The sequence below is a fragment of the Salmo salar genome, chromosome ssa20 (assembly GCF_905237065.1).
Source record: "Salmo salar chromosome ssa20, Ssal_v3.1, whole genome shotgun sequence".
NCBI classification, from domain to species: domain Eukaryota; kingdom Metazoa; phylum Chordata; class Actinopteri; order Salmoniformes; family Salmonidae; genus Salmo; species Salmo salar.
The window spans coordinates 51,270,037-51,558,394 of NC_059461.1; the positions used below are offsets into that span (position 1 = coordinate 51,270,037).

Here is a 288,358-nt window from a genome sequence, read left to right on the forward strand (position 1 = left end):
GGTAGCAAGACCTCAAAGTAGCACACCTTCCACAGAATTCGACAGTACAGTAGTGCAAATTCCCAAGAGGCACTTTTGTTCAATTTTGATCACTTCTATTCCAAGCTGTGGGCGTAGCTCAAGTTCCAGCATAAATTACATCAATAAGATAATGTTATATGAAAAGCCAGAGTAGAAAAAAACTTCCTTGGGTTAGTTTGGCTCGAGGCTACCACCCACAACCCAACACACACACGCACCATGACCTGTATGTACACAACCATATGATGTATGCGATCAGACACTACACGCCGCATACACAATCTCAAACTCACTCATTCACAATTACCATCTGCATCATTACCCCTACCAAGCCTGTTGCACATTGAAACTCTCCTCGAGCAAAATGCTGCTCAGTTCTCCCAGCTTGCGACTACAAACATTCCTGTTTCAACGGGAAGAGAAAGGAAAGAAAGGCTAAACAATGTAAGGCACTCACGTGGAACAGAACACAGAGAATAAAGATGCCTCTGTGCATACGAATAGTGGAGTGGGTGTGTGTACACTGTAGAGACTCACAGAACTCCATGCTACGTACATTTGCTTGCGGTTCAACTCACTCCCTCCCTCTTTACCATAGTTCATACAGCTAGCTGGATCTAGAGTCATAGCGATCGCATTGGTCCAAGATGGCCAATAAAATATATCGTTGTTGCAGGGGCATTCTTCAGTCATGGGAAAAGTGAAACGTAATGTGAATGTAATTGACTTAATGGTATGATTACACAAAGAAATGTCAACGTGCCACTGAAATGCTAGTACTGATGCCTATCCTATCATACAGCCCATTGGCCATCTTATCAATCAGATCAAAGGCCTGCTTTGCTCCACTGATTGTTAGCCATTGAAAGATGGAGCCTGCAGCAATATATACGTTTCATTCAGTAGGATATCCCAGGGTAATTTACTATTTCCACCACTGTCTTCAGTAGTACATTTCCACGGCCCAAGAGAATGTGGAGCCATACAGGCAGAGCACTTGGCAGGCCGGGGAATCTCCCAGGCATAAAACAGCCCTGACAAAGATAATGAAGCTAGATTTGATTGCTCAGGTTAATATCGAGAGATGGGGGAAGGGGTGTTTGGGTGATGATGATTATAGTTGGAGTCTAAGATAATCAGAGTTACATTAGAGGTTTGATAATGACCTCCTCGAGTTTCTTTTTTATGAAGAAGGAGGGAGGTCTGCGCCCGTGCATTGATTATAGAGGTCTCAATCAAATCACGGTGAGGTACAGTTAACCACTACCTCTTATCGCCACAGTGATTGAGTCAATGCACGGGGCGCGCTTCTTCACTAAACTGGATCTCAGGAGTGCGTATAATCTGTTGCGTATCCAAGAGGGAGACGAGTGGAAGACGGCGTTTAGTACCAACTCAGGGCATTCTGAGTACCTCGTCATGCCGTACAGGTTGATGAATGCTCCATCAGTCTTCCAATCCTTTGTAGATGACATTTTCAGGGACCTGCACGGGCAGGGTGTAGTGGTGTATATCGATGACATTCTGATATATTCCGCTACACGCGCCGAGCATGTGTCCTTGGTGTGCAAGGTACTTGGACGACTGTTGGAGCATGACCTGTACGTCAAGGCTGAGAAATGAAAGTTCTTTCAACAGTCCGTCTCCTTCCTAGGGTACCGCATTTCCACATCAGGGGTGGAGATGGAGAGTGACCGCATAGCAGCCATGCGTAACTGGCCGACTCCCACCACGGTAAAGGAGGTGCAGCGATTTTTAGGGTTTGCCAATTACTACTGGAGATTTATCTGGGGTTTTGGCCAGATGGCTGCTCCCATTACCTCACTGCTGAAGGGGGGGTCCTGTACGTCTGCAGTGGTCAGTTGAGGTGGACAGGGCTTTTGGGCAGCTGAGAGCTCTGTTTACCTCGGCTCCCGTGCTGTCCCATCTGGATCCCTCTTTGGCATTCATAGTGGAGGTGGACGCGTCAGAGGCTGGGATCGGAGCCATGCTCTCTCAGCGCTCGGGCACGCCACCGAAGCTTCCGCCCCTGTGCTTTCTTCTCGAAGAAGCTCAGCCCGGCGGAGTGGAACTATGAGGGGGACCGGGAGTTGTTGGCTGTGGTTAAGGCTTTGAAGGCGTGGAGACATTGGCTTGAGGGGGCTAAACACCCTTTCTTCATCTGGATTGACCACCGCAACCTGGAGTACATCTGGGCAGCTAGGAGACTGAATCCTCGTCAGGCAAGGTGGGCCATGTTCTTTACCCGTTTTGTGTTTACCCTGTCCTACAGACCGTGGTTCCCAGAATGTTAAGGCAGACGCACTGTGTCGGCTGTATGACACAGAGGAGCGGCCCATGGATCAGACTCCCATTCTCCCGGCCTCCTGCCTGGTAGCGCCGGTCGTGTGGGAGCTGGACGCGGACATTGAGCGGGCGTTGTGTAGTGAACCCGCTCCATTCCAGTGTCCTGTCGGACTTCAGTACATTCCGTCTGCTGTGCGTGACCAGTTGATCTATTGGGCCCACACATCACCCCGCTCTGGTCATCCGGGGATCGGTCGGATGGTGTGCTGTCTGTCTGGGAAGTACTGGTGGCCCACCTTGGCTCGGGACGTGTGGGTTTATGTTTCCTCCTGCTCGGTGTGCACCCAGTGTAAGGCTCCTAGACACCTGCCCAGAGGTAAGCTACATCCCTTACCCGTTCCACAATGGCCTTGGTCACACCTGTCGGTTGATTTTCTACTGGATCTTCCTCCCTCACAGGGGAACACCACGAACTTGGTAGTTGTGAATCGTTTCTCTAAGACCTGTCATCTCCTCCCTACGGCCCTACAAACTGTGGAGGCCTTGTTTACACACGTCTTCTGGCACTACGGGGTGCCTGAGGATATAGTGTCTGATCGGGGTCCCCAGTTCACTTCGAGAGTCTGGAGGGCATTCATGGAACGTTTGGGGGTCTCGATCAGCCTTACCTCGAGTTTCCACCCAGAGAGTAATGGGCAGGTGGAGAAAGTGAACCAGGATCTGGGCAGGTTTCTGCGGTCCGATTGCCAGGACCGGCCGGGAGAGTGGGCGGCGTTCGTGCCCTGGGCAGAGATGGCGCAGAACTCGCTCCGCCACTCCTCCACTAACCTCTCCCCCTTTCAGTGTGTATTGGGGTACCAGCCGGTTCTGGCACCGTAGCATCGGAGTCAGACCGAGGCTCCTGCAGTGGACGAGTGGTTCAGATGTGCGGAGGAGACCTGGGAAGTCGCCCATGGTCACTTCCAGCAGGCCGCGCTGCGCCAAAAGACCAGCACGGACCGTCACCGCAGTGAGGCCCCGGTGTTTGCACCAGGGGACAGGGTCTGGCTCTCGACCCGAAACCTGCCCCTCGGCCTGCCCTGCCAGAAGCTGGGCCCGCGGTTTGTGGGGCCATTCAAAGTCCTGAGGAGAGTGAACGAGGTATGTTACAGGTTACAGCTTCCCCCCGATTACCATATTAACCCCTTGTTCCATGTGTCTCTCCTCAGGCCGGTGGTGGCTGGTCCGCTCCAGGAGTCTGAGGGAGGTTCTTCCGCCCCTCTGGACATCGAGGGGGCCCCGGCGTACTCCGTCCGTTCCATCCTGGAACTCTCACGACTTCCGCCGAAGTCGGCTCCTCTCCTTGTTCGGGCGGCGTTCAGTGGTTGACGTCACCGGCTTTCTAGCCATCGCCGCTCCATTTTTCATGTATCCATTTGTTTTATCTTGTTCCCTGCACACCTGGTTTTCATTCCCCAATCAATTCATATGTATTTATTCCTCTGTTCCCCATCATGTCTTTGTGTAGGATTGTTTGTGTTACGTGTATTTTGATATTGTTATGCGCATTACTTTTTGTCTATGTTCCATGTTTTGGGCATATTTATTGTTATTTTGTGCTGTCATTTTGACCGGAATAAAAAGTGCGCCTGTTCACTACACTCTGCTCTCCTGCACCTGACTTTACCTCCGATACACACTCCTAACAACAATTACCTTATACACACAAGTGTAAAGGAATGAATAAGAATATGTGCATCTCTTATATCCAATAGTTCCTCCCGACTGTATGTAATAAAACCTAAGATTATCTGGGGTAACAATGTAAGAAATAACACATAAAAAAACAAAATACTGCATAGTTTCCTAGGAACGCGAAGCGAGGCGGCCATCTCTGTTGGCGCCTAACCTGGGGAAAAAATTGGCCCAATGTCGTCTGGGTTAGGATTTGGCCGGGGTAGGCCGTCATTGTAAATAAGAATTTGTTCTTAACTGACTTTCCTAGTTATTAAATAAAGGTTTAAAAAAATACAAAAATAAAAAAATAAGTTGGCTGGATGTCCTTTGGGTGGTGGACCGTTCTTAATACACATGGGAAACTGTTGAATGTGAAAAACCCAGCCGCATTGCAGTTCTTGACACACTCAAACCGGTGCGCCTGGCATCTATTACCATACCCCGTTCAATGGCACTTAAATCTTTTGTCTTGCCCATTCAACCTCCGAATGGCACACATACACAAGCCATGTCTCAATTGTCTCAAGGCTTAAAAATCATTCTTTAATCTGTCTCCTCCCCTTCCTCTACACTGATTGAATAGGATTTAACAAGTGACATCAAGAAGGGATCATAGCTTTCAGCTGGATTCACCTGGTCATTCTGTCATGGAAAGAGCAGGTGTTCCTAATGTTTTATACACTCAGTGTATTTGGACTTTTCTACAATACCTAAAATGTTTGCTCACACTTTAAGCCAGTGTCGAAGCATCTGAACAAGACCTAGAGGGAAACTATGAGAGGCCCTGTGATTGAGGGCTGGGTTGAGACGGTCTCTGACTGCTCCGCAACGCGAATGTCCCCATGCTGAATAGTTTCATGGGCATTTATCCTATATTCAATTATCCCCCTGCAAGATGTATTTATCATTGTCATTTCTCTGGTACCTAGGCGTTAATTTACATCCCAGTTTCACGTTAAAGAAAGAATTTACTCAAAAATGAATTAGTCCACTGTTCATACGGTCCCAAAATGTTTGCATGTCAGCAATAAAGTTTTCAAGATGTAGATTTTTCAAGAAGCAAAGTGTCACTTGCCACTTCATCATGACGCAAGTTTTGCATCATATGATGCATTTTGCATCATCATGCAAAATGCAATATATCGACTCCGCCAAAAACATACATTAGGCTAAAACAAAGACAGTTGATTCATTCACTTTACATGTCACTCATCTTATTACTCAAGTATCTCAGATTACTGTCTCACTTGTCATTACTGGTGAAACAGAACCTTTATCAAGCATGAAAAATTATACAATCAGAAACTGTCCTTTGCCACAATTACTTTGCATATCTGTACCATTGCTGCCATCTAGTGGCTTTTTGAAAACCCTTCACCTCTGGACATTTGCAAATTGTTGTCCAATTTAAAGTTCTATAGCACCAAGTCAATGGGGGAAGACATGCTTCTGCATCGGAGGGTTTTTCAATACATTTTTGATACAACCTATCTGTCTCAGTCTGAGCAAAGATTGAGCTGTTATAATCATGAACATTCATAGTTTATATGTAGATCTGTCAAACTATATGTAGATCTGTCAAATCTTACCTAAAACAACACTTGGTTTCCTTAACTTCTCATTAACTCTTCCTTTTCCAGGAGCTATATGGCATCATTGGAATCAGTGGGACAGCGCTTTTGGTGGTGGTATTTGTGTATGTTTACATTCCAGTGCACCATGCATCATGACAGAAAACCGCTACTGCTACCCTTAATTGCATAGATTGATTATTTATCCGCACGCAAAGTACACGCACAGGGAGAGGATAGCTCACTTCAATAGCTTATCACTGACATGTATCACCCCTCATACTGGGCAGAGGTTATGCATTCTAATGTGTAATCACTGCAAGGCATGATAGCCTACATGTTGCAAATCATAAAGGTCCACTGAGAAAGAAAACATATGATGGGGTGGTCACCCCTCTATTTCCATGTCTATGCGCTGGTCCTACACATATCTGATTGGCTGTGCTGTTCTTATATTTTAGAACTCCTATCCCATTGGCTCAACATTTTTAAGGCGAACTTTAAACCGACTTTACCATTTTCTAATGGGGTAGACTACGAGTAATGCAAGAACTAATAGTGGAGTCTGAAGAGTCGAGTTTATTTTCTATTTGAAAAGGAAATGATCTAGCCTATTAATTGCATTTGCAAAAATAGGCAAAACTAAGACATGTGCTCAAATTGTATATGATTGTTTTGTTTTGGCTCACCTATTGCATAAAATGTTTTATATTTCTTAGTTTCTAAATTGTATTTTTCTTTTAACAATTTCCTGGTAATTCCGTTGCTCTTGGATTATTCATAGGGTCGATTTGTAACGCAGAAGAGACCTCTAAAGATGTCAAGCAGGAGATATGCTAACTTTTTCGTTCTTGGGGTGACATTTCTTGTATTTCTTACATTTTCGAAATCTTCTGGGACACTAGTGAGGCGTTCAGCCCACAAAGGGCACGAGATGCAGAGGCGAACGGCGGGCAGGTACCACCACGCGACCGTGAATGATCAAGTTTATCACACTCAGTGGAGAATGACGACGACTTCAAAACCCAAATTAAAACAGAAACAGTACCATTTTAATGGAAAGAAGTACTGGAAATACGCAACTAATGTGACACTTCAGTTAAATGGGTGAGTAGCCAGTGATAAATGTAGTTTACAACTGCGGAGTCCGACAGTCAAAAAGCAGGTGTTTTACAATAGCCGACATTACGTAGCCTATAGTATAGAGAATCAGCCCATGGTTCAGTGTCCTTTGTCATTTGATAGTTTCATTAACATTTTGATTAAGTACACATTTGGGTGTTTTATTATTTTGTCAATTATTGTCCTCTGGAAAGTCAGGCTACTAGAAAATAATGACTTGTGCTTTGACGTACATTTCTTTCTGATGGGTAACCTACTTCAAGTTATCTGTTTCAATTATCCATCAAAATGGTAGACCACAATCCAATGTCATTCCATCCTAAAAATGTACACAGGTCTGTATGTTTGCACAAGTCCCTCTTGGAATGTGAGAAATTCTTCTATTTGACATAAGAGTTATCATGTAAGTTATATGTGACTTTACTGCACCTTTGATTAAAGTGCATGACAACAAGTGATACATGGACCCAAAGTCAAATCACACAGGACTGGGAAATGGCACTTCATGCACAGCAAAGTTCATGGAGTTTGCCACTTTCTGAACTATGGCCAGATTAGAGACCCAACACATCATCCGGTGAAGTATTCCCCTGACCTGCAGAGGAAATGTTGATCCTTAAAGCTAGGGTAGGAATTTTGATTATCCCATTGCATTGGTACATAACAGTACTTCTAGTCATACCATGAGCGTAAAACCGTATACAAGCTCTCTAAGCAATTAATAGGATTAATCATTACTTCCCCTTTTCCAGACTGCCTTATTTGGAATATTTGAATGCCTCAACTCATATGTTTTCATTCAGTGAAAAAATATTTCACTAATTGCGATAAACTAGTACACACAACTAATTTATCACCAACAGGCCATTTCTCTTTGGGGGCCATGACAGTCCCAATCTGCTCTATTTAGCCCCAATGCACAGAAGGATCCTGGCTAAATCTCCAAAATAAACACTGTCGTGGTTCTACTCGGGTGGTGGGGGGCCTCTGGGGTGGCGGTTCAGCAGTTCAACCCGGGCTTAGGTGAGCGACTGACCTTTCCCGGAAACTGGCATCGCTTCAAAGCCTCTTTGATGAGGATCTTTAGCACCCCATGTCATTTAAGAGGGTAAATATATTATTGATCTTCTCATGGGGGCGAAGTGGAGGGAAATGAATCCCTGAACTCTGCTAGAACAAGAGCATGAATTGACTTGGCGGAGCTGCAGTGAGCCTATAGAGTGTGACTGTGTAACTAAGGCTCTCTTTGTGTGAGCCTTTTTATACACAGCCACAGAGCTCCTCTGAAACATTGCAGTATTATTTGCTTGTACTGTACGGCAGGCTATAGGCGCTAACGCAACACATGCCGCAATGCAGAAGCTCTTGGAGTCTCTCATGTTCCAGAACATTAGTCCTGTTCCAGAGCAGAGAGACCCTAGAACTAAATAATCAGCATTCAGTCTGAGCCTTTTAGAATAAGACCTAGAAGATGAGAGGATAGAAAGCCCAAGTCTAAGAGTCAGGCACTTCAGAATCGGTGCTCAGTCACCAGAAGAAAAGGTTGAAGACAGAAAGATGGATAGCCTATGGCAGTGGATGGGAGCAGTGTGAGTATGCAGGCTCTTAATGGGGGTGGCTCCTCCACCCAGACAACAGGTCTCACTTAGTTTTGTAAAAACAGGGGCTGGGGATTATTCTACTGTATTAGAGCAGTGTCAGAACCGCGTTAAGACTCGACTAGAGACAAAGAAACGTCCAGTAATTTTCCATTCCACAACCACCGCTGCTGACAACTCCCTATTTGGGGTGAAAGCAACCCCTCCACCTTGTCTCACTGGTTTCTGCATTCAGCTGTCAGATCGGGAGGGAGGGAGGGAGGGAGGGAGGAGGAGGCGCTGACCGCACCGAATGAACGGCACTCATCCCATCGCCAGCTGACTCCTTCCCCTGTGCCTAGTCATATAGGACCTCCGTCATGTGACCCATGCCCTCTCTGTTGAATGAGACCATGTGCAAATGTTGACACATCAACTAGCTTGTATCTAAAACCCGTCTTCATAGTTGGAAGAACTCGGGTGGTTTTCATTTCTCAAGACCTGCACTGAAGGGAACTGTCAGTCAGAGAGAACAATGCTATGCCTGTCACAGTCCTGTTTAGGTTTGGGTTTGGTTAGGAAGTTTGCACATCTTTTGTTGAGATCGATTGGATGTTGCTGGTCAATTTAAAAATCCTTTACAAAATATCTTCATGATTGTGTCCAAACTGAAAGATCCGCAATTTAGCGTTGATATAGTTGTAATTCCAGCGCATCAATGGTCTGACAGTCTGTTTTGGCAGTGACATCTTCTGAATTAGCCTCCAACTTGGCCTGGGGTCAAAGGTCATTCCCAGTCTCCAGACAGGCTCACCTTCCTCTGGGTGAGTTCACTGCTGGGTTTGAATAGGGGCCCTGCCTCTGCTACTTTGCAGACCCCCAGTCAGACCCTTTTGGAAGAGGCTCCTGGCCCACTATTTGCAAACACACAATAAAGCCAGAAAACTGTAACTAATTAGCAAATCCCACAAAGGAGGTATAAGGGGAGCTTGGTGGCGCGGGTCACGCTGAGCTGTCACTTTGAAGAGGGCGTCGTCACCGTGGCTTGTGTTGGCGTGCTAATTGCCTCCTCCCAGAAGCCCCCTGGATAAACAGGCGGGTGCCCCAGAAAAGAGACTCTGCAGAGGACCCTTAATCCGGTTTTGTTTACCCAATCTGTGGAGCAGAGGGGGCAAGCGGCTGGCCCAGAGACAGACAGATACGGCCAGACCAGTGTGGGAACACTATCTGTCATGCATTGTGCACAGGACGGACAGAGGCCCTTCTCACCCAGGGCAACCACACCATGGCCCCTCATTCATATTCATAGCTCCCTTTTAAACAAACTGAATCTATTACGTCCAAAGGCAAGTGTAAAGACAAGGAGGTATTAACTGTTTCACACTGAAGCAACAGTACATTTCTGGGTGCCCCAAGTAGTTTTTTATGGATATCCAGGAAGTTGTGAAAATAGCACTGTGTTTAGATCCTTTTGTGATCAAATTAAGTGATTTATTTTGTATTCATGACCTTGAACTGTGTTATAAAGCAGTAGTGTCTGGGATTTTTGTGTGTGGGGTTCCTGTCTTTAAGCTTAACCTTAATTTATGACAGCCTAAACTATCTACTGTGATAACTGCTGCCAGGGGCGGACTTGTCATTGGCATTTCGAGCAAATGCCGCATGGGCTGGTCTATTTTTAGCTTTGTGGGCCTGTCTAACTTGGATTATTTTTTTGCGCAAAATGATCGTTATCTGGCTAATAATGTTGGCCTCAAGGAACAAATGGGCTGTTGTGCCGGCCTCGAGGGAAAAAATGGTCCGGTGTGGGGGCCTTAAGGGAAAAAATGGTCCGGTGTGTTAGAAATTCCAGTGCCGTTGACTGCTGCAGTGATCTGATCCTACAAACTCTGATATCTTTAATATGTTGTCTGTCTGTCTGTCTCCCTTGCTCTCTGCAGGACTAACGTATGTGGAAACAGGTGCTGCCACGGATGGACCGTTTCACCCAAGACTCAGAAATGCACCAAACGTAAGTTTCTCATGTCCACTGACATTTCTCCAAGCATAGCAGGACTGTCAGCCCTTCCATAATGTGTAATGTTGTTCCACATTGTTGGGGAAATATTATATAAAGATCTCATCATACCGTATCGTGGAATATCATGGATAAATCTTTTTGTTGTTGTTGCAAGGAGCCGCCTTATGGATGGCTGTCTTTATATCACCACGACAACCAAAGTTGTCTTGCCCATAGGGGACACAGGGGCACGTGCCCCTTCAGATTTGTCCTGTTAACAAAATATATATAATAACTCTGTAATACTACTAACCACCAACAATTTTATGAAGTTGGGTTAAGCTAGCCCAGATAGGTTCCCAACCTCATAACTAGCTACCAAGAAGCCATTTCAGGCTATCAATCAAGTTAGTTATAGACAAGCTAGCTATTCTATCTTAGCTGGCATGCCTGCTGGCAAGGTTGGTAGACTTTAGAAAAGCGAGCAATAACTAAATGTTCTGAATAGGACTGCCATTCCTTTTGTTATTTTACCCAGACTTTAGCAGAGAAGTATACTAGTTTCTTTAAAAAATAACCACCAGTCAGGAGGATACAGACAGCTCAAGAGGTATGCTTAGATATGCAGAAAAATACATATTTGTTTTTACATAGAATTAAACGTAATGATTATGGCTCTCGATTGCAGGAAAAAGCTGTTTCAGGCCTAGCCCCCCTCCGGACCACCCCCCAGCCATCTTCACGTACTTTATGCCCCTTCAGATTTTTGGAGTACATGACACCCCTGATGACAAAAGTCTCTATCATGGTACTTGTGATTGATCTGTTCCTAGTACTATACTGTATATAGATGGCAAGCTGTCAATAGTTGGTTTAATAAGGAGCGAGCGAGCATCAATCAGGCTCTATAGGACAATGGAATGTTCTCTCCACCCAGCTGGAAGTTGTAATGTCACATCCAACATCAGCAGAACCCAGTCCAACCTGTGTTTCCTCCCATTTCACTCAGTCAGACATCTGGAGCATGTATGATTTCATTGTATCATCATTTTCTGATTATGATGGCGGTGTGGATGGCAAATGTGAATTCCGGTCAAGACCTACACAGTGTACAGATATACTATCTTAATTTGACCTTTTTAAACCTCGACTACACTACAATGTGCCTTTCCTGCTGCACAGGAAAATTCTCTGCAACAACATATTGATTAATTACGATAGGACACCTTCAGACTTGCAGTGTGTAGCAAAAAGCGTCCGGTATCGATTTGTTTCGATATGTTATGAAAGTGAATGTCATGTGTTGATAGTGTTGAGTACCTCTGGTCTTGAAGAGTCTGTCGTAGGCTGCGTTTACACAGGCAGCCCAATTCTGACTTTTTTTCACTAATTGGTCTTTTGACCAATCAGATAAGCTCTGAAAAAGACATGATGTGAAAAGACCAATTAGTGGGAAAAAGTGATTCTAGATCAGCAGTGTAACTCTGAGGCACTTTATGAATACGGGCCCTACTTTGTCTACACACTGTGCTGTACACGGAGAAGAGGTCAGGAGCTTTGAAGAAAGGAAGAGCTCCTATTCATGTCTGTCTCCAACACATCTCTGTGGTGTAATCATTATAATCCACACCTCCATAAACCTTGTTTTCAGGGATTGAACACCTTTACATGATTCAACCCCTTGACCTAGAGGATTTAAAGGGCCAGTGTCATGTCAAAACAACCTGGCTCAGCATTCCTAGCACGGACCTGCACATTGTCAGGAAGCACAAACTCACTGCGAATCTCACACTGTCACACACATTCATGCATGCACGCACAGAGGCGCACACGCACACGCAGGCATGCACACACACAAATATACACCCATACTTCCTTCCCCCCTCTAAGGTTTATTGATCAAATATAAAAGCCACACTGAGAAGGAAACTCTGAAGTGGAAGCAGATTTAGACCTAGATTCAATCAGATCAAGCGTTAACCGGCGATAGCCAACACCCACATAGCTGATGTTTTGGTGTTGTCGGCGGTGGAACTGCATTGGAGCTGTCGAATCGGTGAGCAGCTGCTCTTCTGATCTTTGTCATTAAACCACACCTGTCCCACTCGTGTTAGAAGTTCAGAATGAGAAAGTGTAGGCTATATCGAAATATGAAAATCATTAAATAAAATAATTAGGATTTCTTTAATCCTTATCGAGATGTAGATTACATCTCACATCCCAGTGTTCACATTTGTAAGCAGTGCTGCATGGGATTTCTCTTAGTTTTTTTCAATTGCTAACATGTATTGGTCAAAACTGAAGTCACATTGTCAAAACTCTTCACATAGTCAGCGAAACAAAAGTGTATGTGAACCAAACTGTGAATCATTGCTTTCACACAAAATGCATTCAATGACCACATTCTCCGAAATCCATGAACTCTGTTCTCATTCATACTCCACCACCTGCAAAACTATATATTTGCAGCACATGCTTTCAAATGCTGATTGTTTCCAAAACTGTTAGAAACACATTCAAAACAGAATGATGGCAAATGTCGTGCATTTCTGCAGTAACCAGATTGAAACATATAGAACGTTTCATCAGAATATGTAATCATTCCAAACACAGCTGATTGCAATTTGAAATTAAAATTTTTAGTCCAGTTACCAAACAGACAAAAGAGGACGGCTTCGGAATGATTTAGTTTGGAAACATGGATCAAGGAAGACCGGTTGGTGGGGAAAGAAGAGTGGCAGGGTTGGATTAGACATTCCAGAAGATACTTTCCAAGATGCATCGCCAGAGAAGACATAAGATGTGATGTTGATGAGAACTTGTGGCTAAATGGAGGAGAAAGGGAGAACTAGAACCCTCACAGTACTGTACAGTATGAGTGATTATACTATACATGTTGATGAGAACTAGAACCCTCACAGTACTCTACAGTATGAGTGATTATACTATACATGTTGATGAGAACTAGAACCCTCACAGTACTGTACAGTATGAGTGATTATACTATACATGTTGATGAGAACTAGAACCCTCACAGTACTGTACAGTATGAGTGATTATACTATACATGTTGATGAGAACTAGAACCCTCACAGTACTCTACAGTATGAGTGATTATACTATACATGTTGATGAGAACTAGAACCCTCACAGTACTCTACAGTATGAGTGATTATACTATACATGTTGATGAGAACTAGAACCCTCACAGTACTCTACAGTATGAGTGATTATACTATACATGTTGATGAGAACTAGAACCCTCACAGTACTCTACAGTATGAGTGATTATACTATACATGTTGATGAGAACTAGAACCCTCACAGTACTCTACAGTATGAGTGATTATACTATACATGTTGATGAGAACTAGAACCCTCACAGTACTGTACAGTATGAGTGATTATACTATACATGTTGATGAGAACTAGAACCCTCACAGTACTCTACAGTATGAGTGATTATACTATACATGTTGATGAGAACTAGAACCCTCACAGTACTGTACAGTATGAGTGATTATACTATACATGTTGATGAGAACTAGAACCCTCACAGTACTCTACAGTATGAGTGATTATACTATACATGTTGATGAGAACTAGAACCCTCACAGTACTCTACAGTATGAGTGATTATACTATACATGTTGATGAGAACTAGAACCCTCACAGTACTGTACAGTATGAGTGATTATACTATACATGTTGATGAGAACTAGAACCCTCACAGTACTCTACAGTATGAGTGATTATACTATACATGTTGATGAGAACTAGAACCCTCACAGTACTCTACAGTATGAGTGATTATACTATACATGTTGATGAGAACTAGAACCCTCACAGTACTGTACAGTATGAGTGATTATACTATACATGTTGATGAGAACTAGAACCCTCACAGTACTCTACAGTATGAGTGATTATACTATACATGTTGATGAGAACTAGAACCCTCACAGTACTCTACAGTATGAGTGATTATACTATACATGTTGATGAGAACTAGAACCCTCACAGTACTCTACAGTATGAGTGATTATACTATACATGTTGATGAGAACTAGAACCCTCACAGTACTCTACAGTATGAGTGATTATACTATACATGTTGATGAGAACTAGAACCCTCACAGTACTGTACAGTATGAGTGATTATACTATACATGTTGATGAGAACTAGAACCCTCACAGTACTGTACAGTATGAGTGATTATACTATACATGTTGATGAGAACTAGAACCCTCACAGTACTCTACAGTATGAGTGATTATACTATACATGTTGATGAGAACTAGAATCCTCACAGTACTCTACAGTATGAGTGATTATACTATACATGTTGTTGATGGTTTTTGTTGTTGTAGTTATTATTGCAGCCCTGGAATTTCAGGAATTTGTTTTTTGTTTCAACTTTTTATTTTCCATTAGTAAATTACTACATGCAACGATATAGAAAAAAATAAAGGCTATTGAAGCAAATTGCTGCATTTTTTAATTCATTCTTGTTACATATTTTAGTACAGTCAATAAAGTGAAAAGGTGTTATTCTTATTCTATAATGAAATACTGATTTATGTGAAAAATCATTCAGAGAAAAGTTTATCATTTATGTAATGCTCCCCCTGTTGTTAGTGTTTTTTAGGTCAGTGTGTGATGAGTGACAATGTACGCTTTCTGAGTGAGAATTGTTGCCAGTGTTATGGTCGAACGAGCTTATTCTGAGACATGTATGAAGTGTTTTGGTGGTCTGAGTGAGTTTTGGAGGTGAGATTAACTGTTTGGCCAAGATGCATGTTGTTAATGCAGACTGTGTGAAGGGTTTTGAAAAAGTGTCTTCAGTATTGACCGATGCTTGTCAGCAATTGAAAAAAAACTGTAATGCGACTCAGTGCAGCCAATGACAATGTCCGCATTATGTATAAGGCCGCTCGTGCATTTGGCAGCCCTTACGCAGTTCCACGTCCAGCACCACCAAAACAGCCGCTATGCGGATGTCGGCTAAAGCCAATCTGATTGAATAGAGCCCTTCGTTAGATTCAGTCCACTGTGCAGTTTGAGTCTAACTTCTGTTTGGTCACATTGTGCTAGCCTTCGTGCGAAAAAGCCATGGATAAAAAGGGTTTCCGTGCACAACCCGTGAAACATTGTCAGTAAGCGGTGCCCATCGCTGTTGATATTCATGGAGGCAGCCAGGAGATTTGTGGTAAGCTGCTGGGTTTGGGTTATGCTGTTGTTGTCTGTGGCCAATGGGCCATTACTGGAGCCCTCCAGGGGGTTCGGCCTGGGCACAATGACGCCCAGCCAGGGATGATGGGAGAAACCAAGAGCCTGGGACCGGGGGTGGAGGCCTGTGTCATGTATGCATGAATACCCGCTCCCTGTATCCAGGAACATGGCTCTCTCCCTCCTCTCCTCTTTTCATTCCTTAGTTCATTTCAGTGGAGTGAAACCTTGACCGTTCCACCATTGGCTGTTTTTCTTGTTAAGTTACAATGCACATTAAGCTGTTTGTCCTACTGAGGTTTTATTGAAATTGTAAAATGTGCCGCACAAGTGGTCGAAGCAGTTATCCTCTTACGGTTGAGTTTCTGCTCTAGCATCTTAGCCCTCTCAACCACAGTCCACTGTTCTGGTTTTATGAACCTTCTCCTCCTCTCTCTCCCCCTACTTGAAGCGAGATGCCTTCCACGTTGCCACAACGGAGCCGTGTGCAGGCAGCCCAACATCTGTGAATGCCGAACGGGCTTCTACGGGGCCCGCTGTGAGTTTGCAAGCGTGACCTACGGCCTCGTTGGCCTAACCTGGGCCTTCCTGCGCCCCACCAGCCCCATGGTCAGCACCACCACCACCCTCTCAACAACCACCGTCATTCCCACCACCACCCCAGTGCCCATTGAGACCACAGCTGCATGGAGGACAGAGGGGACACCAGTCAGCACTGTGCGCTGGAAACCTCTTACGTGAGTTTTTGACTTCTGTTTACTGTGCACTGCCTTGATTTACTGCATCACCAGCTTGTGCCATTTAGTCCCTTCTCTACTCCTCCATTTCCTCCTCCTCTCAGTTTGCTGGCTTTGATGTGCCAGTCTCCAGTCAGAGGCCTGGGTTAGCCCAGCATGTGGGCCACAGGTGCAGAGTCAGAGTGTCTGTAGCGCTTAGTTTGGTCCAGCTGATGCAGTGCAGGTGTTGGGATCAGGGCACCTTGCCAAATGGTAGATAGGGTTGGCTCAGTGCCAGCCTAGGGGTAAAGACTTATATAAAATATAAGTTGACAAAAAGATGAAGACATTGTTTTGTGCTCTAGACCAGATCATATTTTATTTAACATCAATATTTAATTTGACAGCTAACTGAACCTTTAGTAAACAATTTTTTTTAAATCATCCAGTGATGACAATATTTTGCGGCCTCAACTGATAGAGGTAACCCTTAAGTTTGTGGAATGTGAAAGAAAGCTTCTATTAAAATTGACTGTGGAGTGAAGTTACCCAGGATAGTCAGCAGGTGGAACTGTTCTCCAAATAAAATCTACTGTAATTAATAGTGGAACTAATACTGCAAACGGAGCCAGTGTGTGTGTATTTGCGTGGGTTTTTGTTCATAGTAAAGAGATGTGGTTTTTACAAGGGGTCCTAGGATTTTATTTTCAAAACTGTTAATTATGCAGACAATGGTCAGAGTGTGTCATGTAAAGAGACCAAACAGCCCTTGAAGTCATGCAAGAGGATTGCCTGTGAAAATAATACATATTTATGCTCTGAAATAAAAAAGAAAGCTTTTAGTCTCCGTAAGTCTTTTGCCAAAATGTGAACTTTGTTGGTGGGTGACAGCTGTTGGAAACTTTAATGTTCATCATTCATATAATAGTTCAGGGGTTCTTCACCTTTTTCAGCCTGGGACCCAAATAAGACATTCTGTTTTCCTGGGACCATGCTCATAAAAACATGCCCCCTTTGGGTCGCAACCCGTAGTTTTAAGAAAGGCTGCAATAGTTAATGTTATTCTCTTCAAGTCGTCTTGTAGCGTTGTTGAAATTGGTTAAAAATACAAAAATGTTCATGTTATTTAATGTATACCATACTGCAATGTTAGTTATTTAATGTATACACCATGCCTCGTGTAGTGATTCAGCATATCCTGCAAGACATGTAGTGCTAGGGAGAACTTTATAGCATTAGCACTTACTGTACTGAAGCCGGTCACTTACAGTCTAGCTGTTTCATATAGTTGAGGAACATTTCCCCTAACTGCGTACAGGCTACGTCTCCAATGCGGACTAATGAAGAAAACAGAGTTTCCCTTTACAACCCCCAGCAGCCACTGCTACTCATTCACAAAAGCAGCAAAAACATTGTCTGCAAAAGAGATATCCACTGGAGGCCTGAGGCGTCCAGCTCTGTGGGAATTTGGACCGAATCACCATAATCGTTTCTGATGATGTTGATAGTGAAATTGTATGTTGTTACAATGGCGACCAGCGACCTCAACACAGGTTTATTTTTTAATGTCTTTATTTTTAATAAATGTCTTTGTGACTAGTACTTGATTTTGTATCTTGTATTGTTGTGGCAAACCAAAGCTAGAGCATCACCGTCCTGTGTCACATGCATCACTACAAACAAAGCAATCTTTTAAAAGATTTAAGGGAGCGTTGTTTGATTTGAACCTTGTGTCTGTGTACAATAAAACCATGTCTTCTGGAGAGGAAAAAAAACACAGTGGAGAAGTTAAACCCAGCAGTGATTTAATGCGTCTTGGAAAGGACGGAGCGTTTTCTCTCGTCTTTTGGCTCTGCTCCTCTTCTCATTCCTGAGTTCACATTTCACTAACCCTGCTTCCTCATCCATGTAAACAGATTGATCTCTGCAGGCTTCAACACCGCAGTATGTTGGATTTAAACTAATCACGTCTCTATGGATGTGTCCCAAATGGCACCTTATTCCCTGTGTAGTGTGCTACCTTTGACAACAGCCCTATGGTCCCTGGTCAAAAGTAGTGCACTACATAGGGAGCCATTTGGGACGCAGGCCATGTGGGGGCATTAGTACACTGCTTTGACTGTGTTTACTGTGAACCAAAGCCATAGCAGTCTGATGTACAGTATGTATGCATTACTATGGCCATTCTATAGGATTACGTGCAATCTGCTAGACTGTGCTGCTGTAGGTCAGATTGATGGAATAGGTACAACCACTGTCCATGAGCATCTATCTCTGCTCTGTTTGCTGTCCAGTCTAAGTGAAGTTAAATGCCTCAGACCACCAGGCCGGCTCCCTGTCATCACACACGGACACGCACACACTCGTCTAGGTTTAGTCTGGTCCCGAGACAGTTAGACATAAGCCCTATTTCTTCTTAGAGTATGACCCCAGTGCCTCTGCATAGTTTGACTTCTCCTTATCTCTGTTCCCTTGTTGCTGGGCAGAATCATTAAGAGACAACACCCTTGGATCAGGTTATTAAATAGAATTTTAGAGACGTGTCTAAATAGTTTAATAATGTTTTTAGGTAAACAAATTCCCTGTCCAAAGCTTTTAAACCTCTTATGGTGGCACGTTGCTCCAACTTAGTTTCAAGTTACTCTGAGTTGATTTAGGCAAGCTTTTTGAAACACTCTTAAAGGGGTCCTACTCCAACTATTCTCATTGTTTTTCACTCAACGATGCTAATGCTAAACTGTAACTAAGTAAATATCTTGGGTCACTGATTCACCAGGTCCATGGTACTCAACAGGTATCCATAAGAAGGTAAATGCATAATGTAGTGTAGGTGAATACTCCTAACAGGGCCATGCAGTTCTGTACTAGTGGCTCGGACACAGATGGACTCTGTGTAAGATCACCCTGTCTGCAGGCACAGTGCACTCTCTCAGAATTCCACAGAATGATATAGGCATCTGAAATGATGCCAAACCGCGAGCCGTCAAAAAAAAAAAAAAGGTGCTGTAACCTGGGGACGGTATTGCGCAAGACATGGAGTGGTGTGTTAAGTAAACAGTGATCGCATCAAAACATAGGGATTTGGTGGATATCCTTATTAAGTAAACATGGGAGGAGAATGTATTAACTTGGTATGGTGGAGCCTGTAACATACTGAGATCTGTCACCCCAATTATGATTTCCCAGGCTTGAATGAACTGGTTTTATCCCTACTCCCACTATGCACCTCCACTGCAGCTGTTTGATGTTGGATGTTTGTTTCAAGTTCTGTTTTCCCCCCCACACAAGTTATGGTCGGTCAAGTGCAGGTCAGGGCTACATGTTCAGCTGGGGATTATCGAAATGATGCTATCACCAAAACATTTCCAACTTCAACGTTCAAGTGTCTCTACTACAAGAGATTCTTACATGGCTGACCAAACTGGCTCCTTTTGTAAGCTGTTGATTTTGTCTATCTTCACCAGTGAGGTTCATGACACTCAGGTTAAAATACCAAAACCAACTGTGAACCAACTATATTAATTTGGTGACAGGTCAAAACACACATGAAACATTCAAGTTCTATTTTAGCGCATGGCAACGCAGACGCCCGCAAGCAGTTTGGAGGAAATTATTGAATAACATGTATGTGTAAATTGATTTTGCAACACTCGCACATGCAACGCAAGTGGTTTGTTCAGCATGTTAGTGATTCACTTAGTTTTTTTTATTTGTATTTCCACAAGGGACATGTATAATCTATTGGTTCACTAGAGTTTGTCAAACTAATTTGGGTACTAGGATTAAATCAAGGCTTCAGTGCTGTTATTCATTTTACAAAACCAAATGTTTTTCAAGGGTCAGCACTTAGGATAGTAGAGAGTAGTCTTGGACCGTATACCATATATATTGTTTACCGGGGTATTTGGAAATAGCCACGGAATGGTTTTTCCATCCTGTGACTTTTTCTTTTAAGTTTTAAAATAAATGGTCATATTTGTATCTACTTTTGAAGTAAATACCTGCAGTCAACTTGTGCAATACGTTAGGCGGTAAAGCAGATCACGTTCTTCATTTCACCTGTCACATTATTTTACATTGAGGCTGACTGTAGTTCCCCAGAACAGTTGAGCCAGCTGTGTATTTGGTTTAACTTGCTAGTTAGCTAAGTAAGTGGCTGAATTAATAAGGAGACGGGGCATCATATAGTGTTAGCTTTCTGCCGTGTTTGAGCAGTCAAAGCTCTTTGGATGAGTTATTTGTACAGCTGCCATGGCTATCTTGATTTCCTATAGTTTTTTTTTTCCTCTCCTTCTCGTCCCCTCAATCTGCTCCTCCCCCATCTTCTCTGAGCAGAGCAGGCAGGTCGTTGCCCTACTGTCACGTTGTGTAATGATAGAAGACAGGCGCAGGAATACAAAAATAGGGGCTTTTATTTCTCTACCCAAAATAGCAAAGATCATAAAAATGACGGGGACGAATCCCGAATCCCAGAAGTTTACCTTCACCTTAGCCAAATACATTTAAACAATTTTTTTTTACAATTCCTGACATTTAATCCCAGTAAAAATTCTCTGTTTTAGGTCAGTTAGGATCACCACTTTCTTTTAAGAATGTGAAATGTCAGAATAATAGTAGAGAATGATTTATTTCAGCTTTTATTTCTTTCATTACATTCCCAGTGAGTCAGAAGTTTACATACACTCAATTAGTATTTGGTAGCATTGCCTTTAAATTGTTTAACTTGGGCCAAACTTTTCCAGTAGTCTTTCACAAGCTTCCCACAATAAGTTGGGTGAATTTTGGCCCATTCCTCCTGACAGAGCTGGTGTAACTGAGTCAGGTTTGTAGGCCACCTTGCTCGCACACGCTTCTTAAGTTCTGCCCACAAATGTTCTATAGGATTGAGGTCAGGGCTTTGTGATGGCCACTCAAATACCTTGACTTTGTTGTCCTTAAGCCAATTTGCCACAACTTTGGAAGTATGCTTGGGGTCATTGTCCATTTGGAAGACCCATTTGTGACCACTTTTTTTAACTTTCTGACTGATGTCTTGAGATGTTGCTTCAATATATCCACATCATTTTCCTACCTCATGATGCCATCCATTTTGTGAAGTGCACCTGTCCCTCCTGCAGCAAAGCACCCCCGTTCTTCACAGTTGGGATGGTGTTCTTCGGCTTACAAGCATCCCCCTTTTTCCTCCAAACATAACGATGGTCATTATGGCCAAACAGTTCTATTTTTGTTTCATCAGACCAGAGGACATTTTTCCAAAAGGTACGGTCTTTGTCCCCATGTGCAGTTGCAAACCGTAGTCTGGCTTTTTTATTGGCGGTTTTGGAGCAGTGGCTTCTTCCTTACTGAGTGGCCTTTCAGGTTATGTCGATATAGGACTCGTTGTACTGTGGATATAGATACTTTTGTACCTGTTTCCTCCAGCATCTTCACAAGGTCCTTTGCTGTTCTACTGGGATTGATTTGCACTTTTCTCACCAAAGTACGTACATCTCTAGGTCTCCTTCCTGAGCGGTATGACGGCTGCGTGATCCCGTGGTGTTTATACTTGCATACTATTGTTCGTACAGATGAACATGGTACCTTCAGGCATTTGGAAATTGCTCCCAAGGATGAACCAGACTTGTGGAGGTCTACAATTTTATTTCTGAGGTCTTGGCTGATTTCTTTTGATTTTCCCATGATGTCAAGCCAAGAGGCACTGAGTTTGAAGGTAGACCATGAAATACATCCACAGGTACACCTCCAACTGACTAAAATGATTTCAATTAGCCTATCAGAAGCTTCTAAAGCCATGACATAATTTTCTGGAATTTTTCAAGCTGTTTAAAGGCACAGTCAACCTAGTGTATGTAAACTTCTGACCCACTGGAATTGTGATACAGTGAATTATAAGTGAAATAATCTGTCTGTAAACAATTGTTGGAAAAATTACTTGTGTCATGTACAAAGTAGATGTCCTAACCGACTTGCCAAAACTATAGTTTGTTAACAAGAAATTTGTGGAGTGGTTGAAAAACTAGTTTTAATGACTCCAACTTAAGTGTATGTAAACTTCTGACTTCAACTCTATATACACATACTAATCAGGGGAAATGGGAACCAGGTGTGTGTAATTAGACAAGACAGTCCGGGGTTGGTGGTAATGAATCCGGTTCAGTGACGCCTAGAAGCCTGGTGACGTAGACCTCCGAATCTGGTGAACGGAATGAGCAGCAGTCCTGGGGGAATCCATGACACCTACCGATTCCATACTGCACACAGACAGTTTGTACACATGCTGCTCCAGTGTTGTTCCTTCAGACAAGCATGCATCAAAACTTTGTTCATTAGCACAATGTCTCTCGTTCACATTTGCTTATAAATTACCAAACTCACCAAAAATGACATCTGGTAGCTACGATCTATATTCAGTACCAGTCGAAGGTTTGGACACACCTACTCATTCCAGGGTTTTTCTTTATTTTTACTTTTTTCTACAATGTGTATTAATAGTGACGACATCAAAACTATGAAATAAGACATGGAATCATGTAGTAACCAAAAAAGTGTTAAACAAATCAAAATATATTTTATATTTGAGATTCTTCAAAGTAGCCACCCTTTTGCCTTGACAGCTTTGTACACTCTTGGCATTCTCTCAACCAGCTTCATGAGGTAGTCACATGGAATGCATTTCAATTAACAGGTGTGCCTTATTAAAAGTTAATTTGTGTAATTTCTTTCCTTCTTAATGCGTTTGAGCCAATCAGTTGTGTTGTGACAAGGTAGGAGTGGTATACAGAAGATAGCCCTATTTGGTAAAAGACCAAGTCCATATTATTGTAAGAACAGCTCAAATAAGCAAAGAGAAATGACACTCCATTACATGAAGGTCAGTCAATCTGGAACATTTCAAGAACTTTGAAACTTCAAGTGCAGTCGCAAAAACCATCAAGCGCTATGATGAAACTGGCTCTCATGAGGACCGCCACAGGAAAGGAAGACCCAGAGTTACCTCTGCTGCAGAGGATAAGTTCATTAGAGTTACTACCAGCCTCTGAAATTGCAGCCCAAATAAATGCTTCAGAGTTCAAGTAACACATCTCAACATCAACTGTTCAGAGGAGACTGTGTGACTCAGACTTGCTTGGGCTAAAAAACACGAGCAATGGACATTAGGTCGGTGGAAATATGTCCTTTGGTCTGCTGAGTCCTCTGTGAGACACAGAGTAGGTGAACGGATGATCTCCGCATGTGTGGTTCCCACCGTGAAGCATGGAAGCAGAGGTGTGATGGTGGGGGGGTGATTTGCTGGTGACACTGTCTGTGATTTATTTAGAATTCAAGACACACTTAACCAGCATGGCTACCACAGCGTTCTGCAGCGATATGCCGATCATTTGTTTTTTTTAACAGGACAATAACCCAGCACACCTCCAGGCTGTGTAAGGGCTATTTGACGGAGAGTGATGGAGTGCTGCTTCAGATGACCTGTCCTCCACAATCACCTGACCTCAACCCAATTGAGATGGTTTGGGATGAGTTGGACAGCAGAGTAAGGGAAAAGCAGCCAACAAATGCTCAGCATATTTTGGAACTCTTTCAAGACTGTTGGAAAAGCATTCCAGGTGAAGCTGGTTGAGAGAATGCCAAGAGTGTGCAAAGCTGTCATCAAGGCAAAGGGTGGCTGCTTTGAAGAATCTCATGTATAAAATATATTTTGATTGGTTTACCACTTTTTGGGTTACTAAACTCAGCAAAAAAAGAAACATCCCTTTTTCAGGACTTTGTCTTTCAAAGATAATTCGTAAAAATCCAAATAGCTTCACAGATCTTCCATTTCTGTTAGTCACATGTCTGTGGAACTTGTTCAGTTTATGTCTCAGTTGTTGAATCTTGTTGTGTTCATAGAAATATTTACACATGTTAAGTTCGCTGAAAATAAACGCAGTTGACAGTGAGAGGACGTTTCCTTTTTTGCTGAGTTTACATGATTCCTTATGTGTTATTTCATAGTTGTGATGTCTTCACTAACCAGTAATACCGTAAATCCCGGGATGTAAGTCCTCAGCCTAGTCAGTATGTCTGCCCCATCAAGCTGATAAACTGATAATTGTGTATAAAAAATAAAAAATAACATGGATGAACATGTCATGGGGTTTCTTTCATTTCTAGGCAGATGCTGTTGGAGAGTTGATGCTGATTTAATTAAGTATCTAATTGAATGAACAGGCTATTGTTGCTTGCTTAATACACTACAATAGTGTATCTGATGTACCCCCATGTAATAATACAGTGAGTAAATCTTTAGGCCAGGGATTTTAGCTGGCTGCCAATCTACTGTAATAAATTACTGTCAGTAGTAACAGACGCACAGCACACACTCTTAGTTACCGTACTTGTTGACGTTTTCTGTAGTCTCCCCTGTCCAGTCTGAAGTAGGCCCAGTCTGCTGACTGTCTGTTCTGTCTCCTGTCCAGTCTGCCAGAGGCCCAGTCTGTTGACTGTCTGTTCTGTCTCCTGTCCAGTCTGCAGGAGGCTCAGTCAGTGCTGCTAAAACAGGCATTGGCCCGTGGGGGCCGAGGCGACAAGATGACCTCCATCCTAATGAAACACATCGAGACAGAGCGGAAGAAGCTCCAATCAGCCTCACCGTCAGACCTACAGGACACCCGGACCACCAGTGTCAAGAGCTTCCACACCCAGAAGGGCCAGTACACCGTCCACATGAGCCCACCTGCAGGTGAGTACAGACAGGCCCTTCACTTAGACCCCCAGCCTCTCTTACTTTGACCACACTATGTGCTGATAACATATGTTGTTGTGATAAGTAATATGATAATGGTCAAGGCAGCAAATGATCAGATATCATATTGTGTTAGGTTCCTGCTTGTTGTGATTAACAGGGTGTTGATATGGAATGCTTTGCTCCCAGTGTTGTATGATGTGGTAAGTATTCATGGAAAATTCCATGCTATGTTCATAGGTGTACCAACACGATATCCATTATAAAACGCATTACTTTGTCACCACCAGTCCGGTGGTGACAAAGTAATGCGTTTTATAATGGATATCGTGTTGGTACACCTATGAACATAGCATGGAATTTTCCATGAATACTTACCACATCATAAACAAAACACCCTGATGTTATTTGAATGATTTAGCCCATTTCCTAGTTGTTTACACTTAGGGAATGGGATAAGGTTATCGGTGAGTAGATGCGATTTTCAGACCAGTACGGACCCTGGTAACCCATTGTGACCAATTCCTGCCATTGTTTCCCTTGGCCCACTGGCATAGGTACAGTAATGGCCCAGATGATAGACGATGTTTAACTAATGGGATCCCCCAAATCTCCTGCCCCTATGACCTCATGGCATGTTGAAATGGCTTTCTGTGGTGGTGGATGGGAACCAACCTAATCTAAGGGGTGAAACTGGCATATTATTCACGAGGGCGGACACAATCTCCCACAACGTCTGTGGCACCAGTGACCTATGAGATGTTCCAGTCCCTTTAGCTCAGATTTTAACTCCATAGTACTGGAATCTAACAGGAGAAAATGACCTGTTTGCAACTGGCGTTAGTTCGCCTGCCATATTATGGAGAACCATGCTTTAGTTTATGTACTGAATGTACTTCAAGTTGTCTGGTTTGGTATTCATTTTTTGATGCGACACTAAGCTTTGACAACTTTACACTACTGATTTGTAGATTAGTGTAATGGTCACTCAGTGCTATTCAAGACATGATCTCATAGCAAAATAGCACATTAGTTGCACTTACCCAACACCACAAGCAAGAGCACTATATTTCTCTCAGCAACCTGGTTTGCTTTAAACAATGTAAGGCCCATTCTAAGTATTGTACAGTTGTGTCTATATACCACTACTGTGCCCTACTCTCTTTTAATATCCAATAGGTGAACGTCACTCGAACAGAGCATGTTGTCTCACATGGAAAGAGAGAGTATGACTCTATAATGCTTGATTTTCCCCTCAAAACCCAATTTAAATGTCTGCTATAAAGCTTTAATCCAAGTTTCCAAGTCAGAGAAGTAAGGGTCAGGTTTTGCATTTTTTCATATTCTTTTCCAGAAGTGAGACAGTGCCTTGAACATTTTGAGTAATCTGTCATTCCACAAGAGCTGAGGGTCCTGGTTTTTTTGTATCCCCTGACCTCTTTAAGTACCCAGGCACTTGGAGTTTTTTTTTCATGCAAATGTTTGTGTAAGAAGTCCTTCTCTAAATTCCTCCATCGGTTTAATAGCTTTAGTACTTTCCCCCCCTCATCCTGGGAGTCAGAGAGAGCTTCTCTTCTCTTGAGTGGCAAGCAGGAGCATTGTGGATGAACAGTTGCTGTGTATGAATAAAGCCATTGTAAGCACAAGAGAAAGATTTCATTCCCCCTCCCTTTGCAATCCCCTATAGGCTAAGATTTGACCGGGCCATTGACCAATGAAGTGATCTTTTTTTTAAATGTATTTTTACCTTTATTTAACTAGGCAAGTCAGTTAAGAACAAATTCTTATTTACAATGACCTGTTTTGTCCTCCCTGTCATTTCAGTTTTCGCACCTGTCAATCACACTTGGTAATCTCACTACAGAAACGTAATTTTAAAACGAACAAAGAATTAGCACACCCCATTTAAGGGTCATAGGCCAAAGTCTGCTATGTAATGTGGGCAGTTATTTCCAATCGTTCAATCTCTTCATAATGTTGATCTGCTGTTTCGCCTTGAACCTGATTAAAACACGTCTGGAGAAAAACCCTGCAAACATAAAGGCCCTCCAGGACCAATTTTAAAGGCCATTGCCAAAGGCCACCATCGCTCACGCAGACGTATACACACTCGACCTAAAAATAAAGAAATGTTATAATATATCTGAGCAAACAATACTTTAAAAGCATTTAAATATAATACATAGGAAAGTTGTGCTGAACTATGGTAGATGAAGAATACATTTTTATTTTTAGACTGTTAGAGTATTTATCTGGACAATATGTCAGTGTATTATTTGTTTGTAACAGTGTATTATATGTGAAAATGTGATCGTATTTTAATGTTTAAGGACTCTTGGAAGATTAGTCCAAAAGAGGACAAAAATAAATCCTAATAAAATCAAACCTCCATGAAGATACACACACACACACACACACACACACACACAGAGTATAACACTTCAGTTCCATTCTTGATCCTTTACAGAGCCACTAGACTGATTGCTAGTATTTTGGTAGCTGTTGCTGCCATGCGTGGAGGGGCAATCTGTTGTACATGGAGCAGAGCTTCCTGTTTTGTAATTGGAATAATACTCCTATCTGTAGAAAACGTGTGTGTGTGTGTGTGTGTGAGAGAGTAGGACTAGACTGGTCTGGACAACTGGCAGAGGGATTGAGTGCACTGAGACAGAGACTCAGGCTGCACTAAACGTCCTGCACGGTGAAACGTTGCGTTCGGATTCGTACAATTTACTGGCTATTTAACAGCTTTTTACTACAGTACCAGACAAAAGTTTGGACACACCTATTCATTCAAGGGGTTTTCTTTATTTTTACTATTTTATACATTGTAAAATAATATTGTAGACATCAAAACTATGAAATAACACATATGGAATCATGTAGTAACCAAAAAAGTGTTAAACGAATCAAAATATATTTTAGATTTGAGATTCTTCAAAGTAGCCACCCTTTGCCCTGATGACAGCTTTGCACACAGTTTGCATTCTCTCAACCAGCTTCATGAGATGGTCACCTGGAATTCATTTCAATTAACAGGTGTGTCTTGTTAAAAGATAATTTGTGTAATTTCTTAACCTTCTTAACTTCTTGGGGCTATGTGGGACGCTAGCGTGCCACCCGTGGTGCACCCTATCAACAGCAGGTGCATTTCAAGAGCGGCAAATTTGAAACCAAATAAATGTCCAAATTCAAATTTTTCAAACATACAACTATCTTACACCCTTTGAAAGATAAACATCTCCTTAATCTAACCACGTTATCCGATTTCAAAAAGGTTTTACGGCGAAAGCATAAAGTTAGATTATGTTAGGAGAGTACATTGACAATAGCTGTGTGTAATGTTTTGTCAATTCAAAGCCAGGCGTCACCAAAACCATAAAACCAGCTAAAATGATGCACTAACCTTTTACAATCTCCATCAGATGACACTCCTAGGACATTATGTTAGACAATGCATGCATTTTTAGTTCTATCAAGTTCATATTTATATCCAAAAACAGCGTTTTACTATGGCATTGATGTTGAGGAAATCGTTTCCCTCCAATAACCGGCAGTCAAGTCAGCACCACAAATTAAATAATTAAAATTAGAAAACATTGGTAAAATATTATATTGTCATTTAAAGAATTATAGATTTACATCTCTTGAACGCAATCAACTTGCCAGATTTAAAAATAACCTTACTGGGAAATCACACTTTGCAATAATCTGAGCACTGCGCCCAGAAAAATATGCTTTGCTATACAGACAAACGGCCATGTTGGAGAGATCTAAAATCGAAAATACTATGTAAATAATCCATTACCTTTGATTCTCTTCATCAGATGTCACTTCCAGGAATCCCAGGTCCATAACGAATGTAGTTTTGTTCAAAAAAGCTCATCATTTATATCCAAAAAGCTCCGTGTTGTTAGCACATGATCTAAGCCAGCCGGACTTCTCGTCATGAACGAGGGGAAAAAATATATTTACGTTCGTTCAAACATGTCAAACGTTGTATAGCATAAATCATTAGTGCCTTTTTAACCAGAACATGAATAATATTCAAGGTGGACGAATGCATTCTCTTTTATAACGTATTGGAACGAGGGTACCCAACATGAACTCGCGCCAGAGTCTAATCGGCCATCACCGTTCCATGGCTCTTGTTCGGTCATATCTCACAGTAAAAGACTCAAAACACTTTGTAAAGGCTGGTGACATCTAGTGGAAGCAATAGGAAGTGCCAAAACATTAATCAACCCCTGTGTGTTTCAATGGCATAGGCTTAAAGGTAATTCAACACATCAGGTATCCACTTCCTGTCAGAAAATGTCTCAGGGTTTTGCCTGCCAAATGAGTTCTGTTATACTCACAGACACCATTCAAACAGTTTTAGAAACTTTAGGGTGTTTTCTATCCATATATAATAAGTATATGCATATTCTAGTTACTGGGTAGGATTAGTAACCAGATTAAATCGGGTACGTTTTTTTATCCAGCCGTGAAAATACTGCCCCCTAGCCCCAACAGGTTAATGCATTTGAGCCAATCAGTTGTGTTGTGGCAAGGAAGGGTTGGTATACAAAAGATAGCCCTATTTGGTAAAAGACCAAGTCCATATTATGGCAAGAACAGCACAGATAAGCAAAGAGAAACAACAGTCCATTATTACTTTTAAGACATGAAGGTCAGTCAATCCGGAAAATTTCAAGAACTAAGAAAGTGGCAAAAAACATCAATCGCTATGATGAAACTGGCTCTCATGAGGACCGCCACAGGAAAGGAAGATCCAGAGTTACCTCTGCTGCAGAGGATGAGTTCATTAGAGTTACCAGCCTCAGAAATTGCAGCCCAAATAAATGCTTCACAGAGTTCAAGTAACAGACACATCTCAACATCAACTGTTCAGAGGAGACTGCGTGAATCACGCCTTCGTGGTCGAATTGCTGCAAAAAAAACACTACTAAAGGAAACCAATAAGAAGAAGAGACTTGCTTGTGCCAAGAAACATGAGCAATTAACATTAGACCGGTGGAAATTTGTCCTTTGGTCTGATGAGTCCAAATGTGAGATTTTTGGTTCCAACCGCCGTGTCTTTGTGAGACGCAGAGTAGGTGAACGGATGATCTCTGCATGTGTGGTTTCCATCGTGAATCATGGAGGAGGAGGTGTGATGGTGTGGGGGTGCTTTGCTGGTAACACTGTCAGTGTTCTATTTAGAATTCAAGGCACACTTAACCAGCATGGCTACCATAGCATTCTGCTGTGATACGCCATCTTATCTGGTTTAGACAATGACCCAAAACACACCTCCAGGCTGTGTAATGGCTATTTGATCAAGAAGGAGAGTGGTTGAGTGCTGCATCAGATGACCTGGCCTCCACAATCACCCGACCTCAACCCAATTGAGATTTGTTTGGGATGAGTTGGACCGCGGAGTGAAGGAAAAGCAGCCAATAAGTGCTCAGCATATGTTGAAACTCATTTAAGACTGTTGGAAAAGCATTCCAGGTGAAGCTGGTTGAGAGAATTCCAAGAGTGCGCAAAGCTGTCATCAAGGCAAAAGGTGGCTACTTTGAAGAATCTAAAATCTAAAATATATTTGGAATTGTTGAACACTTTTTTTGTTTACTACTTGATTCCATATGTGTTATTTCATAGTTTTGATGTCTTCACTATTATTCTACAATGTAGAAAATAGTAAAATAAAGAAAAACCCTTGAATGAGTAGGTGTGTCCAAACTTTTGACTGGTACTGTATAGCTAATAAGTCCCAACCTTGGAGCATTTTTATGGCAGTATTTGAAAGGTTATAAGTGAATGCTAATTGGACTACAGTTTTTCCACTGGCTAACATCCATAATAAAACACTCAAAGGAGGCAAAACAATTTACCTCATTGACCCGTACTAGAAAACATTGTGAACACCTGTCCTGAGCAGACACCAATACCTCCTCCTCCTCCCCCAGCAAGACAGGAACCCACAGTCCAGACCCAGACGGCTCGTCCCAGCGGTAGCATGGTAATTTACTGTTTGTCCTAGCCTACGCCAAGGACCTCCCCTCTCTCTCTCTTTCTGGCAGTGTATTCCACCTTCCAGCCTCCAAGTCCTGGCCCAGAATGACGCACCACGTTGAGCTACAGGTGCGGATCAGACCAGTGGTGCAGTGCCTCCGCAGGTGGTTCAGACACTTCATATAAGGGATGACCACTGACCACAGTACCAGTGTACCTGTAGTTTCTTTCATATTTTTTTGTTTTTAGCAGACACTCTTATCCTGAGCGACTTACAGGAGCAATTAGGGTTAAGTGCCTTGCTCAAAGGCACGTCGACAGAACCTGGACGATTCAAATCAGCAACCTTTCAGTTACTGGCCCAACGCTCTAACCACTAGGCTACCAGTTCTCTCTGGGTTCTAGTTTGGTCCATTCCCATGAGCTATATTACGTCATTCTCCCAGATTTGTTGATGACCCATATAAGCTTCAAGTAAAACATAATTATTTCAGTACTTAACCTCACCAAGCCTTTGATGTGGTCTAGGGCCTTGGTGAAGTTGACTGGCGCGTGCCTCGCTCGCTGTCCTCCCAGGTCTTCCAGGTTTTATACTGGTGTAGTAATACTGGTGAAACTGGAAATATGGTCTGTAATGGGGCACCTGTGTTTGAGCCCAGTCCAACGCAGCTGTTTGTCTTCCAAACTCGACAAGGAATTTCTGCTTAGCTTTGTTTCGGGGTTAATTATAAGTGAATATAAAGAACACGTCATGTTTGTAAATCTAACGACCATACAGTTTTCGCTAATAACTTTTTGACATTACATTGAATTTCTTTGTCAATTGGTTTTATATTTTCCATTCTTTACCATTCCTTTCCTAGCTAAATAATGAGGTGTTTCCATCAACCTCCTTTTTTCGAATGGGGTTGGGATGTTTCCGGGGTTTATATTCATGAATGACCATAAAAGGATTATTTAACATTTGTCTCCTATAGTTTTCTCAGGTAGTGAAAGTGATGTGATTTTTACCCTAGATGGCCTACAGGTCCAAGTGCTTACAGCGGTAAGAGTGATGTGAGCCAGTGCAACGTGGATGGCACGTGCACGTTTCTTTCCCCTGTTGCTCAGGCATGAGCTGGCTCGGTAAGGCAACAGGTTTAATGCACATTGTGTATGTCACAGAAGAGCCTGTGGGGCTTGTGAAATGACATCTCTGAAAATGCGTAGCGAAAGGAAAATAATTTCCCTCCTCTTCCCCCCTGCCTTATGAGCAGAAAGAGAGAGAGAGATGACTCACCACCACAGTTTACAATGCCAGCGAGGACCTGAAACTCAAACCTTGCCTCACCCCCCCCACTCCGCCCTCCTTGTGGTCTCTTCCTCAGATGACAGGACGGTCCATGTTATGAAACTAGAGGGGGGAGTGGGGAGTATAAGGAAAAGGGGGGAAACAAAACAGATTACGGTTACAGCATAACGGCAGGGCACAGAGACATGGTCAGGGACTGCAGTGAAGAGTTAACAGTACAGGGTGATGGATTGGATCCCTTATAAACATTGTGTTTGGAGGCTCGACGAGAGCATTCTCACTATACTGCTTCCAATTAAGTCGACAGGCACTAAGAAAGCGTAAAAAAATAAAATTTAAAAAGCACTCACACACTTGTGTGGGTGCTTCCCTCCTCAAAGTTCCTAATTTCTTTGGTTGGTGTGTTTAGGAAAAAAGGAAAGGAAGCGTTGGGTCTGTTCTTTTTTTTTTCTCTCTTTCTTCCTTTCCCTCCTCGTCCTGCGCCAGTTGCGAGAGAGAGTGTGATTGAACAAAGCGTAAGAGTACGCGGCAGCTCTTCTCCTGGATCTCTGTGGTGTCTCTTCTCCGTGGGATGCATCGGCAGTAATCGGACGGCACCATGCTCCAGCTCAGACCCAGGTTCAGGCTCCTACCACTGCTCTACCTCTGCTTCGTCTTCTTCCCCCTTCCAGCCAGAAACCAGACCTCCGGCCACCGAGGAGGAACGGCAGCAGGAAGGAGAGGAGCTGAGCGCATCAAGGTGCTCTTCACCCCGACCGTCTGCAAGGTGCGCTGCACCCAGGGACGCTGCACCAACTTTTGTGAGCAGGGCAATGTAACTGCCCTCTACATCAGTGAACAGGGGGACCGGGCTGCCGTGGGACCGGGCTTCAGAGTCTGTAAGTTTCTTACCTTATCTCATTTCTTACCTCTGTTTACCATCTCTCTCTGTAAGCATGCAGTATACTTTAGTCTCTCCTAGCCATAAGTAGCCAGAGGAGTCACTGAGACCTCCCACTCTAGGGTCCAGACAGAGTGACATTAGGGGTAAGCCACTGGGACTGATGAGCTGGAGGTGTGGTTGTAGCATCACTGTGATTTTTAGGCCAGTGGTGGAGACAGGTTTGGGAGAATGGTATCGGTTAGACCTTAAATGTGGACAGGTTGGAGGGATGAGAGAGTAGCCCCTTGGCTCTGCTGGCCTCGTTTACAGGTATTCACACCGTCTTGAGAGGCGACCATCCAGACATGTGTATACAGTGTATATTTACCAAGGCTCAGAGCCCATCCTTACATGAGATCCACCTCAAATAGTGATGTGTGTGTGTGGGTGGGTGGGGGGGATAGGCAAAAACAGAAAGATTGTCTCCCTTCCAGCACCTTGAAGAATGTATGACCAAACATCAGGGTTAATGTACTCTTTGGTGGATCCATTCTACATGCCAGGGAGTCTCTGTCTCCTCTCAGACTCTGTGTGTTTGTGTGTGTGAATATGTGGTCTTTTGACAGTGAATCATTTGTTTTTTGGATGTTCTTTGCATGTATTCTGTCTGTTGCCATATTAATAGTATTTCCATCTGTATGGGCGAGACAGACAGAGAGCTATCCGCTATCTGGTCTCAGACCATCCATGAAACATTATGACTTGTTATCTTTAAAGATAATGATCCATATTTCCATAGAAATTACACTGAACAAATATATAAACGCAACATGCAGCAATTGAAAGATTTTACTGCGTTACAGTTCATATATGGAAATCAGTCAATTTTAAATAAATTCATTAGGCCCTAATCTATAGATTTTACATGACTGGGAATACAGATATGCAACTGTTGGACACAGATAACTTAAAAAAAGGTAGGGGCGTGGACCAGAAAACCAGTCAGTATTTGGTGTGACCACCATTTGCCTAATGCAGCGCGACACATCTCTTTTGCATAGAGTTGATCAGGCAGTTGATTGTGGCCTGTGGAATGTTGTCCCACTCCTCTTCAATAGCTGTGCGAAGTTGCTGGATATTGGTGGAAACTGGAACACGTTGTCTGTCGTACATGTCAATCCAGAGCATCCCAAACGTGCTCAATGGGTGACGTCTGGTGAGTATGCAGGCCATGGAAGAACTGGGACATTCTCAGCTTCCAGGAATTGTGTACAGGTCCTTGCAACATGGGACTGTGCATTGTCATGATGAATGGTACAATAATGGGCCTCAGGATCTTGTCACGGTATCTCTGTGCATTCAAATTGCCATCGATAAAATGCAATTATGTTCGTTGTCTGTAGCTTATGCCTGCCCATACCATGCCTGCCCATAGCTATCCAAGTGGCTGGTCTCAGACGATCCTGCAGGTGAAGAAGCCGGATGTGGAGGTCCTGGGCTGGCGTGGCTACACTTGGTCTGAGGTTGTGAGGCCGGTTGGACGTACTGCCAAATTCTCTAAAATGATGTTCGAAGCTGCTCATGGTAGAGAAATTAACATTAAATTCTCTGACAACAGTTCTGGTGGACATTCCTGCAGTCAGCATGCCAATTGCATGCTCCATCAAAATTTTATGTGGTATTGTTGTGTGACACAACTGCTCATTTTAGAGTGGCCTTTTATTCTCCCCAGCACAAGGTGCACCTGTATAATGTTCATGCTGTTTTAATCAGCTTCTTGATATGCCACATGTGTCAGGTGGATGGATTATCTTGGCAAAGGAGAAATGCTCACTAACAAGGATGTAAACGAATGTGTTCACCAAATTTGAGAGAAATCACCTTTTTGTGCGTATGGAACATTTCTGAGATATTTTATTTAATGGGACCACCACTTTACATGTTGTGTTTATATTTTAGTTCAGTATACATTCCATATCTGACTTTCCCTTCAAGTCATTTTGACGGAAGTTATTCAAGTGTGCCTCTAGCGACCCACATTGAGACTCTGGGCATGCCAGAGAAGACATTAGAAGAAGAGTTTTGTAGGCCAGCTGGATTCAGCCAAATTTCTGTTGTTTGCTGTTGCTGAGTGTCAAGAAGACGCACAAGCCCAGTCTCCTACTGTATATCACTGCTCTCACACTTAACCCCAAGCCCAGTCTCCTACTGTATATCACTGTTCTCACACTTAACCCCAAGCCCAGTCTCCTACTGTATATCACTGCTCTCACACTTAACCCCAAGCCCAGTCTCCTACTGTATATCACTGCTCTCACACTTAACCCCAAGCCCAGTCTCCTACTGTATATCACTGCTCTCACACTTAACCCCAAGCCCAGTCTCCTACTGTATATCACTGCTCTCACATTTAACCCCAAGCCCAGTCTCCTACTGTATATCACTGCTCTCACACTTAACCCCAAGCCCAGTCTTCTACTGTATATCACTGCCTTCAACATGCAGGTGCACAGAGGAGATATATCATGAGGTCTTAAACCACATGCAGGGTTATATTCACGCTCCGTGGCAGAAAGAAAATACAGGGGAGGAAATAAAGTGGTATTTTTACCGCCCCTCCCCTTCTCTCTCACTATCTCTCTTTATCTCTCTCTCTCACCATCTCTCTCTCTCTCATCATCTCTCTCTCTCACCATCTCTCTCTTGTTCTTTCACCACCATCTCTCTCTCTCTCTCCCTTAGGCTCTTTATGCATTCACCCTTCCTCTTGATCTTGTTGCCCAGTTTGTTGTAATCCTGCGTTAATCACTTCTGTAATGCAATAATTCGGAGTGCAACTTCTTTACACACTCACTGCCTCCTAGACTGAGACGTTAAGACAGACCGACACAAGACTCCAAATCCATCCTGGGATTAAGTTGAGATTAGCTGCATTTGTTCAGTAATAAAACTACATTTCAGTGACCAGACCACAGCTGCCTTGTGTCTGGCTAATCCGAGAGATTGTGTGTATTTGTCTGTTTTGATACGCTGGGCCAGAATGATTGTACTTCCTCATAGTTTCTGAACAAGCCTTAGTTTTATGTTCTGAGCCAGAGTGCCTTAACCCTACACGGGGGCCTTCTAGATGTTTGATAGTTGAGATGAGAGGAGTTAGTTGCATAATGTTTGAAAATTATGGACGGACACGACTAGGGCCGTTGCATATTTAATTTTTATTGATTTATTTAACTTTTTATTTAACTAGGTAAGTCAGTTAATTAAGAACAAATTCTTATTTACAATGACGGCCTACAAAAAGGCAAAAGGCCTCCTGCGGGGACAGGGGCTGGGATTTTTTATTTTATTATTTGTATTTTATTTAACTTTTTATTTAACTAGGCAAATCGGTTAAGAACAAATTCTTATTTACAATGACGGCCAATCCCGGCCAAACCCGGACGACGCTGAGCCAATTGTGCGCCGCCCTATGGGACTCCCAATCATGGCCAGATGTGATGAAGCCTGGATTCGAACCAGGTACTGCAGTGACGCCTCTTGCACTGAGATGCAGTGTCTTAGACCACTGTGCCACTCGGGATAAAAAAATAAATAATTTAAAATACATTTAAAAAAGGACATAGGACAAAACACACATCACGACGAGAGACACCGCAACACAAAGAGAGACCTAAAACGACAACATAGCATGGCATATGAAGCTAATCACAGCCACGTGTTTCCTGTACTAGCATCATGTCCATCAGTGCTGGCTTGTTACCATCATCACACCATTTATATAACAACCTCTCTGGTTTAGCGGGGGTGGGAATGAATGCACAAGATGACCATGTGATGCAATGCTTAAGATGACTGCCTTGAAGATGGCTCTTGAATTACCTAGATTATATAATATCGAAGTAAACTTGGAGTCACAGGATGACATATATTGTGTGGTCCTCCCACTTCGTCGGGAAAGCATGCAATTTATTAGGCAACAGATGAAATAAATGATGATGAACTTCACAGGGTGGTGAAAGTGCAAGGTGATGAGCTTGATGCTCCTTTCCAATAAATATCGAGGGTCTTATTCTGGTGACATGATAATGACGCTTGGCTGTCGTTTGACAAATACAAATGATCTCGTTCTTTTGTCTGTAATAATCTCATCATGTAGGCTATACGTGCGCTCTAGCCAACAGCGTGCAGATAGCGCGCAGCATTCTTTGTGAGAAAACCATCAGTAGAGTTGAAAATGCACAGAAACTCATGTAACTTGTATATTTTTTTTCGGTACGTGGGAATTTAACCGCAAAATTTATTTTTGCGTGCACTACGTCATCACATACAGCCTTTAATCTGCAAAAAGTACATTTGATGGAACCCATCTCTGGTGGGAAAATGTGCATATTGTTTTCATGCGGATTTTAGAATATTATCATTAAAATATGTCGCCTATTGGATGGAAACCTAGCTAATGTAAATAGTCCGGGTAGGCATTTGATTAACTGTTCAGCAGTCTTATGACATGGGGGTAGAAACTGTTCAGGAGCCTTTTGTTCCCAGACTTGGCGCGCCAGTACCGCTTGCCGTGTGGTAGCAGAGAGAACTGTCTATGACTTGTTTGGCTGGAGTCTTTGACAATTTCTAGGGCCTTCCTCTGACACCACCTGGTATAGAGGTCCTGGATGGCAGGAAGTTTGGCCCCAGTGGTGTACTGGGCCGTACGCACTACCCCCTGTAGCGCCTTGCGGTCGAATGCCGAGCAGTTACCATACCAAGCGGTGATGCAGCCAGTCAAGATGCTCTCAATGGTGCAGCTGTAGAACTTTTTCAGGATCTGAGGGCCGATGCCAAATCTTTTCAGCCTCCTGAGGTGGAAGAGTCGTTGTCGTGCCCTCTTCACTACTGTGTTGGTGTGTTTGGACCATGATAGGTCCTTTGTGATGTGGACACCGAAGAACTTGAAGCTCTCGACCCACTCTACTACAGCCCCGTCGATGTGAATGGGGGCGTGTTCGGCCCCTCCATTTCCTGTAGTCCACGATAAGCTCCTTTTAACTTGCTGATGTTGAGGGAGAGGTTGTTGTCCTAGCACCACAATAGCCAGGCCTCAGCCTATAGCGAGGTCAATCTCATCGTCGTCAGTGATCAATCAGGCCTACTATTGTTGTGTCGTCGGCAAACTTAACGATGGTCTCGGAGTCGTGCGTCCTGTAGCCATGTTTCTCAATGTAGACCTATGTCTACAGTCAACTTTGAACATTGCATTCATTCATAATAACCCAGACTTGGTAAGCTTTAAATAGCTGCCAACCCAGTTGTTTGTTTTCCCATGACCTGACTAATGAGTAATACCCCATATCTTGTATAAACGGGCTCAGGGAAAGTCACCTCCCCTTTTGTCCGCTTACCACACGTCTGGTTTATAGGCTTGTTCCTAGACTGAATGATGTCAGCGCGAAGTCACACTTATGTACGAACAAGACCCCCCCCCCCCCCCCCCCCACCCAATGCACACATACCATGTTAGTGGCCAGTAACATGTCAGGTGGGGTAGCATGAAACAGACAAACCAGGAACAATGACTCATTCTCCCCTAGCACCATGCAAATTAGACAGACAGTAGACAGTGCTCAACTGTGCACTAGTGTCAATTACACTATTGTTTTGTCTTGCCATACTTACAGTATAGTCTCTCTGGTCCTATTGGCTATGACGCAGTCGATGCCTTCTATCACAGACATGTGAAAAATGTCTGGTCAGGCAGAAGTGGCCAACAGAGCCCAAAATATCTCTGTGAATATCTCTGTGAATATCTCAGTGCATATTTAACCGTTCAATGAGAGACCAAACTGTCCAGCTATTCAAAGTGAGGTGCTTTGGCAAAGTTGATCTGGGGTGGTTTGGATAACTGCCATTATGATTAGATTTATTGTTGTAGTTGGACCTCATGATCTCATGCTGATTGCTAGCTGCACTGAGGCAAACTAGATGAAACACGACAGTGAGTCTATTTGCAAGTAAGCATTTCATTGTACCGTGTACACTTCGCTGCGTATGATGAATAAACTTTGATTTGATTCCAAATGCCAGCTGCTTTGTTTGAGTCAAGTTGCATTGCTGGTATTAATTCTGCGTTTCACCTGATAATTACTCTTCAGCTTTCTGCTGTAATGTATCTTCCTCACCCACATTGAGGAGTATTCAGGGTTGTCTTGCTAAAGGTACAGGCAGGGTGTGCATGAGGACATCATGGGTTAAGCATCTCTGTTCAAGCTATGGCCAGCTGAACCTTCCTTCTCCTGCATGCAAATAGGGAGCCCAAATGGCATGTTTCTTTGAGTTGCCTCAAAACATCTCCCTGTACGTACACACACACACACACACTTTATTATTCTTTCCAGGGAGGGCTAATGCGGTCAGCCTTGAAGTACATACAACATCCTCCAAGGCCTAGCTGTAAAGCCTGGGGAGACAGGAAGTGATTTCACGGGGTTCCTCTGGTGTCCCACCATCATTTAGACAGGTAATGTGCTTCTAAACACCAATGAAACAGCCTCTGGTGAAAACTAAAGCTCTACATGGTGTGATAACCTGTTGTTCCACACTGGCCTGAGAGATGTACTGCATTACATGGATATGAGTGCAGTGAAAGACATGGGGATCTTCTTTGAGAAGAGAGGGCTGACGTCGTGGGTCTCATGGAGGGCCTGAGGAGAGCTGGGTAGCTGCTCACATCACTGTTTTTCATGGGAGGCACCTGCACCTTTGTATCCACATCGTATCCACATCCACATTGCTCTGGCCAAACGCCACGCCCACTAACATTTCTTCTCCACAATGAATCAGGTTTGCTTCCTCCCCAACGACTTCTCGAATGCGAACACATTCAAACCGTTCTGATTGGTCCCAGAAACTGATGGGTTGGACCAGAGCTGGTCTACATGAATCAGGAATCACGTCATTTTGACATCAGCACAAACGACTTCTAGGATGGTAGGTTCAGACTCATGTGTGGAGCGATTGATAGAGCAGCGGAATTAAATTAAATGCACCCTCCCCTCTCTCTTTCTGTCTTTCTTTCACTCTTGTCTTTCTGCCTCTCTCGTTACCCATTCTGTCCCTCGCTCTGCCTGTCTTGTTTTGTTTGTTCTTCCTCTCTTGTTGTGTCTCTCTCTCTCTGTCTTTCTTGATCTCTCTATATCTAATTTCTCCTCTCCCTGTGTAAACTCTGGTGGATCCGTTACATCTGGAGGGACGCACACGTCCAACTCGGAGCAAACAATTAGGTCACCTTTTCAGTTTGCATACTGCACATGACCTCATCACCACGGCTACGCCACAGCGGGGAATACACACACTGATACACTGCATATGCTCAAAACATGATTTCTCCACCGGAAACCTACTCCACACAGCATAACGCTGCTGCTCTAGCCCCGGAAGCCGGACACAGGCTCTCTGCGAAAGGAACCTAGAGAACTCCTAAGCCACTGTACTGTAAATTTCTCTTGTAAAAAGCCTTTTCCTGACAAAAACACCAACCTTTTTCCTGTTCCTCGCCATGGCCTCTGGAACAATGGGCAAGAGCATGACAGAAACTGAGAAAAGCGACATGTACGGTAGTTACCCCGACGCTGACACACTCACTGGAGCCCAAAGGACTTCGTATTCAGACGGAAAATCAATTCTGTGCCCCCCCTAGGGAAAGGAAGAGCACTCAAAATGATGGATCAGTGTGTACTTTGGACAGCCTTCAGCTGCTGTCGTCTTTCCAGGTTCCGAAAGGCTCGGGGAAAGGTGAAGGCCTATAATCAGTGTGACTGTCGGGACCTCATACAGTCCAATAGTTGTTTTACAGTATCCTCTCCAAACCACTCTGATGAGATGTTTACCTCAGAGGAAACAGCTTTAGCTGAACCCTCTGTCTTGATTGCTGGCACATTTGAGTGGTAAATCACCACCGAACACAAACGCAAAGAGTGTCCTCTTAAGGATCCAACCCTTTTCTTCCAATTTTGGCCTAAAATGACACCCAAATCTAACTGCTTGTAGCACAGGGCGGCAGGTAGCCTAGTGGTTAGAGCGTTGGACTAGTAACCAAAAGGTTGCAAGATTGAATCCCCGAGCTGACAAGGTAAAAATCTGTCATTCTGCCCCTGAACAAGGCAGTTAACCCACTGTTCCTAGGCTGTCATTGAAAATAAGAATTTGTTCTTAACTCACTTGCCTAGTTAAATAAAGGTAAAATATATTTAAAAAAATAAAATAGCTCAGGACCTGAGTCAAGGATATGCATGTTCTTGATACCATTTGAAAGAAAACACTTTGAAGTTTGTGGAAATGTTAAATTAATGTAGGAGAATATAACACATTAGATCAGGTAAAAGATAATACAAAGGGAAAAAAACATGCATTTTCAATATATTTTCTCCATCTTTGAAATGCAAGACTTAGGAGTCTAGGCTCAATTTAGATTTTGGCCACTAGATGGCAGCAGTGTATGTGCAAAGTTTTAGACTGATCCAATGAACCTTTGCATTACTGTTCAAAATGTATCAAGTCTGCCCAAATGTGCCTAATTGTTTTTTTGATACATTTTCAGGTACAAAACTGTGCACTCTCCTCAAACAATAGCATGGCATTATTTCAATGTAATAGTTACTGTAAATTGGACAGTGCCGTTAGATTAACAAGAATTTAAGCTTTCTGCCTATATTAAACATATCTATGTCCTGGGAAATGTTCTTGTTACTTACAGCGTCATGCTAATCACATTAGCGCACGTTAGCTCAACCGTCCCGTGGGGGGGACACCGATCCTGTAGAGGTTTAAGAGAGCGCAGGTTTATATTCTAACCAATGACAATATGGATAGAAAGTCACACAAGTAGGTTCATCAGCACATTCATATTTGTGTCTCTTTCTCTCTCGCTCGCTCTCTTTCTCTCTCTCCCCCTCACTCTCTCACCCCTCCCTCCCTCCCTCATACTGCATCAGATATTGTTTACTCACTAGGCTGAGTTGATCCTTCTGGCCCAGTGTATGATGGACAGACAGTTGGCCAAGGAGATGCATAATGGACTGATTATAGATGCTGGAAAGTTAATTCTGTTCAGCTAACTGCCAGGCATCTCTCTCTGTCTCTGTCTAGCTGCAGTGCCATTGTAAATTAATTTCCATGGACTTGGGCATGGGCCAGGGCCAAGTTTTCCAATGTTGTTATTATTATTATTATTATTATTATTATGAGCATTAATACAGCACAGTCATGTGATATGGAAAGCATGTGCTAGTGGACAGAATAAGCAGAGGCATGGTTTTCATCAGAGTGCTGTTTGTCTTCATCAGAGTGCTGCTTGTCTTCACTTGTTTTCCATTAATTGTGATAAAAACAGGCAAAACATTGTGTGCTCTGTTGTTTTTGAATGGCATTGTTTACAGTGTGTCCAAACTGTCTATCGATTGTATCTGTCACAAGGACATGTGTTGGATATTTTCCCTTGTTTTCTTGGTTGGCCAGGTGGGCGTAAAAGTGTTCGACCCTGCCCTTTGTTTTGTAATGGGATCTTAGCTGAATCGTGAGTTTGTGTTGTTACATTTGAACGGCAACAGGGAGGAACTCTTGGCCCTAATGGTTACTGAACCATGGAAATCACTACAGGACATCAAACAATATGGTTATTGTTTCTCTCAGTGCCAGAGTTCTATTTCAGTTGTTGATGTCTTGGACTCCATGTTTCTCCCTCACTGCGGTCATAGTTTACAGAGCCGTTCTGTTTCCCTCCCTCCCTCTGTTTCTCCTCCAGTCCTGTGCCCCATGTTGTGTCAGAACGGAGGGGTCTGCATCCAGAAGGACCGCTGCCTCTGCCCACCAACCTTCACTGGCAAGTTCTGCCACATCCCTGTGGCCACTCCCTCCACCAATGACATTGAGAAGCTTCCGCGCAGCCCCTCGGTGCTGGCCAGTCAGCAGCTGCTGACCCAGTCGGAGTACATTCTCCCCCTGCAGAGCCAGCAGCAGAGCCACAGTCAGCCCAGCGGTGGTAAGTGTGACAAGGCCAGCCTCATTGGTGGCAGCGGTGGGATCTGAATGGTGATGAATTGAAAAATGTATACATTAGACACAAATCTTTAAAGCAGAGTCCAATGTCTCTAGTGAAAGAGCCTCTTCTTGACAGTAAGACTAGGATAAAAACGTAAAATAGAACTCTAGAATGAGCACAATGACAGCTAATTCTCTGCATATTGATGGACTGATACTGAAATGAAAGAAAACAGCTTTTTTTTTAAATGATCAAATTAACCATAATTAATTGCCTAATAATGCATGACAAATTATGCTTACGTCTGACATTTAGTCATCTGTGGTTTGGCTTTGAGTGTGCAAAAATGGTCAACTAAGGTTCACGCGTCACACAGTTACATAAAGTGTCTTTCCTGTAGATTAATTACGTTCAAACTGCACCGTGTGTGCTGCGCTAAAGATGACAGTTATACATGACTGTTTTCCCTTGGCCAGTGCTCAACACTTGAATTGTACCTCTCGGTGCCAATAGGTAATAAGCCTTGAAACACGGACAGCAATTCCTCTAGGTCTCTGAGACGTTCACAATCACTCATTTCCCATTGTTTTAACATCATTTCAATGCATATGAAAACACTCTGATTCGGCTACTTACGAATACTTGCTCTCACTGACTTTCCAAATGTGAATTTTGGATGTTATGACAGCCAGATGTTTCTGACCAAATTGAATCAGTTGACATACAGTACGCTCTTAGATGGTGAAGTATATTTGTACAACATGAAGAAAAGCCAAACACTGACGTTTCCATGCATGGCGGTATTGAAACCCTGGAAAATGCACGTCATCATATTTGCCAATCTCAACTAACTACGCAGTTGGTGAAATCTGAAGCTTTAACAGTTACACAGCAGTTACAGATGGCACTTGTTTCAGGATACAGTATGGTTGGTAATCTTCTGCTGCCTTTGAAGATTTTATCATAAGAATGTGACCCTGAGCGCATGTGTATTTATCCATGCTCTATAAAGCTCAATGACATCAGTGTGGCTTGTTTTCGCTCCAAGGGGGGGTGGGAGGGCTGGTGAAACGCAACCAAAAGTTAATGACATTGAAATCTAAGCAGTATGCTGAGCTCATACTAACAAATGAAATGTCAGGGTCAGTTATGTTGACGAGCTGCTTCTACAAGTCCATGCTCTATTCCAGGACTGGGAGAGCGTTTTGGGAGTGGAGATCTGAGGGCTTACACAAACTCACTGAGGAGGCCTACGTTGAAGTGGGGTCTTAGACTTAGCTGACCTGCCAATATAGTACCACAGTATGAGTCATAATACCCATAAAGCCTAGCGGTCAAACAAGGAAATGGTTCCAATCATTTTTTTCACCATTAATTTTTCCCATAAGGGATTTTAGAAACACTTAAAATAAGGGCTGTGTTTAGTGTAGGCTTACTGTGGCGTGAGGTTTTGATAACTGTGTAAATCTCTCCAGGACAAGGTGACTTTTATCAATATATTCACCTGTATTTTACCCCCCAAAAATGAAATGCTAATTAGCTGCTAATGTGGCTATCATAAAGAACAACAAATGCCATAATGATCTGGACGAGACTGATGAATCGAGGCAAAGGTAAGGATCTCTGGATTAACTATCTAATGTTAGCTAAATTTAGTGATTAATAAATTGGCTACATTTCTTTAAATTGACAATTATGTGAACTCTCTTGTGCAAGTTTTAAATTGACACAATACCTGTTAGCAAAGGTGTCAGCCAGAGAAGATGTGCAGGAGCTTGCAGGGTTTTTGTAGTCTTGCATGATGTCTACTTTAATGCTAATTAGCATTTTCAAATCTGAATATATTGATGTCACCTTGTCCGAGAGAGCTTTACAGGGTTATCAAACATCATGCCAGGGTAAACCTTCACAAAACAAATGAATAGTGGAAAAATGATTGGAATCATTTCCCTGTTTGATTGCTAGGTATTATGGGTATTTTGATACCTACACTGTGGGGCTCTATTCTGTAGTGTTCATCATAAAACATCTTTGTCCATGCACATCTCGCAAATCCACTTATATCAGCAATATACTGTACCTCTTTCTGATGGCAATTTTGCTACACTGATATTTGTTCTAGTGCAGCCAGGACGCTTACATTCTACTTCCTTGGCAACTTGTGATGCAATTTAGCATCACAACCACAGTTTGACAACCATCAATTGTACCACCATTTAGGGCTATGCAGCCTGTGGTGAATGTCATTCAGTCATTTCCTCTCTTCGCTTTAGGAGGAGTGTTTGAATGTTCTGTTCATCTCCTTGCAGCTAACCGGCTAACTTTTCATGCGTGAACCTTGTGAGGTCACCTTTATTTTTTTGCGTGAAAAACATACAAAGGACACCTCTGTTGTGCTGTCAGGACCAGCTGTGAGGACGAGGTCGGCCATTGCTGCAACACTGGCCCGTATGACACGGCCAGACAGTGTGAAGTAGTGAACAGGCAATTAAAAACGGGAATGAGAACCACAGTGTGAAGTAGTGAACAGGCAATTAAAAACGGGAATGAGAACCTACGTAGTACATTTTGTCACAACTCTAGTGGGGTGTAGACAAGCAGCGAGTAAATTCCAAATGACCTCAGAGTTAGTCTATGAACGGCTATGGGGATACCCTGCAGGGGTGAGACAATGGGATTGCTTGTTAACCACGGAGAACGGACGCCTGAGACATGTTTGGGTCCAATTGAGCTTCTAAAATCCTCAGCACGATCATAGAACAAAAGACCCATTTGCACTCTCATTGTTTTGGGGCAAATGAAAACACAGTCCAAACTGCATCTGTAAACGAAACATTGTGTTGGCTGCATATCTCCAGGGCCCAGTGTAAACGGTTGCGTATATCCCTGAATAGTAAACCAGGTGCTATGGCTCTGATATTACGGATGGGTAGGAAGTGAAGACTCCCAAGGTCCTGGGTCTTGATTTTAATTAGCCTTGTTCTCCGCGTTCTCGTTTTTTTCAGCCTAGAACAAATCGTGCACAACAGTTCCTTTAGCATAAACAGATCTGGGACATTCAGTCACCCAGAGTTAACTGATTATCTCCTTGCCTTTTTAGTCTGTAAATAAAGCCCAAGGAAAGGTTGCGGTATGAGTAAGGGTTGGGCCTTCCGCTCAGCCTGGACCTCTTGGCAGTGTAGTAGCGACACCGTGGGGGAAACGTTGTGACAACCTTTCACTCCAGTCTCTAAATGATATGAGGCTGCCATCATGACTCACAGTAATAGCATGTTTTAGAAGAACAACCACTCCATTTTCAGACATACAGGGGCGTGGATACCCCACACACACCTTCCTTTACTATAGCAGATCTTATGATCTGCTATAGTAACAGGGCTTCACACTAGCTTCCTAACAAATTAAAAATATATACTTTTGATTTCATCTTTATTTAAACAGGTAGGCCAGTTGAGAACAAGTTCTCATTTACAACTGCGACCTGGCCAAGATAAAACACTAAAGACCGCAATTCAATATTTACCTTTGAATTTCAACCACATCAAAGACCGTGTCATGCACCAAAGGCACCTCACATACATGGCAGCTCCCATTCATATCCACTTTCTTAGTTAGCCGTCAGCACAAAAATGCAAAGTCAATCATTCAGCGGGTGGTAAATGTGAACGACCAGGACAGCGTTCAAGTGAGAGGTCCATCATAGAATGACCTCTGACCCCTGGAGGCACAGTGGGTCAGGTCATACTCTGTGCAGAGACTTTGTGGAGTCAGCAATGTTTGCTAATGCTAACCCCCACTAGCTAACCCCTAACCCCCTCCCAAGTGGCGCAGCAGTCTAAGGCACTGCATCTCAGTGCTAGAGGCATCACTACAGACCCTGGTTCGATTCCAGGCTGTATCACAACCACCGTGATTGGGAGTCCCATAGGGCGGCGCACAATTGGCACAGCGTCATCTGGGTTTGACCGGGGTAGACCGTCATTGTAAATAAGAATTTGTTCTTAACTGACTTGCCTAGTTAAATAAAGCTTAAATAAAAAATAAATTAAACCCCCACTCTTCTCTCTCCCTCCCCCCAGCATCTGGCTCATCCATGGTGAAGGTGCGGGTGCAGCACCCACCAGAGGCCAGCGTGAAGATCCACCAGGTGCTGAAGGTGGGGTATGGGCCAGGCACGGTTAGGGAGCAGTCGGAGACGGTCACCTGGTCAGCAGGCCTCTCGGGGGCCAGCACCAGTGTTCTGCCAGGGGAGAGGGCCGCAGCCACAGCACCTAAACCCAGAGTCCAGACCCTCCACGATAACTCCACCTACACAGAATCTTCTGTGTTCAAGTACTGCTTCAGGGAGGTCCGCAACGGCCAGGTGAGACGGCCAGATGAATTTCTTCTACTATTGATACCTACAGATAACTGCCAAAATAAAGGAAACACTTGAGTAAATGAGGGAAACAAAGTATATTGCAAGCAGGTGCTTTCACACAGGTGTGGAATTAACATCCCATCATGCTTAGGGTCATGTATAAAATGGCTAGAAGGTGCATTAAAGCTGTTGTGGTGCCTCATGGTGGCCCAACATCCTATTAAGACAGTTTATGTTGGTGTTTCCTTTATTTTGGCAGTTACCGGTATACATGTCATATGCATCAAATGATGTAGCGAAGTCTTAAGCAATCCAATAGAAATGGGTGGCATCTCTCATTGTGGTTGTGCCAGTTTAAATCCAATGCTCTTTTGTTTCTCCTCTACCCCCTCAGTGCAGCTCACCTCTCCCAGGACTCAGGAGTCAGGACACCTGCTGCCGAGGGATTGGACTGGCCTGGGGCATCAACGAGTGTGTCCTATGTCCCCCTAACACAGGTAAAAGACCCCCCCCCCCCCACCCCGCTCTAGTAGTCACCTGTCCTTTCCCAGTTCTCCTTTAAACTGAACTTTTCTCTTTTGTCCGTGTCCCTCTTCTCTTCCGCTACACTTGTACTCTCCTTTCAGTCTTTCTATCACAAAGGGGGTTCATCCTTTTTCTCCCATTTCTTGCGTAGATCCCCACCACCACCACCACCATCTGTCCCCTTTGTGTACCTACCCCTCATCTCAAAGCCTATCATTGTATACCAGAAACAAATGGGGAGGTCACTGCTGATTAGTAATCCCAGGTGCAACAATAACAAATTAGTTATCTGTATTACACTGATCATATGTACTTTGTTTTTTGTTTATGTATACATATGTATAGCTGATGGAATGTATTGTAGATGACACCTGTACCATGTTTGTATTTTGTATGTTTGCGGAGTGACACTTAAATACATTTTTCAAAAATGTATGTCCCGATGCTACAGTATAGTGGCTACCTTACCAGCTTGTTCTTGTTAATCTCACCTTCACTACCTTATTCACATTGACTCTGGTTTTTCAAAAGACGGGAATGCTGTAGATTGGAGTGGAATTCCTTTTAGAAACCTTAAACCAGATGTCACGACGGTTCTTGTTGTCTGAAATGAAATAAGAACTTCCGTAATATCACATTATTAACCAGTTATACACAGCACATAAAGTTGTTATGTTTTACTCCAGACCTGACTAACCTGACTGGAATGTACTTTTTTCTTAGCCATATTTGTCCAAAAGTTGGCTTTACCCTCTCGCCTTCTAGACCATATCAACATCATGTCAAAAAGTAGTGAGCTAATGTTCTGTTTTTAACTTCTTTCATCACCGCTAATCATTTTAACAGGAACCCAGACAGCCATTATTCTTTTTTAGGTAACTCTCCTCAGCCATGCCAGTGAAAGAATGTACTTACTTGTTTTAGATAGCAAAGCCCAGAAATCAACATGGTCTTGTTTGTATCTGTTCCTGTTAGACTAACAGGGAATTCATACTATTCCACAGTATTATTGTTGCTATCAGTAATGGACATATTATGTAATAGATTAACTCCACGCTTAGCCGGAGCCAGTAAGAAATATATAGCATTATGTTGGGTCATTGATAAATACAGAAATACATCACTGGGCTGTTTTTCTCTCTGTTCAACAGTCTTGTAAATATCATGGTTTTCCTCATATTGATTTAGACTACGATGAAAACCTCATCAATTCGCAATGTCTCCCTCCTTGCAAACAACTTCCCCAAACATTCCCATAAATAAATGGTTCATACCAAACAATAGAGGCCTTGTCCAAAACTCTGGCCTGGGATCACGGTCGTTTGAAGCACTAAGTACTTTCAACTTTCCATTTCCTTTGAGGAATGTCCTTTGAATCCTTACTCAGCAACCTCAAGTCACTTCACAACTTCCAATTTGTCTCCCAAGCCTGTAAAGGTCCTCCGAATAGAGCTTTGTTGGAGGTGAGAGGAGAGACAGCTGGGAGGGAGATTGTTAGCAGACAGGTGACCAACAGTGTGTGATTTAGGCTGCCAACAGTCCAGCAAACAATTGGGAGTAACATAGCTAGCTAACTCGCCGGAGATGGGATTGTTAGCCAATGTTAGATGAGGGGGTTTTCCACTCTAAACTGACGGTGAGTCGTCATGCTCGTATGGTAAAAACCCTTTATTTGCTTCGCTTGGTTTAATTGGCCCAGAACGCTCCGGTGTATCCCATGGCTCCTGTATGCTTGGCTCTCTCTCTGTGGTGCTACATGCTGCTCGTCTTCCATGGTGGGATCAGGGACTGTATATACAGTACACACAGATTGAGCACTAAAATAATCTGAAATCTCGTCCAGGCTCTGCAGGAGAAACATAGGCAAGAAAAGATTGGCCCATCACTCTGGTTGTAGATACAGCTATTGGCACTACATGACTAGGTATCCCCTTTCCCTTTACATCAGTAGGGCTCACATACGGTCTCTCGAGTATTGCTATTTAATCATCATTATGTGAATTGCCTTTTCAGGAAATGGAGTCGATGGGAGCTGTCCGGCTGGATTTGAGAGGATCAACGGCACCCAGTGTGTTGGTGAGTTCCATCTGTAGAATGATGGTGGTCGTCTACAATCTTAGAAAAACGGGTTCCAAAAGGGTTCTTTGGGTGTTCCCATACCTTTTTGGTTCCATGTAGAAATCTTTTGGGTTCCATGTTGAACCCTCTGTGGAAAGGGTTCTACCTGGAACTCAAAAGGGTTCTACCTGGAACCAAATAGGGTTCTTCAAAGGGTTCTACTATGGGGACAGCCTTCACCCTTTTAGGTTCTAAATAGCACTTTTTATTGTAAGTGTACTATCTCAGTACGTTTGATCTCTTTGTGTCTGGAACAGAACTAACCGGAAGAGATGTTTGTTGAAATGTTACAACATTTTGTTTGACAGTATTTATTTTAAAACAAATACCAGGTCAAATAGGTGTCAAAAAGAGGAGCATTGCAATGGTCCATCTTCACAATATGGCCTCTCTCATTTGATGTTTTGAGTGGATTAATGTACAATATCACTTCATCAAGTCAGCAGCTGTCTTCTTAGCTTGTCATATTCCATATAGACTCAGCTCACCTACACACACATAGAAAAGCACTTTGAAGCAGCTCATTATTCAACCCAGTCTTGTCACTTGGCCCAGAGATCTAGCGCTGAATAGTCTGAGACGATAAACTCTGAAACCACGAGCCATGCCTTGATTATCTGCCGCTATGGAAGGGCCGCTTCATCCGTCTCTGTAGAGCCTGATAAGATATGAGAGGGATAGGAGAAAACAGAGCACCCATCTCCCCTGATGGTAACAAGCAAATGCTATCATGCTGGCTATGACTCATTCAGGCCCGTTCAAAAACATGGGATGGCACTCAGATGGGAAATACCAATGTGGTTGCGCTCATTCGTGGTGAATCTGCTATTTATCTGAGAGGGGCACATACCCAAAGGCAGGTCACAGTGACACCATGCCACTTATCCGTATGATCAAATGCACGTACTGTAGTTTTAGTTGACCCACCTGTTCATGAATTGCATATTGTAAAAACATCACCTGTGATTCTTTAGAATAGGATTGGGGATACTGGGATTATACATGCACATTAGTTAGCAGCTGAAATAAATGGGGAGAAAAAAACTACATTGATCTGTAAGTTAAATTCTATAACATAAAGGAGCATATTCACCTCACTAACATGCCTCAATGGATATACGTATTACTGTTATTTGGCAGGAGGAACTTTTTCATTCCTGCATCTATATGGAAACATTTAACGTAATTCAAATGGATTAGGTGCTGACAGGTGATGATGCAAACCATATATGCAATGTTGCCTTTGAATGTCTATTTGTAGCAAGAAGGTCTACAGTGAATTGGGAATGAGTTCAGTTCACTCCTATTACCAAACAGTTCAGTTCACTGCTATTACCCAACAGATGCAGTGTAAGTTAGGCCAGACGGTTGTATAACCTGACTGCTGGAAAACCATTTCTCCAGGAAAAGCATGGAGCCAGATTGTATGAGATGTAATGACAACACCAGGGCCCTGATGCATCGCTCACTCAATCTCCCTAACTCCCTGAGAGTCACACCTTGTGTTATAAGCTGCTACGATATTGATGAGGACAGGTTGGATAAACAGCGATATGTTTATGTTATGGTTTTCTTTTACACTCACGTTGGATGTAGCCAGACTTTTTAGTGTTTCCAAGATTATGATTTCAGGTTGGGGATAGTTCTTCCAAGTTCTCAGTTAAACCCTACAGTTTACAAAGTGTATTTGTTTCACAGGGAATGAACTCTAAGCACAAATGTTTGTCATGTCTAGCCATCCTCATTGGCTTTCAAGTCAGTCACTGTTAATATCCCCAGAATATGAATGTCCTCTGTGACCAGGGCCTCCCCTGCAAGTACAGTATACAGTCTGTCACTCAGTCAGTCAAGGTTCAGCTCTCACTATCAGTGGGGAGCCCTATTATCTCCCCGGAAGATGTACCCTCTTCAGGAAGAGGGTACATGACAGTTTCCTGTCTGTGGATCCTGTGGATGGATGGATGGATGGATGGGGTTAGTGAATAGGGATGTGACCCTGGTGTTTCCCTTCCTAGATGTTAATGAGTGTTTGCAGCCAGGCTTCTGTGAGAACGGGAACTGTTTGAACACTCGGGGGAGCTACAGTTGTGTCTGCAGGCAAGGATACATACTGGACGCCTCTCACGGGATCTGTATCTGTAAGTAGCCTACAGGGCGCTCCGCTCGAAGGAGAGGAAGGGAATACTGTGCTCGCTGTGCCGCGGGGTCTGGAATGAGCAGGAATAACGCATGGCTAAGGTTCTATGGAGCTGAACTGTACAAATCACTATACACACAACCTCACATACAAAAACATGTTGAGTAAAGAGACCAGGTTTAAAAAAAAAAAATAATAATAATTTAATATCATTTCCTGCAATTCTACACATTTTGCCATGGCTTATGCCGTGTTTTATGCTATCCTAGTGTCTCAAGCATTATAACAAAATCAATGGGGCCCCCATGTCATGACATTTTTGGGGAATTTTAGATTCTCCCCGACTGTCTAGTTTTTATTTTGGTGATTGTTAGCTCTCAAAGATGATATTATAAAAAAGATATACAGTACCAGTCAGAAGTTTGCACATACCTACTCATTCAGGGGTTATTCTTTATTTGTACTATTTTCTACATTGTAGAATGATAGTGAAGACATCAAAACTATGAAATAACACATATGGAATCATATAGTAACCAGAAAAGTGTTAAACAAATATATTTTCAATTATTCAAAGTAGCCTTCCTTTGCCTTGACAGCTTTGCACACTCTTGGCATTCTCTCAACCAGCTTCATGAGGAATGCTTTTCCAACAGTCTTGAAGGAGTTCCCACATATGCTGAGCACTTGTTGGCTGCTTTTCCTTTACTCTGCGGTCCATTTCATCCCAAACCAACTCAATTGGGTTGAGGTTGGGTGATTGTGGAGGCCAGGTCATCTGATGCAGCACTCATCACTCTCCTTGGTCAAATAGCCTAGAGGCGTGTTGGGTCATTGTCCTGTTGAAAACAAATGATAGTCCCACTAAGTGCAAACCAGATGGGATGGCGTATCGCTGTAGAATGCTATGGTAGCCATGCTGGTTAAGTGTGCCCTGAATTCTAAATAAATCACAGACGGTGTCACCAGCAAAGCACCATCACACCACCTCCTTCATGCTTCACGGTGGGAACCACACATGCAAAGAGTATCCTTTCACTTACTCTGCGTCTCACAAAGACAAGACAGTTGGAACCAAAAATCTCAAATTTGGACTCATCAGATCAAAAGACAGATTTCCACCGGTCTAATGTCCATTGCTCGTGTTTCTTGGCCCAAGCAGGTCTCTTCTTCTTCTAATTGGTGTCCTTTAGTAGTGGTTTCTTTGCAGCAATTTGACCATGACGGCCTGATTCACGCAGTCTCCTCTGAATAGTTGATGTTGAGATGTGTCTGTTACTTTAACTCTGTGAAGCATTTATTTGGGCTGCAATTTCTGAGGCTGGTAACTAATGAACTTATCTTCTGCAGCAGAGGTAACTGTGGGTCTTCCTTTCCTCTGGCGGTCCTCATGAGAGCCAGTTTCACCATAGCGCTTCATGGATTTTGCAACTGTTCTTGAAGAAACTTTAAAAGTTCTTGCAGTTTTCTGGATTGACTGACCTTCCTGTCTTAAAGTACTGATGGACTGTCATTTCTCTTTGCTTATTTGAGCTGTTCTTGCCATATTATGGACTTGGTCTTTTACCAGATAGGACTATCTTCTGTATACCAACCCTACCATGTCACAACACAACTGATTGGCTCAAACGTATTAAGAAGGATCTTTTAACAAGGCACACCTGTTTATTGAAATGCATTCCAGGTGACTACCTCATGAAGCTGGTTGAGAGAATGCCAAGAGTGTTCAAAGCTGTCATCAAGGCAAAGGGTTGCTACTTGCAGGAATCTCAAAAATAGAAAATATATTTCGATTTTTTTAACACTTTTTTTGGTTACTACATGATTCCATATTTGTTATTTCATAGTTTTGATGTCTTCACTATTATTCTACGATGTAGAAAATAGTAAAAATAACAAAAAAAAATTGACTGGTACTATATATAGCTTCATTATCATTTCTACATACTTTATATATGGTTTTAGTCATTTGAGTTTACACTGAAAATGTTGTAGTTACCGAAAATCATTTTCTATCTTTTGGAGTGGCGGCAACGATTTAGCAGCTAAATGAATATAGGGGAAACACTCTGTAGGACAGTAGACTACCTCATGCAATAAATACTTCCATTATCTTTATTCATGCTCTGATCCCAAAAATGAGTTCAAATTTCACACGCTTTTAGATTGAACAATATTCAGTAATTCTTTACATTAACTGTGCTGTATTATATCATACATTACACATCTAAACGCACATCATAAACATGACATTACAGTGCCTGAAGTTCTGTGACACTTGGCCTGCTTATTCTAACCGGCATTTTACGATGGTCAGTGCTTCTGAAATGCTGGTTGGCCTGTGACCCCTGTGTGTTGCCTTTGGATCTGACGCAGTTTGTGTCTGCTTGTCTGTGGGCTCCCTCTCTATCCAGTCCGCCCCAGCACTTTGCTCTAACTGCTGGAAGCTGTCTGTTTTGTGTGCGTCGTTGACTCTGAGCGGACATCTTTAAATAATGTGTTGCCAAAATGTTCATGGGAATGCTTTGAGCTTTTCTGTTTTCTTGCTCTCTGAATCGATGTTTTAACAGTGATTTATTTCTGACGTTTCTTCTTTTTTTCTGACGTCAGGTAGTTCTGCAACTCATTGTCTGTCTTCAGTTGAATATTTCTGTGTTTCTTAACCCGACTAAAGCAACAGAATGCCTACTGTTTTCTAAGCTAAGATCAAGTACCAGAAGTACCAGAGAATTGTGACACAAAAAGCAAAGACGAAGAGTACACCATCATTATATTTCAAGATAGCTTGCCAATCAACAATCAGCATGTGTTGGGCCTGCATGTTGGGTTTGGTGTATTATTTTGCTTGAGGCCTTTTTGGAAATGAAGCTGTTTCTGTATGGCTATAATAAACGCTATCTTCTCTCTACCATTCACCCATTGGCATGTCCTCACCCTGTCCTCCTCCTTGCAGCCCATAAGGTGATCTCGGAGGATAAAAACCAGTGCTATCGTATCCTGAACTCTGGCTCTGGCCCTGGTAGCTGCTCCGTGCCTATCCTTAGGAACATCACCAAGCAGATCTGCTGCTGCAGCCGCGTGGGCAAGGCCTGGGGCAAGAACTGTGAGAGGTGTCCCTACTTTGGATCAGGTGAGCATCCCTATTCTGATTCAAACCTCCACATCATACTGGACCGGCATTGGATAATCATAATGCAGCTAATGACCAGTGTTAACATTTGCCTATGTCACAGTATGTACATTGATCAAAAATACAAACACAACATGTAAAGTGTTGGTGCCATGTTTCATGAGCTGAAATAAAAGATCCCAGAAATTGTCCATACTCACAAAAAGCTTATTTCTCTCAAATGTTGTGCACAAATGTGTTTACATACCTGTTAGTGAGCATTTCTCCTTTGCCAAGATAATCCATCTACCTGACAGGTGTGATATATCAAGAAGCTGATTAAATAGCATGATCATTACACAGGTGCCTTGTGTTTGGGGGCTATAAAAGGCCACTCTAAAATGTGCCGTTTTGTCACACAACACAATGCCACAGATGTCTCATGTTTTGAGGGAGTGTGTAATTGGCATGCTGACTGCAGGAATGTGCACCAGAGCTGTTGCCAGATAATTGAATGTTAATTTCTTTACCATAAGCCGCCTCCAACGTTGATCTAGAAAATTTGGCAGTACGTCCAACAGGCCTCACAACTGCAGACCACGTGTATGGTGTCATGTGGGCGAGCGGTTTGCTGATGTCAACGTGCCCCATGGTGGCGGTGGGGTTATGGTATGGGCAGGCATAAGCTATGGACGACGAACACAATTGCATTTTATCGATGGCAATTTAAATACACAGAGATACCGTGACGAGATCCTGATGCCCATTGTCGTGCCATTCATCTGCTCTCATCACCTCATGTTTCAGCATGATAATACACGGCCTCATGTTGCTGGAAGCTGAAAATGTCCGTTCTTCCATGGCCTGCATACTCACCAGACATGTCACCCATTGAGCATGTTTGGGATGCTCTGGATCATTGTGTACGACAGAGTGTTCCAATTCCTGCCAATATACAGCAATTTCACACAGCCATTGAAGAGGAGTGGGACAACATTCCACAGGCCACAGTTCTATGCGAAGGAGATGTGTCGCGCTGTATGAGGCAAATGGTGGTCACACCAGATACTGACTGGTTTTCTCTGTCCAGTGTATGTGTTATTTTGCCCATCTTAATCATTTCTTTTTATTGGCCAGTCTGAGATGTGGCTTTTTCTTTGCAACTCTGCCTTGAAGGCCAGCATCCCGGAGTCGCCTCTTCACTGTAGACATTGAGACTGGTGTTTTGCGGGTACTATTTCATTAAGCTGCCAGTTGAGGACTTGTGAGGTGTCTGTTTCTCAAACTAGACACTAATGTACTTCTCCTCTTGCTCAGTTGTGCACTGGGGCCTCCCACTCCTCTTTCTATTCTGGTTAGAGCCAGTTAGCGCTGTTCTGTGAAGGGAGTAGCACACAGCGTTGTACGTGATCTTCAGTTTCTTGGCAATTCCTCTCATGGAATAGCCTTCATTTCTCAGAACAAGACAAGACTGACGAGTTTCAGAAGAAAGTTCTTTGTTTCTGGCCATTTTCAGCCTGTAATCGATCCCACAAATGCTGATGCTCCAGATACTCCACTAGTCTAAAGAAGCGCGACTCATCAGTGAAGAGCACTTTTTGCCAGTCCTGTCTGGTCCAGAGACGGTAGGTTTGTGCCCATAGGCAATGTTGTTGCCGGTGATGTCTGGTGAGGACCTGCCTTACAACAGGCCTACAAGCCCTCAGTCCAGCCTCTCCCAGCCTATTGCGGACAGTCTGAGCACTGATGGAGGGATTGTGCGTTTCTTGTGTAACTCGGGCCGTTGTTGTTGCCATCCTGTACCTGTCTCGCAGGTGTGATGTTTGGATGTACTGATCCTGTGCAGGTGTTGTTACACATGGTCTGCCACTACGAGGATGATCAGCTGTCCGTCCTGTCTCCCTGTAGCGCTGTCTTAGGTGTCTCACAGTACGGACGTTGCAATTTATTGCCCTGGACACATCTGCAGTCCTCATGCCTCCTTGCAGCATGCCTAAGGCACGTTCACGCAGATGAGCAGGGACCCTTGGTGTTTTTCATAGTCAGTAGAAAGGCCTCTTTTAGTGTCCTAAGTTTTCATAATTGTGAACTTAATTGCCTACCGTCTGTAAGCTGTTAGTGTCTTAATGACCATTCCACAGGTGCATGTTCATTAATTGTTTGTGTGTGTGTGTGTGTGTGTGTGTGTGTGTGTGTGTGTGTGTGTGTGTGTGTGTGTGTGTGTGTGTGTGTGTGTGTGTGTGTATGAAACATACTAACTAATTCAATCCTGCTTGTGGCGTTCTCTGTTTGCTCCTGAAAGTTGCTTTCAAGGAGATCTGCCCAGCAGGGCCTGGCTACCACTACTCTGCCTCTGTCATCCAGTTCAACCAGAGGTTGCTGGAGCAGCACGGGACTGGAGGTCCCCCTGTCATATCCCAGAGCACGGGACAGAACAGGCCACAACAACCAGCCAGTAGTGGTGCACAGACTCCCCAAACTAGTCACCAACAATCTTCAGGCTCTCTCACTCCCCAAACCAGGCCTCAACAACCAGGTATCACTACTCTGCTCACCACTCAGACCAGACCCCATCAGCCAGCAGCCAGTGGAGGCTCCCTGTCCTCCCAGGGCAGACCACACATCCCAGCCAGCTCTGTTACAGCAGGACCCACCCGGGTGGTGACAGGTGAGTAGACAGTAGCCCCTAGCAACCTCAAGGAGATTCCTCAATGTACAGTGTATATAAAGAGCTTCATTCCAAAACGCAATATATACATTTTCAGAAATGTTTGTAAATTGACATTAATTAAAACCACATCTTATGAAAGAGATCTAGGATTTTTTTATTTTATCATGACATGGGCTAGTGAAAAGGAAGACATGATATATATATTGTAAGGTTTATATATTGTAAGGTAATTTTATTTTAGAGAGACAAATTATCATGCTTTGTGGCAAAACGCTATATATCCGCCCCAACCAACAGAACGCCAATAGAAAAAGTGTCCAGATTGGGTTTTAAACAGTTACATGTAATAAAGTATGGATACGTAAATAAATAAATATACAAATTATCTATTTGTTTAAACTAAATTGTGCAAATATCATAGTCAATTTGTATTCAGAGGGTGAACAGTGTAGTGTATACTATGTGAGTTTTCTTTTTGGACATTTAAGCAACTTTTGGAGCAATTGTATTGTGGTTTTACAGGTTTTTTCATTAGGATAAATCAAGGAAAGATTTTAGAGTGTGATTATATACACTTTAGGGAAAGATTTAAGGAATAATAATGACAATGAAACTCTGTCGCAATTCTTTGCAAGGCTGGATTGATTCTTATTGTTGGAGTGACACAGCACGCTGTTAGCGGCCTCCGTATGTTTGCAGCCTGTAGTCTATTATTGTTTCCCGTTGCTGGATCTAACTCTCTAAACACATGTCTCTGGATATAGCACATTTTGGTATGAAACGATACAGATATCGCATTTTGCAACCAAAAAAACACATTCTAAAGCACATATAAAGTAAATGTTTTTAAAGTATGAGAACTGCCATAATTCATACACATAGAAAAAATGCAAATATGAAACATTTGCATTTATCGCGTTTTGGAATCAAACCCTTCATATACTCTTGTCATTTCCACAGAGCAACATCAACTATTGAGACAGAATTAGAAAGTTTAAAGTTTGATGTTTGTGTCCAGAAGGCTGTGAGAAAGACAATTCATATCAAGCTGCCTCTTCTCAACAAGCGGAAGCTCTAATGTGTCTAGACATTCTCAGTAAATGTTTAGGTGCGGTTTTGGTTTCTCCAGCTCGGCCCCCCACTCAGACCCAATGGCCTCCAGTTGACCGACGGCCAGTATCTCCAGTGAGACCCGCCCAGCCCCTCCCATCTCTGGTCACCCCCCGCCCACCCATCCCCAGGCCAGGTACCGTAAATCGTACACCACAACACCACAGCCACAAAGTGTTTCATCTTGATACAGTAATGGCTCCAAGATTAGGTAAACTGCAGATAAACGCTGGTTCAACTTTCTGGCCTCTCACACTGCCAACTCCATGTCATTCCCTGTTAGAACTCTTAACTATGGTACTCCACACCTGACTCAAGAACAAAGAAGCATATAGTTTGGAGTCTGTACTGTGGAGTGAGAAAAGCTCAAAGTTCTCCATTGAAGTATGACAACTGGTCTTCCTGTGTCCGTTCTGCTCACATTTTATGTGACAGCACTTGAAAGCATGAGTTCACATTTAGAATGGAACAGATTAATGAGTGCTTAAGAATCACGGGTAGATGGAGTTGAATTCTCTGATAGCGTCGATTTTTACTGGCGGTTTTATCCACCTTCAAAGACATCAGATGTGTTTCTGGCTCTGGCCTTTTCTGGCTCCACTAGAGTACTTAGCTGACTCTGTCCCACACACGCATGCACACACACACCTCCACTTCAACGTCAACAAAGCAAAGGAGATGATCGTGGATTTCAGGAAACAGCAGAGGGAGCACCCCCCTATCCACATCGACGGGACAGCAGTGGAGAAGGTGGAAAGTTTTAAGTTCCTCGGCGTACACATCACGGACAATCTGAAATGGTCTACCCACACAGACAGTGTGGTGAAGAAGGCGCAACAGCACCTCTTCAACCTCAGGAGGCTGAAGAAATTTGGCTTGTCACCTAAAACCCTCACACACTTTTACAGATGCACAATTGAGAGCATCCTGTTGAGTTGCATCACGGAAACTGCACCGCCCACAACCGCAAGGCTCTCCAGAGGGTGGTACGGTCTACACAACGTATCACCGGGGGCAAACTACCTGCCCTCCAGGACACCTACAGCACCCAATGTCACAGGAAGGCCAAAAAGATCATCAAGGACAACAACCACCCGAGCCACAGCCTGTTCACCCCACTACCATACAGAAGGCGAGGTCAGTACAGGTGCATCAAAGCTGGGACCGAGAGACTGAAAAACAGCTTCTATCTCAAGGCCATCAGACTGTTAAACAGCCATCACTAACACAGAGAAGCTGCTGCCACTTTAATACATGGATCACTAGTCACTTTAATAATGCCACTTTAATAATGTTTATATATCTAACATTACTCATCTCATATGTATATACTGTATTTTATATAATCTATTGCATCTTGCCTATGCCGCTCTGTCATTGCTCATCCATATATTTATATGTAAATATTCTTATTCCTTTACTTAGATTTGTGTGTATTAGGTAGTTGTTGTGTAATTATTAGATTATATGTTAGATATTGCTGCACTGTCGGAACTAGAAGCACAAGCATTTCGCTACACTCGCAATATCATCTGCTAACCAATTGTATGTGACCAATAAAAATTGGATTTTGATTTCACACACACACACACACACACACACACACACACACACACAGCTCAACTTCAAAACCTCAGTCGATTAAAAAGCGTTTTACATTCTTTAATGCACTTCTTTGCAATACAAAGAGGGATTCAAAGAGGGAGTACCCTCACGCAGGAACTCTGGCTCAGATATAAGCCGTAAACAGATGGGTACAATGCTCTGTTTTGTCGCAAAACGTTTGCCTAATGTTAGCCAACTGCTCACCACCGGACTGTTAGTTTATCACATGTTGGCAGGTTTGAATCTCAAGGAGGGGCCGTCAAAGAGCTGCTAACTATTTTTCTCGTGAGGGAGGTGACAGTTTTGTGCTGTAACCTGGAATTTAACATTGTTATGCCCACAGCCTTGAATCTGCCCCATAACAAATGAGTTCTGAGACTATAAATCCTCATTAATGGTCCCTAAGAAATATATGAGCTGCACTCTTAGAAAAAAAAAGTGCCATTTCGAACCTTAAAGGGTTGTCCCCATAAGAGAACCCTTTAAAGGACCTTTTTTGGTTCTGGGTAAAACCCTTTCCATAGAGGGTTCTACATGGAACCCAAAATAGTTCTACCTTGAACTAAAAAGGGTTCTATGGGGACAGCCGAAGAACCCTTTTGGAACCCTTTTTTTCAAAGAGTGTGGAATGGGATGAGTGTATGTCAGAGCTTCGTTGTTCAGCTCTCCAATGTAAACAGAGATCAGGCAGCCAGATGAGGTCAGAACCTCCTCACACCATTCGCTGTGGCATCCCCTCTTCCCTCTCACAACCTCAGGCGGCTGATATGGATGAGATGACTACTAAGATCACACTTTGGAATCGTTTTTGAAACGGTGACAGACAAGCTAACTAAATGTGTGTGTTTGTGTGTGCGTGCGTATCTGATTGGGCATCCAGTGCGGGTTGTGTGTGAGACCATGCCCCAGGTGTGTGGACAGGGCCGTTGTGTGGACCAGCCCGGAGGGAGACATACCTGCATCTGTAACGAGGGATACCAACTCAACGCTCAGCAGACTCGGTGTCAAGGTGAATGTCGTTTTGTTAGGGCACTGTTGCTAGTTGCACTATTTAGCTACTATTGGGAAGCATCAAACACACATACACACCTCAATGTTGGCTATTCCTGATGCTGTACTGGGCCTCAGCTGTATTTATAGTGTGCGGTCATTGAACATGTGCTAGTCATTATGGATGAGTCAGTTTCAGGCTGGTTACAGTACCACAAGCATCTCACTGCAATCCCCTCCCCTGAGGGGCCGCTTGATTACAACCTGTAGGGTTGGTCAGGCTCCTCTTGACCTCTTTAACCCCACTCATTCCCCCTTTCCTTTCAGACATAGACGAGTGTAGGGCGTCTCCCCCGCCCTGCGGCAGCGGCCGCTGCCAGAACATAGAAGGGGGCTACAGGTGCAGCTGCCCCTCTGGATACCTGCCAGGACCCCAGGGCACCAGCTGTATAGGTACAGCCCCACTGTACACACCACTCACACACACACACGGTCGCTGGCCACGGCAGCTGTGCACTGGATGTTTATTCAGACAACAGCTACTCTGTATTGTTGGGTATAGAGAGAGACCTTCTGGCATCCCCCTGGAATGCCTTGTGATCTACTTGGAGGTCAAGGGTTAGGAAATGGGGTCTGGTACTCTGGTCAGTGTTCTCTGAGAGTCCCTCGTGTTATTGTTTTCTTCTCATCTGGATCTCTAGATGTCAATGAGTGCCTCCAGACCCCCAGTCCCTGTTCTGTTGGGGAGTGTGACAATACACCAGGCGGCTACAGGTGTGTGTGTCCTGCTGGCTTCAGAGCCAACTTCCAACAGACGCAGTGTCAAGGTAAGAGGGGACGCGTACTCAACATAGTATTCCAACATCAGCAGTCAATAAGTATTATTTTCATGATCGTGATTGTTATAAGGAATGTTATGTCGATTGTGATAGCTGTACAGTAGTCCTTGTGATCATTCTAGAAGAAAATAGACACAACTGTTAACTGTCAAGTCTTTGAGTAAAGGACAAACTTTTTTGGTGGCACAGATATTGACGAGTGTCGTCAGGTTTCGAACCCCTGTAACAACGGCCGCTGTGAGAATAGCCCTGGTAGCTTCAAATGTGTCTGCCGCACTGGGTACAAGCTAGAGGGCAACACATGTAAAGGTAAGGAAGCTATCTCTGCATCTATTCAACATTATTTCACTACTGAAGGTACTGTCCTGTATATGTTGCCATCTTCACTCACCATCGATTGTGTGATGTTTGTGAAATGATACTATTTGTCAGTTGGACATATTAAACTTCCTGTCTATCATTCTCTCTTTCCCCAGATGTGGATGAGTGTGAGGACCCCTTGAGGTGTCCTGTTCAGGCCTGTGTCAACTCTCCAGGATCATACAAGTGTGTGTCTTGCCAGCCAGGCTTTGGCCTGCTCAACGAACAATGCTCAGGTAACACTCCTTGTCCTGAAGCAGTCATACACAAAACCAAATAATAAGCTTTCACTAACGGTCTGTGTCGCCCCCTGTTGTAGATGTTGACGAGTGCCGTCAGACCCCCAGCCTTTGCACCAATGGTCGTTGTGAGAACACTCCTGGGAGCTACAGGTGTGTTTGCCACACAGGATACAAACTACAAGGCGAGACCTGCACAGGTACCAGCGATGACTCCACCCAATGTATTTACCTACATTCCGTCTTTTTGAACCTGTCAGCGAAAGGAACTTTCGATCTATGGATCATAAAATTCTGCCCATCTATTAATGTTCTGGCTCTTATCTGTTTCAGATGTGGATGAGTGTGAGGACCCTTTGAGGTGTCCTGGTCAGGCCTGTGTCAACGCTCAGGGTTCTTACAACTGTGTGTCCTGCAAGCCAGGCTTCAGCATGATCAATGGACAATGCTCAGGTAAAATCCCATTGCCTCTGTGTGTTCTGGGGTATACCTGTGTGCCTGTGATTCTTTTCTTTCATCCGTCCATCCATCCATCCATTAGTACATCCATTTATAGTGCATTTGAAATTGGCAACTACCTTTTCAGCAATCTCCTCTCCTTTCCTACAGATATAGATGAGTGTCGTCAGACCCCCAGCCCGTGCACCACCGGTCACTGTGAGAACACCCAGGGAAGCTACAGCTGTGCGTGTCTCACTGGCTACAGACTACACGGTGATACCTGTACAGATGTGGATGAATGTGCAGACCTATCCCAGTGCCCTGGCCAGGAGTGTGTGAACTCCCTGGGCTCATACAAGTGTGTGTCCTGCAAGCCAGGCTTTGGGCTGGTCGACAGACACTGCACAGGTAGGACACAACATGGCCTTTGTCAACACTGATACATGTAGATCCGATCACTTACACAATAAGCCGTTTGTAAGCGTAAGTCTTATTTTTATTTTTTTTATCTTTCGTTCTTTTTTTTTCCTTTTTTTTGCAGATGTTGACGAGTGCCTCTACAGCCCCACTCCCTGTGCTAACGGCCGTTGCGAGAATACGGCTGGAAGCTACAAGTGTGCGTGCCGATCTGGCTTCAGGCTACAGGGCAACACCTGCGGAGGTGAGACCGCACGTTGAACAGACACATCACTTCAGCCGATAAAGAGCAGTCAAATGTGTGACTTTCTTTAGCACATCATCGAGTGAAACGCTACTAGATATTGCCTTTGTTCTGTCGACTTCATTAAGGGATTGTAAAGCATAACATCTGTTGGCTTCTCCAGATGTCGATGAGTGTGAGAACGCTCTGCAGTGTCCTGGTCAGGAGTGTATCAACTCTGAGGGCTCCTTCATATGTGTGGCCTGTAGCCCAGGCTTTGAGGCTGGAAACGGACAGTGTACAGGTGAACAACATTCTCAACCACACACACCCATTTCTATTCCATATTGATAATTGTATCAATACTGATGTTAATACTTTCACACAGATGTCGATGAGTGTCGCCAGACCTCCAACCTATGTGCCAATGGTCGCTGTGAAAACACCCCGGGTAGCTACCAGTGTGTTTGTCGCACCGGGTTCAAACTACAGGACAGCATCTGTATTGGTAAGGCTGCATGTGTCTGACTTTTACATGATGACTCATGCTCCATATCACTCTGTTAGATGTGTGACCTCCACTTGCTTCATTTTAGACATTGATGAATGTGAAGACCACTCTCAGTGTCCCGGGCAACGGTGTGTGAATTCTGAAGGCTCCTACAAGTGTATCGCCTGCAAAGCTGGCCACGTTATGCAAGATGGGTTATGCACAGGTAAGACTAGCTGTCTGTTAGGCAGTATATCAAGTAAAATCAAGGAATTCTGTCCATGTAGTCAACATGTTTTTTCAAGGTGTTTTGCTGCTCTCACACTTGCCTGCTGCATTTGTTTCTGGGAAGGAAGGCCATGGCTCTTTTACAGCCAAGGGGAGAAGGTGATTTGTAAACGGCGGCAGATTTCTGTCTAATAAGGAAACACGTTTTTAAAGAGATTAAATGAGTCAATGTTGAACTCTGCAGAATGTGACAGGAGATGCTTCTCACCAGACCAAAATTAGCGCCAAACTCTTTTTCACACACGCCTTCCACTTGAGATTGCGTTCCATTCATACTGCTTTATGGAATCGGACAATAACGTCACTAACACTATTGGTGTTATTGGTGATGCAGCTTGACTAAGACAGTCACCATAGTAAAGTTTGCTGCAGAATCGAGCTGTTTCAACAGCTGTTTATATAAACTGCACAGAGCAATGTGACCGGGAAATTTTTCATCATCCTACAGTAGGTGATGAGTGAGCAAAGGGGGTTGGTCACCCATTGGCCCTCTAGTCCCAGTTCCACACTGCAGACAGCACTCTCTGCATTCCTCTCCTCTTCTCTCCTCACTTCACCCTTGCTGGCTTCTGTTACTTCTCTTACTCACTTCCACGCAGTTTTTTGTCCCGTGGGACACACAAATCATCAGCCATAGTATCGTTTCAGGACACCGTATTCCATCCCATCAGGGTGCATTGCTTCTACCAACAACAACAACAAAACGAGACCACATTAAAAATGCATATGAATGTACTGTTTCAGCTGTGATATGAGAAGTCTGGCTCTTGGACTGGGCCGATGTGAACCAATAGAGTCTGCAACAGATGTCTAGACTTCAAAGGGGATAGCGTGTAAATCAGAAACACCTTAGGAATGGATGTAACACTTGGAAATGGATGGATGTCTCCTTGGCGAGGTTTCACTGTCAAAAGGTTATATCCATAAGGGACAGAATCAATTGGTGCTGTGTTGATTTAAGAGAAACCACTTGAATGCTGTTTAACCCCTTTTAGGGGGGACAGAAAGACCTATACATGAAGCAGAGGTGTGTGTGTGTGTGCGTGCCAGTACCAATGAGCATCCCCCCCCTCTCCCTTCCTCAGATGTGGATGACTGCCAGAGCCCTGACACCTGTGGTGCAACGAGGCTGTGCGTGAACACGGACGGCTCCTACCGCTGTGACTGTCAGCCAGGCTACAGAACCGCTGGCCCTGGACGCCAGTGTAGAGGTCAGTACCGACGACGGTGATGAGCGCCACAATGACGGTGACGTGCTTTGATAATGCTGCGCATCGCTGTTTCTTTTCTGTGTCATATTGTAGCGCGGGTTTGTCTTGCCTCTTCACAGACATCAATGAGTGTCTAGAGGGGGAGTACTGCTTCCCCAAGGGAGAGTGTGTGAACACAGAGGGCTCCTACCGCTGTGTGTGCTCCCAGGGATACACCACCAGCAGCAACGGAAGCTCCTGCCAGGGTGAGGCCTCTACGCCATCTCGTACACACACACACCTCGTACACACACACCTAAGTCCCACTGGCATTGCTGTAGGCTACTCTTAAACCTGCAGAATGGAGAAGTCTCTACTCATGACATAGACACAACACGTATGGGTTGTTTACTCTGCAATTTAAACTGCCCATTAACGTTGACAACTCTTAGCAGGGCTATACTAGTAATCACTTATAATTATAATCACTTCTACAAATAATCACTTATCGGTTACTTTACACAGATTATATTGCTCATAGCCTCTCACACAGTGAATGACATCAAATGAAACGACATGGGCACAACGTCATGATAAAGGATTGCTTAGCTTGGCGGTAGGCACAGCGGGGTTGTCTGTGGTGATGTAATGGCGTGTTGTCATTGCGGGTCCAGATGTGGATGAGTGTGCCAGGTCAGGCCCGGGGGCGTGCCAGGATGGCCGCTGTGTCAACACAGAGGGCTCCTACCAGTGCCAGTGCCAAGTGGGATTCACCACCAACCCAGAGAAGACAGCCTGTCTGGGTAACTCAACACCTCAACTACTCTGCACTGTTCATCATCCACCGTAGACAGACCATTGAAAACGTGTGTTCCTTACGAAACCACGTGTCCCTTTATGTAACACGCACAGCTTTTGAGCCTATGGGGATGCTGAAGTGTGTGTGTGTGTGTGTGTGTGTGTGTGTGTGTGTGTGTGTGTGTGTGTGTGTGTGTGTGTGTGTGTGTGTGTGTGTGTGTGTGTGTGTGTGTGTGTGTGATCTCCCCCAGATGTAGATGAGTGCTCAGAGGAAGCAGTGTGTCGGTCACAACGTTGTGAGAACACCATTGGCTCCTACCGCTGTATCACCTCCTGTGAGCCGGGCTACCGGGTCACCCGCACCGGAGAGTGCGTCGGTCAGTTCCATCTCTTCATCATCCTCATCGACTTCATCCTTTACTAAGTCTAGTCCACATATAAGAATGTATTTTTTTTATTATTCTCTTATTTATTAATCCACTTAATTTATTATGCTAGTGAGAGGTCCACAGGAACTCAATCAATAGAGATTGAATGCCGTCCTCACTATACTGTCATACAGTTTAGCCATGATAGTTTGTGATCCCACAGATGTGGGATCCAGGCTGAGGGCGGGCCGTAAGGGATTGGTCGTCATGGCAGCTGTGTTTGATTGATGTGTTCGGGTTGGAGGCTTTCACCGCGCAGATGCTCAGTCACAAGACTGCCGTTCGCCTTTCCTTGCCAAGATATGCATCTGTAACACAGACAGACAGACACACACACACACATTGTGAAAAAGATCTAGGGATGTATCTCATTGCATTGTTTTCACCGAACTGTTGCTTTATACCTTTAAATAATTGAATCAAGTTTATCCTTCAAACTATAATGAAGACAGTGACCATGCTAGAGACCATATTTCAGATTCATATATTAGTGATGTCATCTCTCTCTCCACTTCTGTTTCTTCTTCTCTCTCACAGATATCAATGAGTGTGCCAATGAGACCGTATGCGGGGAGCATGCGTTCTGCCAGAACCTAATTGGAACATACCAGTGCATGTGTGACCAGGGCTACACAGCCACCAGCGATGGGAAGGGATGTGTGGGTACGTCTCAACACAGACGTTACCATTCTGCTGTCCTATCATCTGTCATTATCTTTGCTTGATTTAGCCTACATGGTTATACCTTTTCGGCCAATATTGTTCTTTCTCTCTCTCTCTCTCTCTCTCGCTCTCCTTTCTCTCTAACTCTCTCTCACACACTCTTTCTCTCTCTATCTCTCTCTCTCTCTCTCTCTATCTAGATGAAGACGAGTGTGAGACTATGCAGGGCGTGTGTGGCGCGGCGCGCTGTGAGAATGTGGATGGCTCCTTCATGTGTGAGTGTCCAGGAGAGGGGGAGGAGTTTGATACGCGCTCTGGACAGTGCCTCAGCACGCCCCGACCAGGTACTATACATGGTCCAACGCTATTGTGCTTTTTTCGAGAATTATCTAGATAAGCTTGTTTTTTACCGTACGAAAATATACATTTCTACTCCCTGATGGGAATAACACTTTCCCTGCTTCAAATGCCATCACAGTTTTATTGGCATTTAACATCAGTTTGTGCAACAAGTGCCCATTCAAACACCTTGGCGTTGCTGCCCCCTGCTGTTCATGAGGGAACGCTATATTGTCTTGGTGGTCAGCAACGCAGCCATAACCACACACACCTCAACCCTCAGACATCAATCATCCACGTGTCTCCCAGGTCGTCCAGCGTTCCCTGGTGGCTCCTCCTCTTCTTCGTCTTCCTCCACCACCGGTCTCGGCCCCCAGCGTTGGCCCGATGCGTCCCAGCTGCCCCCTGCCCGGCCTGGCGAGTTGAGGGAGTGTTACTACAACACCGAGGAGCAGAGCTCGTGCAGCGTGCTGGCCCGCAACACCACCCAGCAGGAGTGCTGCTGCACCGTGGGCCAGGGCTGGGGCATGGGCTGCCAGTATGACCCCTGCCCTCAGCTAGGCACAGGTAGGGACCAGTGATCAACGCTGATGTCAATATTATGTCTATTTTATGACTGTGTCTCACACAGGAGGTTGGTGGCACCTTAATTGGGGAGAACAGTCTCGTGGTAATGTCTGGAGCGGAATAAGTGGAATGGTATCAAATACATCAAACACATGGTTTCCATGTGTTTTATGCCATTCCGTTTGCTCCATGTCGGCCATTATGTATGTCTATGTATGTCTATGGTAGACTCCTGTAGTCACATCCACCTGTCAACCCACTCAGAAAAAGCTATCCCTGATGTCGTGAAGTGTTCCTCTTTGATATGTCTTGTTGTTGTTTCCTGTGGGTGCTGTTCAGCCGAGCACCAGGCGTTGTGCCCCAGCGGACGAGGATATGTGACTGGGCCAGGAGCGTTTAGCTACAAAGGTAACGACGGTCTCACATACACACACGGCAGGTAGCCTAGCGGTTAGAGCATTGGGCCGGTAACCCGAAAGGTTACTAGTTCAAGTCCCTGAGCCGACTAATTGAAAAATCTGTCGATCTGGCCTTGATGCGAAGCACTTAAACTCTAATTTCTCCAGAGTTGCTGTCAATAATGGCTGATTTTGACACACATGATTTGTAATCATGCTTGACCTGTACCTATAATCCAGGCCTTTCTCTCCTCTCACAGATGTGGATGAGTGTAAGCTGTTCCACCCTGAGGTGTGTAAGAGCGGTGTATGTGTCAACAACATCCCTGGCTACTCCTGCTACTGCACCAGTGGCTACTACTACGATAACGTGTTTCTGGAGTGCATCGGTTAGCGGCCTTTCTTTATCAGTGATATTGGGCTGTTTTGACCCAGACTTTAGAATTTGTGATTGAACTTAATGGATGTACATAATGGGTAGGTTCCTAAAATCTCATCTCTCTCTCTCTCTCCTGGTAGATGTTGATGAGTGTGAGGCAGAGGAGGACAGCTGTCCAGGGGGAATCTGCGTCAACACTTTAGGCTCACACTTCTGTACCTGCGAGCTTCCTCTTGTGTTGGACGACACTCAGCGCAGCTGTGTCAATTCCACTGGCCTCGCCGTGGGTAAGACTACACACATTGGGAGATGGGATTCCCCAATCACTCTCACCTTATGAGTCCACACTACTCAAATGTCACTTATTAGCTCAAGCTGTGAGATCTCTCTTACCGTCTCTGTTTTTCATCTCTCTCTCCTCCTTTTCCCCATCTATCGTTCCCTTGTTTTTTCCATCTTCCTTTGCCTCTCTTTATCCATCTTCCTTTTTATTCATCTATCTGTCTCTCTTTTTCATCTCACCCTTCCCCTCCTAATTCCTGTCTTCTCCCTACTGTCTCCAGATGAGAACCTATCGTTCTGCTGGCAGTATGTCACAGCAGACCTGGTGTGTCAGAGCCCCCTGTTGGGCGGACAGGTCACCTTCACTGAGTGCTGCTGTCTGTATGGAGAGGGCTGGGGACTGCAGTGTGCTCTGTGTCCTGCCAGAGACTCAGGTACTACTGGACTGACCGCACACTCACTGATGCGCTACTACGGCCACGCTGAATGTGGATGAGTATTTACATTGAACAATCCACTGTGTTACCATTTTTGTCATAAGATGGAAGCAAAATGGCGCCCTGTGTTGCGAAACAGTGTTGTGTTTATGGGCATGTTTAAAGTTTGGGGAAGTGTCATTTTTGGTCTACGCCTCTTTTCCTTCTCTCCCTCTGTCAGAGGACTATGAGGCTCGCTGTAACGTCTTCCTGAGGCCCCCAGGGTTTCCTCCCCCCTTCCCTGACCGCTACGGGCCGGACCCAGGGCCAGGACCCGGCAGAGGAGGAGAGGGTGGAGGAGTGGGGTATCGCGTGCCCTATGGACCGGACTCCTTCCCAGACCCCATCCCCCGCAGGCCTGAGTACCCCCAGCCTGACTATGACGACTACACACCACCAGGGGGCAGCAGGTCTGGCTTCAGAAGCAGAACGCCCAGCACCTTCAGCGTCCCAGATAGCCCATACAGACGGCCCTCAGGATACATGTAAAACACTGCCCTTTTCACCACAGTCACTCATTCACATATATCATGTAAGACGCAACATATTTTCTCGTCAAACATGTTGGATTTCTCCGTCCCAGTCCTGAGCAGTACTATGACGAGGACGACTACGGCCCGCCTGACGCTCCTCCGAGACCCCATTTCCGGACCCTCCCAGACCCTCGTTCTGAGCTTGCCTTTGGGGCCCGACCCCCTCCCCCCATCCGAGAGGGCCTCCCTCTGAGTCTGGCCCCCCTCCCGGACAGTGACCCCTACAGTGAGGAGGAGAGGCCAGAACCCTGGCGTGTGGGACCCCCTTTCCCTCCGTTCCCTGACAGACGGGGGTCAGGTGGTGGTGGTCCACGGAGAGTCTATGAGAGTAAGCCCTCTCTTAGTGTGCATTACTGGATTTACTGTTGTAACTGTAGCCCCTAGGGCTTTCAATAGGTCAAATTAGTAGTCTTGCTGGAAGGCACTACTATCATTTTGCAAATGCTGCTGCATTACCCAAAATATTTCACATTCATTTTAAGATGTGAACTTAAACTAGGCCCTGTGAAGAATGCGTGTTTGATTAGCTATCTGTTCATAGTTCTGACCATCTCCTCCTCTCCCTGCTCCAGGACGATATGAGCCGTATGCAGGCCTGAGCACAGAGGACTGTGGGATACTGCACGGCTGTGAGAACGGCAGGTGTATCCGGGTGGCGGAGGGATACACGTGTGACTGCTACGAGGGCTACGAGCTGGACATGACCTCCATGGCCTGCATTGGTAGGTATCCCTCACACAATCCACAAGACAAACCCTTCAACTATTTGCAATATGCAAAACTCCCTGCCTTTCACTTGTCCTTCGAACCTTATGCCTTTAAATCTATTCTCTTATTCTCAGATTGACATTTATGTTACAGTAAAATCTTTAGATTTACCAGTGCAATGGAAAACCTAGAAATGTCATAGATTTTGTATAGATTTACCGTTTTACACATCTACCAGAACATGCAGTGTATTCGGAAAGTATTCAGACCCCTTCACTTTTCCCACGTTTTGTTACATTACAGCCTTATTGTAAAATTGACATTTTTCCAAAAACCAAGCCGTGAGGTCGAACGAATTGTCTGTAGAGCTCCGAAGACAGGGTTGAGTGAAGAACAGATCTGGGGAAGGGTACCAAAAAATGTCTGCAGCATTGAAGGTCCCCAAGAACACAGTGGCCTCCATCATTCTTAAATGGAAGAAGTTTGGAACCACTAAGACTCTTCCTAGAGCTGGCCGCCCGTCCAAACTGAGCAATCAGGTGAGAAGGGCCTTGGGAAGAGAGGTGACCAAGAACCCGATGGTCACTGACAGAGCTCCAGAGTTCCTCTGTGGAGATGGGAGAACTTTCCAGAAGGACAACCGTCTCTGCAGCACTCCACCAATCAGGCCTTTATGGTAGCCTGGCCAGACGGAAGACACTCCTCAGTAAAAGGCACATGACAGCCTGCTTGGAGTTTGCCAAAAGGCACCTAAAGGACTCTGACCATGAGAAACAAGATTCTCTGGTCAGATGAAACCAAGATTGAACTCTTTGGCCTGAATGCCAAGCATCACTTCTGGAGGAAACTAGGCACCGCTCATCACCTGGCCAATACCATCCCTACAGTGAAGCATGGTGGATGCAGCATCATGCTGTGGGGATGTTTTTCAGTGGCAGCGACTGTGCGACTAGTCAGGATCGAGGGAAAGATGAACAGAGCAAAGTACAGAGAGATCCTTGATGAAAACCTGTTCCAGAGCGCTCAGGACCTCAGACTGGGGCGAAGGTTCACCTTCCAACAGGACAACGACCCTTCCAACAGGACAACGACCCTAAGCACACAGCCAAGACAACGGGACAAGTCTTTGAATGTCCTTGAGTGGCCCAGCCAGAGCCTGGACTTGAACCCAATCGAACATCCAACCTAACAGAGCTTGAGAGGATCTGCAGAGAAGAATGGGAGAAACTCTGCAAATACAGGTGTGCCAAGCTTGTAGCGTCATACCCAAGTAGACTCGAGGCTGTAATCACTGCCAAAGATGCTTCAACCAAGTACTGAGTAAAGGGTCTGAATACTTATGTAAATGTGATATTTCCTTATTTATCTATTTTTGGAGCAAAAATGTCTAAAAATAATGTGTTTGCTTTGTCATTATGGGGTATTTTGTGTAGATTGACAAGGGGGAGAAAAAAAACCAATATAATCAATTTTAGAATAAGGCTGTAACGTAACAGAATTTGGAAAAGTGAAGGGGTCTGAATAATTTCCGAATGCACTGTATACACATTTGGACGTTCACTGATTCACATGCTTGTGTTTTCAATTGTGTCTTTGTTCTGCTTCTATGCCCAGACATCAATGAATGTGAGGATCCTGACAACGCGTGTGTGAACGGCCAATGCATCGACACAGACGGCTCCTATCGCTGTGTGTGTCACCGAGGCTACGTCATGTCCCGTCGGCCCAACCGCTGTGTGGCGGCATGACACAGCTACTACTTTGAACATTGTCTTCCCCCACTCATCAGTCCTATCTGCTACTGGGGAAGTGTTCCCTCTGGCCTCTACTGTCTCTGTCAGGGGCTCACGAAAGTACCTGTCCATTTTCTGACCTGAGAGAAAAGCTGAGAGGGTTGTTCTCTGAAGAAAACGTCAACGTACTGACGTACAGTGTCTGAGATAGATTTGAGTCCATAGAACTCTGATATTAATACGGTTTGAGTTCTATACAGCACACACAACTCATTATACATACACATAAGCTCAACTAAGCACATACACTCGAGACTGCTATTTTAAAGCAGGTAAATAAATATGTCCTTTCCTTTGATGTTGAAATGCATAGTTGTGAAAAAGAGGTTAACGTACATTGTGCAGAACCCTAACGATAAGAACACGTATCTAAAGGTAGGATCCGGCCCATTGAGATTGCTCACTTTGAGCTCAATCATGATCAACACACTGTGTTCTGTGCCTAGACCTGAGGCAGACAGGAACCATTGAATTGGGCCAGTGTAGTCTCTAAGACAAAGATGACAAGCTACTGCTACAGACGAGCAGAGCCTTTGTCTAAGACAGAATCTCTGTCTGTGGATGTTTTGTTTAACGAACGCTCTCTTTAGCTGGAATGTACAGAAAACACAGCAACATCACGACATCGCTGAACCAAATGTCTCTTCCTCTAAAATGTCAGTGACTTGTATTCTCTCCACTTGTTGATTTTACAACTCCACTGATGTTTGTTTTATGATTGCTTCTTGTATTAATTTATGCTGTTTAAAGTGAAGTTGCTCTTTATGTAATGATAACTTTTATTATTTTATAGGAATGTATATGCGGATGAGGAAGCTACACATCACTGACGTGTCTGTACATTTACTTCTTTAAACTTTTGTAGACAATTTGGATTTTTTTTTTTTTTACATGAGAATCGAATGTACCTGAAAACTGATATAAGATAGTTGACTTTGTATTCACAATTTGAAATGTTTGTGTGATCAAAACACAATCAGTGATAAAATACCATGTACATATGTACAATTGAGAACTTTTTTACCAAATGGTATCTGTTTCAGTGAGTAGAACCTTCTCTGTAAATGTTCCTACTTCTTGATGTAGTTTACAAGCTGAAACAAACCCGAAAGCATTTCCACCTTTCAGCACCTAAAGATGTATAACACTATGCACTGTATTTGTGGATGACGTAGCTGTTGTGTACTTTTTACTCACAACTTTGTACATTTTTTTATTTGTTTCTGGTATTTGTTAATTGTTTTGTCAGTGATTTTTGTATCATTATTGCTATGAAAACTATTTGAAAATATATTTGCACACTTTCCATTCCAAGTGGCTTTTGGATCTCATTCATTGTGACAGAATCCCATTCATCGTATACACTTTTACTTTACAAGGTAGTTGTTATAAAGTAGTAACATATTGGAAGCTGGTTCAGTATTGGGAGTAAACCAGTGGTGTAGGTATAACACAGTTTTTTGATTTAGCCTGACGACTCAAACTAAATTATTCCGCTGTTCTGTTGTTCGCTACATACTTTGTGGTGACGAGGGTCACAAGGGGCCATCAGCGATAAAGCCATCAGCGATTGGATCGTCTCTAACCAATCAGAGTATCAAATGCCAATGACGAATTTTCAAACTGCCGCATGTGTTATAGCTTTGGCTCAACCTATTGGTTTCTGGACCAATCAGACGGCCCTGAATGTGTTCCCATTTGGTGAAGGGTCGCAGAGGTACTCAGATCCAGACTCATTGTGGAGAAGTAGCGTTTAACCGGAGTGTGGGTAGACAGGCAAATTTTGATTAGCATCATTATCACTGTCCCTATCTTGCACTGTCATAACAGCAGTTTCCACCTCTCTCACTCATGGTCTGTGGCTAGGCCTCTAATCCATTTACCTGCTACTCTAACCCTAATTCCCAGTAGTGTTTATAAGGATCCCATGTCTAATCTATTTTATAGGCCAATCCTTCTCCACCACACACTACAAAGCTGATTAAAGAGATTCACTTCGTACTTAATTATCTCTTGCGGATTGCAAGTGCTAGCGGAATATCTGCTTTTTCTGTCTGTTCTCCTTATCACCTATCCTCAATCTGGCCCAAATGACTGGAAGACCGGTGTTAACACTTTACCACTTGCTGGCAGACACTGTAAGTGGCAGCTTCAGAGTAATTGTAACGCCTCATTATTATTGTGTTTACCAATAACCAGCCACAACCAAATTTGCTGTTCCTTTGTTGTTGTTTATCCGTTGTTTATTACAAATATAGCCCACCTGAGTGGGTCTACAATTACACTGAGTATACCAAACATTAGGAACCCCCCTTCAGCCTCAATTCATCGGGGCATGGACTCTACAAGCTGTTGAAAGCGTTCCACAGGGATGTTGACCCATGTTGACTCCAATGCCCACAGTTGTGTGAAGTTGGCTGGATGTCCTTTGGGTGGTGGACCATTCTTGATACACACGGGAAACTGTTGAGCGGGGAAAAACCCAGCAGCGTTGCAGTTCTTGACACAAACTGGTGCGCCTGGCAACTAATACCATACCCTGTTCAAGGCACTTAAATGTGTTGTCTTGCCCATTCACCCTCTGAATGGCACACATACACGATTACATTTACATTTTTACATTTTAGTCATTTAGCAGACGCTCTTATCCAGAGCGACTTACAGTAGTGAATGCATACATTTCATTTTTTTCATTTCATACATTTTTTTCGTACTTAGCCCCCCGTGGGAATCGAACCCACAACCCTGGCATTGCAAACACCATGCTCTACCAACTGAGCTACGGGGAAGGCTGTCTCAATCCATGTCTCAATTGTCTCGAGGCTTAAAAGTCCTTATTTAACCTGTCTCCTCCCCTTCATCTACTCTTACTGAAGTGGATTTAACAAGTGACATCAATAAGGGATCATGGCTTTCAACTGGATTCACCTGGTCAGTCTATGTCATGGAAAGAGCAGGTGTTCGTAATGTTTTGTACACTCAGTATATCTCACTCAGCCTTAAAACATGTAGTCACTATGGAGCCTCTATTAAATGACCATTAAAGCAGTAAGAGTACCTTATAAACAGGCATTAGTATTATTACAGTTTTGTAAGCGGACTTTCAGCCTGTTACAATGTAATGATATAGAATCAGGGACCAGATGGGCTAATAGTAGGCTTCTGTTCCACTGGCTCCATCACACAAAGAGAGAGAGAGAGAGTTCAGTCCTGTCTGTACCATTGACCTGCACTGTAACAGAGCATGAAAACTGGTCCCAGGCCTCAGTACACTCCCAGGGAGCTACAGTATCACTTGATTTCACCCACTAGCACTGATGGTGCTGTTTGTGTTAACAGGGTCAACTGAGTCTCTCTCTCTCTCTCTGTGTGTGTCCGTGTGAGGAGAGGGGTGGGGGCATCTTGCTGATGCAGCCGTTGTTGGATTAGTGCTGAGGAGGAATAAGAGAAGTGTCAGACTAGACAGTAATCCTACCTCCCTGTACTGGGGTCCTACCGTGGTCAGAACCGGGTCAGAATGCTGCTGTGCTGTAATACATTTCACAGCTGGGGGATGACAAGGGCAGGGAATGTGTGCCAAAAGAGAAAATGCATCAGTGATCCACTGTGGGAACCTTTCATCCCAAATAATTTGGAGATGGTGGAATACCATGTGTAAATATATCAGGGAACTGGCCAAAATCATATTTGTTTGGAATATCCACAAAAATATGATTTCATATTGTATTGGTTAAATAATATGTCAAATATATTGCTTCATCTTTTTCTATAAGTTCCATTATTTTTCTTTTTTGATAATCTATTTTGGAACACTGTACACAATTCAAAGTGGCTCACTTATTGGGATCCAGATAATAACAGTAATTCAGGTGAAAAAGGTATCTAGAGCAAAGCCTGGCTCTAACTTGCGTTGTTTGTCCTGATCTTTTCCACATTCTGATTGTGCCCACATTTTTGGACAGGTGTAGACCATCAAAAGACTCACTGTGATCTGATTGTGATCAGATCATCCTGCCCACCTCCAGAGGTCGTCAGACACACGGTGTGTCTGGATATCTTACAAGTGTAGACAGATCTGGACATAGAAACTATTTAAATCAGAATTATTTTTCCCATTGAATGAATGATTACATCAATATGTTTCTTACAATAAATAAATACATATTATTTTGAAAGAATAGCTGTGAAATAGTTTGCATAAAAGGGACCAGGCATTGTGGTCACAATGCAGACACAGTAGAAGGATAACAGAAACATTTGAATACCATGTGCAGACACATTTCTGGAAATGTGCGCACAATCAGAATGCAGACAAGATCAGGACAAAGGACCCATGTTTACACCAGGTATAAATGGGGCTTAGGTGTCTGATGACTGGATTTGGATGTTCTAGCTCCTCACAGGGTTTTCACACATCAGGGTTGTCCAAAAGTGCTGCTTCAGCACCCCTGCCAACGCACTGGCATCGGCGGGCTCCTAATCCTCACCCTCCAGCCACCCTAACCCTCCTACCTCATCAACCCATCCCCTCTCACCAGCTGTAAGCCCTGTCCTGTACACGTACCTGACCTACTGACCAGTTCCAAGTAAGAGTCCCCTCTCTCTTTCCACTCCCTCCCTCCCCTCCCTTTTTCTAGTCTAATTCTATCCCTGGGTTTTCCGGTCTGTTCTAATTCCCCCAGCCTGCCTCTCACTTTCGCTCTAGCTCACTTTACCTGACTTTTACAGGTTAACCATGCAAACACACTTCAAAGAGAAAAGGCCTATGTGAGGCTATGTGAGACTGGAAAAATCTTAATTAACATACTAGTGATGCATTTTGGTTCAGGAACTAGAATACTACTGTCACCAATATGCAATTTCTAGCTTTCAAAAGTGAGACTTTACTGTGAGGAACAACAAATACCTGGAAGCAAAGAGGATGCCGTGTCCGTGGGTCTGGTCTGAGTGCTTTCTCTGTTTACAACAAACAGTTTAAGAGGGAAATCCTGGTCCCAAAATGACAGAGATGAGGGAGGGAGGAGTCTGGAAAGCAGACCAGTAATGGAAAAAAAGACTAGTAAAATGCATTTCATGACAACTGAGCAAAACCAACAGACATAGTGCATGGCGTTCCATCATAAGCAATAACGTTTCATCTTATCACCTCACTTTGACAACACTTTGTCACAAAGAGGGAACAGTGAAAATCCTATTTTAACAAATCTGGTTCACACGTTGACTAGTGTATCGTGTATAAATGTTAGCTTGTGTGTAATATGTAAACATGTACGCTCAACACAATAGAAGTGAGAAGAGAATGAAACCATCAACAAACGTTTAGCGCTTGTCAGGATAAGTCCTCCAGGCCCCGCCCCTGTCTAATGACACAGGGCTTCAGCTAAATAAACCTGCAACTATAACTTTGTCTCTTGTCTCAGAGTCCTCCCTCGGTCACTATCTCTCTACCATTTACTCCCAAACCAGGATACTAGAATACTACTACTGCCGTGACAAATCTCCTTGAGACTTTTCTCCTTGATATGGATCTAAAGGATTTTTGCCTGAGTGAAAACGTCAATTTTCTCAGCCAGCACAACCAGTAAGAATTATTGAGATTTATGTTATTTTTTTTGCCATTCATATCATATATACGTTTTATTAGTCATTCATCTGATTGCCATCAATTGTGTGCTGTTCGTTTGTGTTTATTTTAATTAAAGCATTAGATTTTAGGCTTAATTTAGTAGTTTTTTTAAAAGTTATTATTAATTTTCTGTAGAATAAGTGCAAAAGTTGATTTCCTCCATTGGGAACATGAATAGAGGTGGTGGTCCTTGAGGTGGCAGACAATATTGTGGTCTGCATGCCACACTGTTATTGTAGCAGCTCACAGAAACAATAATAGGGTATTATATTTTTGTCATGATCATTTCAATTGTGCCATCAGCCTGTTGTCCTCCTCAAACACCGACGACGCTCCTTCACCAGATGATACATGTATCAAGACGGATCCCCCCAGCCCTAACTTCGCCCTGGACAGCACCACGCCATTCAGTCCCAGCTCGGATAGCAGTGGATACAGCTTATTCTCACAGGGTCACTCGATGGACCCGGAATCCCCGAGTTCGAGCAGCAGCTGCAGCGTTGTCAGCGCAGCACCGGACACTAGCGGCGCAGCTAAGTTTTGGTCAGAGCGCAGTTTGGCGCGCTCGGCGCACGTTGACTCCATCCTCAAATGTGACTACCTATCGTCGCTGCGCTCTGGACCTAAAAGGCTGTGCCTAGTTTGTAGCGACTTTGCGTCAGGATATCACTACGGAGTAGCGTCGTGTGAGGCATGCAAGGCTTTCTTCAAGAGGACAATTCAAGGTAAACAAAAGTGTATACGTTTTTGCAAAAAAGCTGATAGAACATCAAATAAAGCCGTCTGTGATGGTGTGTGTTGCGTGCACTGTGTGCGAGCGTGCACTGTGTGATACATTGAGGACATGACGAAGTTCTTGGCTAGATTTTAATTAATAAAATAATCAATAATCTATTAGAGGGGGAAGAGCGAATGAGGCTGATTGCAGCATACACAGATTTCCAATAGTTATGTCAGCCGCAGACTCAGCTATGGGATTGATTTTTGTGTGAAGACTCAATGTGTTCCATATTGGTTGATGCCCCCGGAAATGATTTATTGTCCCGCACGATGAAATCTGTGGATCTGTCTGCGTACGTTCGTCACACGCCTATCTCAGACAGCACTGGGCCGATTTGGACGAAACGTGGGTGAATGATGCGTCTTGCCATAGATATCTGATTTCTTAATAGAATCCGAAATATTGGATTTTTGCTCTCTGAAACTAGACAGGATTATTCTCTGCTCAAATGTTCCAAAATAACTGCCGCATGATATTGATCTAGTGACGCCTAACGCATTAATGACTGATTTTCAACAATATTTTACTATCTGCCTAATTTCAAGTATGCTTAAAGTTGAATAAAAATTACTTTATCTAATTATTTTATTCTCATATATCAAAAGTGGATTTTCATAATGTGTTCTTTTAGCAACAGTGGCCATCTCAAAGTATGAAAATGCAGATAAATGTGCCTATAACACCACACAACAGATTTTAATTTCTTGTAAATAGCAATCTGAAGAGGTGCCAATCTCCTGTTAAAAATTCAGAGTTGTGATTTGGATGCCCTAATCTCTTGTCCAGGGGACAGGGGAGGGCTTAGGGGGATGTTCATTGATTGAGGGCCCTTGGCCCCTAGATCACCCCTAGATCCAGACCCGCTTGTCTGGGTATAGATGGGTGGGAGAAATTAGCCAATACTCTATTAAATCCCTTTTTGTCTTGTGTGAGGCCAAACGTTATAACACTTGTGGTGGGAGTTGGGCTCAGTGTGAAATAACCAATCAATATCTGTATTTTGTCTGGGCTTCTATTGATTGCTGTGTGAAAGCTCAGGGTGCCAGCGAACACAGAGGCAATTTACTTTTTTCATGGTGCCACAGACAGTGAAACTCAGTAAACCACCAGATGGCAAGGGTAAGCCATGGTGGCACACCCCCTAAACACACACTTTGTTTTACAGCATGACAATTTGACCTTTAGGCTGACTGAAAAGTTAAGCATCAAGAATGCACTCTAAGAAAGATACTGTAAAATGCAGTATCACCTTTTGGATTACATTATTGCGACATTGGCCTTGCTGACTGGTAACCTCAAGTATCGAGGGTGGGGTGTAAACAGAGCTGTGCTTTCTGTGTTTCCAGGTAACATTGACTACAGCTGCCCTGTGATGAACGATTGTGAGATCACCAAGCGTCGTAGGAAGTCGTGCCAAGCGTGCCGCTTCCAGAAGTGCCTGCGTGCCGGCATGATGAAGGAAGGTGAGACTTGATGACCAACTCATCTCAATGGAATCACTGGGCTCAATAAATGGACATGCTTAAGCATACAGGCCCACAGAACACATACACCCTGAAGTAGAGTTTCTAATTACTCAACCTCTTTTTGTATTTGTATTTATTAAGGATCCCAACAACATTAAGGGAGTAATATACAATTTAAAATATTGCATGACATTACCAGGGGCGAAAATCTGATATCAACTTTGGAGGGGACAATTACATTACATTTTCTCAAGAGCAATTCCTGAGGGGGACACCAAAAGTAGTGCTGTAACACATAGCCTACATTGTAACATGGTAAATGTATATTGAGGAACCAAAGAAATAAGGTGTTTGCCATACTCCTAACTACCGGTACCCAAAACTACACAACTAATCACAACAGCAATACTATTGCCTTTAACAAATCTTAGTTCAGTCACCAGTTTAAGTTGAGAGTGGGGGTATCCATGGCATTTTCCAATTATGTTCCTATTTTACAAGTCCAAAAAATGGAGAACCTTTCATAATGTTGCCAAACAAAGACTCAACAAACTTACCTGAGACTCCCTGTCTCTGCCAGTCTGTCCCTGCATATCTGTCCCCAACTCTGCTGTCTGTGTGCCATCTGTTGCCTGATCTGCCTAATGACATCATTGTGAAACATGACCATTAGAATTTCATTTCTTTCTTATGAACATTTTATCAACTAGTCTTTGAGATATTAGGCTACTAGGGTTCTTACTTTGCGTTTTGGTGTACTGAAAAATACTCTGATGTCCGTCTTTTTTATTTTTCTACCTGGCTGGCTGGCTGGCTGGCTGGCTACACACACACAGTGTGTAGGTTATTTACAGTAGGAGATGGGCTTCTATCATCTTATCTTCTATCATTCTATTTGGGCTTCGATCTAAAAGGTAGCTAGCAAATGTGAAACGGATTGCAGTGACAAGAGTTGACAGCTGTATGAGTTCACCATTTACACAACATATGCTGCAACCTTTTGTAATTTTAATAGTTTGTTTCATATTGGCTGGCTTCCAACAATAGCTGAATTTGCAAAGCTAGCGAGCACCAATTCCGTTTCAGTGGTGTTTGCTATAATCTTTGCTACCCGGGTTAAATAAAGGTGAAATAAAATAAATAAATAAAAGTTCCCTTGCGACAATTTAGCTTTTGCAACGAGACCATTAAATATATTTAAGACAATGGTAGAAGAGAGTGTTATTCTGTTCAGTTTGGACTTCAGTTTATCGCTAACCTTATCACAGGGACTTTGAAGCACTAACTTACATCATCTGCCTGCTGATCTTGGAATAAATTGATGATAGCAAAGATTCCATCTTTGACGACGCCACATAAATGGAATAGGTACTAGCTAGCTTAATAGTTAATATTTGCGCGCTAGCTCTGCATATTCAGCTAGTGTGTGTGTGAACCCTGCCAACATAAAACAAAACATTGCATTGGCACGATTGACTGGATGAACCTCACGTCAGTTACGTGCATTGAGTGCCTTTCAGACAGTAGACGTGACCCCTCTGTTACCTTGCCAACTAAGGAACTGGCAGTGGATCAAACCATTGTGAGGCAAAGGGTGGGGAGGTCGCAATCTTTTGAAACTTAAAAACGCGCTATTAAGTGTCTATAATCAGCACAATTGCTTTCATTGCGTATTATTAATATTATTTAAATTACATAGTTATGTTTACAGTGATATATTGGGGGGGACAAATCATATTTTTCCCAGGATGGGGGGGGGTCGTGTCCCCCCCGTCCCCCCCTGGGATTTCCGCCCCTGGACGTTACATTTCCCTCAGTCCACTACTCAACTACCACATATCTAGAATACAAAACCCATGTGTACGACGTGTGTGTAGAGTGCGTTTCTTATCATGTGTATGTGTAAGCATGTGTCTGTGCCTGTGTGTGTGTCTCTTCACAGTGCCCGCTGTTCCATAAGGTGTATTTGTATCTGTTTTTTTTAAACTGATTCTACTGCTTGCATCAGTTACCTGATATGGAATAGAGTTCCATGTAGCCATGGCTCTATCTATTACCACTGTGCACCTTCCATTGTCTGTTCTTGACTTGGGGATTGAGGATCAATCAATGAGGAAACATGATGATCACTGATAATCGTGTTTGTGTCACTACAGGCGTTCGCATGGACCGAGTAAGAGGAGGACGTCAGAAGTACAAGAGAAGGGGGGACTCTGGCCTCTCTCTTTATATGAAGGCCCCAGACACACACCCCGTCAAGTCCAACGGTGTGTACCCTCTGTCGTGCAACACTCACACACTCCAATAAGAGCCGTGTCAGTCACAAACGGGGAGTGCAATAGAGTACATTACTAATATATCTGTTTGACCTCTTTCAGGAAACAAAGTGATCTCCCAGCTCCTCTTGACAGAGCCAGCCCCCCTGTGTGCCACACCTGACAACTCAACCAATGACGACAACCTTAAAGCCCTGCTGACGCTGTGTGACCTACTAAACAGGGAACTCCTGGTCATGATTGGCTGGGCAAAGCATATCCCAGGTACCCACTTCTGTTGCTCTTGTATGTCCCTTAAATAAAGGTTAACAAAAAAATGCTATGCCATGCCATTTTACACTGGTACAAATGGACAAAGTAAACTTTTTATACTGAGAACTTATGGAGTATCATGTTTCCATATTTGCCCTTCCAGGCTTCTCTGCCCTTTCATTGGTGGACCAGATGGCCCTGCTGCAGAGTGGTTGGATGGAGACACTGGTCTTGTCAGTGGTGTCTCAGTCTCTGGGCTATGGGGAGGAGCTGGTGTTTGCTGGGAACCTGCGTCTGGACCAGGCCCAGTGCAGAGCGGCCGGACTCTCTGACCTCTACACCGCCCTGAGACAGCTGACCACCAAGTACCAGCAGATGAACCTGAGCCAAGAGGAGGTGGTCACTCTCAAGGCTATGGCCCTCGCCAACTCAGGTACTAACTACATGGCATGCACTGGATATCTGTTATCAGTAGTTTGGTGTTGTCAGCTGTGACAGAGCAGACTCAAGAGACGTACAGTACCGGCCAAAAGTTTTAGAACACCTACTCATTCAAGGGTTTTTTCATTATTTTTACTATTTCTACATTGTAGAATAATAGTGATGACATCAAAACTATGAAATAACACATATAGAATCATGTAGTAACCAAAAGTGTTTAATAAATAGCTACCCTTTGTCTTGATGACAGATTTGCACACTTTTAGCATTCTCTCAACCAGCTTCATGAAGTAGTCACCTGGAATGCATTCCAATTAACAGGTTTGTCTTGTTAAAAGTTAATTTATGGAATTTCTTTCCTTCTTAATGCGTTTGAGCTCATGATCAGTTGTATTGTGACAAGGTGGGGGGGTGGTATACAGAAGATAGCCCTATTTGGTAAAAGACCAAGTCCATATTATGGCAAGAACAGCTCAAATAAGCAAAGACAAACGATAATCCATCGTTACGTTAAGACTTGAAGAACAGTCAATACGGAAAATTTCAAGAACTTTGAAAGTTTCTTCAAGTGCAGTCGCAAAAAACATCAAGCGCTATGATGAAACTGGCTCTCATGAAGACCGCCAGAGGAAAGGAAGACCCCGAGTTGCCTCTGCTGCAGAGGATGAGTTCATTAGAGTTACCAGCCTCAGAAATTGCAGCCCAAATAAATGCTTCACAGAGTTCAAGTAACAGACACATCTCAACATCAACTGTTCAGAGGAGGCCTTCATGGTCGAATTGCTGCAAAGAAAACATTACTAAAGGACACCAATAATAATAAGAAACTTGCTTGGGCCAAAAGTCACGAGCAATGGACATTAAACCAGTGGAAATTTGTCATTTGGTCTGGAGTCCAAATTGGAGATTTTTGGCTCCAACCACCATGTCTTTGTGAGACACGGTGTGGCTGAATGGATGATCTCTGCATGTGTATTTCCCACCATAAAGCATGGAAGAGGAGGTGTTATGGTGTAGGGATGCTTTGCTTGTGACAATGTCTGTGATTTGAATAGAATTCAAGGCTACCACAACAATCTGCAGCAATACGCCATCCCATCTGGTGTGGTCTTAGCGGAACTATCATTTGTTTTTCAACAGGACAATGAGCCAACACACCTCCAGGCTGTGTAAGGGCTATTTGACCAAGAAGGAGAGTGATGGAGTGCTGCATCAGATGACCTGGCCTCCACAATCCCACAAACTCAACCTAATTGAGATGGTTTGGGATGAGTTGGAACGCAGAGGGAAGGAAAAGCAGCCAACAAGTGCTCAGCATATGTGGGAACTCCTTCAAGACTGTTGGAAAAGCATTCCAGGTGAAGCGGGTTGAGAGAATGCCAAGAGTGTGCAAAGCTGTCATCAAGGCAACGGGTGGCTATTTGAAGAATATCAAATCTCAAACACTTTTTATTCCATATGTATTATTTCATAGTTTTGATGTCTTCACTATTATTCTACAATGTAGAAAATAGTAAAAATAAAGAAAAACCCTTGAATGAGTAGGTGTTCTAAAGCTTTTGACTGGTGGTGTAGCTGTAACCTTGTACAGTGCCATGCAAAATAATTCAAGATTTTCCTTTTTTGTTGCATTACAACCTGTAATTTAAATGGATTTTTATTTGGATTTAATTTAATGGACATACACAAAATAGTCCAAATTGGTGAAGTGAAATTATGTATTCAGTCCTTTGCTATGAAGCCCCTAAATAAGATCTGGTGCAACCAATTACCTTCAGAAGTCACATAATTAGTTAAATAAAGTCCACGTGTGTGCAATGTAAGTGTCACATGATCTCAGTATATATACACCTGTTCTGAAAGGTCCCAGAGTCTGCAACACCACTAAGCAAGGGGCACCACCAAGCAAGCGGCACCATGAAGACCAAGGAGCTCTCCAAACAGGTCAGGGACAAAGTTGTGGAGAAGTACAGATCAGGGTTGGGTTATAAAAAAAAATCTGAAACTTTGAACATCCCACGGAGCACCATTAAATCCGGTATAAAAAATGTGAAGAATATGGCTCCACAACAAACCAGCCAAGAGAGGGCCGCCCACCAAAACTCATGGACCAGGCAAGGTGGGTATCAGAGGCAACAAAGAGACCAAAGATAACCCTGAAGGAGCTGCAAAGCTCCACAGCGGAGATTGGCGTATCTGTCCATAGGACCACTAAGCCGTACACTCCACAGAGCTGGGCTTTACGGAGGAGTGGCCAGAAAAAAGCCATTGCTTAAAGAAAAAAATAAACAAACATGTTTGGTGTTTGCCAAAAGGCATGTGGGAGATTCCCCAAACATATGGAAGAAGACTGGTCAGATGAGACTAAATTGAGCTTTTTGGCCATCAAGGAAAACGCTATGTCTGTCGCAAACCCAAAACCTCTCATCACCCCGAGAACACCATCCACACAGTGAAGCATGGTGGTGTCAGCATCATGCTGTGGGGATGTTTTTCATCGGCATGGACTGGGAAACTGGTCAGAATTGAAGGAAGGATGGATGGTGCTAAATACAGGGAAATTCTTGAGGGAAACCTGTTTCAGTCTTCCAGAGATTTGAGACTGGGATGGAGGTTCACGTTCCAGCAGGACAATGACCCTAAGCATACTACGAGTGGTTTAAGGAGAAACATTTACATGTCTTGGAATGGCCTAGTCAAAGCCCAGACCTCAATCCAATTGAGAATCTGTGGTATGACTTAAATATTGCTGTACACCAGCAGAAACCATCCAACTTGAAGGAGCTGGAGCAGTTTTGACTTGAAGAATGGGCAAAAATCCCAGTGGCGAGATGTGCCAAGCTTATAGAGACATACCCCAAGAGACTTGCAGCTGTAATTGCTGCAAAAGGTGGTTCTACAAAGTACTGACTTTGGGGGTAAATAGTTTGCGTGCTCAAGTTTTCAGTTTTTTTGTCTTATTTCTTGTTTGTTTCACAATAAAAAATATTTAGTTTCTTCAAAGTGGTAGGTATGTTGTGTAAATCAAATGACACAAACTCCCCAAAAATCTTTTTTAATTCCAGGTTGTAAGGCAACAAAATAAGAAAAATGCCAAGGGGGTGAATACTTTCGCAGCCACTGTACAATCCCTCTTAGAAAGCATTATAAGAGTGGCAGAACTACCAAAAAGATATGCTACTATCTAACCTGCCTGGCTACTGCTTACAATAATTCATTGTGTAAAATTCAGCTTTAAATCTACTACACCGTCCCCAGGCAGCCCTACATACAGCCACTCCTTCAGGACTGTGGGGAGAGTTAGGGCTCTATTCAATCCGCATAGTGGAAGTTCAGTGTTGCAGCATGATTGAAATTTAAAGGTAATGTTCCCGCATTAGCTGAGACTGTATTCACGATAAGCGCTGCATATGTCGGCTCAATTACCTTTACATTTCTATCACACAATCTTTAACGCTTCGGCGATATTGACTGAATAAAGCCCCTAAGTGTGATCCACAGTGCCTTTCCCTTGGGGTGTGTCCTTGAACACACTTTTGCTCCAGGGTCAGGTCCCCTAGCAGGGCAAGCCTGTTAAATGATGGTCAATTACTTGAAAAGCTGCTAGCTGTCAGGGAATGAATGAGTGGCTAGCCGCCCCCAATATTGGCAAACGTCCCTCACAGGTCTCATATTTTAGCAATGACATTCTCACAGCATTACCCAAGTCAGTATCAGCCCTCCACTTAATTACAATTTTTAACTACTATTAATAATTTGATATGACTAATGTTATATTTTGTTTGTTAGGGGTCATTCTGTGAACCCATGTTATACTACATACTTTTGTGCGACAACAAAAAAATCTATGCATTTTAGTTGAATAATAGTTATTCAATCACCTCTGTATAAACTGCCACTCTTCAGACCACCATGACAGAGAGAGGGGAGGTCTAGGTCTCTGCTAAATCTGTTCTCCAACACCCACTTCTCTCACCCCTCCCCTCCCCGCTGTTGTTCCCCAGACCCCAGCAAGTGAAAACTGATCAATATCCGACAGTGAGACGTCTGCTTCTGCCCTCAGCCCTAATCAATAAATCCATCTGCCCCGCAAATTATCACAGGAATTCAGAAATCCATTCGGCGAGTCTGGCTGTGTTAGCCTGACACTCCGGGGCAGTCACACTGCCTGAGGTGGCTAGAAGGATCAGAGAAGGGAGCTTCTGTTTTTACATTTACAGTCCTTTCAGGAAAAATGAGTGTTGGCCGCATGCAACTTAACTTTGGCCTGTCCATTAGCCCTCAATGGAGAAACAAATGAGGTGGACAATGGGATCTGACATGCTGTCATGCCGAAACAAGGGGAGGTTTAACCCCCGATTCCACCCACACCCAAACACCCACAGGCCTCGCTTGACCTTGTCTCTCCCCGCTCAGATGCAGAGAACCTGGAGAATGCGGAGGCAGTGCAGCGTTTCCAGGACGGGCTCCATGAGGCCCTGCAGGAGTATGAGAGCTCCCAGCACCCAGCGGAGCTCCACCGGGCAGGCAAGCTTCTCATGACCCTTCCCCTGCTCCGGCAGACTGCCAACCGCGCCGTGGACAACTTCTGCAGACTCCACCTGGAGGGCCGCGTGCCCATGCACAAACTCTTCCTGGAGATGCTGGACGCCAAAATATGACTGTTCTACACCTAACCTCCCATTGGCCCCTACAAACCTTAACCAGGTGCCCCATTGTTGAGGGGTCAGAAGTTCAGGGCTTGGTGGTTCGCAGTTTTATGACAAGTCATGGTGTCATTGAACAAGACTGACATAAGAATTGCGTACAATAGAACAACTTATACAAGTGATAGATCTCATTTCTTATTAGGGTAAAAGTCAAGGGCTCTATTCAATCCGTATCACGGAAGTTCAACGTTAAAGTGTGATTGAAATTTAAAGGCAATGTTCCCACGTTAGCGGAGACTGCGTTCACTGTAATCACTTGTCTATGTCCGCTCAATCGGAAATTACCTTTACAATGCTATCGTGCAATCTATAACGCTTCAGCGATAAAGACTGAATAGAGTCCCAAGTCTAGTATATTTTTTAGGTACTTTTTCAGAGGAGAGTATGTACAAATGTTTTTTTTATATATATACACACATCTATCTCTCATGGCGATTTTCGAGCCATGATATTCAGTCAATATGAAAGAATGTTACTCATGTGAAAACATAATAGCACTGTGGTTATTGACGCTGCATTCTGGTAGCTAGAGATCACATAGCCAAATGCCTCCAAGCAGTTAGCCAGGCTGAACCAAACTATTAGTACTGCTATCATTACAAACAGCACATTCTTCTGACTTCCCTGCCTTATAATGTACTAAGGTGCGACACCATTTTGTATTTTATTTATGTATTTATTACATGATCGCTGTACAAAGACATGAACTGCTTTCATACTAGTATGTATGCTTTTGAATAAAATGCTTTTGGAATTAAATGTGTTTAGAGTGTGACAGACATTGGAGTGTGAACATTGCGTTTCATGTTGAACCAAAAAGTAGGCTCACTGTAATTCGTTTTATTCAATTAATGAAGACCAGATTAGAAAAGTAGTCATAAAAGATAGAAATGTGACTTAACTGGAGGGTACTGTATATGAAATGCACTCAGCATCCTCGGGTAACATTTTGCTACTGATAAAGCAATCCCACTGTTGCCAAAATTATTGTTAGTTAATGGACAGACAGATGTACTTTGTACAGAGACATAAAACATTCAATGTTACATTTCCATTCAATATGTTTTTTTTTAATATAGTCAGAAAATAGGATCTAAATAAAATGTACAAAAACAACATAGGATATTGGGTTAAATGACTACCTTTGGTTTCGTACAATTCATAACCCATTGGAGAAGATATAAAACACAGGTACGTGAGGCACTGGTTCGTGATCTGGAAGACGACTTGAAAAAGAATGATCCAAAATGGCAGTAAGTTAGTCAGATGTAACTAAACATGAACGATAAAAGGTCTTTCATTGATCTATAGAGTTCTCCATCGGTTTCCTCTTCAACAATCATCACCACATTGATACTGCGTGTACAGTAGGCTTGACGATTCATTTTAAGGTACAGAAAGCCAACAGTATGCAAAACAGGAAGACAAAGAGAAATCTGTAGAGGATATCAGAAAAGTTTAGGAGGTGTAGGCCTATACATCACTACAGCCTGCAAGCCCATGATGGTGGAACCCAGTGTTGGGTAAAGACTATTACATGTCTTTACATTTCTCTTAAAGGGCAACTTCACCACTTTTCAACCAAATCAGTAAAAGTTTAAACATTTTAAAAACAGTGATTTTCGAACACTATGAGGTTCACAGTGGGGAGCAAGAATATACTCTCCCTTGGCCTAAAGACTCATTGCAGGTTTTGAAAATCACTTTTTTTCCATTAATCCTACACTGATGTCAGAGAAACATTTTTTAAATATTTTTAACCACAGATAATAGAAATGACACGTTTTCACATACGTAGACACTGGTTTGGTGCTGAAGATGAAGAATGAGGTTGAAAAATTCCCTTTTAATTCAAATAACCATGACAATCCTTCCATCTGACAGGTGTATCTGTCTGATTAAACAGCATGATCATTACACAGGTGCACCTTGTGCTGGGGTCAATAAAAGGCCACTTTAAAATGTGCAGATGTGTCACACAACACAATGCCACAGATGTCTCAAATTTTAATGGAGCGTGCAATTGGCATGCTGACAGCAGGAATGTCCACCAGAGAATTGAATGCTCATTTCTCTACCATAGGTGAGCATTTTCCCAATGAAGTCGGTTACAATGCCGAACTCCAGTCAGGTCAAGATCCTGTTGAGGACGACGAGCACGCAGATGAGCTTCCCTGAGACGGTTGACAGTTTGTGCGGAAATTTTATTATTTGGTTGTGCAAACGCAGAGGTTCATCAGCAGTCCGGGTGGCTGGTCCCAGACAATCCCGCAGTTGAAGGAGCCAGATGTGGAGGCATGGGCTGGCATGGTTACACGTTGTGAGGCCAGTTGGACGTACTGCCAAATTCTCTGAAACGACGTTGGAGGCGGCTTATGGTTTTCCCAACCAAATAATTACATTTCCGCATAAACTATCAGAAACCGTCTCATGGAAGCTCATCTGCGTGCTCATCATCCTCACCAAGGTCTTGACCCGATTGCAGTTTGGCATCGTAACCGACTTCAGTGAGAAAATGCTCACCTTTGATGACCACTGGCACTATGGAGAAGTGTGCTCTTCACAGATTAATCACGGTCTCAACTGTATTGGGCAGATGGCAGACAGCATATATGGTGTCGTGTGGGCGAGTGGTTTGCCGATGTCCACGTTGTGAACAGAGTGCCCCATGGTGGGGGTGGGGTTATGGTATGGGCAGGCATAAGCTACAGACAACAAACACAACTGCATTTTATCGATGGCAATTTGAATGCACAGTGGGAAGAGCTATAGGAGGACAGACTCATTGTAATGGCTCAAATGGAATGAATAGAAATGAGTCAAACATATGGTTTCCATATATTTGATGTTTGATACCATTCCATTTATTCCATTCCAGCCATTACAATGAGCCCATCTTCCTCCCACCAGCCTACACTGATGCACAAAGATACAGTGACGAGATCCTGAGGCCCATTGTCGTGCTATTCTGCCATCATCTCATGTTTCAGCATGATAATACACGACCACATGTCGCAAGGATCTGTACACAATTCCTGGAAGCTGAAAATGTCCCAGTTCTTTCATGGTCTGCATACTCACCAGACATGTCACTCATTGAGCATGTTTGGGATGCTCTGGATCGATGTGTACGACAGCGTGTTCCAGTTCCTACCAATATGCAGCAACTTCGTTCAGCCATTGAAGACGAGTGGGACAACATTCCACAGGCCACAATCAACAGCCTGATCAACTATGCGAAGAAGATGTGTTGTGCTGCACAAGGAAAATGTTGATCACACCTGATACTGACTGGTTTTCTGATCCACAACCCTACCTTTCTTTTAAGGTATCTGTAACCAACCGATGCATATCTGTATTCCCAGTCATGTAAAATCTATAGATTAGGGCCTAATTTATATTTTTGTTCAGCGTAATTGAATAAAATGCACTGCTCTACCAAATGCAACAGAACACATTCATACATGGCTGGAGTTATAATTTGTATCACCAATACATTGACCATATGGATATATTGTATATGAATCTTGCCTACATCACAGCTGGCCCTTTTGAAAACAGAGGAATGACATTTGATATGTATCCTTGATGCTAAACAAGGAAAAGTCCATAAATATGACAATATGTGCCGTCACTAAACCACACGTGCTCAGGAACACAAAAAAGCATCCTGTTAGTCCACTCACTCATACATCACAGAGCCAGTCAGAAGCTGGTCTCATTCATAGGGGGTTTAGGACTGGTGGGGGGCACAGGGGAGGAGCTCTCTGGAGTGGCTGCTGCAGCCTCAGGGGGCGGGGCTTCTGTAGTAGGGGAGGTGTCAGCTCGATGAGGCGACACCATGGTCTGGGAGCGGGTTGGACTGACAATTGTAGCAGGGGCAGGGCTGGGTGAGGTGGGATGTGGCCGGCGCAGTGATGAAGATAAAGATGAGGCGGGAGAGGCTGCAGGGGTGATGGAGAAAGAGGCGGGGGTCCGTAGGCCCAGTCTAGCCTCCAACTCTGAGCATACGGCCAGGCTGCGCCGCGTGCCCCCCTCAGCCCCTCCTGCAGAGTCCGAGACCTTGGCAAGCTCCTGACAACGTTCCACGAAGCTGCCTCTGCGCAGAGACCCCATGCCACCGTCCCGGTCTCTGTCCTGGAGGGCGGTGCGGCCGGGCCGGGGGCTGCCGCTGCTGCTGAGGGAAGCCTGGCTCAGACCCAGGTGGTGGGGCTGGAGGCCCAACCCCACCATGGAGAGATTCATATCCCGGGGTTTGGTGAGGGGCACCGGAGGGGCCTGACGGGGCAGGCTACCAGAGAAGGGACCCAAGCTGCTCACACCTCCTCTGGCCCCGCGCTCCCTGGAGCTCTCACTCAGCTGGGACTGCAAACTGCAGAGAGAAGATAAACAGAGAGAATATGATCAGTGGCATGCAGATGGAAAAAATCTACCCGCCACAGATTTTTTTTACCAGCCAAAATTATTTTCGGCCATAATTACAACAACAAAAAACATGCTTTGTAATGTATTAGTAACAACTAATGTAGTATATTGCTCAATTTCATTTCCTTTTTTATTTTAACCAAAATATCAGATGAGACAAAATGTTCAGCTGCCCCTTTAAGGGTGGATGGTTACCGTGGTAACGGGGCTACTGGAGTCATGCCACGTGTGTCTGTAAGTTTTGGGATGTGACTAGTACAGCGTCTCTTCACTATCAGTTGAAGTAGCAGATTTTAACTAACACTGAAAAACAACTGTGCTTGTGAAGAAAACAATGTAAATACAAGGACAGAGTCTCACTTTGCTAACTTGAGTAAATTAGACCAACTTTTATGCTTGTGCCAGCGCCTCCAAAAATGAATCTATCAGCGCTTCACTCACAGTGCATTTGGTGGGTGGCGGGTGTTCATTTTATGCCCTGAATATGATGTAATCTTGCAAAAAAGGAGATCATCAGTGGGTTAACATATGAAGCTGTATGGGGACATGTAGCAGGTGCCAATGGTGGCTGGTGTACCTGGAGGTGGAGGCTCGGGGGGTGGAGGAGGAGTGGGTGAAGGAGGCAGCGGGACTCATGTCCGGCGTACGGGTCAGAGCCAGGTCACACTGGTCTAACAGCTCCAGGAGCTCCTCCTCTGTAGGGCCGCCCAGCGCTGAGGGACAACCAGACAGAGAACCCAATGTCTATGACACATCACTTAACAAAAAGCAAAAGTCAACACAAAAAGCCACACGGGTTGTCTTACCCCTGATGTCCACTTTCCCTGCGATCTCCATGGCGGTGGTCAGGTCCCACATCTGGATGCTACCGTTGGCGTGGCCACTGAAGAGGTAGCGGCGGGGACGTGAGCCGATGCGGCTGGACCCCTCGCACTCGTGCACCATGAAGGAGGTGATGGAGGTGCCGTCCACAGAGCGCACCTCACACACCCTCTTCCCATTGGACGAGAGGCGCACGTAGAGTTTGTCTGTGTCAGGGACGACCCTCTGGATAAATACCTGCTGGTCGTCTCTCTCGCCATACGGACCTGTTAGAGAGGAGCAACGCTCAGTACGGACCATTACAGTCCTTTCCCATTGCATCTCTAAAATGTTCACTTCTAATTAACATTTAAAACCAGTGTCCACTTTTGACCCTTGACATCGGTCTGCTCACCTATCTCAGTGCCGGCAGCACAGCCCCCGTGGCCGTCGATGTCCTCCAGGGAGAGGATCTTGAAGGAGGTGAGGGGGGTGGAGCCTGGCTGGGTGGAGATCATGCCCCTGAAGCGAGTCACCGTCCAGGTCCGCACGTGGTTGTTGTCTGCACACACTGACAACACGACAACAGGGTTAGCCCAAAAAATATCTGCATGACGGGCCCATCTTCTGCACCAAACTTGGATGACCAACGCTTGCTGCTTTGTCAGCAACGTCAATGTTTAACATAATTGGGAGTACCACAGGGTTCAATTCCGACTCTATTCTCTGTATATATATCAACGATGTCGCTCTTGCTGCGGGTGATTCCCTGATCCACCTCCACGCAGACAACACCATTCTATATACATCTGGCCCTTCTTTGAACACTGTGTTAACTAACCTCCAAACGAGCTTCAATGCCATACAACACGCCTTCCGTGGCCTCCAACTGCTCTTAAACGCTAGTAAAACCAAATGCATGCTTTTCAACCGTTCGCTGCCCGCACGACTAGCATCACTACTCTGGACGGTTCTGACCTAGAATACGTGGACAACTACAAATACCTAGGTGTCTGGCTAGACTGTAAACTCTCCTTCCAGACTCATATCAAACAACTCCAATCGGCTTTCTATTTCGCAACAAAGCCTCCTTCAATCACGCCGCCAAACTTACCCTAGTAAAACTGATTATCCGACCGATCCTCGACTTCGGCGAAGTCATCTACAAAATAGCTTCCAATACTCTACTCAGCAAATTGGATGTAGTCTATCACAGTGCCATCCGTTATGTTACCAAAGCGCCTTATACCACCCACCACTGCGACCTGTATGCTCTAGTCGGCTGGCCCTCAGTACATATTCGTCGCCAGCCCCACTGGCTCCAGGTCATCTATAAGTCTATGCTAGGTAAAGCTCTGCCTTATCTCAGCTCACTGGTCACGATAACAACACCCACCCGTAGCACGCACTCCAGCAGGTATATCTCACTGGTCATCCCCAAAGCCAACACATCCTTTGGCCGCCTTCCTTCCAGTTCCCTGCTGCCAGTGACTGGAACGAACTGCAAAAATCGCTGAAGCTGGAGACTTACATTTCCCTCATTAACTTTAAACATCAGCTATCTGAGCAGCTAACTGATCGCTGCAGCTGTACATAGTCCATCTGTAAATAGCCCACCCAATCTACCTACCTCATCCCCATATTGTTTATTTACTTTGCTGCTCTTTTGCACACCAGTATCACTACATACACACCATCATATGCTCATCATCATCTGCTCATCTATCACTCCAGGGTTAATCTGCTAAATTGTAATTACTTTGCTACTATGGCCTATTCATTGCCTTACCTCATGCCATTTGCACACACTGTATATAGACTTTCTTTTTTTTCTATTGTGTTATTGTGACTGTACGCTTGTTTATTCCATGTGTAACTTTGTGTTATTGTTTCTGTCGCACTGCTTTGCTTTATCTTGGCCAGGTCGCAGTTGTAAATGAGAACTTGTTCTCAACTAGCTTACCTGGTTAAATGAAGGTGAAATAAAATCAATTAAAAAAATTGCTGTGTCAGCCGATATCCAAAAATCAATCGATCAATCCTAATGAGAAATGTGGCTAAATTAATGAATGTGCATCATAAGTGGAGATGGTAGAATATACCGAAAAATGAACGATCATCCCTAGAACGTGGAGGCTCCCGGCCAACCATTCTCACCTGATATGAGGTGTTTCTCAGAGAGCATGATCTTGGTGACGGGGCTGCGGTGGACTGAGAAGGTCTGGAAGAGCTGGGGCCCAGAGCCCACGGTCTCTGGGTGCTGCACTATGACCCGCACCGTGCCCGAGCTGGTCCCGTAGGCGATCTCGATCCAGTTGCCGCTGTCGCCTGACGACACATTGGGGACTTTTATCCCATACACCATTTTAGCCTCAACGCATGCTGTGTTATGTACCGCGCATATCAAGAAATGGAAGTGGATAGTCAGCCGGCAGACCCAAAAGGTTAAGGTGAGGCATTAGGATCAAAATGTATTTAAGTTAGGGTTCATGTTAGGGAAACGAGGTTAGGTTAAAGGTCAAGATTAGTTTAAAGGTCAGGCAAAGAGTTAGCAAAATGCCACCAGGAATCATTCAAAATCTGCCAGCTGCCTATACAATTATACTGCCTATAAAATGACCATTGCTGACCATAAATGGCATACAAGTTTTTCAGAAAAAGATTGTTTAGCACCATGCATCTATTAAGATTGAATTTCCCATAACCACGACTGACTAATTGATACTTGTTAATCCTTAAAAAAAAAAAATGCAGAAAAAGCTATTCATTTCAGTGAAGTTCAAAATCGAAACAGGCAGACATACTTGTTTTGGGCGTGAGGTAGACACTGAGAGCAGTGATGGCGTCCTCCGTGGGGTCACGGTACAACTCTGTCACTAGGAGGTCATTGTCCTTCATCCTCAATGGAAACTTCTGAACATCTGTTGACAAGATCACGTCAATGAGAGGTCTATACTTTACACACCTTGTGACTGCATTCTTCTATACGGAAAAACTATTTGAATAGTTTTCCATTATTGCGTCATAGGTAGAAAAGATGACTTCCCTTACCTATATAATATATGGACCCATTGTTACAACCTAGAATCAGGAAGGAACCGGCAGTATCATAGCTATTAATGGGAACCACATCTTGATTCTGAGAACGGAAAGACAAAAGGAAAACATGAACAACTATATCCCATTTAGCCAACGCAACATTTTAGATATGGGTGGCCCCGGGAATCGAACCAACAATCCTGGCGTTGCAAGGACCATACAGGACCACATATATTATTACTACACATAATGTGATGTGTTCTGTTAACGTGACATTCTTACAGAATGTTTGGACACAACTTTACCTGCCAATGTTTGGTCACAGCATTCCATACTCCCACTTTCCCTGTGTGGCTGGTGGCAATCAGCTGGTTCGCCACGAAGAAGAGAGCCTCTACGGGGACATTCAGACTGAACACACCTGGAGGGAAGCAGGTACAATGAAGACCTATTAGCACGGCCCTTACATAAGCACCCAGAACAACCTAGAAAAGTGGTCTCTTAAAATACTAAAAGTCAACAAACATCTTGAGTGATTAAAAACTATATCATAGCTATAATATTTGTTTTAACACCTCCGCTTTATTTTTAGAGTTGTGAGTACATTCGTGTGCAGACTGACCTATCTCGTTGCCATTGCCGTCGGGACAGATAGTCCAGAGGATGATCTCTGTGCCCGAGGCCACGGCCACCATCTTGTCGTTGTCTCCCAGAGAGCCGCCCATCACCTTGGCGTTGAGCGCCACCCTGTCAATCACCCAGTCCAGACGGGGACTGGTGAACACCTGCTGCCAGCCCGTAGACTCCTTCACTCTGATGGACAGCACAGTTAACACCCTCAACGGTCCTTACCAAAAATACTGATTCATATGACACTCCGATATCGTACATGGAAGTCTTGTGTTCTTACCGGTAGCAAACAACAAACTGGGCATAAGCCACAGCGATCCAGTTGTGGTGGCCACAGATGATGCGGACCATGCCTGGGTCTGCAAGCTGAGCTGTGTCAGAAGGTAAAAAGTAACAGGTGTGGGGGAATGTGAACCCTCCTTTTGATAATATTCCCTTAACAAAGAATGGCTCCAGGTTAGAGCTTTTACTTTCAATACCGCGCAACCAGACAAGACAATACTGACGCTAAATACAATGTAAAAACACTGGCCTGAAAGATCGTCAAGGACCACGGACGGTTCACTCTAAACCCTAGCTGTCTCCCTGCACAGACCTGCACCTTAGAGACTGTTTGCACTGACTCCCCACACATCCAGCCCCTTACACAAACTTACAAACACAGTCCTGCACCAGTCAGTTTTTTGGAGCCACACTCGCTCCACGCCAGCCCCACCCAATATCTGACATCAGGACAGATTTATCTCCGATTAAGAGAACTGATCATTGAAACGACATCAATTTATTTGATTGTTTTTATAACTCCAGAGTAATCGGCTATTAGGCCATTCCCCTTCCCTGCATGAATGAGTTTGTCTGCATCTCTACTCAACATTTGGATAAAAGGAAACCATGCCATGAATTAAGAATGATAGTCTATCTTCTTATTTTCAAAGCAACACTGACAACTCAAATTACTTTGAAAAAGAGCCTTCTAATTCCCAAATGAAAGCCTATAGCCAACATAACAAAATTCCCTGACATTCAATATGGTTTAGATAAACAATTCCCAGAATTGAATAGGCTACAGGCTGCAAAAATTGCTTGTATTCATTTAGTAGGCCATTGGCTACTCAAACATTTACCAGCTGCATAGGTTTTAAACTTTATATGGCCTGCATATGGTCTAAATGAACGATAGCCTGAATTAATGTAGCCTAATAATTAACTCCTCCGTTCCAAAAATACTGAATCTTAGGAGTAGATTACTAGAGGAAGATGGGTTTTCTTTTTACTAAATGGCTTGGTAAGTCATGGTATTTAACCAACTTTAAAGTTATTTTTTGAGAGTGGTGTGCGCGCAGGCAGCTCGAGATTATTTGATTAACAGCTGTCGAGTGATGGACTTTAGTCCCGCTTCATTTGCGTCATTCCTTCACAGACAAGTAAAATACCCGTTCAGCGGTGCTTCGAAAACTATCTCCAGAGAACGTTTCGTGTCGGCATTTAAAAAGTCGTAGCGTACCCAGACAAACAAACATGCAGAGTTGCCAACTAATCTTCAGGGTAACTTGCTAGAGGCAGGTTGATTTGTTGCTAAAAGTTGCTAAATGACGTTGTGATGTCATTGCGTGATAACGTAAAACAGCGTCATTACGTAGAATACACAATAACGTTAATCAAATTGACTGGCCATCTCGGCAAAAATTATGATTTGACATTTGTTCAGGTACAGACTCCCACTCTTTTCTGTACAATTTTGATTGAGACATGTTGATTGATGTTGTAAGTTCTGTTCAAGATCAAACATTTGTGACCAACTATATTCATTGGGTTTGGCTTGTCGAACCGGTACTGCTGCTGCAGTCAGCCAACAATGATTTGCTATTTGCTGAAGTTGCTGTTGGCCTGCTGCTCAGTGTTGCCAACTAATTTTCAGGGGAAGTTGCTAGAGGCAGGTCGATTTGTTGCTAAAAGTTGCTAACGTCATTACGTAAAACTGCATTATTATGTAGAATACACAATAGCCATCTCGGCGAAAAATATGATTTGACATTTGTTAGTTTAGATTTGTTTATCATATTTTTATTTGTAAAAGTAATAAACAACACATTTTATGATATTAGATATTTTAAACAACACATTGAATTATTAAACAATTACACATTATTGAACAATTACATTTTATTTATTTTCTTCTCAACTAGTAAACCTACACATTCTAAACAATTATAGTTTTAAGCAGTGTATTGGTAGTTAACACGCTACCTAACTGATCAACAATTATAGGTACAAGCAAATAACAAGGTATATATGCTATCTTATTGAACAAGCAACTTAACTCAAATAATGATGTGTGCGCTAGGCATCTCTCTCCAGGTTGTTGTGCTGCTTGGCTGGCTAGCTGCTCAATGGTTTCCTCCAGATATTGCCACTGTTCTCGCACACACTGCGGTACACACTGCCACCATCAGCTGTGTGTCTCCGCCAGTTCCAGAAAGTCCACTCCTTGCACACGTACTGTAAATATGATGAATCATAGATTGGCAAGGAAATCCTCTTCATCTTCACAGTCCAACTGCATTATCACGGTGCTGGAACCAGCAGTAGAGGATGGAGTGGCCTTAAAGCTGTATGCTGCTGTGGTGCCAAACTGCTGCAGAACTTCACTTGGTAGTTTATGCTGGTAACAGGTATCACCAGCCAGCTTCAGTTGAGAGTGTGCAGTGACATTCTATTTCTTAACTTTGACTTGACCACACGCATTTGGCTGAACAGCCGTTCAACCTCCGCATTTGAGTGTAGCAAGGAGAGGGCAGCGAGTGCAGCTTTGCACAGTTCTTCAAATGGATTTGACCCGGAATAGTCTGTGTAGTTATTGACTTCACTCCAAAACTCGACTGTATTTTCAGTTGAGTCTCACCTAAACAGATGGATGTTTCTCCATTTGGAAACAATTTTATCAATTGTTTGGGGCTGGTATTCCAGTAGCTCAGCTACTTTAATAATTTCAGTGGTGCCTTTATTATGCTTTAGCGTTTCCTTAACACTGAACAAGGCCATGTTTCGCAAGGCTTCAAGGTTGTCTGGGAGCCTTGCTTGCCTTCAGAGCCTTGTCTCCGAATGACCTTCTTGTCCTCTGGCGCAAGACTGAGTTGGTACACCGTGCTCTCGAAAAAGGTACCCAAGGTATGGTGATGGACTGAGATGTCCATCAATGGCATCCTTCAGGACATCAATTTTTGCCATAGAGTTGACTACTCTGCTGCAAATTGATGTTAAGAGGTGTACCAGATTGTCCAAAAGCTTGACAGGATCTGTTTGCTCTCCCTCAAATGACTTCACTGCAACTTGTACGTCGGACAGGATTGATTTCAAGAATGTCAGGTAGACATAGTTGGTCTTGTCCATGTACATGGCGTGGAGCACATCCGCCATGTAGCAACGCTCACTGGCCTTGGTCACCTCAAAGTGGAGTTTCAGTTCTTCCCACTGGCTCGATATATATGAACCGGAGGCTCAAATCGATAGCCAACGTGTGGCACACACTTTGGTGATCTGCAGGGGTTTCTGGCCACAATTAATGGTGGCATACACTGCTTTGTACGCCTCGTGCCGTTTTGGGGAAATCGAAAACCAGTTGTAGGTTTCCCTGATTAAGTACTCAACACTCCTAGGGATGGTTTCTTTAGATGCTGCACTGTCAGCCAATTGTAAAGAATGGCACACACAGCGGATGAGTACCAAATTGGGCAATGCACATTCTTCCTTTAAAATCATGTGCACCCCATTGGGCACCCCAGTCATCACGGACGCATTATCAGTGCCAATACCCTGAAGATTCTCTTTTTTAAGGTTACACTTCAAGAAACTCAACTACCGCCTTTGCTATTGATCTGGCATCACCCCCCTCCAATTCAACCAGCCCAAGAAATGTGGACACAACGGTTCTTTTTTTAGCACTGAAATACCGAATCACCACACCCAGGTATTTCGAGACACTGACATCAGTGGACTCATCCAAAAGGAGACTGAACTTCTCATCCCCCACATCTGATGTTACCCTTGGTGCGGTGCATTTGGAAGTTTGTTGCTGCCACAGAATCTGAAAAGGCAGCTTTGCAAGCCATACCTAAATGGTCGCATGCTAGCAGCGAACAATGCTCCGCAATGGCCATTGCCATAGTAGCTTCTGCGCTTTTGCAGTTATCCACTTTCTTAACCAACTGTGGTAATGTAGACTGCGTTGTGGGGTTGTACGGTTTTGATTTATTAATATGCTTTGCTGTAGCACAATGTTTTTTGATGTCATACATTTTTGCAAGCATATCAGATTTGCAGTACGCACAGTATGCCCGACAATCATCCCCAATTACTGGCTTCAGCCACCCTTTAAATTCAGGTACAGACTCCCACTCTTTTCTGTACTTCTGGCTGTACAATTTTGATTGAGACATGTTGATTGATGTTGTAAGTTCTGTTCAAGATCAAACATTTGTGACCAACTATATTCATTGGGTTTGTCTCGTCGAACGCATACTACTGCTGCTGCAGTCAGCCAACAATGACTTGCAATTTGCTGAAAGTGCTGCTGGCCTGCTGCTGCCTGTGCACGAGCTGAGCGCCTGCTGCTGACGTCACTCACAATGCCCTTTTGCAGCCAGGCACGTGTGTTGTGACTGAGTGTGTGACAGAGAAAATCGTTTTTGTGTCATTTAGAGGGAAAATGCGTGCATTTTAGTGTTTGAGTCACTTTTCAAAAGTTGCTAAAAGTTCCAAATACATTTTTAAAAGTAGCTAAATTTGTTGCTAGGTGCTGATTGAAAAACAAGTAGGGTAGTCTGAAAAGTTGCTAAATCTAGCAACAAAATTGCTAAATTGGTATCACTGCAAACATGCCGTAGCCCAGGCGCTTTCAAGGGTATATGACTGCGGTAGATAAAACTACATTGCCCAGCTCTTGCGGTCATAAATACGTAATAGGACCATTATTCTGCATTGTGAATTGACGTGGAATTTTATGACTTTTTCTTATCGTTTTAACGGTAAGAAACGTTAAGCGATAGATTCCATTTGTCACATGCATTCTACCTCTTCAATTGCTTGTTATTTTTTACTTGACTTTCATTGTTATTATTGATATTGGTTGTACTGCACTGTTGAGGGAACTACCACATAAGCATTTTGCTGCACATTTTCAACATCAAATTTTACGAGTCACACACATATTTAACCTGTTGGGTCTAGGGGGCAGCATTTGCACGTCTGGATAAAAAAAATGTACCCGATTTAATCTGGTTACTAATCCTACCCAGTAACTAGAATATGCATATACTTATTATATATGGATAGAAAACACTCTAAAGTTTCCAAAACTGTTTGAATGGTGTCTGTGAGTATAACAGAACTCATTTGGCAGGCAAAACCCTGAGACATTTTCTGACAGGAAGTGGATACCTGATGTGTTGTATTGACTTTAAACCTATCCCATTGAAAAACACAGGGGTTTAGGAATATTTTGGCACTTCCTATTGCTTCCACTAGATGTCACCAGCCTTTACAAAGTGTTTTGAGTCTTCTGGAGGGAGATCTGACCGAACAAGAGCCATGGAACGATGATGTCCCATTAGACACCTGGCGCGCGAGTTCATGTTGGGTACCCTCGTTCCAATACGTTATAAAAGAGTATGCATTCGTCCACCTTGAATATTATTCATGTTCTGGTTAAAAAGGCCCTAATGATTTATGCTATACAACGTTTGACATGTTTGAACGAACGGAAATATATTTTTTCCCCTCGTTCATGACGAGAAGTCCGGCTGGCTTACATCATGTGCTAACGAGACGGAGATTTTTGGACATAAATGATGAGCTTTTTTGAACAAAACTACATTCGTTATGGACCTGTGATACCTGGAAGTGACATCTGATGAAGAGAATCAAAGGTAATGGATTATTTACATAGTATTTTCGATTTTAGATCTCCCCAACATGACGTCTAGTCTGTATCGCAACGCGTATTTTTCTGGGCGCAGTGCTCAGATTATTGCAAAGTGTGATTTCCCAGTAAGGTTATTTTTAAATCTGGCAAGTTGATTGCGTTCAAGAGATGTAAATCTATAATTCTTTAAATGACAATATAATATTTTACCAATGTTTTCTAATTTTAATTATTTAATTTGTTACGCTGACTTGACTGCCGGTTATTGGAGGGAAACGATTTCCTCAACATCAATGCCATAGTAAAACGCTGTTTTTGGATATAAATATGAACTTGATAGAACTAAAAATGCATGCATTGTCTAACATAATGTCCTAGGAGTGTCATCTGATGGAGATTGTAAAAGGTTAGTGCATCATTTTAGCTGGTTTTATGGTTTTGGTGACCCTGTCTTTGACTTGACAAAACATTACACACAACTCTTGTAAATGTACTGTCCTAACATACTCTAAATTTATGCTTTCGCCGTAAAACCTTTTTGAAATCGTAAAACGTGGTTAGATTAAGGAGATGTTTATCTTTCAAATGGTGTAAAATAGTTGTATTTTAGAAAAATTTGAATTTTGACATTTATTTGGATTCAAATTTGCCGCTCTTGAAATGCACCTGCTGTTGATGGAGTGCACCACGGGTGGCACGCTAGCGTCCCACCTAGCCCCAAGAGGTTAACAGATGTTATTGCGGCGTGTAGCGAAATGCTTGTAAAATGTGTATGTTAAATGGGCATGTTAAATGTGTATGTGATTCCAAGGCCTTACCACCACTTATCCTCTCCTCCATCGTTGCTTTACCCAGTATGCCCGCGTTGCCTAGGTTGGGTGGCATAGTGTTGCTGCGTCTCACTGGAGCTCTCTCCATGGGCAGGGCACGCCCACCCATATACTGAGGCCCCGCCACACTATGACGGTTCCGCCGCTTCGCCGGGTACACTGGTCCAGAAGAAGAGATGATCAGGAAATCAAACTTAACACACACCTTGCCTGCCCTTGAAGTGAAGTCAAATCTAGAGTAGATCTGCCTACCTGGAGGTGGGAGATAGCCATTGAAGAGCACGTTTCCACAGGAGGATCGGTCCAGCTCGTCACAAAGCTGCAGCTTACGCACTGAGGAAGAGAAAAAAAGTAACCAAGGTGGAGACACTAACACACACAAACAAAGACAGCCTCTCATTCACAGCTGTATTTGACTAGCTACTGGCCACTTTCTTACCCAACGGAGTGATTCCATAGAACTCAGCTTCATGCATGAGCAGGTGCACATTTATGGACCTAAAAAGAAAGGTTAAGAAATCTCATTTGGAAAACAACTTACCATCAAGGCTGAATATATATTTTACTTATTAAATGTAAACAAATGTAACCAAAGGAATCAGCACCTGGGAAACAACTCTTTGGTGCGCAGGAAGTTCAGTATGGGAGTAAAGAGAGATGGGTCCCGATCTATGAAGATCTGTGGGAGATAAAGGTCAGCAGTACATTACAAATGTGTTATATGTAGGCCTAAGTGGTTGCCAAATTCAAATAGGTTTATATATACACACACAACCTAGGTTTTTCCCCATCTATTTTAGACAACGTACCGCTCCAGTTTCATCCTTCAAGGTTGAGATCCTCCCACTTAGAAGACTGGCAGAGACAACATAACTCACTCGTTAGCGTCACTAAGTAAGGTCTACAGCAAATGACCATATGCCATCACTATGTCCGGGTAATGAATGAGTTGGAGTGAGTCATTATGAAGACACTTGTGACTTTAATAAAGGCATTGGTCTGTCTCAAAATAAATAGATAGCTACATACCTTGAGAAAAAGGAGTCTGGGACCCATGTCAATGTCTGTTTGGAGGTGCTGAACCTGAAACAACATGATCACTCAAATGAGCATAGTTTGATAATGTTCAAAAATATTAAGACGTTAGCAAGCGAACATTACCTTAGCTAGCTAGCGTTGCACGTTCCAGCTGCACTGTGAAGTCAGTAGCTAACGTTACTGTCAGAGAGATCGTTAAGCTGAAAAATATTTAACTATCAGTAGTTAGTTTGCTAACTTAGGACAATGTTACTAGCTCGCTATCTAGTTAGCTAGCCAGCCAGTCAGCAACTTTTAGATAGCTAACGTTAGTTAGCATCCACCCACCAACAATAGCTTGCTGTCGGTAACTTAGCTAGCTAGTCAAAGTAATTCCAGTCCTCACCTTTTTCCTCCAACGTTTAAATTGATAATGTCTCCGGTCCTTGCCATATTAGCCATATTTTAAAATGTGTGAATGTTCATGCCTTGCCCACGAAGTAAATAATTGAGTTAATCCATCACAATACGTATTTAGACAACGACAACGTTAGCCACATAATTGTTTCTGCTGCAACTTCCTGAAAGCAGAACCTCTTTCTGTGGTGTCTGACAGTCTACAACCAAATTGTCATCGCCACGGCGCCATCAGGTGTTCTGGAGTGCAAAGTACAGGCGCAGTTTACCCAATCACTGTTTTTGCAATATATTTACATGTATTTATTTTTTACTTAACTAGGCAAGTCAGTTAAGAACAAATTCGTATTTACAATGACAGCCTAGGAACAGTGGGTTAACTGCCTTGTTCAGGGGCAGAACAACAGATTTGTACCTTGTCAGCTCAGGGATTTGATCTAGTAACCTTTTGGTTGCTGACCCAAAGCTCAAACCACTAAGCTACCTGCCACCCAGTAGGCTACAATCAATGTTTGACATAATGCATATGATCTGGTCAGTATATACACTACATGACCAAAAGTATGTGGACACCTGCTTGTCGAACATCACCTGAGCCACAGTCTTCCCTGTGGCTCAGTTGGTAGAGCATGGTGTTTGCAATGCCAGCATGGTGTGTGCAACGCCAGGGTTGTGGGTTCGATTCCCATGGGGGGGCCAGTACCAAAAAAAAAAATGCATGAAATAAAATGTATGATATGTATGAAATGTATGCATTCACTACTGTAAGTTGCTCTGGATAAGAACATCTGCTAATGACGTAAATGTAAATCTCATTCCAAAATCAAAGGCAATAATATGGAGTTGCTCCCCCCCTTTGCTGCTATAACAGCCTCCACTCTTCTGGTAAGGCTTTCCACTAAATGTCGGAACATATCTGTGGGGACTTGCTCCCATTCAGCCACAAAAGCACTAGTGGATGTAGGGCACTGATCTGGGCAATTGATCCCAAAGGTGTTCGATGGGGTTGAGGTCAGGGCTCTGTGCAGGCCAGTCAATTTCTTCCACACCGATCTCGACAAACCATTTCTGTATGCACCTCGCTTTGTGCATGGGGGCATTATTATGCTGAAACAGCAAAGGGCCTTCCCCAAACTGTTGCCACAAAGCTGGAAGCACAGAATCGCCTAGAATGTCATTGTATGCTGTAGCGCTAAGAGTTCCCTTCACTGGAATTAAGGGGCCTAGCCCAAACCATGAAAAAGAGTCCCAGACCATTATTCCTCCTCCACCAAACTTTACAGTTGGCACTATGCATTCGGGCAGGTAGCATTCTCCTGGCATCCGCCAAACCCAGATTTTTCCGTTGGACTGCCAGATGGTGGAGTGTAATTCATCACTCCAGAGAACGCGTTTCCATTTCTCCAGAGTTCAATGGCAGTGAGCTTTACACCACTCCAGCCGATGTTTGGCATTGCGAATGGTGATCTTAGGCTTGTGTGCGACTACTCAGCCATGGAAACCCATTTCATGAAGCTCCCGATGAACAGGTCTTGTGCTGACGTTGGAACTTGGCAGAGAGTGTTGCAACCGAGGACAGATGATTTTTATGCGGTTCAGCAGTCAGCATTCCCATTCTGGGAGCTTGTGTGGCCTACCACTTCGCGGCTCCAGTGTTGCTCCTAGATATTTACACTTCACAATAATAGCACTTACAGTTGACAGGGGCATCTCTAGCTGGGAAGAAATTTGACGAACTGACTTGTTGGAAAGGTGGCATCCTATGACGGTGCCACGTTGAAAGTCACTGAGCTCTTCAGTAAGGCCCTTCTACTGCCAATGTTTGTCTATGGAGATTGTATGGCTGTATGCTTAATTTTATACACCTGTCAGGAACAGGTGGGGCTGAAATAGCCAAATCCACAAATTTGAAGGGGTATTCACATATTTTTGTATATATAGTGTATCTACTCAGGGTGGAGGTGACTGTGACATAACAGAAAGTAGAAACAGAAAGTTCCCCTCACAACTGGGCTCCAAGCTGCTAGGCACATTGTTCAGCATGCCTGTAAACCATTATCACAATGAATCAAAGCCTTATTCATTCAATACATGTAAAACTGCATGAACAGATAAGATGTTTGAAAGTCTGTAGTTGTTAGCTTCAATAATATTATGTGGACTTGCTGCTATTTTGTCCCTAGCTGTAGTAGCAGTGATACATAAATGTATGTTTTTATGCATGAGCAGTGATAATACTAAAACAATTATCAAATACAGTAAATACTTTACACCTTATTCTAATTATGCAAAGAAGAGTGAACGTAACTAGAATTAGTATTGGTCCAACATGGCCCTTTGGCCTGCATATATTTGTAGAACCAATTGACAAGACGTTGGCATTGAACTGCACATGCAAACAAAATTAACAACACAGTGTTTTTTTCAATATCACAATTTGTATTTATCAATTCAAAGAAACAACTGTACACAGTCAATGGTTTTAAGTTGGATCTGTTTTATACATTATTATTCATTCATTCACCTTTTCCATGTACGTAAGTGTGTCACCCCATTATTGTACAGTGATTGTATAGCGACGGGATGAGACTTCAAAACATGCAGAGCAGTATCATAATAGCGACTATGTAATTCATGCAACTTCTGTGTCCTGATATTGTGATGTTTTCCATTGATGTTGTACAAATGAACCATTTGCCCCATGGATATTTCAATTTGTTGAAACCCCCCCCCAAAAAAACATTTTCTCCCTTTCACAGCAAAAAAAAACTAAACATGTAATTCTTTCTTTACAGAAAATACTTTACAATATGTAATTTCTTACAGGTCATCAAGCTGTTGAACTTTGCAAAACATCCATTCAGTAGTTCCCTAAAAACAGTGGTGCTCTAGGGTCAAAGGTCAGGAAATGAACAGTAGGTGTTGAGCATTGACTTTGTCAACAAATAACAATGGAACATCCTGGATAAAAAGAGCAACGTAATCATTATTCCCTGAAATGAAGAAAAAAAATATGTATTCTAGAAAATACGGATTTGAGTTTGTAATGGCATTAGACGATTGATTTGTAACGGTTGCGGTGTGAATGCTTTCATGAAGGAAGCACTCCAGGACTTAACGCACATCACACATTACAGATGCCCAGTTACGCAATGTTCTGACATAACTGAAACATGACTGCACAGCTAATACAGAAGCATTGTATCAATAATGGGATTCCTCTCACAAGTCTCCCTATGACATGTTAATGCTTGTGTGTATCAACTGTAGGTTATAAAATTGTGCTTTCTAGTCATTAACAACATCCAGCTGTTTTGTCATTTGAAAGTCTATAAGCTCAAATTGCGCTCTGTGCAACAGAAAAGTACAGGATAACATGGATCGGGCCCTTGGCCATGACAACAGACGTGCTGGCCCACATTTGGAAAATGACTACTGGTAATTTATCCAGATAGCATGAAGAATTGTATAGGCATGTTTGGTTTTAGGATGTGATAGCTTTTCGAAACTCGTACTTCATGCACTGTCGCTGGAATTACAGCTGTTAGTAAAGTGTAACAAGCAAGACAAGCATGAAAAACTGCAATGTGAAATGTCATATCATGGTTGAACATGATACTCTCATACATTTCAGGCTTGTGTACTTAATGTTCATTCATGAAGATAATTCAAACCTCATTCTCCTGTAATCAAATAAACACATTTCCCTCTCGGACCCTTAAGCACCACTGCTCCTCAAGCAATAGCACTGTGCAATGGGGGAGCGTTTTAGTGCAAAGGAAACGTTGCATATAAATTCTCTTTTCGCATCAACAATAAGTTCCTGGCAACCTCCCTAAGCCACCATAATACTTTGACTGCATACCATCTGTTTAGAGTGAGACTATGGCATACAAATAGGATATCTGTGACAGAAGTACACAGAGATTGCAATGGTAAGCAACATTTCCAAACAAAGTTACCATTCAGAGACATCCAAATTATTGTTAAGACAATTACGTACATCAATTTGAAACCAACTCGTTTTTATTGAGCATATTGTTTTTGGAATGAGACATCCTCCATATGAGCTGCCCAGGCAAGATAAGTCTACTCTAAACAATAGATAGTAGTGAATACTGCACAGTGAAACTCCTGAATGCAAGAATTCAGCAGACTAGCAGTTTACTGCTAGTATCCTCCCACTACACTATGCTAATTGTACTGTATGCCACTCAGTAGTGTGTCATACGAGTCTCAAAATTCACCACAGAATCTCATAGATGTCCACAGTGCCCTATCTGAGTGTGTTCTATGTCATGTATTGTACTCTATTTCACATTCCATGTGATAGTTATGTTCATTCAAAAATAAGTTCTGTTGATCCTTGCCTTGTTGTGTCCAACACGGGTTATGGATTGCATTGATTTGGCATTCACGCCTATATAGATGCATAAAATGTGTTTAAAAAACAAGGTAGAAAAAGCAACTCAGGAAAGATTTCATGATATTTGCACTGTACTATCTCGTCGCCTTCACTCCTCACTTCTGTACAAATCTCTGATGTAAGGAACAGGCAAAGGATTTGTCCACTAGCTTCCATAATGGAAGACTTCCCGTTACCAAATATGGCTTTGCAGTGCTAAGACTAACAGATCATTTTGTTGTATGATGCATGGAGGGGAACAAAGTGAACATCGTTGCTCATAGCTACATACTGTGAGAGGAACATAGGATCGGACAGCTATGCAAAGCCTCTCAACAAGAGATTTATCCCAAGCAAGACATGCATGTGATTCATTCATCCAGAAGCTTTTGTTTACATCCATCTGACATCGACTTGCATTCCTGAGGCCTTGGAGTGACCAATCGGCACCGTATCACTTCTGTGTGGCCCCTGAACTTAGATCGTTGCTGTGTTCGCATCAACTCCTGTGGTTATTGGGGTTGTTAGAAGCCTGGCCTGTGGAACGGCAGTGCCTGGAAGACTGAGGGAGAACTGAGGACGCAGATGTGAACAAAAAAACCTGAGCTATGAAAACCCTGGGAGTGGTGAGCAGCTGAACAGACACACACACACATCCGCACACACATGCTCAGACACACACAACTTAATTTCTCTTTGACTGTCTATAAAAAGCATTGTGATATTTTCTGAATGGACAAAAATAATGTTGACTGGGTATGTGGAGTGCGATTACCACCATCTGATGGTCTTTGAGAAGAAAGGGGAAGGTTTGGTCTTGCAAGATGGCTTCCAGTCCTATCCCTCTGGTGCTGGGTGTCTATGGCTGCTGGGTCCCTGGGGGCCTCTCGGGGGCCCCAGATGAAGGCATAGCTGAGTATGGCCGTGGGGGCCAGCCTAGCCTCCGGGTAAAGGTTCCAGGTCATCCATTAAAAAGCCAGAACAACCTTTGTGAAGGCTGATGTTACCTGCCTCTTCTCTTTCTCCTCTGGCTCAATGTTGAATTGTACAAATTCAATTTGGATGAGTTTGATGATATTACAGTTTTGTACTGAAGAAAGTCAAAGTGAGAAAAGAGAGTCCAGAAAATAATGATGGCAGAGTGAACGAGCAGAAATACAAAAAAGGAAACAGAAAATAATTTCTCTCCAAAAAGAGGCCAGTTGTGAAAAACATTTAGGCATATTTCATTCTCTTTTGTTTGGGAGTATACAATTGGATGTTCTAGACATACAATACATAAATAGACAGACAAGAGTTACATACAGATACAGCTCATCTCTTACAAAAAATAAACGTAAAACGTTATGAGCTACTTTTTCATACTACCAGTGACAACCCTCTTGTTACATGAGTGTCCATCTCTCTCACACTGCTGCCCTGACTAGGAGGATCATCTGCTTTCTGCAGTGCACCAATGTCACCACCAGAGGGCAGAGGTGGAACGAGCCGGGCAATAAGTGTTAGTGACCAGGTCTGACACCCTCAGAGCAACAGAGATAAAGAGAGAGGGCAACGAGGAGGGGCACACTGATATTCGTGCTTCAAATCCCTCATGTCAGTTCACCAGGGTGATTTTCTTTTTCGACACTAAACAGAACTGAAGCAGATGGATGAGAGGAAAGGGATGGGTCTTGATTGGGAGTCTTTTATACCCCTCTCCCTTTTCCCCACCCACCGCACAACATCAAACTCATTTCTTCTTGCTGGACTTTTCTGAACGCTTGGTGTCCGATTTGGTCTCACCCTTATCCGACCTCTCAGAGCGCTCGGCTCTCTGCGGCCTTTCCCCCCGGTCAGACCTTTCTCCCCGTTCTGACTTGTTATCGGCCTTGCTGCCGTCGCGACGCGTGCCCTCGTCCGTAGATGAGGTAGTAGGCTGGGGTTGACCCCATTTGGCAATCTCCTCATGCTCTGCGATGCTCTTGTTGATGTTGGTGGTCCAGGCCTTTAGATCATCCTGTGACTCGGAGAGAGAAAGGGAGATGAGAGAGAGCATGGGACAGGACGAATGATAAAGAACAAGAAAGGGAAAGAGAGAGGGTGAGAAACAGAAAGAAAGTTATTTGGCACACGGACAAACATTGCAGAATCACATTGTTATTATATGACTGTATTTCCATGAAAGACCAGTCAACTTTTGAATGCCTTTTACCTCATCCTTTGCATGGAACAGAAATTCACTTCCGTCTTTCGTTCTGAAACAGAAGGGCAGAGAAGTTGAGGGTAACACACAAAATGTCTATCTATACGGTAGACAAGACAAACAACATGACCCTGATTGACAGTATGCCTAAAAGGCAGAGTACTAACTTAAGTGTAAAGACGTTTTTCTTCTTCTTGTATCCAAGGGTGATGTCGCAGTGGCAGTGGCCGAGGTTGAGCATGGGCTCGTTGTTGTAAGGTGTGGTGGTGTTCTTAGCGTCCTTATAGAAGCCTATCTCTCCTTTGTTCAGCACACAGTACAGGTTGACCCAGGATCTGCTGTAGGGGGGGGGAAACGGGGCGCGTTCAGCAAAAACCAACTACAGGCTTAATGCCACCTAACCTCACTCACCTGGGGGCGTTCAAGATGACTGGCCGGAGTGGTCCGAGGGGGAACACACTGCCGAACAAACAATGAACCGCCGACCGTAGCGTGCATAGGTGCATACACGTGGCTTACCTTTGTGGAGAGGTAGGAAGAACAGCCAGCAGCAAGGAGCAACAGGAGAGAGAAAAAAACAGAGAATTTGGTTAAATGACAGTATTGGTATTAGTGAACATTCATCTCACCTCTTAAGATGATTGAGTGTAACAAACAAAAAGCTAGGCTTTACCTTGGCATGTACATAGCATTACATGTACATCAGAAACATTCATCCAATTGGTGAGTGAGCAGTGGGTCTCATTTGTGGGATGAGTCTGTTGCGTTGCGTGTCAGCCATGGCCTCCAGGGGGCAGTGCAGCAGTGAGAGGCGGACGGTTCAGTCTCCGGGGGCCAGAGACCCGTGGTAGGCCACCAAGCATGGCCGACTGAACGAAACGTCTCTCGGGAGGAAGCGGAGTGATGTGTGGGTCTCTGCAGGGACCTGTGCGGGTAGCATGGCTATGGCTGCATATCGTACCAGCTATGGGCCAGAACCAGCACCAGGTTCGACCTTAGGCCCAGCAACAACATCCATCAACCAGACCGCTCTCCGTCAGGGACCGTGTTGGTTAGGCACCATGCATGTTGCAAGCAGTGGAATGGCTGGTGGCTATCTCTTGGTTGAACTCTCATTCTGATACACTTCTGATCAGAGGCTAAACAGAGATCTGAAGTTTCAATAAAATGCTAGAAGAGCATATGTTAAAGCAAATAGCTATTTTCAAATAGGATGCTAGAACATATGTCAACCCAGAATTCTATTTTCAATAGGTTACAAGAACATATGTCAACTCGGGTCGTAAGCTCCAATAGGAATGTCTGAACATACAGTATGTCAGACCAGCGCTAAAGCACCAATAGGATGCTGGAGTATATGTCGACCGAGACCTACGGCACCAATCAGATGCTGGAACATATGTTAATGCCAGTGACATGCACCAATTGAACATTTCGTAGGTAAAGTCAGTTGTTTTGTTAGCTTAGCATGCTCATAGGATCATGCCTGGTTGTTTTGTCGGACTCCCCCATTAGGAACCTGGATGCCCACCTGTTAGAGCTCTTCCTCATGGTCTCGATATCCAGCTTGCGGAAGAGGAAGCCCTCGTGGTGGGCTGTGTGGCTGGGCGGCTGGGGGACAGAGTGGCTCACGCCCTGAGCCACCCCTGGCTCCGGTGCCGAGCGCGACCGCCGGGTGGTGGCCTCTCCTGCAGATGGGTCCTTGGGCCGGGGTCTCCGCCGGGGCTTGGGGCGATCCCTTGCTCGCGGCCGGTCTGGACGTCCGGAAGACTTCTCTGGCACGCCGTTCGGCACTTTAAGGACCTCCCCTCGTGCCTGAGGAGAGAAGAGAGAAGGCAGAGCTCAGACTATAAATACAACATATAGCCGTTAAACACTCTCATTAAGAGTATGTATGTATAGATAACTCTATCTGTGTAATAAAGGCGGCATAGCTTGTGAACAGAAGACTCACCGTTGCTGCCTCTCTCTCTTTTAGCTGCTCCACTATATCAAACAAGGTCTGGCCGCCTGACTTTTTCTCCCTGTAATCAGCCAAGACAAAAAGTGATACACCTTTCTGCAAACAGCACTTAATGACGCCAAGGCGCAATGTAGTACTCACGTAGAACGTCTGTCTGACTGCTCCTTGGCTGTGTCGTGTTCACTGGACTCCTGTCTCTCCGTCCGGTGGCGGTCTTTCCTCCGGCCCTCGTGTCCGTGGCCCTCCTGCTCGCTGGACGTCTGCCTTTCCAGCTTTCTCTCTTTGCGCTCGGCCCGTTCCCGCCACACCTCCTGGGGCAGCTCATCCCGCCGCGCCTGGATCATCAGCGCCTCACTAGAGTGCTGGCGCTCCAGCCTGGCTTCCCTGTGACTGTCCCTACTGTCCCTACTGTCTCTGTCCCTGTCTCTCTGCTGGGGCTCCGACCGGCTGCTCCCCGCCCGGTGATCTCTGCTGCTGGGCTCACTGTTCAGCCTCTCCCTGCCCATCCCCTCCCTCCCCATCTCCTGGAGCACCACCTCGGCCATCACCGGCATCACCGGCGCTGGCTCCATTAACACAATATCTCTCTCCCTCTCTCTCTGCTCCCTCTCTCGCACCTCCTTCTCTCTCGCCTTCTCCAGCCTACAGGCCACCAGCATGGGCGTCACCATGTCGTCCATGTGTTTGATCTTAGGCTGCCGGAGGTACTGCGAGGCTTTCACCTCCACTGCGGCGGCTGCCCCAGTCACCAAGCTTGCAGCTATCCCTTTGGCCTCGACCGCGGGGGTGATCAATCCTGCTGCCAACCCTCTGGCTTCAGAGGCGGCAGTCCCAAATCCTGCTGCCACCCCTCGGACCTCCATGGCGGCGGTGGTCCCTAAATATGTTGCCTCCACAGCGGCTGTTCCCAGGCTGGCTGCCACCCCAACTACACCCCCAGCCACTCCCCCCATCATTGGGATGGCCCGGGCCTCCAGACTGCTGCGGTAGCCACTGGAGCCGTTCATGATGGGGGTGTAGTTGGCCACGGTGGAGCCCAGGCGGCGGGCCACGGAAGAGGGCGAGGGTTCCTGGGGGGGCCTCTCGGCTCTGGGCTCGGCCTGCTCGTAAAGGATCCGTCTCATCAGGGGGGAGCCCTGGCTCCGGGCAGGGGACGTCTCCTGGGGGTCCAGGAACACCTTACGACCCAGCAGGGGGGTGGGAGGGAGCTTACTCTGCTCCGCTTTCATCTTCTCCACCTGGAACCAAATCGAGGTTAACTAAACATCAGCACTTCATTGTAGAATCTCCTCTACAACAAAATTAAGCATAACGTAAACATGAAGCCATTTGACAAGTCACGTCAAACAACCTGTGCTCTACAACCTCTTGTAAGCAACCAGAAGAAAGACGGCATCAGCTAAGGGTAGTGTTAGTTAGCTAGGGACAGTAACGGACCGTGGTGAGGCGTCGTAGCGAGCTGAAGCGCTCCTCCCAGGTGGCGGCGGCCTTGCGGAAGGCCTCATGGCGGCGGATGAGCTGCTCCACCTCGTCCACGCTAGCGCCCAACTCCTTGCTGTTGATGAAGGGCTCCTGGGCTGTGAGCCAGGCCTCAGCCACCACCGCTTCCTGGGCAAACTGGTGCACCTCCAGCACTGAGGCAGAGGAGAAAGAGGAACTCAGTGTCTGAGAACAATGGGAATCAAATCTCACACACAGTGTTGCTCAGTTGTAGCTTACTGTGGTTCAAACTCTATTATGGAATGCCTTGGGATAATATCAATCAGAGACTCGAGGTGCCAGGTACTAGAGTAGTTACATTCAGGTAAAATCAGAGGGACTCACTGTGCTGCAGGACCTCCCAGTGTTTGTCCCATTTCTCAGACAGCTCATACTGCTTGGCCACCACCGTATCCAGCTTCTCCTTGATCTAAAAATACATAGCATTTCCATTGAATTTAATCTAAACTAGTGACTGTAAATGTAATCTAAACTACAGGACCATCCTCTATGTTCTCTGGCAGAACCCTGGCAACAGTGCTGTTACCTCCTCAGCAGCAGGGTTGCGCGCGGCCAGCAGCGTCTTGCCCATCTCGATGCACTGCAGCACACTCTTACTGCGCGCCTCCACCTCGCTCTTCAAGCTCTGGTGGTAGTTCATCAGTACCTCCACTGAGGACACATCCCTGAAAGGACCAGAGAGTCCAGAGCCCGTTATATCGCTGGAGGGAATGCTGACAGTGAAGGAGAAGAGCACAGGGTTACACACCATGGAAGACAAGGGCCAGGTCAGCCCCATATACACCACCAGGCAGCCATTTTGGAAATAACACTATACTAAAACTTGCTTACAGTGCATTGCTTGACATTTTTTCCTCTCTGTGTTTTCTGTGCTCTCTCTGCATCTCTTAGTAAAGCTCTCCATATTTGGCATTTCCGTAACATAATTGAGTTCTGTTTTGAATTATATTATGATAATGTCCTAAAATCAAAACAGGCCCCTGAACTTGCAGCTCAATCACATCTGATAGATCTGACAGGGGGATGACACAGAGCAGTATGAGATACACCATACATACAAACTGTAAATATAGATATTTAATTGAATGTTTACATAAAAAAAAGAAGCAATCCTCCAGTAAAGAGATACACAACTTCCTTTTGGATTCTAGCTGAAGTACATTATGCGTTTTTCAGCCTCTCCTAGGTGTTTAACTAAGGTTGCTAGGCCTATAGTATTTTCTTTTTTTCTCTTGCTCGCCTCACTTTAATAGAATGTGTATGGCCTAAACCATAAATATACAATTGTGGCCATGTCCACCGATATACCTTGGATTGTCCCCTGTGCCGATCTGAGAGATGATGCTGTCCATCCACATGATCTGGTCTCGCACCACCCCGAAGAACCGCAGCTTGTCTGTTGCCGTGGTAATCTGCACTCGGCACTCCTCGCAGGAAGTCAAGAGCTCCTTCCAGCAATGCATCACTTCCTGTTCCCGGCCGGCGATGGCCTCAGCCTTCTGCCCGGCGTAGATGGTCCGGAGCTGACCCGCACTCTCCTGGAGCTGTCTCACCTGGACACAGACAGACAGAGACGGGTGGTAAATGACATAGGAATAACTAAAAACACTGTAAAAGTTACTGTAGTAATGAGAAGAGAAATGTAACGTGAAGTGTTACCACATTGACTGCTTGTTTTGTTCAGTCTCCCTTTTTTTAGCACGTAAAATAAAGTGATAGTGGGCGGGGCCTCACCTGAGTGACGAGCAGCTGGATGTCGTGCTCGAAGCTCTGCATGAGCCTCTGCAGGGTGCTGGTGTTGGCAGTGCCACCCTGGCGCGCCCGCACCTCGGGCAGCCTCCGCTGCTTATCATCGATTTGGGCCAAAACCTGCAGCACAATGCGATAATGGCCAATCAGAGACACATCAAAACACGACACAGACCTGTATCCCTTGGCATTTCTTATGGTAGAACCGCTACCTCACGGCAGTCGGCGAAGAACTTATGGAGCTGGTGCGAGGCGGCCAGCATCTGTGCCCGGGTCTCCATGAGCTCCAGGAGGTCAGCCCAGGCCTCGTTCACGCCGTCCTTCCACTCGGCGATGGTGGCGGCGTCCGCGTGGCCATAGTCGATCAGCTCATCCACCATCTGGTTAACCGCCGTCACACGCTCCTGACCCAGACTGCCCGTCTCCGTCGCAAACTCTGTGAATTTCTCCTGCAGGATCTGAAGGGAGGAGGAGGAGAGAGGAGGAGAGGAATGAAGGGATGATCAATATCTGTTTGGCCAAGCTAAGCACTGTTGCTAAAACGGTAATGGGCTACTTAGCAAAACAAATTCCATTGAAATACATGCTACTTCCTTACTAAGCAATAACACAATGTACCATTCTTTGAGCCATATTAACTCCGTTGCCAACCGTTTTTAGACACATGCTATAACAATATAGGCCATTTAGCAGAGGCTTTTATCCAAAGCGACTTACAGTCATGCAGGAATACATTTTCTATGTATGGGTGGTCCCAGGAATCAAACCCACTATCCTGGCGTTGTAAGCACCAATGCTCTACCAACATGAGCTACAGAGGACTACCAGGATTATCATATTGTTGAATGTTTTGTCCATTCAGGTCCCACTGACCGTGACGTGTTCAAAGTCCTGTCCCAGTTCTGGCGAGCTGGCCACCACCTCCCTCTCAGCGATCCACTGCTCCAGCTCGTCTACCTCGCGGTTGAGCTGGTAGAGCCAGTACTGCTGCTCCAGACGAGACTTCCTCTCCTCCACCAGGTCCTTCAGAGACACATACAGCCGGTCCATCTGACACTGACGCTTACTGATCTGCTCACTGAGACACACGTGCGCACGCACACACACCAGAGACAGGGTTTGAGACGCATAGTAAACACACGGTGAAATTGAGGGGGAATGTGTGGGAGCTGAGATCCCGAAGTGAAACTAACTTGGACATGTAAAACCATGAGCTGGTTTTACAGTGTTGAGTTTCCAGAAGGAGTAAATGTGAGGAGGATAAGACTTACAAAGCAAACTGAACAACATGAGAACGACATGGACAACCCAGAAAAAACCCAATAACCTACTAGTGCAGAGATGCAGGTCTAGCATCGACTAACAGCTAAGATGATAGCGCCATTAGCGTCGACACCTGAGACAGAGAAGTATTACGGACCCAGTGCTGACCCTGATGTCACCATGATTCACTCTGCTGCCATAACAGAGCAACAGGAGTCCATGACTGGCCTACTTTACTGTACTGTACTACCTTCTCTACAGGGGTTATGTCATTCAAGCAGTCTGCCATTTACTACCGGGTTACTCCTCAGCACCCAGTAGACAGAGTGTAGAGGCTCTGGATCCTCTTCAATCAAGTCGCAAAATGAGATCCTAAGTTCTCGTATAGGGGATTTCCTTTTAGCTTTTAAGGCGGTATTTTAAATGTGTATGTCATGGCACACTCACTTTACAGCTACTATAACCAACTTTCGATCCCACGAAAGTCCCGGTGTGGTGTAGTGTGGTGAAAGGTTTGTGGGGCACCAACACTGACCTGTCTGGATGTCCCATCTCCAGTAGCTGTCTGCACTGCTGGGAGAGAAGGCCTATCGTCTCAGCGTAGTCCTCTATCGTCTGCTCCAGTACCAGGTGCTTCTTCAGTAGCTGCAGGGTGCTGGGTTCATCCTGAAGGGGAGGCCACAACACACTGACAGTCCATTCTCACAAACTTTGAAATGCTAACAATTCAAGTGCAGTGTTCATCACAGGAGGTTGGTGGCACCTTAATTGGGGAGGACGGGCTCGTGGTAATGGCTGGAGCGGAATGGGTGGAATGGTATCAAACACACGGTTTCCAGGTGTTTGATGCCGTTCCATTTGCTCCGTTCCGGACGTTATTATGAGCCGTCCTCCCCTCAGCAGCCTCCACTGGTGTTCATGTACAGTTGCTGATGTCTGGAGGGACACAATGACATTGTATTACACCTATGCAGATACAACCTTTCCCTCTTCCAAAAAGCCAATCATCTTACTGTAAAAAGGTAACTGGGCAGATTAAGTACATCAGCGCCTGGTAATTGGCTCCTAGCCTCCTACCTTGCCCTTTTCCTCGTTCATCATGTGCAGCTCTTGTTCACTGAGCCAGGCCTCCACCTCGGCCGTGTCAAAGTAGTACTGCTGGGCCTGGTACATGGCATCCAGCACCAGCTGTCTTCTCTCCGTCTCGGCCCACAGCAGACCCCACAGCCCGCTGAGCTGCTCCAGGCCCGCCCGCACACAGTCAGCCTCGGGGCTGCGGATGGAGGCGATGACATTAGCTCGTTCCAGGACGTCCTCCACCCTCGCCCGATGGCCCTGTAGCTCCCTCTGCAGAGTCTGGGAGAGGGGAAACAGAAAAACGATGTCCAGATAGATAGATAGACATGTACTGTAAAGATGTGGTTAGCCTCAGCTAGCTGCCACACACCTGGTTCTTCTTCATGAGCTGCTGCACAGCCTGTAGGCTGGAGCCGTGCTCCTGAGACGTGGCGGAAGGCAGCCGCTCCTGCACCCACAGCTGCAAACACATCACAAGTTAAACTAGCAAAGAAGCACCTGCAAACTCTGGTAACTGTTCTAGGGTTATCACCAGCATGGCATTGCATCAGTTTAGAGTTACATACATCTTTCTTCAAGATAACATCTTTAACAAACAAAAAAAGGGGTTTAGTCGCCGACTTAAGCAACACTTTAACCCTTGTCGATGACACTTGTAAGTCAAACTTTCAGAAGCAAATGTATGCGTGAAGTGGTCTGAGTAGACTGAGGGAGGTGTGCGGGTGTCTCTAAGTGTCTGTAAGTGTGCGTGGTGTGTGTGGGTATAATCGGAGGTGGATCAGGACGGCCACTCACTATCTCGTCCTCCAGGTCCCGGCCCACTTGGTGAACCTCCTTGGAGGCCAGAAGGATGCGCCGGCGCTCCTTGAGCGGCTCGATGAGGCGGACGATGCGCGTCTCCACGGCGGCCTGGCGCTCGCCGACCGTGTCCATGACCTGGCCCTGCTGGGGGATGGAGGCCGCCGCCACCTGCAGCTCCCCCACCTCCGCATACCACTCCTCCATCTGACACTCCATCGTCTGGAGAGAGGGAGCGGGGGATGTGAGAGGGAGTGAGAGAAGAGGTGGAATGGAAGCCAAGAGGGATGGAATTGAAGCGTTTGAGGAGGGGCGAGTGAAGGAAGGAGGGAGAAAGGATAGGTTAGGAAATAAAGAGAGGGAGGAAGTCCATGGGACAGTGAGAGGCCTGGTGAGTATTGAGAGGATACATTGGTTCCTGTATCAATCCCCTCTCACCAAAATATCCTGACAACATCCAACTCAGGAGTCAGCCACTGATGGCTTTCCTACGTGTACATGATCAGTTGCTCTACTGGTCAGTCTGTCATAACAATTCATGAGAAGTGTTTGGATGATAGTAGTTAGATCTAATGCAATTGACTACAAGGCAATTACTCCTCCAGAATAGCCATATAGCTTTCAGGTAATTCTGAGAGGGGTGGTGATTCTCACTAAGCAATGACACTCATTTTGGGACACAAACATCAGGTTGAGATCACCAGGTAGGTGAAGTAGTGTCACTGAGGCGAACTACTTCGAAAAGTGGGCCAGATGCAAAGAGTTGTTGCATGAGTGCCATGGTAAAGTGAATTAGAGTAGGATGCAGAATGAGGCCAATCAATCCCTTATGAATTCACATGATGATTTGACTTTGGGAATTCTTAGGAATTGGGAGGAAAAGAGCCTTCGGGATGGCTGCTTCAGTACCCTCTATCTGGTTAAATGAATCCCCTGACATTCTCAGAGACACATATCAGAGACTAGCATGAGAATAAGCACCCTTTCTATTGGCTTATACACAAATGTTACCCAAACGCATATGCATTGAATCACAAATAAAATATAACATGGGAATTGAACATTATTTCTAACTTTGACAGAAATGGTCCTTGAATTAATAGACAGGACCATTTCTTAGTCTCACACAGACACACAGACACACACACACAGTGGAGTGGAGATTTTCATACATTTCCATATGAAGCTAAATGTTAGAGTTCCCGGGATGAGACAGTGATTCTGCTCACACCATAGATCACAGGGTGAACAGCGGGACAGGATGAGACAGTGATTCTGCTCACACCATAGATCACAGAGTGAACAGCGGGACAGGATGAGACAGTGATTCTGCTCACACCATAGATCACAGGGTGAACAGCGGGACAGGATGAGACAGTGATTCTGCTCACACCATAGATCACAGAGTGAACAGCAGGACAGGATGAGACAGTGATTCTGCTCACACCATAGATCACAGGGTGAACAGCGGGACAGGATGAGACAGTGATTCTGCTCACACCATAGATCACAGAGTGAACAGCAGGACAGGATGAGACAGTGATTCTGCTCACACCATAGATCACAGGGTGAACAGCGGGACAGGATGAGACAGTGATTCTGCTCACACCATAGATCACAGAGTGAACAGCGGGACAGGATGAGACAGTGATTCTGCTCACACCATAGATCACAGGGTGAACAGCGGGACAGGATGAGACAGTGATTCTGCTCACACCATAGATCACAGGGTGAACAGCAGGACAGGATGAGACAGTGATTCTGCTCACACCATAGATCACAGAGTGAACAGCGGGACAGGATGAGACAGTGATTCTGCTCACACCATAGATCACAGAGTGAACAGCGGGACAGGATGAGACAGTGATTCTGCTCACACCATAGATCACAGAGTGAACAGCGGGACAGGATGAGACAGTGATTCTGCTCACACCATAGATCACAGGGTGAACAGCGGGACAGGATGAGACAGTGATTCTGCTCACACCATAGATCACAGAGTGAACAGCAGGACAGGATGAGTGAGTGGTAGTGGCTGGAAGGAAGCAGAAAGAAAGAAAAAAATATCAAAATTAGAGTACAAAAGGGATAAAGAAAGAAATTAAGAGAGAAAAAGGAAAGGACAGGTAGGTGAAGAAAGGAAAGAAGGAAAGGAAAGGAAAGGAAAGGAAGAATTAAAGGAAAAGAAAGGAAAGGAAGAATTAAAGGAAAAGAAAGGATAGGAAAGGAAAGGAAAGGGAGGAAAGAATTAAAGGAAAATAAAGGAAAGGAAAGGAGATTAGAGTACCCATGAGAGAAATGAACTGAAGTGAAAAGGTTACTGTACCCCTGGATGGAGGTTGGGTGGTGGAGCGTACTGTACACAAAGCACAATGGCAGGCTGAAAAGGAACTGTAAGCAGCCCTTAGAGGCAGCATGCTGTTGGAGAGGAGAATGAGAGACGCATGATGAAATGATAAGATGTGTGGTGGACCCAGTAGTACTGACAGAACATGGGTAGAGCATCCTGGACAGTAAAACGCATGAACCTCCTCCTACTGTATAGGTTGTTGGCTAGCATCAACATTAGTGTTTATTAAAATGTAGCACAGGCTACATTTTGTCTAAAAGTAATTGTCCAGTGAAAATCTCACTTTTAACAGTTCACATTCTGTTGACTCATACCCAAATAATGTTGTTGACTCATCCTACACTCGTATTTGTGGCCAAAGCATAAAATTCTATTTAAAAAATACATTTAAAAAACCACCTCAAACTTGTATCTCAAACAGACCTTTTATAAAATGCTTGCTATTTCCTGAGGAGGATGAGCTGGCCAATCAGTGGTTACTAGCGTTCATATTTTTTGGAACTGGTATACGCCTCCACCATTCAGGTTGTTGGGGTACGCCCACACCATTCCAACACAGAAACGCTGCTTTTTAACATACGCAATTATTTAACTCATATTGTAATTCATTATAGGTTATATTTCATAGAAATCTGGAAACACTGGACAGTTACTTTAACCCAGTATGTATTGTAGAGCAATGCTTTGGGTGGAATAGTCTGACTCTCCAATGACAGCCCATTGGAGTGCAGGCCAAGCTTACTGGTGATGCGTTGAGTGCCAATTGCTCTTGTTAAACAAAAGCCTATGGCAGCACGGCATTCAGAGAAAATGGATGATAAAGGATTAGCAATTCACACAGAACAACCCTAAGTTTTTGTATATAGAGATACACTGCGATATTCAACAACTTTAACCTACATTTTCATTATGTATGACAATAGCATCACCCAACAATATTCCCAACTATTCCTAACTGATCACCAAAACCAAAAACTGTAACAGTAGTTGGACCATGTAATGAAGAGGAAGAGACCTGGAGCTTCTTGAGCTGCTTGTTGACGCTAGTCAGGTCCTGACCCTGGTCCACGTAGCCCAGTTGTCCCTCCAGCTGGTGCAGCCGATGGTCCAGGCTGGTGTAGCTCTGCACCAGCAGGTCAGCCCGGTTGGCTTCAAACAGCTGGCGGGCCTTGGCCTGGGTGGTGCTCTCCAGGTCCTGCCAACACTCCCGGATCTCCCCCAGCTTACTCCGCACCACCGGGCCCAGCTCGGGCTTCTCCTGGATCAACTGCTGGCCCTCCTGGAGGATGGAGGGGGGGCAGGTGGAGGATAGGAAGAAGAGGTTGAGAGAGATGTAGGAATGTAGGATGGGGTTGAAGGTTAGGGTAATGGAGAGGGAGCATGAGGAGATGGGGGAAAGAGGTTAGAGTTATTAGACATTGATGAGTGGAAGTTATAATAACATGAAAATAAAGTCATATTTATATCACTTATGGAACATTGGTGTCATAAACAATCTACTGTCGTAAATATAGGATTTTATCCATTGAAATCATTCTGTAAATAGTTCCATCATAGGGAGAAACAATTTGTGACTACCACGTTGGCAGTTTACCATATGGGAACATACATTTAAGCACTTTGTTACACCTGCTGATGTAAATTTGAATGATACGGAGTTGGCTATGGTTTCTCTAGATCTTTAATCTGGTAGGTAAATAAAATGGGTTCTAAGCAACCACGTAAAATGACAAAGAAAATGCCTTCCATTGTTAGCTTGTAAGCATGAGTTGTGATTCAGTGGTACACCTTTACGAGGTTACAGCCTGGGCTCCAGACCAGCTGCTCCAGACGCTGGCCTATCAGTGCACATCAAATTGGGTTAGGAGGGCTTGCTTTGCCCTGGCAGCCCAGAAAACCCACTTCACCTTTAGAAGTCTGAGCTCACAGATAAAACACACTTCTCTTAACATCATTTCACTTCCTGATTGAATCATCTGGTATGGATCTCTCCTTTGTCTGTCTTCATCGGTTTGGAGGTTTCAGGTTTGACTCATTTCTTGTTGATTTCACTCATGACACACTCAGGTGTTTTCAGAATAGATCCCGAATTAAAAGCTCTCTGCATAGTCACGATTCTTTCCAGTAAGCCTAGCTTAATCGCATAACAACCGCAACCCCAGAGACTGAGGCAGCGAATGAGAGGAGAGCACACTGAGTTGCTGCCTGCCGTGACACACCATCACAGACTCAGAGAGGCAGACATACACTTGTCTCTCTCTCTCTCTCTCTCTCTCTGTGTCTCTCTCTCCTGTGCGGCTGAGTGCATGCAAGTGTTCCGAGCAACGGGGGTTGTAAACTACGCAATCATCTCACTTAATATTCGCCTCCATGGAGACACATCAGCCAGTGACGACCGGAGAGGAGATTTAACTTACCCATGATCTAACATCTCCCCCCCCCATTGTAATTCACTCTCTGTCAGAGGTGGGTTGTGTGTGGGGGAAAGAGGCTGGATCTGAGTGAGTCAGCACAGCAGAGCTCACAGATATTACGCTCAAGGACATGAAACAAGGCTGGCCTGCCTGAACTCACCATTTCCCCAAGGCACCATAAAGAGCCTATAGGGCCACATTCCCAAAAAATCTATTTGCATTTCAAGCCCCTGTAATGTAATTCACTCATTGGAGTTAAGTGTGCATTTCATGTGGAAGGATTGAAATGCTAGTTAGTTAATTCACTTTGTGATCAGTTAAAAACAGTCTCCTTCCTCTGAAACACAGTACTGCTTCTGCTTAAGGCTCAATATCTCTATTGTATACTCCAGTTGGGAGGACATTTGCTTTTCTGCTGTGCTTAACGGCTGCACCTCTTCCCTCTGATCCATCTCTGTCTTCTCATGATCTGCCCACACAAAGGATGTCCTCATTTGGAGAAGCACACCCCAGCTGCACTGTGAAGCGACACACTCTCAACAGGGCCAAAATATCTCAGCATGCATATGTTACTTTTCAGATCACCAGATGAGTGGGGCAGCAAGGGTATTCTACCCAACTCGTAGACTTTGTCAGTACAATGTTTAAAACAAGTTCATTAGTAACCAAAAGGACCAGGAAAATTTGAATTACCATAATGACCACAAAAATAACAGATGGCAATGAAAAACAGAATCATCACTATGTGATCATGTATGCAATATCAAACATCTGTTATTGAATGATAATTACATCAAGTGTGGCCATTGCGTTTGGCTGGTTGTGTCCATGGACGCTATTGTGTCAATATTACTCCATGTGTGAAGGCCTGGAGGCATACATCTGCCTGGGAGGACCAGACACAGTCACATGATTATGCTGGGGGTACCATGGCCATATGTGCCAGCAGGCATCAAGAGGAGTCAACATATGTCAATGAGTGATTTGAAGGAAATATCAAGCCTTGTGAAGATTGTCCTATGTCCTTCGTCACTTGATCTAAGGCCATGCCTTATAATGAAGCCAGACATTGTATATGAAACGGTTTATGGGAAGCACATTTATTAATAGAATATTCTATGTGTGGATAGTGATGTCCTTTTGATGGGTGATCACCTGGAGAAGTAAAGAAACACGTTAGAGATTCTGGTTCGCTCGCCGACAATTGGTTGAGGGCGCAAACCTGTTGTTGTGCGTCGCCCAGGCCAGTATATAACTCTTTGGCAATTTCGTGCATTCTGCCTAAGTGTGCACACATTGCCTTGTGCTCATGGAACGCGAGATGTGATTTATGATATCATCATCGTCCATAGGTTAATGGTGAGAAAGCTCACGGCTTGAATGCAATTTCGTCTGCTATTTCTGGAGAAGTGCAAATATGATCTGTAAAATGGTTTCCTGATGTTCATAAAACATTACATTTGCGAGCAGTATAACGTTGAGTGGACGTAACCACTCTCTTTATAATGGATCTTTATCCAGCTCAGTTTGGATGTGCGTAAAACCCTCCATAGTCTAAGTTGGCTTGAGTGTATTACACTTCCACAGGGAGAAACTGTATTTACAGATAGCCTATTTAAAAAAAGTTGTTGTTTCGTTTTATTCGAATTAGATCTTTTCAGGCCAGACTGCAATTTACAGTAGACCTAGCCCCTATATCAGTGCAAATGCTATAGCCTATAAAAAAATAAAATAAAGAAAACATTTTCAGTGAGAAGTAGGCATTGGTCTGAAGCCGAAAAAGAAATTAAATTCCCAATGTGTACTGCTCTACCAAGGTTTTCCAACACACAACTTTGACCTACAATAGTAGTTACATTGCTTTCAGAAAGTATTCATACCCCTTGACCTAGTCCACATTTTGTTGTGTTACAGCCTGAATTCAAAACGGATTAAATATATTATTTTCTCACCCCTTTCTCACCCCTCTACATGCAATAGCCCATAAAGTGAAAAAGAGTTTAAAACAAATTGGAGAAATATCTCATTAACATTAGTATTCACACCCCTGAGTCAAAACATATTAGAATCACCTTTGGCAACAATTACAGATGTGTCTTTTTTGGTAAATCTTTGCACACCTGGATTGTTCAATATTATTATTATTCTTTCTTAAATTTTTCAAGCTCAGTCAAGTTGGTTGTTGATCATTTCTAGATGGCAAGTCTTGCCATAGATTTCTATGCCAATTTAAGTCAAAACTGTAACTAGGCCACTCAGGAGCATTCAATGTCGTCTTGGTAAACAACTCCAGAGTATATTTGTGACTTGTTTCAGGAAACTAGGCGTATGTCGCGCGTCACTACTTCACAGGAGTGCCATTTGAATGTAAACCTTTTTTAATCAAAATGCATTTTTGGGCAGAAATGCCTTCTGGAACATGTGAACTTTAATGTGCCTTAATAACAAAGTTGTATGCCATCTGTAAATATGAATACAATTGTTATAATGATGAGCCTAGTTGGTTTAGCCACGGAATAAGAGGGCAACCTTCCCGCTAGCCATGATTGGCTGAGATAATGAGTGTGCAGGACATCCCGAGAGATGAGTTTGGATTGGTCTGCCATGTAGCACGTTTCTGTCTATAACATGAGCTGGTCAGTATGTGTAGGGAATCCTTAATAACGCAACTTTTTTTTAAGATATCACTTAGTAGAATTGCATAAGTGTTGCTCTCCACTTTCCAGAGGACCAAGTTTTAAAATCAGTGGAATTAGAGTATGATAGCTAAGGAGATGGAGAAAATGATGGCGTTTTATTGCAAACATGCAGACGGAGTCGAAAAGAGAACACACAGAAGGCTGTTCTATAAAACACCTGTCTCCAGATTACATCCATGTATACAGGTAAGATAGTCTAGCTAGTTACATTTTCGGTTATATTAAATGTTTCTAATTTTGTCAGAAAGTCATTTTCATTTCAAGTTAAAGTGTACTGTTAGATAGCTAGCTAGTTAACGTTACGTGTATGATCTGTTTAGTAATATTATTCACATCTCAGAGCCATTTGCATTGCTAGTTACAGTCTAATGTTAGCTAGCTAACATTGAACCTGGTTGGTTAGCTACCTGCAGATTCAGGTAGTAACATTATGAATTGTGATTATGGTTCATTGTTTAGCTAGCTAGCTACATGTCTAAACAAAAGATTCCACTATGCAAGTAACTATTTCAATAGAATTTGTATGATGTCACTGCGTCAACTGTTGATAGAGGTAGCTGGTAAATTCGCTCTGGCTATCTTCTCTAATTTCAGAGCACTCTCATCTGAGTGTGCTAGAGTGCAGAATAACTGACGAATTTATGAACGCTCAACACCCGTTGAATATGGCCGGTGTGAGTAAACGTTGGGAAAAAACGTAATTAAATTGTTGCCAGTTGCAGTCACCAACGCTCTGGATAACATAAAAACTGCCTAACCAGCTATGCTAGAGTGAGTAAAATGGTGAGCTGTTCTCTCATTTGTGTTTGGATGTAGCTAGCAAGCTAGCCAGCGTTAGTCAGTTAGATTGGATGCTTGACTGCTGCTGTTAGGACAGAACACTTGGATCAACACTACTCCTCGGCCAGAGCGTCAGTGTGCGCTCTGAACACGCAGAGAGTGAAACTCAGAATTTACGAATGGACAATCTGAAAACACTCTGAGTTTACGAACGCCCAGAGCACACTCTGGCATTCCAGATTAAATTTATGAACACACCCGTAGTATAAACCAGCCTTTAGTCTTGAAATCTTTGGTTGTTAGGTACATAGCTAAAGCTTAAGAGAGTGTGAACGATGCTGAATGGGTGTTGACAAAGAATAGCTCTCCAGTAGGTACCAAAACATTCAAGGGCCATTTTCTCAAAAGTGAAGTTACAAGTTTACTTTCAAAGCAGAATTACTTTTCCATTGTTCCTCAACTGTAGTGTATTATATACCATTTTCTCGCTCTGAGTTTCTACTTTCATCCAATGTAAAAAACACAATTTCAACTTTTGCTACATAAGACCGAATCCAGCCTGTCGGTCACATTTGGCCTTGTGTTTTAAGTTATTGTCCTATTGAAAGATGAATTTGTTTTCCAGTATCTGTTGGAAAGCAGACTGAACCAGGTTTTCCTCTAGGATTTTACCTGTGCTTAGCTCTATTAATTTTATTTTTATCCTAAAAACACTCCCAAGCATACCCATAACATGATGCAGCCACCACCATGCTTGAAAATATGAAGAGTGGTACTCAGTGATGTGTTGTATTTGCCACAAACATAAATCAAATGAAATTGTATTTGTCACATGCGCCGAATACAACCTTACCGTGAAATGCTTACTTACAAGCCCTTAACCAATCATGCAGTTAAAGAAATAGAGTTAAGAAAATATTTACTAAATAAACTAAAGTAAAAAAATCTAATCTAATCAAAAAGTAACACAAGAAAATTACATAACAATAACGAGATCAGGGGGTACCGGTACCGAGTCAATGTGTGGCGGTACAGGTTAGTCGAGGTAATTTGTAAAGTGACTATGCATAGATAATGAACAGCGATTGGGGGGAGGCGGGGGTCAATGTAAATAGCCCGGGTGGCCATTTTATTAGTTGTTGTTCAGCAGGCTTGGGGGTAGAAGCTGTTAAGGAGCCTTTTGGTCCTAGACTTGGCGCTCCTTTACCGCTTGCCGTGTGGTAGCAGAGAGAACAGTCTATGACTTGGGTGACTGGAGACTTTGGCAATGTTTTTGGCCTCCCTCTGACACTGCCTAGTATATACTGTAGGTCCTGGATGTCAGGAAGCTTGGTCACAGTGATGTACTGGGCCGTACACACTACCCTCCGTAGCGCCTTACGGTCAGATGTCGAGCAGTTGCCATACCAGGCGGTGATGCAACCGGTCAGGATGCTCTCGATGGTGCAGCTGTAGAACTTTGAGGATCTGGGGACCCATGCCAAAACATAACAGTTTGTATTCAGTACATAAAGTACATTTCTTTGCCACATTTTTTGCAGTTTTACTTGAATGCCTTATTGCAAACAGAATGCATGTTTGGAATATTTGTATTCTGTACAGGCTTCCTTCTTTTTACTCTGTTATTTGGGATAGTATTGTGGAGTAACTACAATGTTGTTGTTCTATCCTCAGTTTTTTCCTATCACATCCGTTAGACTGTTTTAAAGTCCCCATTGGCCTCATGGTGAAATCCCTGAGCAGTTTCCTTCCTCTCCGGCAACTGAGTTAGGAAGGAAGCCTGTATCTTTGTAGTGACTGGGTGCATTGATACACCATCCAAAGAATAATTCATAACTTCACCATGCTCAAAGGAATATTCAGTGCCTGCTTTTTACTCATCTACAAATAGGTGATCTTCTTTGCAAGGCATTGGAAAACCTCCCTGGTCTTTGTGGTTGAATCTGAGTTTGAAATACATTGCTCGACTGAGGGACCATACAGATAATTGTACAGTATGTGTGGGGTAAAGAGATGAGGTAGTAATTTAAAAATCATGTTAAACATTATTATTGCACAATCGTCCATGCAACTTATTATGTGACTTGATAAGCACATTTTTACTCCTGAACTTATTTAGGCGTATTTAGGGGTTAAATACTAATTGACTCAAGACATTTCAGCTTTTAATTTTTAATGAATGTGTAAAAGTGTCTAAAAACATAATTCCACTTTGACATTATGGGGTATTGTGTCTAGTGCCAGTGACACAAAATCTCATTTTAATCCACTTTAAATTCAGGCTGTAACACAACAAAATGTGGAAAAAGTAAAGGTGTGTGAATACTTTCTGAAGGCACTGTATGTTGGTCTATTGTACTTCCAATGATGTGTAGGCAGGTTACTTAGGATTCCAACCTTCTCAAACAGCCTAATTCATACTCTTAGAGGAGGTGGTCTCACAATAATGCAATGTCTGCGTTCTTTCACTCAGTACCGAGTGAATGTTTATTTCTCTAGCTTGTTTAAAAACAAAAGAGTCTAAAACAATTTAACTTTATCACATAGCTAACTAAGTTAGCAAGCATGGTGTTTTCATTTTGACTGCGCACAGGTCTCGCAAGCAAACAATGATCATTATGATGTTGTTATTTTACCTGGATGCTTCATGTGCAACCCACACCCGTGCTACTTTTTAGTTGTGGATGGCGACTTCAGGTTTTCGGGTCCACAGTGAAAATGAACTTGACACTTGCAAATGTGGATTATAATGACAAAAAGAAAATAAGGAATATAATTTGCTCTGGATCTTTTAACAGTCACGTCTGTTCTGGTGTGCACATGTATTAGAAATTAGCAGCGTGGCGGTTTTCCCAAGTTCAGTGTATCTAACTGGCTATAATAGCATCTAAGGATAATCAGTATGTCACGTCCTGACCAGTAAAGGGGTCATTTGTCATTGTAATATGGTCAGGGCGTGGCAGGGGGTGTTGTTTTTGTGTGTTTTGGGGTTGGTTTGTTTAGAGGGGATTTGTTCTAGTTTTAATTTTCTATGTGTGGCCGAGTATGGTTTCCAATCAGAGGCAGGTGTCTTTCGTTGTCTCTGATTGGAAGCCATACTTAGGCAGCCCTTTTTTCCTTTGGGTTTGTGGGTGGTTGTTTTCTGTATAGCCTGTGTGCCTTACGGAACTGTTTCGTTGTTTGTTTATTTTGTTTGAGTGTTCTCTCAAAATAAAGCAAGAAGATGAACACTATACCCACTGCGCCTTGGTCTGTCCCTTACGACGCATATGACACAGTAGCTTATTTGTTTGTGCTCTGGTTACACGCAACTGTCCAGGTCAGCAGTTTACTAATTTTACTACACCAGCAATAACATCTGCAAAATATGTGACTAATAAAATTGTATTTGATTTGGACTTCAGCCATATGAAAAACCTCCCATAGCACAATATACCTAGCTTGCTAGCTACCTTCCTTTTGCTTCTCATCCAACCTGGCGTTAGTTAGCTAGCTACAGCTGTTATCCTTATGCTAGCTAGCTGCTACTGTTGCGCAGCAAACGACTTGCACCCGGTTTTAGAACTCAGATTCAGCTGAAAAGATGTTAGCATTGTCAGAAATGCTACAAAAAGGTAGCACATCGTTGGATTATATTGGGCAGAAATGTGCACGTGAGAGCAGTAAATTGTGAATTGAATCAAAACTGTTGCACCTTAAAACGTATTCAGTCCAAATGGATCTAAGTCTAATGGTCACCTTATGGACTATGTAGCCTCGTTTTAATTTGATGTCTAGAATTTGAGCTAGGTTTGGGCAAAACATTGTCTGACAATCCTAATGCTTACGACCCTTTCAAAAATCCGGTATAGTGGTTCTCGGATCATGACGAGAGGTGGAGATAGTGTTGCGTACCTCCAATGAAGTTGATTTGCAAATTTTCATCAACATTGGTGTCATATTGGCATACACATGTTGGTTGGGAGATTTGAACATTGAGTTTCAACCAATGCATACTATAGTCGCACAACTATGTTTTACAATGTATTTCCATATTAAAGCAATGCAATTAGAATAATGTAGACTGCAAACATGTTAAAAATATTTAGCAAATATTGGGCAGGCTATTGAACTAGGCTATAACGGACTAACATTCGAATTGGAGTTGATGACAACGCTCTGATAGGCCATTGAGAGGCCAAGCTTCGACAAACTGTCAACTTTATCATTCATCAAAACCCAACCCTTTTGCGACACCGCCAGCTAATGCGCCCATAATTCTGGTTGTGAAAATGTGTGAAATATTTCTGACACACCCCAAACCTATAATGCTGCCACCAGCGCTAAGATTTACCATTACTTTAGGTTGTCAAAATAGTGCCCTTTATGTATTTTTCGATCATAAAGTATAAATACAATGTGAGCATGTTTGACAAATGATACGTTAAGGTTAATCTAAAGAAATGTAAATGATTACCTTGGTTTTTGTCATTGATTGAAGAGGGTTCTGTTCATTTCCTGGTCTGAGAATTGATGGGCAAATGGGCGTGTTCCAGTGCATGCTTAATGGTACAGTTAATGCAGTAGTAGCTTATCCCGGAGGGATTTACATGTTCATATCCCAGATTGAGTTTATGCTCTAAAGCATGGAATAGCACCTGTATTGAAGTGTGTGCTAGGAAAATATATATACACGTTTATTAACTGAACATGTTGATTGGTATTTCATGCCTTGTAATTGATAATTGACCGTGATGTCAATTGGGTTGTTCTCATCGGCCAAATGCATTATGGGAAGTGTTATTTTAACCCTGTAATTTCCTTGTTAGAGGGAGAGAAAGGGTAAAGTCGGGATGCTTCTGGGTTTTCAGGTATGATTGAAACCTGGGTTTTTCATTTGAGCTCAATTTGATTTAATTTATGTTCCTTGTGTTACAACGTCCAGTTAATTATTTGTGTATATGTTGTACAGTCGCTGGCTAAATCTTCACTTGCAAATAAAAAGCCTCAATCTGGCAAGAAAATCTGATCTGCATTACTGCCTCCTCACCATTAAAATAATGCCATTGGGTCAACTTTACAAGCCTACATGATATACTTGGCCGTCCATAATATTGTAGTTACAGTATCTTGTATTAATTAAGAAAAGCAAAAATGTTGCCAAGATATTGTGAAGAATCGGTGTTACAGCAATGTTCCACTACCGTTATGAGGACACTGTGATAGCTTGGTAATAGCAATGTCCCGACACTGTTGAACATGGAACTGTATGACATTATTGTCTGCCTCCCTCTACACCCCCCCCCTACCATGTGGTGTAGTCTAGGAAGCTCTGACTGTTCTCTCTCTCTGCTCACTCGCCCTCTCGGCTCACACGCCCCATATATTGCAGCGCCTGCAAAAACACAGGGGTCAAACTCGACTCCCAAAGGGGTTAAGAAAAGAGTGAGAGTGTGTGTGTAGGATACTAGTCGTGGGATGACAGGGACCTAACAGATGGAGTTGCAATTATAAAAGGCAGTGATGATGTTGTTGTTATGGCATCACTGTTAATGCAGTGTCAGGGTAGCTACTGATAATGCTGAATGCTTTTCATCATATATAACCCAGAACACACACACGCACGATCCACACACATACACTCTGAAACAAAAGAGAGAGAGAGTCACCTTTGTAACTTGTCCAGGAGGTCCCTATTATAATAATAATGGTGAGGGGCCCAGAGAATAGAAGGATGAGATTCACATACTTAATGTAGATATGAGGCCAATTAATTATCTGAAAAACGAGGGGAAAGGGAAGAGGAAATAAGAGCCCATTGGGCTTTGGGTAACAATAGCGTTGAGAGAAACAGTGGTAGGCCCAATTTATAACAACTTCTACACACTGCAGGGACAAGCACTAGATCCAATGATTACAATCCCGCCAGAAGCATCTTCAATTCTACACTTCCAAAATTAAGTTAGACACCCAAAGACACCGGTCGTTATCACATTGAACATTGTGTAACAAGATGTCTATCAACTACGTTGTATTGATTTTCAGGATATCAAGGTGGATGTGGTTATGGGTGTGACATTCCATTTAGAAACAAGAACTCTAGCTGTAGATGCCATCTACAGACCTAGCAACTAAGGGGTAGCCAGCTAGCCATCTCACCTGCATCAGATCCCTATAATTACAGTAGTGAGGGCATACATTTTCATTCTTTATCAGTGAAGTCATACATTTTCTGGTACTCTTCACACTAGCCCTTTAATACGTCACTTCCAGCTGGACAAATTACCTTCACACATGAGGTACGCCGGGAGGGGACAGGCAGTTGCCTGGCAACCACTGCAAGCGCGGCCACATATCCGTATCCGGCAAAGTTGCACCTTCAAATAGCTGTATAACTTCACTGCATGTGACGTCGGGGAGAAAATCCACCACGTAAAAATGTCAACCACCTTAGAATAGTGACATTTACAGGGTAAGAGGGTCACCTGCATCAGAAGGCTGGGAGGTTCAGTAACACCAGAGATTCTAGCTGCTATATAGTCTGAGACTTTATTTACTCAAAACCTTGGAGACAGTCCTAGACCCTTTCATATATAACCGATTTGCTTTGGGTAAAATGTTCGATAAAGAGCACAGCTCTTGAAAATCCAGGAGGGGGAAAATAATGTTTCCCAGGACTACCCTAACTCAAACCAATTGGGTTGTAACGCTAGCGCCGCCCCAACAGATTTATCACAGCTACAGCTTGCTGGGCCTGTCCCCTCAGGAGGTCTTTGGGTAGTCTTAACAGTGGCTATATGAAATAGAGTCTGCACCCACATAAGACCACCAACTTGCCCTTTACAGAGGGCTACGTTTGCCTACAGCGATCTCAGTGTTGCCGTTACAGAGGGAAATCTATAGGCAGGTCAGAGTGTATTAACACAGATGAGAAAATATATGAGACAGAGTACCAGCGAAAACAGACAGTATTATAAACTATTCTGATATGGTTTTATAGAAAAATGTCTGCTGTGCAAGTACAACAGAAAGATTACATCCATGAAAAACATCATGAATGCCAAATGCAAAACCTCTCCACTGTTATTCAATATTATGGTACAGAATACAGTATTAATATAAGCCATGCAGTGTAGATTTAAAAAATAAAAACATAGGAAAAAAGGCTACTCTTTCTAAAATACTGAGATCTTTCTAAGGCATATCTGATATTCATGTCTCAATCTGAGAACAAAACCATGGTCATTATCCTGAATCGTGAACAGAGATAAAACTCTATGTCTCAAGTTGATCTGTGTTTGAATTTGTCAAGCAAAGATATATTCATGAACCTCTGTGTTTCTAAAGATGTCTGGATTCCAAGCTAGATTTACCTAAGTATTCAGACCCTTTACTCAGTACTTTGTTGAAGCACCTTTGGCAGCGACTACAGCCTCGAGTCTTCTTGGGTATGATGCTACAAGCTTGGCACACCTGTATTTGGGGAGATTCTCCCATTCTTCTCTGCAGATCCTCTCAAGCTCTGTCAGGTTGGATGGGGAGCGTCACTGCATAGCAATTTTCAGGTCTCACCAGAGATGTTCGATCAGGTTCAAGTTCGGGCTCTGGCTGGGCCACTCATGGACATTGCCCTGAAGCCACTCCTGCGTTGTCTTGGCTGTGTGCTTACAGTCGTTATCCCTTTGGAAGGTGAACCTTCGCCCCAGTTTGAGGTCCTGAGCACTCTGGAGCAGGTTTTCATCAAGGATCTCTCTGTACTTTGCTCCGTTAATCTTTCCCTCAATCCTGACTAGTCTCCCAGTCCCTGCCGTTGAAAAACATCCCCACAGCATGATGTTGCCACCACCATGCTTCACTGTAGAGATGGTGCCAGGTTTCCTCCAGACGTGACGCTTGGCATTCAGGCCAAAGATTTCAATCTTGGTTTCATCAGATCAGAGAATCTTGTTTCTCATGGTCTGAGAGTCCTTTAGGTGCCTTTTGGCAAACTCCAAGTGGGCTGTCGTACCTTTTACTGAGGAGTGGCATCCATCTGGCCACTCTACCATAAAGGCCTGATTGGTGGAGTGCTGCAGAGATGGTTGTCCTTCTGGAAAGTTCCTCCATCTTCACAGAGGAACTCTGGAGCTCTGTCAGTGACCATCGGTTTCTTGGTCACCTCCCTGACCAAGGTCCTTCTCACCCCATTGCTCAGTTTGGCCGGGCGGCAGCTCTAGGAAGAGTCTTGGTGGTTCCAAAATTCTTCCATTTAAGAATGATGGAGGCCATTGTGTTATTGGGGACCTTCAATGTTGCAGGAATTTATTTGGTACCCTTCCCCAGATCTGTACCTCAAAAAAATCCTGTCTCAGAGCTCTACGGACAATTCCTTCGACCTCATGGTTGGATTTTGCTCTGACATGCACTGTCAACTGTGGGACCTTATGTAGACATATGTGCCTTTCAAATCATGTCCAATCAATTGAATTTACCACATGTGGACTCCAATCAAGTTGTAGAACCATCTCAAGGATGATCAATGGAAACAGGATGCACCTGAGCTCAATTTCGAGTCCTATAGAAAAAGGTCTGAATACTCAAATTTGCAAAAATGTAAAAACAAAACTGTTTTCGCTTTGTCATGTGTGTAGATTGACTTTAAAAAATCCCTTTTAAAATAAGGCTGTAATGTAACAAAATGTGGAAAAAGTCAAGGGCTCTGAAAACTTTCCGAATGTACTGTAAATATATTTTCAATCATTTTCAGATTTTACAGATCAGGCAACCCCCATACTCTCTCACACAAACACACAGAGCAGGTCACCAGTTGGCACGGCTTCAGATGAGACACACACACACACAGTACGGCTGTGCTACGGTGCGTTTAGGGTGTCTGTCGCAACATGTTTATTTTGTTTTCCCACCAACGTTATGCCAGGGGCTCTGGGGAAGAAAACTGTGTTTCTGTTTGGGTACACAGCATCACTGGGAGACATGTGGCTAATCTTACTGTACCTATAAATACTTTACTGTAAGATGAGCTATATGCAGATAACAGGCTTCCAATTATTCTCCTGAGCTTATCGGCATGCACATGGGCGTGCCTCCAAGCAATCGTTCCCTTGTACAGTAGCTGCAGTAAGCACTTTCCAATACCACTCCAGTATCTATCTACGCAGATGACCTGAATTTTAATCTATAATGGATCGTACCCCTTAGACTCAGCCCGGATGACGCCACTGCATTACACTTCTGTATGTACTTAGGCATAAATGGCCTCCGCGTTCCCAAATCCATTTGCACAGTGTACACATACTGACAGTGTTCAGTGAAAACGCTCGCTTTTCCACTCAACTTCATGTGCACCTAGATATAACAGGGTATAATGAGCCACATTCGAGCCAGTGGGTGTATTTGTGTTACTTTCCTAAAGCAATTATCCCACTGATGTTACAGTTTGTATCAATCTGATAGGGCAGGCAGGGCCCATAGATATGATGTGATGATGTGACCAGTGGAGATTTCAGGCAAAGCTGTTCGTGGTGAGCTCATAGGCACATCAGGGCATCTCTGGTTTCATCAGAGCTCTTAGAGACTATTCCCTGACATTCAACCATCAGCTCTCAGTGCCTGTGATTGTGCTTGTATTCAACTAACGGTAAACGAAATGACAATTCTCGTCCAGTTTATGCGTGCTTTCTGTGTCGCACTCCAAACATGCTTAGAAATCAGGAATAGCTAAATAAATCACATAAGAACATCTAAAATCATTACGAATCACAAATATTGCAGATACTATTGTCAGTTGATTATATACAGTATATATGCTGGTCTGATCACATTGTAACAAGGAACTTTGTATTTTTAACCTACAAACAAAACAAATGACATAGTAAAGAATGAGTTGACACCAACTTGCCCTCCCCATCCCCAACCACACACCCAAAACTCTGCCACCACCAACAGAGCAGTTAGCTCAGTCTACCCTTCCCCATTCCTGAGCATCAGCCCATGGTAGATACCCACCCCCAGCCTCTGTGTAGAGCCCCAGCGGTACTGTACTCACCCTCTCGATCTTCTCCAGCCACTCCTTGTTCTGGGCCAGCTCGGCCATGAAAGCCTGGTGCTTCAGCCACTTCTTGTGCAGCTTCTGCGTCTCATCGCGGGACGTGTCACGAGCCATGAGCATCTTCTCTGCCACCCAGTCTCCAAGCTGAGGGACAAGAGACAGAGCTGTGAGTACAGGATGATCATGCCACTCAATGCATTTGTACTGTCATCTAGGTGGACAATGTAGGCTACTAACAGATGTATGCAGAGTAGCATAGATGCCCACATACATGGAGACACACACACTCACACACACACACACACACACACACACAATACCTGTACAAGCACACACAGAGACCTATTCAGGCTGAACATATGACCATAGTCATGTGAAAACCTAAAAGATAAATGCAAACAAAAATGAACACCCATGGAAATAATAGAAAAGCAATCATCCAAAACACATGAACACAGAGACCCACACACACACACACACACAAGGTCAAGCACATGCATATTAAGCACATATGGCAGACACATGAATGCAGACACACATGTTGTACACACAAGCATACACATGGTAACAGGAATTCATTCACATGTACACAGAACACACACAAGCACACGTCAAGACAAGCACATAATCCATTGGCACATTAGGTATAAAAGCAAGCTGACCATTACATTTAGGGCCAAACATACAAAATGACTTGCAAATATCCCGGCCCATTCAACATCATCAGTACAAGCAATATCTCTATCGCCTGCCTGCCACCCACATATTTCCACCCCCATCCACTGAATTAGTCTCTCTCGTCCTCGACTGCTAGCCCCCTGAGATTTAACGGGAAATCGGTTCCATTTACCGGCAGGCAGCATTTAACGGGAACGACTCATAGGGTTGTGATGGGCGGCGGTACGTATCCACATCCTCAATCTGCCCGTCCAGGTAGGGAATAAGCACAAATCCCCACAGTCAAAGAGAGATGCTGTAGGAATCAAAACAAACAAGCAGCAAGGCAAAGCTGCTCCTCCCCCAAAACCCCCCAGATAAGATGACGTTGAGGCTGCACTAGCCTCTCTGCTGCTGCGTTGCCGTGGCGCGTTGCCGTGGCGCGTTGCTGTGGCTGGTGTGTTCAATCCAGAGAGAGGGAGATAGACGAGAAGGAGGCGGACCACTGACAAGTGAGAGAGAATGAGAAATGGAGAAATGAAAAATCTCCCCAAAACAATAAAATGGCAGGCTCCAGGAGCAGGTTTGCCCCTCCCCATGAACCCTATCCTCTCCCCCTCATTCAGCCCCCACCTACAGAGAGCTGGGCTGGGATTTGGAGGCATCCGTGATAGCCTGGAGGCTCAGTGGTTGTGGTTAGTGATGCTGTGAGGTGAGGGAGGGAGGGAGGAAGGAGGGATGAGATGCGGGAGGAGGGGGCCGGGGTTTGATAGTGTCGAGGGGGGGGATTCTGCTCCTCTGGCTCCTCCAAAGAAATCCAGACACAAAATCCAGACACCTCACGACTCCTATATCACATTCGTATTGTCTTTCTTCTCCACCCCCAACCCCCAACCATTTTCCTTTTGCCTGGCTCGCTCTCTCTCGGTTTGTCCCTCTGCTGCAGTCCTTGTCTCTTCCAGCTGCACGCGGCTGTATTCCGGGCTGTAACAAGCCCCGGTATCTCCGACCCTGCTGCTACTGCAGTGGCTGAGCAGTGCGAGGTGATCGAAAGCTTGCACTGGATCGAGCCATAGAGGGAGAGCCAGCGAGAGAGAGAGAGAGAGAGAGAGAGAGAGGGGTGGGGCGAGCAGCAGAGAGAGAGAGAGAGAGAGAGAGCGAGAGAGAAAGATCCTACGCTGTTGTGAGGCGTCACCAGGGAGAATGCTCTGCACTTGAAATTACATCACTGAGTGTGTGGGGGTGATAGATTTACCGTTCTGCTTTCATTTAAAGGGTCCATGGCATATTCCTCTCCGACGGCCCGCTATTCTCCTCAACCTCTTAGCATCCTACTCTCTGGAGGCGGGGACCACCCCTGGATGATGCCCTCCTGACCAGAGAGGTCAGTGGGGTCACAGGCAGATTAGCCCCCCCTGGGACTGGGGACTGGGAGGCAGCAGCTGATGGGAAATATAAAAATGGCGCTAATCAAATGGACTCCAGTGTATCACTGCTATTAGAGATGATGAGCCTCTGCCTCCAGTCCACAGTCAGGTCAGATCAATGTGATGTGCCACTAGAGATCCTGGGTTCGAGTCCAGGCTCTGTCGCAGCCGGCCGCGACCGGGAGACCCATGGGGCGGCGCACAATTGGCCCAGCGCCGTCCGGGTTAAGCGAGCATTGTGTCAAGAAGCAGTGCGGCTTGGCTGGGTTGTGTTTCGGAGGACGCACAGCTCTCGACATTCGCCTCTCCCGAGTCCGTACGGGAGCTGCAGCGATGGGACAAGACTGTAACTACTACCAATTGGATACCACAAAATTGGGGATAAAAATATATATAAAAAAAAAAAATGGATCATGGTAACAACCAACCACTGGACGTGAATCACCCTTTATTTCTCAAGCCAGTACGGCTGGATCATAAGCGTGAAAGTCAAGAACACACTTCTGACTTGGTTCTGCACGTTCTTACAAACTGTCGCAGTGTGTGTCATTCTCATACAGTAGGCCACACACTGGAAGGGAAGCCTTCTACCACAGATACACACTCCCTATACCCTGAATTAATGATATAGGGAGGTGGTGGTGAATTATTCAACGCAGGGCACGCAGAGAAAAAGTTGCAGAAACTGAATAAAAGCTCTGCGCTAGATAGGGTAGCTCTGGGGCACCCTATGAAACCCTTTGAACAGGTGATATGTCCAGGTTCGGCACTGGACACTGAATATGGCTCTTCTGACCCATAGGCACACAGCACAGCTTAAACATGGCAGTCAAAGTCATGTCAATCATAGCAAAGCATCATCTTCCTTTACAACCAAATGACAAATATCCACTGACTATCAATTAGGTCCGCCTCTCTGAAGGGGGTTTGCCAGAAGTTGACTGTCCAGTCAGAAAGATCCAGCAGGTCAACAACAACAACGAATCACATCAAAACCTCAGAAGAGTCAAGTTCGTCTGTCACTCACATCCCCAAGTTAAGCATCTAACACAAATCATTCAACTTACATCGACGAAGACAACATGTTGTCAGCCCTGATATAAAGATTGAGGAAGGGACAGACCCCACCACAGGTCTGTCAGGTATCATTCAGTTTCAGCTAAGCAGAGTTTTAGTATATCACTGAAGGGTCCAGCAACACGATATCTGTCTGGAGGTTTGAGCCTGACCCCCTGTGGTCCCAAGTAAAGCCATGTACAGCACAGCTCCGAACACAAGCCCTTTTTTTTTTTAACCCCTACAACCTCCCATCGGTTATTCCATTGATATGCCAGCGTTGGTTGTGACATTTTCTCATGTTGTGTCCTACCTCGTGGCAGTCCTGTAGTAATCTCTGGAGCCCCCACTGGCCGTTGAGCCTCTCCAGCCATTGTTGGGCCAGCTCCCGGTTCTGGTTGCCTCTGTGGAGGAGAGAAACAGAGCCATTCATTCACACAGCGCATCACATCACTCTACTGCTATCTGCATCTGTAACTCAATGTATGAGGTCGATGGCTTTGGTGCAGCACACACCGAACAACAGTGAGTCCATTGTAAAGACGAGAGTCGGCCAATGGTCTCATCTAAATATCTCCCTAACATGTGGTCGCCCCATGCTATGGTCGGGGTGGAGAATTGAATAATGGTTAACTAGGCCCCTCCTTGCCTCACCCATCAGTATGAATGTCATGCTCTGCTGTCAAGGCAGGTGTTAACAAGGGGAGTTTCTTTTCAGTTGCTTACGCTTTGTCTCCTCTGTGTGTACCATTGTGTTTGTGAAGCCCACCTGCTACCAAGACCACGTCATTATCACCACAGTAATTCACTCGTATTTCAAGGATGAACAACATTTTATATTTCAATATCCATAGTGTATTCATATGGTGTTGTGCCTCTGCTAAGTGACAAGTGACACATCTACCTATACCTCATGCATTTCAGACTTGACCACAGCACCTGTATAAATAAGGACCGGTGAATATTCAGTCATTTATGGGTCGAACTAGCCTCGCGGTTCATTTTCATGCCTCTGTGCTCTTCTATACATAGCCAGAGATGTTTAAGAAAGATTGTAAAACGGCTTTGATATACATTCGCATGGTCAGAGCAGGACAATCCGACGTCGCCACCAACCTGTTAGCAAGGGTGTCCACACGCTCCTTGATGCGGTCCGAGTAGATGTTGCTCTGGCTTATGAGGCTCTCTCCGGCCTCGATGACAGCCTTGATGCGATGCAGGTTGAGCTCCATGGTGGTGGTAAAGTCCTTGTGCTTCTTGATGGCAGCCTCCACCGTCTCCACCGTGGTGGGGAGCTCAACGTGAGCCAAGGCTGACTCCTGGAGGGGGACAGGGAGAATGGACAGAGTCAGAACCACACATCAGTGAAGGGTTTATAAATGTACAAGAGATTAGAGGGAATAGAAGGAAAACAGAGAGAAAATGGGAATATTACTGTAATAAGCTCGTGTGTAGTATGTGCCCACAGACATGGGTATCATCTCATGGCATTTTATCAATAACTACATTAGCATGTTTAGTACATGCAAGAGGTGCAGATTCTATTCTGCTGAATGATAAATATGCTGATCTCTAAGTACTATAATGAGATCAGGTTTCAGTCATTATTGGCAAGGAACACTACAATGTTTTCCTGATCAATGGATGTCTGAATTGTGACTGCTGAATTGTTGCGTTCATCACAACTACACGTAAAGCGATGCGATAGTGTAAGGACATTCCTGTATGTACGGTCAGATACACGCTACAAGGGTTGAGAGAAACATGGGTGAAAGACCAAAAACAAGTCATTGCACCCTGTTTGACAATTATTCAAAAGGAAATCCTTTGGCCTCTGTGCCTAAGGGAGAACTGGGTCTCTGGTAAAGGTATGTCAGCCAACCTGAACAGATATGCTCCGACACACGAACAGAGCAGTCAGGGGAAACGCATGCCTTCTGACATTTCAACTGGGATGGAACACTGTTCTGCACGCAAAGACCCTGCAATGGAGTGCACTCTATGAAGTGGTGTGCATATTCCAGCAGGCATAGCCTATAGACCATTATACTGTACATACTCGCACACATGGCACAATAAAGGACGATATACTGTGCATGAATATAACTGCAAAACAAACATTTTTTAAATGAACTATATGTTGACATTTTAACCTTATTGTCATGTTTACTCGCGCTCCAGTGCTCGACATCACCGGTTTACTAACCAGCGGTCCTGGCAACCCATCATGTCTCACACCTGGCAACCCTCATGACTCACACCTGGCAACCCTCATGACTCACACCTGGCAACCCTCATGACGCACACCTGGCAACCCTCATGACGCACACCTGGCAACCCTCATGACGCACACCTGGCAACCCTCATGACGCACACCTGGCAACCTTCATGACGCACACCTGCACCTCATCATGAGGCACACCTGGACTTCATCACTACCCTGATTACTTCCCCTTTATCTAGCAGTCCCTTGCATCACTCTTCGGGCAGTATTGGTTCAGTTTTCATGTCCAGACCCGTCTCTTGGTTTGTAACTCGCCATGTTCGTTGTTATGAAACTCACCATCTGCACCTGCTTACTGACTCCCTGCGTCTACGTTACACTTATGCATTGTACTGTGTAAACACCCACATACAGACACTCAAGCCTGTGAGCCCTAGTACCCACAGTGAAGACCAAATTGCCAAAGCATTGCCTCCATCACAATAGTGTGCAAGCAGATAGTTACTAGTTTTGCTGCAGGTCTGCAATGTTGCAGGTGTACGATTGGTCGTTGGTCGTGCTCTCATATCAAATAGCACATCTTGCTGGGATTTCCTGCTATAGAGCCACCTATGAATTCTCCATCTAGGCTAGGAATCACAGGCCTCTGCTGTGCTGTGCTGTGTGTAACTGTAAAAGCAACCCTCTGATCATTTCCACAATGCCCTTTACACATCCTTTTTGGTTCCAGGTAGAACCCTTTTGGGTTCCATGTAGAACCCTCTGTGTAAAGGGTTCTCCATGGAACTCAAAAGGGTTCTACCTAGAACCAAAAACTATTCTTCAAAGGGTTCTCCTATGGGGACAGCGAAGAACCCATTTAGGTTCTAAATAGCACCTTGTTTTCTAAGAGTGCAGGCCTGGGGTTTTCCCTGGCAGCATAGCAGGTATAGAACGTTGGCCACTCACTGTAATAGCACTGATCCTCACTGTACTGGCACTGACCCTCACTGTAATAGTACTAACCCTCACTGTAATAGCACTGACCCTCACTGTAATAGTACTGACCCTCACTGTAATAGCACTGACCCTCACTGTAATAGCACTGACCCTCACTGTAATAGCACTGACCCTCACTGTAATAGCACTGACCCTCACTGTAATAGCACTGTGCTTCCACAGCATCCATATCTAGTACAGTCAGAAGTGATATTGTACCGTCTTTAGCTATTCATGTTTAATAAGAATTACTGACTAATAACACAGATTAGCTAATGATGATTTGGGATTAATTGACTCAGTAGGCCTAACTACTAGACATTGCTAATAGATATATTGGTGTTGGGATGTCCAACAAGAGGTTAACTGACCTGGTTGTTGAGGAAGGCCTCGGCCTGCTTGACGTCCCTCAGGAAGAGGTGGAAGATGTGCGCCTGCACCAGCACCTCCCTCCGGCTCTCCCACATCTCCAGCAGCTTGTTCCAGCCCACATCCAGCTTCTGGAGCCACTGCTGCAGCGCAGCGTATGGCAGCGGCGCCTCCTCAGCCTCCAGCAGCTCGTTGACCGCCTGCAGCCGCTCGTAGTCCTCCTCGTACCTCCCGATCTCCTCCTTCAGCGCCGCGTGGCGGTTGATCAGCCTCTCGGCCTCCTCCAGCGCGTTGGGCAGCTCGTCGCTAGCTGCCGCCGTCTGCGTCTGCACCAGCCACGTCAGGAAGGAGTCCAGGTCCTGGATGAACTGCTGCAGCCGCCCCGCCACCATCAGAGAGTCCTCGCAGCCCTGCAGCGTGCGCTTCAGCTCCTCCCACTCCACACTGATGCCCTCAAAGGGCTCCAGGACCTCCATGGCCCTGGCCGGGTGCGAGATGGCCAGCTCCTCTGCCTCCTGCTGCAGGTGAAGCAGCTTGGGCTCCAGCACGGCCAGGGCCCCCTCCATGGTGGAGAGTCGGCGCTGCAGGGCCAGCACCCCGCCCAGGTCACTGCCCACGTACTGAGTGGCGTCGATGGCCTTGCGCTTCTCCTGGATCTGGGACTTGATCTCAGCACACTCCAGCAGGTAGTTCTGGAGACGGAGGACAGAGTCCAGGTGGTCCTTTTTCTGCTCCACCATCTCCACGATGCGGTTCCATCTAGAGGGGACAGACAGGGGCACAGGAGTGGATGGGGGTTCAGACAGAGGCACAGGGGAGGGGAGGGTGGGTCAGACAGGGGCCCAGGGGTGGGGACGGGGGATTCGGGGGGGTAACAGGAAGGGGCACAGTGGTGGGGAGAGGGGGGACAGACAGGGGCACAGGGGTGGGGATGGGGTCAGGGTTAGTCTGCATCCGTTTGAAGCTTATAATTCACATATAATTCAGTCAGTATACTAAAACATACACTAAGTATTAAATATTGTTACAATTTTCATTTAGCCCAAGAGGATGTAATCAATAGTGCAATTGATCAAAGGCATTAATGAGGGACATTGGTATTGTTTGTTAGTTGTCATTTGCATCTCAAAGGCTTTTGTCTTTTTCTTCACACAGGCTGTTAATATGGTCCCCATGCAAAAGAACAGGCATGAATTACAGCCATTTAGCGAAGCATATCCGACATGACGTCATGCCAGTACCCTATAGCCAGAGGCTTCAAAGGGTATCAATATCATGAAGCACCATTGGCCAGATATGGTCAAAACATTAACCTGTTTAGGATAGGGGGCAGTATTTTCACGGCCGGATAAAAAACGTACCCGATTTAATCTGGTTATTACTCCTGCCCAGAAACTAGAATATGCATATAATTATTTGATTTGGATAGAAAACACCCTAATGTTTCTAAAACTGTTTGAATGGTGTCTGTGAGTATAACAGAACTCATATGGCAGGCCAAAACCTGAGAAGATTCTATATGGGAAGTGCCCTGTCTGACCATTTCTTGGCCTTCTGTAGCCTCTTTATCGAAAATAGAGGATCTCTGCTGTAACGTGACATTTTCTAAGGCGCCAGAACGGGGAATGATAACTCTGCAGTCCCTGGGCGAAAAACAGTAGGGCTTTTGGAAAGTGGTCGTTCTGAGAACAATGACACTGGCGCGCGCGTGCATGTGAAGACTCCATTTTCTATTTTCAGTGTTTGAACGAAAACAACGTCTCCCGGGTTGGAATATTATCGCTATTTTACGAGAAAAATTGAATAAAAATTGATTTTAAACAGCGTTTGACATGCTTCGAAGTACGGTAATGGAATATTTTGACATTTTTTGTCACGATACGCACCGGCGCATCACCCTTCGGATAGTGTCTTGAACGCAAGAACAAAACGCAGCTATTTGGATATAACTATGGATTATTTGGAACCAAAATAACATTGGGTGTTGAAGTAGAAGTCCTGGGAGTGCATTCTGACGAAGAACAGCAAAGGTAATCCAATTTTTCTTATAGTAAATCTGAGTTTGGTGAGTGCCAAACTTGGTGGATGTCAAAATAGCTAGCCATGATGGCCGGGCTATCTACTCAGAATATTGCAAAATGTGCTTTCACCGAAAAGCTATTTTAAAATCGGACACCGCGATTGCATAAAGGAGTTCTGTATCTATAATTCTTAAAATAATTGTTATGTTTTTTGTGAACGTTTATCGTGAGTAATTTAGTAAATTCACCGGAAGTTTTCGGTGGGTATGCTAGTTCTGAACGTCACATGCTAATGTAAAAAGCAGTTTTTTTATATAAATATGAACTTGATTGAACAAAACATGCATGTATTGTATAACATAATGTCCTAGGAGTGTCATCTGATGAAGATCATCAAAGGTTAGTGCTGCATTTAGCTGTGGTTTTGGTTTATGTGACATTATATGCTAGCTTGAAAAATGGGTGTGTGATTATTTCTGGCTGGGTACTCTCCTGACATAATCTAATGTTTTGCTTTCGTTGTAAAGCCTTTTTGAAATCGGACAATGTGGTTAGATAAAGGAGAGTCTTGTTTTTAAAATGGTGTAAAATAGTCATATGTTTGAAAAATTGAAGTTTTTGCATTTTTGAGGTGTTTGTAATTCACGGCACGCTCTATCATTGGATATTGGTGAGGCGTTCCGCTAGCGGAACATCTAGATGTAAGAGTTAAGCAAACCTGAACAACAGAAGCCGAAGTCTACCTAAACTATGTCATAGAGATGTACAATATCAATGAATGCTATATTTAGTCACAACTGAAACAGTTTGAGACTGAGGGAGAATATAGTAAAGCCAAATAGAACACATTTTGGGCAGGTTGGTCTTGCACCCAGTGTGGCAGGCAGTCGACACAGATGGTCACCCTGAGATAGGCTATGTATGCCAAAGTCAGGAGGAACTGGGCCACTGTAGCATTTTACCAAACCATCATCCACTACCCTGGCCCTGGCCTTAGATCTGTCTGCCTGTGTCACCATGGTGTCACTACGGTCTCTGGTCCAATCAGTCCCCTTCCAGGTCTATCAGCAGGGAGCATGTGATCATCATGGCTTCTGTTGCTCCCGATCTGGGCCAAATAAGAACAGTGGACCAGATTCTTCTTATCAACCCTCCTCCCTTCCCTTATATGGCAGGAAATTAGCTAAGAATGAGGTAACTGGGCCACTTTGAAAAAAATATCATCAATGCACTACGCACCATGTGCTGTAGATGGATTGACAGATGTGTTTCTATGGCTGCGTTTACACAGGCATCTCAATTCTGATCTTTTGACTAATCAGATCTTTTTAGAATTGGGCTGCCTGTATAAACGTAGGCTATCTAGTGTTCAGTTGGATAAAAAAAAATATCCTGTGTTGATGAATCTCTACTCAACAAAACATAACTCCCATGTTATTATGCAATGCAGATAAGTCACATTTTCATCACATATTGGTGCTGTGTGGGTAAACAGAGAGACCCGTAGGTCTATGTTATGTCTTGTTGTGGAGTAGACCTGGGGTGCATTCATTAGTGCGCACCATAGCAAACTGTAGCAAAACATTCTTATTGGTAAAGTTCAGTTTAGTCCTTCTCCGTTTTGGCCTTTTGCTTCTGTTTGGTTCCTAGTGAATACACCTCAGAGTTGGTCAGTCAGAACAGTGGGGTGGGTTACCTGCTGTTGAGGTGGTCCTGACAGCCTCTGACCTCTGTAGAGCTGGGGTGACCACTGTCCAGGAGCTGCTGCACTATCTGGTTCACGTCCAGGATCCTTCCCATCAGGCTGTTCATCTCCTGGTCCAGGCTCTCAAACCTACAGAGAGTGGGAAATGAGAGGAGGGAGAATGTGTGTTTTAAATGACAGTGTTATGTAGCCCTTATGAGGGAGGGTTCAAGGAACGGATTCCCTAAAAATGTATGACTAGCTTTATAACTAAAAGCAAGACTTAAATCTAACATTCTCCCTATGATCTCCACCGCAGACGGGAGCTGTACCTATGGGCTATGACCTCCACGTCCTCCAGCCTCTCTGGAACCTCCATTTTGTTGAGCCACTGCTCCTTCTCGTCAATCCACACCTCGCAGGCGTTGACCTCGCTGAACATGAGGTAGACAGCCAGCGCGTCGTGCAGCCACTGCTGCCTCAGGACGGCCACCTCGGCCACCTCGGCGTACAGCTGCTCCGCCTCGCCCATCCTTGACTGCACCTCGTCCAGCTCCCGGTAGTGCAGTGGCAGCGCCACCATGTGTTTGCGCAGAGTTACTACATGCAGCCGGTGCTTGTCCACAGCCTCGCGCACACCCCGGTGCTTCTTGAGCAGTGACTGGGTGGAGTACTCGTCGTGGCCAAAGTCCTCGCTGGACACTAGGCGGTAGGCGTCCTGCAGCCATGCCAGCAAGTCGTCCGTCTCCGTGCTGAACTGGAAGAAGTTGAGTGCCTCCTGCAGGTGGCCCAGTCTCTGCGCTGCCTGGTCCTCCAGCCTCTTCCACTCCCCTTTCACCTCCATGATGCGCTCCTGGATGCCCCCCGTGCCAAAACTCTTCTCCATCAGGATCTGCTTGCCCTTCTTCATGGTCTGCTGGAGGAGGGAGCGGTGGGCCAGCAGCTCCCCAGCCAGGGTCTTGTGTTTCTGGAGAAGCCGCAGCACACTGCTCAGGTCCTTGCCGCAGGTCTGGGCGGCCAGGATGGAACTCTTCTCGCGAATCCAGGCCTCAGACTCCTCCACCTCCTGGAAGAAGGCCCAGAGGTGCTGAGACTCCTCCAGCTCCAAACGCCGCTTGGCCGCCAGCTGCTTGAGCTCCTCCAGGCAGGTGCTGACGTGGTTGACCCGGTTGCAGATCACCTGGGGGTCACAGGGCTGGTAGCCTGGGAAGGAGAGAGAATAGGGAACAGGGGACAGGGGACAGCACTCAATATACATGTCTTTATTGGTGATGTCTATGGTGGACTGTATGCAAAGACTCAGTTAACTTTGCATGTAAACAAAACACTACTACTGATATAAAACAGGCGTAAAGTTTTACAAAATAACTATGTAATATCCACAAAATTGAAATAACTAAATTAATTCACTTCTGTATTGTAAATGGATCTTCAGAAAATAAGTTGTGGAAAGTCATGCTTGCCCTCTTGTGGGTCTCTCAGGAAGTGCCATGGTCATCTTCACCACTCAATGTACAGTAAACTGTACTCCTACACACTCTTAATACAAAACACTCCTTTCTTTGTTAACTGTGCTTTTTTCCGGGACCATAGGAGACGTAACAGCAACAGTCAGTATTTCTAATCCTATCGTATCCAAATATTTCCTCCCTCAAAATCACCAAGTTGTTATCAAAGCACATTCCACTTCTCACTGAAGATGATCTGGCAACATAGCCATCTGATGTCTTACCTTCAATGGTGGTGAATTTGAGAGCGGCTGTGTTAAGGGTCTGCACCCTTTCTGCCTGCACTGTGATGTCAGCTTCCTGGAGGCTGTGTTTCTGCAGCAGGTCATCCACCTCCAGCAGATGCTTGCCGAAGTCTTTGGAAAGGAGCTGGACCTGTGGTGAGAGGGATGTTGGTCACCTTCCTGACACTCAGCAGTGCTTCCACTGACCATGCTGCCTGTACTGAAACGTCAAAGTCAATTTCTCAAGGGTTTCTCACTGTTTTTTCATATACTGTATCTCCACATTACCACTTCATGTGTACACAAATGTCAACCCACAGTCTACGCTGTTGAGTCGACACAACTTAGAGACAGTATAGCGTTCATGTAACGTCAAATGCATGACACAATACTGGTCTCACCTGCATATCCTCCATCCAGTCGATCATGTAGACCATGTCCTGGAAGGTCTTCTGCAGGGCCAGGTTCTTCTCCAGCCGAGCCTTCCTCCCCACCACCAGCTCCTTCAGCAGGCTCCACTGGCCCAGGATGTTCTCCTTGCGGGCCGAGATGCGCCGGATGTCGTAGTAGCCCTCCGTCTCCATCTCCCCAGCCAGCTCCACCACCACCCCGATGCGCTCCTCGTACGACGAGATGTCCGCCTCAATGGCCTCGTGCTTCTTCATGGCGGCTTCCACCGCTGGCAGGTCGTAGCCAAAGTTATCCTTGTGGGACGGGACATTCAGTCAGAGGATCACTTAACTACAGGCAGGTGATAGTGTAACAGTATTCCCAGTCAGAGCAATGCAGTCATAGGAAAATACATCTAAATATACCAATGTATATTTAAAAGTAATTCATGTTATACAATACTTTGCCATTGGTTCTAAAAAGACATTATAAAGACATTTCATTCTCAATCCACAGCTATAAGACTATTGCTATATAACTGTGATGATATGGCCCCTGTGTGATATGTTAGAGACATTAGTCACTTCGGCCCTGTGGTCCCTACCTGAGACACGAGGCGCTGGTTCTCATTGAGCCACGCCTGTCTCATGGTGGTCTTGTGGTCAAACCGCTGGGCCAGCAACTCCAGCTTCTCCTGGCGAATCAGCTCCTGCCGTAGTGCCACGCCTCTCTCATGCTCCGCCTTCTCCAGCCTCTCCCACGCCTAGCCAAATGAAAAACAGAGGAAAATGTACCCATAATGCAGCATGGTAACAAACATAAAGAGGAGTAATTTGCACTGATTTGCTACATTTTAAAGAACCTGATATTGATAAAGAAGGATTTTATATTTGCCAAGACCTGTCCAGTTATTGCATTATCTGTTCAGGCATTTGAGACACTCCTTATTCCCACTTATACCAGTATTCATTACCTTATTGATATCAGAGATGAGTTTCCCTTCATGAGGCACGTATGGTTTCTGGTTGTTAGCTCTGAGCTTGCTTTGGATAGTAAAGAGGAGCACCTCCAGGTTCCCCTTCTCCTGGAACCTAGCACAAGACAAAGTGTGTTTCACAAACATCTTGAGACACAGTACTGTGCACAAGGTGGGCTCCGTTTGAAACCTAAAATCACAGGTGTCATATCCCAGATCCTTTAACTTAAAATAACCATCTGCTCAGAAGTGATAACAGACATGTATTTTTTTCCTATTATTAAGTTACTAGGGTAGTGACGGTCATGGAATTTTGGATGACGATTATTGGTCAGCCAAATGACCACGATCACCGTTATAATCGTTTGAATACTGCACGAATGCCCGGCCACCCTGTCTTCAGTCAGCTGTTAAATAAACGGCTGTTAAATAAACGGTTATGACGGTTTTCATCCATAGGTGTCGCTTACACAATCATTGTGCCAGTCCTATGAATTACGCTTCTCATCAATAGATTATCCGTGACATTTCCTGCAGGCTTGACCTTCACAGCAAAGGCCTTCATTATTACATGTGACTTAGCTCCACACACTGTCTAGTTGTAACCAAATTCACAAATAATAAGTGGTCATCACTGAGCAGATTTCAGAGTCATATGATAGGTGACCACCTCTGGCCATCGAGGGCTGCCAGGGAAACTAGGCTGGGTGAGAAGCCGGGTAAGGCCTCAGAGATACTAGTCACCAGAGGAGATGTCTATCCTCTAGCCACAGAGAGAAAGGGTCTGGAGACACATTTGGGTGTCACATCACTTAGATCCAGTCCCTTTTGGTCAAATAGGGCATGAGTCACATGGCACGGCTAACTGGGTGCTTAATTTTGCCAGACATGCCAGCTTAGGGCCTCATGCTGGGCCTCATGCTGGTACTACTGTGCCCACACCCATCAATGTGTAGGCTTTTTTGTTGAATACCGCAACAGTTATGTCATATAGCACACATCAAATGAGAATCAGATGAATCAAAAGCATTTGTCTGGGGGCATTCACTGAGAAAATAACATCAAACTATAAGAACTTTAAAACTATAAAAGGGTGAAACTATTGACTCAACCTAAATCCTGTCCTAAAACTAAAGCATCCAAAAATTGTTTAGTGATATTTGTATAAAACAAAAGTTTGAAGTTTGAAACCTTCTGCTGTATGAACGGGACCACTATACAGTAGATATAAAACATGATTTATGCTATTATGTATCATTTGCACAGTGTTGACTTACTTGATGGGCTTCTCGATGGTGCAGTAGGTGGTGAAGGCTTGAAGCTGTTGCTGGACACCCGTTAAGGAGTTGGCAAACTTCTGGTTGCTAATGATGCCTATGGTCTTCTCGATCCACTCCAGGAGCTCCGAGGCCAGAGCCTCATATCGATCGATCATCTTCTGACCGTCAATGGCATTGTCCAAGACCTGTATAACACATAAACATTTAGCATGGATAGATATTACGTAGGATTGATTTAATTCATAGCTTTTGATAGTGGATAATGGATTGATAATAGATTGAATCGTTATCAGTTTGTTTTGACCTACACAACTACACTGATGTGAGCAAAACATACAGCATGATATACAGTGCCTTCGGAAAGTATTCAGACCCCTTGACTTTTTCCACATTTTGTTATGTTACAGCCTTATTCTAAAATTGATTAAATAGTTTTTCCCCCTCATCAATCTACACACAATATCCCATAAAATAGGATGTTTGCTAATTTATTAAAAAATAAAAAATGGACATATTTCATTTACATAAGTATTCAGACCCTTTACTCAGTACTTTGTTGAAGCACCTTTGGCAGCGATTACAGCTTTGAGTCTTCTTGGGTATGATGCTACAAGATTGGCACACCTGTAATTGGAGAGTTTCTCCCATTCTTCTCTGCAGATCCTCTCAAGCTCTGTCAGGTTGGATGGGGAGCGTCACTGCACAGCTATTTTCAAGTCTCTCCAGAGATGTTCGATCGGGTTCAAGGCCAGTCTGTGGCTGGACCACTCAAGGACATTCGCAGACTTGTCCTGAAGCTACTCCTGCGTTGTCTTGGCTGTGTGCTTAGGGTTGTTGTCCTGTTGGAAGGTGAATCTTCACCCCAGTCTGATGTCCTGAGCGCTCTGGAGCAGGTTTTCATCAAGGATCTCTCCGTACTTTGCTCTATTCATCTTTACCTCGATCCTGATTATTCTCCAAGTCCTTGCCTCTGAAAAACATCCCACAGCATCATGCTGCCACCACCATGCTTCACCATAGGGATGGTGCCAGGTATCCTCCAGATGTGACGCTTGGCATTCAGGCCAAAGAGTTCAATCTTGGTTTCAATAGACCAGACAATCTTATGGTCTGAGAGTCTTTATGTGCCTTTTGGCTTCCGTCTGGCCACCCTACCATAAAGGCCTGATTGGTGGAGTGCTGCAGAGATGGTTGTCCTTCTGGAAGTTTCTCCCATCTCCACAAAGGAACCCTAGAGCTCTGTCAGAGTGACCATCGGGTTCTTGGTCACTTCTCTGACCAAGGCCCTTCTCCCCTGATTGCTCAGTTTGGCCAGGTGGCCAGTTTTAGGAAGTTTACAAATTTCTTCCATTTAAGAATGATGGAGGCCACTGTGTTTTTGGGGTCCTTCAATGTTGCAGACATATTTTGGTACCCTTCCCCCAGATCTGTGCCTCGACACAATCCTGTCTCGGAGCTCTACGGACAATTCTTTCGTCCTCATGGATTGGTTTTTGCTCTGACATGCATTGTCAACTGTGGGACCTTATACAGACAGGTGCGTGCCTTTCCAAATCATGTCAAATCAATTGAATTTACCACAGGTGTACTCCAATAAAGTTGTAGAAACATCTCAAGGATGATCAATGGAAACAGGATGCGCCTGAGCTCAATTTCGAGTCTCATAGCAAAGGGTCTGAATACTTACGTAAATAAGGTATTTCTGTTTTCGCTTTGTCATTATGAGATATTGTGTGTAGTTTGCTGAGGAATGTGTTTTATTTAATCCATTTTAGAATAAGGCTGTAACGTAACAAAATGTGGAAAAAGTCAAGGGGTCTGAATACTTTCCCGAAGGCACTGTACATATTGATCACGTCACTCATGTGTTCAAAACATACAGTACATATCACTGTATATATTCACTGTATATTACTGTATACTGTAGGAGATATTTACACAGGTTCCAATGACAATTGTTCTGCCACGTACAGCAGGATCCAAGGTTAAATAGTGTGTCGGCATTCTCCTACCTTTCCCACTCTCTTGCCCTCTACTCGAAGGGCTTTCATCTTGGAGAAGTAATGGTAGTAGGACACAACATAGGTTATTATCGACTTCTCATCTGGGTTCTCCGTATTCACGTCTGCAGAGTCACACAGGAAGGACAACATCACACAAACACTTACAGCACACACATACAATACATAACAGAATCACGCCTTCACATGAAATCATTTCAGGTCGTGTAAAACAGAGACTATGGTCACTGTAGCTGAAAGTCTGAGAAGGTTTGCACGTTTCAGATATGTGTCACCCAATGTCCATGAATTGCTGAGGAGGTTGTCGAGCTGCTATTTCAATTCTCTGTGCAGTCTTACCTTCAGGGTCCAGGAGTTTGGTGAGCCCCAGGTTCTGCTCAGCAATGTTGAAGGCTTGCTGGAGGTTGTGTGTGGCATTGGACCGGATCAGCTTATGGAACTCAATCAAATCAGGCCTGTAGTAAAGTAGGTCACCTAGTTCACTTTCTACATGGTCACATAAATACATATTTTAAAGCAAGACGTGCTTGTTTAGCCAATGCTGACCTGTGTCGGTGAATGAGAGCGTTGAAGGCGAGACCATCTCTCCAGGATGTGGTGAAGTTCTGGATGTTGACCTCAGAGTACCTGTGGGACAGTTGACACAGAACACACTCACAACCATTGGTCCAATGCATATATCCTATCTAACTAAAGACATGGCATGTAACAATAGTAGTAAAACAACTGTCAACACCCTGTCAACAAAGGTTGACGTTCAATTTTGGCTTTTGGTTCAATTAAGATACTCACCCAGCGGTTTTCATCTGGCACCAGAGTAGTAGGGCATCCTTTGCCGACCGCGTCTCCCTGTTGTCGTCACACTCGATCTTAATCCCCTGGATCTGTATACACAGGGAAGGAGAGCAGACGACAAACAACCACGGTCAAGGAAACCAGCCTCAAAACTGTCCTCAGTTCAGTAAGATCACCAGATTACTACGAGGTTGAGAAGAAAACAGTTAGGAAACACACCCATGTTGCTGGTAAGTTTCAAACACACTGAACCCAAAACCCAGTGCCTTTCAACAGTCACACCAGGAATGTATTCATTATGTCGATTCCGTTGCAAACAGTTTGGTCTGTTTCAAAATATTTTGCAAAAGAAACCGTTTATTCTAAACAGAAAACATTTTGCAATGAAAACAAGAGTTAGTTTCTATTGGACAAATTCAGGTAGGTCCCTCCCTCCCCATTTCGTTCCATTTGCTCTGTTTGCTTCCATTTGGTTCTTAAATGGTAAACGGTTTCCATTGCAAGACGTAATGAACACACCCCAATAGTCACACAACTGCTTTGCATGGCTCATCACTAACTCGCACACAGACATGTGCCTGTCATGTTGGGAGGAAGGCCACAGAATCATAACATCACCGTGCACCCTCATCATCTATGACAGCCATTGGCCCAATCATGTCACCCTGACATGATACATGTTAATGGGAGGGTTGACACCCTAGAATCTGCTAGACCACCCATATCAACCAATCACACTTCATCCGCTCACATACTGTACACGCTCACTCACACCGGAAAGCAACTGGAGGTTTATAGGACTATACTGCATGCGCACGGTTTAGTCTCCACCTACAGCGAACGGTTGTTTGTGATTAAATGATGATAGGATAACACTACTGGTATGTATGAGGAGAAGGATTAGTCACTATCTAACTGAACAACCATGGTTCAAATTAACTGCTGCCCAGAACCAAACTGACTTTTTACAAGAGCCAATGAGGACATTCCATCTCTAAAATTACCTGCTCGTATTTCCGATCAGGCAGATTTGAAATACCCTTGATCGCAGTGCATATCCTCCAACAATAAACAAGATTCCTGAGAAAAACAAACCATCTGGCAGTGACAGAGAGGCATACACCACGCAGGTCACAATTAAGTAGCACAAACACAACGGCACTGAGCAAAGCAACTAGAAAGGAATAGTTAAGTTACGAAATATAATGGAGGTGTCAAGTGTTTATTAGAGTCTTGAAATCGTCTCCTGGAGATCATTTACCTCCTGGAGTCCTCTTTTCCCCCCTTTCTCTCGCTGTGTCTGCTGCCTGCTGCAGTGGCTAGGCCTTACCTGCTGACTGGGCAAAGTAAACTGAAACAGTCCAAGGGTAGGGGAGGGGGTGAAAGAGAGGGAGAAAGAAAGAGAGAGGGAGACAGAAAGGGAGGAGAGACGTAGTAAACTAAAAGAGGAGTGTGAGAGGAGAGTGACAAGACAACCCCAAACGGTTGCAGAATCGGTGACCGAGAAGGAATTAGGAGTGGCAGAGAGAGAAGGAGGGAAGGTGGGGAGGAGGATAGGCCCTGACTGCATCCTGCCCTGCCCGGAGCCCCACCCCTTGCTCCCTACAGCACAAATCAGTTTCCAATAACGCGCTTCTCCTCTTTCACTGCTAGCAAAATTGAAGAGCCCATCGACTCGCTGGCTCCACAGTCAGTGCAGTAGAATGGGATGCCGGCCAAAAGTGCCCCAGCCAACCCATAATCACTGTTAGAAGGCAGAGCGATAAGCTATGCCATACTAGCCTCTCCTCCTGACTCCATAGGCACCACTAGCCTACGTCCCTGAATCATATGTGCAGAGACACGCTGATTTCAATAATGCAAGACATGCGTTTATGCTGAGACCACCACTGTCCTGAAGCGACAACAAAAGCCAAATGATTTTGCGCTACTTACAGTACATGCCTGTCACTTGTCTGTGGTATCGCGTCCTGTAAGGCCTTGTGCCCATTGTATGTGTACAGTATGTCTCTGAGGCGGATGTCAGACAGTATGTCCCTGTTTGAGATCCAATTACGATCAGGACCAGAGTGACGTTCAAGCTTTGCTAGTAACGTCACACAGTGACGATGCGGCATGTTTCAGGGCTTCTCCATACAGTCTTTTGGCCAGTCTACAAATCACTCTGATTTCTGCCCTTTCTCTCCTAAATTAAGACAGTGCTGAAACCAGCATGCCTGTAGTGTCAAAATCATGACAATAATATACACAGAATTTTGGACTACTTCGGTTTACCGCTGGGACACAAGAAGTGGATACCTTTATCCAACAGTGCTAAATCTGTCGCTTCCTTAGATGGGTTCACCTTAGCTCAAGGACTAATGAAAAAGAGTGACAAAAGGTACGATAAGACTTTGTTCTTGTGTTTGAATTAGGTGTATTATAATGTCGTCCCCCAGGCTATTGCACACAGCCTGGGATATCAATGATTCAAAGTTGGCATTAGAGCAGTGTTTCTCTAACTAGGGGTTGCGAGAGCAACTCTGAAATAATTTGTTTTTAAATGCTCATAGAACTGGGGTTACGTCAGTAACCTCTGGTAGCTGGTAGATGCAGTTGTAATAAACATAGCCGCGCAGGACTCTTTAGAACAGAGTGGACAAGACCAGGCACTAAATCAATGATGATGTTCTTTTCTACACGTAAGATCATACAAAATTATTGCCTGATGATCTTCTGAACATCCCAATACCTTGCTGATGGTTTTCAGTCACTTCAAACTGTCCTTTATTGTCAGACTAATTTGTAATAGACTGTCATAGCCCCAGTTAAAAAAAAGGAAACATTGGCAATTGATCACATCCCTTTTTTTACATTGTGGGGTCGCACATTTTTGGAAATTTCAAAATGGGGTCACGGGCCAAATAAAGTTTGGGGACCACTGCCTTAGTGGGAGTGCCCATAGAAATCAATGGGAGGGACCTACTGAGTCAAGTACTTTGTGAGAGATGAAGCTAATGCCTATGCGCCGGTCATTCTGTATTGGCTAAAGAAGGCCAAGTTTGAAGCGCTGGTTCATCAGACTATTCCTGACTCTTGGGGCAGATTGTCTATGACGTCACACTGTCGAACATGTACCAGTCAGAAACAGGAGTTTGTAGAAACAACGGTGCACACCCATATGAGGTTCATCATCCACATGCTGACCGAGTTCAAAAGTACCCCACAGGGACAAAGACAGAATAGAGCTACACAGCACTAGAACATACCGTCCCCAACATGAGACACACACAGGCCTGCAGGAACTGGATGCCCAAAATACCTCGCAGAGGTTAAGCTAGCAGCAGGTCTTAAGGACAATCCCAACAGGGGACAGGTACGGCCCCACAGGAGTTGGCTGCATGACAAAATAAAGAAAATGTAAATACAACCACAACAGAAACGACAGAGACAGAGACAGAGAACACCAGGCACCAGGACGGGTGGGCAAGGTCACTACCTGGAAGCGAAGGATGATGGTCCAGATGAGGCCAAGAGTGAGGCGGTGGTTGCCGTCAACGATGTCGTGAGAGCCGACGTTCTCCAGGTGGACCCTCTGCTCCTTGAGGAACTGCAGGGCCTTGTCCACGTTCTCCAGGCAGTGGATCCGCATGCGACCCCGCGTGGGCCTCGGCTAGGGCGAGGGAGGGATGGGGGAGGGAAGGAGGGAGAGAAGGGTGAGAGAACAGCGAGGTAAGGAGGTAGAGGGAATGAGAGAGAGAGCATAAGAGTGGGATGGTGAGCGGAGTAATGCTTGAATGGTCAAAGCAATCTGCAGGGGAAATACTTGCTTTGATCTCAATGCCTTTACAGTAAGACAATATTTTTCTCTTTAAAAACGTAATGGCAAAGAAAGCATGCAAATGCTGTTCCCATCCAATTGTCAAATCCACATTATGCTGACTACTATTCTCATACGATCACACATGACATATAGCTGCAGTGCTGACAACATTCATGAAACATTTAGACATGACTGTATAATATTTGGAACAGAAATAACTACAATGCAGAGCTCTTTGTTGAATAGTTTGTGCTTCTTCTCCTAGCATCTACTGACAAAGGTAGACCGAGGTTGTGAACCAGAGAATGGGTTGACCAACCAGCATCTCCCCAGACAGGACCTCCAGCAGCCTTGTGAGCATGTAGCCGTCCCGTAGGTCGTTGTAGAGGTCAGCAATCCGACAGGACACTCTGGCCAGGTGGGAGTTCACCCACTTAGTGAAGGTCTTCTTCTGGACAGCATCTCTCTCTTCTGCAGGAGAAATGAAATAAACACAAGGCTTACAAATGTAGGATATTCATAAAAACCAGTTTGCTACAGCAGGAAAATAAGCCTGCAGCAACAGGAAATGTGAATTATTATGTGGAATTAAATTGACATTTTTGTAGGTCGTTGATCCATTTTATGTTAGGGCAAATCAAGTCTGCCACTTTAGTGGAAATGGAAATGGATATTACTAACTTTAGAATACTTTTTAAACCTTGAACACACTACAAGTTTGCATTCCCTACGGTGCAGGAAAATTCTCTGCAACAAAAGAGTAATCAAATTAAGATCCTACATCTGTAGTTCATCAGGATAGAGCTCTGATCAGTGATGTAGTTACTAAACCTCACATCTGAGTCGTGTCCCCAGTCACTACTGGTCCAGTCCGAGTCCAAGTCCGAGTCCTGGACTCAAGAACTACAACACTGGCTCTGATATATCCACCATACCTCCTTGTCAGTAGCCCCCTGTATGATAGATCATCAATCAAGTCCTTCCACAACGTTAAACATCCATCAGGTATACTGGAAGGTCTACGAAGCTTGTGTGTTTTGTAAGTGATGGAGCTGTGACTGAGGCAGGTGAAGGTGCTCTTGTTCCTCTAGTCCAGTATAGTCTCTCTATCCACCCACCTGCCAAGGCCTTGATGCGGGAACACTCAAACAGTTTGGAGCTGGTGACCTCGGTTTCCCAGTGTCCCGAGCTGCTGGCTAGACGGGTGTTGTTGTTGTTGAGCTGGCGCTGGGCCTCTGCGTTGTCCAGGTCTGTGGAGGCATTGGCCATCGCGCCTATTTCCCTGAACAACTCTACAGACACACAGCAGGAGAGTTAGTTAGAGTACATTTAGGATGCGGATCACACTTCATGCACCCTTTAGCATCCCCATAGAAAGAAATGATACTGTACAAAGGTAAATACATAATCTCAAACACCGTGCAGAAAATCTGAATCACAACAATTTGTCTTTAAGGGCAAAGCGCATGTATGTTTTGATAGAGCTCCAGTCCACACCATATATTAAGTAATCCAGGGAGGGCTATGAACAGCCATAGATATCTACGATTTCTGAAAACAGAAGCATAAGTGATCACTTACGCTTTGAATCAAACCCATTTGCTAATGTTAATGATCATTTCTCATTCACAACTCGCCCATATGCTTATCCAAAACATTTCTGATTCTTAATAATAATTTCTCATTCGTGACTCATTCATTTGCATAAAATACATAACAGAGAGAGTTTGGCACACTCTTCTTCCCTGATCATGTCTTATAAAAAATGACTTTATTGAAACAACCGGTTCATATTGTGTCTCTTTCACATCAAGTGGGATGAGATCAGAGCAGTGCCGTCAGTAAACAGTACAATATATCAACCAGAGAGCTCCTGCCCTTATCCCCCATCCCTCTGGCTCTTTGTCATGTTACACTCATGTCAGTATGAATATGGACATGTTCAAGTGTAAGTGTACAGTGGGAGACTGATTGAGGTTGAACTCTTTTCTGTTACAATACCAGCTAATGTCCTTGAGGCAACCCACAAAGCACAAATATTCAAAAAAATCCCCCTCCCCCAATCCTCAACCCCTGATTCCCCTCCTCTGTTCTCCTCCCATCCCCCACATTTCCCTTTCAGCATTCAACAAACACTACCAGTATGGGCCAGATAGATCATACAATACAAAACACGACACATAGTGAAAATAAAACACAAAACATCAGTGAAAGACTAAATGGACCAAAATAGAACAAAATATTACACTTCGACATCTTGGCAGATAAGACAATACAAAATAAAATACAAAATAAACATGTATTTCCTGCTCAGTTGCCCTCTCCTCTGAAAAAGCACTCAAGATGTGAAAAGCAGGAGTAAACACTAAATACATGATCCTAAATACATACTAATTAAAAAGGTTGAAATATTCTAGACTTGTGTAAATCAAATTTTCTGAGGATTATGGAAATACGATTATCATTCAATGTGAAGCTGGGAGGGGTCTGTGTTACTGAAACTGTAAGGCTTGGGATCAGGGCAGAGTGTGAATTATACCGTAACATTTTGGGGTCTCTATTTTTTTCCACAGGACTTCCTATTTTATGGGCTTAATATGACCTATAGTAAAGACATGTATTTTGACCCAATGAGTCCCCCTGTATCGCCGGCACATTTTGGACTTTTTTAAAAACGGGTTTAAAAAAGGTCTGTGTGATTAATAGAGGCTGAGCTAAAGCGGTCCTTTAAACAAAAAAAAGTCTGTAGTGTTCGAATAGTTTGAGCTATCTATGAAAAGATATCCATGAAAAGCTGAGACTCTCATGAAGAAGGACATGTAACATGTTTTGCTCTATGACGTTCACTAGCTACACAAAAGTCGTTAGAAGATAAGGGGTTCTGCTACATCGAAGATCATTGGAAATCCCAGGACATAGTGTCTATACTGTAATAAGCTCACATACAGTGCATTCAGAAAGTATTCAGATCCCTTGACTTTTTCCACACTGTTACGTTAAAGCCTTATTCTAAAATTGATGGAGAAAAAAAACATTTCGCATCAATCTACACACAATACAGCATAATGAAAAAGCAAAAACTGGTTTTTAGAATTTTTTGCAAATGTGCCTCGACATAATCCTGTCTCGGAGCTCTACAGACAATTCCTTTACATTTTACATTTTACATTTTAGTCATTTAGCAGACGCTCTTATCCAGAGCGACTTACAGTAGTGAATGTATACATTTCATGACCTCATGACCTCATGGCTTGGTTTTTGCTCCATGCATTGTCAACTGTGGGACCTTATACAGACAGGTGCGTGCCTTTCCAAATCATGTCAAATCAATTGAATATACCACAGAGGGACTCCAATAAAGTTGTAGAAACATCTCAAGGATGATCAATGGAAACAGGATGCACCTGAGCTCAATTTTGAGTTTCATAGCAAAGGGTCTGAATACATATGTAAATAAGGTATTTCTGTTTTTTAGGTTTAATACATTTTCAAAAACTTCTAAAAACCTGTTTGCACTTTCTCATTATGGGGTATTGTGTATAGATTGATGACGGAAATTGTTTTTTAAAATACATTTTAAAATAAGGCTGTAACATAACAAAATGTGGAAAAGGTCAATACTTTCGAAGGCACTGTAGTTGCTGTCACAAACTCCACACAGTTGTCACTGACTAGTTGGATATTAATTTCCCAGTGAGCAAACTATTTCTGTACTTACAGAATTCATATAAATACATTTTTATCAGGTTTTTGCATTGGTGGACCTTATTGCTCTAATAAAATTCAGTAAAACACATGAATGCAACTGTTTATGTCAAATTGTTTTGTGTTCTATTTGTTGTGCTGAAAAGAAAATGGTAACACTTTATTGTGAGGCTGGATATAAGGGCTGGACATGCAGATAAATGAAACTCAGATGAATGAAAACACAATTTTTGCTGGGATCTGATATGGTTCACGGTAAACATGTATTAGCTTTTAAGGGGGCATGAACACAACCAGTCATATTTTCTTCTGATTGTCAAACAAATCACTTCAAAAAGTAAGCTACCTACACATGTTCATCCACTCCAAAATAATTCCAGCATCCAAACATTATACTGTGTACCCGCCATTTAATGAATGGAAAGAGACATCTGTTACAAAACACCGAAAACAGTAACGACATTTGGCGATTGTCATTAGTAGGCCTACACTCTTCTAGCCTGAATTCAGGACCCCATGCAGTCTTTTAATTTTATTTTTCAATGATCACAATATTTTTCTTAATTTATTTCCCTCAGCCTCCTTGGGCCACTGAAATGCTCAGTCCAATGTGTGGGCATGGGGAAATACATTTGAATATACAATACCAGTCAAAATTTTGGACACGCCTACTCAGTCAAGGGTTTTTCTTAATTTTTACTATTCCTACATTGTACAATAATACTGAAAGCATCAAAACTATGAAATAACACATGTGGAATCATGTAGTAACCAATAAAGTGTTAAACAAATCAAAATATATTTGATATTTTAGATTCTTCAAAGTAGTCACCCTTTGCCTTGATGACAGCTTTGCACACTCTTGGCATTCTCTCAAAAAGCTGAACCTGGAATGCTTTTCCAATGGTCTTTAAGGAGTTCCCACATATGCTGAGCACTTGTTTGGCTGCTTTTCCTTCCCTCTGCGGTCCAACTCATCCCAAACCATCTCAATTGGGTTGAGGTTGGGTGATTGTGGAGGCCAGGTCATCTGATGCAACACTCCATCACTCTCCTTCTTGATCAAATAGCCCTTACACAGCCTGGAGGTGTGTTGGGTCATAGTCATGTTGAAAAACAAATGATAGTCGGTCCCGTGTGGCTCAGTTGGTAGAGCATGGCGTTTGCAACGCCAGGGTTGTGGGTTCGATTCCCACGGGGGACCAGTACGGGGAAAAAAAAATGAAATGTATATATTCACTACTGTAAGTCGCTCTGGATAAGAGCGTCTGCTAAATGACTAAAATGTAAATGTATAGTCCCACTAAGCCCAAACCAGGTGAGATGGCGTATCACTATAGAATTTGTGGTAGCCATGCTAGTTAAGTGTGTCTTGAATTCTAAATAAATCAACGACAGTGTCACCAGCAAATTACCCCCACACCCTCACACCTCCTCCTTCACGGTGGGAACCACACATGGGGAGATCATCCATTCAACTACTCTGCGTCACACACGACTCATCAGACCAAAGTACAGATTTCCATGGCTCATGTTTCTTGGCCCAAGCAAGTCTCTTCTTCTTATTGATGTCCTTTAGTAGTGGTTTATTTGCAGCAATTCGACCATGAAGGCCTGATTCACGCAGTCTCCTCTTAACAGTTGATGTTGAGATGTGTCTGTTACTTGAACTCTGTGAAGTATTTATTTGGGCTGCAATCTGAGGTGCAGTTAACTATAATGAACTTATCCTCTGCAGCAGAGGTAACTCTGGGTCTTCCTTTCCTGTGGCGGTCCTCATGAGAGCCAGTTTTATCATAACTTATCAAAGTTCTTGAAATGTTCCAGATTGACTGACCTTAATTTCTTAAAGTAATGATGGACTGTTGTTTCTCTTTGCTTATTTGTGCTGTTCTTGCCATAATATGGACTTGGTCTTTTACCAAATAGGGCTATCTTCTGTATACCACCCCTACCTTGTCACAACACAACTGATTGGCTCAAACGCATTAAGAAGGAAAGAAATTCCACAAATTTACTTTTAACAAAGCACACCTGTTAATTGAAATGCATTCCAGGCAAGGCAAAGGGTGGCTACTTCGCAGAATTTCACATATAAAATATATTTTCATTTGCTTAACACTTTTTTGGTTACTACATGATTCCATATGTGTTATTTCATATTTTGGATGTCTTCGCTATTATTCTACAATGTACAAAATAGTACAAATAAAGAAAAACACTTGAATGAGTAGGTGTGTCTAACCTTTGACTTTGACTGGTACTGTATGTACATACTGCCCTGATTGGATGATAGAATCGTCTAGAGCCCACCCCCTTACCTCTAAATAAAAAATAAGGCACATGGTATTCAACCTGTCAGTTGGAGCTGGAGTTGGACCCTGAAAACGACACACTTCCACAGGTGTGTTAGGCTACTTTGTTTTGTCATGAAAATGAAAGGCATACATGACGAATCTTAATTTGCTATATCATTGTTGTACTGTTTTCAATAGGTTACCAGAAGATCCAGAAGAGGCAGGACCAGAACTGCCTTTTTGCATGGTGAACCATCCTGGCCAATACCCTATCGGCCAACCATTTATTGCAGAATGCCATGATTATCTACAGGGCAGACTATAGACCTCTTAGTTTCAGATGGAGAACACAGAAACAAATACTTAGTATACAGTTGAAACAATGTTGCAAGTTCACTAGCTGGACCTAGTTGATAATGTTACAAGTTCGCTAGTGGGCTTGACCCAGTCAAAATAATGTTGCAAGTTCGTTAGCGAAAACTCAAGACAGACAGAGAGAGGGAGACAGGCAGAGTAGAGAGATGAATGTGATGAAAGAACCTAAGCTTTTATTTTCATATTTACCACTGTAGCAGTACAACATTTCATTCTAAACAAACAGGATAAGGGTTCAAATACAACTTTTGTTGTATTTCGGGGAGCTCATGTCTCATTCCGGGGGCTGAGCCCCCCTTGGCCCCCCATCATTCGCACACTGGAGTGTACTTATCTCTCTCTCTCTCTTCTCTCTCACTCTCTATTTCCTATTGCAAGTGTTGTTGTACACAACCATTCACAACCATCTAATACATCAAGAAATAAAGGTTGAGTCAGAAAGAAATGGCAACAAATATTGGACAACTAAGCAGCCAAGTGAGACAAACAAAATAAAATGTCAAAAGAGCCTCAGAGGGACCTCCACTATCCGCTTCTATAGAATGATGAGCCTAGATATTCTGAAAAATATAAACGCAGCACACCCATCAGGAGAGTATTCTCAATTCCAGGAATGAGGTCATCAATAAATAAAACATATTATATTTCAGGAATCAATTGGAAATGTACAGTAAATACATATCATACTGAGATCATACTGAGATTATACTGAAATCATACTGAGATCATACTGAGATCATACTGGAATCATACTGAGATCATACTGAAATCATACTGAGATCATACTGATTTCATACTGAGATCACACAGAGATCATACTGAAATCATACTGAGATCATACTGAAATCATACTGAGAGCATACTGAGATCATACAGAGATCATACTGAAATCATACTGAGATCATACTGAGATCATGCTGAAATCATACTGAGAGCATACTGAGAGCATACTGAGATCATACTGAAATCATACTGAGAGCATACTGAGAGCATACTGAGATCATACTGAAATCATACTGAGAGCATACTGAGATCATACAGAGATCATACTGAAATCATACTGAGATCATACTGAGATCATGCTGAAATCATACTGAGAGCATACTGAGAGCATACTGAGATCATACTGAAATCATACTGAGAGCATACTGAGAGCATACTGAGATCATACTGAAATCATACTGAGAGCATACTGAGAGCATACTGATATCATACTGACATCATACTGACGTCATACTTACACATCTTTCTACATGATCAAATCTGTCTCAGATCATGTCAAAGGATCGATGCAATGCTCAGTGATATTCAGTTAGTCCTAAATTCAATGCTCAGTGAAATTCAGTCAGGCCAAAATTCTATGCTCAGTGAAATTCAGATTTAGAGAGAGCTACAGTACTGTAACAATCACACCACAGCCCCCTTCCTCTCCAGATGTGGATAATTTGTATGTGTGTGTGTGTGTGTGTGTGTGTGTATGTATGTATGTGTGTGTGTGTGTGTGTGTGTGTGTGTGTGTGTGTGCGTGCGTGTGTGTGTGTGTGCGTGCGTGTGTGTGTGTGTGTGGGTGCGTGTGTGTGCGTGTGTGTGTGTGCGCGCGTGCGTGTGTGTGCGTGTGTGCGTGCGTGTGTGTGCGTGTGTGCGTGTGTGTGTGTGTGTGTGTGCGTGTGCGTGTGCGTGTGGGTGTGCGGGAGACGCAGAGGAGGGTGTAGTGAAGCATGAGTCTGATGTTTCACAGCTCAACGCGTTCCAGTTGGTTGTCTCATTCCCCACCAGAATGTTCCCTGGATACCCAGAGCGCCTCCTACAGTAACTCCAGAGACTGCACCCGTAGGCGTCAGCAGTACATCTCCATGACCGCTCAAGAAGCTGGTGTGTCCTACAATCACATACTACCAGATACTACTAGCCCCTTGAGCCATGAAAGCGGGTGGTAGGTCACATACTTACTGAACAACATACATCACCTTTATACAGAAAGACCCCACATGTGTTGCACAAAATAATGCACTACACACATGCTTTTCAAGGGACTGCACGCACATTAAAATGCCATGGTCATGTACTGTATAGTGAAGGATTCACACTGATGGTAGGCCACCACACAGTCACAATGGTCGCCAATGCATTAAGGCTCCATCCGAACTGTCACACTGTCATATGTGTCAAACGAATTGGCCTGTGCTGTTGCTAGCCTTTGGTCGCGCCAGCAGGCCTTTCCTAGACCTACCACCTGGTGTCCCTCTAATAAGACAGTCTTTTAGCTTAAGGATCCCACTGACTGACGTGATGTGGTTCTTCCTGGTAAACAAACACAGCTGTCAGTGTCTCAGCGTGCCAGAGGCCCCTCTCACATATCCAAGACGCTCTGCACTGAAACAACAACACTGTTGCTCTCCAGCAATAATCCAGCCCACATATGCTTCTGCTTCTACGGGGACAATTCACTATCCGGGGTGGCCAGACTGTTTCTGCCATTAACAACAGCAGCCTACATAACCTACATCTAGCTGGGTAACAGCTAGCGTGGTGATCAGGCTAGCCCTCAACAGGGAATCCAATGACGATCAGACTAAAATGAAGCAATAACAGATTGACAGGCAAAGAAGGGACGACACAGGGTCCCATACATGTCCATGACAACTCCAGAAGAGACACGACAAGGCAACATGCCTAAGCCCTTTGATCCCTCTGATGCTGGGAGAAGGTCAGAGACAGTCAACTGCACCTTTGACAACACAACCACCATGGCAGGCGAGGTGTAACCATTGAAGTTTAGTAAACGCTGAGTCCTTACTGTTTCTTGCTACACCTTGTGCATACTACAGGGCAGGAGAAGCCATGCTGTGGCCACATTTCAGACCAGAAGAGTCTGAACATACATTCAGGATTCTCTCTATGGGTTAGTCTGGCCCTGATCATTTTCTGTGTTGCTGTGTTCTGCTGCTTCTGTCCTTTACAGACTGCCTCTGCCCTTTATAGCTCAAATCAGTTGTAGATACTGCAATACTCTATAGTGACATATGCACAATTTAGATCGGCCATCTTTGTTTTTCGCCAGTTTGTTTCTGGCTCTTGATCAGCATTCTCCTCCAAAGCACTCAACATTATTATTGCTCTTTGGCTACACTGTGTCACCCGGCTACAACTATAAATCTCCAGCCTGCCGGCATGGAGTAAAACTCAGGCTGTATTCCCCCACCCATCCCTTTTTCCCACTGCCCCAAACATGCTTCCGGAAAGAATGGCTCTGGTACAGTAATTCACAACACCTCCTCAACGAAAAAAATAATTCCCAGGCAACAAGCCAGCTGCTCCAGTAGCACTCTGCCTGTGACCTTCTCACTTCCTACTTCCTGTCTGAGAGAAGCAGAGGTCCTTTGAGGAGCTATGGAAACCACTGCGGTGGCACAAACTGCCCTTTATTGAAGATGTATGGAGATGCAGAATTATTTTAGGGATCTCTTCCTGCTGTATTTAAAATGCTAATCTGAATGTGTTGTTTCTATCCTGAGTAGCCCCTCTTTGCAGAAATATGTCATGAGTCTTGATTACATGTGTCCCCCCTTTGCAAAGCATTGATACTGCAAAAGACACAGAACATTTTAAAACCTAAATGTAGTGTTGCTAAGTATTCCAAGTCAACATATTTCCCTTCCTTGAAAATCCACCTTCAGTACACGATCAAATGAACACGTCTTGACAATCATCAAAGTGAAGCGTTTTTTTTTTTATCATTTCAGTTCCAGGAATAGATACATTTACATTTAAGTAATTTAGCAGACGCTCTTATCCAGAGCGACTTACAGTAGTGAGTGCATACATTTTGTTAGTTTTTCATACTGGTCCCCTGTGGGAATCGAACCCAGAACCCTGTCGTTGCAAGCGCCATGCTCTACCAACTGATACGAGAGTGACAGCCTGACCCCAAACTCTTTTCACTGTGTAAGGAGTTAGGGGGCTAAAGAAACTAAGACACTATGGAAAGAAGAGGATAGAACAGAAGAGAGGAAGAAGTTCCCCTGAGCATAGACAGATGCCACACCACATTACACACCACAGAATTGAGGACCTTTAATTCTGTCCCCCTCAGGCTGGGGACTGGTCCCTCATCTTACTGGTCCACCCTCCTTTTTCATTCAACTTTTCATCCATCTTTTACAAAGGTTGGTGTATCAGTGGACATTTTTACCTTGACTTTTACTCTCCACACAATATTACTGTCAATTTGCATACAATGGAGAACACTGTGAGTATTGGCTATATGGCTAGGTTATTTTCTGAATGCACACTTCTGTCATATCAGTAGAGATCCAGGCCCTTTATTGTATTTTAATGTAAAGACAATGGGTCCTATAGTCTGCTGTGTTCAAGGGACAGAAGACCCATAACACACACACACACACAAAACACCCGTTCGTGTAAGACTTTTATCTGAATCAACTTCACTTATGTCTATCAGACGTTATACTGCGTCACATTTCCAGAAGTAGACCTATTGTCTATGCAGATTAAAAAATAATCTGTAAATATCAATGGCGTGTATCAATCACTGTCTCACCACAGGAAAATGTAGCCTGTAGTGTCAGTTTGAATGGCTCGCGTAGGCCTACTACGACAGCAGGCCTTGTCAAACGATTATTTTAAAAGTCATGCAACATTGTCCTATAAGACTGGATGTCAAAATATACTAACGTTAAACCATCAATTCTCATTTGCATTCAGAATGAAGTGGTTATTGACATCCCTTTTGCCTTTGCCCACGAACTTTGCTGAAGAGTCTGAATTTGACATTTTTGTGTCCCATGACAGATCAGTACAATGGACAGCGCCAGCGGTTGTAGCGTGACGTCACAGCACGACTCTGACTGTGTTGCAACCGAACGCTCCAGTCATTTCACAATTTAAACAGCTGTGTGTGACCAACATTAACAACACTGACATCCGTAGAACAGGTTACGCCCAGCCCTACGGTCAACAAAAAAGCTATAGTTCAGTGAACAGAATTTAGGCTTGATCCACACAAACGCTCCTCACATTAGATCAAGATTTCTCATTTCAAACCTGCATGATTAGGCTATCATTAATAGTAGTGCCTAGTGGTGCCTATCCAAGTTGATGGTGAGGTGGGCTACTACAGTGTCGACGCAGTTGTGCGCATGCCTGTGTGTAAGAAGCCAGGGCAAAAGAGGATATAAATGGCAGATATTTGGTTATGGAATACTGGCATGTTGTCAAGCTGCTTAACTCCCCATTGTGCAATCGCTTTTAACCTTAAAAATGACACATACTGTATGACCTGCATCCCTACCACCGCCGTCTCCTTGGTCCATACCGCACTTAGGCTATGATCACCGTCCGCTGCACCATCCCATATGAAGTGCATGGATCTTTTCTTTGGATTAACACTTTTAAGCAAGGAAGTGGCTGCATTAAAATGACATAGTCTATGCTATAATTATCATATGGCTAATCTGCTGTTGGATAAAATAGCATTTCAATTTGGACTACTTTTAGTTCATGTAGTTGCGGTCAAATAACGGAGCCTAAGCTCCATATGGCGATAGACAACTATATGTACAAGCATGTTATTTAATGCCCTCTTAGGTTACTTCTTTCAAGAATAAGGCTCCATTGTGACATGCAATGAATGTTCTAAAATTGTCATACACTTATGTGCGTTTAATCATCAGGAACATGCGTGGACCAATACTAAATAATTAAACGTTGTATAAGGCCTATCCTAACCTGTCCATATTTGCTATTCAAAGCCTGTGTACAAATTGTAGCCGAAATATTACGTTCGGCAAACACAAGTGATCTAAACAAAAGCAAATCCCTAATACCCAGCAAAATAAAACAGCATATAATACGGCCCCATTGAATCACTGCAGTAGCCTTAGCCAATGCAGGCCGGTGTTGCTGCATCTCCCACGAACACGGGCACCTCGAATTGTTCATGCTCAATGATATTTGAAATGTTAAAAAAAAAATATATATATATATAGACATGCAGCCTATGCTACAACGACCTTACCTTAACCTCAATTTCAGATATGAGTTTGTTTTTCACCGAAATATACGCAAAATCAGTCGATGTGGTGCCAGTATCAATGAACCAGTGAGCAAATTATGAACAGAGCCTCGCGACGCGGTGTTTCTTCGCTGGCATAGTAGTCAAGTAGCCTATATCCTCAATCGAACTGTGGGATCAGTATGAAGATATCTGGCTAATAAAGGCAGATAATGCGGTAATTACATGTCAATTCCCTGCCGTGGCTAGTGGGACCACGCGACTGCCATGAAAGGTGTCTTGCAGCCAGGCTAAAATGCTTGATCAAATAATCCAAGCCGGTGGGCTCGGATATACTGTCCACTTGATAGCCTGCGCGCTCCCTCTCCCTCCAGTCGTGATACCGCTAGAGAGAATTCGGCATTAGTGCGGCGAAGGAACCCACCTCCGTATAGTGAGAGAGAGAAAGAGAGAGAGAAATGAGGGGGGGGGGGGGTCCGCACACACAAAATCAATGAATTCCAGTAATATTTTACCCGTTATAAATGGTGTCTAGGGTTTACAGATAGATATTGAGATGCACTAGAATGATTTTTCTATCTCTATGAAAGTGTTTGATGCCCCCCTTCTATTCCCCGTGGACATTTTTCATTTGAGAACATGTAGTTTGCAACTATTGGAGGTTAGTTCATGTCATACTGGGAAGTACCTTAAAACAAGTGGAATTATTGGCTTGTAGGCATATTATTAAAAGTACATCCACATAGACTCACTGTATTACTGGTTTATAAACTGATAATAACGTTGATATCTACATTACAGCGGGAAGTATGAGGGCTGAGGATCCTGCAGCACCCACTGAAAAATCTGAATTAAAAAACAATATTCATTTTTAAAAAGCACACCCCTGAAACGTCTATGGATAACTAAATAAAAGCTGTGTACCTGAAGTGACATCAAAATGTATCTACTTCAACCTACAGTAATTGTTCTCTCCTCGCTGATAAATTACATTAATGTCACCTAATGAAGAGCATTTCATACAGGGAGCATCTTATGGCATGCGTCTATGAAGGAAAAGTGGGCCTATGCTATTTAACGGAGGTGGTTCTCTGAACCGTCTCTTCCCCCCAGCCACTGTATCGCCATGAGTCCGACGAGCGAGACTATGTGAACCACATGCACCACATAACCTTGCCAGAGACCTGAAGATGTGTAATAGTGAAACAGATGTCAGTGTGCTGCCAACAATTTAGCTTCGGCCACTGTCCCTGTCCCAATACTGGGCTCGAGCCAGTGATCCTCTGCGATTGGATAGCTCCATCGGCGAAATGCCAAGCTGCAGTAGCTGTTGAGTGAGTCTACGGCACGGTCTTAAAGCCATTACAATAGCACCTCCCCGAACTAATGCCTGCGGGCTTTAGGTCAGTGGGCTACTACATTCTTGGGGCTCACAATGTGGATCACAGGGTACGGTTCGAATCCCAGTCAGTCACCTTGGTGCCATAACCGGATGGCTGTCGCGTGGTGGAGGAGGTTGAAGTGTAATGAAGGTGATTCGGCAAGAGGCAGCTTGGACATTCCTGCAATTAGGTCTCTTGACAGATTTTTGGAACTGCCATCCTTTCAGATCGTTGGATCTCCAAACAGAGAAAACAGAATACATTAGTTTAAATTCTCTAAAAATGAATATATATCCTGCACAATTGCGGCCCTGTTGTGACTGTGTGCGTTTTCCTTTCATTGATGGGGCTGGGAGGAGTCTGTTGCGGAAGTGAAAGAGGCGTTTCTCAAAGTTTCTAAGAGGTTCATTCTGCGTGTATGTTTTCGGATACATTGTTGCACGCGATCCACAAAGTAAGAAGTTATAACGTTCTTCCGTGACCAGTGATAGTTTCGCAATCTGTTATTATGTCAGAATCGATCAAGAATGTTGCAATATTTGGGGCAACCGGAATGACCGGACTGGTGACATTACCACTGGCTGTTGCAGCGGGTAGGCAACGTTTCTAAATTACATAATTTACTAATTATTGTGGGAGATTATAGGTTATTTACACAATCCCTCATATATCAATTGCTGTGTAGCCTGGTCCAAAAGTGATCGGAGTGGTCTGCCTTGTTCCTAAACTATGCTGAACGTTATTCATCTGATTTCCTATGCAATGCTATAGGACAGCAGACATCTGTCATTAGCATATGCTATACTAGCGTAATTGGAAGTGTAAGTTGCCACAGCCTTCCTCTGGGGGGGAAAAAAAGTTATTATATTTGATTATATTTGTGTTTTTATTTTCTATTCTATTCCAATCTGATTTGTTCTATTCCGTGCTATTAATTACATCGTTTAAAAATAATAGCAAACGTGCTAAAAGAAGCAGAAATAATTTGGCTTATTTGATTAACACGGGTGTTCGTTTCCTTGCTCTGAGATCACGCGACAAAAGTGTTGAGTCATGCAAGTCGTTATGGTGTTCTGCTGACTGATGATTGGGATGAGTGCATTTTAGTGCGCGGCAGATACGCGATGATAGTCTGCTGTCCGCTTATCGTGCTTATCCAGAACACTGGGATGGCCTAATCAATTCGACCCACAGCCATGCTCTAGAATTGAGAACCATTCATCAAAAATGAACTAATTGCCAACATTACATGTTCCTCTCATCTTCATATTCCCATCAGACTGAAATACCTATGGATCATTGGTAGAGGATAAGATGAGTCAATAAATTCATAATGCTTCTTTGTACATCATTATCCACAGGTTACAATGTGACAGTGCTAGTGAGAGACCCAGCCAGGCTGCCTGCAGAACACAAAGCCTGCAGGGTGGTGGTGGGAGATGTCCTCAATAAGGAGGATGTGAAGAAGACCATGGAGGGTCAGGATGCTGTTATCATCATTTTGGGCACCAGGAGTGACCTCGGTCAGTTTAGGCAAACTTTCATTAGTAGGCTATAGGAATTTTAACTTAGTTAAAACATATGTTAAGTTGTCTGAATAAAACCAAGTTATAACAGATATGTTATACAAGCTGAAATATATCTTGAAGTGCAAATCAAAATGGAAATGTTCAGGAGTCTCATTAAAATATGTTTTCTGTTATAAGTTAAATATGTTTTGTAATAATGTTCAGGGTGAGTTACAGTAACTAACTGCACTAGGGGTTGCTGCACTAGGCCTACACATTTTAATTAATGCTTAGGCCAGGATAATGGCCAGTATATTGATGTTTCAGTTGCAATCCACAGGTCCCACAACAATGATGTCAGAAGGAACCAGAAACATCTTAGACGCCATGAAAGCTCGGGGGATCCGCAAAGTAGTTGGCTGCATGTCAGGTACAGAGGAATCTTGGACAGTCAGGGTCACAGCATCTTTCCAACTTCCAATAAACTACCATAAAGAAACCATATCCTTATATTGTCCCCCTCTCTCTTCAAAGCCTTCCTCCTATGGGACCGGTCTAAAGTGCCACCCAGGCTGCTGTCGGTCACAGAGGACCATGATAGGATGTACATGGTGTTGAAGGAGTCAGGGCTGGAATTCGTGGCTGTCATGCCCCCTCACATCGACGGTTAGTTGTCGCCCTTCCCCAATCAGTAGAAATGTAGTACTGTACTACTATAATGTAAGTGGTTCCAGTGATGACATGATAGGCCTATCATCCCTCCTCACACACTACCCACTGAGCAAAGACGTAAATGAAACGTCTATTCAATGTCGGTTCAATGTAATTTCATTGAAATTACATGGAAACAACATTGATTCAAAGTGTGTGCCCAGTGGGTATGTACTGGATGGATTAGTGTTATTCAAGTGATATTAAACATTATAAACATATTGAGTAAATATTATCTGAATATGTAATAATATAAGGTGCCTTATATTGCTGCTAAATATAAATGCTATTCCCAACAGATAATCTCCCTTTGACTAAGAAGTACACAGTGACAGAGAACATGCTGAAAGGGCGGGTCATTTCCAAATATGACCTGGGACACTTCTTCGTCAAGTGCTTGTCCATCTCTGACTGGGACAGGAAGACCGTTGGGGTTTGCGGGGAATACAGTTAACCCGAACAAGACAGAGCCCTCCTTTTACCGTTTCCATAAACCACTTACCACAGCTGGCCTATCAGACACCGCAACTTAGATCTTATTTCTACAGGCCAATCTTTCTTGCTTGAAAGAAATGACAGCTTTGGCTTTTGCTAATGTTTTGTAACTATTTTGTTTATCTTGGATATTATAATGTATGAAAAATGTAATATGTTAATAATCTTTATAGTTGTGTGTGGGTCTCATACTTTGTGCAGACTTTTTAATTAACTACATAGCCAATATCGTTCAAATATCTATTTTACTTTTATTTTGTTTATGTTTTAACCCAACAGCAATTGAATGTTGACTGAGTATGTATGAGTGCAAAGTGAGTAATCAATTAGGCCTATGTGCTATTTGTAGCCTAGGTCCTACTTGTAGCCTGATCTTGTGCTGTCTCAGAATTTTATAGCTAGCTTTTGAAATAAAGAGTTTTTTAATACAAGGTAGTTGTGAGGTGGCAGTCTTTATGTGTCACATTCTCTAAAAAAAAATCATGTCAACAATGTTTATCAGAGGTATTTGCTGGCACTATGTAGCTATTGAGGGTGAACAGCTGAAATTGAGCTTGAACCAAAGTCTGTGGTTATAGGTGAACTAGCACCTGACCTGTGCCATGAAAGTCTTAAAGGCTTCTTGGCAGAGGCAGTAGTACACTCACATACAGGGTCACTATTCCCCATCTCTAGAAGTGTCACATACACCTATGTGAACCAGTGTTGCCAACTTAGCGACTTTGTCGCTATATTTAGCGAGTATTCAGACCGCTCTAGCGACACATTTTCAAAAAAGCGACTAGCGAGAAATCTAGCGACTTTCTGGTGTTATTGGAGACTTTTGGAGACTCTGACGTGAAAGCACGTCTCGTTCTTACTCTTCTCAAGGAGCAGCGGGTTCTGCCGTGGGCCCCACCCCCGTCCCAAAGCACTCACAGTCGACCAAGTCCTTGCGCAGCAGTCCCTTCTAGCTGCAGTCAGAGCAGGCGATGCTCACCCCTCCGCATCCAGACTGCAATTGAATCGCGCATGCGGGAAGCCGCCGCTGGCTGATCCCGCCCTGGCTTACATAAAAATAAAAAAAAATGTACCTGAATTAGAGCCAGAATAGTTACCATAATTTTCTCACATTGCCATTGACAGTTTTTTCTATTGTCTGTTTTTGGTCCATTTAGATTGTTAATGTAGATTGTATACAATTTTTTTTTATAAATGTTATAGTTAAAAATGTTCATGTTTTACTGTGACTTGTTGTAGGCTCCTAAGTGGACCATAAGGTTAAAAACCAAACCAAATTAAGAAAACTAAACCAATAAACCAAACAAAAATAAACTAAAAACTAAAAAACGAAGTAACTCAGCCAGTGTCTCTTTTGGGTCAGTTTGCCGGTCCCAAGCCCGGATAAAGGAGGAGGGTTGGAATTGTGACATTTAAAAAAACAAGGATCGACAGAAGAAAGTTAATTGGTAGTTCTAAACATATTTAGGGTGTTTTTTACTCACTTTTTGTCTCTCCCATGACATTATTCCTCTCTCCTGCAGCGTCCATCACAATTACATGCACATGGCCAATTATACAAATTAGGCGATGACGTTATTTAGCGACTTCTAGCGACTTTTAGGACAGCCAATAGCTACTTTCCTTACTGAGGAGTTGGCAACACTGATGTGAAAACTTCAAACAAAAACTAAGAGACTGCTGGGACTACCCCACTGTAAACAACATTCCTTTATCTAATGCAATTCTGACGAGTTTGAATTTCTAATTTGGCGAATGAGACAAACATATTGGAAGCTTTCTGTTTGAATATAGAGACAAACAGGTTGGCATATGATGACTTGCGTAGCCTAATATCACAGTAGCATGGGTATGCAAAGCATTCAGTAACTTTTTGGGCAATGTAGCTCGTGACAGTCCATAGCTGGCTTTGTCAAAATAGCCTAGCCTATTGTAAACCCAAAGAAAATTGCTTGCTTATCATAAACTCATGTTTTTTTATTGAAATACAAAACGTAATCGGGTCTAACGTCAATTCACAGGCACTCCTTCGATATAATGTTGTTTTTTGACGAAAATTAAAACGTTTCAGTTTGTCACTCACGAGGTTGGAGTAAGAATATGTTCAACTACTTAAGACATCGGCTCGAATCTAGGTTGTGTTTTTAGATTTCGAGAAAATTAAGAACTAAGTAATATTTTTTCACTTCCCTCTGACTCTGTTTGGTCAGATTTTGGCAAGAGTGAAACCTCTCGCTTCGCCTCTTCTTCTCTGGTGAAACTTAAATCTCGGGCGGGAACGAGTTTACTTTTTAGTTTGCCGGTGGGTTTTGTACCGAGCCGGCGAGCTAGGCAAACAAATAAGACATATTTGGACCTAACATCATTTATTACTTTTGTATATCGAAAAGATAACTGAAGACAGATGAACAGTTGCACACGACAGGTTTGTTGTTGTTTTGCCAAATTGCGACACAGTAGGAAGTGGAGAAAACGCTAGAAATGTAGTAGCTTGCTTGCTAACTTACGTTAGCTAGCTACTAGCAATATTGCTAGTAGTTATTATATTCCCACACTGCAGTCATCTCACCATGTAACGTGTCTTGATGGGATCTCGAAAGATTCTTATCAAGTTTTGTCTTCTCCATCTAGCTAACTACGTTACGTCGAGGAGGATGATGATGATATCCAAGGGACAGAAGCGCAAAGTCGATGATGTCGTGGGGGGCATGCGTAGCGGCACTTGGGAGAGCCAGCGGCAGTCAGTGCTTGGCATCACCCTCTTCAAGTACCACCGCGGGCAGGAGCTGATGGAGCCAAGTTTGCGCCGCTCGGTGTTGATAGCCAACACCCTGCGGCATATACACCTAGAAAACAAGCCTCCATATGGGTTAGTTAACCTGGCAGGACCAGTGCCACCCATGGTCCCATCTAAACCCTGCAGCCACAGGGAGTCTGGTCTGGGTGTTGTAAACAGTGCCTCAGGTGTCGAGGACAAGAAGGATGTCTGGATGTCCTCAGAGAGTGACTTCTCCCTGTCAGGTGCTGTCTCCTCCATTCTGAAAGAACTAGACTTGACTGTCGATGGAGGACTAGGTCCTCAGGCACCTCAGAGGACACCTTTCAGATCCATTGAGAACCTACCTGGAGACCTGGGGCTCAAACAGAGCTCAGAGGGGTGTAGAACCTCAGAGGGGGTGGCTTTTGGTAGCGTGGAGGAGGTCATGTGTTCCAGCTACCTGCAGGATGGGAAACTAGATGAACTTTTCCATGACATCGACACATCGGTGTTTGACAAGGAGATGGGGGTTAGAGCACTCTCTGCTGCAGCCAGTGACGAGCTGCTTAAGTATTTACCCTCTCTGTCCTCCGTTCCGTCCGCTTCACCCTCTCTCTTCTCTCTCAACCAGAGCTTCAGGGACCTGAATGAGCTGGAGCACATCATGGAAATACTGGTAGAGTCTTGATCACCAGAACTTTGAGGAAATTAAAGCAGTGCGGCTTGGTTGGGTTGTGTTCCGGAGGACACATGGCTCTCGACCTTCGCCTCTCCCAAGTCCGTGCGGGAGTTGTAGCGATGAGACAAGACAGTAACTACTAACAATTGGATACCACGAAATTGGGGAGAAAAAGGGGGTAAAAAAAAAGAACAAGACATTGAAATTGAGTGTTTACTCTGTCCAGTTGATCACATGGTTTAATGAGTGAAATGCGCTATTTTTATACAAAAGAAGAAAAAGCTGAATGAGAGACTATCCTACTTTTTCTAGTAGTGGTGTTTTAAACGTAGTATTCTTTATGCCTAGCTATATCAAGAGATTATATTGTAAAATGTTACTAATAGCAAAGCAGTTCAGACTGATGTCTAAGAAATTAATTAGTGGATAGGTAGGATTGCCTCAGGCATCTATTTAATTGAAGGTAGATTACCATTTTTTTATGTGTAAAAACATTAACCTGAGGGGAAATGTCATCTTTGAAGAAATCCCCTTCACTGGTCTTACTCCAGTAAGTAGAGGGTTAATATTGAACACATTCTCACATCCTTCAATATCAACTGAACTACAATAATACTGCATTGTATTGGTCAGTATGTTCTGTAGTAGTAGTCTTAACTTGCCTAACCAGTATGCATAATTAGGCTACATATTGAGCTGTGCCACTAACTTACATCTAGCTTTACAAATATTACCTTAACCTGAGTTACTGGCTGTGAAATGTCATGGTGCTTACTGGTAGTTCAATATCAGGTTATAACAGCTGGAGTTAAAATAGAGGAATTCCTCAGTTTGGTTCTGTCGTGTGTGCAATGATGTCTAAGGGGAAAAATAGTGTTTGCTTGCAGTAACTTGGTTGTATTAATATCCCAAACACAAGTGGCAGTTTCATCATCAAGGATTTTATTAAGGTCTATTGTGTGGCATTTTTAGAAAATGTCTAACCAGGGTCAAAATGGTTCAAAGGATGAGTTATTTTTAGAAAATTCCTATTTAAATGTTCAGCTAAATATGTGATCTATATGTTACAAAATGGCAGTTTCTATTTTTTATATTCTTGTTTATATAATGTATTTTGGCTCAATGCCCTGAAAAAGCAAATTATGCTGACATTTTACAATGAAAGACATGTAAGTGCACTGTCAAATTTATGCAAACACAATGTTAATATTTTTTTATACATTCTAAAATTAAATGGGTTTGTGCCAGTCTTTTCAAACAATGACACTTGTCTCAACTGCGCTACAGTACAGTAGATTCACACCTTCGGTGGGGACCCTACTGCAGAACACTAGCAAGCAGCCAGAGAAAATACTCAAAGTACCGTTCTGACCCCAAGTGGACATTGTCAGAACAATGCAAGTGCATCGCAACGATGCAAATGCAGGTGGAATTGTGCTGTTGAATTGTTAAGGTGCATGTGAAAATGTCATACGTATGTAATAACTGCCCATAATGTAATCGCTGCTAATGTAATAACTGTTGCATGTATAATGTAATAAATGCTAATGTAATACATGGCCAATAATTCATATATATACTGAACGCATAGCGTAACATTAAAATTAGTAGATAGTGATAGCGCTGACGTCATCCAAGTATTCCTATGGAAATCTCCTGAAGGCTCATAAAGCAGCAAGCATTTTAATTTCAAACGTGCCCAGAGGTAGGATATGGAATTCCATTGGGTAATGAATGGAGGAACGTATAACGCAGACTGTTGACCAATCGACCAATCGCTTTCACGTTGTCAGGCTGCGTCACGCGGTTGCTAAAATAATTGTCACGCAATCCCTTCTCAAAGTCACGGTATGAGTCGAGAAACATGCCTATTTTCCTCGAAAGTACTTAATGTCGATTCCAAAGCTATACAATATTACACATAGCAAGTTAAGTATCTCATATCTTGGAAAATATTTGTAATATTGTTGACGAAATTCATGCTAATGTTGGCTTTTTGAGCTAGCGCCCAAATGACTCCCATTCACTCCTTGACCTATAATAGCCCAGCATTCACCGCGCGGCCCATTGACGTGGCATGGTCAACGGTTCTCATCTCCTCAAAAGTATATCTGCCCTTGCAAATCGATCTGCAGGTTGAACATGGTGAGATTGTAGACGCCTAAATTGCTAGTGCAGTTTGTTTAGGCGATTTTACAGCTAACTAGCTACTTTACATCCTGATATTGTCTTTGGAATTATGTGTAGCCAGCCCATAGAGCGAGCATTGCATTGTGGATTTTGTAGTCGACTTGAGCTGCAACAGATTTCCAGAACGATTTTCCACGTTGCTACCAACCTTATAATGCCAGAATGAAACATTTGTTCACCAAAAAATATTGTTCTCACATGTTAGTGTTATTTAATTTGAGATAAAATTAACTTAGGTTATTTGCTGATTGGTTGATTGGTTGATTCTGATACTCTAGTTTCCCACAGAAAGAAGTATCATCTTTCTACGATTAAGCAAGTTCCCGAGACGACAGTTATTTAACACTAAATTAAAGAAATTAGTGGTTTTGGGTGAATTGTTCTTTTTAACGTCTATGGCATGAGGGTGCAAGCTTCCTCATAGCCTGCCGGCCGTGATTGGTCTGTGTTAGCACGTGGTCCTGTGCGATGACAATGTATACTGAACAAAAATATAAACGCAGCATGCAACAACTTCAAAGATTTGTACTGAATTACAGTTCATATAAGGAAATCAGTCAATTGAAATACATTAATTGCAATTCATTTAATCTATGGATTTCACATGACTGGGAATAGAGACATGCATCTGTTGGTCACAGATACCTTAAAAAAAAGTAGGGGCGTGTATCAGTAAACCAGTGAGTATCTGGTGTGACCACCATTTGCTTTATGTAGCACGGCACATCTCCTTTGCATAGAGTTGATCAGGCTGTTGATTGTGGCCTGTGGAATGTTGTCCCACTCCTCTTCAAGAGCTTTGATAAGATGCTGGATGTTGAAGGGAACTGTAACACGCTGTTGTACACGTCGATCCAGAGCAACCCAAACATGCTCAATGAGTGACATGTCTGGTGTGTATGCAGGCCATGGATGAACTGGGACATTTGCAGCTTCCAGATATTGTGTACAGATCCTTGCGACATGGGGCCGTGTATTATCATGCTGAAAACATGGTGATGGCAGCGGATGAATGGCATGACAATGGGCCTCAGGATCTCATCACGGTATCTCTGTGCATTCAATTTGCCATCGATAAAATGCAATTGTGTCCGTTTTTGTAGATTATGCCTGTCCATACCATAACCCCACCGCCACCATAGGTCACTCTGTACACATTGACATCAGGAAACCTCTCGCCCACACGACGCCATACACATGGTCTATGGTATTAAGGCCGGTTGGACATACTGCCAAATTATCTAAAACGACATTGGAAGCGTGTTATGGTGGATACATGAACATTACATTCTTTGGCAACAGCTCTGGTGGACATCCCTGCAGTCAGCATACCAATTACACGCTCCCTAAAAACTTGAGACATCTTTGGCATTATGTTGTGTGACAGAACTGCACAAAGGAGAAATGCTTACTAACGTGTGGCTGTTTTGTGTGATGTATTGTCTACTTTTTTGCCCTTTGTGCTGTTGTCTGTGCCCAACAATGTTTGTAACATGTTTGTATAGTCATGTTGTGTTGCTACCATGCTGTGCTGTCATGTGTTGCTGCCATGCTGTGTTGTCTTAGGTCTCTCTGTATGTAGTGTTGTGGTGTCTCTCTTGTCCTGATGTGTGTTTTGTCCTATATTTTTAATCCCAGCCCCCGTCCACACAGGAGGTGCCTGTTGGTAGGCCTTCATTGTAAATAAGAATTCATTAACTGACTTGCCTAGTTAAATAAAAAGGTATGTAAACAAATTTGTGCACAAACTTTGAGAGAAATAAGCTTTTTGTGCATCTGGAACATTTCTGGGATCTTTTATTTTGAAATATGGGACCAACACATTACGTTTACATTTTTGTTCAGTGTCGTAGTTAGAATGGATCACTATTTAATAAAATATCTCAATTTGTAGCGAACTTTCATATAATTCTCCGTGGGGAATGAACTTGATCATAAACTAATTTGAGGCCAAAACGGGCGTCTAAAAAAAAAAGTGGTTTGGCCGTTTTGGAGATCGTAATAGGCTTTCGGCACCGCTAGGTTGCTACGTAGTAACCGACCAGCAGAGTTCGTGACAACACGCTCCAGACATCAATAGTGTAATAACTTAAACCAATAATGTAATAACCTAAAATAACTATTTAATGGCATTAAATTAATGGTTATTAAGAAACACTTTGCATTTGCATCCATTGCCACAACAGACTTGCAGGGGGGGTTACTATTGCGCTTCCATTTTGACCTTGCAAACATCCAGTGTCGTCAGAGGGAAAAAAACGGCTCAATTTGAAGACACCTTTCAGTCATGCGATTAGACAAATTGTAATTATCACAAAAATATTCAACATGATTTTTACTCCTATCCCAGGATAGACCAGGCTACTTTGCTTTAGAGATTAAACCAGACTCATTAAGATGGAGATGGAACCAGACTCATGTCAGACACTCACTCCGCTCACCCCACCCTTAACCCATTGGTCCAAGGCCAAAATCCATGTTTTTCCCCCTACTTTAAATTATCTGCCTTTACAATCCTCATGAGCCTCACATATGGAGGTGTTACACCTTTTCTTTTTCAGGTCAACCAATACAAGAAACATTTTAATACAAAGTTGCCTTCATGGCTCCATTTTACATACAGTTGAAGTCGGAACTTTACATACACGTAGGTTGGAATCATTAAAACTCGTTTTTCAACCACCACAAATTTCTTGTTAACAAACTATAAGTCGGTTAGGACATCTACTTTGTGCATGACACAAGTAATTTTTCTAACAATTGTTTACAGATTATTTCACTTATAATTCACTGTATCACAATTCCAGTGGGCCAGAAGTTTACATACACTAAGTTCACTGTGCCTTTAAACAGCTTGGACAATTCCAGAAAACGATGTCATGGCTTTAGAAGCTTCTGATAGGCTAATTGACATAATTTGAGTCAATTGGAGGTGTATCTGTGGATCTATTTCAAGGCCTACCTTCAAACTAAGTGCCTCTTTGCTTGACATCATAGGAAAATCAAAAGAAATCAGCCTAGACCTCAGAAAAAAATGGTAGACCACAAGTCTGGTTCATTCTTGGGAGCAATTTCCAAATGCCTGAAGGTACCACGTTCATCTGTACAAACAATAGTATGCAAGTATAAACACCAAGGGACCACGCAGCCGTCATACCGCTCAGGAAGGAGATGCATTCTGTCTCCTAGAGATAAACGTACTTTGGTGCGAAAAGTGCAAATCAATCCCAGAACAACAGCAAAGGACCTTGTGAAGATGCAGGAGGAAACAGGTACAAAAGTATCTATACACACAGTAAAACAAGTCCTATACTGACATAACCTGAAAGGCCGCTCAGCAAGGAAGAAGCCACTGTTCCAAAACCGCCATAAAAAGCCAGACTACGGTTTGCAACTGCACTTGGGGACAAAGATCGTACTTTTTGGAGAAATGTCCTCTGGTCTGATGAAACAAAAATAGAACGGACCATCGTTATTTTTGGAGGAAAAAGGGGGAGGCTTGCAAGCCTAAGAACACCATCCCAACCGTGAAGCACCGAGGTGGTAGCATCATGTTGTGGGGGTGCTTTGCTGCAGGAGGGACTGGTGCTCTTCACAAAATAGATGGGAATATGATGTGGATATATTCAAGCAACATCAAGAAATCAGTCAGGAAGTTAAAGCTTGGTCGCAAAGGGGTCTTCCAAATGGACAATGACCCCAAGCATACTTCCAAAGTTGTGACAAAATGGCTTAAGGACAACAAAGTCAAGGTATTGGAGTGGCCATCACAAATTCCTGACCTCAGTCCCATAGAACATTTGTGGGCAGAACTGAAAAAGCTTGTGAGAGCAAGGAAGCCTACAAACTTGACTCAGTTACACCAGCTCTGTCAGGAGGAATGGGCCAAAATTCACCCAACTTATTGTGGGAAGCTTGTGGAAGGCTACCCGAAACGTTTGACCCAAGTTAAACAATTTAAAGGCAATGCCACCAAATACTAATTGAGTGTATGTAAACTTCTGACCCACTGGAAATGTGATGAAAGAAATAAAAGCTGAAATAAATCACTCTATTACATTTCACATTCTTAAAATAAAGTGATCCTAACTGACCTAAGACAGGGAATTTTTACTAGGATTAAATGTCAGGAATTGTGAAAAACTGAGTTTAAATGTAGTTGGCTAAGGTGTATGTAAACATCCGACTTCAACTAGATATTACAGATAATACAGTCCCAAACTGTTGTCATATCTAAGTGTGTTGTAATTCAAATGCCACAACCTCCCCATTTATGTCTGCAGGGAAACAGGAGTATGGGCCCTCCAACATTAGTCCCCTGGTTTAATGAACTGTCCAATTACATTCCTTTAGTAATATCAAATAAGGATTCAGGAATGTGGTGTGGCGTGAGGTCCACTATTACTGAAGCATGACACTTGATATTAATGAAAAAACAAGAGTGAATTTAGTTTAATAATTTTGTTATTACATTGGTTAAAATTATTACATTCATAAGTTACCCACTTCAATTTGATAATCAATGCATAATGTAATAATTAAATTATGCACAAACTTTAGCATTATAAACATTGGCAATCTACATTATCAGCATTTATTCAATTATACATATAAAAGCTATTACATTGTCTGTTATTACATTGTTAGTTGCTACATTGTTCAAGGTGGACAAACTTCATACATGCTAAAATACATACTTTCACAATGACAGAAAATCCTAATATTTAACTTTAGACAACTACACATCAGAACACAGATACTTGTTTTTTATTTTCAAACCTTTTATTCCCTACATTTGTAATCCGTCAGATGAAATACTTAATGTATTTGAAACACACAATCATGTTACACAACAGGCAAAAACAAAGCCATGGGGGTCCTGGGAATGTGCTCCATCATATGACTCAAGACAAAGTCTCAAGCAATGGCTTTTTCACTTAATTACTGGGGAGAGGCAACAAACTCATTCAAAGATGGCCACTATAATGAGGTTGTTTAATTTTGAAACATCCGATATTTCTGTACGACCTTCCTTGATCAACCCTGACCTAAAACCACAAAAGGGTACATGAAAATACATTCACAAGAAAATATCGGTATATGATAAACCTATCTATATATATTTTGGTCTGAAACAACATCAAAAAGTGACAAATAATCCTCATCAGTCCCAACCAGAAGTGTTCTCTAGAGGTTATGGAACAACAACCTTCTCCCACCTTGACGAACAACCCTTGCCAAGTGTTAACTGGGTGCACTGGGGCATCTGTAGAGTTCTGTTTCTTTTTGGTTCAGTTGAGCTGTCGTAGCAGGAAGGTCTGACCTGAGCCGTGAGTTTCCTCACAGCAGTAACGACAGTCTTTGGTGCCTATGTATGACTCATCCCCTGTGTTGCTGTAAAACAGTGACTGTTTAGCTGTTTGACCTGACTTGTGTAAAGGAGAACAGTCCAGAGTGGAGTGAGTCCTTATCGGTTGATGGTGTTATAGGAGGTCTGGGAGGCTGGATCCAGGGGCTTGGCCGAGGCCTCTGCCTCATGCTGGTCCTCAGGGCCGGCCTCGATAATGGGCTCCTTATCCTCCTCTGTATCCTCGTCACAGTGGGGGAGCTGGAAGAAAGAAGTCAGGCCATGCAGGTCGGCCATCCGGTGGAAGGCACGCAGGACCAGGTACATTATCATCAGCCCTAGAAACAGGTACACTACAGAGAGAACAAAATTAATTCAAGAAGCGTTATACATGGACATAAGTCACTTGTCTCACAAAGCACAAACTCACCACACTGGTGTGCTCGTGGTGCATTCCTGATGGACAAGGTGGCCAACTTTTCAACAGGCTTCCTCACGATACAGTTCTGCTTTTATGCCATATCATGGTTCATTTGTTTCAGTGCAGGTCAATAAGCAGAGTAGACTTACACCTCCCTTGTGACTTTAAATTCTGTCATGCCATGTTGTGGGGTATATATATATTTTTTGTACTTTACCCCTTTTTCTCTCCCCAATTTTGAGATATCCAAATTGGTAGTTACTGTCTTGTCCCGTCGCTGCAACTCCCATACGGACTTGGGAGAGGCGAAGGTCGAGAGCAATGCGTTCTCTAAAACACGACCCTGCCAAGCCGCACTGCTTCTTGACACAATGCTCGTTTAACCCGGAAGCCAGCCACACTAATGTGTCGGAGAAAACACTGTACAACTGGTAACCAAAGTCAGAGTGCATGCAGCCGGCCCGCCACAAGGAGTCATTAGAGAGCGATGGGACACAGACAACCCGGTCGGCCAAACCCTCCCCTAACCTGGACGACGCTGGGCCAATTGTGCGCCGCCTCATGGGTCTCCCGGTCGTGCCGGCTGCGACACAGCCTGGGATCGAGCCCGGGTCTGTAGTGATACCTCTAGCACTGGGATGCAGTGCCTTAGACCGCTGCACCACTCAGGAGGCTTTGTAGGGTATTCACAGGAAAAGTGTATTCTGATATGAGCAAAACCACCTATTTTCTAGTAGTTGCTAATCCTCCTAGGAAATGAGAACAACCAATCAGGAGGATCTGGCCTACATAGTTAGGGCCCTGTGTTTTGGTTGATCATGTCAGATGACAGATTTTAACCTTTGAGAATTACACCCAAAATTAAAGCAATTGTCTGAGGATGGTGCTGGACCATACGACAAAAAATATATATATTTAAAAAGGGGAAAGTGTGATGAACAAGCTTTAAACAAAAGTTAAAATCCAGGTCATGTGACATGATCAAACAAAACACAGTGCCCTAAAACAAGGCAACAAGTTGCGTATTGAAACAATGCGCGCGGACCCCGAGACAACGCCACAGAGCCAGCCACCACAATAGCAGTACAACAAACACCACTAGGCTCTAAACAGTGAGGTTATTTTGAGAGAGAATAAAAGGGTAATTCAATTATACCTTAAACTAAGAGCATGACTCTGATAAAATGTCATGTGACAACATGAAATCCCTCCCAGTACAAGTGGGGTAGATGGTGGTGTGGTATCGTTAACTCCCTACTGCAACATGTCCTTAAGACGAGAGCAATCACACCACACATTGCACTCTTCCCAAAACAAGAAGCCCAATTGAAATTCACACATGCAGTATACCAACCAAATCACTGACATTGTGAGATACATGGAGGGGGCAGTGGTGCGACACCGTTTAGTTTCCTCCTGAAAACCACAAGAGGGCCTCCTCAAACTTCTACAAATATAGTCAAAACGATAAACCGTATTGCATATATGCAGTATCAGAATTACATGTCTATGGTCAACACAGGGATAAGGAATGCATACATTTTCTTTCATCAGCTGAGCCAGGTTAACTGGGAAAGTCACGCCAAGTCATCATTCTGAACTAATATCTCCTGACATTTGGCCCACAAGAAGTCTATACATTGAACACAATGTAGAGCATGTGGCTCAGTTGGTAGAGCATGGTGTGTGCAACGCCAGGGTTGTGGGTTCGATTCCCATCGGGGGCCAGTCCAAAAAAAATATAAAAAAAAATAAATGCATGAAATGAAATGTATGCATTCACTACTGTAAGTCGCTCTGGATAAGAGCGTCTGCTAAATGACTAAAATGTAATGTAAAATGTAGAGCAGAGGTGTCCTGTCCTCTCTCATCTTCAAATGAGGAGTATTTCAAATATATCTTACAATAAGCTCATTTTAAAAAAATAAGAAGATTATTTTATTTTTTATTAGTTCTTAAAAATCGCTTCCTTGGACGTTATGGACCCTTTTGACTGGAATGCACTACTTGAGGGGAGGAGGAGCACTCAGGAGGCGCCATGATGACTTGGCGTGACTTTCCCGGTTAACCTTCACTCAAGTGTCTGCACATGGTCCAAACTGTCAAGTCTACTTATTCCTATTCATACCCCTGTGCTTAAAACATTGATGCAAACTCCACCCAATCATTCCGTCACTGTTCACACTATTGTTTCCTTGTTTTCGATTCATAGGAAAGAGACTTCAGGGCAAACAATTCTAACATGACATCATGAACACCAATATTTAAGTTGAATGAGTAATGAGTATCACAGAATTTCTATGACATCAGTCTGAGCAGTGTCAGTGTGCCACGCCCTGTTATCAAACACAGACTAGTTCATGACTCACCCATCACAGAGATCTTATAGAGCGACCTGAACTTCTGTCCGGGCTTCTCGCCGGGCACGTAGTCGCCCAGGCCGATGGTACACAGCGTGATGAAGCAGAAGTATATGGCGTCCAGGAAGGACCAGGTGTCCTCGATGTGGCTGAAAACCACGGCGGGTACCACAAAGAAGCCCAGCACCACCAGCAGCAGCAGGATGGCAAAGTGGAAGGCAGTGGCGGTGAGAGGGTCCAGGCCGATCCTCTGGCGGCACATGCTGATGGGCCCGTAGGTCACCGGGTGCATGAGTCTCTGGACGCAGGCGGTGAGCACCAGCATGGTGAAGGGCACTCCCAGCAGGGCGTAGAAGATGGAGAAGGCTTTTCCCGTGTCCGACAGGGGCGTAGTGTGCCCATATCCTGGGGAGGGTGGAGAGAAAGTAAGAGAGAGAAAAAAAGAGCAAGAGCATAGAAGTTATTAGGATCCCATACAAGCAAACAGCACAATGGCAGATAACATGCCGTTGCCAGAGGTTACTGATCTCGCCATCCAACAAATTAAAGCTATGATGGAAACAAATCGGTTATCATTGAACAAAATGAAAGTTAACACAATCCATGATAGAAACCGCAAACAATCAAACAATCAAAAGGTGAACCAGTAATAAGCTGAAACCTTTTTAAAGTAGGCTACCTAAGGGCTGATTTCTTTCATTTCAAGAGTAGCCCGTTTTGAATAATCTCTGAAAAGCGTGACTCACTCACCCCTCTCAAATGTTAATTTGACTAATAAGCTAAGCTACCTCCCTTTTCCAACCCCCCCCCAAAAAAGGAGACATTCTAGAAAGTCCTTTCACTCAACAAAAACGAGCTGATCGTGGACTACAGGAGAGAGCAGGAGAGTGAGCACGCCCCCCATCCAGACCGGGCCGCAGTGGAGAGGGTCCTTGGCGTGCACATCACTAACAACCTGAAGAAGTTCGACGAACTGGCTTGTTGGAAAGGTGGCATCCTATGACGGTGCCACTTTAAAAGTCACTGAGCTCTTCAGTAAGGTCATTCTACTGCCAGTGTTTGTCTATGGAGATTGCATGGCGGTGTACTTGGTTTTATACACCAGTCAGCAAAGGCTGTGGCTGAAATATCTGAATCCACTCATTTGAAGGGGTGTCCCTGTGGCTCAGTTGGTAGAGCATGGTGTTTGCAACGCCAGGGTTGTGGGTTTGATTCTCACGGGGGGCCAGTATGAGAATATATTTTTTTTTAAATGTATGAAATGAATTTAAATGTATGCATTCACTACAGTAAGTCGCTCTGGATAAGAGCGTCTGCTAAATGACTAAAATGTAAAATGTGTCCACATACATCAAAAAATAAAACAACATGTAAAGTGTTGGTCCCATGTTTCATGACCTGAAATAAAAGATGCCAGAAATTTCACACAAACAAAAAGCTTATTTCTCTAAAATATTGTGCACAAATTTGTTTACATCCCTGTTAGTGAGCATTTCTCCTTTGCCAAAACAATCTATCCACCTGACAGGTATGGCATATCAAGAAGTTGAATAAACAGCATGATAATTACACAGGTAAACATTGTGCCAAAGGCCATTCTAAAATGTGCTGTTGTCACAACACGATGCCAAAGTTGTCTCAAGTTGTGGGAATGTGCAATTGGCATGCTGACTTCAGGAATTTCCACCAGAGCTGTTGCCAGACAATTGAATGTTCATTTCTCTACCATAAGCCACCTCCCATGTTGTTTTAGAGAATTTGGCAGTACGTCCAACTGGCCTCGCAACCGCAGACCACATGTATGGCGTTGTGTGGGTGAGCGGTTTGCTGATGTCAACGTTGTGAACAGAGTGCCCCATGGTGGCGGTGGGGATATGGTATGGGCAGGCATAAGCTACGGACAACAAACACAATTGCATTTTATCAATGGCCATTTGAATGCACAGAGATACCGTGACGAGATCCTGAGGCCCATTGTCGTGCCATTCATCCCCCGCCATCACCTCATGTTTCAGCATGATAATGCACGGTCACATGTCGCAAGGATCTGTACACAATTCCTGGAAGCTGAACATGTCTCAGTTCTTCCATGGCCTGCCTACTCACCAGACATGTCACAAATTATGCATGTTTGGGATGCTCTGGATCGACGTGTACGACAGCGTGTTCCAGTACCCACCAATATCTAGCAACTTCGCACAGCCATTCAAGAGTGGAACAACATTCCACAATCAACTCTATGCGAAGGAGATGAGTCACGCTGCAATAAGCAAATGGCACTCACACCAGATACTGACTGGTTTTCTGATCCACGCTCGTACCTTTTTTATAAGGTATCTGATATATTTCGGTCTGTGATATTTCTTAAACTATATAGTGTGCATTGTTTTCTATTTTATTATTGCACTGTTGGAGCAAATCTGTGTACGCGACAAATAAAACTTATTTGATTTGTAATAAAACCCCCAAAACTACTTTCAGGTCAAACTCTGTGTTCATTTCACAAGATACTCAAGTTATGTTAGTGTCCTGAAAAGTAAGAGGGGAACTCATATTTAGCCTAATATAGCCTGCAGACCACTACACACAAAGGAACTCCCATGTGACAATAAATCAAAATAAGGTTGATGAAAGGGAGCGTCGCTTGCTTTTCAAAACTACACATTGCTGAACAAAAATTTACACAACAACCGTTCCTTCCGCAGATGGCCCTGTATGAACAGGGAAAAGTGCATTTTAAAATAGCATTTGCTGCATTTTAATCAGACTTGACCTAACTAAAAACGAGAGCAAAAACAGCTCAATTGATGGAAAGAAAAAAGTAAAAACAGCCCTGGGATAAAGGAATGCCTAGGTAACACAATACCATAGCTAAATAAATGTCCAGAGACAAAGCAAGCACGGTCACAATACAAATCAAAGTTGGTTGGTCACGTACACAGTTTAGCAGATGTTATAGTGGTTCCTCTTGTCCAGGTGGGATAAGGCAGTGTGCAATGCAATGGAGATTGGGTCGTCCGTAGATCTGTTGGGACGGTATGCAAATTGTAGTAGCTCTAGGGTGTCAGGTAAGATGGAAGTGATATGGTCCTTAACTAGCCTCTCAAAGCACTTCATGATTACATAAGTGAGTGCTACGGGGCGATAGTTTGACATCACTTCCGTCACACTTTCGAGTTGTCTCTGCTCCTCACTCAACTTTTTTTTCATTATTTTTTTTTATTTCATTTAACTTTTTCACCCCAGATGCTTTATCTGGACATGGATCTGCAGGACAAAAAAAATAACATTATGCCTTCTCATTTAGAGGTCGGACGATTTTTCAACGCCGATGACGATTAATCGGCCGATTAAAAAAAAAAGTGTTATAATGACAATTACAACAATACTGAATGAACACTTATTTTAACTTAATATAATACATCAATAAAATCAATTTAGCCTCAAATAAACAATAAAACATGTTCAATTTGGTTTAAATAATGCAAAAACAAAGTGTTGGAGAAGAAAGTAAAAGTGCAATATGTGCCATGTAAGAAAGCTAATGTTTAGGGCACTGCGTTCATCCACCTCTGGCCTGCTCGCCTCCCCTACCTCTGCGGAAGCACAGTTCCCGCTCAGCCCAGTCAAAACTGTTCGCTGCTCTGGCACCCCAATGGTGGAACAAGCTCCCTCACGACGCCAGGACAGCGGAGTCAATCACCACCTTCTGGAGACACCTGAAACCCCACCTCTTTAAAGAATACCTGGGATAGGATTAAGTAATCCTATCATCTCGAAAACAAAACGTTTTTTTTTTCTTTCAGTGAAATACGGAACCGGTCCGTATTTTATCTAACGGGTGGCATCCCTAAGTCTAAATATTCCTGTTACACTGCACAACCTTCAATGGCATGTCATAATTACGTAAAATTCTGGCAAATTAGTTCGCAACAAGCCAGGCAATGAACGCAAGAGCAGTGACACAATTTCATGTTAGCAGGCAATATTAACTAAATATGCAGGTTTAAAAACATTTACTTTTGTATTGATTTTAAAGAAAGACATTGATGTTTATGGTTAGGTACATTGGTGCAACGACAGTGCTTTTTTCGCAAATGCGCTTGTTAAATCATCACCCGTTTGTCGAAGTAGGCTGTGATTCGATGAGAAATTAACAGGCACCGCATCGATTATATGCAACGCAGGACACGTTAGATAAACTAGTAATATCATCAACCATGTGTAGTTAACTAGTGATTATGTTAAGATTGATCGTTTTTTATAAAGATAAGTTTAATAGTAGCTAGCAACTTACCTTGGCTTCTTGCTGCCCTCGCGTATCAGGTAGTCAGCCTGCCATGCAGGCTCCACGTGGAGTGCAATGTAAGGCAGGTGGTTAGAGCGTTGGACTAGTAACCAGAAGGTTGCAAAAACTAATCCCCGAATCCCCCCTGAACAAGGCAGTTAACCCCTGTTCTAGGCCGTCATTGAAAATAAGAATGGTGTTCTTAATCTGACTTGCCTAGTTAAATAAAGGTGTAGTAAAATATATATAAATAATTGTTTAAAACATTTTTTTTAATTCAAATTTTTAAAAAAACAACCTAATATTTAAAAATATATATATTTTTTTACAAACATTTAAAAAAAAAAAATCGGCAATTCGGTGGCCAAAAATACAGATTGTTATGAAAACTTGAATCGGCCCTAATTAAAATCGGCCATTCCGATTAAATCGGTCGACCTCCATTCTCATTGCAGGTCGCTGTACTCATAATATGCAGGAGTACTATCACCTTATGGTGAGGATAGCCAAGTTGCAAGCCCGGCTTCAGACGCAATCATTAGGTAAGGGCAATTTAAGTGTAGGAAAGGATGATACAGCATCTGTGCCACCAGTAAATACAGGTAGTGGTGTTAATCCCCCTGCACAGTCCCAGCAGCCGGACAATTTTTTCACGGCTTCTTGAAAGAAATGCTGTCGGCATGATCAACCGGTGTCGCTCATTCAGCCGATAGAAACTGTCAACCGGTATTCACCACTAAGCAACGAGTCTGAGTCACAGCCTTCTCAGGTCTCTCCTCCACCCATTACAGGGTTTGAGCCGCCGAAGCCTCCCACCATTAGCTCTGACAAATTGAAAACCCCTAGTCATTGGCGACTCCATTACCCGCAGTATTAGACTTAAAAATAATCATCCAGCGATCATACACTGTTTACCAGGGGGCAGGGCTAATGACGCAAAGGCTAGTCTGAAGATGGTGCTGGCTGAGGCTAATACTGGTGAGTGTAGAGATATTGTTATCCAGGTCGGCACCAACGATGTTAGGATGAAACAGTCAAAGGCCCTAAGCGCAAAATAGCTTCAGCGTGTAGCTTAGCTAGAAAGATGTGTTGGCATCGAGTAATTGTCTCTGGCTCCCTCCTAGTTAGGGAGAGCGATTAGCTCTACAGAAGACTCGCACAACTCAATCGCTGGTTGAGAACAGTCTCCCAAAAGATTGAATTTGTAGATAATTGGGCCCTCTTTCTTGAGATTCATGCAGTGGTGGAAAAAGTACCAAATTGTCATACTTGAGTAAAAGTTTTAAAAAAATACCTTAATAGAACATGACTCAAGTCACCCAGTAAAATACTACTTGAGTAAAAGGTCTAAAAGTATTTGATTTTAAATATACTTAAGTATCAAAAGTAAATGTAATTGCTAAAATATCATTAAGCATCACTAGTAATATTATAAATCATTTCAAATTCCTTACATTAGGCAAACCAGATGGCACCATTTTCTTGTTTTTATTTACGGATAGCCAGGGGAACACTCCAACACTGGAGGGGTGATCTCATCTTATCTATCGACATAGACAGGGCTCTAACTCATCTAAAGACCTCCTCCATTCCTGTCATTATTGAAAGAGATTGTGAAACCTCAAATCTCAAAATAGGACTACTTAATGTTAGATACCTCATTTCTAAGGCAGTCAGTCAATTAACTAATCAAAAACTTGATGCGATTGGCCTGACAAACATGGCTTAAGCCTGATGAATTAACTGCGTTAAATGAGGCCTCTCCTCCTGGTTACACTAGTGATCATATCCCCCACACATACCGCAAAGGTGGTGTTGCTAACATTTATGACAGCAAATTTACATTTACAAAAAAATAAATATGGCGTTTTCTTCTTTTGAGGTTCTAGTCATGAAATCTATGCAGCCTACTCAATCAATTTTATAGCTACTGTTTACAGGCCTCCTGGGCCGTATACAGCATCCCTCACGGAGTTCCATGAATTCCTATCAGAACAGGTAGTCATGGCAGACAATATTCGGAGCACTCATCAACTCTGGGTTCTAGACGCCCTTCCAGACTCCCTCCACCTAGCCAAGGACGTCAGAGTACAAACATCTGTTAACCCTTTAAACCAATAGAAATCTAGAATGCTGCCGTAGATTACTGAGACTTTGAGATAAAACTAATTGTCTCAAGTGACAATTCCAAGTTAACTTAGTTTAAAACAGCACAACCTCTTCTTTAATGACACCACATTTGTCAATAGGAATGACAACATTTGTCTTCCATTGTGTAAAGATTAACACTCAACGCAACAAAGAACTTGAGTATTTAAACTGTAGTAAATCTGACTAAATTACTCATTCAGAATGTAATGTACCAAGTATAATATATTATACTTAAATATTATTTACATAAATATTAAATATTTATTTTTATGCCAGAGGACAATATTCAGAAAGTATTTCATAATCCACAAAGTAATCTATTTGATTGTTACAGAAGTATGAATTGTTGTCAATGTAAAAAATGCAAACAACTATTCAGAGACTATTTCAAAATGTAGATAACCCCTCTCAAAAAGATTGAGTACAAACCAGGCCTGACAAAATGTAGAAATAGTAGCCTACTTTGACAACAATTCAGTGAATTGGATTTGGTGGCAGACAGGTTGGCGTTAAACACCAGATCTGAAAAAATAAACAGACTCATACCACTTTTAAAAACAACTCTAAAACCCACTTTCACTTTAGGCCTCCTATCATCTCCAACTCCTCTTCCTCCCTGCCTTCTGCTGCTGAGCCCTGACTCTACACATCACTTCACTCACCTTCACTGACCTAAGAGAAACAGACTGAGGAAGAGAGAGGAGCAGAGCAACAAATAGGATACAATTGTGGTCAGAAACGTCATCGCGCTCTCTCACACCGTCTCTCAACCATACACACGCTCTTCTTAATAAATCACCTCTTAGGGGTTTCCATAATAAATTGTGTGATACAGTTACTCGCCTCCCATTCCACCCACCCGCACACATTATGATGCTATACAGCACATTCAAATCAACCAAAATTATTTTATGAAACCCTTAGTGGCTAGATTGTTTCTGAGTTAATGGTGTGCATATGTACAGTGTGTCAGACTGATGGATAATCAGACAGGAGAGAGTACACAAAGACATTAATGAATATGTTCATAGATGGGTCAGTTTATAACCATAAAGGCTATATAGGGTACACACACTCCAAGACCCATGGTCAGATTACTTTCCATGGATGGTAAGAAGTCAAAGTATGTCCCACAAGTTTATAGATTCGACACATCAACCACTGTTTATTTATTTAGGATGTAGAAAATAAAATATTAAAAGATGACACTGTGTGCAATTTAGCTAAACAGGTTTAGAATAATTCCTCATCTATTTTGATGGGCAAACAAAGTTAGCTGGTTGTCTTTGTAGGGAGGGAGTGAGATGATCATGTGACAGCGTTGTGAGCGAAGCACAATGTTGCCTCCAACTCTCATTTTCTTGCCTGACAGGCAAACTACAGATGTTAGCTGCTTCGTTACAAAGCTAGGACAGTTTCGAAAAAATGAATTGCTTTGGTAGAAATAGGACAAAAGGAAACGTGTTAGCTGGCTATTTAAACAAATATCATTGCAACTCAATATCATATGAGCTCCACTGCACAGACATCTACCCTAACACTTAAAAAAAAAAAATGTTATCCTGTATCTCGACACAGTAACCAAGTACAGTCATGGCCTAGAAACCTTCCAGCTGTCTACTGGACCCTATTCCAACTAAACTACTGAAAGAGATACTTCCTGTGCTTGGCACTCCTATGTTGAACATAATAAACGTCTCCCTATCATCCGGCTGTATTCCAAGCTCACTAAAAATGGCAGTAATAAAGCCTCTCCCGAAAAAGCCAAACCTTGACACGGAAGTTAAATCTCCCATTCCTCTCAAAAACTTTATTAGGAACACCATTCCACAGGGATGTTGGCCCATGTTGACTCCAATGCTTCCCAGTTGTGTTAAGTTGGCTGGATGTCCTTTGGGTGGTGGACCATTCTTGATACACACTGGAAACTTGTGTGGAAAAACCCAGCAGCATTGCAGTTCTTGACACAAACCGGTGCGCCTGGCACTTACTACCATACCCCGTTCAAAGGCACTTAAATCTGAACTCATGAGGCCGCAGATGCTCACCCACATCCACCACACATTGCTCGCAAAACCTCTTAGTGACTCCCCCCTTGACAGTAGAGATTTTCTTTTACAGTTTAGAGTTAATTTCATGCAATTCTACACATTTTGCAATGGGGCGTAGAATAGATTAAGCAATGTTAAAACAAATTTCCTGCAATTCTACTCATTTCGCCATGGGGTGGAGCGTCAAATTAGCTGTTTTACAGTTAATTTCCTGCAATTCTACACTAGTCAGTGTGGAGAGAAATTATGTCTGAGTGAGACTAATTTACAAAATCAACGGGGGCCCCAAAGCCAGTAATTCAACTATGATAACATCTTTTAGATAGCTAGCAGCTAAACTAGTTTAGCTATCTAAAAGATGTTAGCTGACATGGGCTAATTGACTCACTATCAGTGACTGAGAAAAACTGCTGACGCATAACCACATTTTGAAATTGTACCTTGTTTAGTGTAGTCAGTCTACTATTCTAACTGACCCTGAATGAGTCAGTGGAAATTGATCTGAGGGTATTCAAAAGGAGGGCCGCCAGTTGCCCATCCCTACTCTAATAACTAACCTCTACGGCAGGGGTGGGCAACTCCAGTCCTCGAGGGCCTTTTTTTAAATTTTACCTTTATTTATACAGGTTTATTCTCATTGAGATAAATATCTCTTTTCCAAGAGAGACCTGGTCCAATAGCAGCAAGGGGAACAACGTTTCAGACAAACCAAATTACATACACTCACACAACATTAAACAATACTATAAAACACACATACAGTACAACAAAAACATATTACATTTAAAAACACAAACATCTTGACTAAAAACAGCTGGCCTAAAAACAATTACACTCTTCTATGATATATACATCGATCAAGTGTTTGAACTCCATCAACGAAACTAGATCATCACATTTTAAAATGTTCAAAAGAGAATTCCAGGACCACGGTGCTAAGTAACTAAAACTATTTCTACCATGACCGGTTCTAATTTTTGGTACTGTTAGAAGCAAATCAGAATGGGACCGTAATTGATACTTATTTACTGACCTAACTAAAAGAAGAACAGAGATAAAATGGCATTTTACCCAATATGGCCTTATAAATCAGTGTATACCAGTGTTTAATCCGACGCAAGGTCAATGACGACCATGATTTGTAATGAACCTGAGGGCTGCATGATACACTGAATCAAGTGCTCTCAGGGTAGTGACTGAGGCCTGCATATATATATATATATATATATAAAATCACTAAAATCTAAAACCGACAGTAATGTACATCGTACCAGCTCCTTCCTGGCCTCAAAAGAAAAACAACCTTATGCCGGTAATAAAATCCTATTTTCAGCTTGAGCTTCCTTATCAAGTTCTCTACATGCACAGTGAAGCGCAGCATCAACCCACACACCCAAATATTAGTACACTTTAACTTGCTCTATATTATGTCCAGCCAATGTAGCAATGACATGATTTATAACATGCCTGGCATTTGAAAATACCATGCATTTTGTTTTACCCGAATTTATAATCAGCTTTAAATCATACAGATTTTGTTTGATGGTAAATGCTCTTTGGGCATTTTCAAAAGCTAAAGAAACTACTACCACTTGAATAAAGAACAGTATCATCTGCATAAAAATGAACATCCGCTGTTTCAATAAGATCCCCAATGTTGTTGATATACAAAATGAGCAACAGTGGGCCCAAAATAGAACCTTTCAGAACACCTGAGCACACCTCTATGTACTCAGATTTGCAACCATCCGCCATTACACATTGTGTACGATTTGATAGGTAATTTATAAACCAATCTAGAGCATGACCAGTAATTCCACAACATTTTAACCTTTGCACTAACACAGCATGGTCCACGGTGTCAAAAGCCTTCGACAAATCAATAAAAACAGACACACAATGTAACTTCTTATCAAGAGCACAGCGGATGTTATTTAAAACCTTCAATGTTGATGAAACAGCTGTGGCCAGACCTAAAACCTGATTGCATTCCATTTAAGATAGTTTTCTTGGAAGTAGGTCTTTAGCTGCCTACTAACTAAGGACTCCAGTACCTTTGATAGTACAGACAATTTTGAAATGGGTCGATAGTTGTCAAGTAGCGAGGGATCTCCACCTTTCAGGAGAGGCAGTACAGAAGCAGATTTCCATAACTTGGGGATTTCCTTAACATCAAGCGTAAGGTTAAAAACACATGTTAAGGGGGGAGCAATGATGTCAGCGGCTAGGTGTAGGAGGCGGGGGTCTAGTTCATCAGAACCAGGAGATTTTTTTTATCAATTTCTTTCAGGGCCTTACACACTTCTGAAACAGAGAAGGATGAAAAGGAAAACCTGGTGAAGGAGTGCACAGGGGTCTCAGGTACATTTATAGGGGGCTCAATTATACCTTTGACCTTTTCAAATAAACTGCCTGCATCTAAAAAATGCTGGTTCAAGGCTTTCAGAATGGAGGATCTCAGTTACAATCTGAGTGTCGACCAACAAAAAACAATTATTGTTTAGGAAGCTGTGCATCTTTTCTGCACTCCAAACCTTTCACTACTTGCCAAAATTTGGATGGATTATTAAAATTTTGTGAAGTAGATTTCAGGTAGTGGTCTGCTTTCAATTTACGGATCATAGCCACACCCATATTTCAAAGACATTTAAAAGCCATCCAATCATCTGCCAAACCAGTCCCTCTTGCTTTAGCCCACATAGCATTTCGTTCCCTTATGATTTTTGTAAGTTCCTTAGTAAACCAAGGGTTCTCTCTGCCATTAATCCTGAATTTTTTAAAAGGGGCATGCCTATTGCATACATCCTGGAATGCATTGTGGAAGTAAGAAAAGGCTAGTTCAACATCAGGGATTAATTCCATTCAATGCTAGATACATCATGTAAAAAACCTTGAATATCAAACCGCTTCCAGTTTCTTTTCATAATGACACGTGGAGAATGCTTAGGAATTTTACCATCTCTCACACAGGCAATAGCACAGTGAAAATACCAGAAGCATTAAAACGATGAGGAGTATTGGTTAAGATCAAATCAATCAAAGTGGATTTCAGAGGATATTTTATATTCAACCTAGCTACACTATTGACAATCTGAGTAAGATTGTAGGTATTGCACAGAATTTTAAGTTGATCAGAGCTAGATGTTAGCCAGTCCTGATTCACCCATCAGGACAAACTCAGAATTGACATTCTGTGATAACAATTTGAAAATACAATCCAGAGAGCCAGCAGTAGCAGATGGAGGTCTATAACAGCAAGATACAATATTTAAAGATGAGCCAAAGTTTAGGTTCAAAGACAGATATTCAAATTGCTTAGGTTTAGTAACAGAAGTCAGAATGACCACAGAGAACTTGTCTTTTACATATACAGCAACACCACCACCCTTAGATTTACGATCTGTACGAAAAACATTGTAACCATTTATGACAATATTTTTGTCTGTAATAGATTTTTTAAGCCAGGTTTCAGAAAGCATAAATACATCCAGGTTGGCAGTTTTTACCATATAGTCACAAAAATCAAGCTTCGGCAGAAGGCTTCTTACATTCATATGCAAAAACTTCAGGCCACTCTGACTACTTAATTCGGCAGGGGTAAGAATGTCAGGACCTGGATTAGACTGGACATTTCCAGACAAAAGAAGCAGCAAGATAATGGCAAGTCTAGATCGAGGGTTACAACATTTGGAGTTACAGACAGCACTTGAACGAGAATCCATAGTCACCAGAGTCTTTAACGCCACATATTTCAGGAGATGTGTGAAGTCCAGAGACATGGTTAAGTACCAAGAGAACAGTCCTGACATGTAAGCGTAAGAGTCCGATTTCTCCGATATTGTTCGGGAGAAATGTGCGTAGTTCTCATGCGCATTTCTGGAGCAAGCGTGGGGTTTCTCACAATACTCGAGGGAGAAACAATCATATATTTCCTCATTCACAGTGCAACGGGCTCCAATGTATCGCCAACATTGTAAAAGCCAAGGGTAGACACCAGCAAAATGAACAGCAGCATCATGTTGCCACAACAAAGGAGTTAAATACTTATTGTCACGACTTCAGCCGAAGTGTTGCAATGAGGAGAGTGTTGCAGTGAATTGGCCCAGCGTCGTCCAGGTTAGCGTCATCCAGACACCGATCAATCTGTATCAAACGCAGCCAGCCAAAACTGCTTGGTGTCACACTTTTAATCCATCCCTAGCAAACACAGCTGATTAATCAAATTGCATTCTGAACTGAAGATCATGATTAGGTGATTATTTGAGTCAGGTGTGTTAGCTGGGGCAAAACTGACACCAATCAGGCCCTCGAGGACTGGAATTGCCCACCCCTTCTCTACGGGATCAGTGTCCCCCCCTGCGGGACAGTTGAGCTAACGTAGGCTGATGTGATTAGCATGAGGTTGTAAGTAACAAAAGAAATTCACAGGACAGAGACTGATATGGGCAGAAGGCTTAAATTCTTGTTAATCTAACGGCACGGTCCAATTTACAGTAGCTATTACAGTGAAAGAATACCATGCTATTTTTTGAGGAGTGCGCACAATTATGAAATGGAAAATGTATTAATAAACCAGTTAGGCACATTTGGGCAGTCGTGAGACAACATTTTGAACAGATATGCAATGGTGCATTGGATCAGTCTAAAACTGTGCACATACACTGCTCCCATCTAGTGGCCAAACCCTAAATTGCGCACGGGCTGGAATAATACATTATGGCCTCTTGCATTTCAAAGATGGTAAAGAGTAAAACGCATGTTTTTTTCTTTGTATTATCTTTTACCATATCTAATGTGTTATTCTCCTAGATTAACTTCACATTTCCACAAACGTCAACGTGTTTCCTTTAAAATGGTATCAAGAATAGGAATATCCTTGCTTCAGGTCCTGAGCTACAGGCAGTTAGATTTAGGTATGTTAATTTAGGCGAAAATTGAAAAAAAGGGTCCGATCCTTATTAACGCACTGATACCGGGGCAAGGTTACCTGAAAATCACAAGGGCCCATTGATGCGTGGCATGTTTTTAGTCACGGAATACAAAATAATGGCTAGTAGGAACTGCAATTGTAATCTGTAAGCGATCAGTGTTTCCTTGAGTATCTTGCTATATTAGCACTTAAATTGTTTAGAATTGTCTATATGGATTTGTCTTATATGGACCAACCGAAACAAAACGGAAACGATGTCGGCCTAACATCGACAAGTATAGGCTATTTACTTACCGACTGTTGTTACTAAAGTGTTGGCGAAGAACAAAGAGGAAGCAAAGTCCCAATTTGAACTCGCAGAAGAATTCGGAAGGATAGATATTCCATACTTATTGGCTTGTAAAACTTTCTCCAAAAAGTTTTCAAGTGATGTTGCATTGACGCAACTTTGGTTGAGAAACTCTTCTTTCAGGACTTGTATGTCACTTTTTAGTTTGTCCTCCACCGGCCGTTCGATGGTGGAGAAAACAAGCGCTCCAAGCAACAGATAAGCAACATAGAATAGTATAAAACCTGTAAGCAGTATCCAAGATTTGTACCCCGAAGACATTTCCCCCTTTTTCCGCTTTCAATGTCATCCGCCAAACTGTTACTTTGTAGCCTACTTCCGTGGCCCCGTCGTCTCCTCAAGTTTTAAGTTTTGGCTGTCCTCCACCCCACTGGTACAAGTTTGACAGGGGTGTGTTCAAACGCCTAGAACTCTGCAGATAAACATTTTGAGAATACACTGCTCCCTGCTGTTCCTAATGATAACCGCAAGTTCTTGGTCTTTTACGTTGTATTTCTATCTGCAACGATATCAACGTTTCAATCCTCCAAATAAGCCCCAGAAAATAGACCAAGACCTGATCCAGAAACAGTGGGGAGGGCTACCCTTTTCCCCAGAGGGTTCTCTTTGGGGTTTTCAAACCCGGATAGGGAAAATATAGGGAAAAGGCTCCAACAATCCCTAGGTGAAGCTATAGACTAAATTATCCAGTCAGTCTCAGATTTGTGAACACTAAAGTGAGGCCAAAGGACCAAAAAGGAACTAGAGCGTTTCACCCTTCTAGTTTCATATGTCCATAATGGCTTCATATAGTTATTGCAGACAGAGATTGCTTCTCCTTGAGCTTTTATGTAAAACTAATACATGTGATTAGGGGAGCCATCGGATCACATGCTGCAGCTGAAGAAAACAGCATCACCAGGATATGTTTTTCTTCTTGCCAACCATACACTGAACTATAGCAGGGCAATGTGCACAGTGAGGATTAGGCAAACACCCTGTTGACTTTATTTGATAGCGTGCCAAAAGGTAATCTAAGACCACTCACATATTTTCACAATAACACGATCAATGCCACATTATCTGGTGAAAACAGAGCCTCTGACTCAGCAAGTTCCCGTTAACCAATTCAGCACCACAGACAGCCCTGGACTGTTGCATTTGAAACCCCGGGGCCCCCAAAACAGATTTTCTTTTAGGAAAACAGCTAACTTTCTGCATTTCAACACATTTTGCCATGGGGCAGATAAAAAATGTGCAATTTTATGCTATTGTACACATTTTATCATTTGGCTGAGAGGTCATTTTGCAGTTTTAAAGCAAATTTCCTGCAATTCTACATATTGTGCCATGGGACAAAGAGAAAAATGTGCTGTTTTATAGCTCATCTCATGCTATTCTTCACATTTTGCCATGAGGCTGAGAGAAAATTGTGCAGTTTTAATGCAAATTTCCCTCCAGTCGGTTGGGGGCCCACTGGAGGTTAGGGGCCTCGGGGAACGTGCTCGCTCGGTAATCCGGGCCTGACCAGCATCTAGTACATGACCTCCCCTTGGGCCCCTTACCTGTTATCATCATTGGAGAAGTCACAAATAAGCCATTCTGGTAGGGGACATACTCGGCCATATGGTTAGAGTGGGCATAAACTGAGAATAGCATTTTGTCACTTGTAAGTGTTGATTTGCCAGTGTGGTTTCCCTTTGACCCGTGATACTTTATTCTAGCGCCGTACACCATTCTAATTGACTGACACATGTAGCCTGTAGGGTACTATTTTGTTGCCATTTTAGTTTAGTTTATAGTGAGTATTGTGTCAAACACCCAAATAAGATGACCGTTTAGGTACTTCTAGAAATGATATAGTAATAACATTAGCAAAAGCTTTGAGGATGGAAAACAGCAATCACCGTGTCATTTTATTACATCAATTAACAAGTTGACAATCTATTTTTTTTAATCAGTTTGAACAACTCAGAAAATCTGTCTTTTTCCTTGGAATTATGTACAAATGACAAACATCAAACAGCCCCCCCCCCAAAAAAAAATGGAATCTTAATATGACATGATTGCATTTTTTGTGATCTAAAACAAACTTGTACTGGTAAAATAATACTTTCTCTTTGCCTGTACAAAACAATGTAATTCTGACAGCCAGAAACACCCCAATTTAAAAGGTAATCATTTCAGTTAACATGGTCATTATTTACTGAGATAATAAGAAAAGGAGCTGTGATCCATGTGAGCTCCAATGTCAGCTAAACCAAGAGTATATATTCTGCTCCAGAGTTGTCACTGGCACAGTTGAGCCAGACCACATGATGGAAGAGGATAGTGTGTGTTTGTGTCCTAGTCAGTGTGTGTGGGAAAGAGGGTGGGAGTGAACGAAGGGGGGGGTAGGGGTATAGACATCCACTTCTCCTGACAAACATAAATTACTTTCATATTTCATTGAGTCTCTAAGAATGTGATTAATTAGAATGTAAACATTTGCATGTATTTTAGGAATATCTGTGAGACAAAAATAATAATTTGTGCTTAATTTTGTCCAATTTGTCACAGGTATGCATCTATTGATCCAATTCCAGGGAATGTAAAGCAAAACAGGGCATTATTAAGGGTCACCATATAGTCAGCTGGTCCAGTCAGTCCAAGGAGAGATCATCCTCTGAGTTCTGAATCTTGTGAAATGTTTCGTTATTTCTCCCATTGAGATGAAGACCGTGACCCATTACTGGTTTGGCATAGAAGGGCATAGTAAAGACAATGTGTTGTTGACAGTCAGGGAAAGTTGAAATCTTGGTTATTCCATGATGCTCTTGTTGACATCATAAGATAACCGTCTCTTCCCACAGGCCTGTGCATGCTGACTGGACGAGGGGAGGCCAAGAGAGGGACTGTAGTTGGCTGCTCGGTGCCCAGTCATATTTTCCTGCAGAGGTGAACAAATGATGACTCTTCTAAAATTTACATGAACTGTAGTCGTGATCTCATTTGCTTGTTATCCGAGTGCCAGTGGAGATAACAGTCAAATGACCATGTCATACTATGACAAATGACCCATAATACATTCAGTAGCATTTGTCATGGTGATAGTATAGCTTTTTAAGTTAAGGCTGTAACATAAGATTAGGCTGTATCATTTCTGCCCCATAACAGGAAACAGAGTAGGCCTATTATCACATTTAACCATGCATTACACCGACTACAGATGTAAATACTCACCGTGTTACACTGGCCCAAATGTAGAGACTGTAGAAGCCGTTCACGGGAAACAGCATTTGCCCTCTTATATTTAAAGCCAAACATCTTGTTGAGGTCATGGAACCCATCAAGTAAGCTACAAGGACAAACAAAGATACGCAAAGTAAATGAATGGAAGAAGTGAGCGCCACAGTTATGAATAACACCACAGCCTATTAAATCATTGTGAATCTATCATTCAACCAATACCAATTCAGAGCATGAAATATGGTCTGATATGCAGTTTATCTCTAGTTGTGGGTTCAAACAGCAGGGTCGTTGTTGGGTGGTGGTGACATTTCATGCTATCTCTGGTGTTATTGTGAAGGTCATCATTTCTTCCACTAGATGGCAATATATATAACAACCATCTCAGAATGCTCCTTATCATTCCAATTTCATGAATTGTAGAACTGTAAAGATTCCAGATTATGCTTCTAACGGACTTAACATCCGAGCTGAGAAGAAACATGAGTCGGAGTTTCTGCTAATACAGGATCAAACTTCCAAATCATTCCCTGAGCTGGATTTTAATAAAATATCATTGTGGTCTCTTGACCCACTTACCCATGATCCTCTGCAGAGCTTTCATGATCCAAGATGCCTCTGAGGAGCTGGCTGAGCATGGGAACAGCATCACAATCATACAGGGGAGTAGACAGTGACGGGAAGGACTCCACAAACACATTGTTCTGAAAGATGGAAATAATGAAAGATGAATATTTTTTTTTTTTTATGTATCATTTACAGTCAGTCCCATGGACCATGTATTCCTGGAGATATAGGAAACAGGAATATGCAAGAAGTTGACTCCTGGACTTTTATAGTCACTTCTGAGGAAAGATTTAAAGGCCTACCACATTTTGCTTGGCAGAGAATCTGCCCCTTGTCTTCTCCACAGCATTTGTGGGCCACCACTGTCCTCTTGTGTCTTGCCCCTCTCCCTCTGAATCCTTTGGGAAGGCTGTCCAGGCGTCCTCTGATTGTTGGAATGAGCCGTCTGTCCAACCTGAGGTCCAATGGGTAGACTCGTTGGTGATGGAATGGTTTTCAAGTGCTGCATGGGAACATTAAGAGGGCATCAGAAATGTAACGTTAGACACTAGCTAGTTTCTATTGATTCTATATGATCTGTATTCCATGCACTGAGTCGACCTTAAAGTGCAGGGACTTGGTTTATGCTCCAAATAGACAGCTAGTTCGCATACCGTCCTCATTCAAATGACCTGAATGGGCAACAAATAAAGTACTTTGTTTGGTAGCTGACCCGTTTTTCTTTTCTATAACCTGTTTTTGAAACTTTGTGGAGTGTCATTAATTAAACACCTGATTTATACACCTTGGTTAAAAGCCCATGCAAGTGCCACTGCTTTAACTGACATATGACAACAACGATTATAATTATTTTATTGCTATTAGACACTAATGATTAGGAGTTTTGTCTTTGAGATTACATGGGGATGGAACGTTTGGATGGATGGGCGGTCACCCTGCGTGGTCCAAATCGCGGAGGAGCTGCCTGCCTGGGTCTCTGTCTCTTTAAACATGGAGCCCCATGTCCTGAGGCTAAGACGGCTTACATCTCAAAGCCGACAGCACTAGCACTACATTCCCGGCAGCGCTTTAAATAATTAATACCTTCACATGAGTTTGGGAGAGGGCCCTCAAGAATCCAGGTCAGTCCTGACTAACTGATTAGTAACGGGAGAAACGCGTCTACATGCCCTGGCTGCCGCATGGTACAAACCACAACAAAGAGAGTTACCACTACTGTTCACATTACTGCTGCCTCTGTTACATTTGCATAATCTAACTGGAGCATGTGATAGTCATTAGAAGTTTCTGTTGCGTGTGTGTTGTGTCTGGATGTCTTTAACATGGCTCAAAGCACATTTCTGAGGTGCGGTAAGCTAGGGACTTACCAACACTCTCACTTTTCCCAGAAGGCACTAGGGGTGATGCAGTGAAGCGGTCGTCCCAGGGCGGCTGCTCCTCTGCCTGCATGAAAAGCCCAAAGTCATCCTCCGCCTCCGGCCCCCCATCCAGGAACCCCTCGTCGGCGGCCACCTTGCTCTCGTCCCAACCCCTCTTCCACTCCTGCTCCCCTGGGCTCCGTAGCAGAGGCACCAGAGCCCCACCTCCAGCGTCTGTCTGCCCCCCATTTGGAGCAGGGAGGCCTGTTGCCATGGCTCCTGAGGAGGCCGGATTAGGCGGCGAGTGTGTGACAGAGGTAGCAGGGCCAGCAGCAGCAGAGGCTCGTAAAATGGAATTAAACTGCCCAGTCCCTGCCTCGCTCCACCCTCCTCCTCCTCCTACGTCCTCAGTCAGGGTAGCTGGTAAATCTGAAAAACACCTCTCTTCCGTCCTACATGTCTCCTCGGACTCATGCTCCTCCGTTGCCCAGTGAGGCCCTCGCTCAGTTCTCTGGGATGTGATGTCTCCCCCTACCAGCCTGGCCTCATCGTCTGTGCTCCTGACCTCAGGCAGTATCTCTCCATGCTCCACACAGAGTTCCCTAATTTCTGATGCTGTTGACTGGATCCCCCCCTCTCCCTCACAGAGGCCATGCACATATTTCTGTAATACTTCTTTATCCACTGCCACAGGATATTTTTCTTCTGGCAGACATTTCACACAAAGCTTATTGTATTGACTATCTGATTTCCTTTCCTGATTTATCTGACCATAGCCAGTCTCATCAGTAGCAGTTGAAATGCTGCCCCCTGCTGGGCTGGGTAGTTGAATGGAGCAGGCTTTGAGGCAGCCTCTCTCAGAGCAGCAGTGTCTCTCTGAGGTTTGAACATCGATCCACCTGTTGGGCAGCTCCCCCTCAGCTATCCCCCCTAGACTCTCAGAATCACACTCTGCGGACTTGATATGATCCACAAACCCAATCACAGCACCCACCATGCCATCAAAGTCTTCCACATGTCTCATGATACCACTGGCTACATCCTTGCCTCCAGTATGCATGTCTGTATCACATAGTTTGTCCTGGAAGTGCTCCTTGTTCAGGGAGGTTTCAGGATGCAGCTCCTCCTGTGCGTGTGGGCTGTCTGGCTTTCCCCGGTCCCCAACGTCACTGCTGCAGTTTTCTGGGTCAGCATTGTCTGGAGGCAGGGAGGAGTCACAGGGCTTTGACCGGGTGAGACCAGTCCCATCCTTCACTTTGTCTTTAATCCCCTCCACACCGCGGCTCGACTGATCCTGCTCACATACAGAAGCAGCTTCCCTCTGACCCCCGCTGCTCCCCTGTCCTCCTCGCCGCCCGTGATACTGGGTGCAGGTCTTGGTCTGAGCGTGACTGCATTTGGGGCTTCTAGTACTCCCTCGGTCTTGTTTTCCACTCGGAGTGTCCTGACCAGTTGTGGGAAACTCCCCTTTGTCCCTGCTTTCCTGGCTCCCTTCCAGGGTGCGCTCGCCAGAATCCTCCGTGCTCTGGAGTGTTCTCCCCTGGATGGGAACCACAGGCTTGCAGGACGTCCTCCACCTCCGGGCTGACCTCGATTTGACTTGGTACAATTCTGAGGCCCCTCCCATATCCCGCACCCCCATTTTCCCAACCATGGAGGAGTCCCTGACCCCTCCCACTTTATCCCTCAGCCAGCTGCCCACCAGCGTGGAGGGGTACTGAGGGGCCAGACCTTGAGTGCAGGGCCTTGGGCTGCCCGTGGAGTAGAGGCACCTTCCACCCTCCGTCTTGAGGAACAGACGTGTCTGAGTTTGACCACCTCCCTCAGAGGCCTTCAATGTTGCCACAGTCACCAGTGCCCCCAGGCCTGTCTGTCTAGGGTTGGAGGCATAGTTGGAGTCCAGCGGTAGTCCCAGACCATAACCCAGCCTGCCCCACTGTCCCACTGGGTAGACATCTGCAGGCCTGGGGCACGTTCCTTGAGACCTGGGGGAAGGTGCTGCCCTCCTGCGGTTCTTGGAGCACGCAGCCCAGGCCCGAAGGCCCTTGACTAAGGGCATGTCCCCAAGCTCCAAGCGTCCTGTGAAGGGAAGATAGCTTCTTTGGCACTTCTGCAGCACCTCCCTGGGGGAGCCAGACATCTCCAGGCATGGGTAGTTGTTGTTATTGTTCTGCTGGATCATTGTTGCAGCCTTCAGATGATTAAGATGGTATCAAAAATATTAGCTAATGTGCAATCTTCAAACTTCTATGTACCAAGGAGGCTTCAACGACTTAAGAATAGACACTCAAAGTAATGATGCGCCGTGTATTTCGGGAGTAATATTCAGTGACAGTGCCGTCAACATTGTTCTCCATCCGGATACACAGCTTCAGAGTATTTCTGTCAGGCATGTAACACCAGTTCAGACTAAATAAAACAACCTAGGAGGAGAAACAAACATTTGATCAGAGATGTATCATTGAAGACATTTATGCAATACATCATTTCATTTTTTTTGTAAAGGACGTTACTGTACAAACACTCTCAAAATCAAATGAAGCTACAAATCAATATCTGCAAGAGCCCACAAGAGAGATTGAATGGCTGGCACTGTGTGAACCATGTAGCGATCCTCACACAATATTTACTACCTATTTTGATTGGTGTTTTGGGGCTCAATCAAATGTGTTCAAGTTAAAATATAGATATTTTAGAGAGCCTCATTTTTAAACCATAAACAGCTTACATTTGTTAACATAAACTGTATAGTTATAGTGGACATTATCATGATATATTATGAAGTAGAGGTTCTTGACCAAACACTGTTATTCATATAGGCCGTGGTTGATAGGGCACAGTAGGCTATATAGGTGATGCATGTATGATTAGCCCATAACCAGAGTTTTAATCGGCTACGCTGCGCAAACGGGCATTCAACATGTATCAATTGCTTTAAAGCCTACCAGTATGAATATTTAATAAGGACGGTGGCTATAGACAATACAAATCATCAGGGTATCCAAAACAGTCGCAATATGTTTTTATTTTAAAAGGACGCTGTTAATATAGCCACCACAACTTAACATCATCCTTGCTTGCTTCTCTTACCTTATCATACTCAGATTCTCAGAGCTAGAGGTTGCCAGACGTGTAATTGCCGTTGCGTGTTGTTTGCTAAACCTTAACCTTCATTTGATCGGTCTTGTAGGATCATTTTATGCGTCTCCCACGAACACGACTCCCTGAACATCGGCCGACGAGGGTTTACATAATCTACTATAATTCATTTAGAGGTAGGAAAGGTCCACTCTGCCTGCATCGAAGTTAAAAGAATGTTTTTAAAATGAAATCAACATTTTCTGTGAGTCGCTTTGATCAGCTTATTCAAGCCAGCCAGCAGCTGCGTCCTTACCGCAGTAGACTACAGTACGTGCGTCCAGCAACCAGAATGTCGGCGGCAAGATACTTGCATCCCACTCACACACGTAGCCTAAGCATCATCGCTGTAGCCCATTCTTGAGGTGGGCTGCGTTCACGTGCTAGTCGGAAATAATGTAGTATCATGTATACCTATAACCAGTTAGCAAACCGGAAACTCGGAAAAGTTCGACTATCAAACTGATGGTAGTTATACACGTGCTGCGTTTCAACCAGTTAGGAGGTTGGAAATGTCCGAGTTTCCTTGTACCGACGAGCACTTGAACGCGGCATAAAATCGAGTAGACAATAGCGACAGGTGACGATGGTTACAATTACACCTATTGCGTAGACTAGACTAGAATATGATTGTACATAAGCACACGGTACTGCATTATGATGTATGCCTATGCACTAATGACTAATGTGCCATGTTGGCTCCAGAGTGGTGCAGTGGTCTAAGGCACTGCATCTCAGTGCAAGAGGTGTCACTACAGTCCCTGGTTCAAATCCAGGCTGAATCACATCTGTCTGTGATTGGGAGTCACATAAGGTAGCGCAAAATTGGCCTAGTTTGGCCAGGGTAAGCCGTTGTTGTAAATAAGAATTTGTTCTTAACTGACTTGCCTAGTTAAATAAAGATAAAATGAAAAATTGATTTCAAAATGCTGTTTTGGGATAAGTAGGCCACTGAGTGTACAATACATTATGAACACCAGCTCATTCCATGACATAGACAACCAGGTAAATCCAGGTCAAAGCTATGATCCCTTATTGATGTCACTTGTTAAATCCGATCTAATCAGTGTAGCTGAAGGGGAGGAGACAGGTTAATGAAGGATTTTCAAGCCTTGAGACAATTGAGACGTGGATTGTGTATGTGTGCCATTCAGAGGGTGAATGGGCAAGACAAAATATTTAATTGCCTTTGAACCGGTATGGGAGTAGGTGCCAGGATCACCGGTTTGTGTCAAAAACCACAACGCTGCTGAGTTTTTCATGCTCAACAGTTTCCCTTGTGTATCAAGAATTGTCCACCACCCAAAGGACATCCAGCCAACTTGCCACAACTGTGGGAAGCATTGGAGTCAACATGCGCCAGAATCCCTGTGGAACACTTTCGACACCTTAGAGTCCATTCCCTAACGAATTGAGGTTGATCTGAGGGCAAAAGTGGGGGTGCAACTCGATATTAGGAAGGTGTTCTTAATGTTTGATACGCTCAGTGTAAGCAGATGAACACGACTCCCTGAGCATCGGTCGAGCATGTTGCCAGCAAAATATTGCATTTTAAATAAGATATCACTCAAGCTGTGAGGCTATACTGTAAATCACAACATTTGTATGAACCTTAACTGATCAAATTAATGAATGTGGTCAAAATGATCAATTGCATATTAGGGTTATACAGTACATGTACCTAGAAGTGAAGTGGTATGGTAAGGTCAACTTGACAACCTGAACCTTCACTAGGTTGGATAACAGTCTATGGGATTTTCTCATTTGGGCAAAAGACTTTCCTCTTTCCTCTCTCCCACGTCCTCTCTGCTACTTGACCCAGAAAGCGATAAGTGGTTGAGGGATCGAGGAGTGTGTCAATCATAGAGATGGAAAGAGGCCTCGTCATTGTAACCTTCCCATTATGGAGTTTGTGACATCTCCATTTTGAAGTAATCAATTTTCATCTTCACTATTGGCTGATCCCTCCTGATGACCCGGTCGGACATAACTCCAACAGGGTCACTAGGAGGGATCAGCCAATAAAGTTGGAAATCCCACCCAGTTGACTACATTAAAATGGTGGAAGCCCTCAATTGCATATGCCTATGCTAATTCAGTAACATTGGGAAGTATTCAGACCCCTTGACTTTTTCCACATTTTGTTAGGTTACAGTGTTCAATTGTTTTTTCCCCTCATCAATCTACACACAATACCCCATAATGACAAAGCAAAAACAGGTTTTTATAAATGTTTACAAATGTATAAAATAAAATAAACTACAATATCACGTTTACATAAGTATTCAGACCCTTTACTCAGTACTTTGTTGAAGCATCTTTGGCAGCGATTACAGCCTTGAGTCTTCTTGGGTATGACGCTACAAGCTTGACACACCTGTATTTGGGGAGTTTCTCCCATTCTTCTTTGCAGATCCTCTCAAGCTCTGTCAGGTTGGATGTGGAGCATTGCTGCACAGCTATTTTCAGGTCTCTCCAGAAATTTATGATAGGGTTTCCGGGCTCTGGCTGGGCCACTCAAGTACATTCAGAGACTTGTTCCTGAAGCCACTCCTGCGTTGTCTTGGCTGTGTGCTTAAGGTTGTTGGAAGTTGAACCTTCGCCCCAGTCTGAGGTCCTGAGCACTCTGGAGCTGGTTTTTATCAAGGATATCTCTGTACATTGCTCCATTTATCTATGCCTCAATCATGACTAGTCTCCCAGTCCCTGCTGCTGAAAAACAACATCCCCACAGTATGATGCTGCCACCACAATGCTTCACCATAGGGAGGGTGCCAGGTTACCTCCAGATGTGACGCTTGGCATTCAGGCCAAAGAGTTCAATCTTGGTTTCATTAGACCAGAGAATCTTGTTTCTCATGGTCTGAGAGTCTTTAGGTGCCTTTTGGCAAAACTCCAAGTGGGCTGTCATGTGCCTTTTTACTAAGGAGTGGCTTCTGTCTGGCCACTCTACCATAAAGGCCTAATTGGTGGAGTGCTGCTGAGATGGTTGTCCTTTTGGAAGGTTCTTCCATCTCCACAGAGGGACTCTAGAGCTCTGTCAGAGTGACCATTGGGTTCTTGGTCACCTCCCTGACCAAGGCCCTTCTCCCCCGATTGCTCAGTTTGGCAGGGCGGCCAGCTTTAGGAAGAGTCTTGGTGGTTCTAAACTTCTTCCATTTAAGAATGATAGAGGCCACTCTGTTCTTGGGACCTTCAATGCTGCAGAAATGTTTGGTACCCTTTCCCAGATCCGTGCCTGGTCACAATCCTGTCTCTGAACTCTACGGACAATTCCTTCAACCTCATGGCTTGGTTTTTGCTCTGACATGCACTGTCAACTGTGGGACCTTATATAGACAGGTGTGTGCCTTTCCAAATCATGTCCGATCAATTTAATTTACCACAGGTGGACTCCAATCAAGTTGTAGAAATGTCTCAATGATGATCAATGGAAACAGTATGCAGCTGAGCTCAATTTCGAGACTCATAGCAAAGGGTCTGAAAACTGAAGTAAATAAGGTATTTCTGGTTTTTGTTTTTAATACATTTGCACACATTTCTAAAAACCTATTTTAGCTTTGTCATTATGGGGTATTGTGTGTAGATAACTGAAGAAATTGTTTTATTTAATACATTTTAGAATAAGGCTGTAATGTAACAAAATGTGAAAAAAGTCAAGACGTTTGAATACTTTCCCGAAGGCACTATACTGCCTTTTGGCCACCAGAGGCCTCTATAATTCTCTATGGTGTCAATTCGTTAGTAGACAAGTAGAATTGTCCTCCCCTCATCAATAGCCACCTTTCATCAGGATACTCAGGTGTATCCTACCATGGAAGCGTTTTGAAGTCTGCCACACCCCATTTGAATCAGCTTTTGTTTTGTTGAGAGGAGAAAAACATACGGTACACAAGTTTAAAAACAATATGCTACTTATTGTTTTATCTATAAAATGTATTGAACAACTAACTTCATTTGTTTTGATCACTTTGCACATTTATTTGGGGATCCAGACCTGTAAATGTAATTTGCCTAATGACACTTTAGTGGAGACAACCTGGACTCAGGTGTAGACGTAACATAGTAAATGTAAATCCGGGACACTCCAATGAGTATGATATGTTACATTTTGTATGGTATGTATTCATTGTGGATGTCCATCATCCATTCCGTATAATATGTTACGAATTACAATTTGTATAATACGTTACGAATTGCAGTTTGTAAAATATATTACCAATTGCAGTTCGTACAATATGTTATGAATTTGAAAAACATCTGATACACTTCATGGCCAAAGTATGTGGACACTTGCTCATTGAACATCTCATTCCAAAATCGTGGGGATTAATATGGAGTTGGTCCGCCGTTGATGCAATAACAGCCTCCACTCTTCTGGGAAGGCTTTCCACTAGATGTTGGAACATTGCTGCGGAGACTTGCTTCCATTCAGTCACGAGCATTACTGAGGTCTGGCACTGATGTTGGGTGATTAGGCCTGGCTCGTAGTCGTCGTTCCAATTTATCACAAAGGTGTTCAATGAAGTTGAGGTCAGGGCTTTCTGCAGGCCAGTCAAGTTCTTCCACACTGATCTCGACAAACCATTTCTGTATGGACCTCACTTTGTGCACGGGGGCATTGTCGTGCTGAAACAGGAACGGGCCTTCCCCAAACTGTTGCCACAAAGTTGGAACCACAGAATCATCTAGAATGTCATTGTATGCTGTAGCATCAAGATTCATCCGTCGGACTGCCAGATGGTGAAGCGTGATTCATCACTCCAAAGAACAGGTTTCCACTGCTCCAGAGTCCAATGGCGGCGAGCTTTACACCACTCCAGTCGACGCTTGGAATTGAGCATGGTTATCGTAGGCTTGTGTGTGGCTGCTCGGCCATGGAAACCCATTTCACAAAGCACCCAACGAACAGTTATTGCGCTGATGTTGCTTTCAGAGGCAGGTTGGAACTCGGTAGTGAGTTTTGCAACCGAGGACAGACGATTTTTACATGCTACGCGCTTCAGCACTCGGTGGTCCTGTTCTGTGACCTTGTGTGGCCTATTACTTTGTGGATGATGCCAATGTTGCTCCTAGATATTTCATCTTCACCATAACAGCCCTTATGGTGGCATCCTATGACTGTGCCACGTTGAAAGTCACTGAACTCTTTAGTATGGGTCATTCTCCTGCCAATGTTTACTATGGAGATGGCATGGTTGTGTTCCCTATTTTATACACCTGTCAGCAACGGGTGTGGCTGAAATAGCCGAATCAACTAATTTGAAGGGATATCCACATACTTTTTGCCATGTAGTGTATCTTACAAATTCCAATTTGTTGTGGCTAATGTAAGCTAAGTGGCTAGGGGTTAGCGGTTAAGGTTAGGGTTAAGGTTCTTCAAGCATGTTTAGACATGTACCTCATCAAGCTAGTGTTATCAGTGACAGCACCAGTGGAGACTAGGACTCTTCTAGGAATAGGACTATTCCCAGGAGAATGTACCATTCACCTTAACCCAGACGCAACTCCTGTGGAATACCCACCGAGAAAGATTTCCCTTGCTCTCTGCACCCGTCTGAAGAAAGAGTTGGAGAGCATGGAGCATTCTGACATCATCACCAAGGTTACAGAACTGGCAGATTTGATGGTGGAGAAACCGTGCACAGGCAAGCTCAGAGTCTCCACCCAGAGACTTGAACAAGGACATCAAACGCCCCCACTACCCCTTACCGACGCTACATGACATCACACACAAGCTAGCGGGAGCACACTACTTCAGTGTCATGGATGCCAGATCAGGATACTGTGCTATCAAGCTCACAGAAGACTCATCCAAGCTCACAACGTTCAACACACCATTCAGCGAAAGATCGACGAGACGTACGAAGGCCTCGATGGAGTCGTGGCGATTGTTGATGAAATCCTCATCTATGGTCGAACCAAAGAGGGACACGACAGAAATCTCCACGTAATGCTGCAAAGGTCCCGCGAGAGGGGAGCATAGCTCAAAACTGTGAAGAGCACAGTCGGCACCACCGAGGTCAGCTACTTCGGACATCGTCTCACAGTGGATGGGATCAAATCAGATCCACAGAAGATCTCAGCTGTGAAGGAGATTGAGCTACCAAAGAACTGCGCAGTGCTGGAAACAGTGTTAACTATTAACTACTTGCCCACAGCCTCTCCGACGCCAACGCACAGCTCCGTCAAATGCTTAAGCAGTCCAGTGAGTTACTCTGGGACAAGCAACATGACATTGATTTCCAGAAAGTGAAAGACTTGATCACGAGAGAACCAGAACCAATCCTTGCCTACTACGACCCCAACAAAGTGCTCAGACTCCAAGTGGACGCGTCAAAGTATGGACTAAGTGCATTTCTACTGCAAGAAGGAAAGCCCAATGGCTATGCTTCCAAATCTCTCACAGACTGTGAAATCAACTATGCTCAAATGTAAAAGGAGCTGCACTCTATTCTGTTCTGATTTAAGTAGGCTTGGGAGATATCCAGATTGTCATACCTTCATACCAACCTTGTGCCATACCAAGATATTCGGTAATACCGGCACTGAACACAAGGGGCGCTACTATCTAACCCCACTGAGTCTCTGTAATCCGAAAGGTTAGCAATGCTAACAAGTACATGCAAACCCCATAGAGAATGCTAACTAAATGCTAACGAGCGCATTGCGAATCTTTTATACAGTTGGTGAACCTTAAGTATTTGCCAGACAGACAACCCATCTCATAATATTTTACCAGTAACTAAAGAATGCTACTCACAGTTTGCTGCACACACAAACAAATATTAGACAGCAAGGCTCTTGGTCGTGGGGTGGCAGGTAGCCTAGTGGTTAGAGCGATGGGCCAGTAACCGAAAGGTTGCTAGATTGAATCCCCAAGCTGACAAGGTAAAAATCTGTCGTTTTGTCCCTGAACAAGGCAGTTAACCCACTATTCCTAGGCCGTCATTGTAAATAACAATTTGTTCTTAAAGCCACTTAGCTAGATAGCTAATTAGCAAACCAATTGCAGAGCATTTAGCACATTTTAGTCAGTTAACTTAAGTCAGTTATCAGTTACTTGGCAAACATTTAGTTGTGATTTCCATATAGTAACTAGATCACCTGACACGTACTGCACAACAGTGAGTGACTCACAAGGCTCCAGTCTCTCATTGTTGTGTGCTTGTTAACAAACACCACTTGACTGAGGACTACAGAAAAGCTTCATAATGAAAGATTGTGACAGGTGAAGAGATTTTCTTTATCTCCTAACGTATTGCAGAAGTTGACTGCAGATATTTACCTAAAAGGTTTAAACGGTATTGACGGTATTGAAAAAACATCCTGTGTCTATTTCCAAATACCCCGGTATACGGTATACCACCCAACCCTAGACGTAAGTGTTTCCATTAGTATGTCTATGGATGACAAGCCATTGTGGAATCCGACCACAAATCCGACCACAAACCCCAAACCCGCAATAACGAGGAAACTGCTAGCAGCAGCCCCACCAAGGCTACAGAGAATGATCCTTCAAGTACGACTTCATAATCATTCACAGTCTAGGCAAAGACATGCCTGTAGCATGCCTGTAGAAGTTTCTTACCTACAAGGACAGCAGCCTCAGTGAAGGCATGGGCATGTAGATGCACGCTATGTACAGGAACTTACCTGTTAGTGACACAAAACTGAAGGAGATCCGAGCAGAAACAGAAAAGGACATACAACTCACACAGCTGAGGAAAGTCATACAGGATGGATGGCCTGAGAGGAGAAAATTCCCTCAGAGCATCTTACAGTTCTGGAACCATTGTGATGAACTGTCACAGATCAATGGAATTGTTTTCAAGGGAGAGAAAATCATCATTCCTGCCACTCTCAGAGAAGAGATGTTGGTGAAGATCCATGCTGGACACATGGGCATGGAAAAGTGCAAACAGAGACCACGGGATATTTTGTTTTGGCCTGGAATGTGCAAACAAATAGAGGACATTGTTGGAAAATTCCCAACCTGTCTTCAATGATGTCCCTCAAACAACAAAGAGCCCATGATACCTCACCGTATCCCAGACAGATCCTGGCAGGTCATGGCAACTGTCCTGTTTACCTGGAACAATGAGGACTTTGAGCTCAGCAATCTTCACAGCACCACATCCACAGCTGTGATCCACAAGCTGAAAGCAGCCTTTGCCAGTCATGGCATCGTAGAGACTTTAATATTTGACAATGACCCCTGAATCCTTCTCAAACACATGGGAATTCATACACATCACCACAACACCACATTACCCTCAAAGCCTTGCTGAAAAATCTCATTAGATTGCTAAGTCACTCATAGACAAAGCAAAAGCAGACAAGAGAGACCCCTACCTCAGTCTTCTTGAGTAACGCAACACTCCAGTTGACAAATTCAAGTCACCAGCCCAGCGTTGATGAGCAGCAGACTTTGCTCAATCCTTCCAAACACCAACCAGCAGCTGCAGCCCGAGGTCGTCAGCACAGGAGGTTGGTGGCACCTTTAATTGGGGAGGACGGGCTCATGGTAATGGCTGGAGCAGAACGAGTGGAATGGTATCAAATAAATCAAACATATGGTTTCCATGTGTTTGATGCCGTTTCATTCGTTCCGTTACAGACATTATTATGAGCCGTTCTCCCTTCAAGCAGCCTCCACTGGGCGTCAGCTACAGTACAAGGAAGTGCATGCAAAATGTGCACAGAGACAGCAACAGAAAAGGGGTACTATGACAGGTCAGCAAGAGCACTGCCACCACTGCACAATGGAGAGTCAATCAGAATCCAGGAGCATGGCTACTGGAAACCAGCAGTCGTCATCCAGTCTGCTGACACTGAACGGTCGGTCGTATCACGTCCGCACCGCAGAAGGACATACGTTTTATAAAGATCCTGTCACCCTGCATTTATTATTTTTATACAAAGTGTGCAAAACAAGACAGTTAGGGTTAGGTTTAGGGGAAGGGTTAGCTAACATACTAAGTAGTTGCAAAGTAGCTAAAAAGTGGTAAGTAGTTGCAAAGTTGCGAAAATCCAAAAGTTGTTTTTCGGGTAGTAGACATTCATGTTATACGCCCTTCCTCCCTCATTTTTGAGTTAAGTAACCTTCTGTATTATTTAACCATACCAAATGTAACAGATCATATTAATTTACGTGTCCCGGATTTACATTTACTATGTTACGTCTAGTCTATGAAACCAGGCTGGTGGAGAAGGACCATCTCATTTCAAGCAAGCACATTTCTATCCATGTTTACTCTCCTCGCTGACTCTCCTCAATTAACTTTGACCTTTTTCAAAAGGAGGCAAGAGAGGACTGAGGAGGTGAGCAAATCTAATTGATAAAAGGCCCGTGACTATCGTGTGACAAGGCGTTGAAGTACGTTCAAATTGTCTGCTGTATTTGACAGGAGAGGGCGCTGTTCGCCTAGAAAGACAATAAAATGGAAGACAATGCAACTTTTTTATTTTTCTTAGGAATATTAAGGTTTATTAATAATATGATCTCTTAACAACATTATTTATAATGCCACTTGATAACACTTTGCTTTGAAAACTGCTTATTGTAAAGCCATATGCACTGAAAACATGCTAATCACAAAGGTATTTGTAAAAATCTCTCTATACATATAAATACTGTGTTATCTGGTCATGAACATGTTCTCTCCTTGTCATGTACCATTCTATATGGTTATTTCTATATGGTTATTTGCCCCAACAGGTGTTAAGTCTGGTTAATGAAAACTTGTAAACTTGTTTGACAGAGGATTGCTGAGACTCTTCCAATGCAGTTTAGCACACACATTGAATTTCTACTTTCTAACTCACCAAAAAAGAAAAGGAACAATAAATTGTCTCAATGGAGACATTGAGACATTGTTTTATCTGAGAGGTTTTGCATTCATTTTGAAATATTTCAATTAAAGAGAGTACATGATCTGTTTCTTTAAACCATTAACCTTAATATCAGATGATATTTTCCTATTATTTTAGGTTTTGTCTACTTATCTTGATTCTCATAGAGAGTGTTGAAATGTATTACACTGTAGAAGCCTTTAATCTTACATTTCAATGTATGGTATAGTTACAAAAATCTTAATATATCAGAAAGAAAAAACAAGCTTAAGAAAGTAAATAATTAAACCACAAATCTCACACCATCCTCAAGCCTCAGATACATTAACACAAATCACTAATGTCCTTGATACTATTCCTATCATCGGTAATATGAAAATAATTACATGTTTTTGTATTTACATACAAATTGCTTTTGATAAATTGGTTTGTGTTCTTTGTCAGTCTAATTCTACAATCATGCCCAAGTAAATGTCGGTAAATAAAATGGGAAGGCATATTAAAATGTGTGGTATTTTTGCCCCCAAAAATATATGAACAACAATACATAATTAATTGATATTCAGATTTAAACCAGTAAAACCATCAAATATGATGAAGACTAAAATAGAAAAAAAACGCGGAGGAACAGTTACAAAAACAGTCATCACAACAGGACAGAGGAAAAATATATTACTCTCACATCTCTTCGGACTTCAGTAATTACAATGGGATAGCGATGTGTGGGTTTGACCAGTTCTGGACTCTGTTACCGTATGTTTTGTTGTCTTTGTCACCACGGTTACTGTTCCCTCCTTTGTTGTGGTAACATTCTCCTCAGACACCTCCTGGGTGGAGAACTGCATGCTTGGCATCTGGAGCCGGAAGGTACCAGCAGTTTCATCTAAACCCTGGCACTGGAGCGAGGATCTGCTGCCCTGGGGAGAACCTTCTGGTGTTATGTGGAGGATTCCTGTTGAGTGGGGTTTCAGGTTGAATTTGGGGGCCTTGAACCAGGTCGACTGCTCTCCTTCTTCCATCTCCTTTTTGCTGCTCTCAGCCTCTACCTGCCCCCTAGACTTCCCTGGTACAAAGCCAATGGAGACCACGGGCGTTTGTGATTCTGAACTATCCCGATCTAGCATTTCTGTCCTGGCCGATGAGGACACCACATTGTCTTGAGTTTCCTCCTCTCCTTTTGCTGTCTTCTTCTTAAATCCCGGGAAGGACATTTTGCCTGATTTCACTTTCATCCCCTTGGTTTCTCCGTCAGTTCCTGAGGACTCATTGACAAGCTTAGCACTCATTTCAAGGTCCTCTTCTCCACTGCCTATTTTTGAATATGGTGAGGAGAACTCTATCTTTGGAAGCTTGAGCTTCCCTAACTTAGCTTTATCCTCCTTGGATCCATTCTGGAATGTTGGATCTTTCTCACCATTGAGGCTGGAACTAGACCCCTCACCTTTTAGGGTTACATCAAATGAACCTGTTTTGCCTGGAGAGAAGGTAACTTTGGGCAGTTTTAGCTTTGCTCCCTTTGACTTGTCATCTCCATCCACATCTCCTTCAATGCTCAAAGCAGCACTGTTTTCCTTGGATCCTGACTTTCCAAACGATGGCTTCATTTTGATCTTTGGCATTTTGATTTTTGCCTCTCCAGACTCTACACTGGTGGACATAGTGGAGTGGTCTGTTTGGGGATTCACCAAAACAAATACAGCTTTTTTAACTTTGGGCATTTTAGGGCCTTCACACTCAACCTCTGGGTCCTTCAAATGTACTCTAGCTTCAGGTGAAGAAATAGCAGGTAAAGCCACCCCGAACTTGGGTATTTTGATTTTTTGTCTTGTACTTGTATCTGCCCCATGGTCCCCAGTTTGAGATGCTCCAATATCAATGTCTATATCTGGTATTTTGTGGGATTTGATTCCAAGATGAGGTAATGTGAATCCATTGTCGGTGCTGGCATCTGTGCCAGTGGGCTCGGCAGAGCCTTGTTTACTCTTCAGCCCCACAGGCATTTGAAACTCGATACCACGTTTGTCTTCTTGTTGTCCGCTGTTGATCTGTGCTCCTCCTTGGCCTGTTACTGAAGGACCTGAGATCTCCACATTAGGGAGTTTGAATTTTGGCAATTTGGCACTAATCTCTGGACCATGAGGTTCACCCTCTTGGCTGTCTCCTTTGGATACTGAGAAGCCCACATCTGGGAGGAAGATGTTTGGCAACACAGAACCACCTGCCTCCGCATCTGCCTCCGCATCTGCCTCCACATCTGCACCTTTTCCAAGCTTTGTCTTCTTAATCATAAATCTACCACTGACCCCTTCATTCTCTTTCTCAGTCTTCTTTGTGGCTGTATCTAATGCTTGATCTCCAGTGTTCTTCATTTTTGGCATTCCAATTTTGAATTTGGTGCCTTTGACTTTTGGCCCCTTAACTTTGGTACCAGAAGTTTTAAGGTCTAAGTCAGGCAACTCTATTCTTTTTCTGTCTTTCTTTCCCTCAACTTTGTGGAAGCCTATATCCAGCTCCAGATCTCCTTTTGGGCACTCTATGTCTATTGTTGGCATTTTGATTTTCATCTTATGGTCTCCCTTTGAATGTGAACCAGTTTTGTCTGAACTTGTCTCATGAACCTCATCTCCATGGTTGGGTTTTCCAACATTCATGTCCAAATCAAGGTTGGGAGTTGTAAACTTTGGTAAACCAATCGAAGGCATTTGAATCTTTCCTTCTGCCTCAGCGTTGGGATGTTTGATTTCAGCATCAATGTCAGCAGATTTTCCCTTTGGCAATGTAATATCTATCTTTGGCAGTTTGATTTCTGGCATCTTATATCTTCCACCCTCACCTTCAATTTCCAATTCAGGTGCATTAACATCTCCAGTTTTTCCTTTCGGAAGTGATATGTCTACCTTTGGCATTTTCATATGTGGCATCTCGAATTTTCCTCCTTCGACTTCCATTTCTGGTGCTCTAATTTCTCCAGACTTTCCTTTCGGAAGTGATATGTCTAGGTTTGGCATTTTCATATGTGGCATCTCGAATTTTCCTCCTTTGACTTCCATTTCTGGTGCTCTAATGTCTCCAGACTTTCCTTTCGGAAGTGTTATGTCTACCTTTGGCATTTTCATATGTGGCATCTCGAATTTTCCTCCTTCGACTTCCATTTCTGGTGCTCTAATTTCTCCAGACTTTCCTTTTGGAAGTGATATGTCTACCTTTGGCATTTTGAATTTTACTCCCTCTGCCTGAATTTCCATGTCTGGTGCTTTAATCTCTCCAGTTTTTCCTTTGGGAAGTGATATATCAATGTTTGGCATTTTCATATGTGGTATCTTGAATTTTCCTCCTCCTTCCATTTCCATTTCTGGTGCACTGATTTCTCCAGACTTTCCCTTCGGAAGTGATAAGTCTACCTTTGGCATTTTCATATGTGGCTTCTTGAATTTTCCTCCATTTCCCTCAATTTCCAAATTAGGTTCATGAACAACACCAGTTTTTCCTTTTGGAAGTGATATACCAATATTTGGCATTTTAATATGTGGCATTGTGAATTTTCCTCCCTCTCCATGAATTTCCATTTCTGGTCCTTCAATGTCTCCAGTTTTTCCTTTTGGAAGTGATATACCAATATTTGGTGTTGTCATATGTGGCATCTTGAATTTTCCTCCCTCTCCACAAATTTCAATTTCTGGTCCTTCAATTTCTCCAGACTTTCCCTTCGTAAGTGATACGTCTACCTTTGGCATTTTCATATGTGGCATCTTGTATTTTCCTCCATCGCCCTCAATTTCCAAATTAGGTTCATTAACATCACCAGCTTTTCCTTTTGGAAGTGATATATCAATATTTGGCATTTTAATATGTGGCATTGTGAATTTTCCTCCTCCTTCCATTTCCATTTCTGGTGCACTGATTTCTCCAGACTTTCCCTTCGGAAGTGATAAGTCTACCTTTGGCATTTTCATATGTGGCTTCTTGAATTTTCCTCCATTTCCCTCAATTTCCAAATTAGGTTCATGAACAACACCAGTTTTTCCTTTTGGAAGTGATATACCAATATTTGGCATTTTAATATGTGGCATTGTGAATTTTCCTCCCTCTCCATGAATTTCCATTTCTGGTCCTTCAATGTCTCCAGTTTTTCCTTTTGGAAGTGATATACCAATATTTGGTGTTGTCATATGTGGCATCTTGAATTTTCCTCCCTCTCCACAAATTTCAATTTCTGGTCCTTCAATTTCTCCAGACTTTCCCTTCGTAAGTGATACGTCTACCTTTGGCATTTTCATATGTGGCATCTTGTATTTTCCTCCATCTCCCTCAATTTCCAAATTAGGTTCATTAACATCACCAGCTTTTCCTTTTGGAAGTGATATATCAACATTTGGCATTTTCATATGTGGCATCTTAAATTTTCCACCCCCTCCTTCAATTTCCATCCCTGGTCCTTCAATTTCTACACTTTTTCCTTTTGGAAGTGATATATCAACATTTGGCATTTTCATATGTGGCATCTTAAATTTTCCACCCCCTCCTTCAATTTCCATCCCTGGTCCTTCAATTTCTACACTTTTTCCTTTTGGAAGTGATATGTCAACATTTGGCATTTTCATATGTGGCATCTTGAATTTTCTATCTCCTCTTTCAATTTCCAAGTCTGGTCCTTCAATGTCTCCAGTTTTTCCTTTTGGAAGTGATATATCAACATTTGGCATTTTCATATGTGGCATCTTAAATTTTTCCACCCCCTCCTTCAATTTCCATCCCTGGTCCTTCAATTTCTACACTTTTTCCTTTTGGAAGTGATATGTCAACATTTGGCATTTTCATATGTGGCATCTTGAATTTTCTATCTCCTCTTTCAATTTCCAAGTCTGGTCCTTCAATGTCTACAGTTTTTCCTTTTGGAAGTGATATGTCAACATTTGGCATTTTCATATGTGGCATCTTGAATTTCCTATCCCCTCTTTCAATTTCCAAGTCTGGTCCTTCAATGTCTCCAGTTTTTCCTTTTGGAAGTGATATATCAACATTTGGCATTTTCATATGTGGCATCTTGAATTTCCCACCCCCTCCTTCAATTTCCATTTGTGGTCCTTCAATGTCTCCAGTTTTTCCTTTTGGAAGTGATATACCAATTTTTGGTGTTGTCATATGTGGCATCTTGAATTTTCCTCCATCTCCCTCAATTTCCAAATTAGGTTCATTAACATCACCAGCTTTTCCTTTTGGGAGTGATATATCAACATTTGGCATTTTCATATGTGGCATCTTACATTTTCCACCCCTTCCTTCAATTTCCATCCCTGATCCTTCAATTTCTACACTTTTTCCTTTTGGAAGTGATATATCAACATCTGGCATTTTCACATGTGGCATCTTGAATTTTCGTCCTTCCATTTCCATTTCTGGTGCACTGATGTCGTCAGACTTTCCCTTAAGAAGTGCTAAGTCTACCTTTGGCATTTGAATTTGTGGCATCTTGAATTTTCCTCCCTCTCCCGGAATTTCCATGTCCGGTCCTTCAATCCCTCCACTTTTTCCTTTGGGAAGTGATATAGCAATATTTGGCATTTTCATATGTGGCATCTTGAATTTTCCACCTTCTCCCTCAATGTCCAATACAGGTGCAGTAACATCTCCAGTTTTTCCTTTTGGAAGTGATATGTCTACCTTTGGCATTTTCATATGTGGCATCTTACATTTCCCACCCCCTCCTTCAATTTCCATTTGTGGTCCTTCAATGTCTCCACTTTTTCCTTTCGGAAGTGATATATCAATATTTGGCATTTTCATATATGGCATCTTGAATTTTCCACCTTCTCCTTCCATTTCCATTTCGGGCGCACTGATGTCTCCATGATTTCCCTTCGGAAGTGAGAAGTCTACCTTTGGCATTTTCATATGTGGCATTTGGAAATTTCCGCCCCCTCCTTCAATTTCCGTCTTTGGCCCTTCAATCCCTCCACTTTTTCCTTTGGGAAGTGATATATCAAAATTTGGCATTTTCATATGTGGCTTCTTGAATTTTCCACATTCTCCTTCAATTTCCACCGTGGATACATCAATTTCTCCATGTTTTACTTTTGGAAGTGATATGTCTACCTTTGGCATTTTAATGCCAGGCATCTTGAATCTTCCACCCCCTCCCTCAATTTTCACTTTGGATGCATCAATGTCACCAGTTTTTCCTATAGGACGTGATAAATCTATATCAGGCATTTTGATGTTTGGCATTTTAAATTTGCCTCCCTCCCCGTCAATGTTTGTTTCGTGCTTGACTTTAGGCAGAGTTACATCAAGATCAATATGGGGGGCTGATACATCAATAGTTGGCATTTTAGGGATTTTCAGGTTTCCTTCATAACCACTGATGTCAGCCTCAGATACATCTGGGATTAACATTTCTTGCTCAGATGTCTTGGCAGCTGGCAAGGATATCTCCACTGATGGCATTTTGACCTTTCCTTTGGCATCTACTTCAGCACGGGGCCCACTCCTGTCAAAGTCTGCCTCCTTTGAGCCAAACCCTGGCATGGAGAACTTGGGCATTTTGATTGTAACATCAGGTGCATGAAAGCCACCTTCCCCTTCCATTCTACTATCTAATGAGGCATCTATCTCTCCCTCTGGTAGTTTACCTTTAGGAGATGACTTCTTAAACTTTGGGAATTTTAGTCTATATTTTCTATTTGTTTTGTCTGCTGGATTTTCTACACTGATCCCTGGCTTTGGAATGTCAACTTTCCCCTTTTTTGTCTTTATTTCCACGTCAGGGCTGGCTATTGATACATCTTTCTTAGATATTCCAAAAGTTGGCATTTTCATTTTGGGCTTCTTTAGTTTACCTTTTATTTTTCCATCTCCACCTATTTCTATTGATGCTGGTCTGCCCTCACCATCCACTCGTGGAGGGCTAATATCAATATCATCCTCTGTGCCATATCCTTCTAGGTTTACATCTCCACTAGACTTCCTACCAAATTTAGGGAGAGAAAATCTTGGCATTTTGAGAGAGACATCTGGCATGTCAAAACTTGCCCCAGAGTATGGCCTACCACCCTCTGCTTTTAGTAGCTCCATCTCTTCCCTATCATTTCCTTTAGCTTTTGACAGCCCAAAGTCTAAGTCAACCTTCGGTGCAGATATGTCTACCGTTGGCAGTTTAACAGTTGGTAACTTGACTCCACTCCTACCCTCTGCTTCAATTTTGGGCATTTCAAACTTCCCACCTTTGACTTCAAGGCCTTCTTTGACATCACACTCTGGGTGCTTCATCTTTGGTAGCGACACATCAAACTTGGGCATTTGAAACTTTCCTCCTTTTCCAGAATGTCCTTCTATGTCAGTTTCTCCCTCTGCTTTTCCTTTTGGGAGTGAAATATCAATCTTTGGCATTTCAAACTTTCCACCTTTGGCTTCGGGGCCTTCTACTTTGACTTCACCCTCAGGTAACTTCATTTTTGGAAGAGAAATGTCAAGTGAGGGCATGTGAAACTTTCTCCCTTTACCACCATGCCCCTCAACCTCAATATCACTTTCTGCCTTCACCTCTGGAAGAGAAATGTCAATGTTAGGCATATGTATTTTACTGCCTTTCACTTCTGGACCCTCTAATTTAATGTCACCATCTTTTGACTTCATTTTTGGTAATGATATGTCGAATGTGGGCATGTGAAACTTTCCTTTTTTCTCCGAATGTCCTTCAATGTCTATTTCCCCTTCTGTTTTTCCTTTTGAAAGTGAAATGTCAATCGCTGGCATTTGGAACTTGCCTCCTATTCCAGAATGTCCTTCAGTGTCAATCTCACCCTTTCCCTTGGGAAGGGAAAAGTCAATTGTTGGCATATCAAACTTTTCTCCTTTGAGGTCTGGTCTTTCTAAACTGACATCTGGTTCTGGGGACTTTATTTTTGGAAGGGAAACGTTGAATGTTGGCATATGAAATCGTCCTCCTTTACCAGAATATCCTTCAATGTCAATTTCCCCCTCCATTTTTCCTTTGGGTAGTGAAATATCAATCTTTGGCATTTCAATCTTTCCACCTTTGGCTTCGGGGCCTTCTACTTTGACTTCACCTTCAGGCAACTTCATTTTTGGAAGGGAAATGTCAATTGAGGGCATGTGAAACTTCCCCCCTTTGCCACCATGCCCCTCAACCTCAATATCTCTTTCAGCTTTCCCTTTGGGAAGAGAAATGTCAATGTTAGGCATATGTATTTTGCTGCCTTTGCCTTCCGGTCCCTCTAGTTTGATGTCACCCTCTGGGTGCTTCATTTTTGGTAGCGATACATCAAACTTGGGCATTTGGAACTTTCCTCCTTTTCCAGAATGTCCTTCTATGTCAGTTTCTCCCTCTGCTTTTCCTTTTGGAAGTGAAATATCAATTGTTGGAATTTCAAACCTTCCACCTTTGGCTTTGGGGCCTTCTACTTTGACTTCACCCTCAGGTAACTTCATTTTTGGAAGAGAAATGTCAAGTGAGGGCATGTGAAACTTTCTCCCTTTACCACCATGCCCCTCAACCTCGATATCACTTTCTGCCTTCAACTCTGGAAGAGAAATGTCAATGTTAGGCATATGTATTTTACTGCCTTTCACTTCTGGACCCTCTAATTTAATGTCACCATCTTTTGACTTCAATTTTTGTAAGGACATATCCAATGTGGGCATGTGAAACTTTCCTTTTTTCTCCAAATGTCCTTCAATGTCTATTTCCCCTTCTGTTTTTCCTTTTGGAAGTGAAATATCAATCTTTGGCATTTCAGTCTTTCCACCTTTGGCTTCGGGGCCTTCTACTTTGACTTCACCTTCAGGCAACTTCATTTTTGGAAGGGAAATGTCAATTGAGGGCATGTGAAACTTCCCCCCTTTGCCACCATGCCCCTCAACCTCAATATCTCTTTCAGTTTTCCCTTTGGGAAGAGAAATGTCAATGTTAGGCATATGTATTTTGCTGCCTTTGCCTTCTGGTCCCTCTAGTTTGATGTCACCCTCTGGGAGCTTCATTTTTGGTAGCGATACATCAGACTTGGGCATTTGGAACTTGCCTCCTTTTCCAGAATGTCCTTCAGTTTCAATCTCACCCTTTCCCTTGGGAAGGGAATAGTCCATTGTGGGCATATGAAACTTCCCTCCTTTGACACCCGGTCCTTCTAAACTGACACATTCTTCTAGTGACTTCCTTTTTGGAAGGGAAACGTTGAATGTAGGCATATGAAATCGTCCTCCTTTTCCAGAATGTCCTTCAATGTCAATTTCTCCCTCCATTTTACCTTTGGGAAGTGAAATATCAGTCGATGGCATTTCAATCTTTCCCCCTTTGGCTTCGGGGCCTTCTACTTTAACTTCACCTTCAGGCAACTTCATTTTTGGAAGGGAAATGTCAATTGAGGGCATGTGAAATTTGTCCCCTTTGATTGCATGTTCCTTAGCCTCTCCTTCCATTTTTCCTTTTGGAAGAGAAATGTTCATCGTTGGCATATTAATGTTCCCCCCTTTGACTTCAGGGCCTTCTAGGCTGATTTCTCCCTTTCCCTTTGGAAGGGAAAGGTCAATTGTTGGCATATGAAACTTTCCTCCTTTGACTTCTGGTCCTTCTAAAAGGATATCTGCTTCTGGTGACTTCATTTTTGGAAGGGAAATGTCAGAATCTCCTTCAACTTTGATGTCACCTTCCGCTTTTACTTTTGGTAGTGAAATGTCAATTGTAGGAATGTGAAACTTCCTTCCTTTGACTTCAGGTCCCTCTGTGTTGACCTTACCCTCTGGTGACTTAAATTTCGGGAAAGAAATGCCAAATTTGGGCATCTTAAACTTTCCCCCTTTACTGACATGGCCTTCAATGTTAACTTCTGTTAACGCTGTTATGCCTTTTGGAAGGGAAACATCAATATTTGTTATCTCAACCTTTCCCCCTTTGATTTCAGGACCTTTTACTTTGGCTTTACCCTCTGGTAACTCCACTTTCGGAGGAGAAATATCAAGTGAAGGCATGTGAAACTTTCCACCTTTAGATGCATCTCCAACACTGATGTCACCTTCTGTTTTTCCTTTTGGAAGTGAACAATCTATAATGGGCATATGAAATGTGCTGCCTTTCACATCAGATCCTTCTATTTTCATGTCACCCTCTGGTGACTTTATTTTTGGAAGTGAGACATCAAATGAGGACATTTGAAACTTCCCTCTTTTTCCAGAATTTCCCTCAATGTCAATTTCGCTTTTTCCTTTGGGAAGTGAAATGTCTACTTGTGGCATGTGGAACTTTCCTCCTTTTACATCAGGCCCTTCTACATCGACTTCTGTTCCTGACGACCTCATTTTTGGAGGAGAAATATCAATTGTGGGCGTTTTGAGCATTCCTTCTTTTCCTACATTTGAATCAATATTGACTTCACCCTCTGCTTTTCCTCTGGCAAGGGAAATATCAAGTGTGGGCATTTCAAACTTTCCCCCTTTCAATTCAGGCCCCTCTAAACTAGCATTGCCCTTCATTTTAGGAAGAGAAACATCACATGAGGGCATTTTGAACTTCCCTCCTTTTCCAGAATGTCCCTCAATGTTAATTTTCCCCTCTGTTTTTCCTTTAGGGAGAGATATGTCAGTATAGGGCATTTGAATTTTGCCACCCTTCACTTCAGGTCCTTCTACATTAATTTCTCTGTCTGATGACTTGATTTTTGGTAGAGAATTGTCAAATGTGGGCATCTGAAATGTACCTCCTTTTCCTAAATATCCTTCAATGTCCACCTCACCCCCTGCTTTACCTTTTGGGCGTAAAAGGTCAACTTTTGGCATGTTGAACTCCCCTTTGACTTCAGGCCCCTCTATATTCATGTCTTCCTCTGAAGACTTGCATTTTGGAAGAGAAACATCGAAAGTTGGCATTTTGAACTTGCCTCCCTTTCCAATGTGTCCTTCCACATCAACATTTGCTTCTCCTGATGTCATCTTTGGCAGTGAAATGTCAACAGCTGGTAGGCTCATTTTCCACCCTTTTCTGGACCTTCAATATCCATATCAGATGATCCAATCTTTGGTAGTGAGATGTCAGTTTTTGGCATGGATATATTTGGCCCTTTAAAAAAGGGTCCTTCTATCTCGTCTGGCACTCTACGCCGGGTGTCCAGCTGCAGATCGATGTTGGGTGCAGAGATGTCAATAGCTGGCATTTTAATGCCAGACAGACCTGTTGACCCTTCAACTCCTTCAGCTAAACCTTTTGCTTTTATCTCACCATCAATTTCATCAGAGTGACGGGCTGAGGGGAGTCCTAATGAAAGCTCTACCTCTCGGTGCATAAACTTTGACCCCTCCTGGAGTTTCATTTCTGGTTTCTGTAGGTTGACTTCCTTGTTTCCAGATGGCAAACTGAATTCCACTGAGGGTGGTGTGAATTTGACATCAGGAGGTTTCAGCTCCAGAGACCCTTCAGACATGGCAGTGTCCGATGTTATCTTTTTTGTTTTAGGGAAATGAATTCCGAACCTGTGGCCCTTTCCTTTGACTTTGACTTTAGCTCCAGGCACATCTGGCAGGGAGACATCTGCCTGTCCCTCTGGTTGCGTCACGTCAACTTCTCCTGTAGCCGCCTCGGCACCCTTTGCTTTCATCCTGGGACACCTTATCATCCTCTTCTTTCTGCCAGTGGTGACTACTCCTCCATGCTGCTCAGTTCCCTCTGCCTTCCCATCCTTCCTCAGCTTGAACTTGGGGAAGGCAAACTCCACATCGACGGGGTTGAGCTCCACCTTGGAAGGTGATCCTTCCATCTCCAACTCTGCTCCAGTGCTCCCTTTCTTGTTTTCCTTCAGCCTTTTCAATCCAAAACGTCCTCCCCTCTTTTTCTTCGCTTTGAAAGGTTTGATGCTCTTGACACTCTGCAACAGATATGCAAGTATGAGTTAGGTTGACATGAACCTGATGAATCTGGAATAACCAGTTGTATATCTCAATGTCAAAATGTCAATTACAAATACTATCATAGCCGTACCATTCTTTGCATCTTGGTTTTGGGTCCTTTCAGTTCCAAGCTGGTGGCGCCAGGGTGCATGGTGACATCAGCACCGGCGATGGTCCTCTTCAGGAAAAAGGAGACTTTATAAGGCTCCGCACACTGCAAGATCTTCAGGGCATCCTCATACTTCACATTGTCAAAGTAGACTCTTGCACTGAGCAACTGATCTCCTGCAAGGACACCAATCAACCAGACAAAAGTTAATATGCACACAGCACAAATGAGATAAAGAGAACAGGGGGAAATATTGAAGTCTTATAGTTGTGGTTTGCTTTTGACAATCAAAGGAAGGATATGAAAGGGCATGGCATTTTGATGTTTACATTTTATTTGCACAAGATAATGTACAGTATGTACGTCAGAACAGGTGATTGATCAATGACATTACATTCAATAAATGACACAGTACACTTAATGGAAGTTATACAAGGAAGGGATACAGATGGGAAGAAACAAGATGATTTCAACATTGCATTTTTTCAGTTATTTCTAAGTATGGAATGAATTTATGTTTGAATAGTTGACTGTTTAACATTCGATTTTATATTTCTATCTATTAAACTAGTCCATAACTAATTCACCTTAGCTGTGTCTCATGGCTTTATATTCATGCAACTCTACTTTCTCCCGTCCAGTTACCTTGCTGGAGGCTAAGATGCTTTGCTGCAGTGGAGTCTTTAAGGACGTCCTTAATGAAGATGCCTCGCTCCCCTCCACCTGTGACACTGTAGCCACTGGCTCCAGCCTCAGCCTCTGTCTCCACCACAACCTCCACCACCTCAGATGCAGTCTCCTCCTGTAAAGACACACCAGAGGAGAGGGTTTCCTCAAGGGGGGTTTCCTCAAGTCTATTGTCATGTTGTGTTGCTACCATGCTGTTTTCATGTGTTGCTGCCATGCTTGCTGTCTGGGTCTCTCTTTATGTAGTGTTGTGGTATCTCTCTTGTCGTAATGTGTGTTTTGTCCTATATTTGTATTTTATTTGTTATTATTAATCCCAGCCCCTGTCCCCGCAGGAGGCCTTTTGCCTCCTGGTTGGCCATCATTGTAAATAACAATTAGTTTTTAACTGACTTGCCTCATTAAATAAAGGATAAAATAAATAATAATAAATACAATAAAAGTCTCTTGTCTTCAAATGTAAACCGTAGAATGGCATGCGATTCTGAGTGTTTTCTAGGCCTGTGTAAATGTTACTGTTTCATGAGTATTAGTTGTTTCTTGGCTCTTTACCACTGCTTGGACCTCTGTTGAGGAATACATCTCTGCGTGGGCCAAACGAGACGACTCTTTCAGGTGTCTTCTCTTCAGACTCAGCACCTCTTTCAGCTCTGCATGCAGTTTCTCTTTCTGAACCTAAAAGGAAGAATTGTGTCTGTGTTGATGGCTCAGTTGATTGGACCATGATAGTAACGATAATAGTTCTGTCATGGGTTCAAATCCTGCATGGGCCACATACAATATAGGTTATTGTGTGTTAACTGTAAGATACAAGTATTTGGCAGGTAAATAACTTTGTAAGCATAGGGGATTGAAACCCAATGAGCTTGGTGTGTGTGTGTGTGTGCATGCGCCAACTGAATTAGCCAATGAATGCTTTGGGATATGGAGAGAAAATAACTATTAGGGATTGACAGAATACCTTCATTATAGCCACACTCATTTTGAGATTAGAGACCTTATTTCTCTCATCACATGGGCTTTGACATACTCCATAAGCTCTGTGTTAGCTGCAGCCCTGACCCCAACCTCACTGACTCAAGTACAATGACACAATCAAAACCTGCTGAGGTCATTCTATCCCCCCGGTCGCTTCTCTCAACATAAACAACCATTCATTTAGCCAAGCTCAGCAGAGATGACACTTTTTCATACAGCAGGTGGCAGGGCACAGTGGCACAACAATTGACCTCTCGTGTTAGCACACCTCAAAATATGCACAGGTGTTGAGGGCTAGAGGACATGTCGTAAACATTATTATAATGCATAATACTGTGGTCAATTCTGAAATGGTTCAAAATTTTTTTTTATAGGATATACGAGTGACATGAAAATATTATACACCAGTAAGTGCATGTCCATAAACACACAATATATTGTTTGCTTTCCTTATTTATATTTAGACCCCTCCCATGTACTTAATTCCGAGTATCAGCTCCTCCCCTCAGACGCTATAGGATCCCTACATGTAAGCTGAACAGGTCTAAGCACTCCTTCATTCCCATGTCTATCATAAAATGAGCAGGGTTAGTACGCCACGGACAGAATGTGAGGGAAATGTGCAATATGTATTATGTATGTGAAGTGTACAACGTGCATGACAGGGGTAACATGCAATGTATGTATTATGCTGAGTGTGTAATGTACAGTGTCTATTTTGTATACAGCAGAACTGTGTGTCTAAGACCATTTTCTTGGCTCTTTTTTCTTTCCTATCCTTCCCTGGCTTGAGTGTGTTAGGATATCCAAACACTCTCCACTCACCACTCTCTCTGGGCTCTCCTGGTCCTCTGGGGAGGCACTGTGGTGAGGGTTGGCGTGGGGGGCGGTGGGAGGCCTGTCAGAAGGGGGAGACTGCCTTTTGTCTTTCACCTGGCTCAGTAGAGGAGATATCAAGTTCAACAGATTAGTAAACAGCACTGCAGTGCACCACCTCAGATATGGTATATAGCATGTCTGGAACAAGTGAAAGCCAGATAGAGGCTACTCACGGCTGGTTCTCTGGCCTGGGTAAATACATGACTTTCTTCCAATTCTCTGTCAGAGTCTGCAAACAGAAGGAGATTGTGTCAATGTTGGCGTGTGATGCACAGACAGAGGGCAGATCTCAACAAGACTATATCACCTCATAGATATCATCAATGGCTTTACTTTGTCTGTTTTGACCCCACTGCTACATTGGCATGACATAATGTCATGGATACAGTACATGGATACACACATGCATATACTGTAAGATTATACCTTCTCTATTTTATCCTTTTTTCACTTGACGCAGGTATTGCGGCATGCCCATGGATTTCCAACCATTTGATTTAGTGACCGGCCTCTCAGACTGCGGTGCATTGCTATGGCACTCTTGGAATTATTTCCATGGTTTTGCATATCCCTGCACCACCCACCCTAGCCCCTCAATAGCCCTCTACTTATATGCAGGAGGCACTTGACTTTTTTGCTGGTCCCCAGCAATGTCATGCATGTCCTACCCTTTTGGTTTCATGTGATGGCTTTTTGATCAGTCTTGACATGTGTGTTTATGCGTGTGTGTTTGTCAAGGGGGGGATCCAGTACTCAGTGTCAGTGTATTTCTCATGCCTCTGTCGGGGGTGTCAGAGTGTCGGGTATCTCAGTCGGTCACGAGAACAAATTACAGACATTCAGAGTGCTCCTGTCCAGGATGGCTAAATGTTGTAAAAGCAGGGACACCCGCCTTGGATAGTATGCTTCACGAGTACTGGACATTGCAATAATAAGGCTGTTATGCATCTGATCTATTATGATCTGTATAATGTTAATGCCGGTATCAGAAATAACTAAATGGCTCTAACTTCTCGACATAGCTAAATTAAACAAACTTTTGAGCTGATTTAAAAACATGAAATACTTAGAGCTTGTATCCATAATATCCAGGTAAAGCAGAGTTCAAATTATACCGTGACATTTGGGGAGGTCTCTATTATTTTCATGCGACCTCCTACTGTATGTGTGCATGAGCTTGACATTTTTTGATGGGCCTAATCGTAAAGACGTCATTTAGCGTACAAATTGTATCACCTTTTAATGTGGCACGAACACATGAACACAAGCAGTCAGTATGTGTTCATCTGATTGTCAAACAAATCACTTCAAAAGTTGACTACCTGCGCATGTTTGTCCACTCTAAAATTATTCCAGCATCCAAAAAGTGCACTGTTCACATTATCATTTTTTAAACCATGACACAGAGGTAGGGTTGTTTGTTTAATTTGGAATATGTCACGACTTCCGCCGAAGTTGGTCCATCTCCTTGTTCGGGCGGCGTTCGGCGGTCGAAGTCGCCGACCTTCTAGCCATCGCTGATCCTCTTTTCATTTTCCTTTGGTTTTGTCTTGTCTTGTATCACACCTGGTTCCAATCCCATTCATTATATGTTGTGTATTTAACCCTCTGTTCCCCCTCATTGTCCTTGTCGGTGATTGTTTGTTTGTAAACTTTGTGCAAGATATGTTCTGGTGTGCGACGGGTTTTGTACCCACTTGTATTATTTTGGTTTTAGGAGTTTTTGAGCACTTATTAAACTGCTCCATTTTATACCAAGTTCGATCTCCTGCGCCTGACTTCCCTGCCACCAGCACGTACCCTTACAGAATAAGCTTTTACTTGAATATTTAGAATTGTAGCAGTAGGCTACAAATTGCATTTTAAACAAATAGGCGAATGGTTAAACTATAATTATTTTGAGACCCCTCCCCCTATGCCCCCCCTCCCCCCACCGTAATATGTGTATGAGTGAAAGAAGCAGCTGGCCCAGAGTGCTCCCAGTTCTGCACACTGAGTGCTCCACATAGGTCAGACCACTTTCTTTATATAGATCCAGCTCTCTCTGACCCACATCTGCATGCCTACTACTGACTGATCTATACGGCATGGAATCCTTCCATTCAGCTTAGAGGGACCTGCAGACTACAGTCCAACACACCAAAACAACCTAACCTCCAATCTGGCAACCCATCTGTTTCATTTCGCATTATGGGATTGATGTTCTGTGGTAAATGAAAAGGTTTCGAATTAACATTGGAGAAGGACATGGTACTGTCTGTGTACGTCTGTTCTCATGATATGTTCGCTGGTCAGATGTGGTGTCCTCAATGTTCTCAATGTCTTTTTAAATGCATTGGTACTATACATTGAGACATTGCACCTAATTTATCAAACAGGTTCACAGGATTAGGTTTTCCTATTTTAGATTTGAAAATGAAGTAACAGACCTTGACTTGGTGGTCAGCTATTTGCTTCTAGGGAATGGGAAAGGACAGGACAGTTCACTAACATTCTCCCGACATCAAACAGCCTGATCCCAGTCTCAGCAGGGTATCAGTCAGGACCCTAGTTAGAAATGGGATAAGAATGGGATCTTGTGATGTGTGGCTTTGTTTTTGGCGGATTGTGCAACAACAACAACGCCAGAGTAATGAAAGTGATATGAGCTGTCTAATCTCCACTTAAGCAATATCTAATTCAATTATAATTGGAATATGTTTCTATTTGGCTATACTGTGGAGTGGTTATGAAGTCAGGTTTCTGCACAACGGAACACATAGACCTACCCTTTTCCATCGTAGTGTTTGATACTGGAATTGTCTTTCTGAATAAGAGTATTGTTCAAGACAAAGAACTACAAGCAAATAGAACAAACAACCAGATCTAGAGAGGTCTCAGGGACATGCTTTCAGCAGTGGAGACCAAGCTGTTTCACTCACAGCGTGCCAACAAATACACAGTGTGTATACTACTATGTAGTAGGAAATGGGCCTAATATATTCACCTTATGAATATTTAAAAGTCCCCACATACAGTAAACATAGCTTTGATAGGAAGCGCTGTGTGTCTTGTTTGCTCTGTATATATTTTATAGCAGTTGAATCCTAGGGGCTTCCAGGTCAGTCACTTTAAACACCGATTTGTCTAGTCATCTGGACACCATGTCCAAATACTAATGGAATTCTGCAGAGGATAAATTGTGTTTGTTTTCTCCATCATTTGAAAAGTTACAGTAATTGGGTTAGCAACTAGGCAACTAAAAGAGCATCCTCTAAAGTTACAAAAAAATCTATTTCCCTTGGACTGAAGTCGTTGGAGAGTCATCTACAGTAACCCTCACATTGACAGTCTACCACAAGTTACCCCATATGTACAGCCATAGTATGTAGTATTAAGACACACACTTAGCAGCTACAGACCTGCTGTGTGGAGAAAGCTAACCTGATTTGAGCTAATGCAATGAGTGTCATGAGACCCAGGATGAAGAGAAAGGACCCTTTGTGTACACTGTTAATCAATACTATTCTGGTAATAAGTTGACGTGCAAATACAAATAGCATCAGGATTTACAAAGAAAAAGTGGTTAGTTGTGTACAACTCAGGGATAAAGTTATTCTAAAGCTATTGGATTTGAAAAACTGTTTATTCAAACAGTTCAATGCCAGGGCACATTATGATTCATGAATAAACCTCCTAAAACTGCTACATATAGATTTTAGTGTTACCAAATGCCCCCATCAGTTTTTATCAGTTATTGATCTCTACTTCCCATGAAGATGAACTACTTCTACTAGAGGGGACCTATGCCAGCTTGAGTTGTGGTGAAATAAATCTAAAATGTATTCCCCCAACTGTGTCCAAAACAAACCCACGTTAGACTCCACAATCTTCACTGCTGGATGTTGTCAATTCCCTGTTTATCAGGCCAATGAAGGGAAAGCCCTACTCGGCATAGCTGGCATTCCCAGAAATGTCAGAGACTTTAAATCATACAGATTATTTTGGGTAAAATAAAAAACACTCCAGGACACTTTTGAACGTCTAAAACTAAACAGAAAGTATGTAGAAATTATAATGGAACTATACGTTTTCAAATAACTGCGCTTTTTCTGGCCCGCAAATTGCTTTGACGAAAAAATTGGTCCAGAGAAAAATCTGAGCTGCCCTCCGCTGAATTTTGAAATGTGACCCTGGAGCCGAAATGATTGCCTACTCCTGCTTTAAACTGATCATTTGGAACCAACTGTGCTACTGTTATCCCATAAGGTACACAAATATACCTCAGATACAATATCCTATTTAAAAACCGTACATTATGAAACAAGAGACATCTATAATTATTTGTGGTATATTCTATTCTTCACTAACAGTTGCCTTGGACTGTTTATAGGTCAGCATGTGGACAGAATCAGGTTTCAGTGTCTGTATGACTTGTGAATACATCAAATCAAATTTCATTGGTCACATACACATGGTTAGCAGATGTTAATGCGAGTATAGCGAAATGCTTGTGCTTCTAGTTCCGACAGTGCAGTAATATCTAACAAGTAATCTAACAATTCCCCAACAACTACCTAATACTTGTGACATTCTTGTGACATTGGGTGTTGTAGGTGTCATGGAGGGCAGGTAGTTTGCCCCCGGTGATGTGTTGTGCAGACCACACCACCCTCTGGAGAGCCTTGAGGTTAAGAGCGGTGCAGTTGCCGTACCAGGCTGTGATACAGCCCAACAGGATGCTCTCGATTGTGCATCTTTAAAAGTTTGTCACGGTTTTGGGTGACAAGTCAAATTTCTTCAGCCTCCTGAGGTTGAAGAGGTACTGTTGCGCCTCCTTCACGACACTGTCTGTGAACACCAACAACGACGAGACAGCATACAGGGAGGAGGTGAGGGCACTCGGAGTGTGTTGTCAGGAAAACAACCTTTCACTCAACGTCAACAAAACAAATGAGATGATCGTGGACTTCAGGAAACAGCAGAGGGAGTACTCCGCTATCCACATCGAAGGGACAGCAGTGGAGAAGGTGGACAGTTTTAAGTTCCTGGGCGTACACATCACAAACAAACTGAAATGGTCCACCCAGGAACTTAAAACTTTCCACCTTCTCCACTGCTGTCCCTTCGATGTGGATAGGGGAGTGCTCCCTCTGCTGTTTCCTGAAGTCCACGATCATCTCCTTTGTTTTGTTGACATTGAGTGAAAGGTTGTTTTCCTGACACCACACTCCGAGTGCCCTCACCTCCTCCCTGTAAGATGTCTCGTCATTGTTGGTGTTCAAGCCCACTACTGTGGGCTTGATGATTGAGTTGGAGGCGTGCATGGCCACACAGTCGTGGGTGAACAGGGAGTACAGGAGAGGGCTGAGAACACACCCTTGTGAGGCCCCAGTGTTGAGGGTCAGCAAAATGGAGATGTTGCTTCCTACCTTCACCACCTGGGGGTGGCCTGTCAGAAAGTCCACAACCCAATTGCACAGGGTGGGGTTGAGACCCAGGGCCTCCAGCTTTTATTTTAAATGTTTTAACCTTTATTTAACTAGGCAAGTCAGTTAAGAACAAATTCTTAATTTCAATGACAGTCTAGGAACAGGGGGTTAACTGCCTTGTTCAGGGGCAGAACGACAGATTTTTACCTTGTCAGTTCGGGGATTTGATCTTGTGGTTACTAGTCCAACGCTCTAACCACTAGGCTACCTGCCGCCCCAAGGAGCTTGGAGGGTACTATGGTGTTGAATGCTGAGCTGTAGTCAATGAACAGCATTCTTACATAGGTATTATTTTTGTCAAGATGGGATAGGGCAGTGTGCAGTGTGATGGCGATTGCGTCAGCTGTGGACCTATTGGGGCGGTATGCAAACTGAAGTGGGTCTAGGGTGGTCGGTAAGGTGGCGGTGATATGATCCTTGACTAGCCTCTCAAAGCACTCAATGATGACAGAAGTGAGGACTAAGGGGCGGTAGTCATTTAGTTCAGTTATCTTTGCCTTCTTGGGTACAGGAACAAAGGTAGCCATCTTGAAGCATGTGGGGACAACAGACTGGGATAGGGAGCGATTGAATATGTCCGTAAACACACCAGCCAGCTGGTCTGCGCATGCTCTGAGGATGCGGCTAGGGATCCTGTCTGGGCCAGCAGTCTTGTGAGGGTTAACACGTTTAAATGTTTTACTCATATCAGCCACGGAGAAGGAGAGGGGGAGGGTGCAGTCTTTGTTTGTGAGCCATGACGGTGGCACTGTATTATCCTCAAAGCTGACGAAGAAAGTGTTTAGTTTGTCTGGAAGCGTGACGTCGGTGTCCGTGACGTGGCTGTTTTTGTTTTTGTAGTCCGTGATTTCCTGTAGACCCTGCCACATACGTCTCGTGTCTGAGCCGTTGAATTGCGACTCCACCTTGTCCCTGTACCGGCATTTTGCTTGTTTGATTGCCTTGTGGAGGGAATAACTACACTGTTTATATTCAGCCATAATTCCAGACCTCTTTCCATGGTTAAATGCGGTGGATCGCACTTTCAATTTTGCGCGAATGCCGCCATCCATCCACGGTTTCTGGTTAGGGTAGGTTTTAATCATCACAGTGGGTACAACATCTCCAGTGCATTTTTTTATAAATGCACTCACCGAGTCAGCGTATAGGTCAATGTTGTTCTCTGAGGCTGACCGGAACATATTCCAGTCTGCGTGATCAAAACAATCTTGAAGGGTGGCTTCCGATTGGTCAGACCAGCGTTGAATTGTTCTCGTCACTGGTACATCCTGTTTGAGTTTCTGCCTATAAGACGGTACGAGCAAGATGGTGTCGTGGTCGGATTTGCCGAAGGGAGGGCGGGGGAGGGCTTTGTATGCATCGCGGAAGTTAGAGTAGCAGTGGTCAAGAGTATTAGTCCTGCGTGTCGTGCAATCAATATGCTGATAGAATTTAGGAATCCTTGTTCTCAAATTTGCTTTGTTAAAATCCCCAGCTACAATAAATGTAGCCTCCAGATATATAGTTTCCAGTTTACATAGAGTCCAGTGAAGTTCCTTGAGGGCCATCTTGGTGTTTGCTTGAGGGGGAATGTACACAGCTGTGACTATAACTGATGAGAATTCTCTTGGTAGGTAAAATGGCCAGCATTTGACTGTAAGGAATTCTAGGTCGGGTGAGCAGAATGACTTGAGTTCCTCTATGTTGTTATGATTACACCATGAGTCGTTAATCATAAAGCATACACCCTCGCCCTTCCTCTTCCCAGAGAGGTGTTTATCTTTGTCGGTGCGATGCATGGAGAAGCCAGGTGGATGAATCGATTTCGAAAACATATCCTGAGAGAGCCATGTTTCTGTGAAACAGAGAATGTTACAATCTCTGATGTCTCTCTGGAAGGGAACTCTTGCTTGAATTTCGTCTACCTTGTTGTCAAGAAAACTGGAGTAGTTGGCGAGTAGTATACTCGGGAGCGGTGAATGATGTGCACGTCTACGAAGCCTGACCAGGATGCCGATCCGTCTGCCCCTTCTGCGGTGCCGTTATTTTGGGTTGGCTACTGGGATTAGATCCATTGTCCTGGGTGGTGGTCCGAACAGAGAATCCGCTTCGGGAAAGTCGTATTCCTGGTCGTAATGTTGGTAAATTGACATTGCTCTTATATCCAATAGTTATTCCTGGCTGTATGTAATAAGACTTAAGATTTCCTGGGGTAACAATGTACGAAATAATACATTAAAAAAACAAAATACTGCATAGTTTCCTAAGAACTCGAAGCTGGTCTGAACATGGAGTTAATCAGTTGTATGACTCTGGTGAGAGACATAGCATAGTAGTACTCAACCTGGATTCCTAAAGCATCATGTGCTCCCTGAACATGAATCAGACATTAGAGTCTTTGCAGAGTCTGTAGTCTCCTCAGAATTGTAAGGTGGAATCATGTAATGCACAACCTGATTACACAAAACTAAGATTGAACTGAATATGGGATTGAACTGAATATGGGATTATATGGGATTGTTTTAGCCAGTCACACTTATAAAGGCTCCTCATCCAGAGATCTGTCTTTGAAGAGGACTATGGGAACTGAAGATTAGAGATAGAGAGGGTCTTCTTGTCCTTTGAAAGCTCAGATGGAAAAATGAGCCACATCCTGAGGCAGACAGGAAATGCCTCTTTATAAACAGGAAACTGAGATATTTTGTGAGATAAATACTCAACAAGGAGAGCAAGACACAAACAACCCTCCTTCTTCCATGATAATGTCAAATATAGCACTGTTGGGTGATGAATAAATGTATTTAAAGCACTGACATTAATCTTAAATCCAGCTTTTATCTGTGTATTTTGATGGCAGTTTCCCTGTGTCAAACTGTGTTTCCTTCTGATTTTCCCCAGCTTCCTCCAAATCGCCCAACCGCCTCTTGACACTGCTACTTCCTCGTCTACTACCGACCCGCACCACTGTTCAAGAAACCTGTTGCTAGGAAACTGTAATAATTTGTTTTCTTGTTCACATTAATTCATACTAACTCTGTCACACTACCTTACAGCTCCAACAGAATAGAATTCCTGTGATATTATACCCTGGTATCCTACACTTTCCCAGTAAATAAAAACTCCATAAACACTCATATTTACATAAAAATCAGTCTTGTGATATATCTGTAACCCTCTGGCTTGTCTGAATCCACAGTATTGTAGGGGGTCAGATACAGTCTCCCTATTTCAGACTGGAGAGGGTTAGCTGCTTGCATTACACTCCGCTACGCAGCGGCATAAACATCTATCTATAGTCTATCAACAACATTCATAACAAGTCCCTGCAGTGACGATAACTCCAGAGCAGACTGTCCCCCCCCACCCCCCACCCCCGTGGATGGTGCTGGTGTCCCATTAACACGTTTGACTCCCCAGTCCTCAGAGGAATGGCAGGGGGATCACACACACAGACATTCAACACATGCCATCAAAGGGAGGAGAGGGCTACGGGAACACACACAGTTCAAAATCAGATAGGAGTTGTTACCGAACATCCTAACAAGCAGCCATGTAAGTTCTTAAGGTTTTTAAACCTTAAGATGGTTTTTAAATAGCTACTTAAAAAGATTCCCAATGCACACTTTAACATCTCTAAAATGACCAACACATTCACATTTTTCCTAGGCAAAAGGTCACTAGGGGCCTGAGAACCAGAGGGAGGAAAAATAACTTGAAAATAACTTTTACATTTACATAATACTTATATGCCTGTTACTGTCATTTATACCTAGCCTTAACTCTGGGTGGTTCTTGCTCTCCATAGCGGGATTACCATTCTACCCAACTTGCCATGGCATACCAAGCTATTGGGCTGGGGAGCAACACTCAGATCCTGTGACCGGCAGGTTGCAGCTGTTGCCCGTGTGTAAAATTAAGAGTGTTTGAAACAATCGCGTGATGCTACTACCTCATCAATAATCTTTGCAAGCAGGAACAGCAGCAGGAAGCAGCAATCCACAATGACCATGCTGAGCATATTGTATGGTAACATAGCCCTATGCTATCAACAATACAAGTGGCGTTTGTCCTTCTATACGGCCTGTGCACTTATCCAACAAATAATAGCTATGTTATCAATACCTAGCAATGTGCAGTCTCCAGACTTCAGTCAATGCTGCACAACACAGTTAGACAAATGTTTTTAATAAAATAACGGGGGGAAAAGAACATTCTCAAACAACGATGCAGATAACTAGATGAATAGATATGACATGAACAAGACTAAAGTATATTACCACCAGTGAACTTGATTCCATTCTGCACTATGTACAAACAGTTGAACAGCCATAACGCAGAGGTTAAAAAAGTCCTGCCACTATCCTAACCTGAGATACATGCACCACCGGCACCTACCCACTGCAAAATCCCACTCTTCCACATGTACTGTCCACAAACTCTCAGATCTAAGAAGTCACAATGAGTCAGATCTAAGACAATTCCACTGTAGTGAGATTGAGACTAATCCTACCTGGTTGATACCGCTGTCACAGTGTGCTACCTCCCTGGGTAGAGGTGAGAGATTCACCTGGTAGAGAGATCTGAAATCACACACTGTTCTCTGTCAAACTCTCACTCACTCACTCACTCTCTCCTGATCACCCTGTTACCAGCCAGCCTGTCCCTTCACTGAAACCTCAGTTGGGAAATCTGGACAAGCCCCATGGCATCTCTAGGTGGGACGTAACGAGAGTAATGATTGGATGAGGGCAAGGGGATGCCCCCATATTAGGAAGGTGAGGGGCAGGACTGTCAAGATAGGGGGGAGGAGGAAGGGGCCGGAAACTTTGACAGGACTCAGTCAGATTGTCATGAGCTTTCTTCTGCTGCATATTTGACAAAAAGACAGGAGACAACTCTTCTTCAGCGACATGTAAACTACCTGCCTGTCTGGCTGCTGGTGACATTGTTTAAATTCCCTGAGGAGTCAAACAAAGTGGAGGAATAACAAAAGGAATTATCTTCAGATCTGGGATAGCGGAGCTAATGTTGTGGGGCTATTTTTATCCCTCGAGCTCAAAATAAGAACAGGCCTGGGGTCTTAATTTAGAGAAAGTGTGACTCTTCTGGGGAGAGCAGGTGTTATTGTGAGCTTAACACTGAGTGTACTGTGTGTATTGATGGCCTGTTACCTATTATAAACTGCCCTGCTTGCAGAGCTGAGGTAGTCAAAGTGAGTGCTGTGGTGGTTCATAACCACCATGCCTGCATAGACATGGAGTAATACCATCCATTCTGCCAGCTGGACCCCCATGTGAGCCACACAGGTGGTCCCATCGAGCCCTGGCCAGGGACACAAGCCTGCCACTGGAGGCTGCCAGGGAGATCAGGCCGCTTGCATTGTGTTAACGCTGTCATTGTGGCATTCCGCTGCTGACACAAAACTAGGATTTAGACAGGGGGGCTCGGAGCATTGGGGGGTGAGGTGTGGTGGGCAGCTGGCTTGGCACGGGACAGAGTGTCCCAGTGGCCCAGGAATCCCCTCGTGTCAGCGGTTCGCTGTGCCAGGAAACTGGAGCAGGCTGGCTGCGGGGGGCTACAGGGGAAAACATCCCCACTGGGATCTGGGATGGGCTGTGCTCTGGGGACAGCTGCAGCCCATAATATTGACTGACTGTTGTTGTGACTCCAGAGGTTGGTCACATGTGGTCACATGATAGCTGTCTGGTCTTTAACAGTGTGTGTGTGTGTGTGTGTGTGTGTGTGTGTGTGTGTGTGTGTGTGTGTGTGTGTGTGTGTGTGTGTGTGTGTGTGTGTGTGTGTGTGTGTGTGTGTGCGTGTGCGCGTGCGCGTGCACGTGCGCTGTGCGTGTGCGTACTGAAAAAAACAGAGGCCGAGCAGACAAAAGCCCAGCATCTGTAGACAATGGGATGAAAAGCATTTCTTCAAGCTAGCTAATATGACTGCACTTTGTGAGGGCAGAAACCCAGACAGTATAAATGAAATGTAGAAACATGGCAACCAGAAAACATAAATCAACTGAGCATCCCTTCCAACTGTGGATCCCTGTCTCAGGCCAGGACAACAACATCCAAGTGTTCAAGAAGACACAAGGAGGAAACAGATCTCAGTAGATAAGCCAGCACAGACGTCATATAACAACAGGAATGTCTGCCAGATAAGGTTACACTAACTTAACACAACTGTCAGCTAAACAATGCTCATATCCTCTTCTCATTTCGCTTTGACCTGGCCATCCGTCTAGGTGTATTTATAATCAAGGGACTTGGTGGGGAACCACTCTTTAACATAAATAACAAGAGCGAGAGATGGAATTTGTCTGTGACATGTTTCAGAAGGGAGGTCAACTGGAGTGGGAGGGGTTGCTAGTGCTACCACGTAGCATGGCATCGAAGCAAGTCTATGGTTTAAACTAAGAACTGATTTGAGTTGCGTCTCTTCATAATACAAAAATGTTCCTGTGAAATAAAAGACACTTTGGAACACACATTTCCCCCAATAAAATTAGATTGGACTTGCCAATAGATCTGATTCAAGACAGAACAAGTCAATGATGTTGTTACTCATCAATATTGTGTCTCCAGAATCTATTGAATGCAGCTCGACAAAGCAATGTCTATCACTAGGAAGCACAACACGGCTAATGAACAGCAGATCCCCCATCACTCGTCCCCCATCCCTACTGACCTGCATCGGAAGAGGGCGTCCAGGTGACTCTGAATATCCCACGCAGACACTCACACATGGTCCAAAGAGACGCAAAACCACAGAGCACACACACACACAAACACACTTTGACACACTGAGAAACAAACAAAAAAAGAGAGATGGGTGCAACTGAATGGACAGATAATCGTCTGAAGGTTAGCACTCTGTCTGTCAGTAGGCTGGTGGAAGACCTGGCTGTTTCTGGGCTAGCATGTAGAAAGAGCGTCCCAGGCTGGGAAAGAGAGAGAGAGAGAGAGAGAGAGAGGGATAGATAGAGACGGAGGGAGGGAGGGATGGATGGATGGAGAGAGGGAGGCCGACAGGACCGAGACGGAACAGAATGGGACCGCATTAGCTCAAGTTGACAGTCAGCAGTTTGCGTCTCCCCCTGGTAAAGCCCTGCTCTTTTGTTCGGTGACGGGATGGCTTTAGCCCCGGCCCAACACGGCCTTGTGAGCAGGCTTAGTGTTAACTGGTCAATGGACACCATGTCAGACAGAGCTCAAAATCAGCCACAATATAATCAAAAGAAAAACACATTCCCCTGCCTGGTCTGCGGTAAACAGGCCAACGGGTATCGTAGTAAGATGATCATACTGTACAGTCAGTCACACACTACTACCGCTACTAACAGAGCTATGCTGGAGGGACAACTTGAGAACTTGGGGAAAGAGTTTATCAATCTTTTTCAAGCTTGATTCCAAACAGTGTAATAACTTCTGAGGAAGCGAGAGTCCTTATCAATGCAATGAAGTACTACCAGAGCACATTGTTGATCATGTAAGTCATCTGAAGCATACCCACTGGGCACAGACGTCAGTTCAACTTCTTTTTTACATTTATATTTGGTTGAGTTGTCAACTAACGTGAATTCAATGTAAAATCAACAAAAAAATGCACCATGTCATTGAATTTAGGTTAAAAGCTTGGTGAAAAGAAAACTAAATTCCCTTACGTTGATCACTTTTTTCAAATCCAATCCATTTTCCACATTGATTCTATGTCATCACAACATTCACCGTTTGAGTTATTCTACTTTGGTTTAGACCAAGGATCATCAACTAGATTCACCCATGGGCAGATTTTTACCTGAGCGGATGGTCAGGGGGCCTGGAAATAATCACAAATAATTTGTAGACTGCAAATTGACCGCAAGAAGTCCAAACAGATATAATATTTGACTAAAACATAATAATTTCAAACCTTGCTTACTTTTGTATAGGGTCACATATATCTCTCTATTTTGCGTGGGAATACTTTGGAACAGATTTCCAAAACTAAAATCACTTCGAGCTGATTTGCTGGCGTTTTTTGCTGGCCATACACTATCGTTCAAAAGTTTGGGGTCACTTAGAAATGTCCTTGTTTTTGAAAGAAAAGCAATTTTTTTGTCAATTAAAATAACATCAATGTCACGTCCTGACCAGTATAAGGGGTTATTTGTTATTGTAGTTTGGTCAGGATGTGGCAGGGGTGTTTGTTTTGTGTTGTCTGGGTTTTTGGGTAGTGTTCTATGTTTTGTATTTCTATGTTCTATTTTCTATTTTTTCTATTTCTATGTCTAGTTTATTGTTTTGACCTTCAATTGGAGGCAGCTGTTCCTCGTTGCCTCTAATTGAAAGTCCTATTTAGTAGTGGTGTTTTTCTATGGGTTTTGTGGGTAGTTGTTTCTTGTTTAGCTGTGTGCCTGACAAGACTGTTTTTGTTGTTCTTTTTGGTCAGTGTTCATTTTATTTAATAAAGAGGAAAATGAGCATACACATTCCCGCTGCATTTTGGTCCAATCATTATGACAGCCGTGACAATCAAACTGATGGCCTTCTAGGCAGAGTTGCAAAGAAAAAGCCATATCTCAGACTGGACAATAAAAATAAATGATTAAGATGGGCAAAAGAACACAGACACTGGACAGATGAACTCTGCCTAGAAAGCCAGAATCCCAGAGTCACCTCTTCACTGTTGACGTTGAGACTGGTGTTTTACGGGTACTATTTAATGAAGCTGCTCGTTGAGGACTTGTGAGGTGTCTGTTTCTCAAACTAGACACTCTAATGGACTTGTCCTCTTGCTCAGTTGTGCACCGGGGCCTCCCACTCCTCTTTATATTCTGGCTAGAGACAGTTTGCGCTGTTCTGAGAAGGGAGTAGTACACAGCGTTGTAGCAGATTTTCAGTTTCTTGGCAATTCCGGGTGATTGTGGAGGCCAGGTCATCTGATACAGCACTCATCACTCTCCTTGGTCAAATAGCCCTAACACAGCCTGGAGGTGTGTTTTGGGTCATTGTCCTGTTGAAAAATAAACGATAGTTCCACTAAGCGCAAACCAGATGGGATTGCGTATCGCTGCAGAATTCTGTGGTAGCCATGCTGGTTAAGTGTGCCTTGAATTCTAAATAAATCACTGACCGTGTCACCAGCAAAGCACTATCACACTTCCTCCTTCATGCTTCACGGTGGGAACCACACATGCAGAGATCATCCGTTCACCTACTCTGCATCTCACAAAGACAGCGGTTGGAACCAAAAATCTCAAATGTGGACTCATCAGACCAAAGGACAAATTTCCACCGGTCTAATGTTAATTGCTCGTGTTTCTTGGCCCAAGCAAGTCTATTCTTCTTATTGGTGTCCTTTAGTAGTGGTTTCTTTGCAGTAATTTGACCATGAAGGCCTGATTTACGCAGTCTCCTCTGAACAGTTGATGTTGAGATTTGTCTATTACTTGAACTCTGTGAAGCATTTATTTGGGCTGCAATTTATGAGGCCCGTAACTCTAATGAACTTATCCTCTACAGCAGAACTAACTCGGGGTCTTCCTTTCCTGTGGCGTTCCTCATGAGAGCCAATTTCGTCATAGTGCTTGATGGTTTTTGCGACAGCACTTGAAGAAACTTTCAAAGTTCTTATAATTTTCCGGATTGACTGACCTTCATTAAAGTAATGATGGACTGTCGTTTGTCTTTGCTTATTTGAGCTGTTCTTGCCATAATATCGACTAGGGCTCTCTTCTGTATACCACCCCTTCCTTGTCACAACACAACTGATTGGCACAAACGCATTAAGAAGGAACTTTTAACAAGGCACACCTGTTCATTTAAATGCATTCCAGGTGACTACCTCATGAAGCTGGTTGAGAGAATGCCAAGACTCTGCAAAGCTGTCATCAGGGCAAAGGATGGCTACTTTGAAGAATCTCAAATATAAAATATGTTTAGATTGTTTTTACACTTTTTTGGTTACTACATGATTCCATATGTGTTATTTCATAGTTTTGATGTCTTCACCATTATTCTACAATGTAGAAAATAGTTTTAAAAAATAAAGAAAAATCCTGGAATGAATAGGTGTGTCCAAACTTTTGACTGGTACTGTAAGTATTCAGACCCTTTACTCAGTACTTTGTTGAAGCACCTGTGGCAGCGATTAGAGCCTGAAGTCTTCTTGGGTATGACGCTACAAGCTTGGCACACCTGTATTTGGGGATTTTCTCACATTCTTCTCTGCAGATCCTCTCAAGTTCTGTCATGTTGGATGGGGAGCGTCGCTGCACAGCTATTTTCAGGTCTCTCTTGTCATGTCCTGACCCTAGTAAGATGTCATTTTCTATAGTAGAGTAGGTCAGGGCGTGACAGGGGGTGTTTTGTGTTTTTCTATGTTTTCTATTTCTATGTTTATGTTCTAGTTTTTCTATTTCTATGTTGGGGTTGTTTGGGTTGATCTCCAATTGGAGGCAGCTGGTCCTCGTTACCTCTGATTGGAGATCATATTTAAGTAGGGTTTTTTTCTTCCTGTTTTTGTGGGTTATTATCTTTTGAGTAGTGTTTGTTTCTCTCTGCGTCACAGTTTGTGGTTTTGTTAAATTCAGTTATTTATGTTTTGCAAGGTTTCACGGATTTAATAAAATGTGGAACTACAAACACGCTACACCTTGGTCCGCTCCTTACGACAGCCGTGACATAAGCACAAAAGCACATTCATCACACATTATTCCAAATATTCCATGACCATAAATTGGTGGAAACTTGATTAATCCATCCTTGCTGAGAGGACTACAGTTGCCTTGGCAGAGAGAAAAGAGCTCCAGAAGGAGTCCAGGAATACAAACAAAGCAGCTCTCCATCCACATACACCCACTCAAGACACTAACAACCAGATGGAAACACCTCAGTACTTTTATTTCTAATGAGCTGTGACGAATATAATCATGTGAGCCATTTCCCACAGGACCTTATAAGTTACATAATATACTCAGAATGCTGAGCATCCGAATAGAACATCCTGACATATGATTGGAGATGCTCAGATTTTGTTGGGCAACTACAGTATTTTATCAAAAGTATGTGGACACCTGCTCGTCAGACAATCTCATTTCAAAATCATGGCCATTAATATGGAGTTGGTCCCCCTTTGCTGCTATACAGCCTCCACTCTTCTGGGAAGGCTTTCCACTAGATGGTGGAACATTGCTGCGGGGACTTGCTTCCGTTCAGCCACAAGAGCATTAATGAGGTCAGGCACTGATGTTGGGCGATTAGGCCGGGCTCGCAGTCGCCGTTCCAATTCATCCCAATGGTGTTTGATGGGGTTGAGGTCAGGGCTCTATGCAGGCCAGTCAAGTTCTTCCACACCGATCTCGACAAATAATTTCTGTATGGACCTCGCTTTGTGCATGGGGGCATTGTCATGCTGAAACAGGAAAGGGCATTCCCCAAACTGTTGCCACAAAGTTGAAAGCACAGAATTGTCTAGAATGTCATTGTATGCTGTAGCATTAAGTTTTCCCTTCACTGGAACTAAGGGGCCTAGCCCGAACCATTAAAAAGCCCCAGACCATTATTTGTCTTCCACCAAACTTTATAGTTGGCACTATGCATTCAGGCAGGTAGCATTCTCCTGGCATCCGCCAAACCCAGATTCACCAGATGGTGAAGCATGATTCATCACTCCATAGAACGCGTTTCCACTGCTCCAGAGTCCAATGGCGGCAAGCTTGGCATTGTGCATGGTGATCTTAGGCTTGTGTGTGGCTGCTTGCCATGGAAACCCATTTCATGAAGCTCTCGACGAACAGTTCTTGTGCTGTCAAGAAGCAGTTTGGAACTCGGTAGTGAGTGTTGAGCTTGTGTGGCCTACCACTTAGCCTACCACTTCGCGGCTGAGCCGTTGTTGCTCCTAGATGTTTTCACTTCACATTAAAATTACAGTTGCCCGGGGCAGCTCTAGTAGGGAAGAAATTTGACGAACTGACTTTTGGAAAGGTGGCATCCTATGGCGATGCCACGTTGAAAGTCCCTGAGCTCTTCAGTACGGGGCGTTCCACTGCCAATATTTGTCTATGGAAATTGCATGGCTGTGTGCTCGATTTTATACACTTGTCAGCAACGGGTGTGGCTGAAATAGTTCAATCCACTAATTGTGTATATTACCATTTGTAAAAAACATTTTTACACCCTAAAATGAATCATTTTTAAGTAATACAAGGCTATTGCAGATTGTTTTTAAATCCACACTTAATTAGCTCTGAAACATTCAGCTGGTGGTATCAAAATTCGAAGTGAGTTTGAGTCCACTCCACCGCTTACCTGATTTGCTGTCATGAGACTATCCCGTTAATGTGATCAAATCTGAGTGTTGCCGCTGACCATTCATAACTGCCAACAGACAATCCAATAACACTTGAAGTGGTTAAAAGGAAGGATCCTAATTGGATGATATCATTCAAAAGCACGAGCAGACAAGGAACAGAAGTTCAGGGTCAAAACAGTACTTTATTTCCCACATCAGTGTATTATAAACCTAGCAGCAAATCCAAGGGTCATACATAGCCCCGAAAGCACTAACCTTTTGGCACTTCCATAAACATGACTAATACTGTACGTGCCAGAACTGATCAAAAACAATCTGTTTCTGACAAATAATGTAAACATTTTCACTGCTATGAACTGGATTAACTGTTAATAGTGTTTTGACTTGTATTAGCTGAGCTACTCATCTCAATAATGAATTGAGCTGGTCATCGTGTTAGATAGGATTGGTCAATAGACCAGGGCTTTGGTGTCGGGTCCTCTGCAGTGCCATGCCATCCCTCGCTTTGATGGTGTTTCCGTCTGCCATCACTTGCTTGCAGATCCTCCAGCCACTGGTCCTACAGTTGTGAGATAACAGGCATTGGATAGTCACAAAGCAGAATACACAACTAAGTTAATCAAATAATGAAAGAAACCATTGTGGCTACAACCCAAATCAACTGGGGCCAAATGTAGCCACCATGTCTAAGGTTGTGGATTGGAAACTGTGTAACTGGAACTAATTGACGTAACTGGAAGAGAGATGCGGTTCGTGGGCTGTAGGTTGGGTTAGAGGGAAGCCAACTCGCGGTGGAAGAGGAACCCACCTTCAAGCCATCTGCTGCCCACGGAGGAGCCAGACACCACCGATGGAGTCATCACAGACTGCGGCACTAGCACGGCAAAGGCATGCCCCTCATCTGCATCTGGTCCAGCCTAAAGAATCTGGATAGGGGTAGAAAATGAGAGCTAAAATAATAGAGACAGAGATGGGGTGAAAAACTACAGCCCAGTAACTCCTCAGTACACTTTCCAGAGAGTGGGACATGCAATCATTCATTGATGTCAAGAGGAGAGATCAGGCTTGGTTTCTTAATGCTATGTTACTGAATATGGCTAGGTTAAATTAAGATAGAGATCTCATTCCAGGCCATATGAAAAGGAAATGGGAAAAGCCATACGACATATTCATCATCCAGACCAATGGTTAGGTATTCAGCCCTACAGAATCAATATCAAATTTGATGGGAAAGTTGGAGAGTGCAGAGTTGTTTCCCTCTAAGGGACAGGGAGCAGGCAAGTAGGGGGTAGGCTGAGTGATTAGGGGAGAGGAGGGTGGGCTGGCGGGCGGCGGGTCCAGGGTGGTGCTCAGAGCAGCAGCTCCTCTGTAAACACAGGACATTCAGAGAGAGGCATCCTGTCCTGATAGAGGACAGCACCACCAATCGCCCACCATGGCTGTAGGCAGTAGGCAAGTACCTCTCCACCCTCCCTCCTCTTCCCCACTGGGTGGAGGCACTGGCACAGGGAAACCAAAATAAACTCTGGGCTGTGCTTTGCATATTTCTCCACCTGACGACATGGCATTACAGAAATTGTTCTGCGATCTGATCGTGATAGAGTGACGCACATGTGTGTTCACTACAAAGTCCAGTGCATACTGTAACTTATCATGGGCATAGTCCAGTGCATACCTTATTCTGACTGATAGGGCTCTGAGATTAGTATCCTAGAGTGATTGATGAGAATGTGAAGCAGCGCTGCACACCATGTGACCTCACTACAGCTATAGAAACTGCATTAATGCTGCCCACCAGTGTTCAAACGCTGCTACTGCAATATACTCTACTAATCGGACTAAAACTAATGTTTAACATTCAAATGTATCTGAATCCATAGATACTGAATGGCCAATTAGGTAATTGATCAAACTAGCAAAGGAAAAAACATACAGATTTTCTTTCTGGGGGTCTAAAATGCCCGGCACACAATAGCTGCCCATAATTTGCAATGGCAATGCTCTACTCTTGGCACTGGGAGCAGTCATCCAAGACAGTAACCTGAATGACGAAATGGTTCAAATTAACCTAAATAAACTTGTAAAGAAAGTATGATTTATTGTGACCTGGAGGAGGTTTGACATATAAAAAAAGTGAAAGTGATAAATGCAGAGAGAAAAAAAGGCAACCTTATAGCTTTAATTCTGGGAGTATTTAGTGATCCCCATTAGCCGCTCCATCGAGAGGTATGAGGACTAATCTTGGTGTTAAAACTGGACCCGCAAGGAAAGCATTTCCAGATATTAAAAGGGATTAGCCATGATTGATCAGCATTTGTTATAAATAAGAAGTGACACTAACGGTGAGTTTACACCAGAAGGATGCATCGCGCGGTGAAACACCGGAAGCCAATTCCCTTTCAATGGAAGGAAAGCAAGAGAAACCGGGTGGGCGGGGGACCATTGAGCGATGAGAGCATGGGCGAGGGAGCTGAACAGGACGGGACTAAAATTGGGGAAAGCTGAACTTTATTAAAACCTTCCGCGTTAACGCAACGTGAGTGACCAATCGAAGCTCACCATTGCTTCCAACCCCTACTGGATTGGCTGACAATGGCTGTTGATATGTAGCACTACCTAGCTACATGATAGTTTGTTAGCACCCCCCATGAGGGCGTGGCTAAGGGAGTTCGGCCAATAATAGTGTAAACGGCATGTAAGGGCTGGATTCATCCCGTTTCGCTTAAAATCCGGGTTCCAATTTAAAGGTCATTTCCGATTGAGCCGACATATGTGTTTACGGCGAATGCAGTCTAAATGAACCTTTAAATTTCAATCGAGCTTGCTATATATAACGATACTTCTGCGATAAGATTGAATGCAGCCCTTATCTTTTTCCTTTTGTTTAGGGTCCTAAATGGTTCAAAGTGTGGCAAATATTCTACTCTAGTATTCTGGATATCGTTTTTTAATCTTCAAATATTAATGATCACAAATAATCTTATCAATGTTTTGCTCTGGGCAGTATTGGGGAAGCAACTCTGAAAATATATTTGATCAAGCTACCAATTACTTCACACTAGAAGAAGTTAAGATACACTAAAGCCGCCCTACCCTTAAGAAAGAAATGCTACATGGCAAAAAAAAAGCTATTAACTACTGAAAACACTACCTAGATTTGAATTTAATTCAACTAAATAAAAAACTTCTCACACAGGAAGCGGCGCAGGTCCTAATCCAGGCACTTGTCATCTCCCGTCTGGATTACTGCAACTCGCTGTTGGCTGGGCTCCCTGCCTGTGCCATTAAACCCCTACAACTCATCCAGAACGCCGCAGCCCGTCTGGTGTTCAACCTTCCCAAGTTCTCTCACGTCACCCCGCTCCTCCGCTCTCTCCACTGGCTTCCAGTTGAAGCTCGCATCCGCTACAAGACCATGGTGATTGCCTACGGAGCTGTGAAGGGAACGGCACCTCCATACCTTCAGGCTCTGATCAGGCCCTACACCCAAACAAGGGCACTGCGTTCATCCACCACTGGCCTGCTGGCCCCCCTACCTCTGAGGAAGCACAGTTCCCGCTCAGCCCAGTCAAAACTGTTCGCTGCTCTGGCACCCCAATGGTGGAACAAGCTCCCTCACGACGCCAGGACAGCGGAGTCAATCACCACCTTCCGGAGACACCTGAAACCCCACCTCTTTAAGGAATACCTAGGATAGGATAAAGTAATCCTTCTAACCCCCCCCTTAAAAGATGTAGATGCACTATTGTAAAGTGGTTGTTCCACTGGATATCATAAGGTGAATGCACCATTTTGTAAGTCGCTCTGGATAAGAGCGTCTGCTAAATGACTTAAATGTAAATGTAACTACCACCAAGCTATTGCAAAATGTTGTTCAATTACTACATGTAGTTCACTATTCCCCAACACTAGTTCTGCGCATGTTTTGTCCACCAATGTTAGGCTACCCCAAAGTCACCTTGGCAGGTCATTGCTGAGTCTACAATGAAGTCAAAGCAAACCACATAATCCTATAATTTGCCTATGACTATGCCTTAGACTCAGTCCTGTAGTAGCCTATATGTTTCAATCGAAAATTATTTTATAAATTAAAATTAGTGTCACATCTCCAATTATTTAATACATTCATATGAACGCCTATAATCGCGTTATAACGTGGTTTGCATTGAGACGTGTGTGTGTGTGATCAAAAAGGTTAGTGAAAAACTTAGGCTACCAAATCCCCAATAAAATAAAAGTTGTAACAGAAATACTTGTATTCTTACCTCATCTTTATGGTGGATGACTTGGCGCTGATCTAGAAGTTCGAAATTCAATCTGTAAAAACTTAAATCTGTAAAAACCAAGGGCTCCAATTCGTGCGCCCGGCATCATATGATAACGGGACAATTGTCGTGGATAGAGCATAAGCTGCACAATTCTATAGCCTACCAACCACTCCTAAAAAGAAAAACAATAAACGACTGCGATATTTAACTACAAACTGTAGGGCAAAAGTAACTGTTTTTGAAATAGGCCTATATACCGTCATTTTCGCCCGGTCCCAAAGTAACTGTTGACATAATATATGCCCCTCCTTCTTCTGGTGATGTGGAAAAGGTTGCATAGGTGGAGGCCATTGACCAGAATTCTATTGTAGTCTCAAGGATTTTGCATATAGACAAGCATAGGTTACTGTATATAGGCATTCGCTAGGCCTAGTCATTTTTTTTTCAGGAACAAAAACAGTGAACAAATGTATTTCTTTATTTAGCCTATGTATTATTGTCATAATAATAATACATTTAATACTAATAATACTGTAATAATGATTTGTTCATCATGTATCATCATAAGGAATATTGTTATATATTTTTTGTCTTATCAGTATTAGCCAACTAATATAATCGATGATGATTGAGGATGATGATGATAATGATGATTTTCTAAAAATCTCGGTCATTTTATCAAGTGAAGGTATTGCAACTTCTGCAAATAGTTTAGTTCTGATGAAACTTTCGAAATAGAATGCTTAGAATTGTTAGATCGCCCAGGGAACGTTCTATGGATTTAGAACTATTGACAATATGTTTATAATTGAAATTAAAATCACCACAAAGACCAGGAAGCAAGCTGAGAATGAGAGATATCTATTCTGAAACTGAAGTCTACCACACTTTGGATGTAGTGGGAAAGGGTACCTTCGGAAAAGTGTCAAAATGCTGGAGAGGGAGTGACGGAGAATTAGTGGCGGTAAAAATTATGAAAATGGATGTTCACAGAAATCGAGTGATAAAAAATGAATTAAAACTTATAAGTGCTCTTTCCCGGAATAATTTGAAGACAAGCCACATAGTTCAATTTCACGAGGACTTCCGTGACCAAACGAATCATTACCTGGTTTTTGAACTATTGGAGAAGAACCTGCATCAGCTTCAGAAAGAGAATGGTTTCAAGCCGATGGCGGTCCGCAACATCAGGACCATCACGTGTCAGATGATAAAAGCGCTAGCCAAACTAAAGGAACTCGCCATCATTCATGCTGATCTGAAACCTGAAAATATAATGGTCGTGGATCATTGTCGCCATCCTTTCAGCGTAAAGTTGATTGATTTTGGTTCTGCAAGTATTTTCAGTGAAGTGCATTTTGTAAAGGAGCCATACATCCAATCCAGGTAGAGAGCTTATGTTGCATCACATGCTTTGTGATGTCTTGTATTTGTGAATGTGATCATTAAAAGTAATTCAGGGTGTCTGTGTGAACCAAACATGATCACTTCCACAAACAAAACATTTGGGAAAGAAAATAAGTACCTACATTTGCTCTTACCCTGTTTTTCAAATAACTCACAGGTTCTATAGGTCTCCTGAAATCCTCCTGGGCCTTCCATTCTGTGAGAAATTGGACATGTGGTCTCTGGGTTGTGTGATGTCAGAGTTGTTCCTTGGATGGCCTCTGTATCCCGGCGATTCAGAGTTTGATCAAGTGAGGTACATCTGCGAGACGCAAGGACTACCGCAAGCCCATCTGCTCAACATGGCCAGCAAGGTTCACAATTTCTTCAAGCTCACCACCAACAGTCGAGGAGAGAATAAATGGCAGCTCAAGTCCAACAAGAGGCGTCCCCCCTCAGGCACAGAAGGCCGTACCCAGGGGAAGCAGCTGGGATCGACAGATCGGAGGAAGTACATCCTCTCCTCCCTGGACCAGCTGGAGACCATGGAGTTCACAGAGCACGACCCAGAGCTCCGCAACGAAGACGTGGCAGCAGAAGTTGAGGACCGCCGGAGCATGGTGCAGCTCCTCAAGCGGATGTTAACCTTGGACTCCCACCAGAGGATCCTACCCAATGCAGCCTTACACCATCCTTTCATCAACATGCACCACTTACGCATGTACCCAGACTACAACCGCTACTATGAGAAGTCCGCTCAGGCTCTCCGTGAAGCCCTGATTCAGGATACAGCCCCAGAGGGAGACAGCTGTAGGTCTCACCATCTGAATGCAGAGAGGGGCCAGCGGTTCCTGTACCCCAGGGAGAAGGAGGCCCACCAGTCATGTCCACGGGTTCAAAATCACCATGACCACAGGGAGGGCAATCCACCATCCTCAGAGGGTTTACAAGGTAACAATGGGGTTCTCTCCCAGCAGACCCCAATCCCCAGTGTGCCTCAGTCCCCCACAGCACTGATTGAAGACCTAATGGAGAGCCTGTGCATTGTGGATGAGGCCAGCCTGGAGACCACCATGGGGGTATGGGCGGATAAGGACGTCCAGTGTGCCTTCCATCCGTCAAGCTCTGTGATACCTTCAGATCTCCAAGCTGGCCTCCAACCAAGTGAAAGCATTGCCTTCCAGGAGACTGAGCTAAACTGTCCTCACTTAGGCTCCACCAGCAGAGAGGAACCAGAGAGTGGCTCCATGCTGTCCTATTTCACCAGGCTGTGTGAGAGCCAGCGCCTGAGGCAGCCAGTGGCCAGGTCCTCGCGGTCCGATCCAACCCACGGGTTGAGCTATACCTCTGTGCCCCAGGTGGACAAAGCAGGTGAGCCCATAGGCTTCAGTTTCTTTTCTAGGGACTCCACCACCCAACAGGACCTTGCAGAGCCCAGGGAGCAGGCAGAGGCAAAGGAGGCAGCCTGTGATTATGGTTTGGAGGTAAGAGTATGTCATTTTGGAGATACAATATCATTGTCAGTAGAGATTAGTACCATAATACTGTATAAATGGTGTGGGGTTTACAATTCTGGAACGTTTATGTCATTCACCATTTTGGTGTCCCACTCTCCCACAGGAGATCCAGTTTCTCAATTTTGAACCTGAAGGCTACACCTGTCATTGTGGCCAATGGTGGCCGGCGTGGACCACGGATCCAGAGGTGTCCTCCTACCTGGGCTACGGCCCCCCAGCCTGCTGTAGCCATACGCAGCGGAAATACCTCCACTACTGAGTCTCCTGGAGGGAGGGGGGTCAACGTGATCTCCTCAATACAGCAAACAGACACTCTGCCAATGCAAAGCAGGCCTGAATAGACAAGTAGACCCGCTTTTTAAAACAGCCCTCTGAAAATGTTGTCGTTATGAGTTTCATATTGAATGCACAGTGGATAAATAAATGTATAATTTGCAAGACTGCATGCATTATTCATGGTAATGAAATGTACTTATTCTAAACACTTGTGTATACAACTGCTAAAAAATGAAATGACAGACAACTGTTTAAATTAAATTTATTAGGGACATTACCATATAAAGGAAGTGTGTACAAAATGTGATCAATATTGTACAGTAACAGTGCTTGCCAAATGATACACAGTGCAGTGCTTTTAAACACTTAAGTACTTTGACAGTTTCTATAACAACATTCTCCACTGCACTGCTCATATTAGACACTCCACGCAGTGCAAATTCCAGAAAAAAAAATTGGGGACTTAATTGCACACATGAAATCAGTTACTGCACAATTTTATGGGAAACATACTAGTTTTAAAGCTAGGATTCAGAATGATTGAATTAAAAAACCTAGTCTAGGCTGCATAGAAAAACGAGGCACAACACACCAAACATACATTAAAAAGAATAAAAGGATCAAACCAGCATGCCGAGAAACATTAGTCCAAAAATTCAACACGTAATATAGCAATCTCCCTGAGATTCACTGGGATTTATTCTCGAAGAGTTGAAGTTGATAATGCCTTTTGTGATAGACCCAATGACGCTGCAGAGGGCAGCATTGTTTTACCCATCTTCTGCTACAGTACATATCTCCTGCTACTCCTGCAATTATTAAAAAAAATAGTGATGCAATTTAAGAGATCATCCCAGAAACACCTGCTGATTAGAATCCATCCCTCCCCACGCTGGCTTGGAGGACACAGGCCCTGTAACATTCTAGAGTGGCGCTTCCAAACTCCAGTCTTCGAGTACCTCAAACAGTAGACATTTGTATTGTAGCCCCAGACAAGCACACCAGATTGAACTTGTCAACTAATCATCAGGCCCTCAATGAGTTGAATCCCCCCCCAAATTTGCCAGAGGCTACAACAAAAATGTGTGCTATTGGGGGGTACTCCAGGACTGGAGTTGGGAACCCCTGGTCTAGAGTGTAGTATTGTATCTAACACACCATTTTGAGGTCGGTGTGCTGGTGGATTGGGGTGCTGTAGGCAGAGTCCCAATCCCTTTCGAACACGGCCTGTAGTTGTGCCTGGACCGTAGGCTCCACTGACTGGGCAGCCGTTTGGTTCACCACCAAAGCCGATCCAGCAGTGTTCACAAAATAGTCTCCAGACCAGTTAGAGGTACCTGGTGATCAATGGGAAACACAATAACGTTGCATTTTATAGTGCATGGGATCTGATTTTATAGGTTGTCCATAACTTCTGAGAAGTTACCTCTGGTTTTAACATCAGCAATTGTTGATTGGCATTATACAGTAGCATGACTGGTGCATATGTTATCTAGGAGAGAGCAGAATCACCTATGTAAGCGACCTTCTCTGTCACCATGTACTTGTTATGGTTGACCCTGGCAAAGGGGATTTCTTTTTGCTTGGGATTGGCTGGCACAACAAAGAGTTTCTGTAAAACAGTGAAGAAGAGATTAATATCTAACAATTGCTCTTGTGGAGGACCTTACCATATTAATGATGACAAGTAAAGTGCATGAGTAGCGAGAGGTCCTACTCACCACCTGGACATCCAGCTTGGCCTTGGGTCCCTGCATTGAATCCAATGCTTTCAGGAAAGGGATCATGACAGGCGAAGTGCTCGCCCAACAGCTGATGAGCAGACGCACCTTCACCCGCTTCTCGTATGCCACACGTCTGATCTGAGTGTCAATTTCTGCCCAGTACCTGCAGAGGGCACCACACAGAGGGTTAGGCCAAAGTCATATGGGGAAATTATTATTTTTGTTTTATTTAACTAGGCAAGTCAGTTAAGAACAAATTATTATTTACAATGACGGCCTACCCCGGCCAAACCCATCCAAAGCTGGGCCAATTGTGCGCCGCCCTATGGGACTCCCAATCACGGCCAGATGTGATACAGCCTGGATTCAAACTAGGGACTGTAGTGACGCCTCTGGCACTGAGATGCAGTGCCTTAGACCGCTGCGCCACTCGGGAGCTCTAAGCCTTGTGTGCTTTATTAATTATACACTGAATACATATCGTAAACTTTGGTGAGGTTAATACATTAAAATAGAAGGCTGACCGTTTGGATCGCGAGAACTCCATGGTGGGCAGGTAGTTCATGACAGCGATGTAGACAAACTCCCGTGCGTCCTCCAGCACACTGAGAATAGACTGCAGGTCTCCGGTCCTCCCGGCAGCACAGAAAGATGGTGGAGAACTCTGAGGGTACAGCACAGTCAAATTAAGTATAGTAGTATGTCTAACATATGACCAGAGAAAATGAAGATGGGGAATTCCATAACAAGACTTCACAAACCGGTCCAATTTGTATTATATGATCCAATTATTGGATTATTGAAAAATGTGCACGTTTAGTCAATTCTTACCGTCAGATACACATGGGAGGCTGTGCCGTTGAGTGGCAACTGCAGGGGCGCGTCCTTATTGTAAGGAGTGTTGAAACTGCTGGGCCAAGGGGACGGGATGGGTGTGTCTTTTTGCCCAAGGTACCAGTAGGCCTCGAAGATCTTCCCCAGGTCTGCAGCCAAGCAGCTGCAGTTGTACACCACAGCCCCCAGCTCCTTCACCTAAACAGGACAACAGAGGACAGACTGAACCAAAGCTACTTTCCCAACACTTGATGTGTCAATTTTAGACAATACCCTGACACTGAAAACTTGCGTTATAATGTTTACACTTTAAAAGAACAAGGAAATATGATTACATCCTCCAAAAAACCACAAGCATAACTTTTCGAATGGTTTAAGGAACTCATATAGTTACATTTTCAAACAACAGATTTTTTTTTATTGTTAACTTAAAAAAATATATATAATAATAATAATAATAATAATAATAATAATAATAATAATATGGGGGTGAGGCTGAGTGTGAGGGCACAGAGGAGACTCACCTGGGTAAGGGACCTCCAGTCCATGTTGGCACTGCCAATGTAGATGTGCTTCTTGTCCACCACCCAGAACTTGGTGTGAAGTACTCCAGTGGTCAAATTCCGCATGTTCACGGCTCTTACATCAGCACCTAAAAAATGAGCTACCATTATCACCACAAAAAGCAAACAGACTAATACTTCCTTACTGTAGTTCGCAGCTTGATTGGGGTCAAGTTAACTTTTGCAAATTCAATGGAATTGAAAACAGAAATGCTCGGTCAGAGAACCCCTTACCAGAACTCTTTAGTAGATTGATGTCTTCCTGAGGTTGGGACTCTCTTGGTGTATTTACAGCGATGCGGACAGAGAGCTTCCCAGACACCTGAACTAGCCTATTCAGGACATCCTCACCCTATAGACAAAACAACTGTTTAGACTAAAATAAGCCAAAACTGCCCACAGGTTAGAACTGCATCGCATTGCCTGCCAATCCCAGAAGACACTCACCTGATTCGCCGTTGGCTCGTGAGAGCCTGTGTCTTTGTTGGTGAGCGTCCAATAGAAAGACGCAATGTCCACGCTACTGCGAGCCTCACTAATCAGGTTTAGCCAAGCCTGGTAGATGGATGGGTTGGTGACACTCGAGTTGAACTCTAACCCCTCTGGGATGCTCTCCAATAGAACGATTCTGGAAGTGAGAAAGGAAGCGTCATTGTTTTACTAAAGCCTTGAACAGTTAATGATAGCACCTGTTCTGCAAAACATGACAATGGTGGTTAACCACGTAACCACAAATGAGTTAAAGCTGCAGAATAATAGAGAACGAATGGGCAGAATAAGATATTTACAGTGAGCACACTAACAGTGGGAAATTAGACATTGTACAAAGGCCCACTCACTTGCAGGGGTCGGTGCAGGTGTCAGTGAGAGGAAGTGGGAGCTTGAAGCCAGGCTTGTTTGGGGAGGAGTTAACCATGGGAAGCAGCAGGTTCTGGAGGAACACGGCAGCCAATAGCAGACTGGCCACCCCAGTGAGACCCAGCAGACACCTATAATACTGCACACAGAGATGGCATGAGCATAGTCATGTAGAGGTGACCCTGACCAGCCCATCCTGACAAAAGAGGAATGAGATAACGGTTATGGAACTGAGGTTGAATAGAATCAAATTGTATTTGTCACATGCACCGAATACAACAGCGGTAGACCTTACAGTGAAATGCTTACTTACAAGCCCTTAACCAACAATGCAGTTAAGAAAAATAAGCGTTAAGAAAGTATTTAATAAAATAAAATGAAGTAAAAAATAAATAAGTATATATATATATATACACATAAAAAAAATAATAAAGTTGAAGAAACAATAAAAGGACAGTAGCGAGGCGATATACAGGGGGTACCGTAACAGAGTCAACGTGGGCACAGGTTCGTGGAGGCAATTGAGGTAATATGTACATGTAGGTAAAGGTAAAGTGACTATGCATAGATAATAAAGAGAGAGTAGCAACAGCGTAAAAAATGGGAGATGGGAGGGGGGGTCAACGGAAATAGTCCGGGTAGCCATTTGATTAGCTGTTCAGAAGTCTTATGGCTTGGGGGTAGAAGCTGTTATGAAGCCTTTTGGAGATAGACTTCACGCTCCGGTACCGCTTGCTGTGCGGTAGCAAAGAGTAACAGTCTATGACTAGGGTGGCTGGAGTCTTTGGCAATTTTTAGGGCCTTCCTCTGACACCACCTGGTATAGAGGTCCTGGATGGCAGGAAGCTTGGCCCCAGTGATGTACTTGGCCGTACGCACTACCCTATGTAGTGCCTTGCGGTCAGAGGCCGAGCAGTTGCCATACCAGGCGGTGATGCAACCAGTCAGGATGCTCTCGATGGTACAGCTGTAGAACTTTTTGAGGATCTGAGGACCAATGCCAAATCTTTTCAGTCTCCTTCCTATAGGCTCTCATCATTGTCGGTGATCAGGCCTACCACTGTTGTGTCATCGGCAAACTTAATGATGCTGTTGGAGTCATGTTTGGCCATGCATTCATGGGTGAATAGGGAGTACAGGAGGGGACTGAGAACGCACCCCTGAGGGGTCCTCCCCAAGTTGATGATCAGCGTGGCAGATGTGTTGTTACCTACCCTTACCACCTGGGGGCAGCATGTCAGGAAGTCCAGGATCCAGTTGCAGATTGAGGTGTTTAGTCCCAGGGTCCTTAGCTTATTGATGAGCGTTGAGGCTACTCTGGTGTTGAACTCTGAGCTGTAGTCAAGGAATAGCATTCTCACGTAGGTGTTCCTTTTGTCCAGGTGGGAAAGGGCAGTGTGGAGTGCAAAAGAGATTGCGTCATCTGTGGATCTGTTGGGGCGGTATGCAAATTGGAGTGGGTCTTGGGTTTCTGGGATAATGGTGTTGATGTGAGCCATGACCAGCCTTTCAAAGCACTTCGTGGCTACAGACATGAGTGCTACGGGTTGGTAGTCATTTAGGCAGGTTACCTTGGTGTTCCTGGGCACAGAGTGCTTTGGTGGTGTGCTTGAAACATGTTGGTATTACAGACTCGGTCAGACACAGGTTGAAAATGTCAGTGAAGACACTTGCCAGTTGGTCAGCGCATGCTCGGAGTACACGTCCTAGTAATCCGTCTGGCCCTGCGGCCTTGTGTATGTTGACCTGTTTAAAGGTCTTACTCACATCGGCTACGGAGAGCGTGATCACACAGTCATCTGGAACATCTGGTGCTCTCATGCATGCTTCAGTGTTGCTTGCCTCGGAGCGAGCATAGAAGTAATTTAGCTCATCTGGTAGGCTCGTGTCACTGGGCAGCTCGCGGCTGTGCTTCCCTTTGTAGTTCGTAATAGTTTGCAAGCCCTGACACATCCAACGAGCGTCGGAGCCCGTGTACTAGCATTACATTTTACTCCTGTATTGACACTTTGCCAATTTGGTGGTTCGTCGGAGGGCATAGCGGGATTTCTTATAAGATTCCGGGTTAAAGTCCCGCTCTTTGAAAGCGACAGCTCTACCCTTTAGCTAAGTGCGGATGTTGCCTGTAATCCATGGCTTCTAGTTGGGGTATGTACGGTCACTGTGGGGGTGACGTCATCGTCGCACTTATTGATGAAGCCAGTGACTGGTGTGGTGTACCCCTCAATGCCATCGGAAGAATCCCAGAACATATTCCAGTCTGTGCTAGCAAAACAGTCCTGTAGCTTCATCTGACCACTTCCGTATTGAGCGAGTCACTGGTACTTCCTGCTTTAGTTTTTGCTTGTAAGCAGGAATCAGGAGGATAGAGGTATGGTCAGATTTGCCAATTGGAGGGTGAGCTTTGTACGCATCTCTGTGTGTGGAGTAAAGGTGGTCTAGAGTTTTTTTCCCACCTGGTTGCACATGTAACATGCTGGTAGAAATTAGGTAAAATGTATTTAAGTTTGCCTGTATTAAAGTCTTTGGCCACTTGGAGTGCCGCTTCTGGACAAGCATTTTCTTCTTTGCTTATGGCCTTATACAGCTCGTTGAGTGCGGTCTTAGTGCCACCATAGACAGCTACGAAAAATATAGATGTAAACTCTCTTGGTAAATAGTGTGGTCTACAGCTTATCATGAGATACTCTACCTCAGGCAAGCAAAACCTAGAGATTTCCTTAATATTAGATTTTGTGCACCAGCTATTATTTACAAATAGACACCGAGACCGCATGCGTAGTGGATTGACTAGAAATACACATGAAAATGTATTTAGGGTACATTCCCTTTTAACTCACAACCTTGGCCACTGACTAATCATCTTTTACACCATTTTCATTAGGTTGCTTGGTAAATATCATTAATATTGGATACCATCTGTGCTTTCCTGCAGGACTCTTCTCTCCTCGACTCCACATGACACATCTGCACCAGAAGAAGATATTAAGGAGTTAGAAAACTGAGACAGAAAATTCCATCAAAACTTATGACAACAGTATTGACAAAAACCTTACCTTCTCGTAGGGAATATCAGAAATCATTGTTACAGAGTATTGTCTCTTTTGACAAAGTTCTTCAGGATTCTGATCAGAAAATGCAGCTCAGAAAAGGCTCTAAACAGAACAGAAGAAAATTACATCAAATCATTTAAGACCAAGCTATATTTTTTTAATTCTAGTCATTTAGCAGACGCTCTTATCCAGAGTGACTTACAGGAGCAATTAGGGATAAGTGCCTTGCTGCTTGTGGTTGAAGTGACAGGAAACATGTTGAGCTGTATCTCTATAGTGCCTGATGAGTGACCTTACTAACTGAGCCCCTATATCACAATGAATGGTGGAATACCGTACTCTCAGTCAGTAGTGTTATTCCACCGACGACATACCATCGTCTCCACATTACCTCTGCCCCCCCCCAATTCTGTCAAGACCTATTCATAATAAAGAAAGTTCAAGGTGTCATTAACGCTGTAGAAGAATGACTGACATCAAAGCTACAGGCCAGGAGTGTTTGCAGGCAGGTGTTCAAGATAATGCACAGGCCTATATGGTTCACACTTTACATACAGTGCATGCGGAAAGTATTCAGAGCCCTTGAATTTTCCACATTTTGTTAAGTGACAGCCTTATTCTAAAATTGATTTTTTTTTAATGTATCTAAACACAATACCCAATAACGACAAAGCAAAACCAGGTTTTTGGAAATGTCTGCTAATTTATATATGTTTTAAAACAGTAATACCTTATTTACGTATGTATTCAGACCCTTTGCTATGAGACAAGAAATTGAGCTCAGGTGCATCCTGTTTCCATTGATCATCCTTGAAATGTTTCTACAACTTGATTGGAGCCCCCCTGTGGTAAATTCAATTGATTGGACATGATTTGGAAAGACACAAACCTGTCTATATAAGGTCCCACAGTTGACAGTGCTTGTCAGAGCAAAAACCAAGCCATGAGGTTGAAGGAATGGTCCTTAGAGCTCTGAGACAGGATTGTGTCGAGGCACAGATTTGGGGAAGAGTACCAAAACATTTCTGCAGCAATGAAGGTCCCAAGAACACAGTGGCCTCCATCATTCTTAAATGGAAGAAGTTTAGAACCACCAAGACTCTTCCTAGAGCTGGCCGCCCGGCCAAACTGAGCAATCGGGGGAGAAGGGCCTTGGTCAGGGGGGTGACCAAGAACCTGATGGTCACTCTGACAGAGCTCCAGAGTAACTCTGTGAAGATGGGAGAACCTTCCAGAAAGGCAATCTCTTCAGCACTCCACCAATCTGGCCTTTATGGTAGAGTGCCCAACGGAAGGCACTCCTCAGTAAAAGGCACATGACAGCCCGCTTGGAATTTGCCAAAAGGCACCTAATGACTCTCAGACCATTAGAAACAAAATTCTCTGGTCTGATAAAAACCAAAATTGAACTCTTTGGCCTGAATGCCAAGAGACACGTCTGGAGGAAACCTGGCACCATCCCTACTGTGAAGCATTGTGGTGGCAGCATCATGTTGTGGGGATGTTTTTCAGCAGCAGGGATTGGGAGAATAGTCAGGATCGAGGGAAAGATGAACAAAGCAAAGTACAGAGAGATCCTTGATGAAACCCTGCTCCAGAGTGCTCAGGACCTCAGACTAGGGCGAAGGTTCACCTTCCAACAGGACAACGATGCTAAGCACACAGCCAAGACAATGCAGGAGTGGCTTCAGGACAAGTCTCTGAATGTCCTTGATGGCCCAGCCAGAGCCTTGACTTAAACTCAATCGAACATCTCTGGAGAGACCTGAAAATAGCTGTACAGCGATGCTCCCCATCCAACCTGACAGAGCTTGAGAGGATCTGCAGAGAAGACTGGGAGAAACTCCCCAAATACAGGTGTGCCAAGCTTGTAGCGTCATACCCAAGAAGACTCAAGGCTGTAACCGCTGCCAAAGTTGCTTCAACAAAGTACTGAGTAAAGGGTCTGAATACTTATGAAAATGTGATTTCCATTTATTTCTTTTTTTACAAATTTGCTAAAATGTCTAAACCTGTTTTTGCTTTGTTATTATGGGGTGTTGTGTGTAGATTGATGAAGATAAATTAATTTAATCAACTTTAGAATAAGGCTGTACCATAACAGAATGTGGAAAAAAATCAAGGGGCCTGAATACTTTCCGAATGCACTGTATCATTTGACAAACAGCACAAGATACTCCAGAGCACATTTTGTGGCTTGACATTTAATTTGTAGAATGCATTTCCTATGCTCATGACTCCAATAAGATAATACGCCATTTCTGGACAAAATGTTACAGAAAAGCAGAAGCATCATAGATACGCTTAAACATATCAGTTTCTGAGAAGTTAAATTAGCTGTCTCAGAGCCGCAAGTCACGAGTGGGAAGCCTCGACTGAGTGCAGGGCTCTAGTGACTATGAATAGCCTATCAAGCTATACGAACTTAAAGGCAAAACATTAACAGAATCACGTTGACCATTGTTTGCTTTGCTAATGACTGGTTCTCAAAGACACAAATAACAAGTGCTTTTAGTCAAACAAATGGCATATTGTTAGTGCTAAATTCAACAAGGAGCCTCACAAAACATGCCTTGTGGCTGGCCTAGTATATCTCTTTGTAAGAATAACTACATTTGTAGGGTAAATACGAGGAAGAATGCTTATGAGGTGAGTCAGCATTAGAGAAAATGCTACTTATTTCAAACTTTACCCTTAAATGGTTATCTTCAATGACCATGTCATTATGGAAGATAAGATAGCTACATTTGGAGCTTCCCCATGGTAATTGGCACTAAGTCATGGACAAACACGGTTATGCGTAGTTCCCCATATCCATGGTACAGTGAAATGAAGACTTGATAAAACATATTGTTTCAGATTTTGTGTTTATATTTCTCTTTCTCCCTTGCCAGTACACTGCGTGCACAATTATTAGGCAAATTGAATTCCTCTGGATTAATTTTATTGTTGAACAAACACAATGCTCTCAGTCAATCCAAAAAGTTATTGAACCTCAAACCTGAATGTTTAACAAAGGAAAAGTGAGTTTTGTCTTTCTCAGGGAAATATAAGCGTGCACAATTATTAGGCAACTATTAGTGTGCAGAATTATTAGGCATCTAAATTACAAAAATAATTTCTCTCAACTCGCTTGTTTATTCTCAATTTTTAGAGTAAGTTTAACAGATAAGTACCACAAAATGACAATGATAACATTTTTGGCCTTTCAAAAATATTCAGTGACCAATATAGCCACCCTTATTTTCAATAACTGCCATGAGCCTTCCATCCATGGAGTCTGTCAGTTTCTTGATCTGTTCACGATAAATTTTCGCTGAAGCAGCAACCACAGCCTCCCAAATGCTGTTCAAAAAGGTGTATTGTCTTCCATCACCGTAAATCTCACGTTTGAGAAGGGCCCACAAGTTCTCAATAGGATTTAAGTCAGGTGAGGAAGGGGGCCAGGTCATTATTCAGGCATCTTTGAGGCCCTTGCTGGCTAGCCAAGCAGTGGAGTACTTGGATGCATGTGATGGAGCATTGTCCTGCATAAAGATCATGGCCTTCTAGAATGCTGAGGACTTCTTCCTGTACCACTGTTTGACGAAAGAATCTTCCAGAAACTGGCTTGGGAGTTGAGTTTCAATCCATCTTCAATCCGAAGAGGTCCAACTACCTCATCCTCAATGATAGCAGCCCATACCAGTACCCCTCCTTCACCTTGCTGGCACCTGACTCAAAGTGGTGCCCTGTGTCCATTACTGATCCAGCCATGGGCCCATCCATTTGGTCCATCAAGAGTCACTTTCATTTCATCTGTCCATAAAACCTTTGAAAAATCTGTCTTCAGGTATTTCTTTGCCTAATCTTGACGCTTCAACTTGTGAATCTTATTCAGTGGTGGTCTTGTTTCAGTCTTCTTGACCTTGGCCATGTCTCTGAGCACTTGACACCTTGTACTTCTGAACACTCCAGGTAGGTTGCAGTTCTGGAATACGGTGGCACTGGAGGATAATGGGTTCCTGGTAGTTTGACGTTTAATTCTTCTCAAGTCTTTTGCAGTTAATTTGCGCCTTTTCTTCCCCATGCGTTTTTTGCGCCCCAGTTGACTATTCACAACAAAACGTTTGAATGTCCAGTGGTCACACCTCAATAGTTTAGCTATTTAAAGAGTGTCGCATCCGTCTGAAAGGCATTTGACATTTTTGGCTTTTCATTGTCAGTTACATTTCTTTTTTGGCCCATTTTACCTGAGGTAATGAGGCTGCCTAATAATTATGCACACCTTGATATAAGGTGTTATTCACTTTCGCCACACCCTCCCTCATTACACAAATACATATCACCTGAAAATGATTAAATCCAATAAGCGTTCAAGTTTATATGGTTTGGAGTTCGAAAATGTGAATAGAAACAATGATAAGATCAGAATAATCACTTGCCTAATAATTGTGCACGCAGTGTAAATTGAGTGTCGTAACCACCAATTGCCTATGCACATTGAAAGGTTTTCTGTGTGGAATACCCAGTGTAGGCCTATGAGTCAATTTCCTGTTTTTATATTCTGAACTTGTCAATCAAGTAGATATCATATTGCATGAGTATTGCAGCGGTTACATTATAGCCATAACATTGTTGCAACCAGTGGAGTTAAATACTTAAGTAAAAATACTTTAAAGTACTACTTAAGTAGTTTTGGGGGGTATATGTACTTTACTAAATATATTTTTACCAACTTTTACTTTACTACATTCCATAAAGATAATAATGTACTTTTTACTGCATACATTTTCCCTGACACCCAAAAGTACTCGTTACATTTTGACAGGAAAATGGTCCAATTCACACACTTATCAAGAGAACATTCCTGGTCATCCCTTTTGCCTCTGATCTGGCGGACTCACTAAACACAAATGCTTCGTTTGTAAATTATGTCAGTGTTGGAGTGTGCCCCTGGTTAGCCGTCAAAAAACAAAAACAAAAAAAAACAATTGTGCTGTCTGGTTTGCTTAATATACTGAATTTGAAATGGTTTATACTTTTACTTTTGATACTTAAGTACATTTTAGCAGTTCCATTTACTTTTGATACTTAAATACATTTAAAACCAAATACTTTTAGACTTTTACTCAAGTATTTTACTGGGTGACTTTCACTTTTACTTTAGTCATTTTATATTAAGGTATCTTTACTTTTACTCAAGTATGACAAATGAGTACTTTTTCCACCACTGGTTACAACAATGTTTCGATGTTTGGAGCGTGCCTAGATGATCAAAGGCTATATAACCGAGTAAAACAACAAAATACACTCATACCCATACCTGCAATCATGCGGCCGGGACTTTCGAAATTGTTCATGGATTAAATAACCGAATGTAAATGATCGTTAATGTTTTTACCGGTTACATTAGGCTACTGTTTTTAACAACTAAATGTAGATAAACAAAATGCAATTGCCAGAATGAGAAAATACGAGAGCAAATACTTTATAAATTGGCTACGCCTTATCGAGCGTGTGGTCATATGACCAAGCCTAAACAACCAATGAGAATCCAACCCAACGTCATATGTGAGGCATCGCATCTAACGCCTGAAACTAGATGCCCTCCCTACATACTGGTCTTGACAAGGATGCAAAACTGCCGGGTGAGGTTGTCTTCTGCACGGTTTAACCAATCCAGTAAATGTGGAGGAGTTAAGATGGACGTTAACGCCAAAAGCGGATAGTCGCGTCACAGCCTCTCTTTCCATTTCCCCTGAAAACCCGTACATCTCGATGTCCGGGACTCGACAGGCTCCGCAGAGGCTACATCCATAAAGATAGATAGATGACTCATTTTGTATTGTGTAAGGATGGGCAACGCCATTGAGGCAATATAAATGTTGAAGTAGTCCATTTTCTTCTTCATGATTGGCTGACCCCTCCTCATGACCAAGTTGGACATGACTCCAACAGGGTCACCAGGAGGGATCAGTCAATGAAGTTGAAAGTCCCACCTAGTTGACAACATTAATAAAAATGGTGTAGACCTTCAATGGCCCTGTCCATGCTAAGGTGGCCTTTTTGCCACTGGAGGCTTCTATCATACTCTATGGCTACATCAAACCAAAAGCCTCTCATTGTACTCGCCATGTAGTTTGACAACCAAATGAGGGCACTGTAAGATCATAACAAATCCTATTGGGTTAATTAATTTTATCTGATTATACTGATTATGGTAACAATCCACAAATATTGTGACTGATGCCAAAAACAGGTGATGCTCAGGCCTACAATGAATGGGTAAGTCCTTTTTGTAGTGAAGTCCCTCCAACAAAGGTGTCATGTCCGCAGGTCTTTTTATTTTTGTCACATAGCCTAGTCACACACCCGATAGAGGCCCCCAACTCTGTTCAGATTAATGTTGATCATCAACAGTAGGCATATTTATGCTTATAATGGAAAAAAATAACAATCTATACATCATCACACATACGCACACACACACTGTTTACTTTATTTTATCATAAAGTGTTGTGTAATTTGCTGCGTCTTTCAGTGCTGAGAGGCAAGGTGCGGGAAAACGAAGCGGTAATAACGTCCCCAGGGAGGGGACAGCCGTTGAAGGGCGAGGCCCTCGGGAACTGTCGCTCATCCAGGATACGATCAGGTGAATAACTCCTCTGAAACTGTCGCTCATCCAGGATACGATACATAACTCCTCGCGTCATGCCAAGAAATTCTGCTTTCTCTATGAACTATTCTGTAGGTATGGACATGGTCCATATACTCGATGGTGCTCTGACCAGTTATAAATGGTTTGATAAAAAAGTAAATATATTTATAAATAAATAAGCATAACTAAAAAATGATCACTTGCATTTGAAGGAAGTGACGTTTGATAATGTAGCCAATTGTTTCTTGTTTTGCGTTATTCCTTGTAGGCCGACTGCAAGGCAAACTTATTAATGAAAATGTTTTTAATCATTGGTTTAGAATAGATCTAACATTTTATTATGCCAAATTATGTTAAAAGTCATATATTCAAATATTTTGGATTTTTTTTAAGACAGCCCAGAGACTGGCACCAAAACTGGCACCAAAAAGATGTGCCTACTGTTTTGACGGTGTCTGTGTGTCTTTTCATGTAAACCCGGTGACTCCCCCCTCAACAATTATCCCACCTTAGAAACAAAAACCATACTTATCTACTCTGATATAACTTCCCGTTTAGCCAACGGCAAACCAGACTCACTCCAGGTTAGAAAGACAGACTTTTTACGAAGTAGGCTAGCCTAACCCATATCGAACACCTGCTATTGTAAAGGGAGATTTACCTGCTTAGCCTACCTGTCCAATTCAGTACAGTTATTCAGACCTATGGCATTAAAATAACACAACTTGCACAAGTGAAGGCCTATGATGATCAGAAGGATGTTTATTTTCAGATAACAAATTGTAGCCTACAAATCAGAACAATGATGTACCAAATGAATCCTGAGGTGTATTGTTTCCAATCAATTTCATATTAATAATCTTTTTTTATTTGTAAAGTGCATTTCCCATACTCAATGCGCATAAGGAAGAAAACAAAACACAAACAAAATTCAGCAACTATATGTTAAAAAACAAGCACAATACATCAAACCATTACCTACTGATACAAAATACACTTCGCCATTTCCTGGTTGTAAAACTTCTAATAGTTTGCCTAATTTCAGTTTATCTGACAAAACAAGCAATGCGTAGTGTGGAGAATCATTGTACCATCTAACCATTGTGCAATATATTTTCAATAACCCAAAATACTTTACTTTCAGCTGTTTGTAGCTGGTGTACCAAACCGAAAGTAAGCGAAAACTAAACTTAAGAATTGAAAGCATAGAAATATCGCACATAGAGCAGATCTACCGCTTATGTGACTTGCTTTCAAGTAGATCTATATCTCAGATTTATATGTGAATTTGGTTGGGTCACACAAAAAATTACATATAAATTGAAGCTGCCTCCCTTATATGTGTAGGTAGTGCATTCCAGAGCTGAGGGGCCACATGAGAGAAGGCCCTGTCACCCATGCTGCACTGGTTTGTTGCTGGTGTAACCAGGCTGTTTGAGTCTGATGATCATTGTGTGTGTGGTGGGGAATAGTTCATTCATATGTATTTCGGTGCATCACCCTTGAGGCCCTTAAAGGTGAGCAGCAGAATCATACATTTGACCCTGTATTGAACAGGATGCCAATGAAGGTTGAATAAAACAGGGGTGAGGTGGGTTTTTTGTGTAGTTTGTGAGAGCATCCTGGCAGCTGCATTCTGGGCATTCTGTGTTATTACTGGGATCCCTGTCAGCAGTGTATTACTGCAGTGAAAAAGAGATATTACAAGGGCATGTAAAGGTGGCTCAGCATCCGCAGTGGACAAGAATGACCTGATTTGAGCGACATTATGCAGATGGAAAATTAAACTTTCTTGATGCTGCTGATGTGTGCTTTAAATGAGAGGATTGAGTCAAAAAGTACACCAAGATTTCTAGCACTGGGGGGAATCTGTGATGGTGCCATCATCCAGAGAAAGTTAGAATGTGCTCATCTTGCTCCATGCACTCTTAGAGCCAATAAGCACACGCTTTGTTGTGTTGCAATTAAGTTTTAGGAAGTTTAACTGCATCCATCTCTTGATTGCATCTAGACAGTCTGTCAGTTTAGTTGTTACTGTTACAGTATCCCCTTTTGTCCTCACATATATTTGTGTGTCATCAGCATAAAAATGAAAGTTTAGTCCAAATCCTCTGATTAATATACCAAATGGCAGCATGTATATAGAGAACAGGAGTGGACCCAGAACAGAGCCCTGTGGGACCCCTTAATGTGACACTAAATATGTTTGTGCTTTCCACAGTAGGCCTACCTACTGTAACCACATGGTGCCAGAAAGTCTGAAAGAGGAGGGATGGAGATGGTGAATTTGCTGAAGATTACTAGTTCCTCTCTGCAAGAGATGGTTATCCTGTTGTTAAGGTGAAGTTCACTTGATGGATGCTTTCTCACAATGTGAAATGTCCGTAATCTAGGCTGAAGACTAAAACTCAACCATTAGGCTCATACAATCTACCTTCCTCAACAGCAGTGTAGTTAAAAAGAAACATCTCCACTGTCAAACTCCCCCCATAACTGATGCAATATCCTGACAGATGAAGGGACAGTTTATTAAACTATGTTTTACAGGCAAATAAACCCTTCTTTGCAAAGCTGCTTCAAAAGAAATCTCTGACCGACCTCAGGAGAGAAAACACCTATCAAATGTTTGCCTTTTGGTGGTTCCACAGTGATACATGTAACCTGGTTTATGTAGGTAGCCTCTGCAATGTGTACACCATTACAATAGGCTCTTTGCACATGCTAGCTCAATTAGCTTGCTTGTTTGTGGGAGCAGTATGACTGTCCAGGCTAAATGAAAAGCATGAAAAGCATACCGAGTACACTCTGGAGGCAATGTTGACTTTGTGTGATTAAAAGCCTAGGATTGGTGTCCGGGCAGCTATTGTTGCACCTATAAACAGTGAAAAAGTCCTCATCTTTGCCTTTTTGGCTTGACTTTTGCACTCTATCCAGAGTAGGAGGAGAATGACTGTCAATCTGTGGCCCTTGAGGTGTAGATTCAAGTTCTCATTAATGTTTATTTCCAAACCATTGGGTCAAATGGAGTTTGATACGTAGAGGGCAGGAGAACCCAGACATCAAATACCAGGAATATCAGAGGTGAGGTCACCAGACAGAGTGATAATTAATGAATGTGAGAGGCACAGGTGAGTGTGGCAAAGGGTGAGGGGAGGGGGGTTACCATGGAGACTTCCCTTGTCGCATACTTTTTTTATGACAGGGTGAGTCAGACCCCACTTGCTGGCATAAGGCTATAAAAGCTGACGTAATTCCCCTCAGTAGGGGGAAATTTCCCCTGCATGCATGTCCTTTCCCTGTATGTGACGTCACACCTGGCCGAGGGACCCTATACCTTTTCCCCCTCTCTCTCTCTCCATTTTCTTGTTTAACTTATTATGTTTTTTATCTGTGCCTAACACACCTGGATCTGTTTGGAACTGCCTAGACAGCCTGTGACACAGCAGATCATGTCAGACTCACAGTGACCACCTGACCAGAGACTCATTGTGGTACTCATGCCTTTGGTTAGTGTTCCTGTTTTGGTTAATGAGTACAGACAGTGCCTGAAGTTGTAGTTGATGTAGTTTAGGACACTTTTCTTGACGCATCAAGTCAAACGTACCTGTAATTGTTTGTCTCAATACATTCTTGATAACGAATATTCTCTACAGGACAATGTAGGGGAGACCTCAGTAACGGACTGACTCATTTGTTATTTTTCATCAACCTGGTATATTTTCTTATCATCATTAGATTTCTCTCTCTCTCTCTCTCTCGCTTTCTCTCTTTAAAAAAACATGTTTTATTTATTTAACCTTTAATTAATTATTTTTTCTCTCGCTCTATTTCTATTCTTTCTCGCTCTCTCTCTCTCCCTCTCTCTCTCTCTCTCTCCGTATCTTTCTCTCTCTCTCCGTCTCTCTCTCTCTCTCTCTCTCGCTCTCTCTCAAACACACACACCCTCTTTCTCTACCATGGTAACGTGTGCTGTTATAAATACCTTTTTGGCCTCCTTTCAAACTCAATATTAGTATTTTCTATTTATATGGATCCCAATTAGCTGCTGCCAAGGCAAAATTAAGTCACAAAACAAATTATATACAATTAAAAACATTACATTACATTTCACAACATTTTTCACAACACACTAAGTGTGTGCACTCAGGCCACTACTCTACTACCACATATCTACAACACAAAATACATGTATACGTGTGTGTATAGTGCATATGTTATTATGTGTGTATGCGTGTGTCTCTGGCTGTGTGTGTGTCTCTTCACAGTCTCTGCTGTTCCATAAGGTGTAGTTGTATCTGTTTTTTAAATCTGAGTTTACTGCTTGCATGAGTTACTTAATGTGGAATGGAGTTCCATGTAGTCATGGCTCTATGTAGTACTGTGTGCCTCCCATAGTCTGTTCAGGACTTGGGGACTGTGAAGAGACCTCTGGTGACATGCTTTGTGGGGTATGCATAGGTGTCTGAGCTGTGTGCTAGTAGTTTAAACAGACAGCTCGGTTCATTCAATTTGTCAATACTTCTCACAAATACTGTACAAGTAGTGATGAAGTCAATCTCTCCTCTACTTTGAGCCAGGAGAGATTGACATGCATATTATTAATGTTAGCTCTCCGTGTACATTTATATTTCCTTCTTAAGGTGTGCACACATAATTTCTACAGGGAAATGTAAGGGAGACTTTATAAACAACTCACCCTGACTCTCTCTCTCTCTCTCTCTCTCTCTCTCTCTCTCTCTCTCGCTCTATCTCTCTCACACACAAACACGCACACACAGTTAATGCTACCCGGATCTTGAGAAAGCCATTTGCACGGTCTAAGGATCTGGAGAAGAAACGGTGCAGATCTAATCCTGTGGCTTGGTAGCCATTGTGAGCGTGAAACTGGGTGGAGTGCTAGCACCCATTAGCTTGGGTGACACGCCTATTCAAACACAAGCTCTGGGCCCACCTAGCCTTATGCTATGGCCATAACAATGCACAATGACACTCTTGGATGGGAACTTGCACAACTGCAGCGTAAATTATATTCAATCTTTTTTTCGTCCTTTATTTTGTATATAGGTACCAGTTTTTCAAACAACCCAACACTAATGTTTTATAAATGTCAAATATCAGTTATAGTCAAAGTGACATCCAAAAGTCCAGAACGAAGTTCAATTCCTATGCTAGAGAATAGGGTAGAGCAATCAATCTCTCAGAGGACAGTAGTCTTTGGCCATAGAGATAACCTGGTTGGCAGCCTACACTGGATAGGGTTAACTTTCTGTTGGCCCTCTCTTTTTTGGACCTGGTGACCTGGGGACGTGTATAAGGGAGAGGGGAGCGAGAGGGGAACATAGAACAGTTTGTTCGCCCGGGTGAAGGCTGGCAGATAATGGACTAAGGTATGGGGTGTGGGGGTCAGAGAGGAGGGGAGGGATGGACGGGATGAGTAGAGTGACTGGGAGCTGGTGGGGTGGGGGAGGTAGGGGGGAGGTAGGGGTGAGTGGGATGGGGCAGAGATCCCAGGTAACTCATTAGCCCGTCTGGTCGAACAAGGACTGTGAGCGGGAAGAGGTGGGGAAAGAGGAGTATTTGAAATATCGATCCAAATGAATGCAAACCCCCAATAGTTGTTGCTCCAAGCTTTCTAGCAGTTATTTTACTGGACAACAGGTGTTTGCGTAAGCATCTTTATAGAAGATTACAAAGGATACCCCTTTGACTTACAGGGGTTTAGTGTGAAGTGCCTGTTTCTCTTGCATAAGGCTTTCTAATAACACCTACTCTAGCAAAGCGTTTTGAGAGTTTTTGGGAGTCTGTGTTTTGCCCACCCGAGAATTGACGGTTGTTCACTTTTTGTTGTTGTGTAAATTCACAGTGATTATATTAGATACTGTACTTTAAAAATTAGGAAATAACAGAAGTAGACTGAATTTAGCCAACTGGGTGAGAGTTCAGAGGTCACAGACAGAAAAATCCAGTAGTAATGGCTACCTCACCCAGGCTGGCCCTCATAATACAGTATATCTCAACAGTCAGAGATAACTATTAGCTCTAAATGGAATAAGGAATCACATGGTTGGATGATTATGACATAAACTATACCTTCCAATAGGTGGCTTCCATTGTCACCAACACAAGCCCGTTTGCAGTTGGTCCCCTCCCTCTTCTCCCTGGCCATGTCTGCTGGGCTGGCCTTATCTGTCGCTGTCCTTGGCCCCCACACATGTAGCAGCAGGCCACAGCGCCACGGGCTACTCATTAACTAGGACTTTATTTTATCCACACAGACTGACGGCCCCTGGGTCAGCGCCCGGTGCAAATGCCAGGACCGGGGGCGAAACTGAGACACAGGGAACATGGTGTAGAAGTGAGCCAGTCCTGGGCTGGAACCTCTCTTTCCAAATGATATATGAGAAATAGGTTCATCTGAAGAGGGAGGATGGACGCTACATAGATTAGCAAGTAGAACATGAGAGGGAGGTCTAATAATTAGGTGGGAATTTTACATTTCAAACAAAAACTGGCTGAGTAACTGAGCTAGAGTGTACTGTCCTGTTAAAATATCCTCTTTAGATTTAGGCTATGGCTCCAATGCAGCTTCTCTGAGGGGTTGAACTCCTTTTGATGTTGGGTTTGGTTGGATCGTATGAAAGAACAGAAAGAAAGTCTCAAGTGTTGCTGTTCATGATTGTTGAGTTCTATTTAAGAAGAAATCTTTGCTCCAGTCATCATATTGTCTGTAGACATTCGAATATTACCATTTTACATAGGGGTTAAACTTTTTCTAATCTGACATGTGTTCTCTGGTAACTGCTGGAGTAGAAGGCGGGCTTGACCAATCATTAATACAGGTGGTATGCGACGGTCTTATCAGTTGGCACTGAGCCAGCAGCCGGGCCTGTGTGGGGACTGAAAAAAATATAAAGGCCCTTATCAGTTCATGTTGGACACAACACTGCAAATCTGCTAGCAGCCAACCCCTAACATAGGAAACATTTTTTTTTAAATGATTGAAATATTTGACTCATCCATTTTGATACACAACAAACCGTGTTGATTAGTATTTTGTTAAACTCTCCAAGCAGAAGGCAGTTACTTCAATAGACTACTTAAATTATGTGCTTCCTTTGTGATTTAAATCTTCTATTTAGAACTGAAAATATTGCCAGTACTGTTAAATGTTAGGCTTTGAACTCTTTCCCCAACCGTCAATGGAGAACGGGAGAAACCCAGTATTTCCAAACGTTGGTCTGTCAATAAGGTGCGTGACAAATTGGGAGAAAAGCTTGGAATCCCCATCCTTCACCCTCCACCATGTCACCTTGCCGTCCAAATGTATCCTCGTCCAAACTCTCACTCTTAGTTCTCTCGGCCAGGTTTTGAGGGAATTTTCACCTTGTGTTCATTTGAGAGTTTTCAGCTGTCAAAAGAACACATCAACCAGGCAGGTGACTGACCTAGCACTCAACAATCAACGGCAAACATTCCAGACCATCACTGCTTTACAGGCACCATCAATAGTGGAGAGGAAAGGGCTTTCCAGCAGACCGAAGAGGTAGTTGGAAAGGGCTATAAAGAAAATAGAGAATTTACAGAATGAATGGGTCTGCTGAAACATTTCCTCTCTCACACACTGTGTAAGAGATTCATATGCAGTAGCACAAAAGCTTTCAGGAAGAGAAATGTGTGTATGAAAAGAGAAAGGCGTTTCAGAGTGCCGATCTAGGACCTTGTAACAACGGTTCATGTAATAACTTACCAGTTAATGTAATAAAACGTTAGAAGTTATTACATTAACTGGTAGTTATTACATTAACCGGTAAGTAACAATGTTTTGGATGAATAATGTAATAACTTCAACCGATTGTGTAATAACATACCTAAATGAATGTTTTTATGTACTACTTCCCTCAATTTGATGTACATGCCTCCACCCACAGCCAATTATAACACAAACAAAGTCATACACATCATACAGGAATACTCATACATAGAGACACTCACAACCAATAGAAAACATCTTTACTTAGGCAAGGATTCAGTCCGATGGCCCCCTTTTCGGCTATGTAGCATTTAAAGGCAATGTTACGCCTGTTGAGAAGATCACATTCAAATTAAACGCTGCAGATGTCAGCTCAACCCTTTAAATGTCAACCGCACTACAATGCAGATCTTTCACAGTCACAATTTTTGTTAAACTGGAACTTGTATTTTTGCAGTACCTAACCCCTGACACACCATACACACAACAGGAAGTGTATCATGAGGAGTATTCGATGTGGAGTCGCCAGAAAACTCTAACATCCCGTTTTCAGGGATACAGTGTTTTCAACCTAACTTCCGTTTCCCCTGAAAAGCAGAAGTTGGAACTCTGCTATGGCGTCTTTCTAGACCTGCTACGGTAGGTTACATGACGAGTAACCTTGATTGAAACCTTGTGGTAGACTGGGATTTAGAAACCTGGGTTAGAATACAGTCTTTGCCCAGATGGGTCTAAAAGTGTAACAGAGGTGGTTTGGTAGTTTGGGGAACCAAACTTGCATGTTAAGTAACCTTGTGTGAGACCTGAAGACTTATGTGGTTGTGCCTTGCTCAAGGGCACAATGGCAGGAGATGGCATCTAGGATTATATACCAGCAATTATCCGGTTGTTCGCCAGCCCCTCTACCCTCCAGGTTACATGCCGACCCATAGTTCAGCAAGATAATAGGTCACCCAGGTTTGAACACCAGCAACTGTCTGGCTCACACCAGACAGATTGTTCAGTTACTGTCCTGCCACTTTAACCTCTTTAGGTATCAAAAAAGGTTTCTAAACACACAAGCATGGCTTATAGAACCACCTATGTGACACTCCACCACCCATTTCACCTCCTCACAGATACCTATCTAGGTCACACCACCAATGGGACAAACTGGTTTCTAACCTACAGGTAACTGACAAAATAAAGGAAACACCAACATAAAGTGTTGTAAAATGGTGTTGGGCTACCACGAGCAGCCAGAACAGCTTCAATGCGCCTTCGTATATAGATTCTACAAGTGTCTGGAACTCTATTGGAGGGATGCGACACCAATCTTAAACGAGAAATTCCATAATTTGGTGTTTGGTTGATGGTGGTGGAAAACGCTGTCTCAGGATCCGCTTCAGAATCTCCCATAAGTGTTCAATTAGGTCGAGCTCTGGTGACTGAGACGGCCATGGCATATGGCTTACATCGTTTTTATGCTCATCAAACCATTCAGTGACCACTCGTGTCCTGTGGATGTGGGCATTGTCATCTTGGAAGAAACCACTCCCATCAGGGTTGAAATGCTTCACCATAGGTTGAAGGTGATCCCTAAGAATGGCTGTGCATTTATTGGTGTTTACCTTGCCCTATAAGTGATTGAGTGGACCTAAACCATGCCAGGAAAATGCACCCCACAACATAAGAGAGCAACCAGATGACTAATTTACTCAAAATGGTCCCTTTATTTTGGCAGTTCCTGCAGGCCAAGCTAAGCTTAAGCGTAGACATTAGCTCAGGGAGCTTACACAAATCTTTAGGTCTCAGACAAGTTTAACCACACCTACATCACTTTTCAGGTGCTATTTCCTACTGCCTTGGTGATCATGAGTAAGGCACTTTGCCCCTAAACTGCTACAAGGGCAATGCTGACCCTGTTCTGCTCAAAGCCTGTTCTGTGTTTGGGGTGTCATAGGGTTGGGTACGATGACAACAAAAATACATGTTTCCATTATACACTATGCTTTTATTTTGAAATAAAATGTATGTGTGTGTGTTATTTTGTCATATGCGTGTGTTTGTATGTGTGGGCAGTGTTGGGGAAGCTACTCTGAAAAAATAGTCTACCAAATAAAGGTTAAACTACACTAAAGCTACCGTTAAGAAAAATATTGTTTACTTAACTAAAGTTACTTTGAAAAAGTAGTTCACTGCATCCAAACTACTTTGTGAAAAATGATCATATCTAAATCTGAAATTCCCTCACGAGTGGCACATCGGGTTCGATCCCAGGCTTTGTCACAGCTGGCAGTGACCGGGAGACTCATGAGGCGGTGCACAATTTGCCCAGCGTCGTCCGGGTTAGGGGAGGGTTTGGCCGTCCAGGATTTCCTTGTCTCATCGTGCTCTAGCGACTCCCTGTTGGGAGCCGGGCGCCTGCAAGTTAACTTCCGTCGTCAGCTGGACGGTGTTTCTACCGACACATTGGGGAGGCTGGCTTCCGGGTAAAGCGAGCAGCGTGTCAAGAAGCAGTGTGGAGGACGCATGGCTCTCGACCTTTCCCTCTCCAGAGTCCGTAGGGGAGTTGCAGCAATGAGACAAGACTGTAACTACCAATTGGATACCGTGAAATTGGGTCAAAAAGGGGTAAAAATAAGATAAAAAAATAAAAAGAATGAACTAAGACAGTTTCAAGTGAGAATTAGGCAGGTCTGATGCTGAAAAAGGAAATTCTTCCCTACTTCATCCATATTTTCTTTTCTTTTTGCAAAAAGACTAGTGTGTAGTTCCAGTAGTTAGCGACACCATTCATGATTTTTTGCTAATGGCAAAAAAGGAATTAACTAAATGAAAACACTACCAAGATTGGAATTTAGTTCAACTACCACCAAGCTAAATCAAAATTACTAATTGAACTACGAAATTACTAATACACTACTCAGTATGTGTATTTTGGCAACACCAAAAGGGTAAACATAATGCAAAACACCTTTATGAAGTCATTTATAACCCTTTTATGAATCTTGCAGTATCATTCATAATAACCTTCATACCACGTTAATACAACATCAATCATATGTCATCTTTGAAACAAAAGTCCTGTATTCATTACAGTATTACAAGTTATTTAATAGTATAAATATCTGGTGGGATTGAGCTGGATGGTTGCTGGTGTTACTGACTGGGTTAGTTCTGTGCAGCACAATACTTTGATAGCCTCTGCTGAGCTTAAGCCAAGGTCTTAGCTTGTGAAGCTAATGCACGTCTTCAGGATTCAGGCAAGGCTACTCAACATGTTAAAATGACACCAATTATCTCATAACAAAATAATCACTGTACAACGTAATAATATCACTTTAATCGTTTAACATTTTATTACGTTATCAGATTGAATCCTGGCCTAAGTAAAGTTGTGTTCTATTGCAACTTTTATTTTGAAAATCACATTCCACTGATGTCATGAATGGTTTCATAAAGGTGTTATTATTGTGATTGCCAATCTATAAACAAGTAAAGTATTGCCCAGGTGTGTGTGTGTGTGTGTGTGTGTGTGTGTGTGTGTGTGTGTGTGTGTGTGTGTGTGTGTGTGTGTGTGTGTGTGTGTGTGTGTGTGTGTGTGCTTGTGAGTGTCTCTGTGTATGAGTATTCCTGTATGATGTGCATGAGTTTGTTTGTGTTATTATTGGCTGTGGGTGGTGGCATGTGCATCAAATTGAGGGAAGTTGTACATAAAAACATTCATTTTGGTATGTTATTATACTGTTGTTACATTATTCATCCAAAAAGTTATTACTCACCAGCTAATATAATAACCATCGGTTAATGTAATAACTTATTACATTTAGTGGAAAAAGGTTATTACGTTAACCGCTCAACATTTTATTACATTAAAACTGCCACTCTGCAATTGCTACATCCAGTTTGTTACTTTTAAATTAAGTATATATACTCATTGTTTCTTCAAGACTATATATGCCTCAGGAGTTAGTTCAATTGTCGTACCCCATCAGAACTCCAAATATGCGCTGTTTTACTCAAATGTTTGTCAACAAAGTACATGTAAACAAACATGGTATAGCCTCAAAACAGGGTTGGAGCTATAATTTTGATATTATGGATGATCAGTCCTTGAATCCATAGCTTTGTCTATGTATTTGAGAGTGGTTAAATTTCTTTAGCCCCATCCCTGAGTTTTTACCGAAAAAA

The 288,358-nt window shown here is 43.4% G+C and overlaps 11 protein-coding genes and 1 long non-coding RNA gene across 26 annotated transcripts; 5 read left to right on the top strand and 7 right to left on the bottom strand.

Annotated features, from left to right (window-relative positions):
• Positions 1-6,103: 6,103 nt before the first annotated feature.
• Positions 6,104-74,933, top strand: LOC106580734 (latent-transforming growth factor beta-binding protein 4). Of its 3 annotated transcripts, XM_014162079.2 has the most exons (40): positions 6,104-6,701; positions 10,234-10,304; positions 15,974-16,259; positions 24,746-24,960; positions 32,926-33,132; positions 42,907-43,143; positions 47,223-47,506; positions 47,898-48,000; positions 50,042-50,104; positions 52,162-52,284; positions 55,237-55,413; positions 57,695-58,060; positions 59,193-59,309; positions 61,659-61,787; positions 62,096-62,221; positions 62,470-62,595; positions 62,797-62,916; positions 63,084-63,203; positions 63,287-63,406; positions 63,540-63,659; positions 63,816-64,055; positions 64,189-64,308; positions 64,472-64,591; positions 64,676-64,795; positions 64,884-65,003; positions 66,151-66,276; positions 66,396-66,521; positions 66,930-67,058; positions 67,305-67,430; positions 68,019-68,144; positions 68,345-68,488; positions 68,793-69,050; positions 69,390-69,458; positions 69,709-69,837; positions 69,968-70,114; positions 70,391-70,543; positions 70,767-71,070; positions 71,169-71,446; positions 71,691-71,840; positions 73,441-74,933. In XM_014162079.2, the coding sequence occupies exons 1-40, from the start codon at positions 6,412-6,414 to the stop codon at positions 73,572-73,574; spliced, it is 6,519 nt and encodes a 2,172-aa protein (XP_014017554.2). In that variant the 5' UTR covers positions 6,104-6,411; the 3' UTR covers positions 73,575-74,933. The 3 variants fall into 3 exon arrangements, with proteins under 3 accessions (XP_014017554.2, XP_014017556.2, XP_014017555.2); XM_014162081.2 differs by lacking the exon at positions 32,926-33,132; XM_014162080.2 differs by lacking the exon at positions 52,162-52,284 and having other exon boundaries at positions 6,105-6,701.
• A 4,064-nt stretch (positions 74,934-78,997) lies between these two features.
• Positions 78,998-89,929, top strand: LOC106580735 (estrogen-related receptor gamma). Its single transcript, XM_014162083.2, has 7 exons — positions 78,998-79,200; positions 79,549-79,970; positions 81,373-81,489; positions 83,649-83,759; positions 83,871-84,032; positions 84,184-84,453; positions 88,878-89,929. The coding sequence occupies exons 1-7, from the start codon at positions 79,142-79,144 to the stop codon at positions 89,120-89,122; spliced, it is 1,386 nt and encodes a 461-aa protein (XP_014017558.1). The 5' UTR covers positions 78,998-79,141; the 3' UTR covers positions 89,123-89,929.
• Positions 89,930-89,970: 41 nt separating this feature from the next.
• LOC106580736 (SH3KBP1-binding protein 1) lies at positions 89,971-106,440 on the bottom strand. Of its 3 annotated transcripts, none has more exons than XM_014162086.2 (17): positions 106,239-106,440; positions 105,845-105,898; positions 105,625-105,670; positions 105,421-105,494; positions 105,255-105,313; positions 105,068-105,148; positions 104,804-104,974; positions 98,346-98,436; positions 98,058-98,248; positions 97,741-97,856; positions 97,448-97,535; positions 97,201-97,317; positions 96,554-96,724; positions 94,812-94,967; positions 94,402-94,683; positions 94,173-94,308; positions 89,971-93,542 (listed from the first exon to the last, which is right to left on the bottom strand). In XM_014162086.2, exons 1-17 carry the CDS (start codon positions 106,292-106,294, stop codon positions 92,876-92,878), a joined length of 2,556 nt encoding a protein of 851 aa, XP_014017561.1. In that variant the 5' UTR covers positions 106,295-106,440; the 3' UTR covers positions 89,971-92,875. The 3 variants fall into 3 exon arrangements, with proteins under 3 accessions (XP_014017561.1, XP_014017560.1, XP_014017562.1); XM_014162085.2 differs by having other exon boundaries at positions 96,554-96,742; XM_014162087.2 differs by lacking the exons at positions 104,804-104,974; positions 105,068-105,148; positions 105,255-105,313; ... (2 more) ...; positions 105,845-105,898; positions 106,239-106,440 and adding an exon at positions 99,570-99,673 and having other exon boundaries at positions 96,554-96,742.
• Positions 106,441-108,726: 2,286 nt separating this feature from the next.
• LOC106580737 (spectrin beta chain, non-erythrocytic 4) lies at positions 108,727-173,737 on the bottom strand. Of its 6 annotated transcripts, none has more exons than XM_014162093.2 (37): positions 173,286-173,737; positions 161,990-162,163; positions 161,191-161,342; positions 160,548-160,721; positions 157,067-157,158; positions 156,821-156,901; positions 156,614-156,729; positions 156,266-156,378; positions 154,251-154,438; positions 152,971-153,088; positions 152,602-152,760; positions 152,009-152,311; positions 151,608-151,758; positions 150,208-151,078; positions 149,888-150,025; positions 146,173-146,929; positions 143,716-143,918; positions 142,913-143,003; positions 139,457-139,603; positions 124,555-124,818; positions 121,187-121,411; positions 120,762-120,851; positions 120,392-120,670; positions 119,850-119,980; positions 118,925-119,129; positions 118,264-118,509; positions 118,037-118,171; positions 117,611-117,855; positions 116,829-117,015; positions 116,627-116,711; positions 116,240-116,436; positions 114,944-116,040; positions 114,794-114,863; positions 114,371-114,654; positions 113,007-113,177; positions 112,849-112,891; positions 108,727-112,659 (listed from the first exon to the last, which is right to left on the bottom strand). In XM_014162093.2, exons 2-37 carry the CDS (start codon positions 162,138-162,140, stop codon positions 112,387-112,389), a joined length of 8,232 nt encoding a protein of 2,743 aa, XP_014017568.2. In that variant the 5' UTR covers positions 162,141-162,163; positions 173,286-173,737; the 3' UTR covers positions 108,727-112,386. The 6 variants fall into 6 exon arrangements, with proteins under 6 accessions (XP_014017568.2, XP_045559530.1, XP_045559529.1 ...); XM_045703574.1 differs by having other exon boundaries at positions 113,007-113,174; positions 116,829-116,967; positions 173,286-173,736; XM_045703573.1 differs by having other exon boundaries at positions 116,829-116,967; positions 173,286-173,736.
• A 1,249-nt stretch (positions 173,738-174,986) lies between these two features.
• LOC106580739 (flavin reductase (NADPH)) lies at positions 174,987-177,809 on the top strand. Its single transcript, XM_014162099.2, has 5 exons — positions 174,987-175,257; positions 176,026-176,187; positions 176,513-176,602; positions 176,707-176,838; positions 177,183-177,809. The coding sequence occupies exons 1-5, from the start codon at positions 175,173-175,175 to the stop codon at positions 177,335-177,337; spliced, it is 624 nt and encodes a 207-aa protein (XP_014017574.1). The 5' UTR covers positions 174,987-175,172; the 3' UTR covers positions 177,338-177,809.
• A 1,248-nt stretch (positions 177,810-179,057) lies between these two features.
• Positions 179,058-182,370, top strand: LOC106580738 (cell division cycle-associated protein 4). 2 transcript variants are annotated; one of them, XM_014162097.2, is made up of 2 exons: positions 179,058-179,803; positions 179,979-182,370. In XM_014162097.2, the coding sequence occupies exons 1-2, from the start codon at positions 179,783-179,785 to the stop codon at positions 180,822-180,824; spliced, it is 867 nt and encodes a 288-aa protein (XP_014017572.1). In that variant the 5' UTR covers positions 179,058-179,782; the 3' UTR covers positions 180,825-182,370. The 2 variants fall into 2 exon arrangements, with proteins under 2 accessions (XP_014017572.1, XP_014017573.1); XM_014162098.2 differs by having other exon boundaries at positions 179,066-179,803; positions 180,010-182,370.
• A 5,063-nt stretch (positions 182,371-187,433) lies between these two features.
• On the bottom strand, positions 187,434-205,234 carry kcnk6 (potassium two pore domain channel subfamily K member 6). Its single transcript, NM_001139781.1, has 3 exons — positions 204,848-205,234; positions 191,143-191,538; positions 187,434-188,705 (listed from the first exon to the last, which is right to left on the bottom strand). Exons 1-3 carry the CDS (start codon positions 205,161-205,163, stop codon positions 188,473-188,475), a joined length of 945 nt encoding a protein of 314 aa, NP_001133253.1. The 5' UTR covers positions 205,164-205,234; the 3' UTR covers positions 187,434-188,472.
• A 1,529-nt stretch (positions 205,235-206,763) lies between these two features.
• LOC106580740 (uncharacterized) lies at positions 206,764-214,051 on the bottom strand. 2 transcript variants are annotated; one of them, XM_014162101.2, is made up of 7 exons: positions 213,429-214,051; positions 213,125-213,329; positions 210,044-212,457; positions 208,979-209,178; positions 208,689-208,813; positions 208,104-208,218; positions 206,764-207,810 (listed from the first exon to the last, which is right to left on the bottom strand). In XM_014162101.2, the coding sequence occupies exons 3-7, from the start codon at positions 212,214-212,216 to the stop codon at positions 207,682-207,684; spliced, it is 2,742 nt and encodes a 913-aa protein (XP_014017576.2). In that variant the 5' UTR covers positions 212,217-212,457; positions 213,125-213,329; positions 213,429-214,051; the 3' UTR covers positions 206,764-207,681. The 2 variants fall into 2 exon arrangements, with proteins under 2 accessions (XP_014017576.2, XP_014017575.2); XM_014162100.2 differs by having other exon boundaries at positions 213,125-214,051.
• An 8,581-nt stretch (positions 214,052-222,632) lies between these two features.
• Positions 222,633-249,984, bottom strand: LOC106580742 (periaxin). Of its 2 annotated transcripts, none has more exons than XM_045703575.1 (7): positions 249,710-249,984; positions 237,746-237,801; positions 237,519-237,626; positions 236,268-236,390; positions 235,674-235,830; positions 235,011-235,204; positions 222,633-234,897 (listed from the first exon to the last, which is right to left on the bottom strand). In XM_045703575.1, the coding sequence occupies exons 1-7, from the start codon at positions 249,765-249,767 to the stop codon at positions 234,001-234,003; spliced, it is 1,593 nt and encodes a 530-aa protein (XP_045559531.1). In that variant the 5' UTR covers positions 249,768-249,984; the 3' UTR covers positions 222,633-234,000. The 2 variants fall into 2 exon arrangements, with proteins under 2 accessions (XP_045559531.1, XP_014017577.2); XM_014162102.2 differs by lacking the exon at positions 249,710-249,984 and adding an exon at positions 247,533-247,736.
• Positions 249,985-255,478: 5,494 nt separating this feature from the next.
• Positions 255,479-259,861, bottom strand: LOC106580744 (uncharacterized). 2 transcript variants are annotated; one of them, XR_001322959.2, is made up of 3 exons: positions 259,582-259,861; positions 256,125-256,242; positions 255,479-255,875 (listed from the first exon to the last, which is right to left on the bottom strand). It is a non-coding gene; the product is annotated as an uncharacterized lncRNA (long non-coding RNA). The 2 variants fall into 2 exon arrangements; XR_001322960.2 differs by lacking the exon at positions 259,582-259,861 and adding an exon at positions 257,486-258,520.
• Positions 259,862-259,880: 19 nt separating this feature from the next.
• On the top strand, positions 259,881-262,928 carry LOC106580743 (homeodomain-interacting protein kinase 4). 2 transcript variants are annotated; one of them, XM_014162107.2, is made up of 3 exons: positions 259,881-260,970; positions 261,149-262,454; positions 262,591-262,928. In XM_014162107.2, the coding sequence occupies exons 1-3, from the start codon at positions 260,435-260,437 to the stop codon at positions 262,744-262,746; spliced, it is 1,998 nt and encodes a 665-aa protein (XP_014017582.1). In that variant the 5' UTR covers positions 259,881-260,434; the 3' UTR covers positions 262,747-262,928. The 2 variants fall into 2 exon arrangements, with proteins under 2 accessions (XP_014017582.1, XP_045559532.1); XM_045703576.1 differs by lacking the exon at positions 259,881-260,970 and having other exon boundaries at positions 260,979-262,454.
• An 83-nt stretch (positions 262,929-263,011) lies between these two features.
• On the bottom strand, positions 263,012-275,407 carry LOC106580745 (5'-3' exonuclease PLD3). The gene is made up of 12 exons (XM_014162108.2): positions 275,101-275,407; positions 269,799-269,897; positions 269,659-269,709; positions 266,724-266,881; positions 266,332-266,512; positions 266,119-266,236; positions 265,846-265,973; positions 265,319-265,519; positions 265,012-265,151; positions 264,485-264,650; positions 264,276-264,375; positions 263,012-264,100 (listed from the first exon to the last, which is right to left on the bottom strand). The coding sequence occupies exons 2-12, from the start codon at positions 269,823-269,825 to the stop codon at positions 263,913-263,915; spliced, it is 1,458 nt and encodes a 485-aa protein (XP_014017583.1). The 5' UTR covers positions 269,826-269,897; positions 275,101-275,407; the 3' UTR covers positions 263,012-263,912.
• Between the last annotated feature and the right edge of the window lie 12,951 nt (positions 275,408-288,358).

What these genes read in the sequence shown, in the direction of transcription:
- LOC106580734 (XM_014162079.2), top strand. Translation starts at nt 6,412, where the DNA reads ATGTCAAGCAGGAGATATGCTAACTTTTTCGTTCTTGGGGTGACATTT. An exon ending in CCACATGAGCCCACCTGCAG is followed by an intron (nt 24,961 to 32,925) that starts GTGAGTACAGAC and finishes TCCCCCTTCCAG; the next exon opens with CCAGAAACCAGACCTCCGGC. An exon ending in CCTCAGCACGCCCCGACCAG is followed by an intron (nt 68,489 to 68,792) that starts GTACTATACATG and finishes CGTGTCTCCCAG; the next exon opens with GTCGTCCAGCGTTCCCTGGT.
- LOC106580735 (XM_014162083.2), top strand. Translation starts at nt 79,142, where the DNA reads ATGGATCTAAAGGATTTTTGCCTGAGTGAAAACGTCAATTTTCTCAGC. An exon ending in TTTCTCAGCCAGCACAACCA is followed by an intron (nt 79,201 to 79,548) that starts GTAAGAATTATT and finishes TTGTGCCATCAG; the next exon opens with CCTGTTGTCCTCCTCAAACA. An exon ending in CTGGGCAAAGCATATCCCAG is followed by an intron (nt 84,033 to 84,183) that starts GTACCCACTTCT and finishes TTGCCCTTCCAG; the next exon opens with GCTTCTCTGCCCTTTCATTG.
- LOC106580736 (XM_014162085.2), bottom strand. Translation starts at nt 106,294, where the DNA reads ATGGCTAATATGGCAAGGACCGGAGACATTATCAATTTAAACGTTGGA. An exon ending in TGAGAAACACCTCATATCAG is followed by an intron (nt 94,968 to 96,553) that starts GTGAGAATGGTT and finishes TCGTGTTGTCAG; the next exon opens with TGTGTGCAGACAACAACCAC. An exon ending in TGCTGCCGGCACTGAGATAG is followed by an intron (nt 94,684 to 94,811) that starts GTGAGCAGACCG and finishes CCTCTCTAACAG; the next exon opens with GTCCGTATGGCGAGAGAGAC.
- LOC106580737 (XM_014162093.2), bottom strand. Translation starts at nt 162,140, where the DNA reads ATGGCCAATGCCTCCACAGACCTGGACAACGCAGAGGCCCAGCGCCAG. An exon ending in TCCTGTCTGGGGAGATGCTG is followed by an intron (nt 160,722 to 161,190) that starts GTTGGTCAACCC and finishes CCCTCGCCCTAG; the next exon opens with CCGAGGCCCACGCGGGGTCG. An exon ending in GCTCTCATTCACCGACACAG is followed by an intron (nt 156,730 to 156,820) that starts GTCAGCATTGGC and finishes ACTTTACTACAG; the next exon opens with GCCTGATTTGATTGAGTTCC.
- LOC106580739 (XM_014162099.2), top strand. Translation starts at nt 175,173, where the DNA reads ATGTCAGAATCGATCAAGAATGTTGCAATATTTGGGGCAACCGGAATG. An exon ending in ACCACTGGCTGTTGCAGCGG is followed by an intron (nt 175,258 to 176,025) that starts GTAGGCAACGTT and finishes CATTATCCACAG; the next exon opens with GTTACAATGTGACAGTGCTA. An exon ending in AGTAGTTGGCTGCATGTCAG is followed by an intron (nt 176,603 to 176,706) that starts GTACAGAGGAAT and finishes CTCTCTTCAAAG; the next exon opens with CCTTCCTCCTATGGGACCGG.
- LOC106580738 (XM_014162097.2), top strand. Translation starts at nt 179,783, where the DNA reads ATGAACAGTTGCACACGACAG. An exon ending in TGAACAGTTGCACACGACAG is followed by an intron (nt 179,804 to 179,978) that starts GTTTGTTGTTGT and finishes GGATCTCGAAAG; the next exon opens with ATTCTTATCAAGTTTTGTCT.
- kcnk6 (NM_001139781.1), bottom strand. Translation starts at nt 205,163, where the DNA reads ATGTCTTCGGGGTACAAATCTTGGATACTGCTTACAGGTTTTATACTA. An exon ending in CACTTTAGTAACAACAGTCG is followed by an intron (nt 191,539 to 204,847) that starts GTAAGTAAATAG and finishes CACCCTCCCCAG; the next exon opens with GATATGGGCACACTACGCCC. An exon ending in CTATAAGATCTCTGTGATGG is followed by an intron (nt 188,706 to 191,142) that starts GTGAGTCATGAA and finishes TTCTCTCTGTAG; the next exon opens with TGTACCTGTTTCTAGGGCTG.
- LOC106580740 (XM_014162101.2), bottom strand. Translation starts at nt 212,216, where the DNA reads ATGATCCAGCAGAACAATAACAACAACTACCCATGCCTGGAGATGTCT. An exon ending in AGCTCTGCAGAGGATCATGG is followed by an intron (nt 208,219 to 208,688) that starts GTAAGTGGGTCA and finishes TTGTCCTTGTAG; the next exon opens with CTTACTTGATGGGTTCCATG. An exon ending in ATTTGGGCCAGTGTAACACG is followed by an intron (nt 207,811 to 208,103) that starts GTGAGTATTTAC and finishes TCACCTCTGCAG; the next exon opens with GAAAATATGACTGGGCACCG.
- LOC106580742 (XM_045703575.1), bottom strand. Translation starts at nt 249,767, where the DNA reads ATGTGTGAGTGTCTGCGTGGGATATTCAGAGTCACCTGGACGCCCTCT. An exon ending in GACGCCCTCTTCCGATGCAG is followed by an intron (nt 237,802 to 249,709) that starts GTCAGTAGGGAT and finishes TTCTGTTTGCAG; the next exon opens with ACTCTGACAGAGAATTGGAA. An exon ending in CCCAGGCCAGAGAACCAGCC is followed by an intron (nt 237,627 to 237,745) that starts GTGAGTAGCCTC and finishes CTACTGAGCCAG; the next exon opens with GTGAAAGACAAAAGGCAGTC.
- LOC106580743 (XM_014162107.2), top strand. Translation starts at nt 260,435, where the DNA reads ATGAGAGATATCTATTCTGAAACTGAAGTCTACCACACTTTGGATGTA. An exon ending in GAGCCATACATCCAATCCAG is followed by an intron (nt 260,971 to 261,148) that starts GTAGAGAGCTTA and finishes AATAACTCACAG; the next exon opens with GTTCTATAGGTCTCCTGAAA. An exon ending in CCTGTGATTATGGTTTGGAG is followed by an intron (nt 262,455 to 262,590) that starts GTAAGAGTATGT and finishes ACTCTCCCACAG; the next exon opens with GAGATCCAGTTTCTCAATTT.
- LOC106580745 (XM_014162108.2), bottom strand. Translation starts at nt 269,825, where the DNA reads ATGATTTCTGATATTCCCTACGAGAAG. An exon ending in CTGATATTCCCTACGAGAAG is followed by an intron (nt 269,710 to 269,798) that starts GTAAGGTTTTTG and finishes CTTCTGGTGCAG; the next exon opens with ATGTGTCATGTGGAGTCGAG. An exon ending in ACCTGCACCGACCCCTGCAA is followed by an intron (nt 266,513 to 266,723) that starts GTGAGTGGGCCT and finishes TCTCACTTCCAG; the next exon opens with AATCGTTCTATTGGAGAGCA.